We start from the raw sequence: 272,139 nt of genomic DNA, 5'->3' as shown, positions 1-272,139 counted from the left end.
CCAGCAATGGGGCACTTGTTAGGGCGGTTTTCACTTCATCAAATGCCTTTTTCTGTAGGGGCCCCCATGGGATGGGGCGATTTCGAGGACCCAGCGCTGTCCCTCTCAAAAGTTCATTCAAGGGACTCACCACTTGTGAGAATTTAGGCACAAACCGCCGATAGTATCCTGCTAGACCCAGGAAGGCCCGCACTTCTCGCAAGTCACAAGGAGGTGGCCACTCTTGTAGTGGCCACTCTTGTACCGCCTTGATCTTACTGTCTAAAGGTAGTACCCCGTCCGGGGTCACCAGATGCCCCAAATATTCAATCTGGTTTCGTAACAGTTGACATTTTTTTGGCTTTATTTTCAGGCCGTAGCTCTTGAGCCGCCGGAGAACTTGACGCAGCTTCTCCAGATGATCTTCAAATGAGGTTCCGAACACCACTATGTCGTCTAAATATATCAAGACTGATTCAAAATTTAGATCGCCCAAGCAATGTTCCATCAGGCGTTGGAAGGTTCCCGGGGCGGTAGCGAGGCCAAAGGGCATCCGGTTGAACTCGAAGAGCCCCATTGGCAAGACAAACGCCGTCTTGGCCCGATCTTTTTCAGCCATTGGGACCTGCCAGTACCCGCTTGCCAAATCCAACGTTGAGAAATACTTGGCCCGACCCAGGGCCGACAGGGATTCTTCAATACGGGGTAAAGGATATGCGTCCCGTACGGTGTGGGCGTTCAATTTTCGATAGTCCACACAAAATCGGAGTGTCCCATCCTTCTTGCGGACCAAGACTACAGGAGCCGCCCAGGGACTCCGGCTCTCTCGGATCACTTGGTTGTCCAGCATACTGGCCACCATGCTCTTCACCTCTTGATAAAGCGCTGGAGGAATTTGCCGATATCTTTCTCTAATGGGTGGAGTATCCCCCGTTGGAATCTCATGCTCAATCATCTGGGTACACCCGAAATCCTCTCCATGTCGGGAAAAGGTCTCTTGATGTTCCCACAAAACTCTCTCCAACTGCTCCAACTGCGCGGGAGTCAGCTTCTCCCGATCCACTCCCATCTGTTCCATGATCACATGACCATTCCATTCCTCCGTAGGAGGCTCAGCCCGGCCTACCTCGACCGCAAAGGTCCAGGATGACTGTTGGTCTGGTCGCAGTTCGAATCCGGCATTTTCCGGCACCTTTTCTGCCGGCACGAACAGTTCAGCCAGTATGGTTCCAGCAGGAATTGCAACAGCTTCATCTAAAACATTGATGCATCGGACCGGCACTCGTCCATTCTTCACAATCGCCAGAGACCGGGCCACATGTACCTTGGCGAATGAGGAACCCTCTCGGACGGGCTCAAGTAGCACTTCAAGCCCATTCAATCTCTGTGCAGCTCCCACAGGCAGCATTAAGAGTTCCTCTTGTCTTGGTCCCAGCAGGATCGGGGCCCTCGATGGCACTCGGACCCGGCCCACCCGGCCGCCTGGGACCACACTTTTCAGCAAGTCGCAACTCAGCACTAGACGGTGTAGAATTCTCTGTGTGGGTCGGTGTCTTGTCGCACGGGCCCAGTACCGGGGTCCTTCACTGGCATACATCTGGTGATTCAAGTCTCGCAGCACGTTCATTCCGAGCGTCACTTCCATCCCTCTTCTAGGGGGGTGATCCACCAGTACTACCCCTTTCTGCCCCAGCTCTTGACCAAACATTTTTAGTTGCATCCACACGATTCCCTTGACTGACAGTTGACCATTATTTGCGGCGGTCAGTCGTATCACTTGGCCATCCTCTGGAATCACTAGTCGACTGAAGTATCTCTCATATATTTCTAGTGGCATTATAGTACATTCGGATCCCGTGTCAACCAAGCACCTCATCTTCCGCCCTTCAAATTCTGCTTCTATCACTGGACTACATGCAAACAAATCTTGCTCATTCCGTCGAGGGCTTTGTGTGAGTGGGGCCGCTGCTGCTTGCCCTCTCATGGCAGCGGCCGGAAGTTTAAAGCCGGCGACGGAGTTTCTGGGGCTGCAAGCGTCCGGCAGTAACGAGAGATGTGTCCCTGGCGTCCACACTTCCAGCAGGTGATTGCTCCTCGTGGACGAGGGCTTGACTCATTCTGATAGGACGACCTGGCCGTCCGTGGGGTCACCGTTCCAGGGGGTGGGGCAGGAGGCCCCCGTGAGGGGGTAGAGGCGGGATCAACTGTCAGTTGAGACAATTTCAGCCTCAACTCCTTCACCTCAGCACGCAAAGCTTGTACCACGCTCACCAGCCCCTCTCCCCCTGACCCTGAAGACCCACCTTCTTCCAGCTGGGCACTGTTCACTGACCCCTCGGGCACATGGGCAGATTTCTCTTCCCTTTCCACTGCAGCTCGGTAAATCTGCCAGAAGGATAATTCTGGTGCAGCCCGGGCCATTTCCAACAGTTTGTCCCGGAGAAGTCTATTAGCTAAACCGGTGATGAATTGATCCCGGAGCAAGCGGTCTACCTCCCGGAATGCTCCCATGGCCCCCTGGTCTAGTCGCTGCATCTCATTCAGCGTCTCTTGCAAGATATTAGAGTACTGCATCAGGGACTCACACTCTCTCTGGGGGCGATTAAAGAATAGGGACCGAAGCTGGGCCACACGCGCTCGGCCCCCCAAACTCCCCTCTAACAGTTCCAAAATCTTTTCTAACGTATCCCTCTCTGATTCTGGGCGCACCATCACCATACGTCTAATATCGCCCTCCAGTGCATTTAATGCCAGCTCAGCGCGTAACGCGGGGGTCAAATTACACATGCGCAGAATACTCCGGATTCTCTCAGCCCAATCTTGCAACGCCATAGTGCGCCCATCGTATTTCGGCATGTGCTGAAGTAAAGCTCCTACAGGCACATACCCTCCCGGAATCGCCGCGGCTGCCAGGGGAACCCCAACCCCCGAGGAGGATGCGGGTACAGCGGGGTCATTTCTACCCTCGCCCTCGTCCATGACAAACACTGGATCCTGCCGACTACGCCAAAAAATGTAATGACCAGAGGTCCGAATAAGATCCAGTGAGTCACAAACCAAGACTAAGGCAGAAATCTCCAAACGGTATTTACTCAAAGGCAAAATAATAAAGGTAATATGGAGAATATTAAAGTAGATGCACCCCAAAGATACACCAGCTCAGCATCAGCTGAAATCACTGTGCCACTCCAAGGTCTCCTGAGAACTGTATGCTACAAAAGACTAGTAAGAAATTTACCTAACAAGGAAACTAAAACAGGAACAAGTGTAAATTGATTGTAATGTTATAAAGGGAGTCCCTGGAATGGCACACTGAGTATAACTTACACAACTCTAATATTAGATACACCTCTAAAGTAACAATTAAACACTCTGCGCAGGGATACCCGGGTATCTATAGCTATGGTACCGTATCCTGAGATAGATCTCCTCTCAGGTAAGAATCCGCACAGGCTGCAGCCCAGTCTATATCTTCAGCGCCAATAAGTTACAGCAAGCTCCTCTTGTCTGATCGGCGGATGCCGAGCCCAAACGCCGGGGACTTAGTTAGTGGCCTCACGATATTGTCTCTTCTTCTGTAGCTCCTAGGAATGCTTCCACGACAACCCGTCAGTCTCTGTATCAGCAATCGGTCAGACTTGTTTCTCCAATCAATGCACAGGGAATCACAGACTCTCAAACACGTAGTGGGTCTTTAGTCAAGTCTCAGTCTTTTTAGATAATGGATTAGCTCTTCTTCAGAATACGCTGGCAACGAAGTCTCTCAAAGGTTAACAAAAGATTGGCTCTTCTCCAGGGGAACGTTAGCAAGACTAAGTCTCTCCACAGCTTCTTTTCTCTACACACTCGCAGTAAAGTCCACACACTGACTCCTTGCAATATCACCGCAGCTTCTGTCTTCTCTTCCCGCACTTTCTCTCTCACTTCCTTGTTTCATTTTTACACAGAAGACACCAGACCCCACCCACCAGCCCAGATTGTCTCCGGGATTCTGGCAGTATCAGAATTTGTCCCTTGCTGCAGCAGGCAGAAACCACAGGGTCCTAGTGCTCTCTCAGTGTGACTACAGTTCACCCTCTTACACATGCTCGAGTAATGAGTATATTCACTCATCACTAATTATCATCAAATGGAAAGAACATAATACCACATCCGACCAAGAGAGGGCCGCTCACCAAAGCTATAAGCCTTGGCAAGGAAGGCATTAATCAGAGAGGCAGCACAGAGATGAAAGGTAACACTGAAGGAGCTGCAGAGTTCTCAAGCAGAGATTGGAGCATCTGTCCATACAACCACAATAAGCCGTACGCTCCATAGAGGTGGCCTTTATGGAAGAGTGGGCAGAAAAAAGCCTGTACTTACATACAAAAATTGTAAGGCTCATTTTGAGTTTGCCAAAAGACATGTGGGAGACTCCCCAAATGTATGGAGGAAGGTGCTGTGGTCAATTGAGAGCAAAATCGAACTTTTTGGCCACCAAGGTAAATGTTATATCTGGCGCCAAACCAACACGGCTCATCACCCTAAGAACACCATTCCCACAGTGAAACGTGGTGGCAGCATCATGCTGTGAGGATGCTTTTCAGCAGCAGGGACAGGGCAAATGGTTAGAGTCAAGGGAAAAATAGATGGTGTAAAATACAGGGGTATTCTTGAGCAAAGCTTGTTTCAGTCTGTCAGTTATTTGAGAGTGGGATTGAGGTTCACCTTCCTACAAGACAATGACCCAAAACATACTGCTAAAGCATCACTCTAGTGGTTTGTACATATCAGGCAGTATTATAGTAGTTATATTGTTGTAAAAAGGAGGCAATATTATAGTAGCTATATTGTTGTACATTGAGGCAGTTCTATAATAGTTATATACTTGTACATATGGGACAGTATTATGGTAGTTATAATCTTGTACATAGTAGGCAGTATTATCGTAGTTTTATTCTTGTACATAAGGGGCAGTATTATAGTAGTTATATTCTTGTACATACTCGCAGTATTATAGTAGTTATATTCTTGTACATAAGGGGCAGTAATAAAGTAGTTATCTTCTTGTATGTAGCAGCAGTATTACAGTAGTTATATTCTTGTACATAGGGGCAGTATTATAGTAGCTATATTCATGTACAGAGGGGGCAGTATTACTGTAGTTCTATTCTTGTACATGGGGCAGTATTATAGTAGTTATAGTCTTGTACATAGGGGCAGTATTATAGTAGTTATATTCTTGTACATAGGGGGCAGTATTATAGTAGTTAAATTCTTGTACATAGGGGCAGTATTATAGTAGTTATATTCTTGTATATAGAGGCAGTATTATAGTACTTATATTCTGGTACATAAGGGGCAATATTAAACTAGATAGTTTACAGCATTGTCTTACAGCCTTCCTGTCCTTGACTTGTTCTAATTTTCTTCCTGAATTTGTAATATTATGAATGTTGGCTGCTCACACTTATAAAAAAAAAATCTGCAACCATATCTATAACTAGATAGGAAAAAGTCCTTCATCTGATACCTGCCTGTTCCTGAAAGATCTCACAGCAGCCCTGCACCTGCTCAGTCTGTACGCCTCCATCACTGTCTGACACATTTACTGCATCAGTTATATATAGAAAGCGAACGTCTTGTCTCGCATACTTCTCTAATTAACTTTTATGCAGGTCTAGCCAACAGAACAAACTTCTTAAAGTAGATCTATGCTCAAAAAGTTTCCGCCATGGCGAGAACTTCGTGTTCTGCTACTGTGCTGTTTTCTCCCTAGGTTGACTCCTTATTCTAATGATCTTCTCCTCTTCTGTAAAATTAGCAATATAGGAGCCATTTCCAAATCCCACATTTTGTCAAAGATTCACCCAAACTTCAGATAAATACAAAGGCCCCAATTCATCATTTGCAGGTTTTTTAAGTCACATTTCCTTTTTGTGTTTGAGTATTCGTTGCTATGTTTGCACTAGATTCTTCAAAATAGCAAACGTTCTTTATGAATTTTGCCCTGTCAAAAATGTTCCTTACCTTTTGTCCAGATTCGTTATTTGCAATTTTTTTGAAGTCACTTTTTTTTGTTATATGGTATGCCTTGACATTTTGTATCAAATTGATCGAAACGGTGAACATGACTCATAAATGTTGCGCAATGACAAAATTTGTGTTATTTTTTTTCTTTTTGCGACTCTTTAGCGTAAACGTTAGACATTTCCCAAAATGGCAAAAATAAAATTTACCAAAATATATGGCATTTGTAGCATCACTCCCAAGGTTGGACTGTACATTGGAGACAAATTTTGCGACTTTTTGAAAAGTTACAAATTATGAATCCGTCAAAAACATCTGGAAAACCCAAACTAGACAAATAAACAGGAGGATACGCAATAATTAATCGAGTCCTTCATCTTTAACCTTTTTGGGGATGTTGCAGTGAAAGAAGTCGCATGTTTCGTAAAATGGTGCAAAAATATATGAACATTTGAGGCAAAATTTGTGAATTTTTGAAAAAATTGCAAATGATAAATCAGGTGAAAACATCTGGAAACCCTAAACTTTGCCTACAATGGCAAACTGAAAAAAATGTAAAAAAAAGGGCAAATACATGTAAATTAGGCTGGGGTCACACTTGCAACTGCAATGCGAGAAACTTGCGCGAGTCTCTCGCCTCAATACCCTGCACCGCCGCCGGCACTCAGGACCGGAGCGTTCAGCTGCATAGAAATACATGCAGCCACACACTCCGGTCTCGAATGCCGGAGGCAGTGCTGGGTATTCAGCGTCGGACTGAAGCACCTTGGGCCCACCAGAGAAAATCATTCTTGGGGCCCACTATGTAGCTACATAGAAATAGATACAAGACCTTCAATTGTGCGGTAAAAAGCGCTAATATCAGGGTATAATATAAGGTAGTTCACGTCTTAATTATATAGCAAGGGTTGGGGTAGCCCCCTCACAGAATATAATTTAGCCCCCTCACAGAATATAATTTAGCCCCCTCATAAAATATAACGCAGTCCCCTCTCATAGAATATAATGCAGCACCCCACAAAATATAATGCAACCCCCTCAGGTATAATGCAGTCCCCACCATAGAATATAATGTAGCACCCTCATAGGGTATAATGCAGCCCCCTCATATAGTATAATGCAGCCACCACATAATATAATGTAGTCAACTGAGAGAATGCAGCCCCACCACAGAATATAATGCAGCCCCCCATAGAGTATATTGTAGCCCCCTCACATAGTATGATGTAGCCCCCATAATATAATGCAGTCCCCTGAGAATAATGCAGTCCCCCCACAGAATATAATGTAGCCCCCTCATAAAGTATAATGGAGCCCCTCTCCACCCCCATCATTGTCCTCATCACCACCTCCATCATTGCCTTCTCCCCCACCACCCCTATCATTCTCCCCCACCACCTCCATCACTGCCCATTCCACCACCTGCATCATTGCCTCCTCCCCACCATCATTGTCCAATTCATCACCTCCATCATCACCTCCATCATTGCCTCCCCCACCACCATCATTGCCCATCACCTCCATCATTGCCTCTCCTCCACCACCATCATTGCCCATCACCTCCATCATTACCTCCCCCACCACCATTGCCCATTTCATCACCTCCATCATTGCCCATCACCTCCATCATTGCCTCCCACCACCACCATTGCCCATCACCTCCATCATTGCCTCCCCCCACCACCATCATTGCCTATCACCTCCATCATTGCCTCCCCACCATCATTGCCTCCCATACCATCATTACCTATCACCTCCATCATTGCCTCCCCCACCATCATTGCCTCTCCTCACCCTCATTGCCCATCACCTCCATCATTCCCTCCCTCATCATGATTGCCCATCGCCTCCATCATTGTCTCCCCACCATCATTGCCCATCACTTCCATCAATGCCTCCCCTCACCTCCATCATTGCCTCCCCATCACCACCATCATTGCCCATCACCTCCATCATTGTCTTCCCTCCCACCATCATTGCCCATCACCTCCATCATTGTCTCCCCCACCACCATCATTTCCCATCACCTCCATCATTGTCTCCCCCCACCAATATCATTGTCATTCACCACACATACACACACACACTCTCACACACTCTCACACACACACGCAGGCACACAGCACAGCTCACCTCCCTGCAGCAGCAGCTCATTCCAGCAGCCTCTTCCTCGCTGGATTCCTGGAAGCTTTCTGAGACAGCAGCACGCTGGATGATGACGTCATCCAGCTGGGCTGTCTCAGACAGGAAGCAGGACGCCGGGAGGTGAGCTGCTCTGTGAGTCTGTGTGCATGCGTGTGTATGTGTGCGGTGCGGTACTTTGTGAGTGTGTGTGTGTGTGTGGTGCGGCTTTACATGCCAGCAGTGTTAGCTGCAGCCTGCGGCTAACGCTGCCAGCTATTAAAGAGAAATGGTATTCACGCCTCTCCACGCCCATAGGGGCATGGGGAAGCGTGAATATTCATTTGGCTTTAGCAGCGGGGACAGGATCCTGTCTCCAGCTGCGGCTACTGGCACAGGGCGGGCCGCCTTGACTCAGGGGCCCTATAGCCACTGGCAAGGGGCCCCTGGAGCAGTGGGGGCCCTAGGCAACTGCTGGCCAGTATGCCAGCAGATGTCAGTGCCTGGGCCAACCGGAGAATCCTCCGGTTCTCCGGTGGGCCAGTCCGAGCCTGCGGGTATTGATGCGTGAGATTCAAACAAGTTTCTCGCATTGCAGTTGCAAGTGTGACCCCGGCCTTAGACTTCAAACAGGAGCAAATTAAAAAATAATATGTATAAATAAAAAAAAGGACAAAACACTAAAAATCTCGCCAAAAAAATAGGTTCAAAAACAGTAATGAACTGGACACATACAGTAAGTCCCAATTCATCAATCAAGACCAGTGAGGGGGCATGGTGAAGGAACATGCCCCTGATTCATGAAGAGGTTCACGCCTGTGAAATCAGCCGCCCGCCGCACCCCCATCCATCCCGCCCCAGCTCCACCGAAATGAGAAGTTGGCGTTAAAAGGCCAAAAGTCGTACAATTTTGAGCCAAAAGTTTGTGAATTTTCAAAGTTTTTGCACCATTTTTCAGGCATACCACATCTGATGAATTGGGGCCATAGTCTCTTCTCTAGTCTGCCCATTCTCTCTCCACATTCTTTTCTGCTTTTCAAGGGTAAATGCATATTTACAGGGGTTGTAAAGGAATTTCAAAGATATATCATCAGTTTATGATAACATGGGGTTTGAGAACGAAGAAATGGTGTAAAATATATTCTGTGGCTGTTTGGGAGGCAAAAGCTATGAAAATTAGACAAGAGAGGGAAATGACAATTAATGATATCACATCTTTCTGTCTCTAATCGCTATTGGGATGATACATGGACTGTATTCCAGGAACTGATGTGGTTTTGCGTTCTCTGTTTTTAGCAACCTGGTAAGATTCACCACTAGGTGGTGCTGTAATGCTATGACGCATTCTTGACATTGTTTCATGTTTGTGCTCCCTGCAGCTCCATATGTGGTACTGCAACCTCCATGTAGGTTTGTATAGAATGGCAGTCCTGAAACAGCACAACTCCAAAGTGAAGTTATACAACTGTGAAGACCAAAATATTTACACATGAAAAGTGACCCCCAATTTTCCCATCAGTTTTTCTCTGATTTATGGTGGCTATACTGGTATACATATCCCTCCAACTATCTAGTGCAACTTCCTAATCAATAACAGAAAGTCACTTTGATCAATGTATTGTCAAGTTTACTGACTGTTTCCAATAACAATCAGCTAGGGAAGTACATGATCAAAAAGTCGACCTGACCTCCAGGAGAATAGTGAGTGCAGCTCTGGAGTATGATACAGGAAGTAACCCAGGATCAGCACAGGATACGTCAGGGGCGTACACTGACAGCTTGGGGCCCCTGTGCAAGAAATGTCTCCGGGCCCCCCTCCTTTTATGGTGACAAATCTACATACAGTGGGTACGGAAAGTATTCATACCCCTTTAAATTTTTCACTCTTTGTTTCATTGCAGCCATTTGGTAAATTCAAAAAAGTTATTTTTTTCTCTCATTAATGTACACTATGCACCCAATCTTGACTGAAAAACAGAAATGTAGACATTTTTGCAAATTTATTAACCCCTCTCTGACCCTAGACGTACTATCCCGTCGAGGTGACCTGGGCCTATCTGACCCTCGACGGGATAGTACGTCATAGCCATCGGCCGCGCTCATGGGGGATCGCAGCCGGGTGTCAGCTGACTATCGCAGCTGACATCTGGCACTATGTGCCAGGAGCGGTCACGGACCGCCCCTGGCACATTAACCCCCGGCACACTGCGATCAAAGATGATCGCAGTGTTCCGGCGGCATAGGGAAGCATCACGCAGGGAGGGGGCTTCCTGCGTGTTTCCCTGACACACCCGGAGCAATGCTCCGAGGGTCTCCTACCTCCTCCTCCCTGCAGGCCCCGGATCCAAAATGGCCATGGGGCAACTTCTGGGTCCTGCAGGGAAGTGGCTTACAAGCGCCTGCTCAGAGCAGGTGCCTGTAAGCCTCCAGCAGTGCAAGTCAGATCGCTGATCTGACACAGTGCACAGCAAAGTGTCAGATCAGTGATCTGACCCTAAAACATGATGCCCCCCGGGGCAATGTTATAAAGTAAAAAAAAAATATTCACACAGGTAAAAATAAAATAAAAAAATTCCTAAATAAAGAAAAAAAAATATTGTTCCCATAAATATATTTCTTTATCTAAAAAAAACAAAAAAAAGAATAAAAGTACACATATTTAGTATCGCCGTGTCCGTAACGACCCGACCTATAAAACTGTCCCACTAGTTAACCCCTTCAGTGATCACCGTAAAAAAAAGCAAAAAAACGAGGCAAAAAAACAACGCTTTATTATCATACTGTCGAACAAAAAGTAGAATAACACGCGATCAAAAATACGGATATAAACAACCATGGTACCACTGAAAACGGCATCTTGTCTTGCAAAAAACGAGCCACCATACAGTGTCATCAGTAAAAAAATAAAAAAGTTATAGTCCTCAGAATAAAGCGATGCAAAAATAATTATTTTTTATATAAAATAGTTTTTATCGTATAAAAGCGCCAAAACATAAAAAAATGATGTAAATGAGGTATCGCTGTAATCGTACTGACTAGAAGAATAAAACTGCTTTATCAATTTTACCAAACGTGGAACGGTATAAACGCCCCACCAAAAGAAATTCATGAATAGCTGGTTTTTGGTTATTCTGCCTCACAAAAACGGAATAAAAAGTGATCAAAAAATGTCACGTGCCCGAAAATGGTACCAATCAAAACGTCAACTCGTCCCGCAAAAAACAAGACCCTACATGACTCTGTGGACCAAAAGATGGAAAATTATAGCTCTCAAAATGTGGTAACGCAAAAAATATTTTTTGCAATAAAAAGCGTCTTTTAGTGTGTGACAGCTGCCAATCATAAAAATCTGCTAGAAAATGCGCTATCATAGTAAATCAAACCCCCCTTCATCACCCCCCTAGTTAGGGAAAAATTAAAAAAAAATATTTATTTCCATTTTCCCATTAGGGTTAGGGCTAGGGTTAGGGCTAAGGTTAGGGCTAGGGTTAGGACTAGGGTTAGGGTTGGGGCTAGGGTTAGAGCTAGGGTTAGGGCTACAATTAGGGTTGGGGCTAAAGTTAGGGTTGGGGCTAAAGTTAGGGATAGGGTTGGGGCTAAAGTTAGGGTTAGGGTTGGGGCTAAAGTTACGGTTAGGGTTGGGGCTAAAGTTAGGGTTTGGATTACATTTACGGTTGTGATTAGGGTTAGGGGTGTGTCAGGGTTAGGGGTGTGGTTAGGGTTATGGTTGGGATTAGGGGTGTGTTGGAGTTAGGGGTGTGGTTAGGGTTGGGATTAGAGTTAGAGGTGTGGTTAGGGTTCGGATTAGGGGTGTGTCGGGGTTAGGGGTGTGGTTAGGGTTAGGGGCATGTTCGGGTTAGGGGTGTGGTTAGGGTTATGGTTGGGATTAAGGTTAGGGGTGTGTTTGGGTTAGGGTTTCAGTTAGAATTGGGGACTTCCACTGTTTAGGCACATCAAGGGCTCTCCAAACACGACATCGCGTCCGATCTCAATTCCAGCCAATTCTGTGTTGAAAAAGTAAACCAGTGCTCCTTTCTCTCCGAGCTCTCTCGTGCGCCCAAACAGTGGTCTACCCCCACATATGGGTTCAAACTACTAACACTGATCTACAAAGCCATCCACAACCTGTCCCCTCCCTATATCTCTGAAATAATCTCCCACTATCTTCCCTCACGTAATCTTCGTTCATCCCAAGACCTCCTACTCTCCTCCACACTTATTCGTTCCTCACACAATCGCCTCCAAGATTTCTCCTGAATATCCCCCATCCTCTGGAATTCCATGCCTCAACACGTCCGATTATCCACCACCCTCGGATCCTTCAGACGGAACCTGAAAACCCATCTCTTCAGGAAAGCCTACAGCCTACAATAACCGAGCCGCCGACTCACCACCGCCAGAGCCGCCGCCGCCTCACCCCTACCTTCTGTCTCTTCCCCACTATCCCATAGAATGTAAGTCCGCAAGGACAGGGTCTTCTCCCCTCTGTACCAGTGTGTCACTGTAAACCTGTTTACTGTAAATGATATCTATAACTCTGTATGTAACCCCTTTCTCATGTACAGCACCATGGAATTAATGGTGCTATATAAATAAATAATAATAATAATAATAATAATAATATGGGGTATCAGCGTACTCAGGACAAATTGGACAACAACTTTTGGGGTCCAATTTCTCTTGTTATGGATCGCCCCCAGGCGCAGGGCAGTGGGGTACTCGGTACCGGGTCCCTTCAGTCTCGGTTCTGGGGATGTCACGGTGGCCCGACCTGGTCCGTGGCCCTGCTAAGGGGCGCCCAATTAAAGGTGTAGTTTGTCAAGTGTTCGTGACGCCACCTGTGGTGTTCGGTCAGAGTGACCGACGCTGCTTCCAGACTACAGAAAAAAAAATGGCTCAGCACTTTCCTTCCCTTCTTCTGAGATGCGGTTAACTCATTGTTGGCCAGTTGTACTGTTATGATCTGGTGGCCTAAGAGCAGCATGAGATGTACTCTGGAGAAGGTGGTACCTGTACTGACCGCAGACCCTGAACCTAACACCGCAACTAGAAGTAGCCGTGGAATGTACCTAGCGCTCCCTAGACATCTCGACACAGCCGGAGGACTAATTACCCCTAGAGATAGAAAAGGGAAAACTATCTTGCCTCAGAGAAAATCCCCAAAGGATAGACAGCCCCCCACAAATATTGACTGTGAGAGGAGAGGGAAAAAACATACACAGACTGAAATCAGAATTTAGCAAAGGAGGCCACTTCTAGCTAAATAGGATAGGACAGAGTACTATGCGGTCACTATCAAAACACTAGAAAATATCCACCACAGAAAATACAGAATCTCCACAGCTAACTAAAGATATGGAGGGTATATCTGCATCTCCAGAGATACCAGCTTGGCTAAAAAAATCCTTATACAGACCAAGCTGGACAAGACAAAACATAGAAAAGAACTGAACAATAAGACCGCAGCATGTGGACAGCAAAATCAAGGCCAGAACTTATCTTTGTTGAAAAGAACTGCAAAGCAGAAGAGACCAGGTAGGCATGTGAATCCTCCAGGAACAATGGACAACTGGCACTGACTAAAGGGTGAAGCAAGACTAAATAGCCCAGTCCAAATTGCAAAAAGTGAACACACCTGATAAATGCTGTCATTCAGAGACAGCAGCGCTACCACTTACAACCACCGGAGGGAGCCCAAGAGCAGAATTCACAACAGATGATGGTGTAGGTCGCAGTAAATAACGAGGACACAGGGTTGCAGTCTCTTTACCTTTTACTGTAGACTTCAGCATCCACAATCCAGAGCACTGCTAACAGGGCTGGCTGAATCCGGCCGGTCCGAAGGCACATCCAGAGTTCCCATTGGAGGTGGAAATCAGTAGCCTTCCTACTAGCGCCTGTGTGTTGTAGTACCTCCCTGCTGAGCACCACGGGATAGTCCTCACAACTCTTGTGTGTATTTCTGATGTTCTCTCTCCGTCCCCCAGATGATATGGCTAGGACGCACCCGTATGACGGGGTAGGCCTGGAGCTATTTTATAGGGACCCTAGTGACGCCCCTCTCCCACAATTGCCTCCGTTGTCTTCATAGGTGTAAAGGTGAGACAGCCAACCTAGAGTTAACTGCCCTGCCGTTGTCTGAAGTAATGCGTAGAGCCTATTACTCCCTCGGTGTTCCGGCCACCGGCTACGCGCCTCAGAAGGATGTTGCCACAACCTTAAGTCAGGACTCCTCCTGGTATCATCTCCTTGTGCTGTGATCTCGTTTCTCACTTCTCCACAATATACTCCGCTTCTTGTCCTTTCTTAAGATGCTGCCGCAGTGAGGTGCAGGCGCAGCTCCGTAACATTCTATCTCTCGCTCAGTGTCTGCCAGGATCCCACCCCTGACAGGGACCTCTGTCTGCAGCTCAGATGTTCCTCCTTCTCCCCCTGTCTGCCTGACAGGTCTTTCCTGGGTCTCACCCAGTAGCGTTCTCTCTAACTTCCTATCCAACCCTCAGTTTTACCCGAGTGTGAGGAGTGGCCTAATACATAGAACCCTTTGCTCCCCCTGGTGGCCAGAGTGTGAAGTGTAGTGTGTGACTGTGATACCTGGTCAGGTGAACTCCTTTAGTACCATCAGACGTACCATCACTCCCCCTGGTGGAAGAGCGACAATACTTCAACGACCAGGACTCTGGGGCGCTGCACCCCCCCCCCCCCCGTTAAATCCAGTACTCCCGGACTGGGAAAAGAAGAACGACAATACATGTTAGCAAAAGACATACAAAATTTTTGAAATGCTGTAAACAATTAATTATAACAAGGCTTCCCTTTATGGGAGGTGAGAACACTTGAACGTTGCAAACAAAAACATATTTACATTGTGCTTAAGATTTTAAATAACACATTAATTAACTAACTATAAATAACTGTTATTACCAAGCCGGGCATACTATCTACTAAGTGCAAATACAAAACGGTACTTTTCCTTTAAGGGCGTATACTAGACCCACTAAAGGTATACTAATAACCTAAAAGTGCAAATTAACATTTTCCCTATTTTTCTCTTTCTCATATGCAGGACTATCTGTCTACCCCTACAGGCCTACTGCATCTTTCTTCAGCTTTTCTCTCATCAATAACATTATAAGACATTTCTATTTCTAACTACATACTATCACTATATAAAACATTATTACTATCTAACTATCTAAGGCAACATTATCATGTTTTAAGCTAAGTGCAACAATTGAACATTTCCTTTAAGGGGAAACAAAGTCTCTTCTGAGGTAGTGCAAATCATCAATTTGCAAGTCTGTTTAAAGCAAGAACTTCTGCGCTGTAATCAGGAACAGTCTCTTCAAAAAGCTCCTCTTTTTGTAAAACCAGTAGAGAGCACCTTTAAGAAGGTGCAAACTATTTACAGGCAGTTTGTAATCATGCGCAGTTCATGATTCCAGTGTTCTTTGAGAAAAAATGATAAACCAGTGCAAAACTTGAAAACAATAGGGATCCCGGGTCAACAAAGGGATCCCTTTAAGAACGAACCCTGGTTGGGTTTAGCAGCAAAATAGGAAAACAAACAGTTAACTATTTACATACTCAGGTATCCGAGGTTCATCCTCATAGTAGGTTGCAAGGCATCAGTTGGTAGGGAACACTTCCTGACTGGGGAAGCTGCGGTTCTGTGTTCTCGTCTGATGCGGTGTCGGTGTCATTGGTTCGACTCTCAGGTGCAGCCAGGTCACCAGGAGTCTGGATTCGAATGTCAGCTTTAGTAGCAAGTTCAGTTGCGGCAATGATGCACACAGTGGTGGTAGTAGTAGGATTTGTCAATTCGGAGTTGGTCGTAGTCAGGACGGCAGGCGGTGCTACAGTAGGTTCACATCGCTTAACATTCCGAGCGCACCAGCCTGGCGCACTCCGATGGCGAGTGTAGGTCACCTGGTCCCCTCTGTGTAAGATTAGGTTCCGATACCCATCGCGGTATTGGACCTCCACGTCATAGCTGGTAACAAAGATTTCAGTCGGTAGTCCCGGTTCCTGTATAAAGCCCCAACCCCTTTTCGGGTGAAAGGCCAGTACAGTCCCTCGTTTTACCAAGTTCTTAGTACCGCGTTCGGTCTTTGGCTTTGGTACTGTCGGTGGGTCTCATGGTTCTGTCTCTTTTCGGTTTTTCCAGTGTGAAATTAGGCATTGTTGGTACTGCTCCCAAGTGAGCGCAGCAATATAGATCCCTTCTTCTCGGGACCCGTCTGGTCTAGTCCTTGGCGCGTCCTATTGGAAGATCACCCCATCGGAGCTCACGTCTAGTGGTTTTCCCATAGCTGTTGGTAACGGAGGCACTGTCTTCTCCACGGTGTCAAGGGCTACCACGACAAGCTCAGCGGCGGGGAATCGGTCACTGCCGGGACGGGGAGCGGTCACGGGAGCAGGATCAGTCGGTGGAGCAGGGGCGCTTCCCATACCTGCGTCTGATGTAGTTCCACCGATGTCGATCTGTTCCATTGATGGGGATACTGGAATCGGCTGCAGCGCGGACCACGGGTCTTCCAATGCGACCCTCTGACACGGCTCCAACTTCCATTGCTTCACATCTGCTGGCTCCACGTTCGGGATAGGTTGACTCGGCTCCTCTGCCTGCGGCTCCAAGAGGTTCGGATCCTCCAGCGGCGGTGGGTTCGGATCCGCCTCCGGTTAGCGGGGACAGTCCTGGATCACTTCGTCGTCGTTCAGGTACTCGCTGGTCGCCCTCGCTGTTTCGAGGTCGGCGATCGCACATGCACACTGCTCCTTCATTTTCTCGGGGTGGAGCTCCTTCTTGTCCTGGTTCCCGCCGTTTCAAATCAGGGGGCGGTTCTCCTGTGCTTCGGGGCACGTCGCCTTCTTGCAGCAGTAGTCAGAGGGGGCAGTCGTCACTTTTGGCGCCGCTTTGATAGTCTCCTCCCATGGCATGCCCTTCTTCTTCTCCTGCGCTCCTCGTGGCGCTGTAATGGCGGCGGTTTTGGCGGGAATTTTTGGCGGCAAGTGGCAATACACAGTCTTTGCAATAAATCACAGTTCAAGCACAATTCAGACACAGTTCTTAGGCACACATGACCTGATTTTCAGGCTTAAGTAGATCCTGTTCGTGACGCCAAAGTTGGATCGCCCCCAGGCACAGGGCAGTGGGGTACTCGGTACCGGGTCCCTTCAGTCTCGGTACTGGGGATGTCACGGTGGCCCGACCCGATCCGTGTCCCTGCTTAGGGGCGCCCAATTAAAGGTGTAGCTTGTCAAGTGTTCGTGACGCCACCTGTGGTGTTCGGTCAGAGTGACCGACGCTGCTTAGGGGTCCGCTGGGGTGATGTTATGGCAGCTGGATGGAATACCTTCCCACAGGTGAAGTATGTCCCCAGGGCTTCCCAGTAAAGTAGATGATGATGGTGTAGGTCGCAGTAAATAACGAGGACACAGGGTTGCAGTCTCTTTACCTTTTACTGTAGACTTCAGCATCCACAATCCAGAGCACTGCTAACAGGGCTGGCTGAATCCGGCCGGTCCGAAGGCACATCCAGATTTCCCTTTGCAGGTGGAAATCAGTAGCCTTCCTACTAGCGCCTGTGTGTTGTAGTACCTCCCTGCTGAGCACCACGGGATAGTCCTCACAACTCTTGTGTGTATTTCTGATGTTCTCTCTCCGTCCCCCAGATGATATGGCTAGGACGCACCCGTATGACGGGGTAGGCCTGGAGCTATTTTATAGGGACCCTAGTGATGCCCCTCTCCCACAATTGCCTTCGTTGTCTTCATAGGTGTAAAGGTGAGACAGCCAACCTAGAGTTAACTGCCCTGCCGTTGTCTGAAGTAATGCGTAGAGCCTATTACTCCCTCGGTGTTCCAGCCACCGGCTACGCGCCTCAGAAGGATGTTGCCACGATCTTAAGGCAGGACTCCTCCTGGTATTATCTCCGTGTGCTGTGATCTTGTTTCTCACTTCTCCACAATATACTCCGCTTCTTGTCCTTTCTTAAGATGCTGCCGCAATGAGGTGCAGGCGCAGCTCCGTAACGTTCTATCTCTCGCTCAGTCTCTGCCAGGATCCCACCCCTGACAGGGACCTCTGTCTGCAGCTCAGATGTTCCTCCTTCTCCCCCTGTCTGCCTGACAGGTCTTTCCTGGGTCTCACCCAGTAGCGTTCTCTCTAACTTCCTATCCAACCCCCAGTTTTACCCGAGTGTGAGGAGTGGCCTAATACATAGAACCCTTTGCTCCCCCTGGTGGCCGGAGTGTGAATTGTAGTGTGTGACTGTGATACCTGGTCAGAGTGACCGACACTGCTTAGGGGTCCGCTGGGGTGATGTTATGGCAGCTGGATGGAATACCTTCCCACAGGTGAAGTATGTCCCCAGGGCTTCCCAGTAAAGTAGATGATGATGGTGTAGGTCGCAGTAAATAACGAGGATACAGGGTTGCAGTCTCTTTACCTTTTACTGTAGACTTCAGCATCCACAATCCAGAGCACTGCTAACAGGGCTGGCTGAATCCGGCCGGTCCGAAGGCACATCCAGATTTCCCTTTGCAGGTGGAAATCAGTAGCCTTCCTACTAGCGCCTGTGTGTTGTAGTACCTCCCTGCTGAGCACCACGGGATAGTCCTCACAACTCTTGTGTGTATTTCTGATGTTCTCTCTCCGTCCCCCAGATGATATGGCTAGGACGCACCCGTATGACGGGGTAGGCCTGGAGCTATTTTATAGGGACCCTAGTGATGCCCCTCTCCCACAATTGCCTCCGTTTTCTTCATAGGTGTAAAGGTGAGACAGCCAACCTAGAGTTAACTGCCCTGCCGTTGTCTGTTCTCACTTCTCCACAATATACTCCGCTTCTTGTCCTTTCTTAAGATGCTGCCGCAATGAGGTGCAGGCGCAGCTCCGTAACGTTCTATCTCTCGCTCAGTGTCTGCCAGGATCCCACCCCTGACAGGGACCTCTGTCTGCAGCTCAGATGTTCCTCCTTCTCCCCCTGTCTGCGTGACAGGTCTTTCCTGGGTCTCACCCAGTAGCGTTCTCTCTAACTTCCTATCCAACCCCCAGTTTTACCCGAGTGTGAGGAGTGGCCTAATACATAGAACCCTTTGCTCCCCCTGGTGACCGGAGTGTGAATTGTAGTGTGTGACTGTGATACCTGGTCAGGTGAACTCCTTTAGTACCATCAGATGTACCATCACTCCCCCTGGTGGAAGAGTGACAATACTGCAATGACCAGGACTCTGGGGCGCTGCAGTTACTCTTAAGAAAATAAAAATTTGGGGGGCTAAAAAACCATTTTTGTGGGAAAAAAAATATTTTTTATTTTCACGGTTCTGCGTTAAACTGTAGTGAAACACTTGAGGGTTCAAAGTTCTCAGAACACATCTAGATAAGTTCCTTGGGGGGTCTAGTTTCCAATATGGGGTCACTTGTGGGGGGGTTCTGCTGTTTAGGTACATCAGGGGCTCTGCAAATGCAACATGACGCCTGCAGACCAATCCATCTAAGTCTGCATTCCAAATGGCGCTCCTTCCCTTCCGAGCTCTGCCATGCGCCCAAACGGTGGTTTACCCACACATATGGGGTATCAGCATACTCAGGACAAATTGTACAACAACTTTTGGGGTCCAATTTCTCTTGTTACCCTTGGGAAAATAAAAATTTGGGGGGCTACAAAAACATTTTTGTAAAACAAAAGATTTTTTATTTTCACGGCTCTGCGTTATAAACTGTAGTGAAACACTTGGGGGTCCAAAGTTCTCACGACACATCTAGATAAGTTCCTTTGGGGGTATAGTTTCCAATATGGGGTCACTTGTGGGGGGATTCTACTGTTTAGGTACATTAGGGGCTCTGCAAACGCAAAGTGACGCCTGCAGACCATTCCATCTAAGTCTGCATTCCAAACGGCGCTCCTTCCCTTCCGAGCTCTGCCATGCGCCCAAACGGTGGTTCCCCCCCTCATAAGGGGTATCAGCGTACTCAGGACAAATTGGACAACAACTTTTGGGGTCCAATTTCTCCTGTTACCTTTGGGAAAATACAAAACTGGGGGCTAAAATATAATTTTTGTGAAAAAAAAGGAATTTTTATTTTCACGTCTCTGCGTTATAAACTGTAGTGAAACACTTGGGGGTTCAAAGCTCTCACAACACATCTAGATAAGTTCCTTAGAGGGTCTACTTTCCAAAATGGTGTCACTTGTGGGGGGGTTTCAATGTTTAGGCACATCAGGGGCTCTCCAAACGCAACATGGTGTCCCATCTCAATTCCAGTCAATTTTGCATTGAAAAGTCAAACGGCGCTCCTTCCCTTCCGAGCTCTGCCATGCGCCCAAACAGTGGTTTACCCCCACATTTTTGGTATCAGCGTACTCAGGACAAATTGCACAACAACTTTTGCGGTCCAATTTCTCCTCTTACCCTTGGGAAAATGAAAAATTGGGGGCGAAAAGAGAAAAAATATGATTTTTTATTTTTACGGCTCTGTATTGTAAACTTCTGTGAAGCACTTGGTGGATCAAAGTGCTCACCACACATCTAGATAAGTTCCTTAGAGGGTCTACTTTCCAAAATGGTGTCACTTGGGGGGGTTTCAATGCTTAGGCACATAAAGGGCTCTCCAAACACAACATGGCGTCCAATCTCAATTCCAGTCAATTTTGCATTGAAAAGTCAAATGGCGCTCCTTCCCTTCCGAGCTCTGCCATGCGCCCAAACAGTGGTTTACCCCCACATATGGGGTATCGGCGTACTCAGGACAAATTGTACAACAACTTTTGGCATCTATTTTCTCCTGTTACCCTTGGTAAAATAAAACAAATTGGAGCTGAAGTAAATTTTTTGTGAAAAAAAGTTAAATGGTTTTTTTTTTAAAACATTCCAAAAATTCCTGTGAAACATCTGAAGGGTTAATAAACTTCTTGAATGTGGTTTTGAGCACCTTGAGGGGTGTAGTTTTTAGAATGGTGTCATACTTGGTTATTTTCTATCATATAGACCCCTCAAAGTGACTTCAAATGTTATGTGGTCCCTAAAAAAAATGATGTTGCAAAAATGAGAAATTGCTGGTCAACTTTTAACCCTTATAACTCCCTAACAAAAAAAAAACTTGGTTCCAAAATTGTGCTGATGTAAAGTAGACATGTGGGAAATATTACCTATTAAGTATTTTGTGTGACATATCTCTGTGATTTAAGGGCATAAAAATTCAAAGTTGGAAAATTGCGAAATTTTCAAAATTTTTGCCAATTTTCTGTTTTTTTCACAAATAAACGCAGGTAGTATCAAAGAAATTTTACCACTATCATGAAGTGCAATATGTCGTGAGAAAACAGTGTCAGAATCATCAAGATCCGTTGAAGTGTTCCAGGGTTATAACCTCATAAAGGGACAGTGGTCAGAATTGTAAAAATTGGCCCGGTCATTAACGTGCAAACCACCCTTGGGGGTAAAGGGGTTAAAGAAGAAAAACTGAAATATCACATGGTCATAAGTATTCAGACCCTTTGCTCAGACATTCTTATTTAAGTCGCATGCTGTCCATTTCCTTGTGATCCTCCTTGAGGTGGTTCTACTTCTTCATTGGAGGCCAGCTGTGTTTAATTAAACTGATAGGACTTGATTTGGAAAGGCACACACCTGTGTATATAAGACCTCACAGCTCACAGTGCATGTCAGAGCAAATGAAAATCATGAGGTCAAAGGAATTGGCCAAGGAGTTCAGAGACAGAATTGTGGCAAGGCACGGATCTGGACAAGGTTACAGCAGAATTTCTGCAGTACTCAAGGTTCCTAAGAGCACAGTGGCCTCCATAATCCTTAAATGGAAGACATTTGGGACCACCACAAGTCTTCCTAGACCTGAACGTCCAGCCAAACTGAGCAATCATGGGAGAAGAGCCTTGGTGGGAGAGGTAAAAAAAGAACCCCAAGATCACTGTGGCTGAGCTCCAGAGATGCAGTAGGGAGATGGGTGAAAGTTCCAAAAAGTCAACTATCACTCCACCAAAGTAAATTTTTTTAATTTACCAAATGGCTGTAGCCGCTGCAATAAAACAAAGAGTGAAAAATTTAAAGGGGTCTGAATACTTTTGTACCCACTATATATAAATATATATATATATATTGCCATCCCTTACTCAGTGCCCTCTCTTGTTACGTACAGCTCCGTCCCTTACATATCGAATTATATAGAGCCCTGTCTTTATTACTTAAATAATAACTCTTTTGTTAGATGTTTAATGCAATGACAGCTGAAGGAGCATGGGAAAGCTTATTTTCTAATGGAGGAGCTGATGGACTGGTCTTCTGATCACCGGCTGCTCCATCAGCAGTCATTTATAGTCTAACAAGAGAGGGGACTATGTAATAAAAGAGGGCGCTGTGAATAACAAAAATAGCAAGAATACACTATGTAAGAGACAATGCTGTACATAACAGCAGAGGAAGCTATAGAATAAGGAACGGCACCATATATAACTAGAGATGATGGTATGTAATTACGAACGCTCTTATACATAATAAGTGAGTACACTATATACTAAAGGACTGTGCTATACATAATAAGTGAGTGCACTATATACTAAGGGACTGTGCTATTCATAATAAGTGAGTACACTATATACTAAGGGACTGTGCTATACATAATAAGTGAGTACACTACAGGTCCTTCTCAAAAAATTAGCATATAGTGTTAAATTTCATTATTTACCATAATGTAATGATTACAATTAAACTTTCATATATTATAGATTCATTATCCACCAACTGAAATTTGTCAGGTCTTTTATTGTTTTAATACTGATGATTTTGGCATACAACTCCTGATAACCCAAAAAACCTGTCTCAATAAATTAGCATATTTCACCCGTCCAATCAAATAAAAGTGTTTTTTAATAACAAACAAAAAAACCATCAAATAATAATGTTCAGTTATGCACTCAATACTTGGTCGGGAATCCTTTGGCAGAAATGACTGCTTCAATGCGGCGTGGCATGGAGGCAATCAGCCTGTGACACTGCTGAGATGTTATGGAGGCCCAGGATGCTTCAATAGCGGCCTTAAGCTCATCCAGAGTGTTGGGTCTTGCGTCTCTCAACTTTCTCTTCACAATATCCCACAGATTCTCTATGGGGTTCAGGTCAGGAGAGTTGGCAGGCCAATTGAGCACAGTAATACCATGGTCAGTAAACCATTTACCAGTGGTTTTGGCACTGTGAGCAGGTGCCAGGTCGTGCTGAAAAATGAAATCTTCATCTCCATAAAGCATTTCAGCCGATGGAAGCATGAAGTGCTCCAAAATCTCCTGATAGCTAGCTGCATTGACCCTGCCCTTGATGAAACACAGTGGACCAACACCAGCAGCTGACATGGCACCCCACACCATCACTGACTGTGGGTACTTGACACTGGACTTCAGGCATTTTGGCATTTCCTTCTCCCCAGTCTTCCTCCAGACTCTGGCACCTTGATTTCCGAATGACATGCAAAATTTGCTTTCATCAGAAAAAAGTACTTGGGACCACTTAGCAACAGTCCAGTGCTGCTTCTCTGTAGCCCAGGTCAGGCGCTTCTGCCGCTGTTTATGGTTCAAAAGTGGCTTTACCTGGGGAATGCGGCACCTGTAGCCACACCAGACTCAGTCCACTGCTTCCTCAGGTTCCCCAAGGTCTGGAATCGGTCCTTCTCCACAATCTTCCTCAGGGTCCTGTCACCTCTTCTCGTTGTACAGCGTTTTCTGCCACATTGTTTCCTTCCAACAGACTTACCATTGAGGTGCCTTGATACAGCACTCTGGGAACAGCCTATTTGTTGAGAAATTTCTTTCTGGGTCTTACCCTCTTGCTTGAGGGTGTCAATGATGGCCTTCTTGACATCTGTCAGGTCGCTAGTCTTACCCATGATGGGGGTTTTGAGTAATGAACCAGGCAGGGAGTTTTTAAAAGCCTCAGGTATCTTTTGCATGTGTTTAGAGTTAATTAGTTGATTCAGAAGATTAGGGTAATAGGTCGTTTAGAGAACCTTTTCTTGATATGCTAATTTATTGAGACAGGTTTTTTGGGTTATCAGGAGTTGTAGGCCAAAATCATCAGTATTAAAACAATAAAAGACCTGACAAATTTCAGTTGGTGGATAATGAATCTATAATATATGAAAGTTTAATTGTAATCATTACATTATGGTAAATAATGAAATTTTACACTATATGCTAATTTTTTGAGAAGGACCTGTATATACTAAGGAACTGCTATACATTATAAGTGAATACACTATATACTAAGGGACTTTGCTATACATAATAAGGCTACATCCCTGTATTTGTGTGCAGTGTTGGTGTGATGCCCGCTTTTACAGACACATTGATCATGTCCTATTCTGATCCTCAAAATCAGATCAGAACAAAACATTCTCTGACCCTCACGGATCTCATTCTCAGATCCATGATATTCATGTATGTCTGAATGGACCTATAAAACTCTACGAGTCCATGTGTCGTCTGATAAAAAAATCTGGAAGCGCACGGACATTTCACACAAATGTGAGAATGTAGAATAAGGGATCTTACAGATAACATTATTACTCCACGTCACATACTGCAAATACAGAATAATATCTACATCCAGGCACTTACCGCTGACGTCTTGTCTGATTAGAGCCATTTTCTGCTGTTTCTTCTCCATTTGGACAGCCCTTCATGTCAACATCTCCCAGCCATGACTCATCTTGTCACGATGATCATCGCAGCCCTGAATATAGCAAGATCACATATACAGTTGTGCTCAAAAGTTTACATACCTCAACAGAATTTTTGCTTTCTTGGCCTTTTTTAAGAGAAAATGAATGATAACACCAAAACTTTTTCTCCACTCATGGTTACTGTTGGGTGAACCCATTTATTGTCAAAGTACTGTGTTTTCTCTTATTAAATCATAATGACAACCCAAAACATCCAAATGACCCCTATCGAAAGTTTACATACCCTGGTGATTTTGGCCTGATAACATGCACAGAAGTTGACACAAATGGGTTTGAATGGCTACTGAAGGTAACATCCTCACCTGTGACCTGTGACAAATGCCAGTAAAATTGTTCGGGATGCAAAGAAAAACCCACAAATAAAATCAGCTGAAATACTGGACTCTATGAAAACTAGCGGTGTTGCTGTTTCAAGATGCACAATAAGGTGGTACTTGAAGAAAAATTGGCCTCATGGTCGAGTCACTAGAAGGAAGCCAAATGACCCTGATCAAAAGTTCACATACCCCATTTCTTAATAAATGTATTGCCCCCTCTAACATCAATGACAGCTTGAAGTCTTTTGTGGTAGTTGTGGATGAGGTTCTTTATTTTCTCAGATGGTAAAACTGCCCACTCTTCTTGGTCAAAAAGCCTCCATCATTGCCCTCTCCACCACCCCAATCATTGTTCTCCCCCACCACATCCATCATTGCTCTCTCGAACACCGCAATGATTGTTCTTCCCACCACATCCATCATTGCCCTCTCGAACACTGCAATGATTGTTCTCCCCCACCACCCTCATCATTGTCCTCTCCCTCACTCCATCATTGTTCTACCCCACCACCTCAATCATTGCCCTCTCCACCACCCCAATCATTGTTCTCCCCCACCACCTCCATCATTGCCCTCTCCACCACTCCAATCATTGTTCTCCCCACCACCTCAATCATTGTCCTCTCCACCACCCCATTATTGTTCTCTCCACAACCTCCATCACTGCCTTCTCCAACACCCCAATCATTGTTCTCCTCCACCATCCCCATCTTTTTCCTCTCCCCACCCCATCAATCTTCTCCACCTCTCCCAACATTGTCCTCTCCACTACCTCCATCATTGCCCTCTCCCCCAATCACCCCATCATTGCCCTCTCCACTACCTCCATCATTACCCTCTCCACCATTTCCATCATTGCCCTCTCCATCACCATCTTCATCATTGCCCTCTCCATCACCATCTCCATCATTGGCCTCCACCACCTCCAACATTGGCCTCTCCACCATCTCCATCATTGCCCTCTCCACCCCCCCCCAATATATTGTTAAAAAACACACACACACACCACCACTCACCTCTCCGCATGTTCCCCCACAGCCAAAGCCTCGTAGCAGGCAGCTTTCTCTGCGCTCAATGCTGACATCATCCAGCCGAGAGACTATGTCAGACAGAAAGTGTGGGGAGGAAGCAGAGGACGGATCCCTGCAGCTTTTGTCCCTCAGTGTTAGCCATCCTGCAGGGGCGCCGGTGCAGCCGCACCAGCGGTATGTCCGCCCCTGGGATAAGTAATGTATGTACACAGTGGCTGCACCAGCAGAATAGTGAGTACAGCTTTGGAGTATAATACAGGATATAACTCAGGATCAGTAAAGGATAAGTAATGTAATATATGTACACGGTGACTGCACCAGCAGAATAGTGAGTGCAGCTCTGGAATATAATACAGGATGTAACTCAGGATCAGTACAGGATAAGTAATGTAATGTATGTACACAGTGACTGCATCAGCAGAATAGTGAGTGCAGCTCTGGAATATAATACAGGGTATGTAACTTAGGATCAGTACAGGATAAGTAATGTAACGTATGTACACAGTGACTGCACAAGCAAAATAGTGAGTGCAGCTCCGGAGTATAATACAGGATGTAACTCAGGATCAGTACAGGATAAATAATGTAATGTATGTACACAGTGACTCCACCAGCAGAATAGTGAGTGCAGCTCTGGAGTATAATACAGGATGTAACTCAGGATCAGTATAGGATAAGTAATGTAATGTGTGTACACAGAGAGTCCACCAGCAGAACAGTGAGTGCAGCTCTGGAGTATAATACAGGATGTAACAGAACAAGTAATATAACAGATTTGCAATGTCACTCTGCTGTTTATGTAGATTGATTCTTCATGTAATCTGTGCTGCCATGATCGTAGGTTTAAAAAGATAGTTCTACTTAATCAATTTCAATAATTGTTGATCAGGTTACTTTGGCCTTTGAAACGGGACACATCCAAACAAGTGATAAGTTGAATTTAGTTACTTTGCTGTGTTCTCCAGAACCATTATTATACGCAGAACATCCGAGTTGTCTTCCAGTTCTGATTTGATAATTCGCGGCTCATTACAGATGTGGACAATTACAAAAACCTCATATTTTGTCTTTGCAGATTGATCAGTCTATGAATGGCTGGAGGGTGGAATTTAAATGCCACCCTCCCCCTATACCTGCATCCCCGGGATTCATTCCAATTTTATGTCCTTTAAGGCCTAAATATGGCACAAATTAGGAGTCAGGAGATGAACCCTGCAACGCCTCAAACACTGAGATAATTAACTTTTATGAAAGGCGAATTTCATTTCCAAGTTTAATGGGGTGTGGGTCTGGAGAAGAATGGGATGATGAAACCCCCCAGGGGTGATCCCGTCTGTGTATTATTAGTCTTGGGGGCGCACGTGTTGCCGTTGTGATTAGCACATCTGCCCCTCCTTCAATTATACAAAGCAGCTGCTGTCCAGAAAATGCAAAGAAGAAAGCCAGGCGGTCCCCTGCATGTCACAGCAGATGCTGAGTACACAATACTGGGGGCCATATGCCATCCACCTCCACCACCTTCATGGGTCAGTGCCCTACATGCTGAACCCCGATACAGCTAAGTTTCATATTCACTAAGGAGTCCCTGAACCGTCCACTTCTAAATAGTAAACTTGACAAATAGTGTTCAGTGATATATCAGTACATTACACTTGGGCAAAATTGTGAGTACCCCCTTCTGTTCAAGTAAGAAAAACCCTCAATGCTCAATGAAATGAGTAAAGTAATTTTCAATTAAAATTTACTAATGACAATCAGACACTGATTTTGAATTGTGGTTCCACAGAAAAAAAAAACTAATGAAACTAACCTGGAAAAAATGATGGTACCTTAAAGAAGTACTCCTCCTCCTCCCATCAAAATGTTTATCCTCCTAATATATTGCAGCCAGATATGTATACATATATAGCACTGTGTACGTACAATTGCTCATTTTGCCTTTCTACCAAGCTAATCCTTCCGTTTTCCGTCTATGATATCACGCGATTAAAAATTGACACTGAATCCTTCTAAGCTCTATGTAGAAACATGAGGTCAGTTTTCCATAAATCACTGCAAAAGTCCCTGGCAGGGGGAGGAGGGAACAACTTGGTCAGAAGTTCAAGAGGGGAATGATAAATGCAGGGACAAGAGACTTCCTTTTTCTACACAGAGTAGGGAAAAGAGAATAATTAACTGGGTAGAAAGACAAAATGAGCAATTGTAAGTACACAGTGATGTAGAATATGATGACTGCAATATATTAAGAAGATATAAACTTTGATGGGAGGAGTGCTTTTTTCGCTTAATATTTTGTTGTACAATCTTTCAAGGTAATCACTGTAAAAAAATTGTAAATATCAATGAAACTACTGCACCCACAGGTATTTTGCCTGGTAAGAAAACTGTTCCTTGTGTCTCAGGTGTAAAGGCGCCGTCTCCAGAATGCAGGTTTTAGCTCCTTCTACTGATAATCAATAGTATTTAGATCAGGACTCATAGAAGCCACTTCAGAAAAGTCTGATGCTTTGCTCTACAATATTCTTGGATGTTTTTAGCTGTGTGTTTTGGGTCATTGTCCTGTTGGAGGACCCCTGACCTGAGAAACTGAGCTTTCTGACACTCGGCAGCACATTTTCGCCAGAATGACTTGACATACTTTAGGTTTCATTGTACTCTGCACTGGTTCAAGAACCCCTGTGCCAGATGTACATAACTGAGCCTCCACCATGTGTCACAGTAGGTACAATGTTCTTTTCTTTGTATGCTTCACTTTTGCATCGATGAACATAGACATAATGTGACTTTGACAAAAAGCTTCAGTTTTGTTGCATGCCTCCAAAGAACACTCATCAAGGTGACCAATGACATTCTGACAGCAAAATGTAACGGTGACCACTCTCTGCTCATTCTCCTCGACCTTTCTGCAGCTTTTGACACTGTTGACCACCCTCTCCTACTCTCTAGGCTCCAGTCTCTAGGCATTAAGGACACTGCTCTCTTCTGGTTCTCCTCCTACCTTTCTGACCGCTTGTAATAATTATAGGGGATAACTCAGAGAGAAACTCAAGTCCACAACACTTGGTGCAAATATCAAATGCAGCTCATCAGTCTATAGGAAACTTCAGAGGAAAATGCAATCATGCAGAAAGTCTATGAAGCACAATTATTCTTGAGGATACTTGACACGAATAAGTCCTTGCTTAGTCCAAAACACAGATAGATATGCTGATAAGGCAGTTCAAATAATATCTTAGCTCAACCAGGGAGGTCTGGGTAATAGTCTCAGGTTCTTGCAGAGCAGAAACAGCTTACATGTCCAGCAAATGCAGATGGAAGTAAACATGAGCAGCAGATGAAGGAGGATTACTGGAACTGGTGTATGCAGCAGGAACTCAGAGCAGAGTAGCAGGATAACCCCACAGGTTCACAGGAGCAGGTATATAGCCAGGGAGTCACCAGAGCTCAGGAGCTGGATGCAAGGCAGAATACTCTAGCACAGACTGAAGGCTGGGGTGGAGTTTTATAGCAGGAAGACACAGTGCACATGAGACCAAAGACGCCATCTTGGAAAAGGGGCAATCATACATGAGAAAAGCACCATAAATACCAGTAAAATTGCAAAAGTTTATTCAAAGAACATTAAAAACAGAAAAGATACAACAAAGTATAATAGGGATGTGACACGGTAAGCCAGAAGTAGATGGCACCACAGGCGAGAACAGAGAAACACTCAGGTATGTATTGAAAGTACAAGGTGCAAGCTCAAATATAATATACCAGCAATTGTGCAAAGAAGCATAAACAGCGAGTAGAGAGCAGAGGGGCTGTATACCACCCATGCAAAATGAGCAAACAAGACAAGTAAAGTGACTAAGTGCTAAAAGTAATATACCTGAGGGTACTCTGGAGCTCTGAGGTGCCACCGTCCCCAACGCACGTTTCGGCGTTCAAGCCTTCTTCCGGGGGATGGCATCCTAAGAAAACCGGAGTCTTTAAATAGGGGATCATGCCCAATCAAGAGTATTCAGTTGGCGGTGTCACTGTATAGCAGTGGCGCATGTGAACGCCGAATCACCGGAAGTGGAAGCAAGCGGGGGCGTCAGCGGACATGCCCGCCCAGACACGAAGCCCCGCCCACATGCGAACACGTGAGCGGAGATCCGCGTCCAGAAAACAAGCAAGCCAGGGAAGACGCCGTCGCCTGCGTCCAGTTGCCAGGAGACAGCGCACATGCGCACAACAGTGAGAGGCCGATAATACCCATGGTAAGAAAGTAAAGTGCTGTGCATGAAACGTAAGGCAATAATTGCGATACAATAGTTAATAAGTGTAAGAATATATAAACGCAACACTGATAATGAAAGTGCGGTGCATATAAGACAAAACAAAAATAATACATGAATACATGATCAAAAAATAAATACACAAAAATTAATACAGATAATGATATAGTTACGCAAACCTTATGAATCAAACATATTAATAAATATACAACCATAAACATAATATGGACTGAATTTAGATATCCACATAGTGTACAAAAACAGCAACAATGGTAAACAAACAGTAAGGGTATGTTTCCACGGTCAGGAAACGCTGCTTGTTTGACGCTGCGCAGAGCTGCAGCGTCAAACAAGCAGCGTCCAGATGTTCCAGCATAGTGGAGGGGATTTTATGAAATCCCGTCTCCACTATGCGTGGAAACCCGCACGCGGCGGCCCTGCGACTCCGGACATGCTGCACGTCTTTTCAGATCGCAGCATGTCCGTACACCTTGCGGGGACGCAGCGTCCCCGCAAGGCATATCACAGGGCCCTATGGGAGAGAGCGATCATCCCGGATGTGAAGAGTTAACACATCCGGCATAATCGCGTCCCAGAAAGGGGGCGGGGCTTAGCGCCGAGCGGCTTCCCGCTGCGGCGATACCGTCGGCCATCCTGACCGTGGAAACATACCCTTAGAAAGCTGTGAGATAACAGCCAAGTGAGTAAAATTGCAGCGTGAGACAGTGCAAAGTGAGTCCATGGGGGATCCATTCAGATGGCTGGATACTATACTTTCTTTCAAAGCTGGATTAGGGCTGATATTAATAAGGAAACTAAAAAAAGGTAAAAAAGGAACATATTAAAATAAACTAGACACCAGATGGAAAAAATGCCAATAAAAACAATCATAATGAATCAAGGGGTTTGCAAGAATGGGGCAAAACTTAGGACCTAAATTATGAGTGAGGAGGAATTGTAAAAGGACAAGCAAAAAGTCATTGTCACTGGAGGAGAAGCTGGTCATCGATAAAAAATGCTGGACTGCCCTCAAGCCATCCTGGTGGCGAATATTGGTGTACAAAGACTCTACGTCACATGTCACGAGGATCATGTCCCCATCAATGTGGACGGAGTCTATTTTCCTAAGAAAATCAGAAGTATCCTTCAAATAAGAAGGGATAGTCTCCACCAGGGGCTTGAGGAACGAGTCAATATATCTGCCGATGCCCTCCGTAAGCCCACCCACCCCAGAGATAATGGGCCTACCTGGAGGATTCACTTGGCACTGTCTCACGCTGCAATTTTACTCACTTGGCTGTTATCTCACAGCTTTCTTACTGTTTGTTTACCATTGTTGCTGTTTTTGTACACTATGTGGATATCTAAATTCAGTCCATATTATGATTATGTTTATGGTTGTATATTTATTAATATGTTTGATTCATAAGGTTTGCGTAACTATATCTGTATTAATTTTTGTGTATTTATTTTTTGATCATGTATTCATGTATTATTTTTGTTTTGTCTTATATGCACCGCACTTTCATTATCAGTGTTGCGTTTAAATATTATTACACTTATTAACTATTGTATCGCAATTATTGTCTTACGTTTCATGCACAGCACTTTACTTTCTTACCATGGGTATTATCGGCCTCTCACTGTTGTGCGCATGTGCGCTGTCTCCTGGCAACTGGACGCAGGCGACGGCGTCTTCCCTGGCTTGCTTGTTTTCTGGACGCAGATCTCCGCTCACGTGTTCGCATGTGGGCGGGGCCTCGTGTCTGGGCGGGCATGTCCGCTGACGCCCCCGCTTGCTTCCACTTCCGGTGATTCGGCGTTCACATGCGCCACTGCTATACAGTGACACCGCCAACTGAATACTCTTGATTGGGCATGATCCCCTATTTAAAGACTCCGGTTTTCTTAGGATGCCATCCCCCGGAAGAAGGCTTGAACGCCGAAACGTGCGTTGGGGACGGTGGCACCTCAGAGCTCCAGAGTACCCTCAGGTATATTACTTTTAGCACTTAGTCACTTTACTTGTCTTGTTTGCTCATTTTGCATGGGTGGTATACAGCCCCTCTGCTCTCTACTCGCTGTTTATGCTTCTTTGCACAATTGCTGGTATATTATATTTGAGCTTGCACCTTGTACTTTCAATACATACCTGAGTGTTTCTCTGTTCTCGCCTGTGGTGCCATCTACTTCTGGCTTACCGTGTCACATCCCTATTTTACTTTGTTGTATCTTTTCTGTTTTTAATGTTCTTTGAATAAACTTTTGCAATTTTACTGGTATTTATGGTGCTTTTCTCATGTATGATTGCTCATTATCATCGGCACTTTACCTTTACTTATGTACCGTTCCTATTTTGGTTGTGGGTGCAGGCCTTGTTTATTTTGATTTACATCTTGGAAAAGGGCAGTAATGCACAAAAAGGTAACAAAAAATGTCCAGAGTTCTGACATTACTCCCTCCTTAGAAGCCTCAGGACGATCCTGGACCTGGTTTCTCAGGGAATCTCTGATGAAAATGAGAAATCTTCTGTTGGGTATTGATGTTTTCCACAGGTTCCCAAGAGTCTTTTTCAGGGGGATATCCCTGCCATCTTATCAGATATTGGAGCCGATTCCTGCGTATCCTGGAATCAACAATTTCCTCCACCACAAATTGTTCTTGCCCATCAATCACCACAGGCTGCGGAGGTGGCACAACACATCCCTGGAAGGTATTAGGAGATACAGGCTTTAGTAAAGATACATGAAAAACTGGGTGTACCTTCATAGTCCTAGGCAGCTTCAGCCGGCAGGCCACAGAGCTCACAATACCGTTGATCTTGAAAGGGCCAAATGAATTTCTGTCAAGTTTTTGTGAAGGAAAGTTTAACTTCAGATTCTTAGTTGCTAACCACACGGAATCTCCTACCTTGAACATGGGTGCAGGTTTACGGAATCTATCAGCCAATCTCTTATAACGTTCTTGAGCTGTGGTCAGGGATTCCTTCAGAACCTCCAGATTTTGCCTCATCGCAGTCAGCCTTTCCTCCACTGCCGGAACCGGAAAATTAATTGGAGACCAAGGTAAGATACACGGATGATAACCCAGATTGGCAAAGAAAGGTGTAAATTTAGTGGAGGCGCTCTGAGAATTGTTATATGAAAATTCGGCTAACGGCAGCAACTCCAACCAATCATCCTGGAGATGGCTGACATAGCATCTTAGATATTGTTCCAGCATCTGGTTGGTACGCTCAGTCTGACCATTTGTCTGGGGATGGTAAGCGGAAGAGAGACAGACATTAATATTGAGTGCAGAGCAAAACCCCTTCCAGAATCTTGACGTGAACTGCACTCCACGGTCAGAGATGATCTCATCCGGAACCCCATGCAATCGAAAGACATTCTGTATAACCAAGTTTACTGTATCTTTAGCTGAGGGGAGGCCGATGCACGGAACAAAATGGGCTGCTTTAGTCAGGCGATCAACTACCACCATGATTGTATTCATGCCCCCCGATGTAGGCAGCTCCACAATAAAGTCCATTGATATAGACCCCCAAGGGCGGGACGGAACAGTTAATGGTTGTAGAAGACCCGTAGGTGCCACATGAGGAGTCTTGCAACGGGAACATACCTCGCAAGAGAGAACATAGTCCTTGGTATCCTTCAGGCAAGTTGGCCACCAGAAGAATCGGCTCAGGAACTCTTGTGTCTTCTGTACCCCCCTGTGACCAGCCAACTTGGAGTCATTTACCAACTTGAGGATCTGCAGACGGATGACCTCAGGGACGTAGATACCACGTCTCTGAACCACATGCCACCCTTAAAGACAAGATTAATATCCACAGGTGGGTTGGCCAGAAATACATCACCGTCATAGGCCTCCCTGCACTCCTTCCACAAGTCCTGATCGTAGATAATTCCGATGAAATTGGCATCAGATAGAATGGTCTTGGACGGGGCTCCAGGTACGGAATCCGCAGCATGGATTCGGGATAAAGCATCAGCCTTCCCATTACGAGAACCTGGACGGTACGAGATAACAAAGTTAAATTGATTTAAAAATAAGTTCCAACGAGCCTGATGAGGAGAAAGACATCTAGCGGATCTAAGGAACTCTAAATTGCGATGGTCAGTTAGCACTATGATCTGTTGTGCAGCTCCTTGCAGATGATGCCTCCATTCTTTGAAAGCCGCAATAATAGCCAGCAATTCCTTGTCTCCCACGTCGTAATTCTTCTCTGCTGAGGTTAGTCTATGGGAAAAGAAAGCACAAGGATGTAGCAGACCCTTCTCTCCAGTTCTTTGGGAGAGAATAGTCCCCAAAGCATTATCAGAAGCGTCCACCTCCACAATGAAAGAAAGTGTTGGATCTGGGTGTATCAACAGCGGTGCTGATGTGAAACAGATCTTAAGCCGATCAAAAGCTTCTTGAGCCTGTGATGACCACGTAAAAGGGCTTTTCCTTCTTTGTCAAGGAAGTAATGGGTGTCATGCTCGCGCCCAGACTGGTTGGCGCGGGCGTGCGGAGGTGTGTGGCCCCACTGTGCCACAGACCAAACCTCCCTGAAAGGGGCGTAACTAAGTAGCTTCCTAGGTGTTCGCTGGAGCCTCTGATGGTGAGGTCAGACTTGTGCAATAGGAAGCTACCAGGTACCACTCCAGGGTGGAGTCTGGTTGTGGCTGCTGATCCCACCGGGGAACGGAACATAGACAAGCAAGCGGGCACGGCTGGCACATAGGCAGGCAGACGGGTACAACAGGAACACTGTCAGGCAGGCGGGCACGGCTGGCTCTCTGGTAGGCAGGCGGGCACGGCTGGCTCTCTGGAAAGGTAGGCGGGCACGGCTGGCTCTCTGGCAGGACTGGTGGGAAAGACTGGTACACTGGAAGAACCGGTAGGGACCGGTCTGCAGGCAGGTATGTAGAACGGGTAAGAACCTGTTCAGACACGAGGACCTAGGAATAAGTAGATAAAGACCGCAAGAGCGGATGCAGAGCGAAAGCACAGGAGCTAGAGCCAAGAACAGAAATGCAGGAGGCGGAGCCAAGAGCAGGAGGCGGAGCCAAGTGCAAAACCGCAGGAGGCGGAGCCAAGAGCTGGAGGCGGAGCCAAGTGCAGACAGGCAGGAGGCGGAGCCAAGGGCTGGCGGCGGAGCCAAGTGCAGGGGAGGTAGAACCGCAAGGAGCGGAGCCAGGTAGAACCGCAAGGAGCGGAGCCAGGTAGAACCGCAAGGAGCGGAGCCAGGTAGAACCGCAAGGAGCGGAGCCAGGTAGAACCGCAAGGAGCGGAGCCAGGTAGAACCGCAAGGAGCGGAGCCAGGTAGAACCGCAAGGAGCGGAGCCAGGTAGAACCGCAAGGAGCGGAGCCAGGTAGAACCGCAAGGAGCGGAGCCAGGTAGAACCGCAAGGAGCGGAGCTAGGTAGAACCGCAAGGAGCGGAGCCAGGTAGAACCGCAAGGAGTGGAGCCAGGTAGAACCGCAAGGAGCGGAGCCAGGTAGAACCGCAAGGAGCGGAGCCAGGTAGAACCGCAAGGAGCGGAGCTAGGTAGAACCGCAAGGAGCGGAGCCAGGTAGAACCGCAAGGAGCGGAGAGGAGCTGCGGGAGGGGTCTCTGCAGCAAAGCTGAGCAGAGCCACAAAGAATGTGGAGAGAAGCTGCAGCAAGGGATAACTGCAACAGCAGAAGATAAGCTGAGTAGAAAGGAGCAGAAACGCAGAAGTGAGGAGCAGAGGTAAAGTCACAAAGGTTCAGAGCAGGCAGAGCTGCAAGAGTGCGGAGTGAAAGCAGACTGAGAATACAAAGAAAGACAACAGGGAAGGAAGCAAAAGACTAGGAGACAGAGATAAGACTAAGTAAAGACAAGGCAATGGAACAAGACACAAGGACAAAGACACTGGGACCAGGATATTCTGCCTCCTGGTGGGCGGACAACAAGACCAAGGAAATAACACAGAGAATCCTCCAGAGAGGGAGTAACTCAGAGAAAGGCCAGGCAAACTCAGAAGCAAGACACTAACTGAGCTAACACATTGCACAGGCCCAGACCACTGGGTGGAGCTGAACTAAATACTGGAGGTCTCCTGGCAATTGGTCAGGAACAGATTGGACAGATGCACCTGATTGCTATAAGAACCAGAGAGTTCAGGCGCCGCCCCTCTATACACAGAACTATGAAACATGCAGAGAGCAGAGACACAGAACATGGAGCTGGCAAGAAACAGAAACCACATCATGACCTGGAGCAGTGGGTAAGATAGTGTGAGAAATGCGAGGCCATGCCGTGATGCCAGCAGAGTTGTTACAGTACCCCCCCCCTTTACGGCCCCTCTTCTTCAATCCCACCAGAATAACTTGTAGAAGAAGGATGGGAGCATACATAGTCCAGGCCAACATGATATCTTCAGGGTAGAAGGCGGCAGGAGGGTCACCAGGTATCTCAAAAAACAAAGTCTCTTTGTGCTCACCAGGTTTAGCTTCATCAGAAATCTCAGATAGCAAAGTCTCATTGTACCCAATAGGGTTAGCCTTCTCAATGGACTGGACCATTTTCTCAGGGTAGACAAGAAGCAGGGACTTGGAAGCTACCGACTTGTTATCTTCACCAGCCGGCCACATGGAAGCCAAATGAATACTCACAGGATACACCCTCTGCCCGATATCCAGAGACAAACTTTCAGATAGCAGAGATGTTCTAGAGTACTGAACACAGGAAAAATCACTAGAAATGAGTGTGGAGAACAACAGCTCCACCGGGTCAGAGAAAAGTTGAGGAGAACAAACTTCTGTTTTGAAGTCTTCACCAGCCGACCACAAGGACGCTGAAGGTATAAACATAGGAACCATCTTCTGCCCGTTATCCAGAAGAAATCGTCCAAGCGGCGGGGATGTTCCTAGGAACGGATTACAGGTATAGTCGTTGGAGATGTGTGGAGAGATAGTCACCGCCTCCCCATGTTCGGTGACATTAGCACACCTTGACTCGACGACTAAGTGTTTACTGGTATAGTCGCTGGAGATGTGTGGAGACATAGTCACCGTTTCCCCATCTTCGGTGACGTCAGCACAGCTTGACTCGACGACTAGCAGACCAGCAGAAGAAGATGTCACTGCTGAGTGTCTTTGATGCATGGGAACCAGACACTTCTCAAGACTGGGTAAGTTCAAACGAAGCACCTTACTGCAACTCTTGACCAGAGCGGGTGGTAGAGTCCTTGGCTTAGAATGACCCATGGGCATAACAGACAGCATACGGAAAACAAACTTCTTCGTGTATAAGGCTCCAACTTGGAGCTGTAGTTGTCCTTGCAGGACTAGACTGCTCTTTAGCAGGGTTCGGCCATTATCAGGCAACACCCACACTGGGTTCTGGAGCTGAAGAATGGAGACCATACACCGACTCCGTATGACAGGCAGCTTAGACACACCAAAGCTCCCAGAAGGCAGAGAAACAGTCATTAACTTAGATGGAGAGGAAGTACTCTCGCCAGGGGCAGCCTCTCCAACTGGCCCAAGGTTTTGGAGCTTAAGATCCCCTGGACAGAGGCCATCCAGGTGTTCCTCACAACAGCAGCGACATTGTATGCCCTTCTTATGGTTGATTTCAGGCTGCTGCTTTGCCAGCCCACTCTCATCAACCTTCTTAGGCTTAACACAGGTTGCTGCTTTAACGGGTAGAGGAACAGGAGGGTCACAGACGGTCATGGCTTGACGTGGGGGTTTCTTCACGGGTTTCGCCCGTCTGGAGCGCCTCTCGGATCTAGATGGGGAAGACTTAACAGGAGCAGCAGGACAAGGCTTGTCAAAGACTTTACGGAAGGCCACCAGGAAGGCCCCTAGGTTCATGACGATAGGATCCCCTGCTTCCCAGAGGGGAGTTATCCATATTAGAGCATCTTCGGCCAGGTAGGACATGATGTAACCCACCTTGACCCAGTCAGAGGGGAAACAAGCTGCATTCTGCAGGATGTAGCGTAAGCACTGCTTCAGGAACCCCTGGCATTCTTCAGGATTCCCATAGAACCTAGGTGGGTCAGCTGAGTAGTGCTCCTCCTCATAGGCCTGAAGTTGCTTGAAGAGAGCATTAGAGACAATAATTGGGTCAGAGGTCTCTTCAATCTGAACCACCCTTGGTGGAACAAATTTTTCAGGTTGCTCATACGGGCAGGAAAAAAGTTCATCATGCTCTGCGAGCGGTAGGACATGGGATACAGCGGAGGCCATGGCCTGTGCAAACTGTCATGCTCGCGCCCAGACTGGTTGGCGCGGGCGTGCGGAGGTGTGTGGCCCCACTGTGCCACAGACCAAACCTCCCTGAAAGGGGCGTAACTAAGTAGCTTCCTAGGTGTTCGCTGGAGCCTCTGATGGTGAGGTCAGACTTGTGCAATAGGAAGCTACCAGGTACCACTCCAGGGTGGAGTCTGGTTGTGGCTGCTGATCCCACCGGGGAACGGAACATAGACAAGCAAGCGGGCACGGCTGGCACATAGGCAGGCAGACGGGTACAACAGGAACACTGTCAGGCAGGCGGGCACGGCTGGCTCTCTGGTAGGCAGGCGGGCACGGCTGGCTCTCTGGAAAGGTAGGCGGGCACGGCTGGCTCTCTGGCAGGACTGGTGGGAAAGACTGGTACACTGGAAGAACCGGTAGGGACCGGTCTGCAGGCAGGTATGTAGAACGGGTAAGAACCTGTTCAGACACGAGGACCTAGGAATAAGTAGATAAAGACCGCAAGAGCGGATGCAGAGCGAAAGCACAGGAGCTAGAGCCAAGAACAGAAATGCAGGAGGCGGAGCCAAGAGCAGGAGGCGGAGCCAAGTGCAAAACCGCAGGAGGCGGAGCCAAGAGCTGGAGGCGGAGCCAAGTGCAGGCAGGCAGGAGGCGGAGCCAAGGGCTGGCGGCGGAGCCAAGTGCAGGGGAGGTAGAACCGCAAGGAGCGGAGCCAGGTAGAACCGCAAGGAGCGGAGCCAGGTAGAACCGCAAGGAGCGGAGCCAGGTAGAACCGCAAGGAGCGGAGCCAGGTAGAACCGCAAGGAGCGGAGCCAGGTAGAACCGCAAGGAGCGGAGCCAGGTAGAACCGCAAGGAGCGGAGCCAGGTAGAACCGCAAGGAGCGGAGCCAGGTAGAACCGCAAGGAGCGGAGCCAGGTAGAACCGCAAGGAGCGGAGCCAGGTAGAACCGCAAGGAGCGGAGCCAGGTAGAACCGCAAGGAGCGGAGCCAGGTAGAACCGCAAGGAGCGGAGCTAGGTAGAACCGCAAGGAGCGGAGCCAGGTAGAACCGCAAGGAGCGGAGAGGAGCTGCGGGAGGGGTCTCTGCAGCAAAGCTGAGCAGAGCCACAAAGAATGTGGAGAGAAGCTGCAGCAAGGGATAACTGCAACAGCAGAAGATAAGCTGAGTAGAAAGGAGCAGAAACGCAGAAGTGAGGAGCAGAGGTAAAGTCACAAAGGTTCAGAGCAGGCAGAGCTGCAAGAGTGCGGAGTGAAAGCAGACTGAGAATACAAAGAAAGACAACAGGGAAGGAAGCAAAAGACTAGGAGACAGAGATAAGACTAAGTAAAGACAAGGCAATGGAACAAGACACAAGGACAAAGACACTGGGACCAGGATATTCTGCCTCCTGGTGGGCGGACAACAAGACCAAGGAAATAACACAGAGAATCCTCCAGAGAGGGAGTAACTCAGAGAAAGGCCAGGCAAACTCAGAAGCAAGACACTAACTGAGCTAACACATTGCACAGGCCCAGACCACTGGGTGGAGCTGAACTAAATACTGGAGGTCTCCTGGCAATTGGTCAGGAACAGATTGGACAGATGCACCTGATTGCTATAAGAACCAGAGAGTTCAGGCGCCGCCCCTCTATACACAGAACTATGAAACATGCAGAGAGCAGAGACACAGAACATGGAGCTGGCAAGAAACAGAAACCACATCATGACCTGGAGCAGTGGGTAAGATAGTGTGAGAAATGCGAGGCCATGCCGTGATGCCAGCAGAGTTGTTACAATGGGATGGACAATATCAGAAAAATTTTGAGTGAAGCGTCTGTAGAAATTTGCAAAACCAATAAAACGTTGGACCTCCTTAACGTTCTTGGGTACCGGCCAGTCAAGGATAGCCTGAATCTTACCAGATTCCATGTTCAGCCCCTGGGGAGAGATGATATAACCTAAGAACTGTATCTCAAAACGATGGAACTCGCATTTCTCCGGCTTAATATACAGATGGTTCTCTTTCAGACGTCTTAAAACAGTTTTGACATGTTCTTCATGTTCCTGTAGAGAGTCAGAAAAGATTAGTATATCGTCCAAATAGATCACCACAAACTGGTCCAACAAATCTCTGAAAATGTCATTAGCAAGGTGTTGAAATGTTGCAGGGGCATTACAAAGCCCGAAGGGCATCACAAGAGATTCAAAGTGTCCATACCGGCATCTGAATGCTGTCTTCCACTCATCCCCTGGACGAATACGCACCAAATTATAAGCCCCACGAAGATCCAGTTTAGAGAACACCTTAGTATGGCGGACTCTTTCCAGTAATTCAGGAATCAGAGGCAAAGGGTAACGGTTTTGTACGGTTACCTTATTGAGTTCCCGATAGTCAACACAGGGTCTCAGGGTCCCATCCTTCTTCTTTACAAAAAAGATAGGTGCCCCTGCTGGTGAGGAAGAAGGACGTATGAAGCCTTTGGCCAGATTTTCATCAATATACTCCTTTAAGGCTTGAAGCTCAGGTGCCGCCAAAGGGTATACGTTATCAAAAGGAATAGCTGCCCCAGGAAGCAACTCAATGGGACAGTCATAATGCCTGTGTGGAGGAAGCTGATCTGCATTCTTCTTGTCACAGATGTCAGAGAACTCTTTATATGCTGGAGGTAAAGAAAATACCTGTACATGTGGTTCCGTAGCCATGGACTCAGGGACAGCTTCTGTTTACGCTGAGTTGCTCCTTGTTGGAAAGATAATCTCCTTGGTCTCCCAGTTGATAATTGGGTTCTGATAACGCAACCAAGGAATGCCTAAAATCACAGGAAAATGAGTAGAAGAAATTAGCAAGAAAGTTGCTCTTGATGATTAGGCTCCAACAAAATTTCAAGGGGTACGGTCTCCTGATCCACAGGCCCAGAGATTAAAGGTGACCCATCCACTATTTCCATGGTAATTGGAGAGGCTCTTTGCTGAATTTCAATACCATGTTCCTTGGCAAATGCGATATCCATGAAATTGCCACCTGCACCAGAGTCAATCATAGCTGAACTGGAAATCTACTGTCCTGAACACAGGATCTTAATAGGGAGAGAACAGTGAGAGATCTTTTCCTTAAGCTCCTTGGGGGGTGAAGTCATAGAAAGTGAATGGAATACAGCGTTTAAAGGCAGGCTACATTCAGAGATGTCAGATTCATCATCACAGTTGTCATACTCCCCTACTGCTGCTAGCACCTTGTTAGGCCATCTAGGACACTTAGGACAATTGATCAAGAAGTGGTCAGACTGGCCGCAGTAGAAACAGACTTTCACGAAGGTGATGCTCCCGGCACTCATTGATCTCGCGCCTCTGAACGGAATCAATTTGCATGGGCACCTCCTCCACCTCCCGAGATGTTTTACCTGCAGGCTCTTTGGAAGGAAGGGAAAAGTTAGAAATACGGTTATATGCAGCAAACTTCTCCTGCCTACGCTCAGTAAGGCGAATATCAATGCGCCCACAATGCTGTATAAATGTCTCTAGCTCTTGTGGTGACTCAGAGCGAGCTAGTTCATCTTTTACAATACTAGACAGACCCCTTTTAAAAATAGGCAATTGTGCATAACTGTCCCAATTGGTATCTACTGCTAATCTCCTGAATTCAGTAGCATACTCAATAACAGAACGTTTTGCCTGGCGTAAAGACAATTAAGCAGATTCAGCGGTTGCACGGCGATTAGGATCATCAAACATTAATGCCATAGTGGCCAAGAAATCATCCAAGTTATTTAACCGTGGGTCACGAGACTCAATCATCGGATTCGCCCAGGCGAGCGCTCATGCGGTCAGCAGCATTATCACACACAATACTTTGGATCTATCATTAGGAAAACGGTCAGCATGCACATCAAAATATAGCATACATTGATTCACAAAGCCACGAAATTTGTCGCGATCACCATTAAATCTGAATGGGGGCAACTTAGGTGGGCTAGCTGGTGGCGGTTGCCCAGAGGGAAAAGTCGCTTTTGCAGCTATTTGCGTGCTTATGTCCTGAAAAGCCCGTCCATACTGGGACTCTATGCCAGCAAGTTTGTTTTCCTGGGCTGCCATGCGGGTGCTTAAGTCCTGCAAAGTCTGTCCAAACACTTGTTGATTGTGTTCAAAGCTTCCAAACTTCTTTTGCAGACCTTCCACATCTTTCTGCAGTGATCTAATTATGGAAAACACCTGCTCTAGTCTGCTTTCCGCAGTCATTGTTCCAGTAGTCTCCTTTTTTTTTTTAGGCTAGAGTATCCTGTAATAATTATAGGGGATAACTCAGGAGACTCTTTGCGTGGAACAAGACAACTACAGGACAGAGTTTTATAAGTGGTAAAGTCTATATTATCACACGGTGATTCAAACAGGTGCAGAGAGAAACTCAAGTCCACAACACTTGGTGCAAATATCAAATGCAGCTCAGCAGTCTATAGGAAACTTCAGAGGAAAATGCAATCACGCAGAAAGACTATGAAGCACAATTATTCTTGAGGATACTTGACACGAATAAGTCCTTGCTTAGTCCAAAACACAGATAGATATGCTTATAAGGCAGTTCAAATAATATCTTAGCTCAACCAGGGAGGTCTGGGTAATAGTCTCAGGTTCTTGCAGAGCAGAAACAGCTTACATGTCCAGCAAATGCAGATGGAAGTAAACACGAGCAGCAGATGAAGGAGGATTACTGGAACTGGTGTATGCAGCAGGAACTCAGAGCAGAGTAGCAGGATAACCCCACAGGTTCACAGGAGCAGGTATATAGCCAGGGAGTCACCAGAGGTCAGGAGCTGGATGTAAGGCAGAATACTCTAGCACAGACTGAAGGCTGGGGTGGAGTTTTATAGCAGGAAGACACAGTGCACATGAGACCAAAGACGCCATCTTGGAAAAGGGCAGTAATGCACAAAAAGGTAACAAAAAATGTTCAGAGTCCTGACACCGCTCCTTCAGTGTTCTGTTCTCTGGCTCCACTTCATCTCCTCTTTCTCTCACTGTTGGGTTACCTAAGGGCTCAGTCCTTGGCCCCCTTCTCTTCTCCCTCTACACAGCACCAATTGGACAGACCATCAGCAGATTTGGCTTTCAGTTCCATCTTTATGCTGATGACACACAACTATACACGTCATTCCCTGACCTTACCCCCGCTGTACTACAGAACACCACTGTCTGTCTGCTGTCTCCAACATCCTGTCCGCTCTCTATCTGAAACTCAACCTCTCCAAAACTGAACTTCTTCTGCTCCCGCCTTCTACTAACCTCCCTAAATCTGACAATTCCCTCTCCGTGGGTGGCACCATAATAACACCCCGGCAGCAGGCACGCTGTCTGGGTGTTATGTTTGACTCCGATTTCTCCTTCACCTCCCACATACAATCTCTTGCCCGCTCGTGCCACTTACACCTAAAGAACATCTCTAGAATCCGCCCTTTTCTCACCATGGAGACAACAAAAACTCTCACTGTCGCCCTAATCCACTCCTGCCTTGGCTACTGCAATGCTCTATTAATTGGCCTCCCCCTTACTCGACTTTCCCCTCTCCAGTCTATCATTAATGCAGCAGCCAGGGTTGTCTATCTAGCTAATCGTTACTCAGATGCATCCGCTCTTCACCAGTCATTACACTGGCTACCCATTCATTACAGGATACAATTCAAAGCACTTGTTCTCACCCACAAAGCTCTCCACAGTGCGGCACCCCCTTACATCTGCTCCCTCATTTCTATCAGCCTAGCCGACCGCTGCGCTCTGCAAATGACTTTGGACTAACCTCTACACTAATCCGTACCTCCCACTCCCGACTCCAAGACTTCTCCCGTGCTGCGCCAATCCTCTGGAATGCTCTACCCCAAGTTATTAGGACCATCCACAACTTGCATAGTTTTAGGCGCTCGCTCAAAACACATTTGTTCAGAGCGGCCTACCACGTTAACTAATCAAAGTCATTTTATGTTTGTGTGTGTGTGTAGCCCATTCGCTATCTCCATCTACCCCCCACCCCCTGAAGATGGCTGGACCATCATTGTAAATACATCATTGTAAATACACACCTGTACTTTGTATCTCCCCCACCTCATTGTAGCTTGTAAGCTCTCACGAGCAGGGTCGTCTTATTTTGCTTTATTATTGTATTGTTAACGTTGTTACCTGACTGTTGTGTTTGAAACTGTTAAACTGTAAAGCACTGCGGAATATTTGGCGCTATATAAATATTATTATTATTATTATTCTCCCGGATGCTTTGTAGCTTGTCAATATGCATTTTGGCAAATTCCACTCTCGCTTTTTAATGATTTGTTTTCAACAGTGATTTCTGCATCAGTTGTCTTCCATGAAGTCCACTTTGGCCAAGACAGCGCTGGATGGTGCGATATGTCACTGATGTACCTTGATTTTGGAGTTCACCTCTAATCTCTTTTGAAGTTGTTCTGGGCTCTTTGGTTACCATTAGTATTTTTCATCTCTTCAATTTGTCATCATTTTTCCTCTTGCAGCCACGTCCAGGTCAACTACAGTTTTATAGACATTAAACTTCCGAACAATTTGAGCAGCTGTAGTAACAGGAACATCAAGCTGTTTAGAGATGGTCTTATAGCCTTTACCTCTAAGAGATTATCCATTATTATGACAACCGCTTCTCATTCGTCATGATTTGCCTGTTAAAATAAAAACAGTTATATTCAACACCGGTGCCATTCCAGTGGTGTCGGCACTCGCATTCCCGGGGCTTACATGATATTGTTGCATCATGTGAGCCCTGCGCCCAATCAGCGCTGGCAATCACTGATTTATCAGCAGGAGATTATTACTAAAAGATTAGTAAACTTGCTGCCATCTAGTCCTCTATATTCATGAGCTCTGTATAATAACGCCTCCACCACTGATGGGCAGCTTTCTGTGTACACTGTGCATAGGCAGAAAGGTTCAGAGAACTGGCAGATCTGCAGCAGATAAAACAGTGATTGTATCAAAATGACAGCAAGCAGTCCAGTAAGTGACACATCACTGAAATCAGGATTTCTGTCACCAGAAGATCATACTGCTCACAGATTGGGGTAGCAAAAACCTGGTGAGCTTACCCTTTAACATAGATATGACCTCTTGCAATTCATAGGAATTTTCCACTGCATAATACAGCTCCCAACTGTCCTGAATACAGTGGGACTGTCCCAATTTGAGGACTGAGTCCCGACACGTCTGGGCTTTGCCCGGCTTCTAAAGGTATGTGCACATGTTGTGGATTCGTGTGCAGATTTCTGAAAAATCCGCAGGTAAAACGCCCTACGGATTACCTGCGGATTTACCGTGGATTTACTACGGTTTTTGTGCGGTTTTCACATGTCTTTTTACACCTGCGGATTCCAATTATGGAGCAGGTGTAAAACGCTGAGGAATCAGCACAAAGAATTGACATACTGCGGAAAATAAACCGCTGCGTTTCTGCGTGGGATTTTCCGCAGCATGTGCACTGCGGATTTGGTTTTCCATACGTTTACACGGTACTGTACAATGCATGGAAAACTGCTGTGAATCCGCAGCGTCAAATCCGCACCTTGTGCACATAGCTTTACACCCAGCACCTCTCTCCCTCATCATCACCGCTGCGTTGCTTCTCCTCCTCAGGGGCTGTATCTCTCTAGGCTCCGTCTCACATAGCGAGATCGCTAGCGAGATCGCTGCTGAGTCACAAGTTTTGTGACGCAACAGCGACCTCAGTAGCGATCTCGCTATGTTTGACACGTACCAGCGACCCGGCCCCTGCTGTGAGATCGCTGGTCGTGTCGGAATGGCCTGGACCTTTTTTTGGTTGTTGAGGTCCCGCTGACATCGCTGAATCGGTGTGTGTGACACTGATTCAGCGATGTCTTCACTGGTAACCAGGGTAAACATCGGGTTACTAAGCGCAGGGCCGCGCTTAGTAACCCGATGTTTACCCTGGTTACCATCGTAAATGTAAAAAAAAACAAAAACAGTACATACTCACATTCCGGTGTCCGTCAGGTCCCTTGCTGTCCGCTTCCCGCACTGACTGACTGCCGGCCCTAAAGTGAAAGCAGATCACAGCGGTGACGTCACTGCTGTGCTGTTAGGGCCGGCGCTCAGTCAGTGCAGGAAGCGGACGCCGGGGGACGCGAAGGTGAGTATGTACTGTTTGTTATTTTACATTTTACACTGGTAACCAGGGTAAACATCGGGTTACTAAGTGCGGCCCTGCGCTTAGCAACCCGATGTTTACCCTGGTTACCCGGGGACCTCGGCATCGTTGGTCGCTGGAGAGCGGTCTGTGTGACAGCTCCCCAGCGACCACACAGCGACTAAACAGCGACGCTGCAGCGATCGGCATCGTTGTCTGTATCGCTGCAGCGTCGCTATGTGTGACGGGGCTTCTCTCTGCACTGGCATAAAGTAAATTATAATATTCAATGCTTCTCCTATGATCTGGCCTCCCCAGAACTTGCATCTCTATATTTACAGGCAGCAGCTCTACCTATGAGCCACAGCCCACAACAATAATACAGCTGCTTCTCACTAAATTAGAATATCATCAAAAAGTTAATTTATTTCAGTTCTTCAATACAAAAAGTGAAACTCATATATTATATAGAGTCATTACAAACAGAGTGATCTATTTCAAGTGTTTATTTCTGTTTATGTTGATGATTGTGGCTTACAGCCAATACTCAAAAGTCAATTTTTTTGCATCGTTTTTTTTTTTCAAGCTCCACATAAGATCCTATAAAGAAAAAAAAAGCACCAAAACCTCAGAGTTCAGCAGCATGTTTAGATGCACAGAGGGCAGAGATTTCACAAAATCACATCCACTTGGCTTAGAAATTTAAACCAATGTGCACTTGTAGCGTAAATGCTGTGGATTTTCTGCTGCTTTTTTGGCATAGAAATTCTGCTGTTTTAACTGTCCAAGCAAAGTGGATGTGATTTCATGAAAACTGCGACCACTGTTTTCTCAGTGTGAATATACCCGTAAAAGACTTTCTTTTTCACATATTTATCCTTACATGTCCTGCAGATCTGTGGGGGTCCACTGTGCGGCCAGAAGGGTGAAGCACTGAGCTCCCCTGCATTAGCACATGCACAAGAAGGGGTATGGGATCAAATAAAAGTCCAGGAAGGGTACAGCCTCATTCAGACTTTTCTGGTCCTACTTTCCTATCTCATCTATAGGGGGCATCCATGATGTATCATATTCTCACATAGAAACTGTGCTTATAGGGGGCAAGACTTCCACAACACATAATTGATATCACAGGTGCACATGACACCCCACATGGATGGATGGGGCGCCACATCTGACGTGTGACCCCACAGGGATACGACCCATTGTTAAGTGAAATGGCCCTTTGTGATGTGGACTTTGCAGTTGTCAAATACTCCCATCATTGTCTGCTGGACTCCGTGCTGTCAATTACATGTAAGTAGCACTCGGGTGTCTTTTTAGGCAGTCAGTCGCTAATTGGATTTTAGCAGAGATTCTATGAAGAACTTCCCCCGAGATAACAGGCAGCAATAGTATCATCATGACAAATGCTCCCTGTACAAAAGATTACCTAACGGGGAACTTCCTATAGGCACATGCACACCAGTGTACCTATATATATATATATATATATACACTCACCGGCCACTTTATTAGGTACACCTGTCCAACTTCTTGTTAACACTTAATTTCTAATCAGCCAATCACATGGCGGCAACTCAGTGCATTTAGGCATGTAGACATGGTCAAGACAATCTCCTGCAGTTCAAACCGAGCATCAGTATGGGGAAGAAAGGTGATTTGAGTGCCTTTGAACGTGGCATGGTTGTTGGTGCCAGAAGGGCTGGTCTGAGTATTTCAGAAACTGCTGATCTACTGGGATTTTCACGCACAACCATCTCTAGGGTTTACAGAGAATGGTCCGAAAAAGAAAAAAAATCCAGTGAGCGGCAGTTCTGTGGGCGGAAATGCCTTGTTGATGCCAGAGGTCAGAGGAGAATGGGCAGACTGGTTCGAGCTGATAGAAAGGCAACAGTGACTCAAATCGCCACCCGTTACAACCAAGGTAGGCCTAAGAGCATCTCTGAACGCACAGTGCGTCGAACTTTGAGGCAGATGGGCTACAGCAGCAGAAGACCACACCGGGTACCACTCCTTTCAGCTAAGAACAGGAAACTGAGGCTACAATTTGTACAAGCTCATCGAAATTGGACAGTAGAAGATTGGAAAAACGTTGCTTGGTCTGATGAGTCTCGATTTCTGCTGCGACATTCGGATGGTAGGGTCAGAATTTGGCGTAAACAACATGAAAGCATGGATCCATCCTGCCTTGTATGGAGCATCTTTGGGATGTGCAGCCGACAAATCTGCGGCAACTGTGTGATGCCATCATGTCAATATGGACCAAAATCTCTGAGGAATGCTTCCAGCACCTTGTTGAATCTATGCCACGAAGAATTGAGGCAGTTCTGAAGGCAAAAGGGGGTCCAACCCGTTACTAGCATGGTGTACCTAATAAAGTGGCCGGTGAGTGTATATCTCTTCACACCAGTATGCAGATGCTGAGCTATCAGGACACAAAGCCAGCTAATATTTTCATGTGTAAACGGTGTAAACTGAGTATGTGAAATAATATAATAATTATTATTATTAATATTATTACCATTATTATTAATTACATATAGTGCCACCTACAGGGCAGAAGAAGCAACACAACCCATAGAGAAGATACAAGTCCCGGCAGCGCCTGCTGTATGTCTCAATATCAGTGCTGCTCTTATTGTGTGGCGGCTTCCTGGAGACATGCTCTATAAAGTGTGTAAATAATGAATGCCACTAAAAGCTGACATCGTAATCCTTGTCCTGCTAATGTTAGCATTTTTATATCCACTTATTTCATCTCAGGCAATTAAAAAAAATGCTTTTAATTATCAGCTAGAGGCAGATTGCAGGGATGAGGTTGGGTGAAAGGTTCTTTATATAGCTTGTCTTTAATATCTATAAAATCATTAAATACTGGTTAGGAAGTAAAAAGTAAAAATATGGAGTCACTCCCTATAGTAAAACTCCTGTTCTGTGTCATAGGCAACCATTTGCCCAAAATAATACTCATATTCCAAACTCTAGTATCACAGGGAAAAAAATATTGGTAACCAAATTAAATTATTAGCATGCTTAACTTATGCCACCTGTACATATGCAAATATGCATATAAGATGCCCAGGTTATACCTGCATGCTCCATATCACTATATACCGAAGATGTATAACTTAAACCAGCTGTACATATATAATTATACACAGAATATACCCAGGTTATACCAGAATGCTCCATATCACTATATACAGAAGATATATAACTTGTACCAGCTGTACATATATAATTATACACAGAATATACCCAGGTTATACCAGCATGCTCCATATCACTATATACCGAAGATATATAACTTATACCAGCTGTACATATATAATCATATACAGAAGATACCCAGGTTATACCAGCATGCTCCATATCACTATATACAGAAGATGTATAACTTATACCAGCTGTACATATATAATTATATACAGGAGATACCCAGGTTATACCAGCATGCTCCATATCACTATATACAGAAGATGTATAACTTATACCAGCTGTACATATATAATTATATACAGGAGATACCCAGGTTATACCAGCATGCTCCATATCACTATATACAGAAGATGTATAACTTATACCAGCTGTACATATATAATTATATACAGGAGATACCCAGGATATACCAGCATGCTCCATATCACTATATACAGAAGATGTATAACTTATACCAGCTGTACATATATAATTATATACAGGAGATGCCCAGGTTATACCAGCATGCTCCATATCACTATATACAGAAGATGTATAACTTTTACCAGCTGTACATATATAATTATACACAGAATATACCCAGGTTATACCAGCATGCTCCATATCACTATATACAGAAGATGTATAACTTATACCAGCTGTACATATATAATTATATACAGGAGATACCCAGGACATACCAGCATGCTCCATATCACTATATACAGAAGATGTATAACTTATACCAGCTGTACATATATAATTATATACAGGAGATACCCAGGTTATACCAGCATGCTCCATATTACTATATACAGAAGATGTATAACTTATACCAGCTGTACATATATAATTATATACAGGAGATACCCAGGACATACCAGCATGCTCCATATCACTATATACAGAAGATGTATAACTTTTACCAGCTGTACATATATAATTATACACAGAATATACCCAGGTTATACCAGCATGCTCCATATCACTATATACAGAAGATGTATAACATACCAGCCGTACATATATAATTATATACAGGAGATGCCCAGGTTATACCAACATGCTCCATATCATTATATACAGAAGATGTATAACTTATACCAGCTGTACATATATAATTATATACAGGAGATACCCAGGTTATACCAGCATGCTCCATATCACTATATACAGAAGATGTATAACTTATACCAGCTGTACATATATAATTATATACAGGAGATACCCAGGATATACCAGCATGCTCCATATCACTATATACAGAAGATGTATAACTTATACCAGCTGTACATATATAATTATATGCAGGAGATACCCAGGTTATACCAGCATGCTCCATATCACTATATACAGAAGATGTATAACTTTTACCAGCTGTACATATGTAATTATACACAGAATATACCCAGGTTATACCAGCATGCTCCATATCACTATATACCGAAGATGTATAACTTATACCAGCTGTACATATATAATTATACACAGAATATACCCAGGTTATACCAGAATGCTCCATATCACAATATACAGAAGATGTATAACTTATACCAGCTGTACATACGAGGGAAATACCCAGGTTATACCAGCATGCTCCATATCACTATATACAGAAGATGTACATATAACTAATACCAGCTGTACATATATACGGTAGTTATGTACAGGAGATACCCAGGTTATACCCGCATGCTCCATACCGCTGTATACACCCACCATATATACTTGAACACTAGGGGGCGTATAGTCTATTACTTGGATGTTATCTCTACAACCGGAGGATTGAGCTACAAGCCCAGACAGTTCTTCCCTGTGATTTTGGCCTGTGCTATGAGTCAGGGTGACGGCGGTTATACTTTCACACCCGGCGGATGCTGTTGTGCCCATATTAAATCAGTTAATTACCAAGAAACTTTACAAGCATTCAAAAGTCATTAACCGGAGCCCCAGAGCTGTCTCTGACCCGTCGTGTTTCATTAATGGCGCCCGGTTTGTTGTCGGGTATTTTTAGTTTACTCCAAACTTTCTTTGGTGCTGAGGTGGAGCGCTTGAGTCAGTCGGCCCTTCCCCGATATGGAGCAACGTGTCCTCGGTGAGGCTGCCCTGTCACCACTGGCATGTTGGAGCGTGATGTACGCCCACGATTTACCTGGCATTTTGAAGCTCTTAAAGACACATAGGGCATTAGTAGTGGGCATCCGGGCATTGTGATACCATGTGTGTTGGTAACTTAGATGCAGTTATTGTATTAGATGAATGTGTGTCATATCCGGGTCCATCAGTGTTGTGTCCATCTACCCCCGGTTGTTGGTCCGGATGGTTGTATTGTATTGCCCTTCTTCTCTCGGACTGTAAGCTCTTGGGAACAGTCAATGTTTCCCCATTATTTTCATAAGTTATAACATTGTTATCATCATGTCCATGTTATTTCCCTGTAATATCCATATAAATCCTTGCACTGTCCCTGGAAATTACCTGCAATTACTTCCACCGCCATGGTAATTAGCGCACAGCCCCTGATATAAGGACATATTTAGTGGAGACTTTTTTTTACAGTGTAGTCAAAGCTTCATGTGGTTTCAGGCTGCAGCTAGAAGGTGACTGACGGCAACAAGTACCATAGCCAAAAATCACTGTATACATTGCAGCATAATGCAGGTGAATGGGGACAAATTGTGACCTGAAAAGTACTGAGACAAGTCACAAAAAACCCAACTTGTTCTGACTTGTGACTTGTTAGTTGTGTTCTCAGTAGCTTGCGGTTCGCAATGTGAGTCCTTTCACTTCCATTATGTTGCACCACAATCTTTGGTCACTCAGGCAAACTAGCTCCGTACCCCCAGCCTTACCGTCAGTTGCCTATGTTTTTACTAGTGACGCATATAACATAAATGTGCTTCTTTTGTAATAACCATGTGAGCAAATACCGCATTACAAGATCATAATTGGGTTCTGAAAATGCAACCAAAAAAAGGTCTGCGATTTGCCGTGGTGTATCACGTCGCCTGCATTTTTTTACATATGCACTAAACATGTCAACTCCGATTCACCCAATATGGTGAGGAGGCATGGTGGAGTCAGAAACTCCTGATTCATGAAGAAAGATAGAGGTATCTAATGAGTGGCATTCACCTCTGTGTGTCAAGCCAGAAATCTTACTCCAGTCCCCAACTGGATTAAGATTTCTGCCCTAAGCACATGTCATCATGAATTAGATGTGATGTGCCAGACACCCGTCCTGTCCCGGCTCCACTAAACTGGCATGAAAAGTCGCTAAATTTTTGTGCAATCCCAAGTTCTGGGTAAATGACTTTGATAAATCGGGGCCATAGTCAAACAGTTGTGCACATTTTGACATTGAGGACGCAGTCAGACGGCCGTCTAACATGGACTACGATTGTATCGCAGAGCACGGAATGGCTGGCGGCTCTCCTGAATCGAGCATAAAAGCTGCATAAAAATGCAAGCACACACTTGGGTCAGGAGAGCCGCCAGGCAGTCCGTGCACTGCGATACAATCGTTGTCTGTGTTAGGCTACTTTCACACATCAGGTGTTTGTTTCAGGCAGAATTCGGCTAATGTTTGAAAAACGGATCCGTTGCAAATAGTGGAAAAACTGATGGAACGGATCAGTTTTTCTGCCGATCCGTTTTTTACTTTTAATATGGCGTTTACATTGACTTCCTGGAAAAGGAGAGAGAGATCCGGATCGGATCCGGCAAAAAATGGATGAAACGTCTGGCCATCAGGTGCAATCCGGCGCTAATACCACTCAATGAGAAAAAAACCGATCCGGCGCAAAAAAACCCGGATCCGTTTTTTTCAAAACTTGCCTGATTGTGCCTGAAACAAAAAACCTGATGTGTGAAAGTAGCCTGTAGACGGCCATCTGACCACACTCTAAGGCTGTGGCTACATGGGACGCGCGACAGCAATTTTCAGAAAGTAGCGCGACCAAAAGTATTTGTGCAGCTTGTCAGCAACTTGCTGTCGTGCAACTATTTTGGAGCTGTAAAACAAGATTTACAGGACACAGATAAGTCGCACACAAGTTGCAGTCGCCTTGCATTGAAGCTTATGGAGAGGGAATTCAGCACTTTTGGAAACATTTGTGACTGTGTGTTATAGACGTCAGAGGTCGCAGTGCGACACCATAGGAAATCATTAGGTGCGATGTCTCAACACGACACTGCGATTTCACTGTCGCGCGGGACACTTGGAGCCTCACGCGTACAATAAATGTTTTTTGTCTTGTACCGAAAAGTAGTTAAAATATACAAAAGGTAACATTGCATACATTATCCATTGACTATGATGTTGACACAATCTTGTGTCTGAAGGACAGTAGTTTGATGGTTTCCATCCGACTCTCTAAGGGTATGTGCACACGTTGCGGATTCTCTGCGGATCCGCAGCGTTTTTTGCAGTGCAGAAAAGCTGCAGATCCGCAATTGATTTACAGTACAATGTAAATCAATGAGAAAAAAAAAATGCTGTGCACACTTAGCGGAAAATCCGCTGCGGAAACGCTGCGGTTTAAGGCTATGTGCACACGTTGCGGTTTTTACCGCGGATCCGCAGCGTTTCTGCAGCTGCGGGTCCGCAGCAGTTTCCATTGCGTTTACAGTTACATGTAAACCTATGGAAACCGCAATCCACTGTGCACATGCTGCGGGAAAAACCACGCAGAAATGCAGCGGTTTACATTCTGCAGCATGTCACTTCTTTTGTGCAGAATCGCGGCGATTCTGCACACATAGGAATGCATTGATCCGCTTACTTCCCGCATGGGGCTATACCCACGATGCGGGAAGTAAGCGGATCATGTGTGGATGGTACCCGGGGTGGAGGAGAGGAGACTCTCCTCCAGGCCCTGGGAACCATATTTGTGTAAAAAAAAAGAATTAAAATAAAAAATAATGATATACTCACCTCTCAGCGCTGCACGCGGCCGTCCGGTCTCAGGGTTGCTGTGCGAGCAGGGCCTGCGGTGACGTCGCGGTCACATGACCGTGATGACGCCGCGGTCACATGACCGTGACGTCACGAAGGTCCTTCTCGCACAGCATCTTTGGAACCGGACCGCCGCGTGCAGCGCCGAGGAGATCGGGACGTCAGAGGGTGAGTATAACCATTTTTTTAAAATTATTTTTAACATTGCAATTGATGCTGCATATTGCTGCATATGCAGCATCAATAGTATAGGAGTAAACCCGCAGCGGAAACCGCAAAACAAACCGCGATAAATCTGCAGGGATAACCGCAGCAGTTTTGCCCTGCAGATTTATCAAATCCACTGTGGGAGAACCCGCAGAGGACCCTCCCTACGTGTGCACATAGCCTAAAAGAAATAGCATGTCACTTCTTTTTTGTGAATCTGCAGCGTTTTTGTACCCATTCCATTATAGAAAACCGCAGGGGTAAAAAAATGCAGCAAATCCGCAAGAAAACCGCAGCAAAAACGCACAAAAAAACACTGCGGAACCGCACAAAAAACCGCAGGTGTGTTTTCTGCCAGGAGAGACAGAATCTGCACCAGAAATTCCTAAGCCTAATCCGCAACGTGTGCACATAGCCTAAAAAACTGAGCCATACATTACAATTGGAGTTCACATGGACTCCATTTGCTCTCTTTAGTGACATTATCCATATTTTCAGAGGGGCACAAGAGCGTAGTCGAATATACGTTTGCGCCCATTCGAGAAGACGGACACCGCCGTAAACGCAGTCCACTTGAGATCTCTTTCTCTCACTGTAATGAATGGCTCCATCAGGGCATCTCTGAATCCATTTTTTTCAGGGAATCAGACAGAAACCATCATTCCCCTTCTGAACAATGTGTATACCAAGCCTAAGGCTACGGTCACACTATCAGTATTTGATCAGTATTTCACATAAGTATTTGAAAGCCAAAACCAGGAGTGGGTCAAAAATACAGACTTGGTGACGTGTTTCTACTATAGCCTTCCCCTCTGTTTGTTCCACTCCTGGCTTTTGCTTGCAAATACTGATGTAAAATACTGACGACATACTGATAGTGTGACCGTAGCCCAATTCAGATGACACTTTCTAGGTAAAAGTAAAACCTCAGCACATGGGAGACAAGCGGGCTACCAATGGTTAAGTGCTGGAGGAGATTAGTAGTCATACAGGAAGAGGTGTGGGAGCTCAGATGTAGGGGTGGAGGCACAGAACCAGGTGAGGAGGAGGCCACAGGCTGAGAAGGAGGCACTGAGGACTCTGCAAGGACTCTGACCTCCCAAGGTAAGAGGTGACGTGTAGGGCCGCTGATATATGTGAGGTGACCATGGTAGGAGCAGCACTAAGTGCACATATGTCAGGAACACATTTTACACACATTTGACCATAGATCCCAATTTACCAGACCGCAGCCAAATTAATGTCCTCAGGAATACGCGGTAGAGGGCCACCTCAAAAAAGTATAGTGGGTATTTTTTTTTAACAATATGGTTGATAAGTGCCATGACATTCATCCTGACCGGCAGCAGAGACAAGTTCACAGTACTATCACACAGCGTTTTATTTATTTTTTGGTGGGGGGGGAAGCTGCTGCCGTATTTTGAGCTAGAAGTTAATCCAGCTGAAAGGAGACGTCTGAGAACTTCCTTTTACAATTCCCATTCCTTCTGAATCTTCTGGCTTCCACTGATGAAAATGCCTAAAAAATTACGTTGTTGCCCCTCCCCCCCAAAAATTGCTGTTTGTTGAACCTTCCTAATGTCGGCAGATAGCTAGAGTAAGACATGGCACTGTTGTGTATGTAGGTGGCCATACAAGGAGACACTGCTGCTGTGTAGGTGGGTGTCTGAACTGAACAATGCCGATGTTGTTTAGGTGGGTTGCATTAGAATGCCATAGGTAGGAGGCTACAGGAAAGGTGGCACCGCTGCTCAGGTAGGAGGCTACAGGAAAGGTGGCACCGCTGCTCAGGTAGGAGGCTACAGGAAAGGTGGCACCGCTGCTCAGGTAGGAGGCTACAGGAAAGGTGGCACCGCTGCTCAGGTAGGAGGCTACAGGAAAGGTGGCACCGCTGCTCAGGTAGGAGGCTACAGGAAAGGTGGCACCGCTGCTCATGTAGGAGGCTATAGGCAAGGTGGCACCGCTGCTCAGGTAGGAGGCTATAGGCAAGGTGGCACCGCTGCTCAGGTAGGAGGCTACAGGAAAGGTGGCACCGCTGCTCAGGTAGGAGGCTACAGGAAAGGTGGCACCGCTGCTCAGGTAGGAGGCTACAGGAAAGGTGGCACCGCTGCTCAGGTAGGAGGCTACAGGAAAGGTGGCACCGCTGCTCAGGTAGGAGGCTACAGGAAAGGTGGCACCGCTGCTCATGTAGGAGGCTATAGGCAAGGTGGCACCGCTGCTCAGGTAGGAGGCTACAGGAAAGGTGGCACCGCTGCTCAGGTAGGAGGCTACAGGAAAGGTGGCACCGCTGCTCAGGTAGGAGGCTACAGGAAAGGTGGCACCGCTGCTCAGGTAGGAGGCTACAGGAAAGGTGGCACCGCTGCTCAGGTAGGAGGCTACAGGAAAGGTGGCACCGCTGCTCAGGTAGGAGGCTACAGGAAAGGTGGCACCGCTGCTAAGGTAGGAGGCTACAGGAAAAGGGGCACTGCTGCTCAGGGAGGAGGCTACAGGCAAGGTGGCTCCGCTGCTCAGGTAGGAGGCTACAGGTAAGGTGGCACCGCTGCTCAGGGAGGAGGCTATGGGAAAGGTGGCACTGCTGTGGGTAGGAGGCGATGGGAAAGGTGGCACCGCTGCACAGGGCGGAGGCGACGGTAAAGGTAGCACTGCTGTGGGTAGGAAGCTACGGTAAAGGTGGCACTGCTGTGGGTAGGAAGCTACGGTAAAGGTGGCACTGCTGTGGGTAGGAAGCTACGGTAAAGGTGGCACTGCTGTGGGTAGGAGGCGATGGGAAAGGTGGCACTACTGTGGGTAGGAAGCTACGGGAAAGGTGGCACTGCTGTGAGTAGGAAGCAATGGGAAAGGTGGCATTGCTGTGCTGCAGAGTCAGTGGCATGTGACACCATATGTGCGGATACACTGGGATTTGATTCCCCATCACCAAAACCCGGCCGAGCTCCAGGTCACTTTCCTCTATAGCTGGGGAGGGGATAATTCATGTTTAAATCTAATTGTCTCCTTTTCTCATTTTTGGATTCTGTCCCTTCCCCCATCCACTCGCTTCTTTCTGTCAACCTGATGGACAGGTCATTGTGGTTGGGCTGACCCTCCCTCCACCAGCACTTATCTCCCCAGAGGAGGTGGCTCCAGCCCCCCTTTCACAGAGAAGGCTTCCCCCCCCCCCCCCCCCTAATGTGGGTCACCGGTTGCCCTGGTGATGCTGTTCCCCATTATTAGGAGCACTTTCCCGTCCCCTGCCTTGTGACAATGAGCTGTGTGGAATATTGCAACAGGAAGGTGCATCTGAAGAGGGCGCTTTGCCACTGGTAGTGCCAGGGGCTGCCCTTTAGACAAGTTGCACAAGACCTGTCATTGTGCGATTGCCCCACTGTGCCAGCTGCAAATCACTCAATCATGCGGCATGATGCAAAGATAATTCCAGGTCATAGAGCAAACAATCAATAGATAATGTGAATTTCCCTGAGTGGAATTTTCCAGCCATGGAGCAGCAGTTCAGAGACAGATGTCTACAAGGGGGGCTCCTTTAGCAGAGCGAATGGAGGTGGGGGTTTGTGGTTGGTAGTATTGCTGCCAGCAACTGCCACACAGGGTGGGTGGGAGCTGGACATTTTGAAGCGGTGCCTGTGGCAGGGATTGGGCGAGTGGAGAGGGTGGAGGGCTGTCTGGTGAATAGAAAGAGCGGCCCGCCCTCAGCTACAGCCTGTGGCTTTGTGTGTGTGTGATGCTGTCAGACCGGCAAACACTTGTAAACTGCACAGTAGAGGGATGAGCGGAGTTAATATTGTCTCTCCTGCTTCGCACTTCTTTTCCTGCAGGAGAGTCTCTTCCATCCTGGACGCTGTGGGATGTTAGGATTTGCCGTCCCTATAGAAAAGCACCGAGACCGAACGCTTACGGAAGAGTCCTCGCCATGTCCGTGGGCACGTTCCAGTCAGCAGGCATGGGTGCCCCTCTCGCTTCCGTCATGCCGTTCCGAATCCTCAACAAAGGTCCTGAATACTTTCGACGTCAGGCAGAGAACGTAGCTCGGAAACCCAGTGCGGTGGAGAGGCTGGAAGCTGATAAAGCAAAGTACGTCAAAAGCAAACAAGTGGTAAGCACCAAGCAAGAGCCGGTGAAGCCAGCGCTGTCCCGGCAGCCACTCTTCTCCCCGGGTGTTCGGAGAGTGCTGCTGACCCCCAACCGCAAGGGCTCCCCAACTACAACAAGGGGAGAAAATCGAGGTGTGAAAAATTCTCTAAATCTGGAGATTCTTAATAACCTGATAAACATTTGTGACAGTCCTCTGACCTCCCCTCGGGCAGATATTGTGCCATGGCAAGAAGTGGAAAAGCTACAGAATTCCTCCACCCCAAGCACTCCCGTCAGCCACCAGACGCCCAGCACAACGGCTGTACGCAGAGTGGATGTTCGTCCTAGTGACGCACCTCATCTACCCCCTTCTCCATATATCCTCATCACCCCAGTGATCGAGCTCTCCACCATATCGGGCCAGCCCCCTGACAGTCCCCTCTGCTCGCCCACCGATACCCCAAGCGAAAAAGGGAAAAAGCAAACCCTTCTACATCGCTCCAAGTCTGACCTGAGCGACCGGTATTCCCGAGCCAGTGCCGATCTTGAACGTTTCTTCAATTATTGCGGTCTGGACCCCGGGGAGGTTTCCAATATCGGAGCAGAGCATTTTGTCCGGGCAAGTTCAGATATTGTGTCCATCAAGTTCGACAGTGTCAGCGCAGAAAGCTCCGAATACGCCCAATCCCAGGTCAGCGCAGTCACGCCTGAAGAGACGGCGGCAGCAGCAAAAGCGCGCATACCTTATGGGTTATCGATCATTGAACGGAACGCCAGGGTCATAAAATGGCTGTATGGACTACGGCAAGCCAGAGAGGCCCAAAAACTGTCCTCGTAGCAGGATGCTGTGGCCTCGCGCAAGGCTGGACAGTTTGTGGATTTGTTTTACACTATTGGGACCACCAATCTGTTTTTGTAGTGTTTAGTGGGAGTTTGATACTTTACATGTATCTGGCTGTTGCAAAACCGCGATTCCCAGAATATACTGACCACGCTAAGGCATCCTGGGAGTTGTAGTGCTGCTACAGGTGCAAGGATCAAGGTATAATTGTTGACTTAAAATCGTCTTGTATTGGTAAGTTAATACCAAGCCCAGTGCTCCCCTGGATCATCAGTGTACAACCTATGGCATGTGCCAGCATGCTGAGACTTGTAGTTCCCCACCCGCAGGATGCATATCTTAGATTCTGTATACCATACAGAAGCACAATACATTACATAGAGATGGACCAAGCCTTTACCCCATTAACCCCTGCTCTGCTGAGTTACTTGAATCTGCTCTTCTCAGCTCCGAGCAGGTGTTGGGTTTTTAGGCTCGTCCTGTGATACCTGAGCCTGAAGCTTGCAGCGCCCCTCGCAGGCCAGAGCCTAATAAACTCTACCTGATGTATAATATGTAGGGTACCTCGCTGTGGTATACAGGGGCTGCTTTTAAAGCCTTGAGTTATGAATCTGATTAATGAACCTCCTGATTGTGTGTGATGTAGCAGAGCTGAGTTTGTAATTGAAGTCAATATAAGATATGTAACGGTAGCTCTGCTGCATGTATCTGATGTTGCACTGGATCGAGGGATCTGTTATGTTCATTCTCAGGACAAATCTTCCGCCTGTCATCCTGTCCTTGTCATTTGCATGTAGCTGAGCGGCCGTTGCATTTATGCAAATAAGTTTCCAATTTAAAGGGGTTTTTCATTTTTCTTTGTATGATGGAATGTTCTATGACTGTCTCTGATTCTCTATTATTTCCAGGTCTTCTACCTGAGGCTAGGTTCACATCCCATTAGGGTGATCCATTAAACGGATCTGTTACTAAGTGGCGCTAACGCTATGTAACAGATCCGTTAAACGGATGGCACTAACGCGATGTGAATCTAGCCTGATGGTGAAATCTGCAGGGTTTGTCCATGATGGCTTTACGGCTTCTGCAAGGTTTCCATTCAATGTCAGCAAGATGAGATTTTGTCAATGATGAAGAATTGAAACCCAAATACCGTATATGACAAAGTTCCCAAGCTTTTCATTGTAAAATGACTGAACATTACTTACACCAAACTGAAAAGCCCCTTAAAGGGATCCTGTTAATACATTTTTTAGATATGAGGGTAACAGTATAGATATACAAGCACCTGTGCCCGAATTAAAAGTATGCCTTTTTTTTTTTTTTTGTAGAGACTTGATTTTCCAGTCATGAGAAATCTAGCGTAGACACCATATGCAAATCGGGCTGATCGCGCTGGAGGCGTGTATATGCAAGTCAAACAAGACCACTGGCACGCCCCCAGTGCACTTCTAGTCTGATTTGCATATGGCATCTATGCTAGATTTCTGGCACATCAGATCTCTACAACAAAGGCGTCCTTTTTATTGGGAGACGAGCGCATATAAAGCCATACCACTATCCAATCCCATCAGACTGTGAACAGTATTTTGTTCTGAAGGTAAGTGAGGTCTTCTGTATCCCATAGGTCAGACTATAGAATGCCATTCCTAGAAGCTAGATTGATAAGACCGGGTTCACACTTTTTCTGTTGCACTTTTTTCCCATCCATCTTCTTGTGCAGACAGATTTTTTTAATGTATCTGTATAGCGAGTGTATATATATTTTTCTAACGCAGGCTCCAAATCGACTTCCAGAAAAAGATACTGCAGCCACCACTAGAGGGAGCTCACTGCAGACTGTATTGTTATTGTGTTCTTTGTGTAAACAGTATGCAGTAAGCTCCCTCTAGTGGTGACGGCAGGTAGTCAGAATGTCATCATGTATCTGTTATTTCAGGGGATCTAGAGCTCTATATATCTGGAAAAACAAATACACAAAAACACACTTTTAGTTTCTGGGGGATAACTGTGCGCCTAAAGCTGTCTAATGTTCACACTTGCAGCTGTCTCATGATGGATTCTATTCATTTTTGTGAAGTCAGTCATAACAAAGTGTTCCAGTTATAGTCCCTTAATAATGAATGAGATCCATCATGATATTTGAAAACGCCTAAACTGATGCAGAACCGCCATACAGTGGACAGTGTGCGGCTGCATTTATCAATCCACGGGAAAACGGATACAAAGCGGAAACCAATGGAAGGGAAGATCTGCACATCTGTCCGCCATCACCCTCGCCCTTTCTCCGGATCTCATGGCACACCATTCGCCAATGGATTTTGTTGACCCTGTTAAGTGAACGAATTACAGGTCAGCGAGCGCCAATGAGTGTTGTGGGCATGGAACAGGGAGTCCCCTGTGAACGCGGGGTTAATATTAGCCGCTGTGTCAGGATGTGGCAGCACAAAGGACAATGTGCCTCTCATTAGCAGGCTGTGTGGGCCGCTCCGCTCCCAATGAGCCTTTTGTCTTTACTTGCTGCTTCCAAACAATTTTGTGTTTTGTAAAGAGCTTTTATCTTGTTAGTAAAAAAAAAAATGAAACTCTCTGGTATCTGATGTATGCGCCACCTCATTCTCCTTATTTTGGGCTGTGATGGGGTTTTGTTTGCAGCTTGTTATGTATACACATGGACAGTAAGCAGACTGTTAAAGGGACACTAACACGGGAGGTTCTGTTAATGTTTAGCCTAATTCGCTCTATTCTCTGTTATCAGCCATTTCAGGCTGCAGAGAGGCTGTAACTGTACTATACAGGACAGGATGTGTAGAGACCTCCCTTATTACCCCATGACCCCTACTTTGTCCTAGATCTCCTGCCCGGAGAAGCTTGTCTCCTAACGATGCTGCAATATTATACTGGTGGGTAGTGACAGGGATATATGCATGGGCGCACACACGGATATATACCTATTACACATATATATTACACACACTGATATATGCATGGGCGCGCACACGGATATATGCATGGGCGCACACACGGATATATGCCTATTACACATATATATTACACACACTGATATATGCATGGGCGCGCACACGGATATATGCATGGGCGCACACACGGATATATGCATGGGCGCACACACGGATATATGCATGGGCGCACACACGGATATATGCATGCGCACACACGGATATATACCTATTACACATATATATTACACACACGGATATATGCATGGGCGCACACACGGATATATGCATGCGCACACACGGATATATACCTATTACACATATATATTACACACACGGATATATGCATGGGCGCACACACGGATATATGCCTATTACACATATATATTACACACACGGATATATGCATGGGCGCACACACGGATATATACCTATTACACATATATATTACACACACGGATATATACCTATTACACATATATATTACACACACGGATATATACCTATTACACATATATATTACACACACGGATATATACCTATTACACATATATATTACACACACGGATATATACCTATTACACATATATATTACACACACGGATATATGCATGGGCGCACACACGGATATATGCCTATTACACATATATATTACACACACGGATATATGCATGGGCGCGCACACGGATATATGCATGGGCGCACACACGGATATATGCATGGGCGCACACACGGATATATGCATGGGCGCACACACGGATATATGCATGGGCGCACACACGGATATATATATACCTATTACACATATATATTACACACACGGATATATGCATGGGCGCACACACGGATATATACCTATTACACATATATATTACACACACGGATATATACCTATTACACATATATATTACACACACGGATATATGCATGGGCGCACACACGGATATATGCCTATTACACATATATATTACACACACGGATATATGCATGGGCGCACACACGGATATATACCTATTACACATATATATTACACACACGGATATATACCTATTACACATATATATTACACACACGGATATATACCTATTACACATATATATTACACACACGGATATATACCTATTACACATATATATTACACACACGGATATATGCATGGGCGCACACACGGATATATGCCTATTACACATATATATTACACACACTGATATATACCTATTACACATATATATTACACACACGGATATATGCATGGGCGCACACGGATATATGCATGGGCGCACACACGGATATATACCTATTACACATATATATTACACACACTGATATATGCATGGGCGCACACACGGATATATACCTATTACACATATATATTACACACACGGATATATACCTATTACACATATATATTACACACACGGATATATGCATGGGCGCACACACGGATATATACCTATTACACATATATATTACACACACGGATATATACCTATTACACATATATATGGCGCACACGGATATATGCATGGGCGCACACGGATATATGCATGGGCGCACACACGGATATATACCTATTACACATATATATTACACACACGGATATATACCTATTACACATATATATTACACACACGGATATATGCATGGGCGCACACACGGATATATACCTATTACACATATATATTACACACACGGATATATACCTATTACACATATATATTACACACACGGATATATGCATGGGCGCACACACGGATATATGCCTATTACACATATATATTACACACACGGATATATACCTATTACACACACGGATATATGCATGGGCGCACACACGGATATATACCTATTACACATATATATTACACACACGGATATATACCTATTACACATATATATTACACACACGGATATATGCATGGGCGCACACGGATATATGCATGGGCGCACACACGGATATATACCTATTACACATATATATTACACACACGGATATATACCTATTACACATATATATGGCGCACACGGATATATGCATAGGCGCACACACGGATATATACCTATTACACATATATATTACACACACGGATATATACCTATTACACATATATATTACACACACGGATATATGCATGGGCGCACTGTTATGACCCCAATGGCGAGGGTCTCAGAGGAACGTGGAAGTCTGCAGAATACAAAAATCCAGCTCATAGGGCAGTGGTAGCTGGGTTGACCATATATCTACTCCTAACGCCAACACTAGAAGTAGCCGGGGATCATTCCTACGTTGATTCTAGATGACACGCTCCAGCCGGAGAATCTAGCTACCCCTAGTAGAGGAAAACAAAAGACCTTTCTTGCCTCCAGAGAAGGGGACCCCAAAGCTGGATAGAAGCCCCCCACAAATAATAACGGTGAGGTAAGAGGAAATGACAAACACAGAAATGAACCAGGTTTAGCACAGAGAGGCCCGCTTACTGATAGCAGAATAAAGAAAGGTAACTTATATGGTCAACAAAAACCCTATCAAAATCCACACTGGAAATTCAAGAACCCCCGAACCGTCTAACGGTCCGGGGGGAGAACACCAGCCCCCTAGAGCTTCCAGCAAAGGTCAGGATATATATTTGGAACAAGCTGGACAAAAATACAAAACCAAAACAAAATAGCAAAAAGCGGACTTAGCTGATATAACTGGAACCAGGATCAGTAGACAAGAGCACAGCAGACTAGCTCTGATAACTACGTTGCCAGGCATTGAACTGAAGGTCCAGGGAGCTTAAATAGCAACACCCTTAACTAACGACCCAGGTGCGGATAAAAGGAATGACAGAAAAACCAGAGTCAAAAAACTAGTAACCACTAGAGGGAGCAAAAAGTAAATTCACAACAGTACCCCCCCCTTAGTGAGGGGTCACCGAACCCTCACCACGACCACCAGGGCGATCAGGATGAGCGGCATGAAAGGCACGAACTAAATCGGCCGCATGAACATCAGAGGCGACCACCCAGGAATTATCCTCCTGACCATAGCCCTTCCACTTGACCAGGTACTGAAGCCTCCGCCTGGAGAGGCGAGAATCCAAGATCTTCTCCACCACGTACTCCAACTCGCCCTCAACCAACACCGGAGCAGGAGGCTCAGCAGAAGGAACTATAGGCACAATGTACCGCCGCAACAAGGACCTATGAAATACATTGTGAATAGCAAACGACACAGGAAGATCCAGACGAAAAGATACAGGATTAAGGATTTCCAATATCTTGTAAGGCCCAATAAAACGAGGTTTAAATTTGGGAGAGGAGACCTTCATAGGAACAAAGCGGGAAGAAAGCCATACCAAATCCCCAACGCGTAGTCGGGGACCCACACCGTGGCGGCGGTTGGCAAAGCGCTGAGCCCTCTCCTGTGACAACTTCAAGTTGTCCACCACATGATTCCAGATCCGCTGCAACCTATCCACCACAGAATCCACCCCAGGACAGTCAGAAGGCTCCACATGACCCGAAGAAAAGCGAGGATGGAAACCAGAGTTGCAGAAAAAAGGCGAAACCAAGGTGGCGGAACTAGCCCGATTATTAAGGGCAAACTCAGCCAACGGCAAGAATGTCACCCAATCGTCCTGATCAGCAGAGACAAAACACCTCAAATAAGCCTCCAAAGTCTGATTGGTTCGCTCCGTCTGTCCATTAGTCTGAGGATGGAAAGCAGACGAAAACGACAAATCAATGCCCATCCTACTACAAAAGGATCGCCAGAATCTGGAAACGAACTGGGATCCTCTGTCTGACACAATATTCTCAGGGATGCCGTGCAAACGAACCACGTTCTGGAAAAACACAGGAACCAGATCGGAAGAGGAAGGCAGCTTAGGCAAAGGAACCAAATGGACCATCTTTGAGAAGCGATCACATATCACCCAGATAACGGACATGCCCTGGGATAGCGGAAGATCAGAAATGAAATCCATGGAGATATGTGTCCAAGGTCTCTTCGGGACAGGCAAGGGCAAGAGCAAACCGCTGGCACGAGAACAGCAAGGCTTAGCTCGAGCACAAGTCCCACAGGACTGCACAAATGACCGCACATCCCTTGACAAGGAAGGCCACCAAAAGGACCTGGCCACCAGATCTCTGGTGCCAAAAATTCCCGGGTGACCTGCCAACACCGAGGAATGAACCTCGGAAATGACTCTGCTGGTCCACTTATCCGGGACAAACAGTCTGTCAGGTGGACAAGACTCAGGCCTATCAGCCTGAAATCTCTGCAACACACGTCGCAGATCCGGAGAAATAGCTGACAAGATAACTCCATCTTTAAGAATACCAACAGGATCAGCGACTCCAGGAGCATCAGGCACAAAGCTCCTAGAAAGAGCATCGGCCTTCACATTCTTTGAACCTGGTAAATACGAGACAACAAAATCAAAGCGGGAGAAAAACAATGACCAGCGGGCCTGTCTAGGATTAAGGCGTTTAGCAGACTCGAGATACATCAGATTTTTGTGATCAGTCAAGACCACCACACGATGCTTAGCACCCTCGAGCCAATGACGCCACTCCTCAAATGCCCATTTCATGGCCAACAACTCCCGATTGCCCACATCATAATTTCGCTCGGCAGGCGAAAACTTCCTAGAGAAAAAGGCACAAGGTTTCATAACAGAGCAACCAGGGCCTCTCTGCGACAAAACGGCCCCTGCTCCAATCTCTGAAGCATCCACCTCAACCTGAAAGGGAAGTGAGACATCGGGCTGGCACAAAACAGGCGCCGAAGTAAACCGGCGTTTCAACTCCTGGAAAGCCTCCACGGCAGCAGGAGCCCAGTTAGCTACATCGGAGCCCTTCTTGGTCATATCCGTCAAAGGTTTCACAATGCTAGAAAAATTAGCGATAAAACGACGGTAGAAGTTAGCGAAACCCAAGAACTTCTGTAGACTCTTAACTGACGAGGGCTGAGTCCAATCAAGAATAGCTCGGACCTTGACTGGGTCCATCTCCACAGCAGAAGGGGAAAAAATGAACCCCAAAAAGGGAACCTTCTGTACACCAAAGAGACACTTTGAGCCCTTGACAAAGAATTTTCACGCAAAATTTTAAAGACCAACCTGACCTGCTCCACATGCGAATCCCAATTATCAGAAAAAAACAAAATATCATCCAGATAAACAATCAAAAATTTATCCAGATACTTCCGGAAAATGTCATGCATAAAGGACTGAAAAACTGAAGGCGCATTGGAGAGCCCAAAAGGCATCACCAAGTACTCAAAATGACCTTCGGGCGTATTGAATGCGGTTTTCCATTCATCACCTTGCTTAATGCGCACAAGGTTGTACGCACCACGAAGATCTATCTTGGTGAACCACTTGGCACCTTTAATCCGGGCAAACAAGTCAGACAACAGCGGTAAAGGATACTGAAATTTGACAGTGATCTTATTTAAAAGCCGATAATCAATACAAGGTCTCAAAGATCCGTCCTTTTTTGCCACAAAAAAGAATCCCGCACCAAGAGGGGAAGAAGACGGACGAATATGTCCTTTCTCTAGAGACTCCTTGATATATGAACGCATAGCGGTATGTTCAGGTACCGACAGATTAAACAGTCTTCCCTTAGGAAATTTACTGCCTGGGATCAAATCTATAGCACAGTCACAGTCCCTATGAGGAGGCAGTGCACTGGACTCAGACTCACTGAAGACATCCTGATAATCAGACAAATACTCCGGAACTTCCGAAGGCGTAGAAGAAGCAATAGACACAGGCAGGGAATCCCCATGAATACCACGACAGCCCCAACTTGAGACTGACATAGCCTTCCAGTCCAGGACTGGATTATGGGTCTGTAACCATGGCAGCCCTAAAACAACCAAATCATGCATTTTATGTAAAACCAGGAAACGTATCACCTCGCGGTGTTCAGGAGTCATGCACATGGTAACCTGTGTCCAATACTGCGGTTTATTTGCTGCCAATGGCGTAGCATCAATACCCCTAAGAGGAATAGGATTTTCTAATGGTTCAAGAGTAAAACCACAGTGCTTAGCAAATGACAGATCCATAAGACTCAGGGCAGCACCCGAATCTACAAACGCCATGACAGGAAAAGACGACAGTGAGCAAATCAAAGTTACAGACAGAATAAATTTAGGTTGCAAATTACCAACGGTGACAGGACTAACAACCTTAGCTATACGTTTAGAGCATGCTGAGATAATATGTGTAGAATCACCACAGTAGTAGCACAAGCCATTCCGGCGTCTATGAATTTTCCGCTCATTTCTAGTCAGGATTCTATCACATTGCATTAAATCAGGTGTCTGTTCAGACAACACCATGAGGGAATTTGCGATTTTTCTATCACATTGCACCGAATTAGGTGTCTGTTCAGACAACACCATGAGGGAATTTGCGGTTTTGCGCTCCCGCAACCGCCGGTCAATTTGAATAGCCAGTGCCATAGTATCATTCAGACCTGTGGGAATGGGAAAACCCACCATAACATTCTTAATGGCTTCAGAAAGGCCATTTCTAAAATTAGCGGCCAGTGCACACTCGTTCCAATGTGTCAGCACGGACCATTTCCGAAATTTTTGGCAGTACACTTCAGCCTCGTCCTGCCCCTGAGACATAGCCAGCAAGGCCTTTTCTGCCTGAATCTCAAGATTGGGTTCCTCATAAAGTAAACCGAGCGCCAGAAAAAACGCATTAATATCAGCCAATGCCGGATCTCCTGGCGCCAGCGAAAAAGCCCAATCCTGAGGGTCGCCCCGTAAGAACGAAATAATAATTTTTACTTGCTGAGCAGAGTCTCCAGATGAACAGGGTCTCAGGGACAAAAACAATTTACAATTATTCACAAAATTCCTAAACTTAAACCTGTCTCCGGAAAACAGTTCAGGAATCGGTATTTTAGGTTCTGACCTAGGATTACTGATAACATAGTCTTGTATGCCCTGCACACGAGTAGCCAGCTGGTCCACACTTGTAATCAAGGTCTGGACATTCATGTCTGCAGCAAGCATAGCCACTCTGAGGTAAAGGGGAAGAAGAAAAAGAAAAAAAAAAAAAAACTCAGAATCTTCTTTCTTATAATCCCTCTTCTGCAATGCATTAAACATTTAATACTGGCCTGGCAAACTGTTATGACCCCAATGGCGAGGGTCTCAGAGGAACGTGGAAGTCTGCAGAATACAAAAATCCAGCTCATAGGGCAGTGGTAGCTGGGTTGACCATATATCTACTCCTAACGCCAACACTAGAAGTAGCCGGGGATCATTCCTACGTTGATTCTAGATGACACGCTCCAGCCGGAGAATCTAGCTACCCCTAGTAGAGGAAAACAAAAGACCTTTCTTGCCTCCAGAGAAGGGGACCCCAAAGCTGGATAGAAGCCCCCCACAAATAATAACGGTGAGGTAAGAGGAAATGACAAACACAGAAATGAACCAGGTTTAGCACAGAGAGGCCCGCTTACTGATAGCAGAATAAAGAAAGGTAACTTATATGGTCAACAAAAACCCTATCAAAATCCACACTGGAAATTCAAGAACCCCCGAACCGTCTAACGGTCCGGGGGGAGAACACCAGCCCCCTAGAGCTTCCAGCAAAGGTCAGGATATATATTTGGAACAAGCTGGACAAAAATACAAAACCAAAACAAAATAGCAAAAAGCAAAAAGCGGACTTAGCTGATATAACTGGAACCAGGATCAGTAGACAAGAGCACAGCAGACTAGCTCTGATAACTACGTTGCCAGGCATTGAACTGAAGGTCCAGGGAGCTTAAATAGCAACACCCTTAACTAAAGACCCAGGTGCGGATAAAAGGAATGACAGAAAAACCAGAGTCAAAAAACTAGTAACCACTAGAGGGAGCAAAAAGTAAATTCACAACAGCGCACACACGGATATATACCTATTACACATATATTACACACACTGATATATGCATGGGCGCACACGGATATATGCATGGGCGCACACACGGATATATACCTATTACACATATATTACACACACGGATATATACCTATTACACATATATATGGCGCACACGGATATATGCATGCGCGCACACGGATATATGCATGGGGGCGCGCACTGTTATATACCTATTACACATATATAATACACACATGGATATATACATATTACACACACTGATAAATGCATGCGCGCGCGTACACACTGATAAATGCATGCGCGCGCGTACACACTGATAAATGCATGCGCGCGTACACACTGATAAATGCATGCGCGCGCGTACACACTGATAAATGCATGCGCACACTGATAAATGCATGCGCGCACACACTGTTATATACCTATTACACATATATAATACACACATGGATATATACATATTACACACACTGATATATGCATGCGCGCACACTGTTATATACCCATTACACATATATAATACATGGATATATACATATTACACACACGGATATATGCATGCGCACACATGGATATATGCATATTACACACACGGATATATGCATGCGCACACACTTATATACCCATTACACATATATAATACACACATGGATATATACATATTACACACACTGATATATGCATGCGCGCACACTGTTATATACCCATTACACATATATAATACATGGATATATACATATTACACACACGGATATATGCATGCGCACACATGGATATATGCATATTACACACACGGATATATGCATGCGCACACACTTATATACCCATTACACATATATAATACACACATGGATATATACATATTACACACACACCTTTTGACACTGAGTGCAGCAAACTCTTCCAGGAGGTCCCCTTTTCTGAGAGCCTCTCTGATATTTTGGGATTGTTTGCAAATGTGAAAACTGTCACTTTGTCCCATGTGTAGTGTAGATATTGATGGGAATGGTGATTGCCAGGCACACAAGGTCCTTAGGACAACACTAAGTTTGACAAAAAAAAAATATCTGAAGGCGGCTAGTTTGGCTCAGTAGAGCAGCATTAATAGGGTTGTCGACATAAATAAAAACATGTCTGCTTTCTAACAGAAACCACTCCACCTGTGACAAATGGTTGTGCATGGTATTGCAACCCAGCTCCATTCACTTCAATGGGGCTGAATGGGAATAGCAGACACCATAAATGGTCAGGGATGGCGCTGTTTCTGAAATTTAAGCAGACCTGTTTTTCTAATCCTGGACAACCCCCGTAAGATTCCCAGGCACTATATCATACATATGGCCACCAGCCATCTCTCAGTACTCGCCCATACACACAAACACTCGCCCATACACACGAACGCTCGCTCATGTTTTCACGGGGTTGAGGAAAGAAGAGACTGATTAAAGCTTGGAATCATTTAAACAAAAACTAGCATAAAACTTTCTAATAATGTGACATTTGTTGTGCAACTCACAGTTGCTCAAAAAATGTCTGACTTTTGTCTTTTTTCTGCCAGCTTTGATAATTTTTTTTTTTTAATGAGATGGTCACAGTGCCACCAAAATCAGTGGATTTGGCCGATTGTATGGAGGACTTTAGACTTTGCGCTTGCTTGGTCTTGTTTAGGCTAGGCTCACACACACACAGTGCTCTTCGCTGAGCAATTTGTCAGAATTCCCCAAAAAACAGTACTCTGAGAAAAATCCCGATGGAGCCATTGACTTCATAGAAGCCGATGGTGGCTGGGGACACTGTCTGGCCTCTATGCTGGCACTGTTCCTATTTTTCAGACATGAAAAAAGTGATCTGCCAGGACGAAGGCCAGACTATGTCCAAAGTGACTTCATTGGCTTCATTAAAGTGAATGGCTCCATCGGGGTTCCCCATCAGAATACTGGTTTTCCAGGATTCTGATAGAAGCCATGACGTAATGCTCAGCTGATAGCTCTGTTTGAGTGTGAACATAGCCTAAAAGGGGGTATTTCCATCTCCAAGATCCTATCCTAATATGTAGTGGGTGTAATAATATTAGCAAATACCTTCAATTAGAAATGTAGCATAGTTCTTCTGATTAGCCATGTCGCTTACCCCATGTACAGGGCATTGCAATAGCTTAGGCACGCATGGTTACGATCACTCATATAGTGAGTTGATGGTCGTAACCATAGATACCTAAGCTGCTGCAATGCCCTGCACATGAGGTAAGCAACATAGCGAATCAGAAGAACTATACTACATTTCTAATTGGAGGAATTTGCTAATATTATTACACCTACTACATATTGGGATAGGGTCTTGGAGATGGGAATACCCCTTTTTAATGACATTTTAAATGTTGAAAGTCTTCGCATCTATTGATAATGAATAGTAGGTGGAATGGAGGTCCTTCATGTGGTCTCAAAGTCCAACACTGCACAATGGAAACCAGCCCTTACCGGCTGATTGTCAATGTTTAATAGTCTGTTTAGATAGGCCAACGGCACTAATGAGGTGCACAATCGTCACCAGCACGTCTTGTTTATACAGGACAATGTGCTGCCGAGAACAATTATTATTTTATTTTTTTCTAAGTAAGCTTAAAAATTATTTCGCTAGTTCTGCTCCATTGCTGAACGATCGGCAGCCTGTTTACACTGCCTGATTATCAGGAAGAGATCCTGCAGTGTAAATGAACCCTAGCACCTGTCTACATTATCTTTGATCTTTCTGCAGAATGATGGCATAACCCAGACAATGGAGGTTTTGTGACAAAGTGCCTGAATCAGCAGAGATCTGGTGACGATCTGGTTTTGTCGGTTGTAGATGACAGAAGTCCCCGTCTTCCTGAAACCCGCTGATCCCTCGCTTCTCTCATTACTCCTCCATCTTGTGGCTTCAGTTTCAGCTCTGAGGACTTTGCCCCGGAGGAAAATACCTTCATTCCCGTAAGGCCATCAGGTACAGGGGAAATCTGAGTCGCAGGAAAACAACCTGTTCTGCCATAAAGATAAGCTATGGACGGAAGTATCAGGACACGCGTGTTAATGACTGAATTAAAGCTTTTCTTGCAGTCCCATTGCCCTCCATGTATAATATCCAGCCCCTTACCGTGCAATCTGCCATTATTAACATTTGTGAATGAATGACTTGTTTTGTAGATCTTACGGACTGCAACTTGGACACAAAGTGAAGAAGTAAAATTACAGAGCGCGGTCACAGAGTGCTGAGGAGCAGAGGGCAGAAAAATCTGTGATCTGCTGTGTCCAAACCTCCTCTGACGCTAACATTAACACAAAAACTGTGAATTCCATGGCTGAGCTGCTGCATGCAGCCTTACATCACCAAGCACAATCTCAAGTGTCAGATGAAGTGGTGTAAAGCCGCCGCTACTGGACAAGCGAACAGTAGAAGCATATTCTGTGGACTGAAAGCTCACACTGCTCTAGCTGGCAGTCTGGGTCTGGTGAGTTCCGGGTGAACATTACTTGCCTGACTGCATTGTGCCTGCTTTAAAGTTAGGTGGAGAAGAGAAAATACTATGGGGTTGTTTTTAAAGGGTCGCCCTGGGTCACTTTGTTCCAGTGAAGGGAAATCTTAACACATCAGCATACAAATCATTTTAGGCAATTATAGTTTTCCCTTTTCTGTTTTCAAACAATTTATTGGATTTTAAATTTTAACTGGGAAGGGAAGACCAGGAGGGGGAGGAGGGGCAAAGGGAGGGATACGAGTATAGGGAAGGAACCCCCATAAAGATGGGGGAATACAGGCAATTCACGTGCAATAAAAAGTTACAAGGTATACGTAGCGTACTAGAAATAAATTAACTTTAGAGTTACAGTAGGCTATGGATTTTAGTCATAAATTGTAGCTTAAAGAACAAAACCTAGAAGAACAAAAAGGTTGAATAAAACATACGTTGACATAGATAATGTAACAATATACACATTGATATGGGTGATTCTAAAGCTGTCCAGTAAAATATGAATGCCCCTCATGGACTCAAAGTTTAATATGCGAAAAATTGTAGCTTATGGTATGCGGGATCACCTCCTGATGATCCCGTAACAGTGTGGGTAAAAAGTCTGGCTCGGTATCAAGGCTAAATGATAGGAAGAAAAATAAATGTGAGTAATAAGCACAGTTATAAAAAATGATTTTAAATATGGGATAGGACTACAAGTCAGATAGGACCTGTGGAGGTTCCAGGAGGATTCAGACCATGTCGCTTCAGAAAGGTCATTCCCTCCTCCGGTGTTGCAATATATTCAGTACCAGACAGGAACTTCACCAAAATAGTGGAGGAAGGCGACCATGAATACGTAAAATGGGACCTCCGGAGCTCCCTTGTGATGGTTGAGAAATCCCGTCGCTTTTTCAAGGTGACTTTAGACAAGTCTCTAAAGAATGCTAGGTGGCCGTATGAGGAGATCAGAAAGCTTTGATCGGTGGAGAGGTCAAACAATTTATCCCTGACCCAGGCTGGATAAAAGGAGACGATAATGTCTCTTGGCACATCCGAAGAGAGGTTCACAGGTCTTTTAATTCTATAGACTCTTTCTATAATGTTGGAGTCGTAGAGGTCGGGAAAGAATTTACAGATCATTTTGTGAACGTAATTTTTCAAATGAGGGGGTTTCACTGATTCCGGGACGCCCCTAATCTTCACGTTATTTCTTCGTCTATGATCCTCAAGAGTCGCCAAATTAGTTTTAAGTGAATCTATGTCTTTCTGCATACTATCTAGTAAGATTGAGGGCATGGTGAGAGTTGGAGAGATATTTGAGTGGGGAAGGTCACTTCCCTCAGGGGAAGAGTCCTCCATACTACTATCTGAAGAAGCTACAGAGGGTTCATATGAGGCCTGTGTAGATGAAGAATAATGTTCACAGAGAGAAAGTCTTGAAGAAGATAAAGGTGAGGGGGTACCCAAGCTTTCTGCAATAGATGACAGCGCCTCCTTTATATATGATTCCGATGCAGTGTCTGAATAGGTGGATCCATAATTTGGTGGATTGAACCACACTTTATCGAATATTATGAGTTCTTCCTTTAATTTCTCATTCAATTTGTCGCAGAACTCGCTCATCAATTTGTCTATAGTCGCTATAGTGAGAGCTTTTGTTTCTTCAACGTTAGGTAATTCCAATATGGGAACTTCCCCCCCCCCCCCCTTATCGAAACAAACATCAGGGCTCTGCAATTGTACATTGTCTATTTTAAAGCCTGTATACAGTGCACCGTCTGGTTTGGCTGAGATTGATTTCGGGCTGGCAACTTTTAGCCCCTCCATCTTCTGAGTAATGGGGTGGGGCACAAATTCTGGGGCATCATATTTTAACACTCTCTTTACTGATTCTTCCCCTTCATCCCTAAATGCAGCAGTCATGTTGTAAGCTGCGTGCGAAGTGGGCGGAGTTTCGTCCCTTCCCTTGCTCCCCCTCCCCTCCGGCACAACTGCAACTGCCGCTGTGATTTTAGGAGATGTGCCGGTATGAGGGGCCAGGGCAGAATGATTAGGGGGCTTCAGGATAGGTGACGCTCGCTTCAAGCGCTCACCTGAATTTACGTTTCCAGCTGCAGCCATTCTCTTTACTCCAGGAGCGGTACCGCCGCTAGCTGTGGGCGGGGCCATGGGCGGAGCCTCCTCCCTGTCTCCTCTCCCCGGTTTCTTCCCTGTGTGAATCACCGCCGCTTCAGTTCCTGCTCCCGATATTGTGCCGGTCTGTGAGCTACAAGCTGAGGGTCCCGGGAGACCTGCAGCACTAGGTAAGTGAGGCATCAGCTCACCTGTCTTCACCGCTGGATGGTTGCGGCTCTGTCCTCTGTGAGCGGCACCGCTGCGCATCGTGGGCGTGGATGGCTCTATGGGCGTGGTCTTCTCACCTCTCCTGCTTCCTAACCTGCCCGATGTCTTCACTGCTGGTTGGATGCGGCTCCGTCCTCCAGGGGCGGCACCGCTGCATGTCACGGGCGGAGCTGTAAGTGGGACTGCAGACATGGTCTCCTCCTCTCTTCTTCCTCCCGGCCTCGCCATCTTAGACGGGGCCGCGGCTTTGAGCCTACCCCAGCAATCTGCTCCATTACTAATGGGGATACCGGAGGGTCTTTTAGTTTTCAATGCGGGAGTCGCTGTGGAGATGGATCTGTTCAGGAGTCCTCTCTTAAATAAAGTTGGTCCTGGACTTGATAGCACTGTTGAATACGACCTTTTGTCCTCCCGACTGTGCAGTCCTGCAGCGTGGCCATCGCTGGGTTTCACATGTCCTGGAGCCACTTGTGCCTTCTGAAAAGAGGTTTTTTCCATTCTGTGCCTGGTCTTGAGTGCTTTAGATGGAATTTTAAGCAATTTCTTCCCATAAAGTAAGCTTATTGCCGCTAATATTAAGGGATTTTTCAGGAGCTCCTGTGCCACAGGTCTGCTCCCAATCCCTTGCAAGCCACGCCCCCTCCCTTTTCAACATTGTGAGAACAGTTTGGCAAAGGCCAGTTTCTGTCGCCCCATGACTGTGCCAAGTGCACAAAGCGAGGTCCATAAAGGCATAGTTGGGTGAGTTAGGTATGGAAGAACTGCACTAGCTGCACAAAGCCCTGACTTCATGCCCAAATTGGGGGCCAACTCCATATTAAAGAAGTTTGGAAGTTATCCCCTAGTCTTGGTAGATGGAACACCTTCCTGGTCAACCACTGGGGATCCTCATCGATCTGGAGAACCAGGCCTCTGAAGACTCCTGTGTGAACACAGCAGTGGTCGATTGTGCATACCTCCACTCCATTCTCTAGTTCTGATTTGGCGGGTCTTTGGCACTCCTATTAATGAATGGAGTGCAGGAGCACATGATCGACCACCGCTCCATTCACATTGGACACTTCAAAGCCCCGATACTCGGGATTGGTGGTGCTTCTAGGGGTCGGACCACCAACAATTGGGATATTATCCCTATCTTGATACAACTCCTTACTGCTTATGGATGTAGAATGGGATGTTCTAAAGGCTCCTGTAGGTGTAAGGTGACGGTGTCCCAATATATTTTACCTGAAGTCTACGTGACCCCTCCTGACAGCTGACATCAAATTTATAGAAATGTTTATGCTGTAGACCAGTCCAGTTATAGCGGTCCGGCCCACTAAAATTGTATCACGTAGACCGCAATAATTTTCAAGGCAACTCTTAAATATACACTCATGCCTTGCTGTACTTATACATGAGGTTCATCGGTTGATGTAAACATACTGTAGATGTGCTTTCCACAGGCTCCAACTGTGCCCAATTGTTGTAGAAGAAGGGCAGAATGGCATCAGTGTCTGCCCCATCTACACTGTGTGGGACCTGGCCATATATTCTAAGATGTAGGTCCATAGTACGTATTTTTCAGAGAAATTGTTGCTTCCGCCCCAAACCATCAACTGAACTAAACTTCTGTCACTGTAAACCCCGATGGTAATCTGTGCCTGATTGTTGTGCAGGGTAATCTTGTGATGGAAGATAAAATACATCTGAATATGGCCTTAGGCCCTGGCTGCGCGCACGTTGTGTAACAGCAGCTGCTGGATATTCTTGCTCAAAGTTTTTGAGCAGCTTGCAAGTAGTCAGTGGCTATCATTGATCTGTTGAGGGGGTCAGTAATGGTGGGTGTACACTAGCCAATTACGGCCATTAGACGACTGATGATATATTTGCCGATCGGCAGTAATTTAATAGCCTGTTTAAATAGGACAACCGCACTTCCCATCCCCACAGAATGGTCGGTGATAGGTCGTTCTGCGGGCTTAGAATACCATTATTCTCAGCAGTGCAAGTCCTGTTTACACACGATGTGCTGCTGAGAGCGATCCTCTTTTGTGCAGAACAAAGGATCATTTCACCCGACAAACAAGAACTTTGCTTGTGTGTCAGATGATCAGCAACCTGTATGCACTGGTCCATTATCAGGAAACCATCGTTGTTCAGAATGTCGGCTAGTGAAAATGCACTTTTAATGGCATCATACTGATTATGTTTAAGAACAAGCTTCAGGGAGTTTTGAGAGTTTAAAGGGGTTTTCCAGTTTTGGAAAACCTGTTCCCAGGACCAGTTTGTTTATAACTAAAAAAAAAAAATCTGTGCTTTTCTCACCCTCCCACCCTCTCCGGCGTAGGTTCTCCTCGGCTGCTCTCAGTGTCTGTTAGGCTGGGTTCACATTACGCTTTTGGCGTCCGTTAGACGGACTACGTTACTCCGCGGTGTAACGTAGTCCGTTAACGCCACCATTTAGTCCAATGTTGGACGCATCGCTAGCGCACGCCCATTGTGAACGTGCGCTAGTGATGTGCCGTCATTGAGTGACGGACCCTGGGACGCGGGCTGCAGCGTTTCCGGGTCCGTCACTGCTAGCACAGATAGAGCATGTGCTAGCTCTATCTGCGCTAGCGCGACGACATATCGGCACTTGCGTTAACAGCAGCCCGTTAACGCATGTGTCGAACGGGCTGCTGTTAACGCAATGTGAACCTGTCCTTATACTCTGCAGCACTAACGTCACATTGCCAGTACTGCAGCCAATGGTTGAGCTCCGCTCGATATGATGGCCGACAACAGCAGACACCGGGAATAGCGGTGAAGGCTCAGCGCTGGACCTGGTGAGGGTGAGTAAAGCATAGGTTGTTTTTAAAACAAACTGCAGCCAAGGGCTAGGGGGGGGTCCTAAAACAAAAAAAAAACCTTTAAGGCATAAAAGAAATGGCGCGATTGATATTTTTTCTCTATTAAACTAATAAAGTTAATAAGTTTGTAACGCTGAGGCCGTGTTCACATGTAACTCAAATGCTGCGTTCCTTCTGCTGCTTTTTTATGCAGATCTCCTCACCACACAACGCAATAACAATCTTCTCTGAATGTGTCTGCTGCGTTTCTTTTATGCGTTTTACACCTAATTTGATGCAATTTTGGTGTAGATATGAAGCAGTGTTTTTAACACTCAAGAAAAAAAAAAAGCTTTGATTCCGCACTTAAAAATGCAAATGCGTTTTGTTTTTTGTTTTTTCAGAAGAAGCCTATTGAGAAAAAGTTCCCCAAAACCGCAGAGTACAGCAGCCTCTTTAGAAGCACCGAGGGTGGAGATTTCATAGAATCACATCCACTTTGCTTCAAAATGTAGATCTTGTTCACATGTAGTGTAAATGCTCTGTATTTTCAGCTGCTTTTTTTTGTGCAAAATGCTGCTGCGGTTAATTGGCCAAACAAAGTGGATGTGATTTCATGAGAACTGCGCCCCCTGTGGTCTAAAGATGCTGCTGAACTGTGCGGTTTTGGTGATTTTCTCTGTCTTCAATGTGGACCCTAGATAAAAAGTATGTAAAAAACTGCAGTTACTTTTTTAAGTGCAGAATCAAAACTTTTCTGGACTATTTAAAAACGCGGTTTCACATCTACATCAAAAACCAAATGCAAAAAAAAAAGGGGGTGGAAGATTGTTACTGCGTAGTTTGGTTTGGATCCGCAGAAAATAAAAACACAGTATTTCTGCAACGTGTGAACACGGCCTTGGAGACACAAAAAAAACAGCTGTCATAGGCCGGGGTCACACTCGCGAGTGCAATGCGAGAAACTCGCGCATCAATACCTGGCACTGCCGCCGGCACTTGGGACTGGAGCGTTCAGATGCATAGAAATACATGCAGCCGCACACTCCGGTCCCAAGTGCCAGCGGCAGTGCCGGGTATTGATGCGTGAGTTTCTCGCATTGCACTCGCGAGTGTGACCCCGGCCTTATAGTGAAACTACATGAAGTTGAGAAAGTTCTGGCGGCTCCGACTGACTGAATGAACAAAAATTGAATCCACAGGTCCCAACTAGAGATGAGCAGGATGCACCGATGACATTGCGCTGCCTGAACTGATCAAATGCCGTACTGAGGATGCTGGAAGGTTACAGATTCATGGCCTCTCTTCAAGCCACCACTGATCTGGACACTGGATCACAGTCCAGTGAATCTATCCGCTCATCTCTATTCCCAACTGTCTAGAATACAGCAGACACTTCAGGATTTGGGTCTACATCCTGCAGTGTCGGGCGTCTGCTGAATGTCCCTCACTGCCACCACCCTTCTGACATCTTCTCCTGCCAAGGTAGAAAACAATGGTAAATGGGTGCAGATTGGGGTCTGGCTAAAATCTGACGCTACGTGTGACACATGATCTGCCCATCTTTCTATTCTTCAAAAGTTCTGATGTAAAGTGCCAGGTAAAAGTTGGGCACTCCTGGTCAAAATTACTGTTGTTGTGATCAGTTAAGCAAGTTGATGAAATTGTGTCTAAAAGGCCTAAAGTTAAAGATGACACATTTCCTTTGTGTTTTACCGTAAAAAAAACTATCTTTACATTTTAAGTTCACACAGGGCATTTTTGCTGCTTTTTTTTTTCTTCTGCAGCAAAACCTGATCTTCTTGGCAGGAAAGAAGCTGCGTCAAAAACGCAGGTTTAGGTGCGTTTTTTGTCTTTGCTGCTGAAAATCCAAGGACATTAGCATGGACAAAAACGCAACAAAAATGATACCTGCGTTTTTGCTGCATTTTTTTTCAACACCCATTCAAGTCAATGGGTGAAAAAACGCAGCAAAAACGTTGAAAGAAGTGACATGCTCTATGTCCAAAAAAGGCAGCAAAGCACAAAATACTGATCACACAAAAAACCAATGTGTGTGCATGAGATTTCTGAAATCTCATAGACTTTGTTAGTATTGTAAAAAACAGCTGAAAATTTGCATAAAAAAGGCAGCAAAAAAACGCAGCAAAAAAACGCCCTGTGTGAACTTACCCTAAACGTTACGGACAGGAAAATGGGGTTTTGTGTTTTCGTTTATTGCTCCCCTTCCCAGAGCCATAACTTTTTTATTTTTGCATCAATATGGCCAGGTGAGGGCTTGTTTTTTGTGAGACGAGTTGTACTTTTGAACGACACCATTGGTTTTACCATGTCGTGTACTAGAAAACAGGAAAAAAATTCCAAATGCGGTGAAATTGCAAAAAGTGCAATCCCACACTTGTTTTTTTGTTTGGCTTTTTTATAGGTTCACTAAATGCTAAAACTGACCTGCTATTATGATTCTCCAGGTCATTATGAGTTCATAGACACCAAATATGTCTAGGTTCCACCAGGTGGCGCTCATAGCTATCCAGCGGTGACAACCATAAAGGTCTCCAGGAGACCTCTGGTTGCCATGCCCACGAACTGGTGACCCGCATTCACATGACGGGGGTCACCGGTGGGCGGATTTCTGTCCCGATGGCCGGAAGCAAGAGTTAAATGCCACTGTCAGCAATGAACAGCGGCATTTAAAGGGTTAATAGCCGCGGGTGGATCACGATTCCACCAGCGGTTATTGTGGGCACATGTCAGCTGTTCAAAACAGCTGACATGTCCCGGGAAAGATGTGCGCTCACTGCCGGAGCCCACATCAAAGGGCGAGAGTCCGACGTTGGCGTAAATTTACGCTCAAAGTCAGAAAGGGGTTAAGCATAGGGGTGGATCAATCATGCTTTGGGGTTGTGTTGCAGCCAATGGCATGGGGGAAATTTCACAGGTAGAATAATGTATTCAATGAAATTTCAACAAATTCTTGATGCAAACATAACACCATCTGTAAAAATAAAACTGATGTTGAAAAGAGGACGGCTTCTACAAATGGATAATGATCCTAAACACAAGTCATAATCCACAATAGACCTCAAAAGATGCAAGCTGAAGGTTTTACAATGGCCCTCACAGTCCCCTGATCTGAACATTATTGAAAATCTGTGCCTAGATCTCAAAATATCAGTGAATGCAAGACGACCCAGGAATCTCTCAGAACTGGAAGAATTTTACAAAGACGAATAGATGAAAATCCCTCAAACAGGAATTGAAAGACTCTTTTCTGGCTACAAAAAGCTGCAATACTTGCAAAAGGGGGTGCTAGTAGGTACTAACCATGCAGGGTGCTCAAACATTTGCATCAGCCCATTTTCCTTTTTGTAATTTTAAAAATGTAAATAATGAAAAAAAATATATATATTTTTTTCTCTAAAATACAAAGTAAAAGTGTAATCTTTAACTTTAGGCCTTTTATAGATCGTTTCATCTTCAACTTGCTTAACTGTTCGTAACGGTGCCCAAACTTTTATGTGCCACTGTATGGGGTCCACTTCTAGCTCCAAAGCACCATCTGTCAGAGACACATTAAGGGGTGCATTATGATGAGTTATTTGACTGCCAAGGGCCCCTCTTATGTGTGCTGACATTCCGCACGGACACATGTTCTCCTGTAATGTGCGGGGGACCAGGGATCACACAACATTTCCTGACACTCCTCTACTTTCCGTGACCGCAGGTCCCCTATAGACTGTGAGTAGATTCCACAGGTAGGTGCTGGCGCGTGGGTGATGTGGGCAGCGTGATGGCACTTGCTCTTCTGTCTTTCTTCCCACTGTTTTCAATCTTTCTTCATAACTTCCCAGTTACATAACCAGATGATTTCATAACTGTCGCTGCGTAGACTGAGTATTTACCCAGCGCTCCCCACGTCTGGGAGAGAGAACTTGTTTTCTCTTTCAGGATCCTCCTGTCTGCACATATGTAAATCATCGCCCGAGGGGCAGATCTGAACGGGTAGTGCCAATCTTGGATAGGACCTTAGGCTGGGCACATGGACCTGGGCAAAGCCTAAAAGATTGATGTTTTGGGTTATTAAAGTTATTACAAATAAATGTGATATTTGGTCCAAGCTGCCAATCAGATAAAGTCTATTGCTCTCTGTTATCAGTCATTTGGGGCTGCAGAAGAGATTGCTTGCAAAGTTCTTCAATAGATAAGCGATACCAGGATTAACAACCTCCCTGCCCCCCATAATCACTACTTTATGCTGACATCCAGCTGCTGTGAAACTACAACGCCCAAGTTGTTCATGCATGCTGGGTGTTGTAGTATCACAACAGATTGGGGTCCAATGTTGTAGGGTGAGCATGCCCTCTTAAACTGGTCATACAGATTGGATGTAAATTGGCTGATCTTGACAATCACTAACGGCCTGGTCTACCCAAAAAAGGGGGCTTCTCTACTTTGCCAATTGGAAGAGACAAGGATTGGGCAGTGACACTTCGGCAACCCCATCGTAAAGATGAGACTCTGCCAGGGACATCTCCCCTTTTCTTACTGTGAAAAACATATGTTCAACCTAAAGCCCCCCATACATATGAGATATAAAATCTAGTCTAAGAAAAGAGTCACATGGCCTCATAACTCGTACATGGATCACAACGCAATCCTAGGACTGGTCTTCCCTAACATAGGTGCAAGCTTTAACATTTTGATTATTCTATAGAAAAAAAAGTCTTATTCCAAAAAGTAGAGCAAGCCTAACATTATCCTATAGGTATACTATATAGGGTAGTGCGGTTATACACTCCTCTTCTGCCCATGTGGCCTCTGACACTATTTGTTTTCGTGCTCTTCTCACGTGCTGCATTTTTTGAATTGTGCTGCGCCGCACACGTCCAGTGGAAAGACTCGGTGCAATCTGGAAATGCTTAATCCTGGCTCCAATAGTTGACCATTCGCACAGAGAGCGCGTGGCTCAGACACACGGATCAGGTTGCATTTTTGTTTCCAGGGTGTGTTGTGGAAGAATGGTGATTATTATATGGAGGAAGCAGGAATGACAAGGTTAATGTAACCAGAGAGGAGAGCCCAGGCGGACAGGCCCCTGTATCCGGTGACCACAGAGCTGCATTATTTATTTAGTACTTATTATTTAAAGAGCCCCTTCCACCCCCAAAATAAATATAAGACCTTGAGTTGTCATCTTGGGTCACATGGTAATAATTGTATTTGGCCATTTATCTTTCCCAGGGTAGTCATACAGCTTTGCTTTGAGATCTGATCAGTGTCAGACTGGGATGCCAAGGGCCCACCAGTAACATTGATTTTGGGGGAAGGGGCCCACTTTTCACCTGAATACAAATATTCCACTATCATCATTCACAAGTTTACCTATATCTCTATGTAATAAGGCTAGGTTCACATTGCGTTAGGGCAATCCGTTTAGCGCTAGCGCTAGCGGATTGCGCTAACGCAATGTATTTTTATGGATCGCGTTTGGGGGTCGCGTTAACGTCCCCGCTCTCGCAGATCCCCGATCTGCGAGAGCGGGGAACGGACCTCGGGCGCGCCGCGGACGCTGCAAGCAGCGTCCGAGGCGCGTCACAGAAGAACGGCACATCACTAGCGCGAGCCGAAAAAGGCACGCGCTAGTGATGCGCTGCTGGCGAAATTAACATTGCTGTCAATGGGTGCGCTAACGGACCCGTTGCACGGCGTTAATTGCGACATTTTCGCCATGCAACGCTGTCCGTTAGCGATCACCCATTAACGCAATGTGAACCTAGCCTAATAAACTGGGTAGTTTGGTTAATGATTGACGTTACCAGTGGGGTTGGGAGTCCAGATCTGGACAGGGGCCCACTGGGAGATTCCCCTGTTACCCTATGGGCCAGTCCGAGCCTGGATCTGAATGACAAATGTGATGACCCTAATAGTCTCACATACCTGGCGTACCAGGGGGTCTTTGTTATGCCAAAGCAAATGTGTATGTTGACCCCTTCCCCGACAGATGAAGTCGGGTGAGGTAAGGATCCATAGTGCCTGATATTTGGACTACCAATCCAAATCCATGCACACAAACACTCGGCATAGTGTGCGCTACTGAATATGTTGGATTGGGCAAAACAGCTGCTGGCTAAATGATCAGCTGAACAGTTATCTACTGAATAAGGGGGAGATTAAGACTTCTCTATTAAGCTTACAGAGCCTCTCTCTCTGTAGAATTACTTAAATACTGTGGTCGCTTTTGACTGTGGCATCTAAGGGGTTAACCATTGCAGCAGGAGGTCAGGGGTTAAAAAAGTTATTCTACACAATTTAGGGCCAATCAGGGACAGGAAATTGGTCACACCCATATGCACATCCCCTCTTTGACCCAATTAGCAGAGTAGAAAAAGGTCATATGGCACATTGCCCTAAAGCCATAGCTCCCACAATTTAGAGGAGCAAGGCCAAGTTCTTCTTCCTCTATCTTGACACTTTTGGGCGCCAAATTATCCCAATAGTTCATTTTCAATAGGGAATTATACAACTCCCCTCATTTTAAAGAGATCCTGCCCAGGTGAGACATCTCCTTTAAGATGTAATTTTACAGCAATGCCTGAAATCTAAACATCTGTAGTGTAGTAATCTAATGCAACCGTCATAGAGATGCACTATAGGGCTTCATTTAGAGGACTAAAACTCCCAGTATGTCTGAGGATCAAGAGAAATCCTGGCCGCATCTCCACAGGGTGATGTTCAGTGACCTGATCCAGAGACTCCGAGGTCAAAAAAGGTATAAATATAAGTGATAACCAGAAGGAAGTCGCTGTGGAGGCCATGAGACATTGAGGAGATAATTCTTGAGGTGAGGGAAGGAAATGTTGAGATTGAGGAAACCGGACTGGTGATAACTGGGCCGTCACTGCAAAATTAGAAAACCGTGACACAGGGTTCAGTACAGGGCACGGATAGAGGACATCCCAGCGAGGCCCCGGCCCATCCGACTGTCCATGGTATCTATAGATAAGCCAGATGGAGCTATCTCTGTAATGATTTATACAACTTTGTGCAATTGTTAGATATAAGATGGAAAGAAAAAATGGAATCCGCTCCTCACAGGTTTTATCTATGGAGTGGAGCATAAGAGAAGATTAGAACTAATGAACGCCCTCCCCTGAGTTTATCTTAGGGGGGTCGCATGAGAACACAGCCCCCAATTTTTATATTTGATGGTTTGATACAACCCCAGTTTTAAAAAGGTAATGGTGTTTTAAGGTGGTAAACAATAAAGGGTTAATATGTTTTCTCTCAGTCAGCTGTGCGAGGCACGAGCAGGTTCTAACCAGTTTTTACAGGTTCATTTTCTGTGTTCTTCCCGCAATTTTGCGGCATCCTGATTGGCTAACAAGTTTTGTGAGGGAAGAAATTTGTTTATATAACCAGCTGTTTCCTGGGTCCTGTCATCAGTCGACCACAAGAAGATTTGAAGATCCCACCCGCCCTCCCGCTTTTTCGACTGTTAATCCTCTTGCCGTGTCGTTTAATTTTGTGGGAAAATCGCCCGGATTCGGGTGGATTTGGACAGTTCATGGTCAGTTGGTATTCAAGTATGGGAAAATTTTTATAAAGATTGATTTGGTTATAATTTATTTAAATTATTATTCATGTTACTCAAAAAATAAACGTCATGGCCAAGAAAATATTTATTCCAAAACTTATATCTTGTGTCCTTGTTTTTATTTACCGTCAATAGTGGGGCTTGTGTTATCATGATTTCCTTCATCAGTCCAAACCCGCCTGTTCCTATGATATAATGTGTGGCACTTTCACAAACCCCTGACAATAAGCCCCCTGGCGGTCTCCCAGCTCAACCCCCATTGATCAATGTAAAGGGCACCTGTCACCAGATCTGCCCCTTTTATCTTATCTCACAAAGGGAAACCCTCTAAGTGCTAAATTGCAGGCGCTTAGTGTGTTCAGTACTGTCCCTGACACCTTTCATGCAGTCAGAGGCCTGAACAAGGCTCAGGGGGTGATAGATTCCCTTTATTATGATATATCATTGATGCCCCAAGTCTATAAGGCCACGTTCACACGTTCAATATTTGGTCAGTATTTGATCTCAGTTTTTGTAAACCAAAACCAGGATTGGGTGATAAATACAGACATAGTGACTTGTTTCTATTATACTTTTCCTCTGATTGTTCCACTCCTGGTTTTGGCTTACAAATCCTGAGGTCAAATACTGAACTTGTGAACATGGCCTTAAAGTCTAAACCTACTGTACCTCCAAGCTTTACTACTGCTCTGTGACGAGCCTGTGTCCCATCAGTAGTGGTAGGGTATAACCGGACGTGACATCAGACTTAATCCGGTATTTAGTGCCTTCATGTGCCCCATCTAACCACTTTTACAATGTTCCTGTAGAGCGTGAAGGAGGAACTCCGGGAGGAAGGGAAATTAATTACAGAATTAAAGAGCTCGTCCTGTTTTCTATAAACTAAAGTCCTTTTTTTTTTTTTAGGTTATACAGGACTATTAAATTTGGTCTCTATGGCCAAAGAACTAGCAGGTGGGCTGTTGCTAACCACCTGCCTATTGTGCCCGGCACCAATCTCTGCCTGCCTGCCGGTGATTCAGCAGCTTTCGCTGACGTCACGTCGTCAGAGCAACGACTTCTCATCTGCTCTGCTCTGTCAATGGAACATTGCCTAACTGCTGGGAGCCATCTGTCAATCATCATGACGTCAGCAGTTACGCCCTGTTGACAGAGCTGCCCTGAAGAAGAGCTGCTCTGTTGGATTGCCTACCTGGATTGCCGTTAGCCGCGGTCGGTGACTGTTCTGACTCGGCACCAGTTTGAACAAGCAGGCAATTGCCTTTATTAGCAACTACTTGCCTGTTAGATTTTAGGCCCATAGTAAAAAGAAAACAAATGATAAAATGGTCCTGGAAAACCCGATTAAGTTCAACATTCTGCACCCATTAGTTTTATAACATATCTTTATAGTTGTCAGATCGACTGAGTAAACAGATTATAAAGCCAACGTTGGCCTAGACCACCATAACGACTTCTTCTATCCACTACTCGTCTCCACAGAGTTTGCTGTCCTGACCTCTAGAGACCCTCATTAAAGTCAACAGTACCTGACTATTTTAATGATGTGAGGGGTGAATAGGATATGCTATTTTAAAGGGGTTGTCCAGAACTGTGATATTGAACCAACCCTTGGGATCAGCTGCTATCAACTCCAACAATGGGTGATGTAAAACGTGCACGGAGCCTGACTAGCACCGCTGTGGTTGTTCTCGGCTCCTTTCCCCTTCAGTAAGAGCTGAACTGCATATTCCAGGATCTGTCACTGTACAGTGTACAGAGCTGTGCTGTTCAGACCCCACTATACTGACAAACAGTTGAGCAGTGGGGGTAGATCATCCAAATCCTGAGCAGCCCAAACACTGTGATACTACAATTGCAACACCTGATCCTTTTGTTTTCCCAGGAGAGAAGTCACAGCTAGAAGTGTGTGGCAGCGGCTTATTCTTCCCTCCTCACTGAAAGCACGTGCATGCTCAGCGAAACTGAGTGTACATGTATATGGTTTAGGTGGAAAAAATAGCTGCTATCCATATACGCATTCCGATGACTACTATCTAAAGGTAAATGGATGCCTTTAGCCCCCCACTTTTACATATTTTCACTTTTCCGCTACCCCTAATACTGCCCCTGTTGTACTTCCCAGTGCCTCTAATTGCTCTAGTGCAAAAATAACAGTGATATAATTATAATAACCCCCTAAAAATTATTGCCATACAAATAGTGCCCAAAAATAATAGCCAAACACATATTGTGCCACCCTCAGTTCAGAGCTGAAATCTCAACCTGCGCATATGTGGCGCCTCAGGGTCCTGGTCGTCACAGTAGCATTGCTTTCCTCACGGGGAGACTGATGTTACGCTTGAAGGCAGAAAGGGATAACTGTAACCAGGTACCACAAACATGCAACACATTCACCCTCCAGGCCACCAGGGGGAGATTTTGATCCTACTTGCTAGGTGACTCCCCATATATCAGGGCCGGACTGGGACTAAAATTTAGCCCTGGCATTTGAAGTCACACAGGCCCACTTGTCGCCTGGTGACTGTATAATATCTTTGTACACTTGTAGGTTACAAGAAGCGAGGGGAGTGTAACACGACTATATAACATATAATCACAGCTGTATCCAGCATTACAGCACAGTCCCCATAGAATGTAATGCAGCACAGCCCCCATAGAATGTAATACAGCCAGCCCCCATAGAATGTAATACAGCACAGTCCCCATAGAATGTAATACAGCACAGCCCCCATAGAATGTAATACAGCACAGCCCCCTTAGAATGTAATGCAGCCAGCCTCCATAGAATGTAATGCAGCACAGCCCCGTAGAATGTAATGCAGCACAACCCCCATAGAATGTAATGCAGCACAGCCCCATAGAATGTAATGCAGCCAGTCCCCATAGAATATAAGAGCACAGCCCCCATAGAATGTAATACAGCACAGCCCCCATAGAATGTAATACAGCACAGCCCCATAGAATGTAACGCAGCACAGGCCCCATAGAATGTAATACAGCACAGCCCCCTTAGAATGTAATGCAGCCAGCCTCCATAGAATGTAATGCAGCACAGCCCCCATAGAATGTAATGCAGCACAGCCCCCATAAAATGTAATGCAGCACAGCCCCCATAGAATGTAATGCAGCACAGCCCCATAGAATGTAATACAGCACAGCCCCCATAGAATGTAATGCAGCACAGCCCCCATAGAATGTAATGCAGCACAGCCCCCATAGAATGTAATGCAGCACAGCCCTCATAGAGTGTAATACAGCACAGCCCCATAGAATGTAACGCAGCACAGCCCCCATAGAATGTAATGCAGCCAGCCCCCATAGAATGTAATGCAGCCAGCCCCCATAGAATGTAATACAGCACAGCCCCATAGAATGTAATGCAGCACAGCCCCCATAGAATGTAATGCAGCACAGCCCCATAGAATGTAATGCAGCCAGTGCCCCATAGAATGTAATGCAGCACAGCCCCCATAGAATGTAATGCAGCACAGCCCCATAGAATGTAATGCAGCCAGCGCCCCATAGAATGTAATGCAGCCAGCGCCCCATAGAATGTAATGCAGCACAGCCCCATAGAATGTAATGCAGCACAGCCCCATAGAATGTAATGCAGCACAGCCCCATAGAATGTAATGCAGCACAGCCCCATAGAATGTAATGCAGCACAGCCCTCATAGAATGTAATACAGCACAGCCCCATAGAATGTAACGCAGCACAGCCCCCATAGAATGTAATGCAGCCAGCCCCCATAGAATGTAATGCAGCCAGCCCCCATAGAATGTAATGCAGCCAGCCCCCATAGAATGTAATGCAGCCAGCCCCCATAGAATGTAATACAGCACAGCCCCATAGAATGTAATGCAGCACAGCCCCCATAGAATGTAATACAGCACAGCCCCATAGAATGTAACGCAGCACAGCCCCCATAGAATGTAATGCAGCCAGCCCCCATAGAATGTAATGCAGCCAGCCCCCATAGAATGTAATGCAGCCAGCCCCCATAGAATGTAATACAGCACAGCCCCATAGAATGTAATGCAGCACAGCCCCCATAGAATGTAATGCAGCACAGCCCCATAGAATGTAATGCAGCCAGTGCCCCATAGAATGTAATGCAGCACAGCCCCCATAGAATGTAATGCAGCACAGCCCCATAGAATGTAATGCAGCCAGCGCCCCATAGAATGTAATGCAGCACAGCCCTATAGAATGTAATGCAGCACAGCCCCATAGAATGTAATGCAGCACAGCCCCATAGAATGTAATGCAGCACAGCCCCCATAGAATGTAATGCAGCACAGCCCCCATAGAATGGAATGCAGCACAGCCCCCATAGAATGGAATGCAGCACAGCCCCATAGAATGTAATGCAGCACAGCCCCATAGAATGTAATGCAGCACAGCCCCATAGAATGTAATACAGCACAGCCCCATAGAATGTAATGCAGCACAGCCCCCATAGAATGTAATGCAGCACAGCCCCATAGAATGTAATGCAGCACAGCCCCATAGAATGTAATGCAGCACAGCCCCATAGAATGTAATGCAGCACAGCCCCATAGAATGTAATGAAGCACAGCCCCATAGAATGTAATGCAGCCAGCCCCCCATAGAATGTAATGCAGCACAGCCCCATAGAATGTAATGCAGCTCCCCCAAAAGCCCCACAATCCAGTTATCTCTCATTGAGATATATATATATATATATATATATATATATATATATATATATATATATATATATAATCTCAAACACTCTACTCACCTCTCCTCATGCTCCGCGCTGCTCCTGGCTCTGGTCTCAGCTCTCTCCTCCATCATTGCATTCAACTGAACTGACGTCTATGACGCCGGTATAGTTGAATGCGGGGGGGGGGGGGGGGAGTGTGCCGACAGCGGCACACTCGAGCGGCCCACTACTGCCACCGATGGCCAGTCCGGCCCTGCTATATATATATATATATATAAACTGGTAGCCTGTAGGGAGAGTCAGTCAGTTTTCCAGAGGGTTCCTGCCAGGGAGCAGACAGGAGTCATCTGAGGGAGGCGAAAGTTTTACGGAGCTGTGTAGCCCCAGTGCAGCAGTTCCTGAAAAGAGACATTCAGAAATCCAAACTGATTGCAGAGAGCATGCAGGAGAGCAAAGCACAGGAGTGGATATCAGAGGGAGACCAGCCCCGAGTAGGCTGCCTCCTTCTCAGGCGCAGGACCGGTAGCCGATACACTGAGGATCGTAAGGCACTCTATGACTTACATCAGAGACCGGCAGCACAGCTGAACTATACGTTACCTGTCCGACCTAAGGATGCACGATGGCACCCCTCCGAGGCCGGGGCATGCTAGAGTCCCTATAAAGAGCCTCAAGCCACCAGTCATACGGGTTATGTCCTATCCTACCTGGGGGACAGAGAGAGGGACAACATCTGTGAGCTTTTAGCAGTAAGGGACTACAACACTACAGCGCTAAAGGAAGGTTTTTGATTTCCACCTGGGTAAGGGGACTCCTAACTTTCCTTCAAGCCGGCCAGACCCTGCCTGCCCTGTTGCTGTCTGGTGCTCTGGACTGTGGATGTTGGAGTCTTCAGTAAACCAAGGTAAAGAGGTCATCGTTCTTTACTGCACTCCTCACCATCTTCCATCTACACACCAGGAGCCCTGGGGACATACTTCACCGTTGGGAAGTCGTACCATCTAGCTGCTATAACATCACCCCAGAGGACCCCTTAAAGCAGCATCGGTCCCCACTGACCGAATACCACAGGTGGCGTCACGAACACAAACTTTATTCCCTCTAAAGACCTTTCCCCTTTTACATGGGCACTCCAGTGCCATGGACCGGGTCGCCGCCGTGACATCCCCCTGTGAACTCAGGACCCGGTACCGAGTACCCCGCTGCCCAGTAGGGGCGACCCATTTTGGCATCACGAACAGGATGGACTGACCCAGCAAATCGGGTCATGTGCTCCTAAAAGACTGTGCCTGAACCGTGCTTTATTGAGAGACTGTTTACTGTGAAATACCGCCAAAACCGCCGCCATTACAGCTCCACAAGGAGCGCTGGAGAAGAAGGGCGTGCCATCGTGGGCGGGTCCAGCAGAGTGGCGCGAAGATCATGCCCGCCCCCTGCCATCACTGTGATGTGAGGAAGAACTGGGAATCAACATGGTGGAGGGAGGTGAGCGGACCCCGGTGCGTGGGATGGAGCAAGAGGACTCTCCCACCCTGGACCTGCAAGAACTGCACCAGTCAACGACGATGAGCCCGGACCTCCTGCGGAGAGAGATGGAGGAGCTGGCCCGACGACTCCTGCGGACCCAGATGACAGCGGTGACCGCACAGAAGGAGTCCCTGATCAAAAAGATGACGACCGCACAGCGACAAAACTTACCACCAGCGCTCACAACCCCGACGGAGCCAGAAAATAAGACACCGTCGGAAAGTGAGATGCTGCAAATGGAGATGACAACGCCGCAGCACAAAGACCTGCAGCCCGCACCTTTGACCTCAGCGGAGCCAGAAAGTGAGACGCCGCTGAAGAAGACGACAACACCGCGGCCTTACCAGCGACTGCAGCCTCAGCAGAGGAGCAGACCGGCACCGGAGGGACCACATCTGCAACAGGTATGAAGAACGACCCTGCACCAGTGACCTTTCCCGCTCCAGCGACTGTTCCTGCCCCAGCTACTGACTCTGACTGTGCCATGCTGCACACTGATGAGTCACTGGTAGGTCCGCTCCCAGCACCAAAACCATTTGAGTCACCTGTTGTGATATTTGCAGAAAGCTTTTCCCAGTCAGGAAACAGTAGCCACCGTTCAGAGCTACCCTGGCAAAGGAGATGAACAGTTTTGCTTCCAAGTTTGAATATGACTGTAAATAGTTAAAGGTTAACTCATTGTTGCTACCAAGTTTCAAAAATGACTGCTGCCGTTTAAATAAGTTTTGATAAACCTGACCAGGGTTTCTACTTAAAGGGGTCCCACATTTAAAGGGATCCCATGTTTACAAAAGTTGCATTTTTGCTTAAAGACACTCGAGTCACGGACAGTGAATGGCTCACAAACTCTCCATTGTAAATAGTTTGCACCTTCTTAAAGGTGCTTCCTACTGGTTTTACAAAGAAGTTTTAAAAAGACTGCTTCTAACGTTACTGCGAAAGTTGCTTTGTTTTACAGAGACCTGAAGAAAAACGCGTTTGGCGCAGCAGGATTCCAGGTCTCGATACACGCCTTGTAGCCCGCCCAAGCCAATGTTGAGGGTTAATGACGGGTCCCTCGCTTCGTTTCTGCTGTTATAAAGTTAATGATTGACTTGAGTATTAATTGCACTACCTCAGTATTGAAAGACTTGAATGTTGACTTGTTGCACTTTGCTAGTTAGGATTGTACTCCATATGACAGCTAGTTAATATATTAAAGAGTTAATATAGTGAATAATAATAACATTCAGAATTGAAGTTAGATAGTATTGTATACAGATAGATGGGAAGATATATTGTGATGCACTCTTGAATAAAATTGAGAAGATATAGTGAGTCCGTGGGGTTTGGTTAAAAGTTTTGCACTTGAAGAGGAGTAAAGATAAAACATTTGTTTTGCACTTGAAGCCTTAAGATAGTATACCCGTGGGGGCGTGGCTATGTAGCCGAGGAAGAAGGACGCATCTCACAAGAGCTCCACATATCCTGAGCCTATACTGCCGTATACACTGTGCGTGACCGAGCGGTATCGACTGGGACTGAAACCCCATATACCTGGGAGCCCTGTGGACCCTCCAGGAGGCTGCAGTGGAGACCAGAGAAGCCAGGAGGTGCGGGAGCCGGAGCGTTCAGGAGACTCCACTTGCAGCAGCGGCCATTTTCAGAACGCGCGCCTTGGAACACAGGACGCGGCGCTACCTTCTGCTGGAGCCGGGCTTTTTCCTCTTGGAGGTGGCTGTGGTCGGGTCATACCGGTGAGAGCTGCGGAGTGCTGGTGCACAAGAGCCGGGAGAACTGAGGTGGGCGGCGGTACCTGCTTGGGGAAGCAGCCACTAACACAGCGCACACCCTAACAGACAGGGAAGTTGCGCTCCCAACTACATCTGCGGTGCTGGGAAGGTGAGCGCATACCTGAGGGAAGTAGGGGGTGGTGCAGTGTGTGCCCTGAGAAATTGGGCCCTGCGCCCCCCTATCGGGTGGACACCTCATTTACCAGTGCCATAACATCAGAGGGATTAACCCCCTCCCTGCTGCTCCCCCTGTGGTGACTGTGAGGCCGCTCAGCTTATGTGTTGAAGTGACTATCTCTATAAATCTTCCTATCTAAATCGCCTGTCCAGTGGTCTCCTGAGATACAGTTCAGTGCTTAACAATACAGGACCTGAAATTGGGGCCCAGCTTATCCATAATCACCACTGAGATTGCTTTGTGGAGTCCTTTTGTCTACCTACCATGCAGCACTCTAAAGGTACCGTCACATTTAGCGACGCTGCAGCGATCCAGACAACGATCCCGATCGCTGCAGCGTCGCTGTTTGGTCGCTGGAGAGCTGTCACACAGACAGCTCTCCAGCGACCAACGATGCCGAGGTCCCCGGGTAACCAGGGTAAACATCGGGTTACTAAGCGCAGGGCCGCGCTTAGTAACCCGATGTTTACCCTGGTTACCAGCGTAAAAGTAAAAAAAACCAAACACTACATACTTACCTTCCGCTGTCTGTCCCCCGGCGTTCTACTTCTCTGCACTGTGTAAGCACAGCGGCCGGAAAGCAGAGCGGTGACGTCACCGCTGTGCCCTGCTTTCCGGCTGGCACTTACACAGTGCAGAGAAGCAGAACGCCGGGGGACAGACACCGGAATGTAAGTATGTAGTGTTTTTTTTTTTTTACTTTTACGCTGGTAACCAAGGTAAATATCGGGTTACTAAGCGTGGCCCTGCGCTTAGTAACCCGATGTTTACCCTGGTTACCAGTGAAGACATCGCTGGATCGGTGTCACACACACCGATCCAGCGATGTCTGCGGGAGATCCAGCGACGAAATAAGGTGCTGGCCTTCTAGCTCCGACCAACGACATCACAGCAGGATCCAGATCGCTGCTGCGTGTCAAACACAACGATATCGCTATCCAGGATGCTGCAACGTCACGGATCACTAGCGATATCGTTGTTAAGTTGTTCAGTGTGAAGGTACCTTAAGGCCATGTGCACACGTTCAGTATTTTTCGCGTTTTTTTCGCGTTTTTCGCTATAAAAACGTGATAAAAACGCGAAAAAAAGCTTACATATGACTCCTATTATTTACAGTGTATTCCGCATTTCTTGTGCAAATGTTGCATTTTTTTCCGCAAAAAAATCGCATCGCGGAAAAAAAAGCAACATGTTCATTAAATTTGCGGAATTGCGGGGATTCCGCACACCTAGGAATGCATTGATCTACTTACTTTCCGCATGTGGCTGTGCGGTTGGTACCCAGGGTGGAGGAGAGGAGACTCTCCTCCATGGACTGGGCACCATATAATTGGTAAAAAAAAAGAATTAAAATAAAAAATAGTGATATACTCACCTTCGATGGCCCCCGGAGTCTTCCCGCCTCTCAGGTGCATGCTGCCGCTTCCGTTCCTATAGATGGTGTGGTGAAGGGACCTGCGATGATGTCGCGGTCTTGTGATTGGTCACGAGACCGGTCATGTGACCGCTCACGTGACCGCGACGTCATCGAAGGTCCTGCACACACCATCTATAGGAACGGACGCTGCTGAGGAGATCGGCTGTCTGCAGAGGGTGAGTATATCAATTTTTTTAATTTTTTTTATTATTTTTAAACATTCTATCTTTTACTATTGATGCTGCATAGGCAGCATCTATAGTAAAAAGTTGGTCACACTTGTCAAACACTATGTTTGACAAGTGTGACCAATCTGTCAGTCAGTTTTCCAAGCGATGCTACAGATTGCTTGGAAAACTTTAGCATTCTGCAAGCTAATTTCGCTTGCAAAATGCTAAAAAAAAACGGGGGAAAAAACGCAAAAAAAAAATGCGGATTTCTTGCAGAAAATTTCCGGTTTTCTTCAGGAAATTTCTGCAAGAAATCCTGACGTGTGCACAAACCCTAAAGGAGCAGCGGCTGCTGATAAACTAAGGAAATACGCCAGGGATGATCCTCCTGATAATGTGCGCAATCTTAGAAATAATTCTGCACCATCTCAGCGCAAAGGCCGTCCCTCTGACAGTAACGAGGAGGGAGAACAAGACGAACTGACTCTTAAACAGGCATCCGAGCAGTTAATGCAGGCTATCTCCCTCACTAGATCATCTCTTACGGAGAAAATAGAGGATGTACACACTGAGGTGGGCCGTCTGCGACATGACATGCAAGCTATGAGAGGGCGTATTTCGGAGGTTGAAACGAGGGTGTCTCATATAGAGGACACTATCATTCCTATGGAGGCTAAACTGACAAAAGCTACTGGCTCCGTAAATGCTCGGAAGCAAAAGGCAGATGATTTGGAAAACAGACTACGCCGCAACAATATTCGAATTATCGGTCTCCCGGAGCGTTCGGAGGGTCGGCAGCCCGAGCAATTTCTGGAAGACTGGCTTAAAACTGCACTGGGGGACGGATTCTCCTCAACATTCTCGGTGGAGAGGGCCCATAGGGTCCCAACGAAACCTCTCCCTCCTGGAACTCCACCGCGACCGACTTGTGGAGAATGAGTCACCCAGAGGTTAGGGGGTATACTTGCCACTCATCTACTAAGCAATCCTTACCTCGTATAGACTATATATTTGGGTCCAGTGGCTTGGCATTATGGGTGGATAGTATTGAACATGGCAATAGAGGGATCTCGGACCATAGTCCAATTATTCTTAAACTTAAATACGGGCAAACTAACAACAATAGATCCTGGAAATTGAACCCCTTCTGGTTGAAATAGATTCTAGTGATAGGATGATCGACCAGTTAAATTGTTTTATTTTAACACATCCGGAACCCCAGAACCTCGGTTTATTTTGGGATACCCTGAAGGCATACTTGAGGGGGTGTCTGTCCTCTACAATTTCTTACATCAAAAGAGTGACGGCGAGGGAGGATGATGAGATAGAGCAGCGATTGAAGGACTCAGAGGCCACATATATAGCTAATCAGACTAGCAGTAACAGAGTTGAATGGCTTACTTCCCAGAGGTTGTTTACCAAACATGCAGACGCTAAGTCGAAACGCAAATTATTCTTCACCCGTCAGTCCTATTTTGAATTGGGGAATCAGGCCAGTACACTCCTAGCTTTCTTAGTACGCCAACACAACACCTCCAACACAATACTACAGATCCGTATACCTGATGGCTCATTAGTGTCCTCTACTGATGAAATACTTCAATGCTTTTACGATTATTATAACTCATTATATAAATCTAGTAGCGGTTTTGATGTATTTGAATGTTTGGATTACTTATCAGACATAACGTTCCCCTCACTGAGCCCATGCCAACAAGCCTTCATGGAGGCTGAGTTTACTCTGGAAGAGGTGGAGCATGCTATAGCAGACATGGCTACTGGGAAGGCCCTGGGACCTGATGGGTTTCCCATTGAACTCTACAGGAAATACCAAGATAAGTTAGCACCTCTTCTATTGAAGGTACACAGAGGAATATGGAGGGGAGAGTCAGTGCCTGAAACGTTCTATGATGCCAACATTATCGTACTCAGGAAGGAGGGCAAGGATCCTCTAGGTTGTGGATCGTAGCGACCAATATCTTTAGTGAACGTGGATTATAAAATCTTTACTAAAATTCTGGCTACCAGGCTGAATACGATTATATTAGATCTTATACACTCGGATCAAACTGGTTTTATGCCAGGGAAAAGTACTTCTATCAATATTAGGCGGGTTCAATCGGTCGTCCAATATAGCTCTCTAGAATCAGATAATAAATGGGCATTGGCATCGCTGGATGCAGCTAAGGCTTTCGATTCCCTTGAGTGGTCCTTCCTTTCTGCATGTTTGCGGAAGTATGGTTTTGGGGACAAATTTCTGAGAGGGATAGGTACATTATATGCGAAACCTAGGGCGCCTATGGTTGTGAATGGCTCTATATCTGAGCCCTTTTCTCTACATAGGGGAACTCGCCAGGGATGCCCTCTTTCCCCGGCTCTATTTGCCCTGGCGATAGAGGCTTTGGCAATACGGATGAGGTCCTCCATAGACATCAAGGGGATACACATTGCGGATCGAGTAGACACTATTGGTCTTTATGCTGATGACATGGTGGTGTTTATGGATCAAACAGAAGATACGCTACCAAAACTAATAACGATGATAGATAAATTCAGCTAATTCTCCGGTCTTTATATAAATTGGGACAAATCTGCCCTGATGCCTCTCTCTCATACCCCAATGTCATGCCTCGAAAATCTCTCGTTGTTACCCATCGTCTCCAATTTCAAATATCTGGGAATACATATGTCTCAACGTAGTCAACTCGATCTACAACTTAATATTTACTCATTATTAGATTTGGTTAAATCCAAATTTGCTACCTGGGATGAGCTCCCACTCTCTGTGGCTGGCCGTATCAATCTGATCAAAATGATATTGCTCCCCAAATTAAGTTACTGTTTTCAACACAGTGCTATCCCAATACCTAAATTTTTCTTTGTGACTCTAAACTCCCTTATTCGGTCCTTCATATGGGGAAAGACTAGGCCTAAACTTAAGCTATCTACTCTACAGAGACCCAAGCAGGGGGGTGGGGCAGCCTTGCCGAACTTCTACCTATATTATCTTGCCAGGCAGGCTAAAAAGATAAATAAATGGATGCCCAATAACTCTCTCCCCAACTCTGAGAGCCATTTGCTTTATTCAGCCCGAATCGATTGTCCACTGGGATTTTTGGAGCTGGAGAGGGTTGGTGTTCCTCGTCTGCTACCTCTGCTCCGGTTGGCACGATCAATATGGAGGCAAATTAAAAAACTAATTAAATTTGTTGACATAGCAACGGAAATGCCATTGTGGAATAACAGTTATTTTCCGGAATTATTAGGCCACCCATCCACGAAATTTTGGATATCACATGGTGTTCTCTCAGTGGGTAATATACATAACCAGGGGATTTTTATTTCCTTTGAACAATTACAAAATACTTATAATATCTCGAGGTCTCAATTTTTCCACTACCTACAACTAAGATCAGCGTTTCAATCGCACATACGGAATATGGGCATTGGTCGTGCTATTTCATCCTTACCATTAATAGGAATTCTCAATTCGCAAGGTCCTCAAGGACTTATTTCCTCTTTATACACCTATTTATTATCCATAGGAGGGGAGTCTATTATAAATTCTATTAAAGAGAAGTGGGGGGGGGGGGATTATACCAGATACACTGGGGGAAGAATGGGACGATATTCTGGAATCTCCAACTAAAGTTTCTCCATCAGTCAATAATAGGATGACCCAATTGTACATTATATACCAATCCTACTTGACCCCGATTCGTCTTTTTAAAATGGGTCATCTCCATTCGTCAAATTGTTTGAGGTGTCATTCCAGTAATGCGGATTTTATTCATATGATTTGGAAATGTCCTGTTATTTTTCATTATTGGAAGGAGGTGACGACACTATTGACATCCTTGTTGTCGATTCCTGTCCCACTCGAGCCATTGACTTTTTTATTTGGGGTGTGGGATGCGGAAACATGGGATCATTGTGCTGCGATTTTTCTGCGGGAGACACTGTTTATGGCGCGAAAGGTATTGGCGCTGCGGTGGATGGGTGGTTCTTGTTCATCTCTTAGAATATGGGTTGATTTAGTGAACTCAATTATCCCGTACGAGCGGACGTTATATCAGAATAGAGGATGTCCAGATAAATTTGAGAAAATATGGGGTAGATGGAACTCCTCCTATCACACTCTGTAAGTTGTAACAATTCAATATACATCTAAGAAGTAGGGCCGTGGCTTTGGAGGCATTACTAGCGGGTGAAATTTATACGAAACTTTCTTTTTTGGCGGCGTTTTATTAGTAGTTAATGTAGTTAAGGTTACAGAATAAGATACCAATGATTAATATGCACCATTTGTTACCTTTGTAATATTCCAGATGTGACAATGCATAATAATTATCTGTATTTCATGTTATAATGGATAATGATAGATGCAAGTGCAAATGTGTGTATGATTTATTCTGCAATTAATAAACGAATAAAAAAAAAAAAAAAAGATAGTGTACCCGTAGCGGGTAATCGCTTTTCATATTTAGTTCTTTATTATATTGTTCTATTAAATTGTTCCATTCTTAAAAGTAGGCCTACAATGTAAATAGTTATTGTAACGTTCAAGTGTTCTCACCTCCCATAAAGGGAAGCTCTAGTTTACATAATATTAATTTGTTTCATAAGTGTATAGAATTCCAAAAATTGTTGTCTTTTTGCTAATCTGTACTGTTGTTCTTCTTTTCCCAGTCCGGGAGTACTGTATTTAACAGGGGGAGGGGGGGGAGATGGGGGAGTGTGGCGCCCCAGGGTCCTGGTCGTCACAGTAGCATTGCTTTCCTCATGAGGAGAGTGATATTACGCTTGAAGGCAAGAAGGGATAACTAACCAGGTACCACAAACATGCAACACATTCACACTCCAGGCCACCAGGGGGAGCTTTTGATCCTACTTGCTAGGTGACTCCCGATAGATAGATAGATAGATAGATAGATAGATAGATAGATAGATAGATAGATAGATAGATAGAACTGGTAGCCTGTAGGGAGAGTCAGTCAGTTTTCCAGAGGGTTCCTGCCAGGGAGCAGACAGGAGCTAGCTGAGGGAGGTGAAGGTTTTACGGAGCTGTGTAGCCCCAGTGCAGCAGTTCCTGGAGAGAGACATTCAGAAAGCCAAATTGAATGCAGAGAGTGTGGAGGAGAGCAAAGCTCAGGAGAGGATATCAGAAGGAGACCAGCTCCGAGCAGGCTGCCTCCTTCTGAGGCACAGGACCGGTAGCCGAAACACCGAGGATCATAAAGCACTCTATGACTTACATTAGAGACCGGCAGCACAGCTGAACTCTACGTTACCTGTCCGACCTAACACCCAGGAGGCACGGTGGCACCCCTCAGAGGCCGGGGCGTGCTAGAGTCCCTATAAACAGCCTGAAGCCACCAGTCATATGGGTTATGTCCTATCCTACCTGGGGGACAGAGAGAGGGACAACATCTGTGGGGACCTTATGTGAGCTTTTAGCAGTAAGGGACTACAACACTACGGCGCTAAAGGAAGACTTTTGATTTCCACCTGGGTAAGGGGACTCCTAACTTGCCTTCAAGCCGGCCGGACTCTGCCTGCCCTGTGATCTGGTGCTCTGGACTGTGGATGTTGGAGTCTTCAGTAAACCAAGGTAAAGAGACTGCAACCTTGTGTCATCATTCTTTACTGCACTCCTCACCATCTTCCATCTACACACTGGGAGCCCTGGGGACATACTTCATCTGTGGGAAGTTATACCATCTAGCTGCCATAACATCACCCCAGAGGACCCCTTAAAGCAGAGTCGGTCCCCACTGACCGAATACAACAGGTGGCGTCACAAACACAAACTTTATTCCCTCTAAAGACCTTTCCCCTTTTACATGGGCGCTCCAGGGCCACGGCCCGGGTCGCCGCCGTGACATCCCCCTGTGAACTCAGGACCCGGTACCGAGTACCCCGCTGCCCAGTAGAGACGACCCATTTTGGCATCACAAACAGGATGGACTGACCCAGCAAATCGGGTCATGTGCGCCTAAAAGACTGTGCCTGAACCGTGCTTTATTGAGAGACTGTTTACTGTGAAATACCGCAAAAACCGCCGCCATTACAGCGCCGGATCCCACTGCTGTCCACACAATGATGGCCGCTGAAGGAAGCAGATCACTGAATACAAGAAGCAGAGGAGGCTGGAGGGAGATTCAGAAGAAGACCCTGCCCCACAAGACGCCATTTTATGAAAACTTCAGAAGGTGAGTATTCAGCAGCCACTGAGCAGATCCCTTCATATCAGGTATCATATTAATCAGTATCACAGCGACATTATGGCCTTTAGTTTACAGGGCTAAATCCTGCTGACAGGTTCTCTTTAAAGGTTGATTTCTCAGCACTGGCTCATCGGACGGCCACTAGACAGGTATTATTTTTAGCGTTGCACTATTACCTGTACGGATATATCACTTGTTCCAATAGTAGTAAAATTGTCCTCTGAGTGCCAGGTCTAGTGGTTTTAATTGCAAGAACCACTATTCTTGTGTAAGACACGGTCACCCCAGGCAGGAGCAATGATGACTGGTTGACGAGGGTGAATGGCGGAGCTTGGAGTCAATGGCTCCTGGCTACAATGTAGTTTGCAACCATATCCGTTTCCTGAGGACGCAGATAAAACGGAAAGTGGCGCTTGCCCTACAGTCGGGTTTGTGACCTGTCAGAAATCAACTCCCCCACATATGCAGTGAGCTCCCTCTAGTGGTGGGTTTTATAACTATTGAACGCTCTGTGGCTATATTACGACAGACAGAATTTTAAACAAGTTTACATAAAAAAACAATTACTTTATCTAGTTATATAGTGCATACAGCTGAAATTGTAATTTGCTCCTTGTGCCTCTTGGTGAGTGCAGATAATTCTAGCTGTGCCTGCAGTCCCATGTATTTGTGCATGGATCCAGTATTTCAGTGGATTGCATATAGCAGAACAAGCTCCTGTTCCCCCAGGACCGCACAGTATGAATATTCCCCACCCCCATCTCTGGTAGCAGCTATTGATCCACACAGCTCTGCACTGTGCTGTGATCTGAGCAGCTCGGCCCCCTGGCGGCATCTAGTGGCGGTTTGCACGCAGGACACCAGAGCTGTCTTCTAAAAAGCTATTCTGCGCCATCTAGTGGTCAAGCCTGGAAATGCACACGGAAATATCGCGGGTTTTAGTGGTGTTCACGGAACTGTTGTGTGGCGTGCTCTAGTCTGCTCTGCTGATAGCAACAAACATGGCGACTCCCGGCATAGAGCTGCTGTTAGAACTGGCATCTCCTGAGATCACTAGGCCCCAGGACCCGCTCATCTGCTTCATCCACTGGGAGCTGATCAACCACGGTCTCCGCCTCCTGGGCCTAAGCGAGCAGGTGATGCGCAGCTCCTTTGCTGTGTGCATGTCATACACTGTGCAGCCCACATATTTCAGCTGTGTCACCCCTGCTCGGCTGGGAACGCCTGTGTCGCCCCTACCAGTCAATAAATAGATACCCCCCTCGACTTAATAATAGTAGTCACCCCTTCCTGCCTATAAGTAATTGTGTCAATATAAATAGATATTTCCCCACCTAATAATGGTGGCCTAGAAATAAGTGGCTCCACTGCCGATAGTAGTTGCCAACCCCCGCCTGCTGTAAATCGTTATTATCCCTGCCTAATAATAGTTGTCTTCTTTACTTTCTCAAAGTATTGTCACCCACCTGCTTATAAACAGTCTCCCCTGCCAGTCTCTAAAGAGTTAGCTCTTCCCTGCCAGTCTCTAAAGAGTTAGCTCTCCCCTGCCTATCTATAAAGAGTTAGTTCTCACCTGCCTGTCTATAAAGTTAGTTCTCCCCTGCATGTCTATAAAGAGTTAGCTCTCCCCTGCCTGTCTATAAAGAGTTAGCTCTCCCCTGCCTGTCTATAAAGAGTTAGTTCTCCCCTGCCAGTCTATAAAGAGTTAGCTCTCCCCTGCCAGTCTATAAAGAGTTAGTTCTCCCCTGCCAGTCTCTAAAGAGTTAGCTCTCCCCTGCCTGTCTCTAAAGAGTTAGTTCTCCCCTGCCAGTCTCTAAAGAGTTAGCTCTCCCCTGCCAGTCTCTAAAGAGTTAGCTCTCCCCTGCCTGTCTCTAAAGAGTTAGCTCTCCCCTGCCAGTCTCTAAAGAGTTAGCTCTCCCCTGCCTGTCTCTAAAGAGTTAGCTCTCCCCTGCCTGTCTATAAAGTTAGTTCTCCCCTGCCTGTCTATAAAGAGTTAGCTCTCCCCTGCCAGTCTATAAAGTTAGCTCTCCCCTGCCTGTCTATAAAGAGTTAGCTCTCCCCTGCCAGTCTATAAAGAGTTAGCTCTCCCCTGCCAGTCTATAAAGAGTTAGTTCTCCCCTGCCAGTCTATAAAGAGTTAGCTCTCCCCTGCCTGTCTATAAAGAGTTAGCTCTCCCCTGCCTGTCTATAAAGAGTTAGCTCTCCCCTGCCTGTCTATAAAGAGTTAGCTCTTCCCTGCCAGTCTCTAAAGAGTTAGTTCTCCCCTGCCTGTCTCTAAAGAGTTAGCTTTCCCCTGCCAGTCTATAAAGAGTTAGTTCTCCCCTGCCTGTCTATAAAGAGTTAGTTCTTCCCTGCCTGTCTATAAAGAGTTAGTTCTCCCCTGCCAGTCTATAAAGAGTTAGCTCTCCCCTGCCTGTCTATAAAGAGTTAGCTCTCCCCTGCCAGTCTATAAAGAGTTAGCTCTCCCCTGCCTGTCTATAAAGAGTTAGCTCTCCCCTGCCAGTCTCTAAAGAGTTAGTTCTCCCCTGCCTGTCTCTAAAGAGTTAGCTTTCCCCTGCCAGTCTATAAAGAGTTAGTTCTCCCCTGCCTGTCTATAAAGAGTTAGTTCTCCCCTGCCTGTCTCTAAAGAGTTAGCTCTCCCCCTGCCTATCTATAAAGAGTTAGTTCTCACCTGCCTGTCTATAAAGTTAGTTCTCCCCTGCATGTCTATAAAGAGTTAGCTCTCCCCTGCCTGTCTATAAAGAGTTAGCTCTCCCCTGCCAGTCTCTAAAGAGTTAGTTCTCCCCTGCCTGTCTCTAAAGAGTTAGCTTTCCCCTGCCAGTCTATAAAGAGTTAGTTCTCCCCTGCCTGTCTATAAAGAGTTAGTTCTCCCCTGCCTGTCTCTAAAGAGTTAGCTCTCCCCTGCCTATCTATAAAGAGTTAGTTCTCACCTGCCTATCTATAAAGTTAGTTCTCCCCTGCATGTCTATAAAGAGTTAGCTCTCCCCTGCCTGTCTATAAAGAGTTAGTTCTCCCCTGCCTGTCTATAAAGAGTTAGCTCTTCCCTGCCTGTCTATAAAGAGTTAGTTCTCCCCTGCCTGTCTATAAAGAGTTAGTTCTCCCCTGCCTGTCTATAAAGAGTTAGCTCTCCCCTGCCAGTCTATAAAGAGTTAGTTCTCCCCTGCCAGTCTATAAAGAGTTAGCTCTCCCCTGCCTGTCTATAAAGAGTTAGCTCTCCCCTGCCTGTCTATAAAGAGTTAGCTCTCCCCTGCCTGTCTATAAAGAGTTAGCTCTTCCCTGCCAGTCTCTAAAGAGTTAGTTCTCCCCTGCCTGTCTCTAAAGAGTTAGCTTTCCCCTGCCAGTCTATAAAGAGTTAGTTCTCCCCTGCCTGTCTATAAAGAGTTAGTTCTTCCCTGCCTGTCTATAAAGAGTTAGTTCTCCCCTGCCAGTCTATAAAGAGTTAGCTCTCCCCTGCCTGTCTATAAAGAGTTAGCTCTCCCCTGCCAGTCTATAAAGAGTTAGCTCTCCCCTGCCTGTCTATAAAGAGTTAGCTCTCCCCTGCCAGTCTCTAAAGAGTTAGTTCTCCCCTGCCTGTCTCTAAAGAGTTAGCTTTCCCCTGCCAGTCTATAAAGAGTTAGTTCTCCCCTGCCTGTCTATAAAGAGTTAGTTCTCCCCTGCCTGTCTCTAAAGAGTTAGCTCTCCCCCTGCCTATCTATAAAGAGTTAGTTCTCACCTGCCTGTCTATAAAGTTAGTTCTCCCCTGCATGTCTATAAAGAGTTAGCTCTCCCCTGCCTGTCTATAAAGAGTTAGCTCTCCCCTGCCAGTCTCTAAAGAGTTAGTTCTCCCCTGCCTGTCTCTAAAGAGTTAGCTTTCCCCTGCCAGTCTATAAAGAGTTAGTTCTCCCCTGCCTGTCTATAAAGAGTTAGTTCTCCCCTGCCTGTCTCTAAAGAGTTAGCTCTCCCCTGCCTATCTATAAAGAGTTAGTTCTCACCTGCCTATCTATAAAGTTAGTTCTCCCCTGCATGTCTATAAAGAGTTAGCTCTCCCCTGCCTGTCTATAAAGAGTTAGTTCTCCCCTGCCAGTCTATAAAGAGTTAGCTCTCCCCTGCCAGTCTATAAAGAGTTAGTTCTCCCCTGCCAGTCTATAAAGAGTTAGCTCTCCCCTGCCAGTCTCTAAAGAGTTAGCTCTCCCCTGCCTGTCTCTAAAGAGTTAGCTCTCCCCTGCCAGTCTCTAAAGAGTTAGTTCTCCCCTGCCTGTCTCTAAAGAGTTAGCTCTCCCCTGCCTGTCTATAAAGTTAGTTCTCCCCTGCCTGTCTATAAAGAGTTAGCTCTCCCCTGCCAGTCTTTAAAGTTAGCTCTCCCCTGCCTGTCTATAAAGAGTTAGCTCTCCCCAGCCAGTCTATAAAGAGTTAGTTCTCCCCTGCCTGTCTATAAAGAGTTAGCTCTTCCCTGCCTGTCTATAAAGAGTTAGTTCTCCCCTGCCAGTGTATAAAGAGTTCTCCCCTGCCAGTGTATAAAGAGTTAGTTCTCCCCTGCCTGTCTATAAAGTTAGCTCTCCCCTGCCAGTCTATAGAGTTAGTTCTCCCCTGCCTGTCTATAAAGAGTTAGTTCTCCCCTGTCTATAAAGAGTTAGCTCTCCCCTGCCAGTCTATAAAGAGTTAGTTCTCCCCTGCTTGTCTATAAAGAGTTAGCGCTCCCCTGCCAGTGTATAAAGAGTTCTCCCCTGCCAGTGTATAAAGAGTTAGCTCTCCCCTGCCTGTCTATAAAGTTAGCTCTCCCCTGCCAGTCTATAAAGAGTTAGTTCTCCCCTGCCAGTCTATAAAGAGTTAGCTCTCCCCTTCCAGTCTATAAAGAGTTAGTTCTCCCCTGCCTGTCTATACAGAGTTAGTTCTCCCCTGTCTATAAAGAGTTAGATCTCCCCTGCCAGTCTATAAAGAGTTAGTTCTCCCCTGCCAGTCTATAAAGAGTTAGCTCTCCCCTGCCAGTCTATAAAGAGTTAGTTCTCCCCTGCCTGTCTATAAAGAGTTAGTTCTCCCCTGTCTATAAAGAGTTAGCTCTCCCCTGCCAGTCTATAAAGAGTTAGTTCTCCCCTGCCTGTCTATAAAGTTAGCTCTCCCCTGCCAGTCTATAAAGAGTTAGTTCTCCCCTGCCTGTCTATAAAGAGTTAGTTCTCCCCTGCCTGTCTATAAAGAGTTAGCTCTCCCCTGCCTGTCTATAAAGAGTTAGTTCTCCCCTGCTTGTCTATAAAGAGTTAGCGCTCCCCTGCCAGTGTATAAAGAGTTCTCCCCTGCCAGTGTATAAAGAGTTAGCTTTCCCCTGCCTGTCTATAAAGAGTTAGCTCTCCCCTGCCTGTCTATAAAGAGTTAGTTCTCCCCTGCCTGTCTATAAAGTTAGCTCTCCCCTGCCAGTCTATAGAGTTAGCTCTGCCCTGCCTGTCTATAAAGAGTTAGTTCTCCCCTGTCTATAAAGAGTTAGCTCTCCCCTGCCAGTCTATAAAGTTAGTTCTCCCCTGCTTGTCTATAAAGAGTTAGCGCTCCCCTGCCAGTGTATAAAGAGTTCTCCCCTGCCAGTGTATAAAGAGTTAGCTCTCCCCTGCCTGTCTATAAAGAGTTAGTTCTCCCCTGCCTGTCTATAAAGTTAGCTCTCCCCTGCCAGTCTATAGAGTTAGCTCTCCCCTGCCTGTCTATAAAGAGTTAGTTCTCCCCTGTCTATAAAGAGTTAGCTCTCCCCTGCCAGTCTATAAAGAGTTAGTTCTCCCCTGCTTGTCTATAAAGAGTTAGCGCTCCCCTGCCAGTGTATAAAGAGTTCTCCCCTGCCAGTCTATAAAGAGTTAGTTCTCCCCTGCCAGTCTATAAAGAGTTAGCTCTCCCCTGCCAGTCTATAAAGAGTTAGTTCTCCCCTGCCTGTCTATAAAGAGTTAGCTCTCCCCTGCCAGTCTATAAAGAGTTAGTTCTCCCCTGCCTGTCTATAAAGTTAGCTCTCCCCTGCCAGTCTATAAAGAGTTAGCTCTCCCCTGCCAATCTATAAAGAGTTAGCTCTCCCCTGCCAGTCTATAAAGAGTTAGTTCTCCCCTGCCAGTCTATAAAGAGTTAGCTCTCCCCTGCCAGTCTATAATGAGTTAGTTCTCCCCTGCCAGTCTACAAAGAGTTAGCTCTCCCCTGCCAGTCTATAAGGAGTTAGTTCTCCCCTGCCTGTCTATAAAGAATTAGTTCTCCCCTGTCTATAAAGAGTTAGTTCTCCCCTGCCTGTCTATAAAGAGTTAGCTCTCCCCTGCCAGTCTAGAAAAAGTTAGTTCTCCCCTGCCTGTCTATAAAGTTAGCTCTCCCCTGCCAGGCTATAAAGAGTTAGCTCTCCCCTGCCTGTCTATAAAGAGTTAGCTCTCCCCTGCCAGTCTATAAAGAGTTAGTTCTCCCCTGCCAGTCTATAAAGAGTTAGCTCTCCCCTGCCAGTCTATAAAGAGTTAGCTCTCCCCTGCCAGTCTATAAAGAGTTAGTTCTCCCCTGCCAGTCTATAAAGAGTTAGTTCTTCCCTGCCTGTCTATAAAGAGTTAGCTCTCCCCTGCCTGTCTATAAATTTAGCTCTCCCCTGCCTGTCTATGAAGTTAGCTCTCCCCTGCCTGTCTATAAAGAGTTACCTCTCCCCTGCCTGTCTACAAAGAGTTAGCTCTCCCCTGCCAGTCTATAAGGAGTTAGTTCTCCCCTGCCTGTCTATAAAGAATTAGTTCTCCCCTGTCTATAAAGAGTTAGCTCTCCCCTGCCAGTCTATAAAGAGTTAGTTCTCCCCTGCCAGTCTATAAAGAGTTAGCTCTCCCCTGCCAGTCTATAAAGAGTTAGTTCTCCCCTGCCAGTCTACAAAGAGTTAGCTCTCCCCTGCCAGTCTATAAGGAGTTAGTTCTCCCCTGCCTGTCTATAAAGAGTGAGCTCTCCCCTGCCAGTCTATAAAGAGTTAGTTCTCCCCTGCCTGTCTATAAAGTTAGCTCTCCCCTGCCAGGCTATAAAGAGTTAGCTCTCCCCTGCCAGTCTATAAAGAGTTAGCTCTCCCCTGCCAGTCTATAAAGAGTTAGTTCTCCCCTGCCAGTCTATAAAGAGTTAGCTCTCCCCTGCCAGTCTATAAAGAGTTAGCTCTCCCCTGCCAGTCTATAAAGAGTTAGTTCTCCCCTGCCAGTCTATAAAGAGTTAGTTCTCCCCTGCCTGTCTATAAAGTTAGCTCTCCCCTGCCAGTCTATAGAGTTAGCTCTCCCCTGCCTGTCTATAAAGAGTTAGTTCTCCCCTGTCTATAAAGAGTTAGCTCTCCCCTGCCAGTCTATAAAGAGTTAGTTCTCCCCTGCTTGTCTATAAAGAGTTAGCGCTCCCCTGCCAGTGTATAAAGAGTTCTCCCCTGCCAGTCTATAAAGAGTTAGTTCTCCCCTGCCAGTCTATAAAGAGTTAGCTCTCCCCTGCCAGTCTATAAAGAGTTAGTTCTCCCCTGCCTGTCTATAAAGAGTTAGCTCTCCCCTGCCAGTCTATAAAGAGTTAGTTCTCCCCTGCCTGTCTATAAAGTTAGCTCTCCCCTGCCAGTCTATAAAGAGTTAGCTCTCCCCTGCCAATCTATAAAGAGTTAGCTCTCCCCTGCCAGTCTATAAAGAGTTAGTTCTCCCCTGCCAGTCTATAAAGAGTTAGCTCTCCCCTGCCTGTCTATAAAGAGTTAGTTCTCCCCTGCCTGTCTATAAAGTTAGCTCTCTCCTGCCAGTCTATAGAGTTAGCTCTCCCCTGCCAGTCTATAAAGAGTTAGCTCTCCCCTGCCAGTCTATAAAGAGTTAGTTCTCCCCTGCCAGTCTACAAAGAGTTAGCTCTCCCCTGCCAGTCTATAAGGAGTTAGTTCTCCCCTGCCTGTCTATAAAGAATTAGTTCTCCCCTGTCTATAAAGAGTTAGCTCTCCCCTGCCAGTCTATAAAAAGTTAGTTCTCCCCTGCCTGTCTATAAAGAGTTAGCTCTCCCCTGCCAGTCTAGAAAAAGTTAGTTCTCCCCTGCCTGTCTATAAAGTTAGCTCTCCCCTGCCAGGCTATAAAGAGTTAGCTCTCCCCTGCCAGTCTATAAAGAGTTAGCTCTCCCCTGCCAGTCTATAAAGAGTTAGTTCTCCCCTGCCAGTCTATAAAGAGTTAGCTCTCCCCTGCCTGTCTATAAATTTAGCTCTCCCCTGCCTGTCTATGAAGTTAGCTCTCCCCTGCCTGTCTATAAAGAGTTACCTCTCCCCTGCCTGTCTACAAAGAGTTAGCTCTCCCCTGCCAGTCTATAAGGAGTTAGTTCTCCCCTGCCTGTCTATAAAGAGTTAGCTCTCCCCTGCCAGTCTATAAAGAGTTAGTTCTCCCCTGCCTGTCTATAAAGAGTTAGCTCTCCCCTGCCAGTCTATAAAGAGTTAGTTCTCCCCTGCCTGTCTATAAAGTTAGCTCTCCCCTGCCAGGCTATAAAGAGTTAGCTCTCCCCTGCCAGTCTACAAAGAGTTAGCTCTCCCCTGCCAGTCTATAAGGAGTTAGTTCTCCCCTGCCTGTCTATAAAGAATTAGTTCTCCCCTGTCTATAAAGAGTTAGCTCTCCCCTGCCAGTCTATAAAAAGTTAGTTCTCCCCTGCCTGTCTATAAAGAGTTAGCTCTCCCCTGCCAGTCTAGAAAAAGTTAGTTCTCCCCTGCCTGTCTATAAAGTTAGCTCTCCCCTGCCAGGCTATAAAGAGTTAGCTCTCCCCTGCCAGTCTATAAAGAGTTAGCTCTCCCCTGCCAGTCTATAAAGAGTTAGTTCTCCCCTGCCAGTCTATAAAGAGTTAGCTCTCCCCTGCCTGTCTATAAATTTAGCTCTCCCCTGCCTGTCTATGAAGTTAGCTCTCCCCTGCCTGTCTATAAAGAGTTACCTCTCCCCTGCCTGTCTACAAAGAGTTAGCTCTCCCCTGCCAGTCTATAAGGAGTTAGCTCTCCCCTGCCAGTCTATAAAGAGTTAGTTCTCCCCTGCCAGTCTATAAAGAGTTAGCTCTCCCCTGCCAGTCTCTAAAGAGTTAGCTCTCCCCTGCCAGTATATAAAGAGTTAGTTCTCCCCTGCCAGTCTATAAAGAGTTAGTTCTTCCCTGCCTGCCTATAAAGAGTTAGCTCTCCCCTGCCTGTCTATAATATTAGCTCTCCCCTGCCTGTCTATAAAGTTAGCTCTCCCCTGCCTGTCTATAAAGAGTTACCTCTCCCCTGCCTGTCTATAAAGAGTTAGCTCTCCTCTGCCAGTCTATAAAGAGTTAGTTCTTCCCTGCCAGTCTATAAAGAGTTAGCTCTCCCCTGTTAGTCTATAAAGAGTTTGCTCTCCCCTGCCAGTCTATAAAGAGTTAGTTCTCCCCTACCAGTCTATAAAGAGTTAGCTCTCCCCTGCCAGTCTATAAAGAGTTAGTTCTCCCCTGCCTGTCTATAAAGAGTTAGTTCTCCCCTGTCTATAAAGTTAGCTCTCCCCTGCCAGTCTATAAAGAGTTAGTTCTCCCCTGCCTGTCTATAAAGAGTTAGTTCTCCCCTGCCTGTCTATAAAGAGTTAGTTCTTCCCTGCCTGTCTATAAAGAGTTAGCTCTCCCCTGCCTGTCTATAAAGAGTTAGCTCTCCCCTGCCTGTCTATAAAGAGTTAGCTCTCCCCTGCCTGTCTATAAAGAGTTAGTTGTTCCCTGCCAGTCTATAAAGAGTTAGCTCTCCCCTGCCTGTCTATAAAGTTAGCTCTCCCCTGCCAGTCTATAAAGAGTTAGCTCTCCCCTGCCTGTCTATAAAGAGTTCTCCCCTGCCAGTCTATAAAGAGGTAGCACTCCCCTGCCTGTCTATAAAGAGTTAGCTCTCCCCTGCCAGTCTATAAAGTTAGTTCTCCCCTACCAGTCTATAAAGAGTTAGCTCTCTCCTGCCAGTGTATAATATTAGCTCTCCCCTGCCTGTCTATAAAGAGTTAGCTCTCCCCTGCCTGTCTATAAAGAGTTCTCCCCTGCCTGTCTATAAAGAGTTGGCTCTCCCCTGCCAGTCTATAAAGAGTTAGCTCTCCCCTGCCAGTGTATAACATTAGCTCTCCCCTGCCTGTCTATAAAGAGTTAGCTCTCCCCTGCCAGTCTATAAAGAGTTATAGCTCCCCTGCCTGTCTATAAAGAGTTAGAGCTCCCCTGCCAGTCTATAAAGAGTTAGGTCTATCTCTCCTGCCAGTCTATAAAGAGTTAGCTCTCCCCTGTCTGTCTATAAAGAGTTAGTTCTCCCCTGCCAGTCTATAAAGAGTTAGCTCTCCCCTGCCTGTCTACAAAGAGTTAGTTCTCCCCTGCCAGTCTATAAAGAGTTAGCTCTCCCCTGCCAGTCTATAAAGAGTTAGGTCCATCTCTAGTGCCTGCCTATAAATAGTTGTCACCCCACCTTCTTATAAATAGTTGTCTCCTTTGCCTGCCTTTAAAAAGTTGTGACTCCCCTGCCTAGAAGGGCGCTCCACTGCCTGCTTATAAATGTATCTCTTTCCTACATATTAAGTTGTCACCTCAGCCTGTTTATAAATAGATACCCCCACATGCTAATAAGTGGTCACCCCTGCTTTGGTATAGATAGTTGTCACCCCTGCTTGCCTGTAAATCGTTGTCACCCCTGCCTGTCTATAAAGCGTTGTGTCACCCCTGCTTGGGTATAATTAGGTGACTCTCCTGTCTGCTTATAAATACTGTAGGTGTCACCCAGTTTGCTTATAAATAGGTCACTAGATTATAATGGCTGGGCTCAACTAGTTTGGTGAAGGTTGCTGCAGTGGTAGTGGAAATCCACCCAAGTGTAGAGAAAATTAACCACAGCAGTGCGATGCCAAGGAATACGATCAGAAAATCATATGTCGTTTTATAATAGTGTCAGCATATATCTCCAATATGTACAATGGCCAACGACTCGGTCATCTGTGGACCTTATACTGCCTTATAGAGGGATGTCACCAGTGCATGTATATAAAGAGTTGTCACCCTTACCTGGATATAAATAGTTGGCACCCCTGCCTGCTTATAGTTTCGTCACTTTTGTCCAGAGCTGTGGAGTCGGTGTCAGTATAAAATGGAACGACTCTTGAAATATTTAATACATTGTGTACAGTAGTACAATGCAGGATGTGCTGTAAATGTTTCCATAAGAATTTGGGAAAGTGACGAAGTGTCCTATAAATGTCTGTTCTGTTCCTGATCTAAGGATCTCGGCTTTTAGTTGAAATGAATCTGTGCTGCACTTTATGTGCATGCTCAGTATTGACCAGTGCTGTGGAATCTGTGCTGCACTGTATGTACATGCTCAGTAGTGATTAATGCTGTGGAGATGAATCTGTGCTGCACTGTATGTACATGCTCAGTAGTGACCAGTGCTGAGGAGTCAGTCGGGAGTCTGAGGTTTGGCTTACCTACTCCACAGCACTGCTTATGTCTGTTGTAAATATAATCAAAGAACAGACAGAAGAGCGTAGGTCATATAAACGGGGATCACCACACACATGGATTTTGGCTAAAGTGAACAAAGCTTTTTCTTCATGTGCAATAACAAATCAGAACATACAGTAGAAAAAACACAAATAATTTAAAAACAATTAAAAAGGAAACACACTTGTCCCTTATACACAAAGCCCACAATATGGCTAACACCTGCGCAGGTTTACTAGAGCCCCTGACCCTAAATAGGGTGCCTATATGGACAACACTGTGGTTAAATATCATACAATAGAACACAGCCCATTAATGAATCCTAAAGATGGAGTAACATATAGATAGAATACCTCCCTACCATAATATAATTAAGGCAATCATATGGGAAAGAATAGTTATGTATAAATAATCTTGACAGTATCCCACCAATAAATGGTAGCAATATGCCACAGAGAAGAAAACACAGTGCTGCTGGTTATATCACAAATACCGCTACCACTCATAGAGGAATCCCTCTATAAGGCATACACATGAGTGATGATCCTAGCTCACATCAGCTGCTATAGCCGACTGTGAGCAAAAAATGCAGAGGACTTCATATAGAGCTGATCACATACGATACCATGAGCCAGCTACAAGCGGTGCTGACCAGTGCTGTGGAGATGAATCTGTGCTGCACTTTATGTACATGCTTTGTAGTGACCAGTGCTGTGGAGATGAATCTGTGGTGTACTTTATGTACATGCTCAGTAGTGACCGGTGCTGTGGAGATGAATCTGTGCTGCACTTTATGTACATGCTCAGTAGTGATTAATGCTGTGGAGATGAATCTGTGCTGCACTGTATGTACATGCTCAGTAGTGACCAGTGCTGAGGAGTCAGTCGGGAGTATGAGGTTTGGCTTACCTACTCCACAGCACTGCTTTATGTCTGTTGTAAATATGTCACCCCTGCCTGCTATTCATAGTTGTCTCCCCTCACTGCATATAAATAGTTGTCACGTTTGTCTTTGTTTAAAGGGAACCTGTCACCCCCAAAATCGAAGGTGAGCTAAGCCCACCGGCATCAGGGGCTTATCTACCGCATTCTGTAATGCTATAGATAAGTGTTATGATCTGGTGGCCTAAGAGCAGCATGAGACGTACTCTGGAGAAGGTGGTACCTGTACTGACCGCAGACCCTGAACTTAACACCGCAACTAGAAGTAGCCGTGGAATGTACCTATCACTCCCTAGACATCTCGACACAGCCGGAGGACTAATTACCCCTAGAGATAGAAAAGGGAAAACTATCTTGCCTCAGAGAAAATCCCCAAAGGATAGACAGCCCCCCACAAATATTGACTGTGAGAGGAGAGGGAAAAAACATACACAGACTGAAATCAGAATTTAGCAAAGGAGGCCACTTCTAGCTAAATAGAAAGGATAGGACAGATTACTATGCGGTCAGTATTAAAACACTAGAAAATATCCACCACAGAAAATACAAAATCTCCACAGCTAACTAAAGATATGGAGGGTATATCTGCATCTCCAGAGATACCAGCTTGGCTAAACATATCCTTATACAGACCAAGCTGGACAAGACAAAAACATGGAAAAGAACTGAACAATAAGGCCACAGCATGTGGACAGCAAAAAATCAAGGCCAGAACTTATCTTTGTTGGAATGAACAGCAAAGCAGGAGAGACCAGGCAGGTATGTGAATCCTCCAGGAACAATGGACAACTGGCACTGACTAAAGGGTCAGGCAAGACTAAATAGCCCAGTCAGAATTGCAAAAAGTGAACACACCTGATAAATGCTGAGATTCAGAGACAGCAGCGCTACCACTTACAACCACCGGAGAGAGCCCAAGAGCAGAATTCACAACAGTACCCCCCCCTTGAGGAGGGGTCACCGAACCCTCACCAGAGCCCCCAGGCCGATCCGGACGAGCCAAATGAAAGGCACGAACCAAATCCTCAGCATGAACATCGGAGGCAACAACCCAAGAATTATCCTCCTGGCCATAACCCTTCCATTTGACAAGATACTGAAGCTTCCGCCTCGAAAAACGAGAATCCAAAATCTTCTCAACCACATACTCCAACTCCCCATCAATCAACACCGGGGCAGGAGGATCAACAGAGGGAACAACGGGCACCACATATTTCCACAACAAAGATCTATGAAAAACATTATGGATGGAAAAAGAGGCTGGAAGGGCCAAACGAAAAGACACTGGATTGATAATCTCAGAAATCCTATAAGGGCCAATAAACCGAGGCTTAAACTTAGGGGAAGAAACCTTCATAGGAACATGACGGGAAGACAACCAGACCAAATCCCCAACCCGAAGCCAGGAACCAACACACCGACGACGGTTAGCAAAAAGCTGAGCCCCCTCCTGAGACAACACCAAATTGTCAACAACATGAGCCCAAATTTGCTGCAACCTGTCAACTGCAGAGTCCACCCCAGGACAATCAGAAGGCTCAACCTGCCCCGAAGAAAAACGAGGATGAAAACCAGAGTTACAAAAGAAGGGTGAAACCAAGGTAGCAGAACTAGCCCGATTATTAAGGGCAAACTCGGCCAATGGCAAGAAAGCCACCCAATCATCCTGATCAGCAGACACAAAGTATCTCAAATAAGTTTCCAAAGTCTGATTAGTTCGCTCAGTTTGGCCATCTGTCTGAGGATGAAATGCGGAAGAAAAAGACAAATCAATGCCCAGCCTAGCACAAAAGGCCCGCCAAAACCTAGAAACAAACTGGGAACCTCTATCGGACACAATATTCTCCGGAATGCCATGCAAACGAACCACATGCTGAAAAAACAACGGAACCAAATCAGAAGAGGAAGGCAACTTAGGCAAAGGTACCAAATGAACCATCTTAGAAAACCGGTCACAAACCACCCAGATAACTGACATCCTCTGGGAAACCGGAAGATCTGAAATAAAATCCATAGAAATATGCGTCCAAGGCCTCTCAGGGACCGGCAAAGGCAAAAGCAACCCACTAGCACGAGAATAGCAAGGCTTGGCCCACGCACAAGTCCCACAGGACTGCACAAAAGAACGCACATCCCGTGACAAAGAAGGCCACTAAAAGGACCTACCAACCAAATCTCTGTTACCAAAAATCCCAGGATGACCAGCCAACACAGAACAATAAACCTCCGAAATCACTTTATTAGTCCATCTGTCAGGAACAAACAGTTTCCCCACTGGACAGCGGTCAGGTTTATCAGCCTGAAATTCCTGAAGAACCCGTCGTAAATCAGGGGAGATGGCAGAAAGAATCACCCCTTCCTTCAGAATGCCGACCGGCTCAAGGACCCCAGGAGAATCAGGCAAAAAGCTCCTAGAGAGGGCATCAGCCTTAACATTCTTAGAACCCGGAAGATACGAGACCACAAAATCAAAACGGGAGAAAAACAGGGACCATCGGGCCTGTCTAGGATTCAGCCGTTTGGCAGACTCGAGGTAAATCAGATTCTTATGATCGGTCAAGACCACAATACGGTGCTTGGCCCCCTCAAGCCAATGTCGCCACTCCTCAAATGCCCACTTCATAGCCAACAACTCACGATTGCCGACATCATAATTGCGTTTCGCAGGCGAAAACTTTTGAGAAAAGAAGGCACACGGTTTCATCAAGGAACCATCAGAATTCCTCTGAGACAAAACGGCCCCTGCCCCAATCTCAGAAGCGTCAACCTCAACCTGAAAAGGAAGAGAAACATCCGGCTGACGCAACACAGGGGCAGAAGTAAATCGGCGTTTAAGCTCCTGAAAGGCAGAAACAGCCGCAGAGGACCAATTCGTCACATCAGCGCCTTTCTTCGTCAAATCGGTCAGGGGTTTAACCACACTGGAGAAGTTGGCAATGAAACGGCGATAAAAATTAGCAAAGCCCAAAAATTTCTGAAGGCTCTTCACGGATGTGGGCTGGATCCAATCATGAATTGCCTGAACCTTAACCGGATCCATTTCTATAGATGAGGGAGAAAAAATGAAGCCCAAAAAAGAAATCTTCTGTACTCCAAAGAGGCACTTAGACCCCTTCACAAACAAGGCATTATCACGAAGGACCTGAAATACCATCCTGACTTGTTTCACATGAGACTCCCAATCATCTGAAAAAATCAAAATATCATCCAAATATACAATCATGAATTTATCAAGATAATTCCGAAATATATCATGCATGAAAGACTGAAACACAGATGGAGCATTAGAGAGTCCGAATGGCATCACAAGGTATTCAAAATGACCTTCGGGCGTATTAAACGCAGTTTTCCATTCGTCACCCTGCTTAATACGAACAAGATTATATGCCCCTCGAAGGTCAATCTTAGTAAACCAACTAGCCCCCTTAATCCTAGCAAACAGATCAGAAAGCAAAGGCAAAGGGTATTGGAATTTGACCGTGATCTTACTCAAGAGGCGATAATCAATACAGGGTCTCAAGGAGCCATCTTTTTTGGCAACAAAAAAAAAACCTGCTCCCAATGGTGAAGAAGATGGCCGAATATGCCCCTTCTCCAAGGACTCCTTAACATAGCTCCGCATGGCGGTATGTTCTGGCACAGACAGGTTGAAAAGTCGGCCCTTAGGGAACTTACAGCCTGGAATCAAGTCAATAGCACAATCACAGTCCCTATGCGGTGGAAGGGAACTGGACTTGGGCTCATTGAATACATCCTGGAAATCTGACAAAAACTCAGGAATTTCAGAAGAGGGGGAGGAGGCAATTGACATCAAAGGAACGTCACCATGAACCCCCTGACAACCCCAACTAGTCACAGACATAGATTTCCAATCTAATACCGGATTATGCACCTGTAACCATGGGAAACCCAGCACAATAGCATCATGCAAATTATGCAACACCAGAAAACGACAATCTTCCTGATGGGCTGGCGGCATGCACATGGTCAGCTGTGTCCAAAACTGAGGTTTATTTTTAGCCAACGGTGTAGCATCAATGCCCCTCAAAGGAATAGGACTCTGCAAAGGCTGCTAGGGGAAACCACAACGACTGGCAAATTCTAAGTCCATTAAGTTTAGAGCGGCGCCTGAATCCACAAATGCCATGACAGAAAATGACGATAATGAGCAGATCAGGGTCACAGATGACAGAAATTTAGGTTGTACAGTACTGATGGTAACAGAACTAGCGATTCTCTTGGTACGCCTAGGGCAATCAGAAATAACATGAGCAGAATCGCCGCAGTAAAAACACAACCTATTCTGACGTCTGAATCCTTGTCGTTCAGCTCTAGACACAATCCTATCACACTGCATAGGCTCAGGACTCCGCTCGGAAGACAATGCCATAGTGTGCACAACTCTGCGCTTGCGCAAGCGCCGATCAATCTGAATGGCCAGAGACATAGAATCACTCAGACCAGCAGGCGTGGGGAACCCCACCATAACATCTTTAACGGATTCAGAAAGACCCTTTCTGAAAATTGCCGCCAAGGCATCCTCATTCCATTTAGTCAGTACAGACTATTTTCTAAATTTCTGGCAATATGATTCTGCCGCTTCTTGACCCTGACACAGGGCCAACAAGGTCTTCTCAGCATGATCCACTGAATTAGGTTCATCATACAATAACCCAAGCGCCTGAAAAAAGGCGTCTACATTAAGCAACGCCGGATTCCCAGGTTCCAGTGCAAATGCCCAATCCTGGGGATCACCACGCAGCAGAGATATAACAATTTTAACCTGCTGGATGGGATCACCAGAGGAACGGGGTTTCAGAGCAAAAAACAGTTTACAGTTATTTTTAAAGCTCAGAAATTTGGACCTGTCTCCAAAAAACAAATCAGGAGTTGGAATTCTAGCCTCTAAAACCGGAGTCTGAACGATATAATCGGAAATACCCTGTACTCTAGCAGCAAGTTGATCCACACGAGAAGCCAATCCCTGAACATCCATACCAGCGCCGAACTCCTGAGCCACCCAGAGGTAAAGAGGGAAGAAAAAAAAAAACAACAGACTACAGAAAAAAAAATGGCTCAGCACTTTCCTTCCCTTCTTCTGAGATGCGGTTAACTCATTGTTGGCCAGTTGTACTGTTATGATCTGGTGGCCTAAGAGCAGCATGAGACGTACTCTGGAGAAGGTGGTACCTGTACTGACCGCAGACCCTGAACTTAACACCGCAACTAGAAGTAGCCGTGGAATGTACCTATCACTCCCTAGACATCTCGACACAGCCGGAGGACTAATTACCCCTAGAGATAGTTTTCCCTTTTCTATCTTGCCTCAGAGAAAATCCCCAAAGGATAGACAGCCCCCCACAAATATTGACTGTGAGAGGAGAGGGAAAAAACATACACAGACTGAAATCAGAATTTAGCAAAGGAGGCCACTTCTAGCTAAATAGAAAGGATAGGACAGAGTACTATGCGGTCAGTATTAAAACACTAGAAAATATCCACCACAGAAAATACAAAATCTCCACAGCTAACTAAAGATATGGAGGGTATATCTGCATCTCCAGAGATACCAGCTTGGCTAAACATATCCTTATACAGACCAAGCTGGACAAGACAAAAACATGGAAAAGAACTGAACAATAAGGCCACAGCATGTGGACAGCAAAAAATCAAGGCCAGAACTTATCTTTGTTGGAATGAACAGCAAAGCAGGAGAGACCAGGCAGGTATGTGAATCCTCCAGGAACAATGGACAACTGGCACTGACTAAAGGGTCAGGCAAGACTAAATAGCCCAGTCAGAATTGCAAAAAGTGAACACACCTGATAAATGCTGAGATTCAGAGACCGCAGCGCTACCACTGACAACCACCGGAGGGAGCCCAAGAGCAGAATTCACAACAGATAAGCCCCCGATGTATCCTGAGAGGAGAAAAAGAGGTTAGATTATACTCACCTGGGCAGGCGGTCCGATCCGATGGGCGTCGGGGTCCGGTCTGGGGCCTCCCATCTTCATAAGATGACGTCCTCTTCTTGTCTTCACGCTGTGGCTCCGGCGCAGGCGTACTTTATCTCCCTGTTGAGGGCAGAGCAAAGTACTGCAGTGCGCAGGTGTCGGGAAAGGTCAGAGAGGCCCAGCACCTGCGCACTGCAGTACTTTGCTCTGTCCTCAACAGGGCAGACAAAGTACGCCTGCACCGGAGCGTGAAGACAAGAAGAGGACGTCATCCTGTGAAGATGGGAGGCCCCAGACCGGACCGCGACACCCATCGGAGCGGACTGCAGCTGGACCACCCCTGGGTGAGTATAATCTAACCTCTTTTTCTCATCTTTCAGGATACATCGGGGGCTTATCTACAGCATTCCAGAATGCTGTAGATAAGCACCTGATGCCGGTGGGCTTAGCTCACCTTCGATTTTGGGGGTGACAGGTTCCCTTTAAAAGGAACCTGTCACCAGGTTTGGCCGATTCGAGTTACGGCCACTGCCTTTCATGGCTTATATACCGCATGCTATAATGCTGTATATAAGCCCCCAACCCGACCTGCAAGAGAAGAAAAATAACTTTTATGATACTCACCTGTGGGGCGGCAAAGTGCTGCAGTACGCAGGCACTGGGCCTCTCTGACCTTTCAAGGGACCTGCACACTGCAGTACTTTGCTCTGCCCTCAACAGAGGGCAGATAACTACTCCTGCGCAGGAGCGTGATGCCAAGCAGGCTGTGTGGATGATGCAGGGGTGCGTCATCCACACGAATCAAGAAGGAGGGCGGCATCGCAAGAAGATGGAAGGCGCCAGACCAAGAAGAGCGACACCCCTAGGACCGGACCACCCCATTATTGAGTATAATAAAAGTTATTTTTCTTCTCTTCCAGGTTGGGTTGGGGGCAGATATACAGCTTTCTATAATGCTGTATACAAGCCACGAAAGGCGGTGGCCGTAACTCGTATCTGCCAAACCTGGTGACAGGTTCCCTTTAAATAGATGTGAAGGAACAGATGATTGGCCTCGGGGAGACCAAAACATCCAACACCGCGGAGACACCATCACGTGTTTCTCAACGCAGTGATCTAGAACACTGCCCCCATCCCTTATGGGAAATATGCAAATGCATGTAGGATAGCTGCGGAGACTCCATCACGTGTTTCTCAACGCAAGCAGTGAATAGCCAGACCTTTCCCCGGGAAGGAACAACCACGGGAAGGGCAGCATCCAATAAAGGAAAACATCCAATAGAGGAAAACCACCTATGCCAAGCATGGTATCCATCCACCATGCTTGGCATAGGTGGTTTTCCTCTATTGGATGTTCCTTCCCGGGGAAAGGTCTGGCTATTCACTGCTTGCGTTGAGAAACACGTGATGGTGTCTCCGCAGCTATCCTACATCCCTTTAAATAGATGTCATCCCTGCCTGCCCTCTTCCACCTGCTAATACATAGCTGTCTCATCTGCCTGCTCAGAAATAACTGTTACATTTACCTTCTTACATCTTAAAGGCAACCTGTCACCTTGGAAAATTATTTTTACCTGTAGATGCATGGTTAACCTGCAGGTTAGTAACATTGCTAGGTTGTCAAACCACCTTGCTGAAAGTAGAGGAACCTCCCTGGAGGAAATTAACTTAAATTTCCTCCCGGGAGCTGCCATCTTCAGTCATAGAAGGTAGTGCAGGGAGCCGCTACAATCATTGCTGATACTGTGAGCTGCGGCTGTAAGCACGCCACAGCACTTTGATTGACAGCCCGCTCTACAGTGCATCTTTGAGCTATCAATCAAAGTACCGGGCGTGCTGAGTCATCGCTCCGTTTACTAAGTGGTGACTGTAGCCCATCTCTGCACTCCCTCTATGACTAAAAGCTGGCAACTCCTGGGAGGAAATGTACCTACAGGTGCTTCTCACAGAATTAGAATATCATCAAAAAGTTAATTTATTTCTGGTCTTCAATACAAAAAGTTAAACTCATATATTATATAGAGTAATTACAAACAGAGTGATCTATTTCAAGTGTTTATTTATGTTAATGTTGATGATTATGGCTTACAGCCAATGAAACCCCAAAAGTCATTATCTTAGTAAGTTAGAATACTTTATAACACCAGCTTGAAATATGATTTTAAAATGCGAAATGTTGGCTTACTGAAATGTACAGTTGTGGCCAAAAGTATTGACACCCCTGCAATTCTGTCAGATAATACTCAGTTTCTTCCTGAAAATAATTGCAATCACAAATTCTTTGGTATTATTATCTTCATTTAATTTGTCTTAAATGAAAAAACACAAAAATAATTGTCCTAAAGCCAAATTGGATATAATTCCACACCAAACATAAAAAGGGGGGGGGGGACAAAAGTATTGTCACTGTTCGAAAAATCATGTGATGCTTCTCTAATTTGTGTAATTAACAGCACCTGTAACTTACCTGTGGCACCTAACAGGTATTGGCAATAACTAAATCACACTTGCAGCCAGTTGACATGGGTTAAAGTTGACTCAACCTCTGTCCTGTGTCCTTGTGTGTACCACATTGAGCATGGAGAAAAGAAAGAAGACCAAAGAACTGTCTGAGGACTTGAGAAACCAAATTGTGAGGAAGCATGAGCAATCTCAAGGCTACAAGTCCATCTCCAAAGACCTGAATGTTCCTGTGTCTACCCTGCGCAGTGTCAACAAGAAGTTTAAAGCCCATGGCACTGTGGCTAACCTCCCTAGATGTGGACGGAAAAGAAAAATTGACAAGAGATTTCAACGCAAGATTGTGCCGATGTTGGATAAAGAACCTCGACTAACATCCAAACAAGTTCAAGCTGCCCTGCAGTCCGAGGGTACAACAGTGTCAACCCGTACTATGCGTCGGCGTCTGAATGAAAAGGGACTGTATGGTAGGAGACCCAGGAAGACCCCACTTCTTACCCCGAGACATAAAAAGCCAAGCTGGAGTTTGCCAAAACTTACCTGAAAAAGCCTAAAACGTTTTGGAAGAATGTTCTCTGGTCAGATGAGACAAAAGTAGAGGTTTTTGGGCAAAGGCATCAACATAGAGTTTACAGGAGAAAAAAAGAGTCATTCAAAGAAAAGAACACGGTCCCTACAGTCAAACATGGCGGAGGTTCCCTGATGTTTTGGGGTTGCTTTGCTGCCTCTGGCACTGGACTGCTTGACCGTGTGCATGGCGTTATGAAGTCTGAAGACTACCAACAAATTTTGCAGCATAATGTAGGGCCCAGTGTGAAAAAGCTGGGTCTCCCTCAGAGGTCATGGGTCTTCCAGCAGGACAATGACCCTAAGCACACTTCAAAAAGCACTAGAAAATGGTTTGAGAGAAAGCACTGGAGACTTCTAAGGTGGCCAGCAATGAGTCCAGACCTGAATCCCAAAGAACACCTGTGGAGAGATCTAAAAATGGCAGTTTGGAGAAGGCACCCTTCAAATATCAGGGACCTGGAGCAGTTTGCCAAAGAAGAATGGTCTAAAATTCCAGCAGAGCATTGTAAAAAACTCATTGATGGTTACCGGAAGCGGTTGGTCGCAGTTATTTTGGCTAAAGGTTGTGCAACCATTAGGCTGAGGGTGCCAATACTTTTGTCTGGCCCATTTTTGGAGTTTTGTGTGAAATGATCAATGTTTTGCTTTTTGCTTCATTCTCTTTTGTGTTTTTTCATTTAAGACAAATTAAATGAAGATGATAATACCAAAGAATTTGTGATTGCAATCATTTTCAGGAAGAAACTGAGCATTATCTGACAGAATTGCAGGGGTGTCAATACTTTTGTCCAAAACTGTATGTTCAGTAAATGCACTCAATACTTGGTCAGGTCTCCTTTTTGCATCAATTATTGCATTAATGTGGCATGGCATGGAGGTGATCAGCCTGTGGCGCTGCTGAGATGTTATGGAAGCCCAGGTTGCTTAGATACCAGCCTTCAGCTCGTCTGCATTGTTGGGTTTGGTGTCTCTCATCTTCCTCTTGACAATACCCCATAGATTCTCTATGGGGTTAAGGTCAGGTGAGTTTACTGGCCAATCAAGCACAGTGATACTGTTGTTTTTAAACCAGGCATTGGTACTTTTGGCAGTGTGGACAGGTGCCAAGTCCTGCTGGAGAATGAAATTTCCATCTCCTAAAAGCTTGTCGGTCGAGGGAAGCATGAAGTGCTCTAAAATTTCCTCGTAGACAGCTGCCATGACTTTGGTCTTGATAAAAAAAAAAGTGGACTTACACCAGCAGATGACATGGCTCCCCAAACCATCACTGATTGTGGAAACTTCACACTAGACCTCAAGCAGCTTGGATTGTGGCCTCTCCACTCTTCCTCTAGATTCTGGGACCTTGATTTCCAAATGAAATGCAAAATTTACTTTCATCTGAAAACAACACATTGGACTCCTGAGCAACAGTCCGGCTCTTTTTCTCCTTGGCCCAGGTAAGACGCTTCTGGCGTTGTCTATTGGTCATAGACATGAGTGGCTTGACACAAGGAATGCGACACTTGCAGCCTATGTCCTGGATACATCTGTGTGTGGTGGCTCTTGAAGTAATAACTCCAGCAGCAGTCCACTCCTTGTGAATCTCACCCAAATTTTTGAATGGCCTTTCCTTAACCCCTTTACCCCCAAGGGTGGTTTGCACGTTAATGACCGGGCCAATTTTTACAATTCTGACCACTGTCCCTTTATGAGGTTATAACTCTGGAAGCTTCAACGGATCTTGGCGATTCTGACATTGTTTTCTCGTGACACATTGTACTTCATGATAGTGGTAAAATTTCTTCGATATAACTTGCGTTTATTTGTGAAAAAAATGGAAATTTGTCGAAAATTTTGAAAATTTAGCAATTTTCCAACTTTGAATTTTTATGCCCTTAAATCACAGAGATATGTCACACAAAATACTTAATAGGTAACATAGGTAACATTTCCCACATGTCTACTTTACATCAGCACAATTTAGGAACCAAAATTTTTTTTTGTTAGGGAGTTATAAGGGTTAAAAGTTGACCAGCAATTTCTCATTTTTACAACACCATTTTTTTTAGGGACCACATCTCATTTGAAGTCATTTTGAGGGGTCTATATGATAGAAAATACCCAAGTGTGACACCATTCTAAAAACTGCACCCCTCAAGGTGCTCAAAACCACATTCAAGAAGTTTATTAACCCTTCAGGTGTTAAACAGGAATTTTTGGAATGTTTAAATAAAAATTTACATTTAATTTTTTTTTACACAAAATTTATTTCAGCGCCAATTTGTTTTATTTTACCAAGGGTAGCAGGAGAAAATGGACCCCAAAAGTTGTTGTACAATTTGTGCTGAGTACGCTGATACCCCACATGTGGGGGTAAACCACTGTTTGGGCGCATGGCAGAGCTCCGAAGGGAAGGAGCGCCATTTGACTTTTCAATGCAAAATTGACTGGAATTGAGATGGGACGCCATGTTGCGTTTGGAGAGCCCCTGATGTGCCTAAACATTGAAACCCTCCACAAGTGACACCATTTTGGAAAGTAGACCCCTTAAGGAACTTATCTAGATGTGTGGTGAGCACTTTGACCCAACAAGTGCTTCACAGAAGTTTATAATGCAGAGCCGTAAAAATAAAAAATCATATTTTTTCACAAAAATGATCTTTTCGCCCCCAATTTTTTATTTTCCCAAGGGTAAGAGAAGAAATTGGACCCCAAAAGTTGTTGTGCAATTTGTCCTGAGTACGCTGATACCCGATATGTGGGGGTAAACGACTGTTTGGGCGCATGGCAGAGCTCGGAAGGGAAGGAGCGCCGTTTGACTTTTCAATGCAAAATTGACTGGAATTGAGATGTGACACCATGTCGCGTTTGGAGAGCTCCTGATGTGCCTAAACATTAAACCCCCCCCCCCCACAATTGACACCATTTTGGAAAGTAGACCCCCTAAGGAACTTATCTAGATGTGTTTTGAGAGCTTTGAACCCCCAAGTGTTTCACTACAGTTTATAACGCAGAGCTGTGAAAATAAAAATTATTATTTTTTTTTCACAAAAATGATTTTTTAGCCCCCAGTTTTGTATTTTCACAAGGGTAACAGGATAAATTGGACCCCAAAAGTTGTTGTCCAATTTGTCCTGAGTACGCTGATGCCCCATATGTGGGGGGGAACCACTGTTTGGGCGCATGGCAGAGCTCGGGAGAGAAGGAGCGCCATTTGGAATGCAGACTTAGATGGATTGGTCTGCAGGCGTCACGTTGCATTTGCAGAGCCCCTGATGTACCCAAACAGTAGAAACCCCCACAAGTGACCCCATATTGGAAACTAGACCTCCCAAGGAACTTATCTAGATGTGTTGTGAGAACTTTGAACCCCCAAGTGTTTCACTAGTTTATAACGCAGAGCCGTGAAAATAAAAAATATTTTATTCCACAAAAATGATTTTTTAGCCCCCAGTTTTGTATTTTCCCAAGGGTAACAGGATAAATTGGACCCCAAAAGTTGTTGTCCAATTTGTCCTGAGTATGCTGATACCTCATATGTGGGAGGGAACCACTGTTTGGGCGCATGGCAGAGCTCGGAAGGGAAGGAGCGCCATTTGGAATCCAGACTTAGATGGATTGGTCTGCAGGCATCACGTTGCATTTGCAGAGCCCCTGATGTACCCAAACAGTAGAAATCCCCCACAAGTGACACCATATTGGAAACTAGACCTCCCAAGGAACTTATCTAGATGTGTTGTGAGAACTTTGAACCCCCAAGTGTTTCACTACAGTTTACAACGCAGAGCCATGAAAATAAAAAATCTTTTTTTTTCCCACAAAAATGATTTTTAGCCCCCCAAATTTATATTTTCCCAAGGGTAACAAGAGAACTTGGACCCCAAAAGTTGTTGTCCAACTTGTCCCGAATACGCTGATGCCCCATATGTTGGAGTAAACCCCTGTTTGGGCGCACGGGAAAGCTCGGAAGGTAAGGAGCACTGTTTTACTTTTTCAATGCAGAATTGGCTGGAATTGAGATCGGACGCCATGTCGCGTTTGGAGAGCCCCTGATGTGCCTAAACAGTGGAAACTCCCTATTTCTAACTGAAACCCTAATCCAAACACACCCCTAACCCTAATCCCAACTACACCCCTAACCCTGACACACCCCTAACTCTAATCCCAACCCTAATCCCAACCGTAAATGTAATCCAAACCCTAACCCTAACTTTAGCCCCAACCCTAACCCTAACTTTAGCTCCAACCTTAGCCCCAACTCTAACCCTAACCGTAATGGGAAAATGGAAATAAATACATTTTTTTAATTTTATTATTTTTCCCTAACTAAGGGGGTGATGAAGGGGGGTTTGATTTACTTTTATAGCATTTTTTTATAGTGGATTTTTATGATTGGCAGTTGTCACACACTAAAAGACGCTTTTTATAGCGAAAAAGTTTTTGCGTCTCCACATTTTGAGACCTATAATTTTTCCATATTTTGGTCCACAGAGTCATGTGAGGTCTTGTTTTTTGCAGGACGAGTTGACGTTTTTTATTGGTAACATTTTCAGACACGTGACAGTTTTTGATCGCTTTTTATTCCGATTTTTGTGAGACAGAATGACAAAAAAACAGCTATTCATGAATTTCTTTTGGGGGGGGCGTTTATATCGTTCCACGTTTGGTAAAATTGATAAAGCATTTTTATTCTTCGGGTCAGTACGATTACAGCGATACCTCATTTATATCATTTTTTTTATGTTTTGGCGCTTTTATACGATAAAAACTATTTTATAGAATAAATAATTATTTTGGCATCGCTTTATTCTGAGGACTATAACTTTTTTATTTTTTCTTTGACGCTGTATGGCGGCTCGTTTTTTGCGTGACAAGATGACGTTTTCAGCGGTACCATGGTTATTTATATCCGTTTTTTTGATCGCGTGTTATTCCACTTTTTGTTCGGCGGTATGATAATAAAGCGTTGTTTTTTGCCTCGTTTTTTTTTTTTCCCCTACGGTGTTCACTGAAGGGGTTAACTAGTGGGACAGTTTTATAGGTTGGGTCGTTACGGACGCGGCGATACTAAATATGTGTACTTTTATTGTTTTTTTATTATTTAGATAAAGAAATGTATTTATGGGAATAATATATATATTTTTTTTTCTTTATTTAGGATTTTTTTTTTTTTTTTTTTTTACACATGTGGAAATTTTTTTTTTTTACAATTTTACTTTGTCCCGGGGGGGGACATCACAGATCGCTGATCTGACAGTTTGCACAGCACTCTGTCAGATCGGCGATCTGACTTACAGTGCTGCAGGCTTACCAAGTGCCTTCTCTGAGCAGGCACTTGGTAAGCCACTCCCTGCAGGACCCGGATGCAGCCCCGCGGCCATTTTGGATCCGGGGACTGCAGGGAGAGGAGGTAAGAGACCCTCGGAGCAACGCGATCACATCGCGTTGCTCCGGGGGTCTCAGGGAAGCACGCAGGGAGCCCCCTCCCTGCGCGATGCTTCCCTGTACCGCCGGCACACCGCGATCATGTTTGATCGCGATGTGCCGGGGGCGGTCCGTGACCGCTCCTGGCACATAGTGCTGGATGTCAGCTGCGATAGTCAGCTGACACCCGGCCGCGATCGGCCGCGCTCCCCAACCCCGTGAGCGCGGCCGATCGCGCTGGACGTACTATCCCGTCGGTGGTCATACGGGCCCACCCCACCTCGACGGGATAGTACGTCCAATGTCAGAAAGGGGTTAACAATTCTTTCAAGCCTGCGGTTATCCTGGCTGCTTGTGCTCCGTTTTCTACCATACTTCTTCCTTCCACTCAACTTTCCATTAATATGCTTGGATACAGCACTCTGAACAGCCAGCTTCTTTAGCAATGACCTTTTGTAGTTTACCCTCCTTGTGGAGTGTGTCAGTGACTGCCTTCTGGACATGTCAAGTCATCAGTCTTCCCCATGATTGTGGAGCCTACTGAAACAGACTAAGAGACCTAATTAAACTCTTAGGAATCATTTGCAGTTGTTTTTTGTTAATTATTCTAACTTACTGAGATAATGTCTTTTGGGTTTTCATTGGCTGTAAGCCATAATCATCAACATTAACAGAAATAAACACTTGCAATAGATCACTCTCATTGTAATGACTCTATATAATATATGAGTTTCATTTTTTGTATTGAACAACTGAAATAAATTAACTTTTTTTTTTTCAGAAAGTCACTTGGGCAGCACTGTAACGCTTTTTACCTGTAGATATCTGGAGATAGTGTTTTCCAAGGTGACAGGTTCCCTCTAAGGCTCACATACACATTACACGGAAATCAGACAAACCTGTTGATTTTGGTTGAATCAATAGAGAGACATGCAGCCGCGGAGACTCGTACATATTATTCGAACACGCAATTTGGGCAGCCCAAATTGCCTGACAGGTTCCCTGTAAATGAGCATTCCACCTACAGTTAAGGTGAATGAGCTTCCTTACTGTGTTACCCCTGCCTGCTTATAAATAGATTCACACCTAATTACACCTAGTAAAAAAAAAAGGGTGTTACCGCACCTCCTGTGTAACTATAAATACTAGTGGGCAATTGTAGGTAGTGTTAAGAGCAGATTGTTACATGATGTGCACACCCATCTCCACAGCTTCTCTCACCTGCAGGCAGGAGCTCAGGAGACGGGCACCGAGCGGCTTCCAGATGGATGGGCCAACAACAAGGAGCTATACACCCTGCGCTATGGACGTGGGCCTTCACAGATTCTTCTTAAAGCACTGACTGTAGAGGACACTCTGATCGTCAATGCAATGGTAAGCTTAGGGTAATACTCATATACTATCAATGTGAATAGGTGTGTATATTTTCACATTTTTCGATTTATTCCTATGTTGCATCTAAAATCTGAAATACATCTGCTGAAAATTATTGTGGCTAAAATCTACCTTGTTTTACGTGTACAGCTTTGTAGACCAATGTGTGTCCATGGTTACTGTCTACACACAATCTCTGTGCAGGAGTGCAGCATCAGACTACACAAGAATTGTTTTGAAGTCTGTAACCATGGAGACACATAGGAGTTGTAGCACAGTAACCTACAGACAGTGTCAGGTCGGCTGCAGTATACTGATTAAAATAATACCTTGATTGATGAAATCCATTGTATGGTTGTTGTTTAATCTGTATTTTCAGTTTTGAGTTAATGAGTTAATGATATGATTGTGCCCTGGGGTGGCCTGTGGGGGGGGGCTTCACGTGGTGCCCTGATTAGGTATTCACCAGTATGGCTTCTGACAGGTCAATGGTCCCTCAGCGATCTGCCCCCAAGTTTGCATAATGAATATATATATATATATATATATATATATATATATATATATATATATATATATATATAACTATGAAAATTGTACATTCACACTGAAGGCATCAAAACTATGAATTAACACATGTGGAATTGTGGAATTATATACTTAATTTCAGTTGTTTCACACTTTTTTGTTATGTCTTATATTATAAGATTTGCACACTCTTGGCATTCTCTTGATGAGCTTCAAGAGGTAGTCACAGGGAATGGTCTTCCAACAATGTTGAAGGAGTTCCCAGAGATGCTTAGCACTTGTTGGCCCTTTTGCCTTCACTCTGCCGTCCAGCTCACCCCAAACCATCTCGATTGGGTTCAGGTCTGGTGACTGTAGAGGCCAGGTCATCTGGCGTAGCACCCCATCACTCTCCTTCTTGGTCAAATAGCCCTTACACAGCCTGGAGGTGTGTTTGGGGTCATTGTCCTGTTGAAAAATAAATGATGGTCCAACTAAACGCAAACCGGATGGCAAAGCATGCCGCTGCAAGATGCTGTGGTAGCCATGCTGGTTCAATATGCCTTCAATTTTGAATAAATCCCCAACAGTGTCACCAGCAAAGCACCCCCACACCATCATACCTCCTCCTCCATGCTTCACGGTGGGATCCAGGCATGTAGAGTCCATCCGTTCACCTTTTCTACGTCGCACAAAGACATGGTGGTTGGAACCAAAGATCTCAAATTTGTACTCATCAGACCAAAGCACAGATTTCCACTGGTCTAATGTCCATTCCTTGTGTTTTTTAACCCAAACAAGTCTCTTCTCCTTGTTGCCTGTCCTTAGCAGTGGTTTCCTAGCAGCTATTTTACCATGAAAGCCTGCTACACAAAGTCTCCTCTTAACAGTTGTTGTAGAGATGTGTCTGCTGCTAGAACTCTGTGTGGCATTGACCTGGTATCTAATCTGAGCTGCTGTTAACCTGTGATTTCTGAGGCTGGTAACTCGGATAAACTTATCCACAGAAGCAGTGGTGACTCTTGGTCTTCCTTTCCTTGGGCGGTCCTCATGTGAGCCAGTTTCTTTGTAGCGCTTGATGGTTTTTGCAACTGCACTTGGGGACACTTTCAAAGTTTTCCCAATTTTTCAGACTGACCTTCATTTCGTAAAGTAATGATGGCCACTCGTTTTTCTAACAGTCTATTCAGTAGGACTATCAGCTGTGTATCCACCAGACTTCTGCACAATACAACTGATGGTCCCAACCCCATTTATAAGGCAAGAAATCCCACTTATTAAACCTGATAGGGCACACCTGTGAAGTGAAAACCATTCCCGGTGACTACCTCTTGAAGCGCATCAAGAGAATGCCAAGAGTGTGCAAAGCAGTCATCAAAGCAAAAGGTGGCTACTTTGAAGAATCTAGAATATAAGACATAATTTCAGTTGTTTCACACTTTTTTGTTAAGTATATAATTCCACATGTGTTAATTCATAGCTTTGATGCCTTCAGTGTGAATGTACAATTTTCATAGTCATGAAAATGCAGAAAAATCTTTAAATGAGAAGATGTGTCCAAACTTTTGGTCTGTACTGTGTGTATGTGTATATATATATATATATATACATATATATATATATATATATATATATATATATATATATATATATATATATATATACATATACATACACACACACACACACACACACACACACACGCTGTATTTTTTGGACCATAAGAGGCACCTAGGTTTTAGAGGAGGAAATTAGGAGAAAAAAAAAACTTAAGCAAAAAATGTGGTCACTTCTGTACTTAAGATCACCTATCCTGGTAAATATGGTCCCCTCATCCCCATCCTGGTATGCATGGCCCTCATCCCCATCCTGGTATGCATGGCCTCATCCTTATTCTGGTATGATTGGCCCCATCCCTTTCCTGGTATGCATGATCCCATTCTTATTCTGATATGATTGATTGGCCCCACCAGTTCTTGGTATGATTTATTGGCCCCATTCAGTTCCTGGTATGATTAATTGGCCCATCCCCTTGTTGGTATGATTGATTGGCACCATCCAGTTCATGGTATGATTGATTGGCCCCATCCCAGTCCCGGTATCCATGGCCCATCAGACGACATGCGCTGCTCACAAGCAGAGCACAGCTGCCGGAATACTCACCGGGTGTTCATCGAAGATCGCGGTGAGTATCCATTCCTCTTCAGTAGTTCAGTGGCGCGCACTGTCTGAATATTCATTTCTCTTAAGTATCGGCACACGTGACCGCTGGCAGCAGCAGGAAGCAGGCAACTGACAGTGTGCGCTACTGAAGAGGAATGGATACTCACCGTGATCTCTGATGAACACCCGGTGAGTATTCCGGCAGCTGTGTTCTGCTTGTGAGCAGCGCATGATGTCCCTGCCATGCCCTGCTTACAAGCGTTGAGCAGCTGCTGGCATTTTCCTATAGACGTATTAGCGACGGATTGTGACGGATGGCCATCCGTTTCATCCATTGTGCACTGGATCCATTGGAAAATAGCGGTCCGTCGTGGAGAGAAAACGTTCAGAGGAGCGTTTTTTCTGCAGGTCGTAAAATCGGTCAGCGACGGGTCCTGCGGTGTCCGTCGTCGGCTATAATGGAAGCCTATGGACGCAGGATCCGTTGCTGACCATCACGCACAGGAATCCAGCGACGGATCCCGTTTTTCCCCTCTGAGCATGCCCGGAAGGATTTTCAAACCCGGAAAAAACTCTCTCTCTCTCCCTCTCTCTCTCTCCCTCTCTCTCCCTCTCTCTCTCTCTCTCTCCCTCCCTCCCTCCGGACAATTGAGTCCCGGAAATTTCTCCATTGAAATTGTGACAACGACGCATCCATCATTACACTGCGTCATTACGTATGCGTCACATACGTTTTTCACTATTTTCAGGACGTCATTTTACTGCACTACGACACACAGCAGAAGACGGAAGTGTGAAAGAGGCCTAAGGGTAAAGGTTTGTTTTTTGTTAATCTTTTCTGATGGGGCCATGGATACCAGGACTGAGATGGGGCCAATCATACCAGCAAGGGGATGGGGCCAATCAATCACACCAGGATGTCAGGAAGAAATGAATATTCATTGCCCTCCATGCCCATGGGCGTGAAATGCAGTGCATATTCATTTCTCTTTAGTGGCGGGCACAGGAGTTCGCCGGAGCCACTGGTTCCTCCGATACCGTTCCCCCACCACAGCCAGAGCCAATATATCCGGACTATAAGACGCACCCCCCATTTTCCTCCACATTTTGGGAGGAAAAATTTGCGTCTTATAGTCCGAAAAATACAGTATATAAAAAAATCCCCTTCTGCAGGCAGGCGCCTGCGCTGCAGTATGATCGCATATGTAATGTGTATGTAATTCTTTTCTTTTATGTTATCCCTAAACTCATAAAAAAAAATTCTGTTTTAAAATAGCGCTGCCTGCGCAGTAGCAGCTACCAGCGATCCGATATCTGTTCGGCACAGGCGGATATTTTTTCTCTAGCAACATGGCGCCACCTGTGCAATAGCAGCTATCGGCGATCACCGATAGCTGCTACTGCGCAGGAGTTGCTGGCTCCCTTTTCAAACTTTTTTTTTTTTTTTCATGGATGTAAGGATAACATGAAAGAAAAGGATTACATACACATTACATATGTGATCATGCTGCAGCGCAGGCACCTGCCTACAGAAGGTTTTTTTTTTTTTCAAGCGGCCCTGAACAGGCGGGGAAGCCCATTCGCTGTCGGAGACACCGGCATGCTATGGGGACTCTGTGCCAGTGCCCGCGAGTGGGTCTCCCAGCCTAATCGGGCTCTGGCACTTACGATATTTACCTCTCCCCATTCCTGTCATGTTGGACGCTGTTCGCACTAGGGCGTCCGACAGACAGCGGTAATTCCACATACGTCCATTACACGCTCAGTGGCGTCGGCTAGACTTTATCCAGCTTGCTCGGGGTTAATCTAGCTGGTAATTTGGTTGGAGGCTGGGTCACGCCCACGGCCTTTAAATAGTCGTGCTGGACTTTGGGCGTCGCCGATTATAGCTTGTGCTTTGTGCCTAGCGATTCCGGTCTGGAGTGGTGGTCTTGTTGTAGGAATATCGTATCTGGTGGTGTATTATCCTTTGTCATATTCCTCCTTCCTATATTTGTATTTGTTTTGCCCTGTGCACATTATAGTGTATTCCTGTGTGTCTGCGGCGTGGTGCGTTTTTCAGTTTTCCCTGTCTGTGCTTTCTGTCGGGATTGGTGTGTGGTCTCTTCACTGGGTGGTGGGTGGTGGTTTCAGCTTAGGGCTGAAGCAGGAGACAGGGTCAGGCCTGGCGGCCCAGACATGCACACCTTTAGTGTAACTTCTGGGAAAGGGTCAGACAGGGTTTCTCTAGCCTGAGGGATATCGCAGGGGCCCGGGTAACCAGCCTTAGTCTACCCAGTACTCCCGTGACAATTCCTTTGCTACGGCGTCTTCCACATCTCCTGACTGTGACGTTCAAGTCAGAGGGCGCAATGACATCACTAAGGTGCGCCCTCTGCCTGAACAGTCACAGTGCAGAAAGACAGAAGACGCCGACGCTAAGTAGTAGAGCAGCGATGTGAGGTGAGTTTTTTTTTTTATTTTATTTTTGGAGCATCTTATGGAGCCAATTACATATGAAACAGTATATGGGGCCCATTATATATGGAGTATTTTATGGGGCCAATTACATATGAAGCATCTTATGGGGTCAGTTACCGAGTTCCTGCTCGGCGATAGGTGCAGAACATATATAGAGACGTTTAGGGCAGACAGGGTGACTTTAGATCTGCCTAGGGGTCTCCACTTCCCCCTTCCCCAGTGTTAGTCTCTCTTCCCCTCATCCCTTCGTGTTGCCCTCAGTCATAGAATCATAAAATGGTAGAGTTGGAAGGGACCTCCTGGGTCATCTGGTTCAACCCCCTGCTCAAAGCAGGATTCACTAAATCATCCCAGACAGGTGTCTGTCCAGCCTCTGTTTGAAAACTTCCTTGGAAGGAGAACACACCACCTCTCATGGCAGCCTGTTCCACTCATTGATCACCCTCACTGTCAAAAAGTTTTTTCTAATATCTAATCTGTCTTCTCCCATTCAGTTTCATCCCATTGCTTCTAGTTTTTAGTTCGCATCTCGGCTTCAGGAAAATGGCCGCCGCGATCTCCATCTGCGCACGCGTGGCATCCCGCGGCCGTTTTCCTGAAACCCCGGGCAGCAGAGTGCTCCATCTGCGCACGCGCGGCCTCAGGAAGATGGCCGCCCCCACCGATCACCAGGGGAATAGCGCAGATCGCGCTCTTTTTCCTCACCTGTGCGGTGGATTCGCGGCAGTTGGGCATGCGCAAACCACTACGCCACCAATGGAAAAATAAGCAAGATCTGGGGGAAGAAACAGCGATGTCACCACGCCCATTTGACCAGACCAGCCTGATTGACAGGCGAAAACGGCGACTTTGGTAACGTATTTCGGCAGCATAGGTGGGGAATCAGGGTACACAAAATACACTATTGTAACGCACAGCTCAGGCCCTATTTAACGGTATTTTTATCTCATACGGAAAAAACGGGGTGACAGGTTCCCTTTAAGTCTCCTCTCAGTCTTCTTTTTTGCAAGCTAAACATTCCCAAATCCTGTAACCATTCCTCATAGGACATGGTTTGCAGACCGGTCACCATTCTTGTCGCTCTTCTCTGAACTTGCTCCAGTTTGTTGATGTCTTTTTTAAAATGTGGTGCCCAAAACTGGACACAGTATTCCAGATGAGGTCTGACCAAAGAGGAGTAGAGGGCAATAATGACTTTGCGTGATCTAGACTGTATGCTTCTGTTAATACATCCAAGAATTGCATTTGCCTTTTTTGCTGCTGCATCACACTGTTGACTCATGTTCAGTTTATGATCTATTAGTATACCCAAGTCTTTTTCACATGTCCTGTTGCTTAGCCCTATTCCTCCCATTCTGTATATGCATTTTTCATTTTTATTGCCAAGATGTAGTACTTTGCATTTTTCCTTGGAGCATCTTATGGGGCCAATTACATCGGAGCATCTTATGGGGCCAATTGCATATGGAGCACCTTATGGGGTCAATTACATATGGAGCAGTATATGGGGCCTATTATATATGGAACATCTTATGGGGCCAGTTACGTATGGAGCATCTTATTGGTCCAATTACATATGGAGCATATTATGGGGCCTGTTATATATGGGGCCCATTCTGTTTGGAGCATTATATGGTGCACATCATATACTGTATGGAGTATTATATGTGGCCCATTATGGAGCATTATATGGGACTCATTCTGTATGGTGCAATATATGGGACCCATCATATACTGTATGGCGCTTTATATGGGGCTCATTCTACTGTATAGAGCATTATATGGGCTCATACTGTATGGAGCAATATATGGGGCTCATTATTCTGTGTAGAGCATTACATGGAGTAGATTATTCTGTATGGAGCATTATATGGCGTCCATTCTGTATGGAGCAATATATGGGGCCCATTCTTTATGGAGCATTATATGAGGCTCATTATTCTGTATGGAGCGCTATGTGGTGCCCATAATACTGTATAGAGGACTATACTGTGCCATTTCTGAACTATTAATGTCACTCATGTAATGTAAGAAGTAAGTGAAATCTTTGGAATTGTACAATACCTTTATTTCTCTGCTGTATCTGTGCATCATGAATTGTGGTATGTGTTAAAGGGGCCCACGAAAACCTGGAGCTGACCGTGTAAATATAATATTCATTATGTAATCTAGGGGGCAGGTTAGTGAGGATCAGTGACCTTTCAGCAGTCTTCATTATGAATACCTAATCAGAGCACCACATGAAGACCCCCCCACAGGCCGCCCCGGATCACAAGCATATCATTAACTCAAAACCGAAAATAAAAAGATTAAACAACAACCACAAGTCGGATTTCATCACCCAGGTGACCTGACACTGTCTGTAGGTTACTCAGCACAATCCTGTTGACAGGTTCCCTTTAATGCAAAATTACTTTTTTATTTAGGATGTACATGAGCAATAAAAGTGGTTGCGAAAGTCTGCACACCTGATGTTCTGGATTACTGTGAACCAATAATCTGTCATGTGTGTCTATTAGGATGTGAAATAGACCGTTGTGCTTCCTTCTTGCAGGAGCTTCAGTCAGACAAGGTTGCTGATGTCACCTTGAAGATCGAGGACTTCATAGACAGTGCCCAGCTCGGGCAGTACCACCGGTCAGTGTGCCTTCTCTATGGTGGTGGGCTTATAATTTACCATCAGTAGAGATTATCAAGAAGACGGAGTGAAGTGACTCATGACTATGCAGGATCAGGCCACACAATGCTTGTTTGTGCTCATTGAGACACATTAGTCTGTGTAGGAGCTGTATACACAAAGTGGACACAGAGTTACTATTACACATTTATTTAATTTTTGATTTTATTTTAGATGAATTGGAGAAAAATAGGTTGCATAAGTCTTAAGTGTATAATCAGAGCGATCCAAAGTGCTGATTTAAAGAAGGCCATGATGTTTTCACCTTTTCTCTTGTAGCGTGTATAAAAATTCTGTGGAGCTGAAGCGCCAATTGGAAGCTAAGCTTTTCTCCCCTTTATTTGGCTCCAAAAAGGAGAATGTGAAGGCAGAGAAACCACGGGAGAGGCCTCAAGCAGATGATGATCCCCTAAGAGTTCCCACCAGGAACCCAGCTTCACGTCACCCTCCCTGGTAGGTGCTCTTCTCCTCCTCCTGTCACCTTTTCCTCCTTACTTTGCTTACCTCCAGTCCTATGTTACATCTGTTCTTTAGGACAGACCCTCCTGGACACTTTCCATACGGTGCAGCAGACCTGGACCCCCTGGGGTAAGTTCCCTCAGGCCCATGTGGTTGTATGTAAGGACAGAGTAGAATTATTCTAAGCTCCAACATCTGGCACCGATCCATCAATGTACTCATCCCGGGCCATATGTAACACAGTAATACCTAATGCCCTTATTACCCGAACACCAAGATACCTATAGGTTGTACATAGATAGCTCTATTGTTTGGAGGGGTGTCTGTCTTCAAGATTGCTGACTGTTTCTAATAACAACCAGCGGAATACAGAGCGCAGCTCAGGAATATAATATAGAATGTAACTCGGGATAAGTACAGGATAAGTAATGTAATGTATGTACACAGTGACTCCACCAGCAGAATAGTGAGTGCAGCTCTGGAGTATAATACAGGAAGTAACTCAGGATCAGTACAGGATAAGTAATGTAATGTATGTACACAGTGACTCCACCAGCAGAATAGTGAGTGCAGCTCTGGAGTATAATACAGGAAGTAACTCAGGATCAGTACAGGATAAGTAATGTAATCTATGTACACAGTGACTGCACCAGCAGAATAGTGAGTGCAGCTCTGGAGTATAATACAGGATGTAACTCAGGATCAGTACAGGATAAGTAATGTAATGTATGTACACAGTGACTCCACCAGCAGAATAGTGAGTGCTGCTCTGGAGTTTAACACAGGACTGTAACTTCGGATCAATAAATGATAACTAATGTGATATTTAAGTAAAGTTTGTATGTAGCTTCTATCACTAAAAAGAATAGTGTTAAGAGGTTATTCCACCCACACCGTCCCCTCAAAAAACCCAGCAAGTTATCCCCGATTCATGGGAGGTAGGCATGCTCGAACTCTGCTCCATTTTTTTTTCTCAATAGGTCTGCCAGAGAAATCTAAGCGCTGGGACCTCTAGCGATCAGCAAATTATCCCCTACCCTATTTGTAGGGAATAACTTGTTTTTGGAGGGAATAACGGTCTGCCAATTGTGCTTGGAAGAAATCAGCCATGTTTTTCTTTCCTCGCCTACTATGTGATAGTTGTAGCTAGATGTTAATTATCTTTACTACTGTATAACACACAGTCGACTTGTCTCCTACAGAGGACACTCTGGGGGTATGATCATGGATCCCTTCCATGCGGGCCGTACCAGACCCAGACCTGATCCACTAGGTTGCCTTCCTCCTGGAGCGGTGCCTCCTGGGGCACGTTTTGATCCCTTTGGGCCTATTGGTTCTGGTCGTCCTGGGTGAGTAAAATAAGCAATTCCCCATTTTTTTGCATATGGGTTGAGGTGTCTGTATGACAAATAGTGATGATGTCCTGTTCCTTCACAGGCCTAATCCTGATCATCTGCCACCCCCAGGATATGACGACATGTTCATGTGATGAACCACAAAGGCCACTGAGAAGGAGTTGGTGTTTTCTTCCATGTTATTTGGGCCAATCTAAAATATTACAAGGCCAAGTTGCTGCTTTCTGCTTTGTAAATGAATTAAACTGGACTTGAAGACGTCATGCTGATCCCAGCTGCTTTGGTTTCTCCAACATATGTGACATCAGCTGAATGCCTCCTAGCAAATATGACTACTTCATGTGGATGTGGTTGAAGTCCCTTCGCCACATATCAAAAATTATACTAAACAATATGGCTGTGTAAAGGCAGGCTAATCTTGAGGTATGTCACCTCTCCATGAGCTTTGCGGTTGGTCTATTGCCTCTGCTATCAGCCATTTCAGGCTAGGGAAAGGCAACAACTGCCCTGTTAATAAGGAGGACAAGTGTCAGGAAATGCAAATATGAAATCTCTATGCCCCCTGATCACTTTATAGTGACGTCTCCAGTGCTTAGGCCCTCTAGAGACGTAGACATCTACATGTGACATATCAGTTGCGTGTCTTATAACGCGACCGATCTGTTACAAGCTGCAGACTGTAAGGGTTAATATCAAATAGTAGCACAAAACACCGTGGTATTATTCTCCTTTATTACAAACCAGTAAGAAGACACAATGCAGAGAATCCTTGGCATAAATCTCTGATGAATGGCACGCAGGTGGAGTGAGACGTGTATTTCATGTAAATTCTACTGCCGACGACCGGGTGAGCGCTCCCTGATCTCACCCCCAGTGTTGGGTTTTCACCATGGACTTGCTATAGATTTTTTTTTTTGTGAACTTTTTAATAAATCAGCAGAATGTACATTGATTGCTGGTTTGTGAGATGGTTCAGGCATCCTTGCTCCTCTATATGTCACTTCATCACCAGACTCAAGTCTTACAGGTTACTTTTTACATTGCCGTCGGCACATTCAACGCACTCAACCACCTCCACAAAATGAATAAATCAAAAATTGTGCAGTCTCTATTAATGTAAATTTCGTGGCTCAGATGCTTCAAAAAAATATATATAATTAAGCACTTTTACAGTTTGTTAAAAAAAAAACTCCTATGCCGATTTACAGTGCTTGAAAATATATTCCTACCCCGTAAACGTTTTTTTCATGTTACATCCACAAACTTAAATGTATTTTATTGTGATTTTTATGTGCTATACCAACACAAAGTAGCAAGTGTTTGTGAAGTGTAAAGAAAATGATACATGGTTTGCTAAATAGTTAAAAACTATAAGGGTAAGTTCACACAGGGCGTTTTTGCTACGTTTTTTTGCTGCTTTTTTATGCTAATTTTCAGCTGCTTTTTACAGTACCAGCAAAGTCTATGAGATTTCAGAAATCTCATGCACACACATTGTTTTTTTTGTATGATCAGTATTTTGTGCTTTGCTGCCTTTTTTGGACATAGAGCATGTCACTTCTTTCAGCATTTTTGCTGCGTTTTTTCACCCATTGACTTGAATGGATGTTGAAAAAAAACGCAGCAAAAACGCAGGTATCATTATTTGCTGCTGAAAATCCAAGGACATTAGCATGGACAAAGAGAAAAAAAAATGCACCTAAACCTGTGTTTTTGACGCAGCTTCTTTCCTGCCAAGATTATCATGTTTTGCTGCAGCAAAAAACGCCCTGTGTGAACTTACCCTAAATCTGAAAATTTTGACGTGCATTTGAATTCAGCCCCCACATAGTCTGATACGCCTGAATAAAATCTTGAGTGACCAATCGCCTCCAGGAGTCACATAATTAGTAAATGGAGTCCACCTGTTTGTAATATTTTCTCAGTATAACTACAGCTGTTCTGTAAAGGCCTCAAAGGTTTGTTTGGGAACATTAGGGATCAAGCAGCATCATTAAAACTGAAGAACACACCAGACAGGTCAAGGATAAAGTTGTGGAGAAAAGTAAAGCAGGATTAGTGTTTTTTTTTTGTTTTGTTTTTAAAGTGCTCAAATCTTAAGCTTTGAACATCTCACGGAGCACTGTTCAATCCGTCATACAAAAATGGAAGGGATATACAGTCCAGACCAAAAGTTTGGAAACACCTTCTCATTTAAAGGATTTTCTGTATTTTCATGACTATGAAAATTGTACATTCACACTGAAGGCATCAAAGCTATGAATTAACACATGTAGAATTATATACTTAACAAAAAAGTGTGAAACAACTGAAAATATGTCTTATATTCTAGGTTCTTCAAAGTAGCCACCTTTTGCTTTGATGACTGCTTTGCACACTTCTGGCATTCTCTTGATGAGCTTCAAGAGGTAGTCACCGGGAATGGTCTTCCAACAATCTTGAAGGAGTTCCCAGAGATGCTTAGCACTTGTTGGCCCTTTTGCCTTCACTCTGCGGTCCAGATCACCCCAAACCATCTCGATTGGGTTTAGGTCTGGTGACTGTGGAGGCCAGGTCATCTGGAGTAGCACCCCATCACTTTCCTTCTTGGTCAAATAGCCCTTACACAGCTTGGAGGTGTGTTTGGGGTCATTGTCCTGTTGAAAAATAAATGATGGTCCAACTAAATGAAAACCTGATGGAATAGCATGCCGCTGCAAGATGCTGTGGTAGCCATGCTGGTTCAGTATGCCTTCAATTTTGAATAAATCCCCAACAGTGTCACCAGCAAAGCACCCCCACACCATCACACCTCCTCCTCCATGCTTCACGGTGGGAACCAGGCATGTAGAGTCCATCCGTTCACCTTTTCTGCGTCGCACAAAGACACAGTGGTTGGAACCAAAGATCTCAAATTTTAACTCATCAGACCAAAGCACAGATTTCCACTGGTCTAATGTCCATTCCTTGTGTTCTTTAGCCCAAACAAGTCTCTTCTGCTTGTTGCCTGTCCTTAGCATTGGTTTCCTAGCAGCTATTTTACCATGAAGGCCTGGTGCACAAAGTCTCCTCTTAACAGTTGTTGTAGAGATGTGTCTGCTGCTTGTAATCTGTGTGGCATTGTCCTGGTCTCTAATCTGAGCTGCTGTTAACATGCGATTTCTTAGGCTGGTGACTCGGATAAACTTATCCTCAGATGCAGAGGTGACTCTTGGTCTTCCTTTCCTGGGGCGGTCCTCATGTGAGTCAGTTTCTTTGTAGTGCTTGATGGTTTTTGCCACTGCACTTGGGGACACTTTCAAAGTTTTCCCAATTTTTCGGACTGACTGACCTTCATGTCTTAAAGTAACAATAGCCACTCGTTTTTCTTTACTTGGCTGCTTTTTTCTTGCCATAATACAAATTCTATCAGTCTATTCAGTAGGACTATCAGCTGTGTATCCACCAGACTTCTGCACAACACAACTGGTGGTCCCAACCCCTTTTATAAGGCAAGAAATCCCACTTATTAAACCTGACAGGTCACACCTGTGAAGTGAAAACCATTCCTGGTGACTACCTCTTGAAGCTCATCAAGAGAATGCCAAGAGTGTGCAAAGCAGTCATCAAAGCAAAAGGTGGCTACTTTGAAGAACCTATAATATAAGGCAAATTTTCAGTTGTTTCACACTTTTTTGTTAAGTATATAATTCTACATGTGTTAATTCATAGTTTCGATGCCTTCAGTGTGAATGTACATTTTTCATAGTCATGAAAATACAGAAAAATCTTTAAATGAGAAGGTGTCCAAACTTTTGGTCTGTACTGTATCAAAACTGAAAACCTAGCAAGATAATTCCGTCCACCTAAACTGACATCTCAAGCAAGGAGAGAACTAATTAGCGAAGCAGCAAAGAGACCATGATTAATCTGGAGAAGCTGCAGAGATCCACAGCTCAGGTGGGAGAATTTGTATATAGGACAACAATTAGTCAAATAATCCACAAATCTGGCCTCTATGGAAGTGATACAAGATGAAAGACATTTTTTGAAAGCAATCCATAAGAAGTCCCGTTTGCATGTAGCAAGCATGTGGAACAAGAGACCAAAGTAGTACTTTTTGGGCTAAATGCAAAGAGCTATTGGTGGTAGAAAACTAACACTGCACATCACCCTGAAAACACCATCCCCATTGTCAAATATGGTGGTGGCAGCATCATGCTGTGGGGATGCTTTTCTTCAGCAGTGACAGGGAAGCTAGATAGAATTGATGTGAAGCTAGATGGAGGTAAACACAGGACAGTGCTGGAAGAAAACTTATTAGGGTATGTTTCCACGTTCAGGAAACGTGCGTTGAGCCGCAGCGTCAAAAACGCAGCGTCCAGATGTTACAGCATAGTGGAGGGGATTTCATGAAATCCCATCTCCACTATGCAGTAAAAGATGCATGCGGCATACCCGCGAAAACGCACGTGCGGTGCGTCTTTTAAGAACGCAGCATGTCCTTGCATTCCTGAAACAACGCAAGGACAACGCAGGTGACCTGCAAGTGACCTCAGGTGCAGATTTGGTCAGGATTTTACCTGCAAAAAATCCTGACCAAATCCTGAGGCAATCCTGAACGTGGACACATACCCTAAGAGGCTGTAAAAGACTTGAGACTGGGGTGTAAGTTCACCTTCCAGCAGGATAGTGGCTCTAAACATACTGCCAGTGCTACAATTGATGGTTTAGATCAAAGCATTTTTGTGTGTGAACGGGCCCAGTAACAGTTCAGACCTGTATCCCATCGAGAATCTGTGGCAAGATTTGAAAATTGCTGTTCACAGACACCTCCATCAAATCTCACTGAACGAGAGCAAATGGGCAAAAATGTCAGCCTCCTATATGTGCAACGCTAGTAGAGACATACCCCTAAAGACTTGCAGCAGTAATTACTGCAAATGGCGGTCCTACAAAGTATTGATTCAAGGATGCTAAATACTAATGCATGTCACAATTTTCAGATTTTTTTTTAAAAATAATTAGAAAAGAATGTATCATTTCACTAATACGTTCTGCTTTGTGTTGGTGTATAACATAAAATCCCAATAAAATACATTTCAGTTTAGGGGTGTTACATAGAAAAAAATGTGAAAAAGTTCACACGATATGAATACTTTTACAAGGCAGTGTATGTGTTTTTATGATTACAGACTACAAGAATACCATGTGTAGTCTGGCACTACAGTTGATTCTCTGCCAGCGCTTTTCTGCGGTCTTCGGGTCATTATGACTAGAATAAGACTACACACAGGTTTGTTGGTATTGTGTAACCATGGGAACACACATGTCTGCATTGGAGCTGTAAACATAAGGAGATTTTTGGGTTGAGACTATTTTTTAAAAGTTTCCTCAATAAAGTTTCTATTTTAGATGCATGGGATCTATAAAATGAGATCTACGTGTGCTTTTAACACCTGCGGCTATGATTACTAGGGCCGTCACAACCTATAGTACAAAGCGCCTCATGTATATCCTTGTGACTACATCAACGTGTTTTTCTTTTTAGATTGGATTGAACTGTAATTGGTACCAATTCTAGTTTGCTAATGTCTTCTCTCTCCTACTGACTGTTTCTCCTCTAGATGAGAAAAGACAAATTTTAACTGGACCATCAGCAGCTACTTAATCATGTGCCGTGATTCTGCAGCTTTTGATGATGTGACTTCGACAGAGCAACTGCTTCTCTTCCACTCTGTCAACATGGCGTGACTGCCGACATGCTGATTGACATCCAGCTCCCCATTGCCTAACTGCAGGGTGCCAGCTGTCAATCAACATGACGCCAGTAGACACGCCCTGTAGTCTGAGTAGCCCAGAAGAGGAAGAACTGCTCTGTTAACTTTGAGCAGCAGAATTTCCGGCAGGAGCCGTCAGTGACCTCTCTGAGCCAGCGCAGAATAGAACAGGAAGGTAGTTAGTAACATCCTGCCTGTTAGTTTGTAGTCCCATAGTAAAAAAAAGTCCCAAATAATCCTTTATGCCATCGGACGGAATAGTACGTCTGATGGCAGAACCCCTGCTTTGATGCGGGCTTCGGCGATGAGCCCGCATCAAAGCTGGGACTTGTCAGCTGTTTTGAACAGTTGACATGTGCCCGCAATAGGCGTGGGCGGAATGGTGATCCGCCCGCCCCTATTAACTAGTTAACTGCCAACTATGACAGCTGCATTTAACAAGCGCATCCGGCTGGAAATGCACTCAGCGGTGACCCCATCACCTGATCGGGGGGTCATCGGCGCATCTGCATGAAAGCCAGAGGTCTCCTTGAGACCTCTATGGTTGTTGATGCCAAATTGCTGTGAGCGCCACCCTGTTGTCGGTGCTCATAGCAATGCAGTAATTCTACTACATAGAGGCGATCTGAGCATCGTCTCTATGTAGCAGAGGCAATCAAGTTGTGCCAGCTTCTAGCCTCCTATGAAGGCTATTGATGCATTGCAAAAGTAAAAAAAAAAAAAAAAAGTTTTTAAAAATATATATATAAAAAAAACAAAAAACAAGTTTAAATAACCCACCTTTTCGCCCCATTCAAAATAAAACAATAAAAAAATCAAACCTACACATATTTGGTATCGCCGCATTCAGAATCGCCCGATCTATCAATAAAAAGGATTAACCTGATCGCTAAAGAGTGTAGTTTTTTGATTGCCACGATATTGCATTAAAATGCAATAACAGGCGATCAAAAGATCATATCGCGGGTGAGGTAAGCCCACCGGCATCATGGGCTTATCTATAGCATTCTGGAATGCTGTAGATAAGCCCCCGATGTATCCTAAAAGATGAGAAAAAGACGTTAGATTATACTCACCCATGGGCGGTCCCGCTGCTGGTCCGGGTCCGGCGCCTCCCATCTTCATCAGATGACGTCCTCTTCTGGTCTTCACGCTGCGGCTCCTGCGCAGGCGTACTTTGTCTGCCCTGTTGAGGGCAGAGCAAAGTACTGCAGTGCGCAGGTGCTGGGCCTCTCAGACCTTTCCCGGCACCTGCGCACTGCAGTACTTTGCCCTCAACAGTGCAGACAAAGTACGCCTGCGCAGGAGCTGCAGCGTGAAGACCAGAAGAGGACGTCATCTGATGAAGATAGGAGGCTCCGGACCCGGACCAGCAGCGGGAACGCCCCTGGGTGAGTATAATCTAACGTCTTTTTCTCATCTTTTAGGATACATCGGGGGCTTATCTACAGCATTACAGAATGCTGTAGATAAGCCCCTGATGCCGGTGGGCTTACCTCACCCGCGATTTTGGGGGTGGCAGGTTCCCTTTAAGGGGAAACGTGTAAATGTTTTAGAGTGGCCTAGTCAAAGCCCAGACTTTAATTGAGAATCTATGGTCAGACATGAAGATTGATGTTCACCAGTGGAAACCATCTAAGGCCCCCTTCACACATCCTGGTGATTATGGTACTGGAAAAAACAGTACTAGTCAGATATGTGGTTCATGTCCATGTGACATCTGTGTACTGTCAATGTGAAACATATGGAATGAAATGCAGCATAGAAATTAAAAGTGTTATATATTAAAGATGTTCAAAGATAGAGATCGTGATAAGGAACGTGGTAGAGATGTCAGTGTGGTATATAATCAGAGCTTTGTGTGGGTTTTTTTTCCGTACTTTTTTATTTTTAAATAAATTTAAAAAAAATGGTGTGAGCTCCTGCGTAATTTTTATAACTAGCAGAGGGAAAGCCGACCGCTGGGGGATGATATTAATAATCTGGGAAAGGGACCATTGGCCTTAAATGATCCCAGGCTATTAATAACAGCTCACAGCTGTTGGCATAGCCTTTACTGGTTAGTTTACAGGGGGACCCCAGAAAAAAATGACATAGGCCCCCCTATGAATTCTAACTAGCAAAGGCTAAACAGACAACTGTGGACTGATATTAACAGCCAGGGAATGGGCCATTGATATTGCCTCCCTCCTCCTTCCATGTTAACAGCAGCCCCAGAAATGGCGTATCAATAAGATGCGCCAAACCTGGCAATTAGCCTTGTTCTTCCCACTTGCTGTGGTGTGCTGGCAAGTGGGGTAATAGGATTGGGGTTCATGTCAGAGCTGTTTTATGGCCGCTGACATCAAGCCCAGGGGGTAGTAATGGAGAGGCGTTAATTAGATGCCCCCATTACTAACCCCATAGTCATATTGTTAAAACTACAGAGCCAGAATGAAGTCCTTTAATTGAAAGAAAGACACAGACTCCTTTATTTGAAATAAACACTACCCACCCTATTTTACCTATTTATTAGTGTGAAAATAAAAAGACACCATATTCCTTACCTGTCCAATAATAATCCATTTGTCCCATGCTGTAATCTATCTCGGTTTCATCTGGATGCCTTTGCTGAACTGTGGCATGATGTGACTGTACAGGTTGGCATGCAGGAGACACTGAGCTGAGCATCAGGCGCAGCTTCAGTCACCTGTGGTGACGTACCGCTTGTCACTGAAGCTGCGCCCTAAGCACAGCTCTGTGTCCTGGATTCATGGCTGAGCAGTCACATCATGCCACTGCTCAGCCACGTAATCCGGATTTAGCAGATCTGAACTTCTTCGTGGGACAAAATGAATTGTCAGGCAGGTGAGGAATTATTTTTTTTTTATTATCATTTTACATTAATGTAAAGTGAGGGTGGGGTATGTTGATTTCAATTAAAAGAATTTATTCTTTCTGTATCTTGTTTACAATATGGCTATGGGGTTAGTAATGGGGGTATCTTATAGACACCTCTCCATTACTAATCCCTTGGCTTGATGTCAGTACAAAAGTGACATCAACCCCAACCCATTACCCACTGGTTACCATACCTGGGCAAGTGGGAAGAGCGAGGCTAAGCGTCAGATTTGGTGCATCTTATTGATCCTTCATTTCTGGGGCCGCTGAGAGCTGATGTTATTAACCAAGGAGGGGGGCTAATATTCCTGGCCCCTACCCAGGCTATTAATATCAGCCCACAACTGTCTGTTTAGCCTTTGCTGGTTAGACTTTTTTTTCTGGGGTCTCGCATAAACTAACCAGTAAAGACTAAGCAAATAGCTATGAACTGTTATTAATAGCCTTGGAACCTTTTGGGATATTGTCCCCTTTCCCAGATTAGTAACATCTGCTCTCATATGTGGGCTTTTCGTTTGCTGGGTATCAAAATTACACTGGAGTCCATGACAACTTTTTAATTTAATTATTAATTTTACACAGGAATATACACAGCGGGTGCTGAATGCAACTCTCATCATTGTCGTCTGGTCGCGCAGATCTCAAGGAAACCAGGCCATAATGATCAGAACTGTCTTCAGCACCTGGAGCCTAGGAACTGCGCGAACTGTATGGCTTTTTACCAGGCTGCAGTACGTGTCACGCTGATGACACACGGATGTCATCCGTGTGTCATTAGCGTGCACGTGTGCAGCACACATTTTGTCTGTAGTGGGAATAAAAACTGACATGTCTGTGGGCTTTTCACATGGTCCATGTGAAAAACCTGATGTGCGCATCACCATTGAATACAATTGGTGTGCGTGTGTCTGTATTTGCGGTCCTTAAAAAGCAGACCACATACTGACAAAGATAAAAGACGTGTGAGGGGGCCTAGCTTGAAGGAAGCAGTTCCGTGTCAAGGAATGAGCAAAAATCCCAGTGGAAAGCTCAGACACTTATCCAAAGCGATTTGCAGCTGTAATTGCTGCAAATAGGAGGCTCTACAAAGTACAGACTTTAGGGAGGGTGAACAGTTATGCACACTGAGGATTTCAGTTGTTTTGTCCTATTTGTCGTTTGCTTCACAACATAAAGAAAGCAAAATGTTTCCAGTTGTAGGCATGTTCTTTACATAAACTGATGCAAACCCTCAAAAAAATAGTGACATTCCAGGTTGAGAGGTGGCAAAACATGAAAAATGCCAAGGGTGTGAATAGTTTTGCAAGCCACTATATACAACCCCTGGCAAAAAATATGGAATCACTGGCCTTGGATGATGTTCATTCAGTTGTTTAATTTTGTAGAAAAAAAGCAAATCACAGACATGGCACAAAACTAAAGTCATTTTGAATGGCAACTTTCTGGCTTTAAGAAACACTAAAAGAAATCAAGAACAAAAAATGTGGTAGTCAGTAATGGTTACTTTTTTTTAACCAAGCATAGGGGAAAAAAAATATGGAATTACTCAATTCTGAGGCAAAAATTAGGGAATCATGAAAAACAAACCAATAAAATACTTCAAAATATCACTCGTATTTTGTTGTTCCACCTCTGGCTTTTCTAACAGCTTGCAGTCTCTGAGGCATGGACTTAATGAGTGTCACACAGTACTCTCCATCAATCTGGCTCCAACTTTCTCTGATTGCTGTTGCCAGATCAGCTTTGCAGGTTGGAGCCTTGTCATGGACCATTTTCTTCAACTTCCACCAAAGAGTTTCAATTGGATTGAGATCTGGACTATTTGCAGGCCATGACATTGACCTTATGTGTCTTTTTTTCAAGGAATGTTTTCACAGTTTTTGCTCTATGGCAGGATGCATTATCATCTTGAAAAATGATTTCATCATCCCCAAACATCCTTTCAATTGATGGGATAGGAAAAGTGTCCAAAATATCAACATAAACTTGTGCATTTACTGAAGATGTAATAACAGCCATCTCCCCAGTGCCTTCACCTGACATGCAGCCCCAAATCATCAATGACTGTGGAAATTTGCATGTTCTCTTCAGGCAGTCATCTTTATAAATCTCATTGGAACGGCACCAAACAAAAGTTCCAGCATCATCGCCTTGCCCAATGCAGATTCGTGATTCATCATTGAATGTGACTTTCATCCAGTCATCCACAGTCCACGATTGCTTTTCCTTAGCCCATTATAACCTTGTTTTTTTCTGTTTAGGTGTTATTAATGGCTATCCTTTAGCTTTTCTGTATGTAAATCCCATTTCCTTTAGGCTGTTTCTTACAGTTCGGTCACAGACGTTGACTCCAGTTTCCACCCATTCGTTCCTCATTTGTTTTGTTGTGCATTTCTTGTTTTGGAGACATATTGCTTGAAGTTTCCGGTCTTGACGCTTTAAAGGGACTCTGTCACCTGAATTTGGAGGGAACAATTTTCAGCCATAGGGGCGGGGTTTTCGGGTGTTTGATTCACCCTTTCCTTACCCGCTGGCTGCATGCTGGCTGCAATATTGGATTGAAGTTCATTCTCTGTCCTCTATAGTACACGCCTGCGTAAGGCAAGATTGCCTTGTGCAGGCATGTACTACGGAGGACAGAGAATGAACTTCAATCCAATATTGCAGCCAGCATGCAGCCAGCGGCTAAGGAAAGGGTGAATCAAACACCCGAAAACCCCGCCCCTATGGCTGAAAATTGTTCCCTCCAAATTCAGGTGACAGAGTCCCTTTAATGTCTTCCTTGGTCTACCAGTATGTTTCCCTTTAAACAACCTTCCCATGTTGTTTGTATTTGGTCCAGATTTTAGACACAGCTGACTGTGAACAACCAACATCTTTTGCAACATTGCGTGATGATTTACCCTCTTTTAAGAGTTTGATAATCCTCTCCTTTGTTTCAATTGACATCTCTCGTATTGGAGCCATGATTCATGTCAGTCCACTTGGCGCAACAGCTCTCCAAGGTGTGATCACTCCTTTTTAGATGCAGACTAATGGGCAGATCTAATTTGATGCAGGTGTTATGTTTAGGTATGAAAATTTACAGGGTGATTCCATAATTTTATCCTCAGAATTGAGTGATCCCATAATTTTTCCCCTATGCTTGGTTAAAAAAGTAACCATTACTGACTACCACATTTTTTGTTGTTGACTTCTTTTACTGTTTCTTAAAGCCAGAAAGTTGACATTTGAAATGACTTTAGTTTTGTGCCATGTCTTTGATCTGCTTTTTTTCTACAAAATTAAACAACTGAATCAACATCCTCCAAGGCAGGTGATTCCATAATTTTTGCCAAGGGTTGTGTATATATATATATATATATAGGTATATGTGTGTATATATATATATATATATATAAGTGTGTGTGTGTGTATGTATATATATATATATATATATATATATATATATATACACGTGTATATACAGTTAAGTCCATATATATTTGGACGGAGACAACATTTTTCTAATTTTGGTTATAGACATTACCACAATGAATTTTAAACAAAACAATTCAGATGCAGTTGAAGTTCAGACTTTCAGCTTTCATTTGAGGGTATCCACATTAAAATTGGATGAAGGGTTTAGGAGTTTCAGCTCCTTAACATGTGCCACCCTGTTTTTAAAGGGACCAAAAGTAATTGGACAATTGACTCCAAGGCTATTTCATGGACAGGTGTGGGCAATCCCTTTGTTATGTCATTCTCAATTAAGCAGATAAAAGGCCTGGAGTTGATTTGAGGTGTGGTGCTTGCATTTAGAAGGTTTTGCTGTGAAGTAAACATGCTGTCAAAGGAGCTCTCCATGCAGGTGAAACAAGCCATCCTTAAGCTGCGAAAACAGAAAAAACCCATCCGAGAAATTGCTACAATATTAGGAGTGGCAAAATCTACAGTTTTGTACATCCTGAGAAAGAAAGAAAGCACTGGTGAACTCATCAATGCAAAAAGACCTGGGCAGCCACGGAAGACAACAGTGGTAGAAGATCACAGAATAATCTCCATGGTGAAGAGAAACCCCTTCACAACAGCCAACCAAGTGAACAACACTCTCCAGGAGGTCGGCGTATCAATATCCAAATCTACCATAAAGAGAAGACTGCATGAAAGTAAATACAGAGGGTTCACTGCACGGTGCAAGCCACTCATAAGCATCAAGAATAAAAAGGCTATACTGGACTTTGCTAAAAAACATCCAGCACAGTTCTGAAAGAACATTCTTTGGACAGATGAAACCAATATCAACCTCTACCAGAATGTATGGCGAGGGCTTGGTACAGCTCATGATCCAAAGCATACCACATCATCTGTAAAACACGGCGGAGGCAATGTGATGGCTTGGGCATGCATGGCTGCCAGTGGCACTGGGTCACTAGTGTTTGTTGATGATGTGACACAGGACAGAAGCAGCTGAATGAATTCTGAGGTATTCAGAGCCATACTGTGTGCTCAGATCCAGCCAAATGCAGCCAAACTGATTGGTCATCGTTTCATACTACAGATAGACAATGACCCAAAACATAAAGCCAAAGCAACCCAGGAGTTTATTAAAGCAAAGAAGTGGAAGATTCCTGAATGGCCAAGTCAGTCACCTGATCTCAACCCAATTGAGCATGCATTTCACTTGTTAAAGACTAAACTTCAGACAGAAAGGCCCACAAACAAACAGCAACTGAAAACCACCGCAGTGAAGGCCTGGCAGAGCATCAAAAAGGAGGCAACACAGCGTCTGGTGATGTCCATGAGTTCAAGACTTCAGGCAGTCATTGCCAACAAAGGGTTTTCAACCAAGTAATAGAAATGAACATTTTATTTAAAATTATTTAATCTGTCCAATTACTTTTGGTCCCTTTAAAAACAGGGTGGCACATGTTAAGGATCTGGAACTCCTAAACCCTTCATCCAATTTTAATGTGGATACCCTCAAATGAAAGCTGAAAGTCTGAACTTCAACTGCATCTGAATTGTTTTGTTTAAAATTCATTGTGGTAATGTTTATAACCAAAATTAGAAAAATGTTGTCTCTGTCCAAATATATATGGACTTAACTGTATATATACATACATACATGCTCCATAATCACTACTTGTTTGATGAGTTCCTTGTCAATAAGCAGGACACAAGGTGCTCCCCCTGCTTTGACCCCCCAGCGATCTACTGTAATCTATGAAGAGGTAAGTTCCGGACTGGACCAAGGGAACCCAGTGGACGTAGTGTATATGGACTTTTCCAAAGCTTTTGATACGGTGCCACACAAAAGGTTGATACATAAAATGAGAGTAATGGGGATAGGGGAAAATATGTGTAAGTGGGTTGAGAGCTGGCTCAGGGATAGGAAACAAAGGGTGGTTATTAATGGAGCACACTCGGACTGGGTCGCGGTTAGCAGTGGGGTACCACAGGGGTCAGTATTGGGCCCTCTTCTTTTTAACATATTTATTAATGACCTTGTAGGGGGCATTCAGAGTAGAATTTCAATATTTGCAGATGACACTAAACTCTGTAGGGTAATCAATACAGGGGAGGACAATTTTATATTACAGGATGATTTATGTAAACTAGAAGCTTGGGCTGATAAATGGCAAATGAGCTTTAATGGGGATAAATGTAAGGTCATGCACTTGGGTAGAAGTAATAAGATGTATAACTATGTGCTTAATTCTAAAACTCTGGGCAAAACCATCAATGAAAAAGACCTGGGTGTATGGGTGGATGACAGACTCATATTCAGTGGCCAGTGTCAGGCAGCTGCTACAAAGGCAAATAAAATAATGGGATGTATTAAAAGAGGCATAGATGCTCATGAGGAGAACATAATTTTACCTCTATACAAGTCACTAGTTCGACCACACTTAGAATACTGTGCACAGTTCTGGTCTCCGGTGTATAAGAAAGACATAGGTGAACTGGAGCGGGTGCAGAGAAGAGCGACCAAGGTTATTAGAGGACTGGGGGGGTCTGCAATACCAAGATAGGTTATTACACTTGGGGCTGTTTAGTTTGGAAAAACGAAGACTAAGGGGTGATCTTATTTTAATGTATAAATATATGAGGGGACAGTACAAAGACCTTTCTGATGATCTTTTTAATCATAGACCTGAGACAGGGACAAGGGGGCATCCTCTACGTCTGGAGGAAAGAAGGTTTAAGCATAATAACAGACGCGGATTCTTTACTGTAAGAGCAGTGAGACTATGGAACTCTCTGCCGTATGATGTTGTAATGAGTGATTCATTAATTAAATTTAAGAGGGGACTGGATACCTTTCTGGAAAAGTATAATGTTACAGGGTATATACACTAGATTCCTTGATAAGGCGTTGATCCAGGGAACTAGTCTGATTGCCGTATGTGGAGTCGGGAAGGAATTTTTTTCCCCATGGTGGAGCTTACTCTTTGCCACATGGGTTTTTTTTGCCTTCCTCTGGATCAACATGTTAGGGCATGTTAGGTTAGGCTATGGGTTGAACTAGATGGACTTAAAGTCTTCCTTCAACCTCAATAACTATGTAACTATGTGGTGAAATCTGTCAGTAAGGGTTCGGTTTTTGTACAGCACCACCACTAGAGAAATAAAGCATTACAGAGTCCATTCTATTGAGTGGGTTGTGTGTGTCATACAAGGCAGGATGTCCAAAACACGAGACGCTCTTTGTAAACATTCCCACACTAACCAGCAACTGGTACAGAGACCACCCATTGTATTAATTTTAATTCTTTAATGGGTTGTATAAAACTTTTTCTAATGTACACAACCCCTTTAACAAACTGATGCTTCAATGTAAATTTCATTCTGTCATTCTCTAATGACTCAGGATTCTTACAGCTATATGGTTTGTGTTCCTGTGTATTTACAGAAATATTACATCCACCATTATGAAGCCTATGGCACTATAAGGGGTGAACCTAGCCTCTCTGCTGCCTGCGGCGAACTGCAAAATGCCCCCCCCCCCATACACACACGGCTCTGCTCCGCTCCGTACACATACACGGGTCAGCTTCATAAACATTGTACACACAGGGCTCCGCTCCGTACACACGCGGCTCGGCTCCGCACACCTCGTACACACGCGGCTCAGCTCCGCACACCTCGTACACACGCGGCTCAGCTCCGCACACCTCGTACACACGAGGCTCAGCTCCGCACACCTCGTACACGAGGCTCAGCTTCGCACATCTCGCACACACGCGGCTCTGTACCGCACACCTCGTACACACACACGGCTCAGCTCCGCACACCTCGTACACACGCGGCTCCGCTCCGTACACACGCGGCTCAGCTCCGCACACCTCGTACACACACAGCTCCGTACACCCCGTACACACACGCGGCTCTGCTCCGTACACCTCGTACACGCGGCTGCGCTCCATACACCTCATACACACGCGGCTGCGCTCCGTACACCTCACACCTCGTACACACGCGGCTGCGCTCCGTACACCTCGTACACACGCGGCTGCGCTCCGTACACCTCGTACACACGCGGCTGCGCTCCGTACACCTCGTACACACGCGGCTGCGCTCCGTACACCTCGTACACACACGGCTCCGCTCCGTGCACACATGGCTCCACCACATCCACACTGTAAACCCCTCCTGACCCCACGCATAAGCTTTCCCTCTTCCAGCACCATGACAACCAGCACAGCAGAGTCCTGCATATACTGAGGCCACTCATCATGTGACCCGACTCCTCCCATCCAGTGACATCATCACAGGTCCTGTGCGCACAGAACAGCCTTCTATGAGCAGCCCCAGCAGATGCAGGAGAGGCGTGACTTCAGGTTGAGGACCTGTGATGATGTCACGATCACGTGACCGGTCACATGAGCCGGGGAGGGCTGGATGAAGGGATTCAGCCATTCGGGACGGTTGGAAGCCTTGAATACAGTAGTAACTGAACCTGCGTCTACGACGCAAATTCAGTTACTACACCGGCAGAATCTGCCGCCCCCTCTCTTCATTGAAGGCAGTGCCGCTGAGGCAAAGAACTCAACTTGCCACATGGTAGCGGCGCCCCTGGGCACTATTAATCCCAGGATGACTTTTCTATCTGTGATACAAGACCCAAGAAGGCGGTGCATGACAGAGATCAAAGAGAGAACCCGCTCCTGTGTCATGCAGCGCCCTATGTGCTGCACTAGGTATAACATTATATTTGTGTTATCATCTAGTCCCAGCCTACCTGCTCTCGTCAGTCAGGAATGATGGGATGTGTACGACCTTCTCATACATTCTCCTACCAACACAGTATGAACTAATAAGAAAAAAGATCCTGCATCTCCCTCTGATTGGGAATCAGTGCACTATTAGGCTGTGTGTACACGTGATATCGAGACTCTCCATTATACTGACCGGGAATAATGTCATGGGCGTCTGAATGCAGGCAGTGCCGTTATAGGACTTCCCAGTCTGACATTATGAGGATGGTGTTTTCACGCCAGCCACTATTAAAGCTTAAATATTTGGTCCATCGGATGATGCACATTGTTAGCATGTCGGATTGTTTTGGTAGCAATTGTGATTGGTCTTCAAATTGGATTAATCAGTTTGCAATGACTCCTGAATGATACAGGATGGAAATGTATAAATCTGTAGTGTGTAAGCCCCCCCGCAAGGACTCCTGAAAGATGCAGGATGGAGATTTATAGATCTGTAGTGTGTAAGCCCACCCACAATGACTCATGAATGGTGCAGGATGGAGATTTATAGATCTGTAGTGTGTAAGCCCACCCACAATGACTCATGAATGGTGCAGGATGGAGATTTATAGATCTGTAGTGTGTAAGCCCACCCACAATGACTCATGAATGGTGCAGGATGGAGATTTATAGATCTGTAGTGTGTAAGCCCACCCGCAAGGACTCCTGAAAGATGCAGGATGGAGATTTATAGATTTGTAGTGTGTAAGCCCACCCACAACGACTCATGAATGGTACAGGATGGAGATTTATAGATCTGTAGTGTGTACGCCCACCCACAATGACTCATAAATGGTACAGGATGGAGATTTATAAATCTGTAATGTGTAAGCCCACCCACAATGACTCATGAATGGTACAGGATGGAGATTTATAGATCTGTAGTGTGTAAGCCCACCCGCAAGGACTCCTGAAAGATGCAGGATGGAGATTTATAGATCTGTAGTGTGTAAGCCCACCCACAAGGACTCCTGAAAGATGCAGGATGGAGATTTATAGATTTGTAGTGTGTAAGCCCACCCACAACGACTCATGAATGGTACAGGATGGAGATTTATAGATCTGTAGTGTGTACGCCCACCCACAATGACTCATAAATGGTACAGGATGGAGATTTATAAATCTGTAATGTGTAAGCCCACCCACAATGACTCCAGGATAGAAATGCTTATGAACAATAATCCCACCCCACCCCCTGAAGTTCGTAGTTCTCAATGCAAAATCACCAACAGGACCCACAACTGTCACAGGTCATTAATAGTCTTGGTCTTCTAAGTCTTGGTCAAATTGACCTTTTGGGCCCCCTTAAGCTCCTGTACCGGCTATGGTCACACCGCTGCCCCTCATCCATCCCAACCATTACTAAACCACATCCACATTTCTGGTCTGTTAATGCGAAACAGACCAAACAATAGAACATACTTGTACAGATCTCCAGCTGTTGCAGAACTACAAGTAACAACAAGTAAAATGGATTGGCATGCTGGAACTTGCAGTTCTGTTCTAATGAATGCAGTCTATTGATTGACTACACTATTTCTCATGTCTCTACCCTTCCCCCTTCATCGTTTCTGAGATTCGAACAACAGGCATCTTTCAGTACGGGAATAATCTGACCTCATTAAACATTAATACAGCCATACCAGAATAATTTGTTCATCTGAAACATTTAACCCCTCACATTCCAGTATTTGTAATTGATCCCGGTACATTCATGGCTCGTGATGCTGCTGGTTAGCATGATTTGTCATTTCAAGAACTTCATGTTCAACCAACATCTGTCCCCCCTCGGTAGTCACTTGCCTCATCCGTAAGTTGAGGGAGCCGTATTTTGTCCTTGGCCCTCTGGCCGTGGTGAATTTTCTCCTGCGGTACAGCTCCCCTTTACATATAGAAATCATAAGTAGCATGGAGAGGAGTGTTCCTCCCAAAGTAAGCAAGCCTAAGCCTGCGATAATGCACTTGTCAAGGTGTGAGCCAAGACGTGCATAGTACAGTTCCAACCTCTCCATCTCTCGTGCGGACACAGAATCTGGGCTGACCCGTACTTCCCGTGGTATGGTGTACGCCACAGCCACGAGCACTATGCCACAGATCAACAAGACCAGAGAACAGATAAAACCATAATCCACAGAGTGCGTTCCTGTCTCTGCTTCTCGACTGTCCTCCGAGTGAGGAGATCCATTCTCCTTTGCAGCCCATCCCCTCACTTCAGACAACGGCGTCAAACCTCGGACGTTTTGTGAGTCCTGGCCAAAGGTGGTCTCTCCAATATCTTCATAGGATGGGTTCTCAAATCCCCTGATGGCAGCTGAGCTCCGATAATAGGTCTGGTCATCTGCAGCATGTCTTGTACTGAGGTCTCTTAGCTCCAAGGTGTTTGAAGAAGCCATTTGTTGATTCTGATCCTGTTCATCCTGATTATGGAGAACTTTTTCAAACTGGGGAATTTAGTAGGAAAAGAGATATTTTATTACCAATATGCATAAAAAGGTTTAGCCAATGACTTACTGCAGAGTAATATGGGCATATAAATGTGTTTGCAAGTCAAGGACCTCATATGGCTGGCCAAATTTAGTTTCACAATGAACCCTATGGTGATGTATGGTCAGTTCAGAAGAGCCATATGGGAGGGGAGGCGTTTATTTTTCCATCTATTACCTACATGTAAATTCAGCCTAAGGGCCTGTTCACACATCTGATTTTCTCGTACGAGTGCTTCCTGTGGTTATCATGGATAGCACTCATCCTATAATATTCCATGGGGCTGTGTACATCCCGAATTTTTTCCTCGACCCAGTGATCCTCGGCAAAATATCGGAGAGATGTCCGATTATGAGGGTTGGATCAAAATCGGCAATGCAAGTCTATAGGTCCATGAAAAAAATCACACCGCACTTGGATGTCAACCGAGTGTACTCCGATTTTAACAGACTGTCAGAATGGAGAAATTTTGTTTTTCTCCACATATGACAAAAACTGATGACACTCAGATCAATACAGGACCTCAAATGGACCCTCTGTTGACTGTAATGGGGTTTTAGGTTTGCATCATGGTGTCTGACATTTTAAGGGAATAAATATTGTAAAATGCAGTCCTGTGTTTTTGGGTAAGGCTAGGTTCACATTTGTACAGTACAAAAATGCTTATTCGGATGTATATGGCAGCATAGCCATAGAGTAAAATTGATAAAGTGCAGTAAAACAAAATGTTCTGTGTTTTGTCAGGTTTTTGTCGTATTGCGGGTTTCATTGGATCTAAAAAAAAAAAACTGTAGTTGACCATGTTTTTTTTGTTTGAAAAACCTGTACGAAAGACGATACATTTTTTTCTCCATTGTTCTCAATAGGAGACGTACTAAAACGTATAGCAGTTCACTTAAATGCGTGGAAAAAGTATACGTTTTCCTGTCTGTACCAATTAGAGCTAGTTGAAAAAGAAAGAGTGAAGCCAAATAGATACTTTAAAAAACCCTTTATGGATAATATTCATACAGATGTAGTTGGAAACGTGGTGCACTCATGCAGTGGTTTTTGACACATACATCCTACGTATTCATCTGCAGACGCACAAATGTGAACAAAGCCTAAATATGATGGAGGCCACACTGCAATGTAGATCTAAACGCAGCCTAACAAAAGCAAAACCTCAGTCAGGTGACAAACCGTACCAAAAAAGCTTTGTTAAAGGGGGATCATTTTTTTTTTCACTGAAATGCATGTTACTGGGGCTTAAAATTATTTTTTGCAAATGCGCTTTATTAAAAATGTTTGCCCTCTGTAACCTCTGTATTGCATTGTCTATTGCTGGCTGCAGAATGACTTCACTGTGAATCAGTCAGTGAGCTCACTATGACAGTCTTTTGTAATTCCTTTCTGTCTTTTTCTGAGCTTTTTTCAGCTGATTTATGACCACCGATCACATCAAAGTTGAATGTGCAGGGAAACAAAGAGCCTGTAAAAGGCAAATTGTAAAAATGATATGTAGCCCTAAATATATTCATTTAAATCCCTTGATGACAACAGATCTAATGACGTGAACTAATAGGATCTCGGATCCCTGTCATTCTCTGGGTTCAGGTCAGTACACCACCGGCCGGGACAGGGTTTGCAGTCATCATGCTGACAGTAACATGGGACCACAATAAAGCCGCCTAAGACCTAAATCAGATAGAAGATGAGCTCATAAATCACCAGGGGGATAGTAAGTGTGACTGAATTATTGTTAGAAGTAACTTTCTACTATATTGTCATCACACGCCCCATTATCTGTATGTCTGTGTCCCTCTATATGTCCCCAGAGTACAATCAATGCATCAATCACTGATATCTGAGCTGTGGAAATCTATGAGTCATCACAAATCAACACTTTAGATTGTTTGTAACATGCAGCCCAATGTAACAAGTATTTGCCTGCCTGTAACTTCTCATTCCAATGTTGCAGTGATACATCCATGAGATGACGAGTCGCAGATAATTGTGATATCTGTAATTTGTATGTAACCCCCTCTCATGTACAGCACCATGGAATCAATGGTGCTCTATAAATAATAATAACACAGTAGGGACACAGGGTGGTGACAGGAGCCAGCCTGACACTATAGCAGAGGAGTGCACAGCTGAGGAGCTGTCCATTCAGCACCACATCACCAGTCACTGCAACTTCTCAGCCTTGAGACATCACACAGCCACACACAGAGAACAGTGATGGCTGGTGCCTGAATTACAGGAATCACTCGTCGTATTCCAGCCATTGTTTCCCAGTAAGTGGTAGGGTCCCTGTGGTCCTCCACCCGTGAGTCCTCCCAGCTAGTGACAACACATGAAGACAGCACAGTCCCCGGCAGCCTGTCCTTTAACTTCTCATTGTCCCCTACAATCACACTGTCCCTATGACACAAAGGCTGAGCAGACAATGAGACCCCAGCCCTGGCTGAGGAGGAGCCGTGTGTGCAGACACTAACCTGTGAGCACCCAGGAACACCCCGACAATCAGTGCCAGTCACAGGGACCACCTCTCTGTAGGTGGAGGGTGGCTGTCGGCAGCACGGGCAGGCAGCTCTGGGGTGGCATAAACAGAAGTGCTTCAGGTTATAGCTGCTACTGAATGACCCGATACATCGACTCCATCATGGACCATGTGGGAGGAGACAGGAGTCACAGCGCCCTCCTTTGGACAGTTTACGCTGTAGTGTCACAGTGTCCTTAACAGGCATCGCCATCTTAAAGCCCCCACTGCAGTCTGGGCATATCATGGGCTGGCAATACTAACCAGCTGGGGTTTGGTAGTTGTGGAACATTACATAGAGTCTGGGGGTCCCTCGGTTTTGTTTCCAGTACATGTATCTGTATCAGATGCCATGATACCCCATAACTGCCCCCCTCAGTGACATCCATCCCTGCCCCGGCATAGATTGCATTATGGAGATGCCCCTGGGACCCGCCCTGTCCTGGCTGAGGAGGGAGCTGGTAAGATTAGTGCTGCTGACGGGTCATCCACCATCTCATGCTGCTGCAATCACATTTCATCCCTCTGATGGTAGTAAGATTATACACATCCCACCCTATCCCTGCGCCCACAGCTGCCGTGTGTGGGGGCAGACAGGGAGGAGGGCATCATCCGACCAAAGGGATGCACAGAATGAGGATGCATGGACGGGGGAAAGGAAAGACTGACAATGTAGATCTATACATAGTACATGGTGGTAATGCAAGGGCCACAGATAGCAGAGTGGGAGATTTCAGGACTATAGAAAGCAGGGGGTGAGACTACAGGGACTAGAAAGCTGGGGGTAAGACTGTCTGCAGGGATTAGAAAGGAGTGAGACTGCAAGGGACTAGAAAGCAGGGAGTGAGACTACAGGGACTAGAAAGCTGGGGGTAAGACTGTCTGCAGGGATTAGAAAGGAGTGAGACTGCAAGGGACTAGAAAGCAGGGAGTGAGACTACAGGGACTAGAAAGCAGGGCTGAGACTGCAGAGACTAGAAAGCAGGGAGTGAGACTACAGGGACTAGAAAGCTGGGGGTAAGACTGTCTGCAGGGATTAGAAAGGAGTGAGACTGCAAGGGACTAGAAAGCAGGGAGTGAGACTACAGGAACTAGAAAGCTAGGAGTAAGACTGTCTGCAGGGATTAGAAAGGAGTGAGACTGCAAGGGACTAGAAAGCAGGGAGTGAGACTACAGGGACTAGAAAGCAGGGCTGAGACTGCAGAGACTAGAAAGCAGGGGGTGAAGATGTGAAGATGCAGAAAGCAGGGAGTGAGACTACAGGGACTAGAAAGCTGGGGGTAAGACTGTCTGCAGGGATTAGAAAGGAGTGAGACTGCAAGGGACTAGAAAGCAGGGAGTGAGACTACAGGGACTAGAAAGCTGGGGGTAAGACTGTCTGCAGGGATTAGAAAGGAGTGAGACTGCAAGGGACTAGAAAGCAGGGAGTGAGACTACAGGGACTAGAAAGCTGGGGGTAAGACTGTCTGCAGGGATTAGAAAGGAGTGAGACTGCAAGGGACTAGAAAGCAGGGAGTGAGACTACAGGGACTAGAAAGCTGGGGGTAAGACTGTCTGCAGGGATTAGAAAGGAGTGAGACTGCAAGGGACTAGAAAGCAGGGAGTGAGACTACAGGGACTAGAAAGCTGGGGGTAAGACTGTCTGCAGGGATTAGAAAGGAGTGAGACTGCAAGGGACTAGAAAGCAGGGAGTGAGACTACAGGGACTAGAAAGCAGGGCTGAGACTGCAGAGACTAGAAAGCAGGGAGTGAGACTACAGGGACTAGAAAGCTGGGGGTAAGACTGTCTGCAGGGATTAGAAAGGAGTGAGACTGCAAGGGACTAGAAAGCAGGGAGTGAGACTACAGGAACTAGAAAGCTAGGAGTAAGACTGTCTGCAGGGATTAGAAAGGAGTGAGACTGCAAGGGACTAGAAAGCAGGGAGTGAGACTACAGGGACTAGAAAGCAGGGCTGAGACTGCAGAGACTAGAAAGCAGGGGGTGAAGATGTGAAGATGCAGAAAGCAGGGAGTGAGACTACAGGGACTAGAAAGCTGGGGGTAAGACTGCAGGGATTAGAAAGGAGTGAGACTGCAAGGGACTAGAAAGCAGGGAGTGAGACTACAGGGACTAGAAAGCAGGGCTGAGACTGCAGAGACTAGAAAGCAGGTAGTGAGACTACACGGGTCTAGAAAGCTGGGGGTAAGAGTGCAGGGGACTAGAAAGCAGGTAGTGAGACTACACGGGACTAGAAAGCTGGGGGTAAGAGTGCAGGGGACTAGAAAGCAGGGAGACTGCAAGAGACTAAAAAGAAGGGAGTGAGGCTACAAGGGACTAAAAAGAAGGGAGTGAGACTACAAGGGACTAGAAAGAAGGGAGTGAGACTGCAAGGGACTAGAAAGAAGGGGGTGAGACTGCAAGCGACTAGAAAGGGAGTGATACTGCAAGGGACTAGAAAGCAGTGAGTGACTGCAAGGGACTAGAAAGAAGAGAGAGAGACTGCAATGGACTAGAAAGCAGTAAGACTGCAAGGGATTAGAAAGCAGGGATTGAGACTGCAAGGGACTAGAAAGTAGGGAGTAAGACTGCAAGGGACTAGAAAGTAGGGAGTAAGACTGCAAGGGATTAGAAAGCAGGGAGTGAGACTGCAGGGACCAGAATGCAGAGGGAGTGAAACTGCAAGGGATTAGAAGGCAGGGAGTGAGGCTGCAGGGACTAGAAAGCAGGGAGTAAGACTACAAGGGATTAGAAAGCAGTAAGACTACAAAGGATTAGAAAGCAGGGAGTGAGACTGCAAGGGACTAGAAAGCAGGGAGTGAGACTGCAAGGGACTAGAAAGAAGGGAGTGAGACTGCAATGGACTATAAAGCAGTGAGTAAGACTGCAAGGGATTAGAAAGCAGGGAGTGAGACTGCAAGGGACTAGAAAGTAGGGAGTAAGACTACAAGGGATTAGAAAGCAGGGAGTGAGACTGCAGGGACCAGAATGCAGGGAGTGAGACTGCAAGGGATTAGAAGGCAGGGAGTGCGGCTGCAGGGACTAGAAATCAGGGAGTAAGACTACAAGGGATTAGAAAGCAGTAAGACTACAAAGGATTAGAAAGCAGGGAGTGAGACTGCATGGACTAGAAGGCAGGGAGTGAGACTACAAGGGATTAGAAAGCAGGGAGTGAGACTGCAAGGACCAGAGGGCAGGGAGTAAGGCTACAAGGGACTATAGAAAGCAGGAAGTGAGACTACAGGAATAAGGCTACTTTCACACTAGCGTCGTGCACTGCACGTCGCTATGCGTCGTTTTGGAGAAAAACCACATCCTGCAAAAGTGCTTGCAGGATGCGTTTTTTCTCAATTGACTTGCATTAGCGACGCTTTGCCACACGTCGCAACCGTCGTGCGACGGTTGCGTCGGACCGTCGCCACCAAAAAACGTTGCTTGTAATGCTTTTTGGTGCGTCGTTCCCATCTTTTCTCCGCCCCCTCCTCTCCGCACCTCACAATGGGGCAGCGGATGCGTTGGAAAACAGCATCCGCTGCCCCCGTTGTGCGGCGCTTGCACAGTATGCGTCGGTGCGCTGCAACGTCGCATTGCGACGTGCAGTGCACGACGCTAGTGTGAAAGTAGCCTAAGAAAGAAGGGAGTGGGACTACAAGGGACTAGAAAGGGATTGAGACTACAAGGGACTAGAAAGCAGGGAGTGAGACTGCAAGGGACTATAGAAAGCAGCGAGCGAGACTGCAAGTGACTATAGAAAGCAGGGAGTGAGAATGCAGGAACTATAGAAAGCAGGGAGTGGGAATGCAGGAACTATAGAAAGCAGGGAGTGGGAATGCAGGAACTATAGAAAGCAGGGAGTGGGAATGCAGGAACTATAGAAAGCAGGGAGTGGGAATGCAGGAACTATAGAAAGCAGGGAGTGAGAACGCAGGGACTATAGAAAGCAGTGAGTGAGACTGCAAGGGACTATAGAAAACAAGTAGTGAGACTGAAAGGGACTATACATAGAAGAGATTAAAATTAATGGAATAATATACAGTGATGTGAGAATGCAAGGACTAGAGGGAAGGGGTGGAAATGCAGAGACTATACAGGATGATTCATTCGCTACTTTACCAGGAAAAAATTGCTGTAGCTCTAAAAGAGTTGACCTACCGTACTGAAATTTGGACTGCACATACCTTGGTTCATGAGAAACTGATGTTTTAAAGCAGGTGTTGAAAATATCCACCAGTCGCATACAAGCACGCCTGCACTCGCTGTTGCATATTGTTGAATTACCGTAATTCCGCAGGACGTCTGGGGTCATAGCCTGAATTTCTCGCTGTATGTTCTCTTGGAGTGCATGTAATGTTTGTGGCTTATTACTGTACACACAACACTTACAATGGCTTCAAAGGAAATAATCCGGCAATTCTTTTCTCTTGATTGGCCCTTTCAATTCCTGAACGATAGTGACTCTGGACGAACACGACCTTTTTTGGCCACTAGTTGACATGTCGAATAAGACATGCCTGTCTCCTAGGAAAGATCGTGCAACAATTTACGTGGAAATGCCAGAAGTCCCTGTTTCACATTCTTTATTGTTTCAATAGACATTTTCGGACTTCCTCCATCATGCCTGTCTAGTAATATTCCTCTATGTTCCAGCTTATTTACCAGTGACAGAATACACGCTATACACAGATTTTGACCTCCAAACTTCTTTAGAAAATCACTTTGGCACCTCTTTAAGGACTCAGTTTTCCAATAGGTTTTCACAATGAAAACACGCTCCTCTAAAGTGTATCTGTACATTGTTAACAAATGAAGAAGGAATTCAGCAGGGGTGAAAAGCAAGCACCACACATAAACTATTGACACGCAGAAAAGTGTGCAGCAAGTCTATCTCGTATTGTAGATGACCGACGGGGTGACAAGTCGGCAAGACCACTTGGGGCGAGGATATTTCCCAACGCTGTTGCTGAGATTCACTGTATGCTTACATCTCAACCAAAGTATGTACAGTCCAAATTTCAGTACAGTCAACAGTCTTTTTTAGAAGTTACAGCAATTTTTCCAGGTAAAGTAGGGACTCAATCACCTTGTAGAAAGCAGGGGATGAAAATGGAAGGACTATAGAAGGGGATGAGAATCAAGGAGGGAATATATAAAGTATGCAACTGTCTACAATAAACCATTATAAATCTCAATGATCCGTATAATGTTGGTTGGATTCCATTGTCTTGAGAGCTCAGTGACTTTCAACAACCTCATTCTTTTACACCTGGTGGGGTGTAGTAAGCACCCCTATTTGTTCCCTATCTTAGACTGAGATGCGTATCCAGGACCAGAGGCTGCTGGCCCAGCTGAGATTTCTACATGCAAGGATTCGGGAGTACAGGCTTGAATCTACATACTGGTCAAATATGCGTCCTATCCAGGAGTCACATGGAGTCAGAGGTCGTTCCACGTCAGAAGACATAAGTCTGGTTGCCCACAAGGAAGATGGATCTCCATCTACTTTACAGATGGTTCTCAGAAGAAATTCTGTCCCATAGCGCTCATCCTTAGGGCTCATGCAGACGAGCATTTTCTGTCTGAGTGCGATCCGACAAAACATTGGATCGCGCTTGGACCAAATGATATTCTATGGGGCCGTGCACATGTCCGATTTATTTCCTCAGACAGAGTCTGTCTGAGGAAAAGGATTGCACCGTGCTTGATTTGCATCCGATATTTTGATTGCACTCAACCAGGTAAGTCAATGAGTGCGTGGAAAAAAATCAGACTGCACGACTGACAGAATGGGAAGATGGAGACACTTTTTTCTTTATCTTCTCCTCATCGAAGAAAATCAAATCAGACTATGATTACACTCTGATCAAACTCTGATCAGAGTATGATTAGCATAATCGGACCGATTCTCTCAGATAAGATAAAATACGCTGGTGTGACCTTAGCCTTAAAGGGGCCCATGAGATTATTTAACCGTCTGCTTCATTTTCTCCCATAAACTGCGACACTCTCATCTTGTTTGTAGACTGTAGATTTCTATTCAGTAAGCACAATTGATCAATATTAGAGAGGTTGACCTATACTTTTATATTGATGGCCAATCCTTGGGAATATCTGATCTGTGTGGGTGCGACACCCTGTACCCGCTGTGATCAGTGGTTATGGATGCCCGCTGAAAGTTGTCCGATGCAGCTCCGTCAAAACTATAGTGGCAATGGCCAAGTACCACAGATCACCTCCTATTTATATTAACAGGAGGTGGATCTGTGGTACATAGCCACTATAGAAATGACAGAGCTGCTGTGTTCCAGCAGTATCCGAGTGCCTCCAGCGGCTGCCGGTAACAGCTGATCTGATATATTGATTAAAAAAACTTAGTAACAAATTACTTTAAAAAGGTTTTAGTGTATCAGAAAAGGATGGTTGCTTTTTTTTTTCCAAAAACAGTGCCCCATCTGTCGACAAGTTGTGGTATTGCCTTTCAGCATCCCACAGTGAATGGAGCTGTGCTGCAAACCCCACACAAAACCTGCAGAAAGAGCAAACACAATTTTATTTTTTTTTTTAGGAAAAAAAAACACGTTTTTCTAATCCTGTAAAACCCCTTTAAGTAGTCAAGATGACCGGACATTGTAAGTCTCCTTCCAGTAATCACTGCCCCAACTTTTTGAAAAATGGGCAGATCTAGGCCAGGATGGTGAGTGGACAAGCCTGTCTAACAAATTTATCACAATTTACATTACAAAAGATGGCCTACATTTCTGGTAGTGGCGCACATCAATTGAAAGATGTACCAAGTTCATTGAGAAGCACACTTTTTTGGCACATACAAGTATTAGTCCCGCACTCTCTTCATAAAGAATGGAGTACAAAAAGCAATTCTTAATGAATCAGGGCCAGAGCATTTGGAAAATTGCCACTCTGCATTTTTCTGAACCATAGGCAAAAGTGGGTTCAAAAGGAATAGGAAATACAAAGAAAGAACTTATACTTGCATTTCTTGTTGGATCCAATTCTAGACTTGGTTAAAAAGCCACACACAGAAATTGGGACAGTGAGTTTAATGCCATTCCACTTTTAAGCTTCAGAACCTGAACTGTGACAGTGTGACCATGTCTACCAACTACAATATTCTGGATTTACGAATGCTCATAGTGTTTTCTGCTGTCAATGAGCAACAAAAGACAAAAATAGCTGCCCTCGATCCAAGAATGTATTTGATGTACCCAGAAACAATAATCTTCTCCTCCTCATTATCATCGTGTTGTATCAACGTGAGCAAATTTTCATATTGTGGATCTCCTGGAAACATTTGAAAGTAATTTCCTGTATTTTATTTATTATTTTTGTAAATAAAGTGTAATTGTATAATCAAACATTCTGCCACTTTTTTCAGCTTACATTTATGTACAATCATTTTACATCAGTCTTTCACACAGGCTTGTAATATTGATAGCGACCAGGTGTTACCTGTGAGCCGATGGGATAATGTGTTATTGCATGTGAGCGACTTGTTCCCGTGAAAACCCTTCAACCTAACATTTAAAGGGAATCTGTCATACGATTTATTTTGCCTGGCTAAGCGATTGCAGCAAGGTATGTTTTTCTCTGAAAGGCTGCATTTCAGATAAAATATTGTTTGAAATGATAGCCTGGGATTTCAAAGAGAGATCTGACTAGTCCAGAGCGGCCCCTGCAGTCCCCTTCTTCCAGCCACAGTTGATTGATAGGTCACTCTGGCGTGTGTAGGGATGTGGACTGTCTTAGGCCAGGTTCACATTAGCGTTTGAGTCCGCAGCGTGGTCCTGTGGACTTCTTTCCTTAGCTCCACCTACTTCTGCGTGCGTCCTGCGTACCTATCTTTAACATTGTGTACGCAGGAACATGTGTTGTATGCGGAGGCGTCCGAGTGCGTTGTTTTGACGTGCCCGCCGTACGCAACATGTTGAATTTTCTTGCGTTCGGCGGGCATGTAAAAGATAGGTACACAGGACGCATGCGGAAGTAGGCGGAGCTTAACGAAAGAAGCTCGCAGCACCACGCTGCGGACTCAAATGCTAATGTGAACTTAGCCTTACCCTGTTCCTGCCCCTGAAGACAACAATCGCGCTATGTGTATAAGTTTCATACAGTTTTATATGTAGTGTGAATAGTGATGTGTATAGTATATAATGTGTTATGGTAATGTACAGCATATAAGTAATGTGAAGTGCTAATGTGTAATGTGAGTAGTGCATAGTGCAGGGTAAGTACAGGATGAGATTAGGGATAAGTACTGTTTATATAGTAAGCAGTTTAGCAACAGTATAGGACATAGGATAAGAACAATGGGTTTAGTCTATAGAATAGGAAATAGTGATAGAACTAGCCCAGTGGGAGGGAACTAGTGTTGATAAAGGTGGGGGGGGGTCACTTCCTGATAGCTGGGAGATAGAGAAGTGCAAGGTCAAGTTCAGGTACAGTGGGCTGCTAGGGGCAGCATGGGCCATTCATTCAAGGCAGTGGTGGGCCGTACTGATATCCCTGATGCCCATTCCCCTACTGTCTGGAGCTTAGGGCTTGGGCCACGTAGCGAATAGCGGGCCTGGTCTTCTGACATCTCGAAGGTCGGTGTACGTAGAATTACATAGGGGGCACGTGGCTGGTCCTGGCTGGAAGTGGACAGAAAGTCGCTGAGGTTGATGGAGTGAGGGGTAGTTCAGGACGAACGACTGGCAGGGCTGAAGAGGTACTGTATTGTACTGTAAGAAAGGGTGCAGCAATTCATTTTTCTTCCTATCCCACATGTCACCACCTGATGAACTTGAACTGACTAGTAAACATTTGCCTATTGTAAAGGACTTGATGTGTGTGGCGGCTCCTGAGGACAGAAGCCTGGAGACAGTGGAGGCCTGTGGCCCACAAGTGAGTGTGATGCACCCCACACCTGACAGCACATTGGGACTGGGACACAGTTTGAAAAGTTCCAGAGCGTAACCAGACAGCAGCTTGGTCATGACTACAGCTTTCGTGCACTTTACATGTGTACATGGGGAGAGACCTGTCAATGAACTGGAGTGAGGAGGAGAGAAGCCGGACTAGTCGATTCTCTCCATATTGTCCTCGGCAAGCTTTGATTTATGTTGCCCATGGTTCGGCCAGCATGAATCTAGTGACAGGCTATCTTTAAGGGTACGTTCAAATTAAGCGTTTTTTTACTGCATTTTTTAATGCAAATGTTTAGCTGCATTTTAGAAAACCAGCAAAGTCTATGAAATTTCAGAAATATCATTCAGACAGCTTGTTTTTTTGTCATCAGTATTTTGTGCTTTGCATGTTATTTTGCACAATAGAGCATGTCACTTCTTTCAGTGTTTTTCACCTATTGAAAGTAATGGGTAGTAAAAAACCGCTAAAAATCCACATAAAAAACCGCAGGTATCAGGTTTTGCAGCATCTTTGTGCCAAAACCTGATTAAATAGAATGAGATTTTTGTTTGCACTAAACTTTATCAGCATGCACAAGAGACAAATGTAGCATGACAAAAACACAAAAAAAACCACAGCAAAACCTGCATTTTTGTAGCAGTTTCTTTCCTGCCAAGAGATCAGGTTTTGCTGCAGAAAAGCAAAAACATCTACAGTAGTATGAACATAGCCTTAATGATGGTAGATGTATAATTCATGTAACTAGCCAGTAGGTGGCAGCATTACTGCTATCTGCACTGCTATAGTGGTGGTATTAGCTGCCATAGCCACCTGGGGGACCTGTGGGTGTTTTGCAGCATATAAAGTATTTGGATGTCCTCTTCGCTGTCACTGAATCTTAGGTAGAAGACACCTTATAAGGATATACTAGCAAGTACTGACTGCTATCACTATGCATGCCGAAATAAAACTTAAAGGGAACCTGTCACCACGTTTTTGGAAGATGGGATAAAAATAGCGTTAAATAGGGGCAGAGGTGGGCGTTTCATTAGTGTGTGTGTTATGCGTTTATTACCCACCTAAGTTGCCGAAATAACTTTGCAAAGTCTCCGTTTTCGCCTGTCAATCAGGCTGGTCAGGTCGCATGGGCGTTGTCTTCCCCCAGATTTGGAGTAGTTTTCCGTTGGTGGCGTAGTGGTGTGCGCATGCCCAAAGTCCGGAATCCTCTTCCAGGGGATTTAAAATAGCGCGGTGTTCGTTATTGCATTGGTGATCGGTGGGCGCGGCCATCTTCCTTTGGCCGCGCGTGCGCAGAAGCGGCGCTCTGCTGGCCGCGGCTTCAGGAAAATGGCCGCCGCGATATCCATCTGCGCACGCGCGGCATCCCGCGGCCATTTTCCTGAAGCCGCGGCCAGCAGAGCGCCGCTTCTGCGCACGCGCGGCCAAAGGAAGATGGCCGCGCCCACCGATCACCAATGCAATAACGAACACCGCGCTATTTTAAATCCCCTGGAAGAGGATTCCGGACTTTGGGCATGCGCACACCACTACGCCACCAACGGAAAACTACGCCAAATCTGGGTGAAGACACCACGCCCATGTGACCTGACCAGCCTGATTGACAGGCGAAAACGGAGACTTTGCAAAGTTATTTCGGCAACTTAGGTGGGTAATAAACGCATAACACACACACTAATGTAACGCCCACCTCTGCCCCTATTTAACGCTATTTTTATCCCATCTTCCAAAAACGTGGTGACAGGTTCCCTTTAAGCATATCACTTAATGGAACAACCAGAAAATCATTCAGCAAAACAAAAAAATACAGAAATTACTTTTTTTAAATAACTTTTATGCAAAATCACAAAAACATACACCAGACAGCCATAACAGTAAAACCGCCTGCCATATTTTGGGTAGTCAAAGCGTGTCCTATGCCGCACTAGTCTAACAATGCCAAAATGCCCCTTTCTGCAGATCGGTGTAAGGGTATGTGTCCACGGTCAGTAAACGCTGCTTGTTTGACGCTGCGCAGAGCTGCAGCGTCAAACACGCAGCGTCCAGATGTTCCAGCATAGTGGAGGGGATTTTATGAAATCCCGTGTCCACTATGCGGGGAAACACGCATCCGACTTCCCTGCGACTCCGGATATGCTGCGCGTCTTTTCAGATCGCAGCATGTCCGTGCTACCTGCGGCGACGCTGCGTCGCCGGAAGTAATATCACAGGGCGCTATGCGAGGGTGCGATGATCCCGGATGTGTACAGTTAACACATCCGGCATCATCGCGTCCCAGAAAGGGGGCGGGGCTTATACCGCCGGCCATCCTGACCGTGGACACGTACCCTAGGGTATGTGTCCACGTTCAGGATTGCATCAGGATTTGGTCAGGATTTTACATCAGTATTTGTAAGCCAAAACCAGGAGTGGAACAATTAGAGGAAAAGTATAATAGAAACATATGCATCACTTCTGCATTTATCACCCACTCCTGGTTTTGGCTTACAAATACTGATGTAAAATCCTGACCAAATCCTGATGCAATCCTGAACGTGGACACATACCCTTAGGGTACTGTCACACAGTGCCATTTTGATCGCTACGACGGCACGATCCGTGACGTCGCAGCGATCGTATGATTATCGCTCCAGCGTCGTAGACTGCGGTCACACGTTGCAATCACGGCGCTGGAGCGATGCCGAAGTCCCCGGGTAACCAGGGTAAACATCAGGTTACTAAGCGCAGGGCCGCGCTTAGTAACCCGATGTTTACCCTGGTTACCAGCGTAAACGTAAAAAAAACAAACAGTACATACTCACATTCCGGTGTCTGTCCCCCGGCGTCTCAGCTTCTCTGCACTGTGTAAGCACAGCGGCCGGAAAGCAGAGCGGTGACGTCAGACGTCACCGCTGTGCTCGCTTTCTGGCTGGCCGGCGCTCACAGTGCAGAGAAGCTGAGACGCCGGAGGACAGACACCGGAATGTGAGTATGTACTGTTTGTTTTTTTTACGTTTACGCTGGTAACCACGGTAAACATCGGGTTACTAAGCGCGGCCCTGCGCTTAGTTACCCGATGTTTACCCTGGTTACAAGCGAACACATCGCTGGATCGCTGTCACACACAACGATCCAGCGATGTCAGCGGGAGATCAAGCGACGAAAGAAAGTTCCAAACGATCTGCTACGACGTACGATTCTCAGCAGGATCCCTGATCGCTGCTGCGTGTCAGACACTGCGATATCGTAACGATATCGCTAGAACGTCACGAATCGTACTGTCGTAGCGATCAAAATGGCACTGTGTGACAGTACCCTTAGTCTCAGCAGTCAGACCCCAACGATCAACAAGTTATCACCTATCCTCCGAATAGATAACTTGTTTCACCCGACAGCCTGTTTAACCCCTTCATGACCTTGGGATTTTTAGTTTTTCCGTGTTCGTTTTTCACTCCCCTCCTTCCCAGAGCCATAACTTTTTTATTTTTCCATCAATTTGGCCATGTGAGGGCTTATTTTTTGCGGGACGAGTTGTACTTTTGAACGACATCATTGGTTTTACCATGTTGTGTACTAGAAAACGGGAAAAAAATTCCAAGTGCGGTGAAATTGCAAAAAAAGTGCAATCCCACACTTGTTTTTTGCTTGGCTTTTTTGCTAGGTTCACTAAATGCTAAAACTGACCTGCCATTATGATTCTCCAGGTCACTACGAGTTCATAGACACCTAACATGACTAGGTTATTTTTTACCTAAGTGGTGAAAAAAAATTCCAAACTTTGCTAAAAAAAAAAAAAAAAAATTGCGCCATTTTCCGATACTCGTAGCGTCTCCATTTTTCATGATCTGGGGTCGGTTGAGGGCTTATTATTTGCGTGCCGAGCTGGCATTTTTAATGATTCCAATTCGGTGCAGATACGTTCTTTTGATCGCCCGTTATTGCATTTTAATGCAATGTCGCGGCGACCAAAAAAACGTAATTCTGGCATTTCGATTTTTTTTCTCGTTACGCCGTTTAGCGATCAGGTTAATGCTTTTTTTTTATTGATAGATTGGGCGATTCTGAACGTGGCGATACCAAATATGTGTAGGTTTAATTTTTTTTTAATTGATTTATTTTGATTGGGGCGAAAGGGGGGTGATTTAAACTTTTATATTTTTTTATTTTTTTCACTTTTTTTTTTAACTTTTGCCATGCTTCAATAACCTCCATGGGAGGCTAGAAGCAGGCACAGCACGATCGCCTCTGCTACATAGCAGCGATCTGCTGTTCGCTGCTGTGTAGCAGAAAATCAGGTGTGCTGTGAGCGCCGACCACAGGGTGGCGCTCACAGCTGCCGGGGATCAGTAACCATAGAGGTCTCAATGGAGAAGCATCGCCGACCTCCGATCATGTGACGGGGGTCGGCGATGCGCTCATATCCGGCCGCCCGGCCGGATGCGGTAGTTAAATGCCGCTGTCTGCGTTTGACAGCGGCATTTAACTAGTTAATAGCGGCGGGTGAATCGGGATTTCACCCGCCGCTATTGCGGGCACATGTCAGCTGTTCAAAACAGCTGACATGTCCCGGCTTTGATGTGGGCTCACTGCGGAGCCCTGCATCAAAGCAGGGGAGCTGACCTCGGACGTACTATCCCGTCCGAGGTCAGTAAGGGGTTGTTAAGTCTAAAATAATAAGTCTGTAGTCACTCTGTGTGACTGCAGGCGTATTAATCCCCCCAGCGAACGCACTGTGTGCTGCGAGGATTTGCCAGTTTCTGAGTCGGGAACGGTGGTGATGTATGCGTCATACATACTCACAGAAACTAGTGGGCATGGTCTCTCTGCATACACTTGTATTGAGCAAGGCCGTGCCCACTAGACAGGCCCTGGCCGGGAGTATGTATAACTAGAGATGAGCAAATTTGATGGGGTCCCTGCTTATTTGGCAAGCTATAGCACTTGTCGAATAAGCTGCAGAGGGAACCTGGATACATGGAGCACGCCGGCTGATCAGCTGTTCCGAAACGCAGCTACATGTGTCGCGGCTGTGTGATAGGCACAACACATGCATGTAAAGCCTGTTTGTTGGGTTCTCCATGCATGTGTTGTGACTGTCACACAGCCGCGACACATGCAGCTGAGGAGACTATCCATGTATCCAGGTTCCCTCTGCGGCTTATTCGGTAAGCGCTATAGCTTGCCTAATAAGCAGGGACCCCATCAAAATCGCTCATCTCTATGTATAACGCATACATCAACACCGTTCTGGACACAGAAACCAGCAAATCCTCGCAGCACACAGTGCTTGCGCTGGGGGGATTCATAAGTCTCCAGTCACACCTCCATTACTGAGAAGTCAGCTGTTGAATTTACTTGCACATGAGGCTGAAGAGCTATTATAGATCTTAAGCCTCTGTCACTCCAACTCTATTCCTCGTTCAGCGCCACCTCCTTCTGCTTGACTGATGACTCCTTTGTCTGATATCACACAGCATAGAGCCTGTCAGTGAAGCAAGAGGAGGCAGAGCTGGACAGGGAAATGAGCTGGCGTGACGGAGGTTTTAGATCTACATTAGTTCTTAATCTTCATTTGCATATAATTTCAAATGCTGATTTCTCAGTAACAGAGCAGCTTGAAAAGGTATCGCTGGACTTGTCTTTGAAAGAGCTAAATGCACATATAAATAGTTTGGGGGTGAAATCCTGCTGACAGATTCCCTTTAAGGGTATGTTTCCACGTTCAGTTTTGCTTCAGGCTTTGGTCAGGATTTTATGCAGGTAAAATCCTGACCAAAACTGCACCTGAGGTCACTGGCAGGTCACCTGCGGTGTACCTGCGTGTTTTGCTCATAGTAGCAACATGCTGCGTTTCGAAAAAACGCACCACGCATGCGTTTTCGCGGCAAAAAACGCATGCGTTTTTTAACGCATAGTGGAGTCTGGATTTCATGAAATCCCATCCACTATGCTGTAACATCTGGACGCTGCGTTTTTGACTCTGCGGAAAAACGCAGAGTCAAAAACGCAGCGTTTCCTGAACGTGGAAACATACCCTTAGGGTATGTCTCCACGTTCAGGATTGCATCAGTCTTTGGTCAGGATTTTATGCAAGTAAAATCCTGACCAAAACTGCACCTGAGGTCACTGGCAGGTCACCTGTGGTGTACCTGCGTGTTTTGCTCATAGTAGCAACATGCAGCGTTTTGAAAAAACGCACAACGCATGCGTTTTCGCGGCAAAAACGCATGCGTTTTTAAACGCATAGTGGAGTCTGGATTTCATAAAATCCCATCCACTATGCTGTAACATCTGGACGCTGCGTTTTTGACGCAGCAGAAAAACGCAGCGTCAAAAACGCAGCGTTTCCTGAACGTGGAAACATACCCTTAGGCTCAAGAAGGGACTTTGAATCCTACTTCTGTTTTAGGGTATGTGTCCACGTTCAGGATTGCATCAGGATTTGGTCAGGATTTTATGCAGGTAAAATCCTGACCAAATCTGCACCTGAGGTCACTGGCAGGTCACCTGAGGTGTTCCTGCGTGTTTTGCTCATTGTAAGGACATGCTGCATTCTTAAAAGATGCGCCGCATGTCCGTTTTTGCAGGTCTGCTGCATGCGTCTTTTAATGCATAGTGGAGACGGGATTTCATGAAATCCCCTCCACTATGCTGTAACATCTGGACGCTGCGTGTTTGACGCTGCAGCTCAACGCAGCGTCAAACATGCAGCGTTTCCTGAACGTGGAAACATACCCTTAAGGTAGAATCTGATCTGGGACCTGCATTTGGTTAAGGGGTCTACGATTTGTACTTGTTTAAAACACAGGTGAGTACAAGGTAATTCCCATTCATCAAACATTATTACCTAGCCACAGGTTGAGCCAACGTTATTCTCCATGGGACTGCGGTACATAGAGTACCAGCAATCCTAAAGAAAATGAGTGGACATGCGCGGCCACTGCATTCTTCCAGAGCCCTGTTCTTCTGATCTATGTGGTGACCAGCAGGCAAAGTCTGAATCTAAGATGCAACTGTGAGGTAATAATTGTATCTGTGAGGTAAACATGAAGCAATACCTGTAGCAATGAAGTAATACCTGTATTTATGAGGGGACGATGAGTTAATACCTGTATCAATGAGGTAATACATGTATATGTGTGGTGACTGTGAGGTAATACTTGTATCTGTGAGGCGACTGTGAGGTAATACCTGTAACTGTGAGGTTATACATGTATCTGTGTGGTCACTGTGAGGTAATACCTGTATGTGTGAGGCGAATATGAAGTGATACCTGTATCTGTGTGGTAATACCTGTATTGTGAAGTAATATATATCTGTGAGGTGACTGTGAAGTGATACCTGTACTATGAGGTAATACCTGTATCTGTGAATCGACTGTGAGGTAATACCTGTATTTGTGTCACAAATGTGAAGTGATACCAGTATATGTGAGGTGACAGTGAGGTAATGCCTGTACCAAGAGATGATTGTGATGTAATACCTGCATCTGTCAGGTGATGTGCAATAATAGCTGTTTCTGTGAGGTGAATGTGAGCTAATGCCTGCATCTGTGAGTAACTGGGAGGTAATACCTGTACTATGAGGTAATACTTGTATCTGTGAAACGACTGTAAGGTACTACCCGGATTTGTGTGGCAAATGTGAAGTGATCCCTGTATCTGTGAGGTAATACCTGTAGCTGTAAAACAACACGTACTATGAGGTGACTGTGAGGTAGTTCCTTTATCTGTGTGGTAATACCTGTATATGTTAAGCACATGTGATACCTGTATCTGTGAGTAACTGTGAGGTGTAATACCTGTATTTGTGTGGCAAATGTGAAGTGATATCTGTATCTGTGAGGTGACTTTGAGGTAATACCTGTACCAAGAGATGACTGTGATGTAATACCTGCATCTGCGAGATAATGTGCGGTAATAGCTGCATCTGTGAGGTGACTGTGAGCTAATACCTATATCTGTGAGGCAATATATGTATTAATGAAGAGACTGTGAGGTAATACCTTTATATCTGTGAGGTGGCCATGAGATAATCCCTGAAACTGTGATGTAATCCCTGTATCTCTGAGATAATCCCTGTATCTGTGAGGTAATCCCTGTATGTAGCAGTAGCTGTGAGGTAATATCTGTATATGTCGGTTACCATCAAGTAACAGCAGTACATGGTTAGGACCGGTTTGCCTGAAGAGACTGTGAGGCAATCCTTTAGTAGGAGGTGACTGAGCGTACAGTACACCTGTGTACATGAGGTGTGAGGGAGCGGCGCCCATCTCTGCGAGCGTGAGGAGCTTGTGATCCGCGCCTACCCGGTAACGTGATGCAAGTTCGATCACGTGACATCACAGTTAACTTTGAATCTCCCGCCTCGGCAGCAGTAGGTCTCCGTCCTTTCGGTGTTGGGTCCGTGTGTACGTTAAGCTGCCTTTAGTCTCGGCCGCCATGGAGGCCTGATGCCGGTGTTGTGCCGCATACAGTTAATAGTTTGTGCCGTCTGATTCCAGTGTACAATACCGGTAGTTGAGGTGAATCCAAACAAAGCATGCTGGGAGTTGTAGTACCACACTGCATCTAAAGTTTAGAATAAATACTACTTGCTATTGTAACTTTGGGATCTTTGTTGGGAGTTGTAGTAAAGGTAACAATTTTGCATTCAATTATTTTTCACAGATTTTCCTTTTTGTGAGGAAAAATAATGCACATATTGTTATTAAAATAATAATCTGCAATAGATAACATAAATGAGAAAGTGAAGTAGTGAAGACAAAGATCTGAGTCCTGCTCTGTTTTAAGAGCACATTTTTTGTATTTGCTTGGAAGACCTCCACCGTTTACGCCATCCTCATCCATGGTGATCTGATCTGGTATGTGCTGGCATGACTTTATTTTGTAGGCGGGTGTAATCGGCTGCAGTTTTCTATACAGATAGGTGCAGTAAATATTCCTTTTACATTTAATACGATGGACCCAATTAAATGTCGGGGGAGGGGTGTCTGTAGGCTGTTGTTGGTGGCCGTTTAGTGATGACACTGACATTTTGGCAAAGGCTGAATTCACACCAGCGTTCAGCAATCTGTTTTTATCTTCCATTATATGAATAATAAGATGGATCCATCCTATGACTGACATTTTCTCCCCCGGACAGACCCCATTCCATTTGGTTTCTGTTCAAGAGGTTATCATTTTAAGGTGGTAAAAAATGCAACCTGTGCCTCTGCCACCACTACATCTGCAGCGTGCCTCTCTGCCGCTACCACACCTGTGGCTTGCGTCTCTACCGACACTACATCTGCAGCATGACGCTCTGCCTCTACCACACCTGTGGCTTGCTCCTCTACCACCACTACATCTGCAGCATGCCTCTGCTGCTACCACACCTGTAGCCTGTGCCTCTGCTGACGCCACAACTGTGGCATGCCTCTCTGCCACTACACCTGTAGCCTGCGCCTCTGATGACACTACATCTGTGGCATGCCTCTCTGCCACTACACCTGTAGCCTGCGCCTCTGATGACACTACATCTGTGGCATGCCTCTCTGCCACGACACCTGTAGCCTGCGCCTCTGATGACACTACATCTGTGGCATGCCTCTCTGCCACTACATCTGTGGCATGCCTCTCTGCCGCTACACCTGTAGCCTGCGCCTCTGATGACACTACATCTGTGGCATGCCTCTCTGCCGCTACACCTGTAGCCTGCGCCTCTGATGACACTACATCTGTGGCATGCCTCTCTGCCGCTACCACACCTGTGGCCTGCTCTGCTGACACTACATCTGAGGCATGCCTCTCTGACGCCACCACGTGCTTCTGCCGCTACCACACCTGCAGCATTTGTCTCTGCTGCTACCACACTTGCAGCATGTGCAAGAGCAAAGCGTCTATTTTCTTCATAGCACTGTAATGCTAGCTGCTGTGCACTGGATGACGGTATCCTGGAGTTAGGGGGTGTACTGTAATAAAGTGTGACATCTGTGTGTTGGCTGATCATATGCTGCCATGGGGTGCTGTAATGAAATATGGCAGCTGTGCGCTGCTAACTATTCAGATAAGGCTTCTTTCACATGTCAGTGTCTCCCAGTACGTGTGGTGACTTTTCTGGATGAAACTATCATGTGGACCGGTCTTAGGGTATGTGTCCATGTTCAGGAAACGCTACGTTTTTGACGCAGCGCTGAGCCGCAGCATCAAAAACGCAGCGTCCAGATGTTACAGCATAGTGGAGGGGATTTAATGAAATCCCGTCTCCACTGTGCATTAAAAAAGCATGTGTTTTTCCCGCAAAAACGCACATGCGGTGCGTTTTTTCAGAACGCAGCATGTTGCTACAATGAGCAAAACACGCAGGAACACCGCAGGTGACCTGCCAGTGACCTCAGGTGCATTTTTGGTCAGGATTTTACCTGCATAAAATCCTGACCAAAGCCTGAAGCAAACCTGACCGTGGACACATACCCTAAGGGTATGCATTTTTTAATGCACAGTGGAGACGGGATTTCATTAAATCCCCTCCACTATGCTGTAACATCTGGACGCTGCGTTTTTGACGCTGCGGCTCAGCGCTGCGTCAAAAACGCAGCGTTTCCTGAACGTGGACACATACCTCTAGGGTGTCACAAGTCCAACAGTCACCGTCCACGTACAGATTGCAATGGTCCTGACTCAAACTCAACAACCTCCTAGACATAAATGGGGCTGATAGTTTATGGTCAAGAGACACAAGGCTGCTCCGGACACCGTAGTCCATACTTGTACCGTGACTGCCAGATGTGTGACTCAGCCACACTGTGAATAAGCAAAATATTGATTGCAAAGATGTAACCATATCCCTTGTTTCTAAGCTTTGTTACATCCATTCTGAGGTTGGGACTTAGCCATCTCAGAAATGTGGACAGTGTGAATCCAAACATCTGTACCTATTTGGGGCATTACAGGGTTTACTTAAATGAGTTCCTCAGGAATACTGTCCCATATTATCTCACAGTGGACGGTACAACAGTCATGATCCGGTCCGGGTTTTGAGTTCTGTCTACCCTTTTGCCGAGCTGATCATGTCAAGGCTTAAAGGGAACCTGTCACCCCCAAAATCGAAGGTGAGCTAAGCTCACCTGCATCAGTGGCTTATCTACAGCATTCTGTAATAGTGTAATGGCGTGAGTACTTGACTCCGTTAGTATCCTGATTTGTCCTGCTGCGCTTTCTGACCTTGCACCATATCTATTCCTCCTTCCTTGCCCGTCTTGTCTTAGTGTTTCCTGATTGCTTTTGGATTTCTGTGTTTGACTCGGCTTTGACTCTGACTTGACTTTGCCTCTGGTCCCTGGTACTTCTGCCTCTTGTCTGGTATTTGACACTTTGGCTCTCCACTAAACTCTGTTATTGTTTTTACCCTTTGTACTGCGTGATGGTCTAGGTTTTGATTCGGCTTTGACTATTCTGCAGCCACCTGGTGGTAGCTGCAGCATTGCAGGTCTGCCCTTGCAGACTTGTTACTTTCCTTCCACTCTGTTGCCAACTGGTGGAAGTTACAGTTACCTGCATAGCTGCAGCGTGACAACAACTAAATACTATAATATAATACACAGGACCTACTCTAATATAATACACAAGACCTACCTGGGCCGGACTGGGACTAAAATTCAGCCCTGGCATTTGAAGTTACACAGGCCCACTTGTCACATGGTGACTGTATAATATCTTTGTACACTTGTAAGTTACAAGAAGTGAGGGGAGTGTAACACGACTATATAACATATAATCACAGCTGTATCCAGCATTACAGCTCAGTCCTATTTATTGCTTTTAGTTGCAGTACCAAGAAAAGCCGCTACTTTACCTACATAACTGGATCTCGTAGACAATGAAGGGATGAGACGAAGAAAGGCTATGGAACCTCATTCTGATGCTCCATAACCGTTGCCTACAGCCACTTTTGGTTCCGCTGCGCAGCACGAGACCCGGTGACTCTGAAGAGCGGTGACATCAGTAACATCACCGCTCTTCAGATATTCTGGGTCGTGTGCTGAGCTTGGCGGCTGTGAAGAGCGGTACTGTTACTACCGTCACCGCTCTTCAGAGTCGCTGGATCTCGCCAGGTCTGGGCTAGTAGTGGGGGTGTCTGATAGACACCTCTCCATTACTTACACCAGTGATTGATAGCAGCTGGATGCTAACTACAACTGTTATCATCCTTGCCTCGTCTCCCTACGAAGCATTTCTGCTGTATTTACATGCGCTGATCTCAGGCCACTAAACAAGTGTGATCGACAATACTGAAGTCGTTCTCTTGTTTCCCGGCCTCTTTACACCAACTGAGAAAGAATGAAGGGAACAGAACAATCACAATTAGATCAATCTGTCACCATACTGTATCATGTCATCAGCAGCACATCTACAGTTTACACCGGCGATGTGCTGCTGAGAACAAGGATTTCTGTTACCACATAAACAATCCGATGCATAGGCAGCATTTTGCTTGTTTAGTATAATACACCCCATAGTCCTCCATATATTATAATGTGCACCTCAGTCCTCCATATAGTATAATACCCTCCTCAGTTCTCCATATAGTATAATACACTCCTCAGTCCTCCATATAGTATAATACACTCCTCATAGTCCTCCATATATTAAAATACTCTGCGATTCCTTCATATAGTATAATACACTCCTCAGTCCTCCATATAGTATAATGTACTGCCACGGTCCTCCATATAGTATAATACACGCCTTAGTCCTCCAAATAGTATAATACATTCCTCATAGTGCTCCATTTAGTATAATGCCCCGCCATTGTCATCCATGTAGTACAATTCACTTCCCATAGTATAATGCACCCCATAGCTCTTCATATAGTATAATGTATTCCCCATAGTCCTCGATACGGTATAATGCAGCCCACATATAGTATAATGATGCCACTCCAGAGTATAATGCAGCCACCCCACAAAATATATTGTAGCCCCCTGACTATAATGTAACCCCCAGAGAATATAATGCAGCCCCCTCATATAGTATAATGCAGCCCCTGCATATATAATATATGGTAGCCCCCTCATAGAGCATAATGCGGCCCCCCATAGAATATAATGTAACTCCTACATAGAATATAATACAGCACCTCATAGAATGTAATACAGCCCCCCATAGAATAGAATGTAGCCCCATAGAATGTAATACAGCCCCCCCATAGAATGTAATACAGCCCCCCCATAGAATGTAATACAGCCCCCCATAGAATGTAATACAGCCCTCCCATAGAATGTAATACAGCCCCCCCATAGAATGTAATACAGCCCCCCCATAGAATGTAATACAGCCCCCCCATAGAATGTAATACAGCCCCCCCATAGAATGTAATACAGCCCCCCCATAGAATGTAATACAGCCCCCCCAGAGAATGTAATACAGGCCCCGTATAGAATGTAATGCAGCCAGCCCCCATAGAATGTAATACAGTACAGCCCCCATAGAATGTAATACAGTACAGCCCCCATAGAATGTAATACAGTACAGCCCCCATAGTTTGTAATGCAGCACAGCCCCCATAGAATGTAATGCAGCCAGCTCCCATAGAATGTAATGCAGCATAGCCCCCCCATAGAATGTAATACAGCATAGCCCCCCATAGAATGTAATACAGCACAGCCCCCCATAGAATGTAATACAGCACAGGCCCATAGAATGTAATACAGCACAGCCCCCATAGAATGTAATACAGTACAGCCCCCATAGTTTGTAATGCAGCACAGCCCCCATAGAATGTAATACAGCCCTCCATAGAATGTAATGCAGCCAGCTCCCATAGAATGTAATGCAGCATAGCCCCCCAAAGAATGTAATACAGCACAGCCCCCCATAGAATGTAATACAGCACAGCCCCCCATAGATTGTACTACAGCCCCCCATATAATGTAATGCAGCCAGCCCCCATAGAATGTAATGCAGCACAGCCCCCATAGAATGTAATACAGCATAGCCCCCCATAGAATGTAATACAGCACAGCCCCCATAGAATGTAATGCAGCCAGCCCCCCCCCCATAGAATGTAATGCAGCGCAGCCCCCAAAGAATGTAATACAGCACAGGCCCATAGAATGTAATACAGCACAGCCCCCATAGAATGTAATGCAGCACAGCCCCCATAGTTTGTAATGCAGCACAGCCCCCATAGAATGTAATACAGCCCCCCATAGAATGTAATGCATCCAGCTCCCATAGAATGTAATGCAGCATAGCCCCCATAGAATGTAATACAGCATAGCCCCCCATAGAATGTGATACAGCACAGCCCCCCCATAGAATGTAATACAGCCCCCCCATAGAATGTAATGCAGCACAGCCCCCATAGAATGTAATGCAGCACAGCCCCCCCATAGAATGTAATGCAGCACAGCCCCCCCATAGAATGTAATGCAGCACAGCCCCCCCATAGAATGTAATGCAGCACAGCCCCCCCATAGAATGTAATGCAGCACAGCCCCTATAGAATGTAATACAGCACAGCCCCCATAGATTGTAATACAGCCCCCAATAGCACCACAATCCAGTTATCACTCATTGATCTATTTAAAAAAAAAAACCACTCTCCTCACCTTTCCTCGTGCCCGCACTCCGGTCTCAGCGGCTACAGTCTGCCCGCCCGAAACACAGCAGGTGCGCGATGATATGATGTAATCACGCACCAGCAGTGTCAGAGGCAGAGCGGGGAATGATGGGAGAGGGAGCGACAGCGGACGCTCTCTCCTCCATCATTGCATTCAACTGTACCAGCGTCATAGACGCCGGTATAGTTGAATGCGGCGGGGGGGGGGGGGGATGTGTCGGCTGCGGGGGGGGGGGGGCGGGGAGTCATTGCTGGTGAGCGGCCCACGACTGCCACCGGCCCTTCTGGCATTTGCCAGAAATGCCCGATGGCCAGTCCGGCCCTGAGACCTACTCTAGTTAATCAAACTACAGTAGTGAATGATACTCACTGGCGTCAGACAGTTTCCTCAGCAACTATACCTCCTAGTGTGCACTAGTGTCTCTCCACATGGGAGAGTTTGCCAGGACAAACCCATTTATAACACCAATGGTATAAACATGAACATTAAGTTCCTCCCCAGTGTAAGGATTTTTTTTTTCCATGAGTGATCTTACACAGTAATGCTTCCCAGAACAATAAATGCTTTCTGTTCCAAGTTATAATGCATCTTACTCTACTACATGGGAAAGCTCTGCTTCATGTCACTTACAGTCCATCTCCTGTAATGTAGTCAATCAGGGCTCCCATGACAGTTCATAACAACAAAAAACACTGAATGTGATCCAGTTGGGCAGATCTGGTCTGTGGGGAGGACGTCTCAGTGGAAGTTTTGTTAGATAGCGTCTTCAAAATGTAGCTTAAGGCCGGGGACACACACAACGTATAAAAAAACGGTCCGTCTTTCACGGACGAGAATCGCACAAATGTTTCCAAAACAGTGATCCGTGTGCAGTGCGAGGATGCGATTTCCTCGCATCAAATGATCCTTTTGGCATCCGTATGCCGAGATTTTATCGCAGGCTTGCAAAACCGACATCTAATGGATTTATGTGCTCAAATGTTCGTTAAAACATATATACAGTATATATATATATATATATATATATATATATATATATATAATAATGTCATTGAGACACATATATATATATTCTGTATTTATATTTAATTCAGCGCGATATATGTGATAAGCCGGTAATTCAATTGCCGGCTTTTCATTTCTCCTTCCAAAACCCGACAGGATATGAGACATGGTTTACATACAGTAAACCATCTCATATCCCCTTTTTTTTTGGCATATTCCACACTACTAATGTTAGTAGTGTGTATGTGCAAAATGTGGGCGCTGTAGCATGTAAAATAAAGGGTAAAATCGCGGAAAAAATTGGCGTGGGCTCCCGCGCACTTTTCTCCGCCAGAGCGGTAAAGCCAGTGACTGACGGCAGATATTAATAGCCAGGAGAGGGTCCATGGTTATTGGCCCCCCCGTGGCTAAAAACATCTGCCCCCAGCCACCCCAGAAAAGGCACATCTGGAAGATGCGCCTATTCTGGCACTTGGCCACTCTCTTCCCACTCCCGTGTAGCGGTGGGATATGGGGTAATGAAGGGTTAATGCCACCTTGCTATTGTAAGGTGACATTAAGCCAGATTAATAATGGAGAGGCGTCAATTATGACATCTATCCATTATTAATCCAATTGTTTGAAAGGGTTAAAAAACACACACATGATTAAAAAGTATTTTAATGAAATAAACACACAGGTTGTTTTAGTATTTTATTGCTCTCTCAATCCACCTGAAGACCCTCGCTTGGCAAAATAATAAACCCACAATATACATACCCTCTCTGAACTGTCACGTCCCACGAGGTAATCCATCTGAAGGGGTTAAAATATTTTACAGGCAGGAGCCCTGCTAATGCAGCTGTGCTCGTGTCTGTAAGCCCCAGCGAATGAAGGAAATGTAGGTCAATGACCTATAGTTACCTTCAGTCGCGGTGAGGCGCTCTCTGCTGGATGTCCTCATGAACTGCAGCCTGGGAACTTTTTCCCACGCTCCAGGTCATATGAGGACATCCACCAGGGGGCGCCTCACCGCGACTGAAGGTAACTATAGGTCATTGACCTACATTTCCTTCATTCGCCGGGCTTACAGACACGAGCACAGCTGCATTAGCAGGGCTCCTGCCTGTAAAATATTTTAACCCCTTCAGATGGATTACCTCGTGGGACATGACAGTTCATCAGAGAGGGTATGTATATTGTGGGTTTATTATTTTGCCGAGCGAGGGTCTTCAGATGGATTGAGAGAGCAATAAAATACTAAAACAACCTGTTTGTTTATTTCATTAAAATACTTTTTAATCGTGTGTGTGTGTTTTTTAACCCTTTCAAACAATTGGATTAATAATGGATAGGTGTCATAATTGACGCCTCTCCATTATTAATCTGGCTTAATGTCACCTTACAATAGCAAGGTGGCATTAACCCTTCATTACCCCATATCCCACCGCTACACGGGAGTGGGAAGAGAGTGGCCAAGTGCCAGAATAGGCGCATCTTCCAGATGTGCCTTTTCTGGGGTGGCTGGGGGCAGATGTTTTTAGCCACGGGGGGGCCAATAACCATGGACCCTCTCCTGGCTATTAATATCTGCCGTCAGTCACTGGCTTTACCGCTCTGGCGGAGAAAATTGCGTGGGAGCCCACGCCAATTTTTTCTGCGATTTAACCCTTTATTTTACACGCTACAGCGCCCACATTTTGCACATACATACTACTAACATTAGTAGTGTGGAATATGCAAAAAAAAAGGGGATATGAGATGGTTTACTGTATGTAAACCATGTCTCATATCATGTCGGGTATAGGCAGGAGAAATGAAAAGCTGGCAATTGAATTACCGGCTTTTCTCTAACACCGCTGCGTATTTCTCGCAATGCACACGCATGGTCCGTGTGTAATCCGATTTTTTTCTCGCACCCATAGACTTGCATTGGCGAGTCTCGGCCGAGATACGCTGACAATCGCAGCATGCTGCGATTTCACTCGGATCCTGAATACGGTGGAGAAAATATCGGATGATGGGAGCTGCACCATAGATTAACATTGGGCCGAGTGCTATGCGATTTTTTTTATCGCATAGCACTCGTCCGTATTACGGTCTAGTGTGACCCCGGCCTAAGACTCAGAGATGAGGTTTCTATTAGATTACGAATGGGTAATATAATAGATCATTCTGTAATCTTTTAATTTTAAGCTTTATGCACGATGTACATTATATAGATGCACCCAGCCGCAGCAGTGATCCGACATTATGTAGTCGTTACATCTTGAATGGACAAGGTGTAAAAATGTTTCTCTTCTACATTTAGATTTCGACCACATGGGAATGATACACTGTGGATTTTCCATCCAGATTTTTCCAGGTGTAAAATCCACAATGTATTATAGAAGCAGCAATTCGTAGGTAAGATTTTACCAAATGGATAAGTTTGGTCCGACAAAGACAGATGGGAGTAAATCTAACTATACTCTGCATGGAAAACTGAGAGAGACCATATCGGCAATATATACAAAGCCCTCCTGGTCATATTGACAGACTAGTTATGCTGTAATGAGCAGATTATAGTGCATTACTTTAGAGTCTGTACTTACACCAGTGTTGCTCCAGTTTACAGATCCATTATTTTATTGCTATGCTTAACCACTTTAATAATAACGATCACTCTCTGTTTTTTTTCAGCTGTATTTGTCAGCACATTTCTTTCAGTGTAACTATGTTTTACACTTCTCTGCTTCTGGGAAAGCGAGGCATCCTTTCCAAGATTTGGATTGCTGCACACTGGGAGAAGAAACTGACGAAGGCTCACATATTCGAGTGCAACCTCGAAACAGCCATTCAGAGCATCATGGCACCAAAGGTATGTGCCCTTTTTACAGTATCACTATTTGGACAAGGTACATTGGTAAAAAAAAAAAAAAAAAAAAACTTTTCTAAAGTTGACTGGCACTATGAAAGAAGTGAAGCTCATACAAAAAGTATCACTTCACAATAGCCTCTGCCATAATCACTGTTGTCTGAGGTTAGCTAAGGCCTCATTCAGATGTCACTTTTCTCACGTTCGAAAAAAACAGACCAATTATTTTGATCAGAGTGTGGTCATCCGTTTTTCTCGTACAAGGAGAAAAAAAAAGCTCCATGGACTTAGAGGTCCGCAAAATAATCACAAATATGTAAATGGCAATAGATAGCACTCGTACATGAGAATCGGACGTCTCAATGAAGCCAAAGGGCGGTAGTGATACTATGGGTTTGATCTAAGTCAGTCCGTCCCTGTCCTCCCCCAGGACAGAATTAGTATGTACTTAGTTACATTATCGTCATAGATTCTTTGTCCCCGATAAACAGGGTTAGGCTAAGTTCACATTAGCGTCTCTGTGCGCAGCGTATCATCTGCATATTCAAACACTTGCCAAGTCGCATTCAAATGCATGGTTACGCTGCGTTTTTTTTATCTGCATCAGCTTACGCATGATGTCAAAAAAATGCTGCGTTTGTATGCTTTTTTGCATGCTTTTGTGTTTTTTCATCGCGTGCGTTTGAGTTTTCAAAGAATTTTGTAATGCGGCAAATGCTGTTCCAGGAGAATTTCCCAATGGGCGTGTCTCATGGGAAATTTGTACAGTGTATATATAGACCCTATACAGATGAAATCCTCATATTTTGCTGATGGATCTTGGCATGGAGAGCTTCTATCGTAATCTGGATTTGGAATTGAAATTGGCTTTTGCCTTTGCCGTGGCTTGTGAAGGAGAAGAGCAAGACGGAGAAGACGTCGTCGCTACTGGCAACACCCCATCGTAGAAGTCCGAGAGAGCCGTGGAGCCTGCCACTCGTTGTACACCGAGCTACGTGAAAACTCGGAGAAGTTTTTCGAATACACGAGGATGTCTGAACAGAGCTTCGATGAATTGCTGCAACGTGTGCGAGGATCCATCACCAGGCAGGACACGCAACTACGTAGAGCAATTCCTGCTGAGGAACGTCTGTTGGTGACCTTGAGGTACGTCATTTTGAAAAAAAATAAACACGTCATTAGTATCATTGTTAGAAAAGCCATGTACTGATTATTTTTTTTTTTTTTCCCCAGATTCCTGGCTACCGGAGAGACCTTAAGATCTCTACATTTCCAATTCCAGATTGGCGTGTCCACCCTTTCTGGGATTGCTGGAGACACCTGCCATGCTTTTTGTGATGATCTGCGTGCAGAATTCCTCCCACAACTGAACTCTGCAATCTATTGTTCTCATGGGGATTGCAGATGCAGAGTGTCAATTTGTCGCCGTTGGCTCATTTGGATGAGGAAATGACTCACAGACTCTGACATGGGCTAACGTTTATATGGTAACAATTAGAACTTGATTAACCCGTTGATACCACTTTGCAGGATTATCGTGATCACCAGCTGAGGACAACAGTGGAAGTTGCCCACATGTAGGATAAGTTTGCTGCTTACTTTGTTTCGGATATTGGACGTCTTGCATGGCAAGACGATATGGTTTAATACACCTTAAGTAAATGTTATATGTTTGACTTTACTACATATGTTTGCTGACTTTACTACTAATTAAACACCTCCAGTTAAACACCCGTTACAACTTGACTCAACAATAGAATACACACATGTGTTTTCGCATAAAGAGACAAAGAAAACAAGGATTGTGCAAACAAAATAAAATTATTTAACAACAAACAAACAATTGGTTTTATGTTTGGGGTCTGTATGACTGTGATATATATAGTGCACCTTGGGGGTGTTGAGCTGTAATGATTGAGTAACATTTGATGATGAAGGGGCAATTAATTGAAGGATTGGCTCCTGGATGGGACTGGACACATTGGGAGTAGACGACACATTAGGAGTTGAACTGTGGGAAGGGATAGACAAATTGGAAGGGGGACAACCAAGGGAAGGTAGTGACATATTTGACAGAGACACATTGGGAGGTGAGGGTGGAGGTAGTAGGACCATTTTTGGCTGACATTTCTTGCTCCTGGTCTTCATTTTCCAAGTGACTAGTGGGAGTCTTTCTGAGTTTCTTTGTACGAGTGGGAGTTTTGGCTTTTGTATCAGTGCGTGGTGCTGGACTATGCAGCGTAGTGGATGCTGCTTGCTGCAGGGGTGCTGCACTCTGGAGCGAGGTGGATGCTGCTTGTTGCTGGGGTACTGCACTCTGGAGCGAGGTGGATGCTGCTTGTTTCTGGGGTACTGCACTCTGGAGCGAGGTGGATGCTGCTTGCTGCTGGGGTACTGCACTCTGGAGCGAGGTGGATGCTGCTTGTTGCTGGGGTACTGCACTCTGGAGCGAGGTGGATGCTGCTTGTTGCTGGGGTACTGCACTCTGGAGCGAGGTGGATGCTGCTTGCTGCTGGGGTACTGCACTCTGGAGCGAGGTGGATGCTGCTTGCTGCTGGGGTACTGCACTCTGGAGTGAGGTGGATGCTGCTGCGGTACTGCACTCTGGAGCGAGGTGGATACTGTTTGCTGCTGGGGTACTGCACTCTGGAGCGAGGTGGATGCTGCTTGCTGCTGGGGTACTGCACTCTGGAGTGAGATGGATGCTGCTTGCTGCAGGGATATTTCACTCTGGAGTGTGGTGGATGCTGCAGGGCTGCTGCACTCTGGAGCGTGGTGTAGCTGTGAACTGGGGCAACAGGCCAATGATGCTGTGCTTCTTGATGCTGGTAAAATCTGGCCTGCGGCTGATAGATCAGGACTGCTGCTGCTGTAAGCAGTCTAGCAGGCCTGCATGATGTTCAGGCATAAGGTTTTCCGACACACCCCGCTCTATTGCTGCAAAAAAAAAAAGCCTTGCGGGTATCTGAAGGTCTGTCTCTGAAGGTCGGCTTCCAGGCAATCAAGGCGTCTGTGGACCTCCTGTAAAAGTGTGTTCACATGAATGAACACATTGTCTAGTCTATCTCCAATCACCTTTATCCCATCCTGGAAGATCGAGCTTAAGTGATTAAACTCAGGCATGACTGACCTCTCCCAGGCCCTCTGCCGCCCACGAGAAGTCCCAACAAAAGCAGTGGCAGAGGCCTGGGAGAGGGGAAAACCAGATGGATCGGCTGCCTGTTCCCCAGGCTGTGAAGCCTGCCTGGCTGCTACATCGCTGGTGGATGATTGGGACTGTTCGTTGGCTGGTCGATGAGGGGCTGCTCCAACAGAGGAAGATCCAGGTTCTGTGTGTAAAATAAAAGAAAAACATTAGTAAAATTTTTTTTTTAAAGTTTATATAATGGTTAGACAACAAAAAAGATACGTTCGCAGAGCAAGCGCAGGCCTCAGAAAAGTCAGCATATGATTGTATTTGTACTTCGAAAGCTTTGGAGCAGCACCACTTTTAACCCGCATCTCCTGTCTGATATCCTTATTGAAGCGATCCTTCGTCGAACATCAACAAAATTTTACTCTCTTCACTGTGAGGAGAGAAAAAAAAAATAATTGTAAAAAAAGACAACAACATTAACAGCAAAACGGAGACCACATTGCAATACTTACGAAAATCCTTTCTGAGTTTTGGCCTTGCATGGTACCAATTATCCAACAGCGATCTGGCCACTTCTTCCCAGAGTCGTCGAATCAATACTGAGTCGGAATGATTACGATCACGGGGGTCCCACAACGCTACATGCTCTTGAACCAGTGGAATGAGTAGGTCATTGTCAATGACATGTTGAGCTTCCTCACATTGTCGAACCTATAGATCAAATAAAAGAAAAAAAAATTAGTAAGTCATACAGTTTTAAAGATACAAACCTGAAAAAAAATCCAATTACAAGTCTGATAATGAAAAGAATACTTACACCCCGTATTTCCTCCTCAGGAATTTGAACCCGAAGACCCTGGGAAGATTAATTTCCACTTGACTGCTCCTGCTCTTCCGCACTGGAAGGTTCCTGTAAACAAAATACATGATTTACCACATATGTAGTATTGCCAGTCAATACATACCAATCAGTATATCAACTGTGATTACATACTCCGTGTCATGTCCATCCTGGGAAGCAGTCAGGTCTTGCCAATACTTACATTACAGGCAGCAGCGGAAAAGCAGCACAAAACGGGGACAACAGCACCGCACAGTCTACAAGGAAAAAAAGGAAAACATAAGACACAAAGTGATGAAGGGTGTGAGACTGGGCAGAGCAACATAGTGCACACACTCATACTTACACAGTGCCACAGGAGCAATCCACAACAGGTATTCATGGAAAGGAAGGAGCAAGCCAGGCAAGGAGTTCAGGACAGGAAAAAAACAGTCTAGAAAGAACAGAAAACAAAACATAAGTACAGAGTACGGAATGCAGTGAGACAGACATACATTTTCAAAGCTTCTATACTTACATCCAGAGTCTTGTGCTTGCATCCAGAGTCTTGAGAATAATGGAATATATAATCACTGCACTCGTACGATGAAGATACTTGATTCATGTGAGTAACTTTATTGAAAACATGTTCAGGTGAAGCGATAAGTACAAAACGTTTCGGCCAACCCGTGGCCTTGATCACTAAATCGCCTTAGGTAGAAGTTTCTTCCTTTCTCTAGGGAATGTGAATAGTGCTGCTAAGGTATCAGCCAAAAGGTAAAGGTAGGCAGACCTTAATTTTATTGATGCCGTGGCTGCCGTAGTGGGAAGTCGGTAGGTATGTGCGCCAATGGCTGGGTGTTTGAGAAGCCTGTCAGAGCCAAAGCCTGTTACTTTTAAAATGATGGACCAGTAATTGGTGGAAGTCTGTACGGCTCTTAATTTATGGAGCCAGCCAGAGCCAATGTGTGATACTGTTGAGATGTCAGACCAGTAAATTAAGGGACTCAGTATAGGTCCGTCCTCAGATTTCCGTCCTCAGATTTCCATGTATGGAGTGGCAGGCACCAGCGTTGGTGATTCAGTGGGATGTGCAGACACCGGCCGTGTCAATGCTTGTGGCATAGCGCTGCCACAAGCATTGACACGGCCGGTGTCTGCACATCCCACTGAATCACCAACGCTGGTGCCTGCCACTCCATACATGGAAATCTGAGGACGGATCTGTACTGAGTCCCTTAATTTACTGGTCTGACGTCTCAACAGTATCACACATTGGCTCTGGCTGGCTCCATAAATTAAGAGCCGTACAGACTTCCACCAATTACTGGTCCATCATTTTAAAAGTAACAGGCTTTTGCTCTGACAGGCTTCCCAAACACCCAGCCATTGGTGCACATACCTACCGACTTCCCACTACGGCAGCCACGGCATCAATAAAATTAAGGTCTGCCTACCTTTACCTTTTGGCTGATACCTTAACAGCACTATTCACATTCCCTAGAGAAAGGAAGAAACTTCTACCTAAGGCGATTTGGTGATCAAGGCCACGGGTTGGCCGAAACGTTTTGTACTTATCGCTTCACCTGAACATGTTTTCAATAAAGTTACTCACATGAATCAAGTATCTTCATCGTACGAGTGCAGTGATTATATATTCTGTGACTGCGAGGACCACGGGTTCTGTTCACTTACACCGTCACCTCCACGGTTGTTGTGTTCCAGCCTTCTAGACTCCCTATACTCTTGAGAATAATGGACTACCTGTCTCCACACCCCCTTTTATACATCAAGGGTTTTGCAGGTGGTGACATTTCCTGGACATCATTAGTGTAAAGTACGCATGTCCCTGTGTACCAATGCTTTCCCATAGATAGTAATGCATTATTTTGACACACTCATCCGCATGCGAACATCTGCGCTAAATTGACGCCTCAAAAAAATGCAACATGTTGCGTACGCTGCACACCGCGAAACAATGCTTGCATCCACATGCTAACACATGTCCCTGCTTGCACAATGTTAAATATATGTACGCAAGACGCATGCGGATCGGTACGTAGGTATGCGCTGTGTACACATACGCTAATGTGAACCCTGCCTTAGAATAGTATTTTAACCCCTTCCCGACCTTTGACGCATACGCTGCGTCATGAAAGTCGGTGCCAGTCCGACCTGTGACGCAGCGTATGCGTCATGGAGGGATCGCGCTCCTGCAGATCGGGTGAAAGGGTTAACTCCAATTTCACCCGATCTCCAGGAACAGGGGGAGTGGTGCTTCAGCCCAGGGGGGGTGGCTTCACCCCCTCGTGGCTACGATCGCTCTGATTGGCTGTTGAAAGTGAAACTGCCAATCAGAGCGATTTGCAATATTTCACCCAAAAAAACGGTGAAATATTACAATCCAGCCATGGCCGATGCCGCAATATCATCGGCCATGGCTGGAAAACCTGTCCCCCCCCCCCACACACACACACCCACCGATCTCCTCCCCAGTGCTCCGTTACGTGGTCCGCCCCCCTAAGTCGTCCTGTCCGCTCCTCCTGTCCGCTCCCCCCGTGCTCCGGTCCCCTCTCCCTGTGCTCCGGTGTCCCCCCCCCCCCCCCCCCCCGTGATCCGATCACCCCCCTTTCATACTTACCGGGCCTCCCGGTGTCCGTCCGGCTTCTCCATGGGCGCCGCCATCTTCCAAAATGGCGGGCGCATGCGCACTGCGCCCGCCGAATCTGCCGGCTGGCAGATTCGTTTCAGATGTATTTTGATCACTGCGATATAGCCTATCACAGTGATCAAAATAAAAAAAATAGTAAATGACCCCCCCTTTATCACCCCTATAGGGACAATAATAAAAATAAATAAAATATATATATATATTTTTTTTCTACTAGGGTTAGGGTTAGAACTAGGGTTAGAATTAGGGTTAGAATTCGGGGTAGGGTTAGGGTTAGGGGTAGGGTTAGGGCATGTGCACACAGTGCGGATTTGGCCGCGGATCCGCAGCGGATTGGCCGCGGATCCGCAGCGGATTGGCCGCTGCGAATTCATAGCAGTTTTCCATCAGGTTTACAGTACCATGTACACCTATGGAAAACCAAATCCGCTGTGCCCATGGTGCGGAAAATACCGTGCGGAAACGCTGTGTTGTATTTTCCGCAGCATGTCAATTTTGTGCGGATTCCGCAGCGTTTTACACCTGTTCCTCAATAGGAATCCGCAGGTGAAATCCGCACAAAAAAACACTGTAAATCCGTAGGTAAAACGCAGTGCCTTTTACCTGCGGATTTTTCAAAAATGGTGCGGAAAAATCTCACACGAATCCGCAAAGTGGGCACATAGCCTTAGGGTTAGGGTTGGAATTAGAGTTAGGGTACCGTCTCACAGTGGCACTTTGATCGCTACGATGGTACGATCCGTGACGTTCCAGCGATATCCATACGATATCGCTGTGTCTGACACGCAGCAGCGATCAGGGACCCTGCTGAGAATCATACGTCGTAGCAGATCGTTTGGAACTTTCTTTCGTCGCTGGATCTCCCGCTGTCATCGCTGGATCGTTGTGACAGCGATCCAGCGATGCGTTCGCTTGTAACCAGGGTAAACATCGGGTTACTAAGCGCAGGGCCGCGCTTAGTAACCCGATGTTTACCGTGGTTACCAGCGTAAAAGTAAAAAAAAAAAAAAAACGTACATACTCACATTTCGGTGTCCTTCAGGTCCCTTGCCGTCTGCTTCCCGCTCTGACTGTCTGCCGGCCGGAAAGTGAGAGCACAGCACAGCAGTGACGTCACCGCTGCGCTCTGCTCTCACTGTACGGCGGCACTCACTCAGAGCGGGAAGCAGACGGCAAGGGACCTGAAGGACACCGAAATGTGAGTATGTACGGTTTGGTTTTTTTTACTTTTACGCTGGTAACCACGGTAAACATCGGGTTACTAAGCGCGGCCCTGCGCTTAGTAACCCGATGTTTACCCTGGTTACCCGGGACCTTGGCATCATTAGTCGCTGGAGAGCGGTCTGTGTGACAGCTCCCCAGCGACCACACAACGACTTTCCAACGATCACGGCCAGGTCGTATCGCTGGTCGTGATCGTTGGTAAATCGTTATGTGAGACGGTACCCTTAGGGTTGGAATTAGGGCTAGGGTTGGAAATAGGGTTAAGATTAGGCTTGTGGTTAGGGTTAAGGATAGGGTTAGGGTTGTGTTGGGGTTACAGTTGTGGGTAGGGTTGGGATTAGGGTTAGGATTAGGGTTAGGGTTGGATTTAGGGTTACGGGTGTGTTGGGGTTAGGGTTGTGGTTAGGGGTGTGTTGGGGTTAGGGTTGTGATTAGGGTTATGGCTACAGTTGGGATTAGGGTTAGGGGTGTGTTGGGGTTAGTGTTGAAGTTAGAATTGAGGGGTTTCCACTGTTTAGGCACATCAGGGGTCTCCAAACGCAACATGGCGCCACCATTGATTCCAGCCAATCTTGCGTTCAAAAAGTCAAATGGTGCGCCCTCCCTTCCAAGCCCCGACGTGCGCCCAAACAGTGGTTTACCCCCACATATGGGGAACCAGCGTACTCAGGACAAACTGGGCAACAACTATTGGGGTCCAATTTCTCCTGTTACCCTTGCAAAAATAAAAAATTACTTGCTAAAACATAATTTTTGAGGAAAGAACAATTATTTTTTATTTTCACGGCTCTATGTTATAAACTTATGTGAAGCACTTGGGGGTTGAAAGTGCTCACCACACATCTAGATAAGATCCTTTTGGGGTCTAGTTTCCAAAATGGGGTCACTTATGGGGTGTTTCTACTGTTTAGGCACATCAGGGGCTCTGCAAATGCAACGTGACGCCCGCAGACCATTCCATCAAAGTCTGCATTTCAAATGTCACTACTTCCCTTCCAAGCCCTGACGTGCGCCCAAACAGTGGTTTACCCCCACATATGGGGTACCAGCATACTCACAACAAACTGGGCAACAAATATTGGGGTCCAATTTCTCCTGCTACCCTTGTGAAAAAAAAAATTGCTTGCTAAAACATCTTTTTTGAGGACAGAAAAATGATTTTTAATTTTCACGGCTCTGCGTTGTAAACTTCTGTGAAGCACTTGGGGGTTGAACGTGCTCACCACACATCTAGATAAGTTCTTTGGGGGGTCTAGTTTCCAAAATGGGGTCACTTATGGGGTGTTTCTACTGTTTAGGCACATCAGGGGCTCTGCAAACGTAACATGATTCCCGCAGACCATTCCATCAAAGTCTGCATTCCAAATCGTCACTACTTCCCTTCCGAGCCCCGGCATGTGCCCAAACAGTGGTTTACCCCCACATATGGGGTATCAGCGTACTCAGGAGAAACTGGTCAACAACTTTTGGGGTCAAATTTTTCCTGTTACCCTTGGGAAAATAAAAAATTGTGGGTTAAAAAATCATTTTTGAGGAAAGAAAAATATTTTTTTATTTTCATGGCTCTGCTTTATAAACTTCTGTGAAGCACTTGGGGGTTCAAAGTGCTCACCACACATCTAGATTAGTTCCTTGGGAGGTCTAGTTTCCAAAATGGGGTCACTTGTGCGGGAGCTCCAATGTTTAGGCACACAGGGGCTCTCCAAACGCGACATGGTGTCCGCTAATGATTGCAGCTAATTTTCCATTCAAAAAGCCAAATGGCGTGCCTTCCCTTCCGAGCCCTGCCGTGCGCCCAAACAGTGGTTTACCCCCACATATGGGGTATCATCGTACTCAGGACAAACTGGACAACAACATTTGGGGTCCAATTTCTCCTATTATCCTTGGGAAAATAAAAAACTCCGGGCTAAAAATCATTTTTGAGGAAAGAAAAATAATTTTTTTTATTTTCATGGCTCTGCGTTATAAACTTCTGTGAAGCACCTGGGGGTTTTAAGTGCTCACTATGCATCTAGATTAGTTCCTTGGGGGGGTCCAGTTTCCAAAATGGGGTCACTTGTAGGGGAGCTCCAATGTTTAGGCACACAGGGGCTCTCCAAACGCGACATGGTGTCCACTAACGATTGGAGCTAATTTTCCATTCAAAAAGTCAAATGACGCGCCTTCCCTTCCGAGCCTTGCCGTGCACCCAAACAGTGGTTTACTCCCACATATGAGGTATCGGCGTACTCAGGAGAAATTGCCCAACAAATTTTAGGATCCATTTTATCCTGTTGCCCATGTGAAAATGAAAAAATTGAGGCTAAAAGAAATTTTGTGTGAAAAAAAAAAGTACTTTTTCATTTTTACGGATCAATTTGTGAAGCACCTGAGGGTTTAAAGTGCTCACTATGCATCTAGATAAGTTCCTTGGGGGGTCTAGTTTCCAAAATGGGGTCACTTGTGGGGGAGCTCCAATGTTTAGGCACACAGGGGCTCTCCAAACCTGACATGGTGTCCGCTAAAGATTGGAGCCAATTTTTCATTCAAAAAGTCAAATGGCGCTCCTTCCCTTCCGAGCCCTGCCGTGCGCCCAAACAGTGGTTTACCCCCACATATGAGGTATCAGCGTACTCAGGACAAATTGGACAACAACATTCGTGGTCCAGTTTCTCCTTTTACCCTTGGGAAAATAAAAAATTGTTGCGAAAAGATCATTTTTGTGACTAAAAAGTTAAATGTTAATTTTTCCCCTCCATGTTGCTTCTGCTGCTGTGAAACACCTGAAGGGTTAATAAACTTCTTGAATGTGGTTTTGAGCACCTTGAGGGGTGCAGTTTTTAGAATGGTGTCACTTTTGGGTATTTTCAGCCATATAGAACCCTCAAACTGACTTCAAATGTGAGGTGGTCCCTAAAAAAAATGGTTTTGTAAATTTTGTTGTAAAAATGAGAAATCACTGGTCAAATTTTAACCCTTATAACTTCCTAGCAAAAAAAAAATTTGTTTCCAAAATTGTGCTGATGTAAAGTAGACATGTGGGAAATGTTATTTATTAACTATTTTGTGTCACATAACTCTCTGGTTTAACAGAATAAAAATAAAAAATGTGAAAATTGCGAAATTTTCAAATTTTTCGCCAAATTTCCGTTTTTTTTTCACAAATAAACTCAAATTATCGACCTAAATTTACCACTAACATGAAGCCCAATATGTCACGAAAAAACAGTCTCAGAACCGCAAGGATCCTTTGAAGCGTTCCTGAGTTATTACCTCATAAAGGGACACTGGTCAGAATTGCAAAAAATGGCAAGGTCATTAAGGCCAAAATAGGCTGGGTCATGAAGGGGTTAAGATGAATAGTAAAATCCCCTTTTCTTTTCACACGACAGGTCGTCATCGCCCTCAGAACGTCAGGTCATTTACTTCTTGGAGTTGTCAAGATATACCACCGAAAAGCAAAATATCTTTTAGCTGACTGTAACGAAGCATTTCTCAATATGAAAATCACATTTCGTCCAGGTGGCTTGAACTCTTAGATCCTAAAAAGTGACAATTATTTTGTTACATTGTGGTCAACAGCATTTTTTTTTAATTGCTTTTATTTTAAAATGTATATTATTTATACAGGAGCTCTGGATCTTATGGAAAATAACCAGGAAGCAAGTTACAATGCAATCACTCTCCCTGAAGATTTTCCAGACTTTGACATGCCTGATTTAAAGTATTGAATTTAATAAGATGTTTTGTTTGTTTGTTTTTTCTCTGTGGAAATTGTAAATTTACAGCTAATATCAGCCCGATAGCCTGATTATTATCACCTATCTATATAATCATCTAAGGGGTACTTCCGTCTGTTTGTCTGTCACGGAAATCCCGCGTCGCTGATTGGTCGCGACTCGCGACCAATCGGCGACGGGCACAGTCCAGCCGCGAATTCCCCTTCCCTACTCCCCTCCAGTCAGTGCCCCCTCCATACTGCCCTCCAGTCAGTGCCCCCATAGCGGTTTAGCAGTCCGTGAAACGCAGTCCGTTAACGCTGCTATTAACCCTGTGTGACCAACTTTTTTCTATTGATGCTGCCTGTGAAGCATCAATAGTAGAAAGATCTAATGTTAAAAATAATTTAAAAAAAATTAAAAAATCATTATATTCTCACCTTCCGGTGCCTTTCCCGCTCCTTGCGACGCTCCGGTCCCAAGAATCCATTGTGACAATGACTGGAGATGACGTAACAGTCTCGCGAGACCGCTACATCATCATGTGTTATTGCTGCAATGCATTACTGGGAACAGAGCATCGCTAAAGGCCTGGGCTGGATCTGGGGGCCACCGGAAGGTGAGTATATAACTATTTTTTATTTTAATTCTTTTTTTAACAGGGATATGGTGCCCACATTGCTATTTACTACGTATATACTGCGTGGGCTGTGTTATATACTGCGTGGGCTGTGCTATATACTACTATACATATTCTAGAATAACCAATGCGTTAGAATCGGGCCACCATTTAGTAGTAATTATAACAACGCCTGCTCCCTTCATAGAGGTCAGAATCAAGTCTTGGGGTTGATATGGATGCTATTTGAATTTGAAACACTGCTCAAAAACACAAAAGAAACACTAAAATACCACATTCTAGATATCACCGAATTAAATATTCCAGTTGCAAATCTTTATTCATTACATCGTGGAATGTGTTAAGGGTAATAAAACATAAAAATAATCAATGTAAATCAACATGAATATGCCATTGACGTCTGGATTTGGAATGATGCTTAAAATCAAAGTATAGAATCAAATTACAGGCTGATCCAACTTCAGTGGGAATGCCTCAAGACAGGGAAATGATGCTCAGTAGTGCGTGTGACCTCCACGTGCCTGTGTGACCTCCCTACAATGCCTGGGCATACTCCTGATGAGGCAGCAGATATTCTCCTGAGGGATCTCCTCCCAGACCTGAATTATAGCATTAGTCAACTCCTGGACAGTCTGTGGTGCAACGTGTTATTTGTGGATCGAGCGAGATATGATGTCCCAGATGTGCACAATTGGATTTTGGTCTGGGGAACAGGCAGGCCAATCCAAAGCATCAGTACATTCACCATGCGGGAAATGCTGACACACTTCAGCCACATGAGGTCTAGCATTGCCATGCATCAAAAGGAACCCAGGGCCCTACTACACCTGAATATGCTCTAACAACGGGTATGAGGATCTCATCTGGGAACCTAATGGCAGTCAGGGTACCTCTGGCTACCACACGGAGGGCTGTGCGGCCCTCCAAAGAAATGATCATGCTGGAGGATGTTGCAGGCAGCAGAATGTTCTCCACGGAGTCTCCAGAAACTGTAACATCTGTCACGTGCTCAGTGTGAACCTGCTCTCATCCATGAAGAGCACAGGGTGCCAAAGTTGAATCTGTCAATCTTGGTGTTCTCTGGCGAATGCCAATCGCCCTGAACGGTGTTGGGCTGTAAGCGCAACACCCAATTGTGGACGTCGGGCCCTCATACCACCCTCATGCAGTCTTTTTGACAGTTTGAGCAGACACATGGATGTTAGTGGCCTGCTGGAGGTCAATTTGCAGGACACTGGCACTGCTCCTACTGTTCCTCCTTGCACAAAGGAGGAGGTAGTAGTCCTGCTGCTGGGTTGTTGCCCTTGTACACTGTAATGACAGATACAGCTACCCTTCTTTCCTCAGCTCGAATTGATGTGCCATCCTGGATGAGCTGCACTACCTGAGCAACTTCTGTGTCGCCTCATGCTACTGTACCTCTAGGGGTGAGAGCAGTCAAAAAGTGCAAAAGTGACCAAAACAGCCAAAAGGATGAGAACAGAAAAATAGTCTGTGGTCACCACCTGCAGAGCCACTCATTTATAGTGGTTGTCTTGTTAACTGCCTATCATTTCTACCTGTTGTCTGTTTCATTTGCACAACAGCAGAAGGAATTGATTCACAATCAGTGTTGCTTCATAACTGGACAGGTTGATTTCTCAGAAGTGTGATTGACTTGGAGTTACATTGTGTTGTTTAAGTGTTCCCTTTTATATATTTTTTTTGAGCAGTGTATTTTGTTACCTCCTTTAGAGGGCATCCTAGGCTTGAAAAGAGCGGCCTCTAACCTGCAGCTCTTCAATTTGTCTGCCACTCCCAGCTTGCTGAAAATTGTAGTTTAATCACAGCTGTAGAAGTACAGATAGCACAGCACTTATACTGGCAAAACCAAATGTGTGATGTTGTCTCCCCTCCCTTTTATTTTTTAGCGCTGTATTGGTCACAAATTGGCATTTACTCCTGTCCGATATGTTTTTACAGTTTAATTGATGTAGTTGATCATTTCACACTAAACCAAAGCCGAGTGGAGGACATCACAATTCGAGAGGATATTGACAGACCGCATACTCTTCATAGTGGCTTCGGTGAGCACATAGATTAGATCAAAACTCCTACATAATTTTAATGTAGTGGGTCTAGAATGTCATGATTGTTTCCTACAGGAGATGACCTAGACATATTCAGGCATGGCTCTTCAAGTGATGTCTCTTTTGGCGTTAACACAAATAGTATTGTACCCGAACAGAGCTCTACCCTCCTCCCTGTTGATACAAAAGATATCTTTGGCGATGACTTATTTGGAGATGAAGGAGCAACATCAGATTTTTTTGGTAAGCAGAATATTTAGCTAGCCATACAAAAGGTTAGTTTGCCGATCTACTCTGAGCATCTAATACTTTCTATTACTTAGACAATGGTTGTTCGTTGTTTACATCAAGAATATAATTATACTTTTTTTAAAATTTTGTTTGTTTGTTTTTTTAACTTAGATAACAACGAGCTTTTCAATGAATCTTATGAACTGAGTGTAAACAAAGATATAGGCCAAGATGTAACGCTTCCACCAGAGGATCAGCCACCAGAGGGTAAGCGCTCTGCTTCGGATTAGAAAATGGGAACAATTGATTAATTCTGGCTACTTTATTGGAATTCTGCATTTGCCTATTAGAATTAATAATTCAGTAGCTTGAAGTTATATAACAGCCATTGCGTAATTGCTGAGTTTACACTTTGTAAAGAGTGCCAACATTACTGATAGAGTAATGCGAATGGAAAACAATGCAAAAAGGTGGATTTCATGTATAAGTATAAGGGTATATGTGTTAAATTGCTTGCCAGACTGCACTCTCCTACAGTGTTTTTTTGTTTTTATGCAATAAAATACTTAGGATATGTACACAACATTTTTTTTCAAGCAGGTCCACACGGAATCCTCCCAGTAAAATTCAAAGTTAGTTCAGGTCTTCACCTGAGGCTTAGCTGCAGCCTTTCTCTGGCCAATCCGGCTTGCATGACTGCAGACTCATTACAAACCTGGACATTCCCTTTAATGCTCTTAACAAATAAAACGATGAGAATTAGTTAGTATCACAAATAACAATTACATCCAGGTATCTTATAGATATCGTCGTCTCTGGAGTCGTTCTCCTTTTCTTCATTTTGTCCAGACCCCATGATGAGTTCTGTCATCCACAGCCGTCTCTGCAGACTTCCATCTTCTCCGCTCTTTTGCAGAAAATCTCCACATGATGCCCTTAAAAATAGAAGTATCATTATAATGCTCCTGAATAAAAAATTGCCCCTCACAATATTGTCTGCACAAAATCTGACCCCCACACTGTCCCTCTTATGGTACATGCTCTTCACACTGACCTCTCGTTTCCATACCAGCCCTCTCATCACACTGTCCTCTCATACTGTGTCCACCCTATAGAGCCCAGTATTCATACTGTACTGTCATCACACCCCCCCTCCTTGGTATACTGTCCCGTCCTGGCTGTGCCCTTACACTGTCTCTCATATACATCACATAGGAGACGCTGGGACTACTGTATATACATCACATAGGAGACGCTGAGAAAGCTGTATATACGCCACATAGACGCTGGGACTGCTGTATATATATCACACAGGAGACGCTGAGACTGCTGTATCTATATCACATAGAGGACGCTGAGACAGCTGTATATACATCACATAGGAGACGCAGGGACTGCTGTATTTACATCCCACAGGAGACGCGGGAACTGCTGTATGTACATCCCACAGGAGATGCGGGGACTGCTGTATGTACATCCCACAGGAGACGCGGGGACTGCTGTATGTACTTCACACAGGAGACGCGGGGACTGCTGTATATACATCACACAGGAGACACTGGGACTGTTGTATATACATCACACAGGAGACACTGGGACTGCTGTATATACATCACACAGGAATCGCTGGTACTGCTGTATATACAGTATATCACACAGGAGATGCTGGGACTGCTGTATATACATCACACCGGAGACGCTGGAGGGTGACACTATGCAAAAAAAGGAAAATAGCTCCTCCTCTGCAGTATACATCCACCGACAGGCACAAAGTACCTCAGTTTAAGCTTAGAGTCTGTTGTAGGCGGATCTGGATCTGCTACCAGATCCGCAATTTCCTTTTCAGGTTCTCTGTGTGTGTTTATTAATCTTTTCCCTTTTGTCTTTCAGGTTCTTCTTCCATAGAGTACCAGGGTGTAATTTCTCACCCTATTTTCCTGCAGGCCGGACCCAATCCCCTGTCACCTTTACAGGTGCTTCAGTGTGATTCCCGGTGGCCGGTCCTTTGCCTTTTTGCCACCCCAGCCCTCTCCTCGGAGAGGGCTGGGAGATGGTGGTCTCCCCCTTTTTGTAAGGGGTTGAATGCCGCCTTCTGCACCATCTGGAGACGATGCGAGAAGGAGGATCCCTAATTCCAGCGACCCTCACCCACCCGAGGGCTCCTGACTTGATCCTGCAGAGGGACCTTGACTCACCAAAGGTATGTCTCCCTCCTCTCCATCCACAGTGGCAGGCATCATCCTGGGGTACACTGTCCCTTCATCACAGGGAACAGGGTGGCGTAAGTGGGTGGGGGCCATTCGCGGCCATGTTTCCCATGGCCGGGCTCAGCACTTGCACACACTCCCCCTCCCTTTGCTAGCCACACCCCTTTCCATTTTTTACGTTTAATTCTCGCGCTCTTTTTATCCTATAGGAGACGTCTTCCTTCTCTTTTTTTTGAGCTGGCCACGCCCCCCGCAGAGCGCGATTATTCGGTGCGCTTTTTTCTGCTTCTATCACGGAGCTTCTGCTTCCCACCTGTTTATGCCCCCGGCATGTCAGGCAATTGGAGGGGGACCTTCGTTTTCACCGGCCGGCAGATTGTCCTAGCTGTTCACTCCCCCGGCGTGTCAGCCAATGGGACGCTAGCTTTTTTTTCGGCCGGCAGATTGCAGCGGTGTGGGGACAAGCCAAGGCTACATCAGCCTCATCACACCGCCATTTCCTTGCTGGGTCTCTGAACACGGCTATATCCTGCGCTCTCTGCAGACCTGCGGACACTGTGCACAAAGGGGGACACAGTTCTTTCTGCTGGTCGTCGCTGACATCGGGTAGGTTCATCTTATGCCCAACCCTAGAGAAAGGCTTCTTCTTGCCCCTCTAAGCTCTCTGTAATCTACTACGCCTGTGCCCTCTGCAAAAGGAGGTGGCCTTCAGGCCAGCCCTCCCCTTTCTGCCTGTCCTGCAGCCCCTCCACCATGTCCTCCCCACAGGAACCCTCTAACACCCAGGATGAGAGCACTCCCCTCCCTCCGGAGTGGGCTATTGCCATGTCAATCGGTCTCAGACCTGACAAAAGTTTCACAGTCCCTGGTCCAGGTCCTGTATTTGTCTACTGCCACCAGTGCTCTGAACGCCTCTCATGGTGATTTGCATGCACCTGACCGCGACCTTCACAGGGACAAATCGGGTACAAAGGAAGTGGGCTCTTTTCAGTTCTTCCTCTAGTTCTGTAGGTCCCTCTGCATCCTTCTGGATGCATTCCTCACCCCATGCTCCCTCTTCGGAGGTGGATTTTGGGTCGGATGTGGATTCCCAGTCTGAGTCCCATACGGAGCAGACCTCAAAGATGCAGGACATGGCCAATAGCCTTATGTTGGAAATTACCCAAATTCTGAACCTAAGGGAGGACGAGGCACCTGCTCAGGAGCACTTTGTTTCCTTCAAACGGGTAAAACGTCCTTCCTGGAATTTCCCTAATCACAGGGAATTTGAAACGATTATGTCTAAACACTGGAAACACCCTGAAACGCGCTTCCCAGGAAGGAAGCAGCTAGACATTCTCTATCCCTTTAGCCCAGACCTTGCTGATAAATGGGCAGAATCCCCTAATGTGCATCCGCCGGTTTCTCGCCTGTCTTCCAGGATAGTCTTGTCTCTACCAGACGGTGCATCTCTTAAGGAGTTTACGGATAGACAGATTGAATCCTTGGCTAAGTCAGCCTTTGAAGCAGCTGGCGCCTCCCTCTGTCCCATTTTTGCCTCCACCAGGGTGGCAAAGTCCATGTCTGCCTGGGCAAGATTGCTTCGTCAGGGTATTCTAGCGGCAGCTCCTCTGGATGAGATTTGGCAGGTCAGATTGTCCATGCTGGGAAATATCTTTCAACTGCTTCCTCAGATGCTGCCGGTTGTTCCGCCAGGGCTACCAGCAACATCGTTGTTATACGCCGCATTCTATGGTTGAAAGGGTGGAATGTAGATCCACCATCAAAAAAGTCACTTACTGGCATCACCTTTCAAGGCTCTAGACTTTTTGGGTCCAAATTCGATCAATTAATTTCCGATGCTACCGGCGGAAAAAGCACCTCGCTTCCTCAGTCCAAGTCTAAACATCTTTTTAATAAGAAGAGGTCACTTCAATTACGTTCCTTTCGGCCCTTCTTTTCTTCAGGTACTTCTTTCCAGTCTTCAGAATCTCTCCAGGGTGGGAGGCCGGCTATCTTCTCTTCTGGGAAGTATGGTTGTTGGTGGTCGACGATGCCTGGGTCAGAGAGAGTCACGTTCCATTACAAAATCGACTCCCCCTCAACCCCCCCCCCCACAGGTAGACGTTTCTTTCTGTCGCGCACGCCAAAGCATCCATCTCAGGCCCCAGCGGTTCTTCAGGCCGTCTCTTCCTTATTACGCACATCGTACCTGTTCCCTGGAACAAATGGTTTTCAGGGTTCTACTCCAGTCTTTTGGAAGTCTCGAAGAAAGATGGATCGCTCCGTCCGATTTTAGACCTCAGGCGATTAAACCTTCACATTTGGATCCGTCTTTTCAGGATGGAGTCCCTACGTTCGGTAATCGCCTCCATGGTACCAGGAGAATTTCTTTGTTCTCTGGACTTTCAGGATGCTTATCCTCACATTCCTTTTTGTGTTCAGCGTCAGAGATTCTTACGGTTTACGATCCAGGAGGATCACTCTCAGTTCACAGCGCTTCCTTTCGGCCTGGCCTCCACCACCAGAGTATTCTCGAAAGTCACGACCATCCTTCGCTCCAAGGGATTCTCATAATTCCTTACTTGAACGATCTTCGGATCAAGGGGCCATCCCGCCGAGACTGCGGCCAGAGTCTTCAGATCACCCTGGACACTCTGGTCCACCCTGGCTGGATTGTCAACAGAGAGAAGTCGTCCTTGACCCCAGCTCAGCACCTGGTGTTTCTGGGCATGAGGTTCGACACTGCCCAAGCCCGCGTCTCCCTTCCAAGTGAGAAGTTGTTATCCCTCTCCCAGGGGTTACGCACTCTAAAGCGACTGGCTCCTCTCCCCCTGTGGTCCTACATGAGACTCCTGGGGAAGATGATTGCCGCCATGGAAGCCGTGCCTTTTGCCCAGTTCCATACCTATCCTCTTTAGCTGTCCCTCTTGTCAGCTTGGAACAAGAGGACCCGTCTCTCTAGACCGACCTGTGTTTCTGCCTTTCAAGGTGAGGCAGTCCCTTCCTGGTGGACGCTATAAGCATCAGTCCTACAATGGAAGTCCTTCCTTCCCCTCCGGTGGCAGGTCATCACCTCCAACGCCAGTCTCCTCGGTTGGGGAGGTGGTCTTTCTTCATCAGCGCAGGGTCGCTGGAACGCCCAAGAAGCCGCTCTCCCCATCAATCTCCTGGATATAAGGGCAATTTTCTTTGCCCTTCATCACTGGAAGACCCTCCTTGCAGGCCATCTGGTCCGCATACAGTCGGACAATGCCACTGCTATGGCTTTCATAAACCATCAAGGCGAGACTCGCAGAAAACAGGTTATGGTACAGGTAACCAGGATTCTGTGATGGGAAGAACGTCATGTTCCCGCCATATCAGCCGTGCACATTCCGAGGGTGGAAAATTGGGCAGCCGATTCTCTGAGCCGTCAGGGTCTCGCATCGGGCGAGTGATCACTGAGCCCCGCTGTTTTCAACAGGATATGCCAGAAATGGGCACACCGCATGTTGACCTGATGGCGTCTTGGATTAACCATAAGGTTCCTCAGTACGTAACCAGGTCCCGGGATCCCTAGTCATTGGTTGCGATGCTCTAGTAATCCCATGGTCACATTTCCAACTGCCTTTTCTTTTTCCGTCCCTCCCCTTGATTCCGAAACTTGTGAAAAACATAAAGGCAGAAGGGATTCCTGTAATCCTGATTGGCCAAAACGGGCCTGGTACGTGGAGCTAGTGAACATGCTCATGGATGCTCCCTTGAGTCTTTCAAACCGTCCGGATATTCTTTCGCAAGGCACACTCTTCCACCAGAGTTCACAGTCTAAGATTAGCGGCATGGCCGTTGAGGCCGCAGTTTTGAGAGAGGCTTTTCCCATCAGGTCATTCAGACCATGATTAGGGCGAGAAAACAAGCATCCTCACGTATCTACCACAGATACTGGAAGGCCTTCTTCTGGTGTGTGAGGACAACAATTTGATTCCTATGTGCTTTTCACTTCCTTCCAACCTTGGTTTTCTACAAGCGGGTCTTGACTCAGGCCTATCACTCAGTACACTTCCTAAAGGCTAGTTTCCACTCTGTCAATTCTTTTCCAATGAAATCTGGCGTCTTGTTCCCAGGTAAAGACTTTTCATTAAGACTATGTGCACACGTACAGGATTTTTAGCGTTTTTTTTTTTTTTTGGGGGGGGGCCGTTTTCCGCCGAAAAAACACTATAAAAACGCTTACATAAGCATCCCATCATTTTTAATGCATTCCGTGTGCACATGCTGCGGTTTTTTTACGAGGCGGAATCGCATTCCGGTTAAAAACGCTGCATGTTTATTCTTTGTGCGGAATCCCGGCGATTCCGCGCACATAGGAATGCATTTATCCTCTTACTTTCAGCATGGGGCTATGCCCACCATGTGGGAAGTAAGCAGATCATGTGCGGTTGGTACCCAGGGTGGAGGAGAGGAGACTCTCCTCCAGGCCCTGGAAACCATATACCTGTAAATTCCTGTGATATTCTCACCTTCCGGCGGCACCCGCAGCCTTCCCGCTCCTCGCTATGCTCCCATTCCCAGTAATGCCTCGCGGCAATGACCTGTGATGATGTAGCGGTCTCGCGTGATGCTGTTATCTGGGGTCATTGCCGCGATGCATTACTGGGAAACGGGAGCATCGCGAGGAGCGGGAAGGCTACGGGTGCCGCCAGAAGGTGAGAATATCACGATTTTATATTTTTTTAATTATTTTTAACATTGTCTTTTTACTATTGATGCTGCATAGGGAGCATCAATAGTAAAAAGTTGGTCACACTTGTCAATCTGTGAATCAGTTTTCCAAGCGATGCTACAGATCGCTTGAAAAACGCTAGCATTCTGCAAGCTAATTACGCTTGCAAAACGCTAGTGTTTAGCGGGAATACGCATGCCAATTCCGCATGCGTTATACCGCGGCAGGGAGTTGCGGAATTGCCGCGGACATTTCCGCTGCAATTCTGGACGTGTGCACGTAGCCTAAGAAGTCGCCCACCTGGCACCTCCCTATCGTTCCCTGATAGATCCATGGGATCTTAACCTTGTCCTTGGCACACACCAGCACGCTACTTTTTTGAGCCCATTCAGGACATTCCGTTTTCTTTTCTGTCATGGGAAGTTGCCTTCTTAGGGCTCATACTCCCTTGCGTGAAATATGGCTGAGTCTCGCATGGTAACACCCGGCTCTGCCGCCGGCACTTGGGAGAGGAGTGTGCAGCTCCATGTATTGCTGTGCGGCCGCACGCTCCGCTCTGGAGTGACGGTGGCAGAGCCGGGTTTTAACCTGCGAGACTCGGCCGTATTTGACTCAAGTGAGTATGAGCCCTTAGTTGCCATTACGACCATCAAGGGAGTTTCTGAGTTAGCAGCATTATCCTGCCGTTCTCCATTCCTGATTCTACATCAGGATAAGGTAGTTATCAGACCTGTTCCTTCTTTTCTACCTAAGGTGGTCTTTTCTTTTCACATTAATGAAGACATTGCCCTTCCTTCTCTATGTCCCTCTCCGGTCCATTCCCTGGAGAACTCCTTCCTGGGCAGTTTGTCACCAGGCCTCAGCTTTACAGATAGTAATGCCGCGACCTGGTCATCTTTGCACACCTTCGCGAGGTTTTACAGGGTTCATTCTCGTGTCTCGTCTTCTGTAGGCCTAAGAAGGAAGGTGCTGCAGGGGGCGGTTACACATCGGCTGACCTAAGTCTGTTTTTTATTTGCATTCTTTCTGTTCCCACCCTTGTAGACTGCTTCAGGGCGTCCCATGGTTACCTGTGTCCCCAATGAAGCGATAAAGAAAGATTTTTGGTACTCACCGTAAAATCTTTCTTGGAGCCTTCATTGGGGGGACACAGTACCCTCCCTAATTGTTTGTACCACTCTTGAGCCTAAGTGCCTTTGCTGTTGGGTTGGTACGTATGTTGAGTTTTGGTTGTTTCTCCTACTGCTTTAACACTGAGGTACTTTGTGCCTGCCGGTCGGTGTATACTGCAGAGGAGGAGCTATTTTCCTTTTTTTGACGAGTGTCAGCCTCCTAACAGCAGCATACACCCATGGTTACCTGTGTCTCCCCCCCCCCCCCCCCAATGAAGGCTCCAAGAAAGAAAGAGATTTTATGGTGAGTACCAAAAATCCTTTTACATTTTATGCAATTAAAGCAATAGTCTCAAAGAACACATCAGTGTACTGGAATAACTCCTACGTGACAGTGCTTCATTCCGGTCCTGATATTCCTTCATATTCACAGACCAATAACTATCTCAGGTCTGTTGTTGCTCTGTAGAAAAAAAAAATTGGTTAATTAGCATTATCGTCTTCATGCAGATTATTTGGATGAAACCCATGAGTCACCATTAGAAGATGCTGCAGCTGCAAACACCACGACCCTGATCTCTAATGAAGAAATTGGCTTTGTCCTAGAGCCTGTTAACGATTCAGGTACGGATTAGTGTGAATAAAAACGCATAACCTGTCATGTCTACCATCGTTTACTATCCATGAAGAAGTACATTCTGAAATCGACTGTAAACAATAAACACATAAGGAAACATTTATTACGTTTTCTGGAGGATCTTGATAAATTTTCAACCGCTCTCTCCAATTTTCTAAAAGTGGGTAAGAGGCAAACCACAGCCTGACAGATATACAATAATTTACGATAAAAATTAATGTAAATCATTGTGTAAAGGCCGCCATACACATAAGATAGCTGTCGGCCAGCAATCATCTTGGACTGATTCCATTCACAGCAGTGCTTGTCTGGCCGATCGCTCTCTATGAGAATGCCATCACCAACTCATCTCTGGGAAACAAAACAATCGGCAGTCTGAAATCTGACCTGCCAGATTTCTATTCCCCCCAACAATAAATTGGATACTGGTGATTTCATCAGACATTAGTCTAATGTGTATAGGGGTTTTTAATTTCAGACATACCAATTGGTGCCGCACAGGGGCTCAAGAGGTAAGGGAGCCACATCTAGCTTCCACCCATGCGAAAACTTCTGTATTCTTGAACTCCAAAAGCCCATATACGGTTTTTGTATAGAGACCCTCCTCTGTCTGTGTTTGACCGTGGAATTACAGGTTGTGGCCCAAGATATGGGTAATTTATAGAGAAGTGACTGCCTCTTAATTAATTTGGGGCACTTACTCCAGTGGACTTCACATAAAACACCAGTCTTTGTAAATTCCCCCATAGGTGGGAATTTATTCTCCAATATATGCCAGATTATTGGTGTGGAAAAAAAATTCACAAATTTTGTGGCAAATGAACATTTACACAAGAAAAATGTAACTTTTTGTGTTTTCTTAGTAGTGGTAGGTACAAATTGTTGCGGCTAAGCTAGCAAAGGCAAATCTCTTGTGTCAACAGATTTACCCTAATTTATTTGTAATAGAGTGCAGGGTTGAGTATGTCACCACGGAACAGACAGACCAACTGTTGAGGGGAATTTATTAACAAGAGTAAGATTCTCGCAGGGAGTAAACAGGGGGTTAATAGAGGTAAATCAAACAGTAAACATTTAAGCGAAAACAAAAGGGTTAACAAGTGTTATTGTAACTTATCAGTCCAGGGAGGTCCTGACTGGAGCAAGAATACACACACACACTGAGCAGTTTCCTTAGTCACACTCAGGGGTCCTGGCTTGTCAGTGCGGTCACCAGGGCTGCGCGCTCAGGTCACTGTAAGGGGATACGTCGTCTCTGATTATGGAGCCTTCCAAGTCCCCACTCTCACTCCAGCCTTAGTGCCCTCACGGGGAGCACTCTATCATGGGGAGCGCGGCGCTGCAGCCTGCTTTCTCCCTGGCACGCTGTCCCCTCTGTCTGGCGCGCTCTGCTCTCCCGCACTTTTCTCACCATGCCCCCCTCTCTTCCTCTCTCCCCCTGCAGTCACATGGTCCCTTCTGTCCAGGGCAGAAGGTCTTCCCCCCGACAACCCAGCTGTCTGACTAAGTGGTTCCAGGTAAGGAGCAGGGAAAGCAACCTCCTTACATTCCCCCTCTCTTGAATCTCGCCATTCCACGGGCGAGGACTCTTCATGCTTCTCTTTGTTCTTTTGAGGGGAGTCAGATAACTGCAATTCTCGCATCTCCTTCTGCCTTTCTTCTTTCACATACTGCCAAACTAAATGGTCTAGGAGTTGTTCATCGGTCAGGTTGAGATATGCCTTCTCCGCTTCTTCGACAACTGCTGGCCTCTTCTTCTTTTTCTTCTTCTTCTTAGCTTTGCCGCTAGCAGATGTCTGCGTAGATGATTCATCCTCTTCCTTGTCGTTATCGGAAACTTTAGGGACTTCTTGCTCGGGCTCCTCAGTTTGGGGGCTTAGTACAAGCAATTCTTCTCCATAGCTCCCCCTCTCTTTGACAGGAGCATTCTCGTCGAAGCTTGAGTCAGATGAATTAAGACTATGCAGGCCGGACTCTGTCATCTGCGCCGGGCTCTGCGGGCATCACTTCCCAGGGCTTCGCAGCCACACGCCCTGTCTCACACAGCTGTTCCATTTCCCCTGTTCAATCAGGAACTGGTGAGCTGCCAGCCTGCACATTCTTCACCTCAGGGGACGACATCAGTGGTTCCTCCTTCTCATCGGCTAGGACCTTGAAAACGAGTGTCGCAGGAACACTTGGCACTTTCACTTTTTCTTCGGGAACTCGTGCTGGGCAAGGTAGTAAAGCACTTCAGTGGTCCTCTCGAGTGAACGTCACTTTCTTTCCTCCGGGCTGAGTCTCACCAACAAAACCTTCAGACCAGGCTGTAGATCCACCAGGCTCGTCTTTACGCGTTGGGACAGCGCAGTCATTCCACCAGAGATGCTTGACACCTTCTCCACCTCTCCTTGGCGTCCGACATTGTGGTAGTGTCTTGCCTTGGGTGGAACTCTTCTCTTCCTGCCGTACCATTCTCTCCAGGGGCGACGTTCCCTCCAGTTAGCAGGACCCTCAGAGGGATGAGCGGATCTCTGCCACCGCTCTTCTCGGGTAGGGCAATTTCTGGACATGTGTCCCACCTTTCTGCACGACCAGCACTCACGTCTGCGTCTGACTGGAGGGCGCTTCAGTCTGGATCGTCGACCTCGGCGTGGGACATCTCTCATATGCGGTTACTCTTCACCCCAGGACAAGGAGTTACACTCTGGGGCCACCACCGAAACCTTCTTCATGCTGCGCACCTCTCCTCTATCTCTTTCTGGTGGCTTCCGCACGTTACCTCGGAGTATGCCGCTGGTCCCCAAAAAGGCAGTAAGGGCTTTCCCCAGACTCTCTCAATCTCCTCCCAGATTCTTCTTATCTTCAGCTGGGAATCTCGGGTCCACATCGCCTCCTCTTCATTTTGACTGGGTGCTCCGCAGTTGTAGCATCTAGGCAGTCTTCTTCGCCGAGCGGCACTAGTCTCACTTTGGGGGGCGGTCTCTCTTTCTCGCACCGGAGGGCTGTACTCTGCAGCAGGGATCTTCTTATATTCAGCCACTTCCTCAAGGACTGGCTTAACCTCCTTCTTCAAGTCTTCTACCCATTGAGGGGCTGTTACCTCCCCGCTCCATACCTTTCCCACGGGCACTACCACCCCTTGCTCTTGCTAGCGCGTGCGTGCCTCACTCCCGACCTCAGAGAAAGTCATATCTAGCTTTACGCGCATGCGCTCTCACAGGGCCTGTTTCACCAAGACATCTCGCAAGCCTGTCACCAGTTGGTCCCGCAGCACAATGTCAATTGACCCCACACCTACGCCGTCCTTCCGTATAATGGCAGTATGAAGCTCCTGCAGTGCGTTCATATATTGCGTCACGGTCTCCCCCTCTCTTTGTACCCGGCGAAACAGTCGCATGCGCAGCTCCCCTACGTCAGTGGGGTCCCCATGCGTCTCCTCAAGTATCCGTAATACTTTGTCCAGGGTATCTCTCGCCTGGGGGGGTCTGAGCATAAGAGTCCCGTGCATCCCCCTCTAGGGCCATCACCGCTATTTCCGCCTGCAGAGCCGGTGTCATAGGATGCATCCGCATCATCCCACGGATGCGCTCCGTCCAACTCCACAACATGACATCGCTCCCCGAGAATTTTGGCAGGATAACCAACATGACTCCCAGGGAGATGCTAGACCTGGGGCCTCCCGCAACTGCTTGGTCTGCCCCTTCCGCGCTACCGTGTGACATCCTGCCGACTACGCCAAGTGTAATAGAGTGCAGGGTTGAGTATGTCACCATGGAACAGAGAGACCAACTGTTGAGGGGAATTTATTAACAAGAGTAAGATTCTCCTCGCAGGGAGTAAACGGGGTTAATAGAGGTAAATCAAACAGTAAACATTTAAGCGAAAACAAAAGGGTTAACAAGTGTTATTGTAACTTATCAGTCCAGGGAGGCCCTGACTGGAGGGTCCTAATTCCAGCGTGGGTAAGGTCACCAGAAGAGTCCGCTTTCATGTACTCACAAGATGAAGTCTTTAGCTTTTACAGCACAGCCAGGAATCAGGGGCTCCGCACTGTTAAGTCTCTCACCAAGAATCACAGTCTTTGTACTGATACTGCGGAGACCAGGGGATCGAAGTCTCTTCTCTGTTTCCTGGAAACTGGAAACTCCAGGGTTAAGACTTTTCTCCCAGTGAAGCTGCAAGCAGGAAATCACACAGCCACTTTGCTGCGAGTCTCTGTGCACCAGGCTGACAGTCTCTCTCTTTCTGCAGCAAGAATACACACACACTGAGCAGTTTCCTTAGTCATACTCAGGGGTCCTGGCTTGTCAGTGCGGTCACCGGGGCTGCGCGCTCAGGTCACTGTAAGGGGATACGTCGTCTCTGATTATGGAGCCTTCCAAGTCCCCACTCTCACTCCAGCCTTAGTGCCCTCACGGTGAGCACTCTATCATGGGGAGCGCGGCGCTGCAGCCTGCTTTCTCTCTGGCACGCTGTCACCCCTGTCTGGCGTGCTCTGCTCTCCCGCACTTTTCTCACCACGCCCCCCTCTCTTCATCTCTCCCCCTGCAGTCACATGGTCCCTTCTGTCCATGGCAGAAGGTCTTCCCCCCCCCCCCCCCCCCCAGGGAAAGCAACCTCCTTACATATTCAACATGTTAGCATAAATTGTGGTGCATCTATGTAGGCATAGATTTGTTATTCTGAAGCCAGAGTTGCTCCAAACTCATTAAAATGTGATTATATTTGGCACAGTATAGTCAACCACGCTTAGAGCTTGCATGTGAAGCCCCATTATTACTAAATTCCTACCATAATCTCTGTACTAGACATTATAAGGCCACATTCACAAGTTCAGTATTTGGTGAGTTTTCGACTTCAGTACATGTCAAAACCAGGAGTGGAACAATCAGAGGAAAAATATAATAGAAACACGTCACCACTTCCGTATTTATCATCCACTCCTGGTTTTGGCTTACAAATACTGATGGAAAATACTGACCAAATGATCAGCCTGTGAACATGGCCTTGGTGTAATAAGACTATATGAAATGTAAACAATCATGTTTGCACAGCTGTGACAGGAAAAATATAATTTACCTGACCACACATTTTACTTGAAATCCCACTATTCATCTGACCATTTTTCAGTAATGCAGTAAAGTAAGAAATTAAATTAGGCCAAATGCTTTCTAAAGAGGCTTCTTTATGTTTAAGTATTAGAAAAGAAAAAACGGAGGAAAAGGAAGCGTAAGTTAATGGTGGATGACTTAAAGGAGATCCCAAGCATTCGCATGCAGGAGCAGTTGAAGGATACATCTGACACCGTCGCAACTTTGGAAATTGCTCCCCCAACTCAGCAGCTCATGGATTGGAAGCAGATGGGAGGGGTGCAGTGGCTGCTGTCTCATCCCAGTCAGCCCATAATCAACGCTGACTTGTTACTGGTAAGCAGCTTCCACTCCTAACTTTAGTTTTTTTATTATTTATCATTGCTTCTACTATGGTCCTATGTTTAAATCTGGCCAAAATTAGTGGAGCATCTGCATGAAGATTGCCTGTTCCCTTGTGTTTGTGCCAAATTCTTCCAGGTTCCCCATTTTTCTCCCACACTGCAAAAACAAGCAGATAATAGGAATTGACCTCTAAATGGTTCGGGTGGATTGTCAATAAATCAAAAAAGTCTATGATTCCGTTCCAGCACATCATCTTCCTGAGAATACTGTTCTATACGTCCAAGCTAAAGTTTTCCTTCCAAAAACAAAATGTCGACTTTGCACACCATCATCCAATCCCTGAGCCGCTCTCCTCTTCTTTCTCTCCGCTTCTGTATGAGACCATCCTATGTTACTGCGAGTCTGCCTTCAGTAGGCATACACGCCGGAAAATGAAGTGCAATAGAACTCATTTTCACTCTGCCGACACCATTATCGTCTATGACCCCATTGGCATATATGCCCAAATCCCGTTTTGCACGGGCGTTTGGACGTAAGCCCCTATGGGACCAATGAACAGGTGCCAGAACAGGATCAAGGCTCATTTCTCTAAGGAAGTGGGGTTTCCAGGCTGTCCATTAGGCATCAACCTTTGTAAGGCTGCTACTTGATTCTCCATTCACACCTCAAAATTCTACATGGTTCACACTTTCACCTCAGGGGATGCAAATCTGGGCAGAAAGGTGCTGCAAGTAGCAGTCGCTCTGGTTTCCTGTCAGCGATTTGCCCCACACAATTTTATATATTTCCCACCCTAGAGACTGCTTTGGGACATCCCATTGTTTCCCGTGTCCATCAATGAGTGCCCGATAAGAGGATTTTCGGACCTGCCCCACCCTTTTTTTTTTTACTGTTGCTTGTGTGTATTTGTAATTTTGTTCTGCTTGTCCTATTGCTTTTTCCACTAATCAGTAGCATAGCTACGGGGGGGGCAGAGGGTGCCCACCTGGAGCTACGCTACTGTAACTGCATCGGCGTGCGCAGTTACATTCTCCAGCAGAGCAGGGAGAATCAATCTCCCTGCACTGCCGCCCAGCTGCTATGGGCCCCTGAGCAGGCGGGGGGGGGGGGGGGTGTCTGGTGCCAGCAGTGTTCCCCCCTGCCTCTCATCGCAGCTTCAACTGTACCGGCATCTAGTCGATACAGCTGACTTCATTGATGAGAGTGGGAGCATTGCGCTCCTTCTCCCATCATCCCCCTGTCAGCGTCTGACGTCAGCATCTGATGTCTCAGACACTGGCAGCAGGCGCAATGACGTCACTACCCGGTGCCCGCTGTCAGGAGATGAGCGGGAGCAGCGGATGAAGCAGGAGGAAGACAGGTGAGTATTGGATTTATTTTTTGGGGGGGTGCATCATGTTATAGAGTCTGCCTATGGGGGTGTATTATACTGTAGAGGCTGCCTATGGGATGCAATATAGTGTACAGGCTGCATATGGGGGTGCATTATACTATACAGGCTACGTATGGGGGTTCAATATACTATACAGGCTGCCTATGGGGGTGCAATATCCTATACAGGCTGCCTATGGGGGTGCAATATCCTATACAGGCTGCCTATGGGGGTGCAATATACTATACAGGCTGCCTATGGGGGTGCAATATACTATACAGGCTGCCTATGGGGGTGCATTATACTATGCAGGCTTCCTATGGGGGGTGCATTATATTAGGAGCTACATTACACTATAGAGGCTGCCTATGAGGGTGCATTATATTAGGGGCTGCATTATACTATAGAGTCTGCCTATTGGAAGTGCATTATACTATAGAGTCTACCTATTGGAAGTGCATTATACTATAGGGTCTGCCTATGGTGAGTGCATTATACTATATGGAGGTCTATGGGTAGTGCATTATACTATTTTGAGGATTGTCTGGTGCGTTATACTATATGGAGGCTGTCTAGGGGGCCATCATACAGTGCGGAGATTAGTGTTCGAGCTATCAAACAGTTTGGGGGATACTAAGGGGTCAATATATATATGTAGTAAGGGGGCATTAGACTGTATAAGAGAGCATCAAAGAGGGGAGCTTTAAATGGGGGAGACTTGGGACATTATTAAATGTAAAGTGGGCACTTGTTATAGGCGGACTCAGGTTACTGTGACTGTCAAAGGGGCACACAGAGCAATATTACTTTTTAGGGGACAAAATGTTGGCACTGTTTTCTAGGGCACTTGCACCCGACATTACTATATTGTAGAGGGTTGCTTTAGAATTTAGAGGGCACAGAGAACCACACAGCAGGTGCAGTAATAGGGACACATAAGGCAGCAGCGGCTCAGTATTTGGGGTATCGACAGGATGAGGAGTTTGTGCAGGTTGGGAATAGATGGTGACGTGCTGAAAATATGAGACGTGAAATGTCTTTGTTGTATTCTCTGTAGCCTATTCGTGGCTGGAAGAAGTTGTCATGTCGGTCTGGGTTAGATGGAAAAGACGTGAAAAATGAATGATTCCACCAGAAAGAACATCAGCTGTAAGTCATTATCTGTAACTGTGCTGTGTTCTCTTATATGTTCTGTAGGACTGGTATCTATCACTGACCATATGACTGTAATATCAATAGTGGTCTTTATATATAGATTATCTTCAGTAACAACGCGGTCATCTGCTGAGGTTCTCCTCCACTATTCGGGTGCGTCACCCAGCTGTAATCAAGGTTACCTGGTTAGGGGCCCACTCAGAAGCTTTGCCTCCTTTGAACCAAAACCCTAGCTACTCCTCTTCCACTAACTTAATAACTTGATTGCCAGTATGTGGGTGTAACTTGCCCAGGAAGATACTTTTTTTGTATCTTGTTGTAATTCTTAGTGTCAGCCTCCTGGTGGCAGCATTGTACCCCCATGGTTTCCTGTATCCCCCAATGATGGATACAGAAATGGAAATTGCAATAAGTCCAAAAATTCTTATTCTCTACATTTAAAGTTGTGAATTTGTAGGGGTCAAATCAATGGGACCCTTGACCAATCCTAAGAACGGAACTGCCAGAGATAGCCGAGTACGGAGCTCATCTTATTAGGTGGTCTTTTTGCATTCTCGTGTTATTCTTTTGGACTTTTTGCAGCATGACAGAAGTTGCTCTATATTTGGATTATGCATAAAACATGTATATGATATACATATACCAAAAAAGAGGAGGACCAGGAGCATGAAGTACAAATCTATATAAGAGAATCTTTATTTTTACAAAACATTAAAATCAGGACAACAGTAATCATAACAAGTATTCCACAACATTACATAAGAAAGGGGGAAAGTGCAAACCCTCAACCTCGCCACCCCCCCCCCAAAACGCTATAGGAAATAATCATGTACACAGTTGTAGGCAGTAAGCACCATGCATGCTCCTGGTCCTCCTCTTTTTTGGCATTTAGTGTTTGGAGCGATGATTTAATCTGGGTTATTACTATATATACTAGCACTCTTTCCCAGATTTCCTTGCTATGTATTCGGGTTTCCGGTTATTATGATACTAGCTATTGAACCCGTTCTACGCCCGGGTGGCGAGCATTTATATTGGTATATGGTCTCCATCCTGGTATGTGCTGCTCCATCCTGCGTCCCCATCCTGTCATGTGCTCCCATCCTGCGCCCCCATCCTGTCATATGCTGCTCCATCCTACACCCCCATCCTGTCATGTGTGTGCCCCCATTCTGTCATGTGCTTCTCCCATCCTGTGCCCCCATCCTGTCATGTGCTGCTCCCATCCTGTCATGTGCTGCTCCCATCCTGTCATGTGCTGCTCCCATCCTGTCATGTGCTGCTCCCATCCTGTCATGTGCTGCTCCCATCCTGTCATGTGCTCCCATCCTGCGCCCCATCCTGTCATGTGCTCCCATCCTGCACCCCATCCTGTCATGTGTGCGCTCCCATTCTGTCATGTGCTGCTCCCATCGTGCGCAATCATTCTGTCATGTGCTGCTCCCATCCCGTGCCCCCATTCTGTCATGTGCTGCTCCCATCCCGTGCCCCCATTCTATCATGTGCTGCTCCCATCCTGCGCCCCCATTCTGTTGTAATGTGCTGCACCCATTCTGCCTGTTCCTGTTTCCATTCTGCCATATGTTGCTCCCATCTTTCTCTCTCCGGCTCTACTGCCCGAGTGCGGCTGTGCTGAGTGCGGGCGGCTGTGCTGAGTGCGGGCGGCTGTGCTGAGTGCGGGCGGCTGTGCTGAGTGCGGGCGGCTGTGCTGAGTGCGGGCGGCTGTGCTGAGTGCGGGCGGCTGTGCTGAGTGCGGGCGGCTGTGCTGAGTGCGGGCGGCTGTGCTGAGTGCGGGCGGCTGTGCGTGGCTGTGCTGGGGGCCTGAGCAGGCGGGGACACTGGCGCGCTGTGGGGGTGAGGTGCCGGAGTCGCCGCTAGCTCAGGCCCCCGGCACTTGCTATATTTTCCTGTCCCGGCGTTCCATCGATGCGCGCTGCTCTGTCCTCCAGACCTCCACATTCTCTGGCTGTGACTGTTCAGTCAGAGGGCGGCGCGCATTAAGCGCGTCATCGTGCCCTCTGAACTGAACGTCACAGGCAGAGGATGTGGAGGTCTGGAGGACAGAGCAGCGCGCATCGATGGAACGGGGGACAGGTAAATATTGCATACTCACCCTCCTGGCTCGTCGCTGCTTCTCCGTTGGAGATCGCGGTGTGCGTTCAGTGCTTACGCATACCGCGATCTCCTGGGAGCGTCACTCTGTGGGGTCCAGACTGCGCCGGCGCTTGCGCAGTCTATAAAGGCTTCGGACAGAGTGACGCTCCCAGCGTTATATTATAGATACATATAGAAGAAAAACTGCTTTCAAATCAGTTAAGTTTTTCACACTGTCTGAAGAACAAAAAAAATCTCTTCCTCTACTCTGCTGTATTCATGATATGTCCAGGATCTCTGCCGATTGTATAGAGCTATAATACTGTATAAAGGATGGCAGGAATAGAACGGTTTTGTGTGTGTTCCTGTATTTATCTGACCATTACTTACCGCCTCATCTTAAGGGCTTTGCATTTACACTTCATTCCCCAGTGTAATGTATTTGAATTATTGTTCTATAATGGAAATGTGTTTTTTTTTTTTCCAGCTGTTAAACTACAACACTTTGCTTGATCTCATTGTTGTCACAATATCTACATGATTTTTGCCTGACTCACTTTTGCTTGCAACACAATTCATTAAGGGTCTTTTCCTTATGATCATTTGCCCCCCTCATTATCATTTGCAGGCAGCACATTCCCTAATGTAAACAGGATGTACTGCCATTAAAATTTGAAATCTTTCTCAAATGAATATGTATTAGGGTTATATTGGGACATTGCCTTAAATAAACACTATATGGAGCTCAATTGTATAGAAATGTCTGTAGGGGTATTGGTACAAAAGTGGTCAATTTTTGCTCTAATTTTTCTCCTGATGCTCCAGAGTATTCCATTTTTTTTTCTTCAAATCCACTGTAATTTTCCAGAGATATGCGCTTTAATATTTTGTAGTTATTTTTGTAATCTTTGCCAAGGGGTAGTAGCACTCAGAATTCCCTGGATTTCATGTCTTTTAAACTGCACTGCATTATGGTACTGTCAGCAGTGCCCCCATGTTTTGAACAGCTGACATGTGCCTGGAATAGCCGCGGGTGGAATCGCGATCCACCCATGGCCATTAACCCGTTAAATGCCCTTGTCATACGCTGACAGCGGCATTTAACTTGTTGGCATGACAACCAGAGGTCTCCTGGAGACCTCTGTTTGTCACTGCCAGATTGCTGTGAGCTCCACGCAGTGGTTGGCGCTCATAGCAAGTGAGTAATTCTACTACATAGAAGCGATCTGATCATTGCCTGTATGTAGCAGAGCCGATTGGGTTGTGGCAGCTTCTAGTCTCCCATTGAGAGTATTGAAGCATGCCAAAAGTGCAAAAAAAACAAAAAAAGTTTTTAAACATATTAAAACAATATAAAAGTTCAAATCACCACTCTTTTCTCCCCATTCAAAATAAAATAAAAAAAATCAAACATACACATATTTGGTATCGCTGTGTTCAGAATTGCCTGATCTATCAAAAAAAAGGATTAACCTGATCGCTAAACAGCGTAGCAAGAAAAAATGTCAAAACGCCAGAATTACAATTTTTGGTCCCCACGACATTGCATTAACGGGCGATCAAAAGATTGTATCTACACCAAAATGGTATCAATAGAAACGTCAGCTCGGTACACAAAAAATAAGCCCTCACGAGAAATGGAGACGCTACGGGTATCGGAAAATGGCGCAATTTTTTTTTTTTTATATTTTTTTTTTATCAACGTTTAAAAAAAAAATTCACCACTTAGATAAAAAAGAACCTAGACATGTTTGGAGTCTATGAACTCGTAATGCCCTGGAGAATCATAATGGCAGGTCAGTTTTAGCATTTAGTGAACCTAGTAAAAAAAAGCCAAACAAAAACAAGTTTGGGATTGCACTTTTTTTTGCAATTTCCCCCCACTTGGACTTTTTTTTCCTGTTTTCTAGTACACGACATGGTAAAACCAATGGAGTTGCTCCAAAGTACAACTTGTCCTGCAAAAAACAAGCCTGCACACGGCCATATTGACGGAAAAATAAAAAAGTTATGGCTCTAAGAAGAAAGGGAGCAAAAAACGAAAATACCTCCGGGAGTTAAGGGGTAGAAGGAGGCCCTAACAGGAATAGCAAGATTTTGGGTACTCACCGTAAAATCTTTTTCTCAGAGCCTTCATTGGGGGACAGAGAAAACCATGGGTGTATGCTGCTGCCATTGGAGGTTGACACTATGCAAAAAAAGGGTTAGTTCCTCCCCAGCAGTATATACCCACCAACTGGCAGAAAGCTATTCAGTTAGTGAAAAATCAGTAAGAGAAGTAGAAAAAAAACATAAGAGCACAAATTTAACAGATAGCAACAGAAACTGATACAACAGAAAACAAGAGTGGGTGCTGTGTCCCCCAAAGAAGCCTCCGAGAAAAAGATTTTACGGTGAGTACCCAAAATCTTGCTTTCTCTCTCACTTCATTGGGGGACACAGGAAACCATGGGACGTCCTAAAGCAGTGGGAAGAAGTATAATATCCTTAAGTCAGAGCTCGGGCCACTGCGGCTTGCAGGACCTTTCTACCAAGGTTCGCATCCGATGAAGCATGAGTGTGAACCCTGTAGAACTTGGTAAATGTATGAATGGAGGCCCATGTAGCAGCCTTGCAGAGCTGCAAGGCTGCCGCCTGATGGCGAACTGCCCAGGATGCCCCCACCGAATGCGTGGAGTGTGCCACGTTCCTCAATGGGCGTGCTCTACCTCTGAGACGGTAAGCTTCCAGAACATTGGAACGGAACCAGCGAGCAAAGGTAGACCTGGACGCCGGGAGACCTTTCCCTGGACTTTCTGGGATGATGAACAGAGAATCTGAGCTCCAGAAAGGCTCGGTCCTGGATAGGTAAATGCGTAGAGCTTTCACCAGATCCAATTTGTTTACTGACCGCTCTCGGGGATGAGAGGGGGATAGACAAAAGGATGGAAGTACGATGTCCTTATTTAGATGAAAACTGAAAACCACGTTGGGGAGAAAGGCTGGAACCGGACGTAGAACCACCTTGTAAGGAGAGCGACAAGAAAGAGCTGCTAGCTCTGAAACCTGTTTAATTAATTAAGGTAATAGCGACCAGGAAAGCGATCTCCCTGGAAAGTAATGTGAAAGAGATCTCACGCAATGGTTGAAACGGAGACTCCTGCAGGACGTCGAGCACTAGATTAAGATCCCAGGGTTCCACTGGGGACCGGTAAGGGGGAATGGAGTGAGCAACTTCTTGAATGAATGTCTTGAGCTATCGGCGAACAGCCAGATTCCTTTGAAAAAGAATGGAAAGGGCAGAAACTTGTCCCTTAATAGAACTAAGGGACAGTCCGGACTCCAGACCCGACTACAGAAAGGACAAAATGGATGGGAAGTGAAAAACCATTGGAGCCATCCGATGAGTCTCTCACCAGCGAAAAACGCCTTCCACGATCGTTGATGCGAGAGAATGAAGGCTTCATTGCTTTAATCATGTCTGATCGGAGAACCCAGCCAACTTTAAGACTGCGGCCATGCCATTAAATTGAGCGACTTAGAACTCTGGTGGAAGAGGGGCCCCTGCAACAAAAAGTCCAGAAGATCTAGAAGTCTCCACGGTGTATCCACTAGAAGGTTGACCAACTCTGCGTACCAGGGTCTTCGTGGCCAATCCAGAGCGATGAGTATGATGGGTATTCCTTCTGCCTTTTATCTTTTTGATTACTCTCGGAATCAGCGGAAGGGTTGGGAACAGGTATGGAAGGGAGAACTGTGTCCAGGGTATTGCTAGTGCATTGGAACCAATCGCTAGCAGGTTGCGAGATCTGGACACAAACTGAGGAACTTTGTGGTTGCGTCTGGACGCCATGAGGTCGACGTCCGGAGTCCCCCACCTGAGACAGATCCTGTGAAAGACTGACTGATTGAACGACCATTCTCCTGCAGCGAGACCCTGGGACGAGAAAGTTGCCGCCCAATTTTCGACTCCTGGGATGTGCACTGTGGAAATTGGTGGGACATTCTGCTCGGCCCAAGACAGGATCCTATTGACCTCTGACATCACTGCCCGACTTCAAGTTCTCCCCCTTGATTGATGTACACCACCGCCATGGCGTTGTCGGACTGGACTCAAATCGGACGTCCGTGGAGAAGTTCCTGCCAGTGAAGCAGGGTGAGGAATATCGCTCGGAGTTCAGGGATGTTGATTGGGAGGGATGACTCCTGAGCTGATTATCGACCCTGGACCATCAAATCTTGCAATACTGCTCCCCAGCCGAGGAGACTGGCGTCTGTTGTGACTACCTACCAGTGAGTAGAGAGGAAGGACCTCCCAAGGTGGGCCTACTGAGAGCGCTCCCACCATTTCAGGTACTGCTTTATCCGCAGGGGAATTGAGACACTCCGATCCAGGGAGCAGATCGACTTGTCCCATCTCACTAGAAGGAAGATTTGGAGAGGATGCGTGTGGAATTGAGCAAATGGGACTGCTACCATTGAAGCAACCATTTTTGCTGAGTACACTCATGCAGAAGCGGAGGGAGCAGGGAGAATGACCTCTGAGAGACCGAACCCCACGCATAAGTGCTAGAGACATTTCCTTGGATAGGAAAATCTTTGCCTGGACGGTGTCAAAAAGCATTCCCAGGAAAACAAGACGTTGGGCTAGGATTAGAGACTGCTTTGCAGTGTTGACGATCCAGCCCAGATGGAAAAGAGTGTCTAGAATAATCCATAGACTCTCCTGGCAGGCCAGGGGTGTTGCGGCCTTAATGAGTATGTCGTCTAGATGGGGAATGACGAGGATGCCCCTGCTGCGTAGAATGGCCATCACGTCACCATTATTTTCATAAAAACTCTGTGCGCAGTGGCTAATCCAAATAGCAGCCCTGTGAACTGGAAGTGAAGTCCCTGAATAGCGAAGCGAAGGAACCTCTGGTGCGGGGGAAAGATGGGAATGTGCAGGTAGGCATCTTGAATGTCCTCCAAGAAGATCAATTGTTCTGGCTCCATGGAGGTTATCACGGATCGAAGGGATTCACATATTTGTTTAGTAATTTGAGGTTCAGAATGGGACGAACGGAACCGTCCTTTTGGGGACTCAAACAGGTTTGAATAAAAACCTGAGAAGCACACTCATGTGGGAATGGAGACGATAACGCCGGCCTTGAGGAAGGAGTCGACAGCCTTGAAGAAGCCCGGATTGAGACAGGCATTCTTTGGTGGGCGGGACTCGAAAAAATGAAATCGACGGAGAGTAGAAAACTCTATCTTGTAACCGTAGGATACATCTCAAACCCAGGCATCGTCAACTATGGATAGCCATTCTTCCCAGAACTGAAGGAGACTACCGCCCACCCTGGGAGGCCACCCAGGTGGGGGCAACCCGTCATGCTGAGGAGAATCTGTTGGAGCCTGACCTGGTTGGCAGGCGTTGAGCGGGTCTTGAGAGCCAGGTCGGGCTTGGTTTAAAGGAGGCCCTTTTTCCTTTATTGACGCATCGGGGATTTGTCCTGTCGAGGGTTAATCTGTGGTGGGAAAGGAACAAAAGGGAACAGTACAACGGGGTGTACGTTTGGATCTCTGTTGGGGTAGAGACGTACTCATTCCTCCCGTGGCATTGGAGATAATCTTGTCTAGCTCTTCTCGAAAGAGACGAGAACCTTGGAACGGAAGGCCTGTGAGGGACTTCTTTGAAGCGGAGTCCGCATTCCAGGTTTTCAGCCAAAGGACCCTGCGGATAGTGATGATGTTGCCGGCTGCTATGGCTGAACAGGCAGCTGCATCAAGGAACGTGGACAAGAGGTATTTTCTCGCTTGGTCGATCTGGTCCCCTAGGTCAACCAGCTCATCTGCAAGGGCACCAGAGACGATAACCTGGCGGAGATGTTTTGCCCAGGCACAGACAGCCTTGGCTACCCAGGTAGCCGCAAAGGATGGGCAGAGGGAGGAGCCCGCAGCCTCAAAGAGGGACTCGGCCAGAGATTCGATGTGTCTGTTGGAGGGTTCCTTTAAGGAGGAACCGTCAGACAGCGGAAGTATAGTATTTGTGGCCAGCCAGGAGACCGGGGGGTCCACCGAGGGAGAAGCTGCCCACTTGTTAAGCACGTCAGGTTGGATACAGTAAAGGATACAGTACGCTCATGCGTTTTCTTCCCTGGAAATGTTTGTATGGGTGCTGCCATTCCACCGCAAAGATCCTGTTGAACTCGTCACAGTTGGCAAAAGCACGGGGAGGGCGCATCATTTTCCTGAAAGACAGTCTGCTCAGAGGAAGAGACCTGAGTCCTTTAAGTTAAGAGTCTCATTAATGGCGACAATTAAACTATCCACCGTGTCACGCAGTTTGGAGACCTGTGCTGAGTCCAGATCGGAATCTGACTCAGAACGTGGGTCTGATTCTAGCGCCTCTGGAGCGTCGGATGAGGGAGATAAGGAGGGAGCTGGAGGACGGTGACAGAGATAATGAACTGAACGGTGAAGTAATGCCAGCGCGCTTTTTGGAACTTCTGGACTTCCTGCGAGGGAAATCCCTTTGGGTATGCAAGGGGCTCACAGCCAACGCATCCGGGGAGGTAATTGTGACCCGCTGGCGGGTGCAGGATTAGGAAGCCATTCCAAAACCAAGACCAAAGTGTGAGATACGTTGTTTAGGTCAGCTACCGACTGAGACAGGGATGTCACCCGTTCAGGAGGGGGCGCGCACTTGTTGTGAGCAGCGGGGGGCTACTGGGAAGACATATTAGATGGTCTGCAATTATGGCAAAGAGATGAGGTCTGACCAGAGGGTAACTTCTTGTTATAGGAGGAACATGCAAAGTGTACCACGATGGGAGTGAGACTCCCTAGAGTTACAGGAAAGATATATATCTTGGTACCGTGTTAGCCAGTGGATAGAAAAATATTTAGAATTGAGAGTCCTCAGTGGTTGATACCTTTTAATGGCTAACTTAAAAGATGGTAAAATTGCAAGCTTTCGAGACTACTCCGGTCTCTTCATCAGGCATAGACTAATAGAAATTCTGAAGAATCACATATTTATGCCCAACACAGCACAGAAAAATGCCATAGATAAGATGGGTGATGTGAAATGTGAAGCAGAATTACCATTATGTGAGTGATAAAGTTATGTCCACAGTGTGGTAAAAAGGAGAGACAGAATACCAGGGGAGAGCTGCCAGGGATGAGAGCTGACCCCCCCCCAAACAGTGACAGAGCACACAGACCTGGATCCTGGCTGGGAGATCGTTAGGCAGAGCCGCAGGGATAGCAGGTTGTAGACCGGGAGCTGCATGTGGGTACCTGCAGACGGCGTGAAGATAGAGCAGAGTCATGGGTTGGAGCCTGTAGCGCACGCCGAGTTTCCCGCTTGGTGAGGGAGGGGGGCCGAAGAAAAAAGGCGTGCAGTGTTGCCAGGTCCAGGAGAGAGGGCCGTACTGATAGGTCGGCGGGAGGGGGTGAAGCTGGCTGGAGCGTCTGCGTATCTGATAGGGCGGCCTGCGGGTGATGTAGCCTATCCCACTAACATAGGAGGGAATGAGGGAGGGGAAGTGTAGAAAGCTCACCACGTTGCCAATTTCAAGTCCATATGTCAGCCAAATAGTAGAGTATATCGTGGCACAGCTGTGTTGGTGCACAAGATAGGTTCCCCAAGCCAGTAAGCATATATTAAATAATTTGGCACTCAACTTATTTGCGGTTGTTGCTCTGAAATTTTTTTTTATTGCAGTCCAAAATAAACGTTTCGGTCAGAACGTGACCTTCTTCAGTAAACTGCATTTAAACATTATACAAAAGGAACAATAAGAAGGATACATAACCGTGTGTACAAAAAAGGTAAAAACAACAAAGTAAATCTCATACCAAACAGGTACATGGTGGTGGAAGTGAGGGTAGCAAAAATACGGAAGGGAGAGAAGGAATAAAACTACATACCCGACTGCTCTTGTGGAATATCTAGTAGGTGTCACTGTACATCAGTGTTGGTCCATGTGAGTGGAGGCTAACCTAGAAAGAATAAATATACTACGCACAGCTCACCCTGGCATTCCCGAATTTCAGGAACATTTTTTACCGTGCTATAAACGTCCTAATGTTCGGGACTCTCTTGTCAGAGCCGACTTCGGGGTTACTAGTCATGACACCACCCAACGATTTCTTGGGAAAAAAAATGGCACTTTTCCGTGCCTGCACTGCAATCAGTGTAACAATGTGATCAGGGGTGATTCCTTTTGCCATCCACACTCTGGCAAAAAATACAAGATTAAATGTTTTTCGACTTGTGACACTACATTCGTAGTGTATTTAATCAAGTGTCCCTGCGGTCTTCTTTATATTGGGGAAACTACGCAGTCTATTAGGGACCGCACCTCTAAACACAAGTCGACGATCCGTTGCAAAAACATGCTGCTGCTGCCGCTCCCGTTTCACTTCATTTCCAAAGGACATAGCATATCACAGCTTAAATTTCAGGTCTTAGAGCATATCCCTATACCTAGACCCCTTACACCAAAGGGCCTGAATAGAGAATATGATCCACTGGCTTTTACCTGAACTTGTATTTTATGCACACGTATTGACTCTCCTATGAGGCCCATTTTTCTTTTTCTTTCTCTTATTTTTTGCTTTTATTATCATGCAATTTTTTCTGTGTTGTTTGATAACAGGTCTCATATGTATAATCTATGGTATACTGATAAGTACGTATTGATTTGCCTCTCAGACTCGCACGTCTATACGTATGTTCTATAGTACATTACCCCCTACTGTCCTTATTATGTTACTAATATATTTGTCTTTCTCTACAGAGTCGCCTGTATTGATTACTTCTTGCAAATCACCGCCCCTTGGACTCTCCTCTCCTCCATTCACCTACCCGACTACTCTTTAGTTCACATAGTTTATACATAATTCTTTCTCCCTCCGTATTGGAGATTACTCTCCCGAGAGGTCTTTCTAGGTTAGCCCCCACTCACATGCACCAACACTGATGTACAGTGACACCTACTAGATATTCCACAAGAGCAGTCGGGTATGTAGTTTTATTCCTTCTCTCCCTTCCATATTTTTCCTACCCTCACTTCCACCACCATGTACCTGTTTGGTATGAGATTTACTTTGTTGTTTTTGTTATTTGTACCTTTTTTGTACACACGGTTATGTATCCTTCTTATTGTTCCTTTGGTATAATGTTTAAATGCAGTTTATTGAAGAAGGTCACTTTCTGACCGAAACGTTTATTTTGGACTGCAATAAAAAAAAATTTCAAAGCAACAACCGCAAATAAGTTGAGTGCCAAATTATTTAACATATGTCAGCCGGCATCCATCCTGAGGGTGCCACACCCATTGGTGATCACAAGCAAAGGAAGAAAATAGAAAAGGGAAATCCACCGGCACGTCTAACAGGAGAATAAAAGTTACTATTTATTAGAAAAAAAATTAAAGCTTGATTAAAAAAAAATGAAACCTCAGGTTTCTGAGGTTTCATTTTTTTATCATGTTTTAAAGTTATTTTACCCCCTGGCTAGGATCCTTAAAGGAATATCTCAACATTAATTTTAAAATGTTTCTTTTTTTTTTCCGGAGCCCCCTGCACTGCCGCATGAATACCTGTCCTGAAGATCCCACATCCCTGTGTGCAAACTGGTGCTGGAAGACTGGCTTGCATGCAGACCTTTGGGCCACTGAACGTCTTCGGTGGTCGTCGGGTAACGATTCCATCTTCCTACCCTGAACGACCGGCTCTGGAGGGCGGGTGACAAGGACCAGTCTGCATCTTCATTCTTGCGGATGCCCCAAACACGCTTGAAGTGTTAGGCTACTTTCACACATCAGGTTTTCAGTGTCAGGCTAAATCCGGCGAATGTTGGAAAAACCGGAAGGAACGCTGGGCCATGCGGCGCGATCCGGCGCTAATACAAGTCAATGGGGGAAAAACGGTTTTAATTTTTTTCGGTTCCGGTTTTTCTCTAAAGAGCCGGATTTAGCCTGAAACAAAAAGACATCGGATGTGTGAAAGTAGCCTTAGGAGGCAAGGGGTCCTGCCTAGTAGACACAAGAGGGTACAGTAGTGACACATTCCCACACTGTGCTCCCGGTCACTGGGGGGAGAGCGGAGTGACCAATTACACTTCATCGCCCAGATCACAAGCTGAATCTGAAAAAGAGGGATGATTAATAAAACACAACAAAAACCTAAGGTAGAAACGAGGCTGAGGGCCGCCCTGTGTCCACCTCCTACTGACACTAAGCTAAAACTGAATAGCTTTCTGCCAGTTGGTGTGTATATACTGCTGGGGAGGAGCTAACCCTGTTTTTGCAGTGAGTCAACCTCCTAGTGGCAGCAGCATACAGCCATGGTTTCCTGTGTCCCCCAATGAAGCGAGAGAGAAAAAACTGTTGTTAACTAAAGTACAGGAAAGATACACTGTATATCTTGGTACCGTGTTAGCCAGTGGATAGAAAAATATTTAGAATGGAGTCCTCAGTGGTTGATACCTTTTAATGGCTAACTGAAAAGATGGTAACAAATTGCAAGCTTTCAAGACTACTATGTAATTTTTGCTCTGTCTTCTGTAATAAATGCATAAATATGTGATTCTTCAGAATTTCTATTAGTCTATGCCTGATGAAGAGACCGGAGTAGTCTCGAAAGCTTGCAATTTACCATCTTTTCAGTTAGCCATTAAAAGGTATCAACCACTGAGGACTCTTAATTCTAAATATTTTGGTAACTAAAGAAGACACTTAATGGATGACAGGGAGTAAAGTATCAAGATCAGGAAGTCTGTGTGCAAAGGATAGAGAGACCAATCGCCAACGAGACAGAGGAGTATTCCAAAGTAGAAGAGAATGTCCAGCTTCACCGAATCCGTAAAAAAGAGTTTTCTTTATTCACAAACTTTAAGCATAGAGCATACAGACTTCAGCACGAGCCATATGGGTAAGAATCTCAACGCGTTTCTGGAGACTAAGCTCCCTTAATCATGTCCATCATGATTAAAGTATGTGAATAAAGAAAACGCTTTTTTACGGATTCGGTGAAGCTGGACATTCTCTTCTTTTTTGGATTCTATACGCCTGGACACAGCGGGTCCGTGCTCCCGAAGATTGGTTTATGCATCACGGGTGAGCTGGTTTATATTCCTTCTTTTTAAGTATTCCAAAGTAACATCTGTATATCCTATATGGTAAATATCCTGGTTATGTATAGTTTATTTCAATGCAGATGTAAATAGATGGCCTTAATAAAATACAGTACATAGAATATTCTGTAGGGTGGAAAATGCAGTGTGCGCTCCAAATAATGCCATGTTCATGTGTACTGGAGGCTACACAATCAATTATTGTGCAGAAGACCGCATATTTGTTGCGTCTTTCGCAGTTTTACTTAGTGGGATATGGACCAAGGAACCAACAACAGCATCTACAAGTCATTTCTATGTTCTAACCGTGTTTGTGTGGGTTTCCTCCAGGTTCTCCGCTTTTCTCCCAGACTCCAAACACATACTGGTAGGGAATGTAGATTGTGAGCCCCATTGGGGACAGTAATGAAAAAATGTTTGTAAAGTGCTGTGGAATATGTTAACGCTATACGTATAAGTGAGCATGATAAATCTATGCGTATAAAGCCTAATTGATATGTGGGTTTATGTGCATTTTGTAACACTAATGTAACTATTCTATACTTATTTCTCCCTGTTCTTTTACAAGTAGCAATTGTTTGAAATGAGTGAACACGGTGAAACTGACACTTGTATATATACAACTCCATACAGCTTTTTTCACAAATCCAGAAGGCGGATGTCTCCAGAGCATTGCAAAAAGAGCCGGCAGAGCCTGCAACTGAAACACCCCGCCATGAGCAAGAAGAGATGGGTATGTCTGCAGATAAAACACTACTGCATCTTAGAATGGCAAACAAAACTAAAGGACAAAAAACAACAGTCAAAAAGCCCATTAAGAGTAACAAAGTCTAAATCTTTATTATTATCATTGGAACAGGAAAAAGGGACAAATGGGGCTAAACAAGAGTAAAATCAGATGTAACCGCATCCAGTTAGAACGCAGGCATGTCACAGGCATTAGGTACATACTGTATATCGACAGTGCATGCGTACGATCTATATTAGGATGCAATCCAAAAGTAACAACACATAATAGTAAATACGAATACCTTAATGGAATTAAGCAATAAACCACCTGCGCTTTAGTAGATATCAAGGTACAGTGAGAGGGCTGTGCCCAGCAAGCGTAGCAATACCACACCTGCGTGCGCGTTAATATAATAAATTCAATAGACAAACTGTGCCCACCACACATATAATCCTGGTTTGAGCCAAAGCTAACAGTGTTAAAGTGTCTCTTAGTATACACTTACTGGTTATGGAGATGAAGATGGCTGCGGAGATCGGAGAAAGTGCAAATCAATTGTTGCTTGGCGTGTTGCGCTGCTCCGTGCAGCTGGAGGGAAGGGGGGGCCAAAGCCAGGTGTCCCCAGATAGGTGGCTCAACGCTGGGTGTCTGGAAGAGCAGGAACCGCCAACTCCTAGCGTTTCCTACTATGAATACCTTAATGGGTTGCAATGACAAGGATTACCGTGGCACGCCCGACCACCCACGGTAATCCTTGTCATTGCAACCCATTAAGGTATTTGAAGACACAAAAGAGCACAGTAAAACCAAAACAACTCCGTTACGAAAAAAATCACAGTAGTCAGCAAGTGCTAGTAAAAAGATGTAAAAAAAAACAGGGTATTTGGTTGATACTTTTTTTTTTTTTGCAAAAAATGTATACTTAGCTGCTCCATATCTCCAAATTAAATTAAAATACTTTTTATTAAATATATCTTAAAATTACAAAAATCACAGTGACATAAAGCAAAAAAACAAGATCAAAAAAGTGCACCTATCCTCACACTATCCCTACACTTTGCTGCTCTCCCTACCTAACAGTGGAGGTTGGCACCCTGATAGAGTCGATTCTGGCGCCCCCACTCAACGGCGGCTATCCACTGCTCACCCTATCAACCACCTATAACACTACAGGTGGGAAAACAATGAATTTATATAAAGAGATGAAATATAGTGTGGAGAGAACAGCAACAAAAAATAGGTGCACAGAAAAAAATCCCCAATATTGTCCAAAGTATTTTGATAAATATGGGACAAAAAATGACAAGGGGAATAGTAGTCCAATATACAATGGTTCAAGAAAAAAATATTAATATATAAACCAAAACTGTACATGAACAGCCTATCTCAGCCATAGATAGGATAAGCCCAATATGAGCCTCAGTAGCATAGTTAGTGCAGTCCTTTAACCCTATGGTATACGGCCTAAGGCTGTCAACCACAGACAATAGATGATTAACAATTTTTTTGTTGCTGTTCTCTCCACACTATATTTCATCTCTTTATATAAATTCATTGTTTTCCCACCTGTAGTGTTATAGGTGGTTGATAGGGTGAGCAATGGATAGCCGCCGTTGAGTGGGGGCGCCAGAATCGACTCTATCAGGGTGCCAACCTCCACTGTTAGGTAGGGAGAGCAGCAAAGTGTAGGGATAGTGTGAGGATAGGTGCACTTTTTTGATCCTGTTTTTTTGCTTTATGTCACTGGGATTTTTGTAATTTTAAGATATATTTAATAAAAAGTATTTTAAGGGACTACATACTTAGCTGCTCCACCAAACGTCAAGGTATACCCATATAGAGCAGTCCTAACTGATGTATGCAATCCCTATCTGATGTATATAAAAACATTGAGGGACGCGGACAAGAGGTATTTTCTCGCTTGGTCGATCTGGTCCCCTACGTCAGCCAGCTCATCTGCAAGGACACCAGAGACGATAACCTGGCCGAGATGTTTTGCCCAGGCGGAGACAGCCTTGGCTACCCAGGTAGCTGCAAAGGCTGGGCAGAGGGAGGAGCCCGTGGCCTCAAAGGGGGACTCGGCCAGAGATTCAATGTGTCTGTCGGAGGCTTCTTTTAAGGAGGAACCGTCAGACAGCGGAAGTCTAGTATTTGTGGTTAGCCAGGAGATCGGGGGGTCCACAGAGGGAGAAGCTGCCCACTTGTTACGCACGTCAGGTTGAAAAGGATACAGTACGCTCATGCGTTTTCTTCCCTGGAAATGTTTGTATGGGTGCTGCCATTCCACCGCAAAGATCCTGTTGAACTCGTCACAGTTGGCAAAAGCACGGGGAGGGCGCATCATTTTCCTGAAAGACAGTCTGCTCAGAGGAAGAGACCTGAGTCCTTTAAGTTAAGAGTCTCATTAATGGCGACAATTAAACTATCCACCGTGTCACGCAGTTTGGAGACCTGTGCTGAGTCCAGATTGGAATCTGACTCAGAACATGGGTCTGACTCTAGCGCCTCTGGAGCATCGGATGAGGGGAAAAAGGAGGGAGCTGGAGTCCTGGAGGACAGTGACAGAGATGATGAACTGAACGGTGAAGTAATGCCAGCGCGCTTTTTGGAACTTCTGGACTTCTTGCGAGGGGAATCCCTTTGGGTATGCAAGGGGTTAACAGCCGACTCATCCGGGGAGGGTGCAGTATTGGGAAGCCGTTCCAAAACCAAGACCAAAGTGTGAGATACGTTGGTTAGGTCAGCTACCGACTGAGACAGGGATGTCACCCACTCAGGAGGGGGCGCGCACTTGTTTGCTAGCAGTGGGGGGACTACTGGGAAGACATATTAGATGGTCCGCAATTATGGCTAAGAGATGAGGTCTGACCAGAGGAAAACTTCTTGTTATAGGAGGAACATACAAAGTGTACCATGATGGGAGTGAGACTCCCTAGAGTCACAGGAAAGATATATATCTTGGTACCGTGTTAGCCAGTGGATAGAAAAATATTTAGAATTGAGAGTCCTTAGTGGTTGATACCTTTTAATGGCTAACTGAAAAGATGGTAACAAATTGCAAGCTTTCGAGACTACTCTGGTCTCTTCATCAGGCATAGACTAATAGAAATTCTGAAGAATCACATATTTATGCACAACACAGCACAGAAAAATCCCATAGATAAGTAAGACAGGTGACGAGGTATTTGTATTTACTATTATGTGTTGTTACTTTTGGATTGCATCCTAATATGGATCGTACACATGTACTGTCGATATATGTACCTAATGGCTGTGACATGCCTGCCCTTAGCCTTCTATCTGGATGCGGTTACATCTGATTTTACTCTTGTTTATCTCCATTTGTCCCTTTTTCCTGTTCCAATGATAATAATAAAGATTTAGACTTTGTTACTCTCAATGGGCTTTATGACTGTTGTATTTTGTCCTTTGGTTTTGTTTGCATATTGTGGTTGCAGTTGGCTCCTATTATAGTCCATAGGATGAGATGTGGAAGTATTCTTATTTACTTTTCTATTATAGTTGATGATTAGTAGAGGATTTCCTACAATTTTTCCACTATACTATGCTTGCCAATAACATTGTCTGCTATCTTAGAATAGCAGCATATCCCAGTATTCAAATATAAAGTGCAGGTGCAAAGCAACTCTGTCCCGGTCCAGGGATGATCAATCTAAATAGAAAAAACCTGATCGTAGCACCCAAAAATAGTAGTGCCCAAATGTGTGGCATGTTTATTTAAATCCTTAAGGACCAGAGGTATTTCTGTTGCTGGGTTTCCATTTTTTGTTCCCCTTTTTCCCAGAGCTATAACTTTATTTTTCCATAAGTATGGCCATGTGAAGGCTTGTTTTTTGCAGGACCAATTTTACTTTTGACCAACGCCATTGCTTTTACTAGATCGTGTACTAGAAAACGGGAATAAATTCTAAGCGCGATGAAATTGCAATAAAAGTGCAATTCCACAATTGTGTATTTTGTGTGCAATTCCACAATTGTGTGTTCACTAAATGCTAAAACTGACCTGCCATAATGGTTGTCCAGGTCATTACGAGTTTGTAGATGCCAAACATGTTTAAGTTTCTTTTATTTAAGTGGTGAAAAAAAAATCCAAAGTTTGTCAAGAAAAAAAAAGAGGGGTGATTTGAAATATCATATTTTTTTTAATATAATTTTAAAAAAACCCCGCCCTTTTTACTTGCTTCAATAATCTTGATCATCTGATTTATCGTGTCACACATAGCAGGGCTGCAGCCCTGCCATGTGTAACAACAATGCTCATCTGGTATGAGCGCCAACCATCAAGCAGTGCTCATAGCAGTTCAGCAATGACAACCACAGAAGTCTCCTGCAGAACCCTGGTTGCCATGCCAACACATCGATGACCCGCGGTCATGCGATTTGGTCGCCGATGGACGGTAGCTAAGACGTGCATCTGGTTTGTGCAATTTAAATGCCGCTGTCAGATTTCTTTTGGGGGGCGAGGAGCTATAGCGCTATTCCAGAGCTTTTGTATATTTCTGTTAGATCATGGACCTGAGTGGGGATTTTTTTGTGGATTGAGTTGAAGCTTTTGTTAGGAACATTTTACATAATATTTGGGATCACATTTATCCGACACTCTACGCTAAGCACTTACATCGGGATTTCCATCTAAATCTCCAAGTGACGTGACAGATGAAACCCCAATGGATCCATTCACTATAATGAGACAGCAGAGTTACTCTGGACTCCATCTGAGCTCTGTTCCGCTGTGTCCTTTTCAGAAGTGTACAAAACTGTGGCTGACTATGGTTTTATGTACGCCTAAAAAGATGAACAGCGCCAGGTCAAAAGCCAGACGGTGTTCACAGTGCCTCTATCTGCCTCATTATAGGGAATCTTCATCTGAAACACTCATTTGAGAGATTTACACAAACTCCGGTGTTGGCGCAGGATAAATGTGAGCCAAGCCTTACTGCAATCACTGGGAAGCAGAATGAACAAATCAACAGCATTGTTTTTTTTTATATTTTACGCAGTTTCTCATGCGGTAAAAGCGATTAGACGACTTTATTCTTCTGATTGGTGCGATTACAGCAATACCCGATATATATTGTGTTTTTATGTTTGGCTGCCGTTACACACTAAAAGATGCTTTTTATTGCAAAAAACTTTGTTTATTTATTGCCATATTTTGATAGCTATAATTTTTCCAAATTTCGGCTGACAATCATGTGAGGGATTGTTTTTTTGTGGGACGAGTTGGTTTTTATTGGCATCATTTTCAGGCACATTACATTTTTGTAATTCTTTCTATTCCAATATTTGAGGCAGAATCACCAAAAAACAGCAATTCAGAATTTTTTTTTTATGCCATTCCACATGTGGTAAAATTGATAAGGCCACAGGCATAGGCTTATGCTGCTGTCGCTAGGAGGTTGACACCAGGCAAAAAAAAATTACCTTGTCAGCAGTATACACCCACTGTCTGGCACAAAGCTCATCAGTTAGTGAAAAAAGCAGTAGAAGAAATACAAAACACAACTATGTACAGGTCCAAGAGAGGCACATAAGCCCAACATAGGCACAAACCAGAGAAGGTGCTGTGTCCCCCCAATGAAGGCTCCAAGAAAGATTTTACGGTGAGTACCAAAAATCTCTCTTCCTTTTATCACTTCATTGGGAGACACAGTTAACCATGGGACGTCCTAAAGCAGTCCCAAGTTAGGGAACAAAATAACTTGGATAAATTGGCTCCGACGGCGTTTTATCATTTATTTTTACGGTGTTCTCTGAAGGGGTTAACTAGTGGGACAGTTTCATAGGTCAAGTTGTTCCGAAAGTGACAATACCAAATATGTGTATTTTTTTTTTTTTACATAAATAAATGTATTTATTGATTATATATATATATATATACACTCACCGGCCACTTTATTAGGTACACCATGCTAGTAACGGGTTGGACCCCCTTTTGCCTTCAGAACTGCCTCAATTCTTCGTGGCATAGATTCAACAAGGTGCTGGAAGCATTCCTCAGAGATTTTGGTCCATATTGACATGATGGCATCACACAGTTGCCGCAGATTTGTCGGCTGCACATCCCAAAGATGCTCCATACAAGGCAGGATGGATCCATGCTTTCATGTTGTTTACGCCAAATTCTGACCCTACCATCCGAATGTCGCAGCAGAAATCGAGACTCATCAGACCAAGCAACGTTTTTCCAATCTTCTACTGTCCAATTTCGATGAGCTTGTACAAATTGTAGCCTCAGTTTCCTGTTCTTAGCTGAAAGGAGTGGTACCCGGTGTGGTCTTCTGCTGCTGTAGCCCATCTGCCTCAAAGTTCGATGCACTGTGCGTTCAGAGATGCTCTTAGGCCTACCTTGGTTGTAACGGGTGGCGATTTGAGTCACTGTTGCCTTTCTATCAGCTCAAACCAGTCTGCCCATTCTCCTCTGACCTCTGGCATCAACAAGGCATTTCCGCCCACAGAACTGCCGCTCACTGGATTTTTTTTCTTTTTCGGACCATTCTCTGTAAACCCCAGAGATGGTTGTGCGTGAAAATCCCAGTAGATCAGCAGTTTCTGAAATACTCAGACCAGCCCTTCTGGCACCAACAACCATGCCACGTTCAAAGGCACTCAAATCACCTTTCTTCCCCATACTGATGCTCGGTTTGAACTGCAGGAGATTGTCTTGACCATGTCTACATGCCTAAATGCACTGAGTTGCCGCCATGTGATTGGCTGATTAGAAATTAAGTGTTAACAAGAAGTTGGACAGGTGTACCTAATAAAGTGGCCGGTGAGTGTAAATATATATATATATATATATATATATATATATATATATATATATATATATATATATATATATATATATATATATATATATATATATATATATATATATATATATAATTTTTTTTTTTTTTTTTTTTTTGGGGGGGGGGTTCTTTATTTTGTGATTTTTTTATTTATTTATTTTTTAGAGTACAAGATCAGTGTCTGACATGCAGGGAGGAAGCGTGTCAGCTCATGCTCTCAGCATGCTCTCAGTGACAGGCCACCCTTCTTTGCAGACCCCGAGGCCACCTCTCGGCCCAGGGTCACCATGGAGACAATCAGCATAACGCGATCTCTTCATGTTAAGCCAATGGGAGCAGAGAGGGAGCTCACTTCCTCCCCGATGCCCCATGATGTCGTTGTCACTATTGACAGCGGTATTAGAGGTGTTAAATGCCCATGATCAGTGCTAGCACTAATTGTGGGCGTTGCTGCAAGGTGTCAGCTCTCACATAGAGCTGACACCCGCATTTGAATGATCATGAGGCAGTGACCATAAGGTGGTGTTCAGCGTGAGCCCATGCGATCATGGTGCAGAATATATGGTGATTTGTGGGAACGTGGTGCTGTATACACTACCGTTCAAAATTTTGGGGTCACCCAGACAATTTTGTGTTTTCCATTAAAACTCATACTTTTATTAATCAAATGAGTTGCCAAATGAATTGAAAATCTAGTCCAGACATTGACAAGGTTCGAAAAAAAGATTTTTATTTGAAATAATAATTTTCTCCTTCAAACTTTGCTTTCGTCAAAGCATGCTCCCTTTGCAGCAATTACAGCATTGTAGATGAGTCGCCCGCCAGGGCCTAGAGGTACTCGGTACCGGGTACGGTCGTCGTTAAAGGGGAGATCACGGTGGCGGCGACCCGGTCCTGGCGCCTAAGTAAAAGGGATAGTTTTTAAAGGGAGTTGTAAAGCAATAAAATTTCATAACGCCACCGGTCAGGGGTGACCGATGCTGCTTAAAACGGTCCTCTGGGGGTGATGGTACGGCAGCAAGATAGTATCACTTCCCACAGGTGAAGCTTGGTCCCCAGGGCTCCCGATGTGTATGGCAAGGGTGGTGAATGCCGGCAAATAAATGGAGGAAAAAGGGTTTTAGCGTCTTTACCTGGCTTACTTGGTTGTAAACAGCCACAGTCCAGAGTACCAGCAACAGGTGGTGATGTGGTCTGGCCGGCCTGGAGGCAATGGTGGATCCCTCTCCCAGGTGAGGTCCGTAAGCCTTCCTGCTAGCGCTCGTATGCGAGGTCCTTGCTGCCTGCGGTTCCCTTACAAAGTCCTCTCTCTCCTGTCCTGGTACAGTTACCCGTATGGTGGACAGTGCGAGCCTTTTTATAGAGTCTCTATCACGACCCAGGCTCTTTGTGTACTGCTGCACCTCTAGGTGTGGGTGCGGACAAATTACATAAAGTCCTTTGCCCTCTGGTTCTGCTATGCGACCTAGAGTTCAACACAACCTCGGGCTCCCGGTGCCCGATCCTGCGCTTCGGCTCAGAGGGTGCCCAGTCACAGTTCCCCTCTAAGCCCTTTCTTTATCCTTTGCCCCTTTCCTCAGATTCTCACTACATTATAACCCTTCAGGTTATCTTCCATTCCTGGACCTGCAGCTCACATGTGGCTGCACAGCCCCACTCTCTGCTCGCACTCCTCTCCCCTTCTCTGTCTCTGAACAACTCACTAACTCCTCCAGACCAGAATACATACGTCTAGAGGAAGCTCCCCTGAATCCGGGTTCAGAGCTCCCCCTTCTGGCCTGGATTCAGAATGTGTTGCATGTAGGTGCTTACCTGGTAAAGGAAATCCTCCAAGCATGATATCACCCTCCCCTAAAGGAAGGCAACATCACTGTAACAACCGGTTACCTGGGGTGTTACACAGACCTTTGGCATTCTAGCAGTTAATTTGCTGAGGTAATCTGGAAAAATTTCACCGCATGCTTCCAGAAGCCCCTCCCACAAGTTGGTTTGGCTTGATGGGCACTTTTTGCATACCATACAGTCAAGCTGCTCCTACAACAGCTCAATGGGGTTGAGATCTGGTAACTGTGCTTGCAACTCCATTACAGATAGATAGAATACCAGCTGCCTGCTTCTTCCCTAAATAGTTCTTGCAAAATTTGGAGGTGTGCTGTGGGTCATTGTCTTGTTGTAGGATGAAATTGGCTCCAATCAAGCGCTGTCCACAGGGTATGGCATGGCGTTGCAAAATGGAGTGATAGCATTCCTTATTCAAAATCCCTTTTACCTTGTACAAATCTCCCACTTTACCAGCACCAAAGCAACCCCAGACCATCACATTACCTCCACCATGCTTGACAGATGGCTTCAGGCACTCTTCAATTGTTCTGTGTCTCACAAATGTTCTTCTTTGTGATCCAAACACCTCAAACTTGGATTCGTCTGTCCATAACACTTTTTTCCAATCTTCCTTTGTCCAATGTCTGTGTTCTTTTGCCCATATTAACCTTTTCCTTTTATTAGCCAGTCTCAGATATGGCTTTTTCTTTGCCACTCTGCCCTGAAGGCCAGCATCCCAGAGTCGCCTTTTCACTGTAGACGTTGACACTGGCATTTTGCATGTACTGTTTAATGAAGCTGCCAGTTGAGGACCTGTGAGGTGTCGATTTCTCAAACTACAGAATCTAATGTACTTGTCTTGTTGCTTAGTTGTGTAGCGGGGCCTCTCACTTCCCTTTCTACTCTGGTTAGAGCCTGTTTGTGCTCTCCTCTGAAGGGAGTAGTACACACCGTTGTGGGAAATCTTCAGTTTCTTGGCAATTTCTCGCACTGGAATAGCCTTCATTTCTAAGAACAAGTATAGACTGTCAAGTTTCACATGAAAGGTTTTTTTTTTCTGGCCATTTTGAGAGTTTAATGGAACCAACAAATGTAATGCTCCAGATTCTCAACTAGAACTAGCTCAAAGGAAGGTCAGGTTTATAGGTTCTCTAATCAGCCAAACTGTTTTCAGCTGTGCTAACATACTTGCACAAGGGTTTTCAATGGTATTCTAACCATCCATTAGCCTTCTAACACAGTTAGCAAACAAAAAGGTCCATAAGAACACTGAAGTGATGGTTGTTGGAAATGGGCCTCTATACACCTATGAAGATATTGCATTACAAACCAGATGTTTGCAGCTAGAATAGTCATTTACCACATTATCAATGTATAGAGTGTATTCCTGAATCATTTGAAGTTAGCTCCATTGGAAAAAACTGTGCTTTTCTTTCAAAAATAAGGAAATTTCGAAGTGACCCTAAACTTTTACACGGTAGTGTATATACATTGCTTGTCAGGAAGAGGTTAATCCCAATAGATTTTGGAATAATAATAAGTTCCACAATTGGATGTGTAATAAAAAATTATCCTGTGCTGTGATATTATAAATATGCCCCTGATATGTACTGTGTAATCGTTGTGTCTGACCATGGAGAGCTGCTCCAGTTTATAGTTGGCACATACCACAATTCCTGACCCGGGGGAGTTGCATAAGTTGATTATGATAAGAGAGTATAAAGACAAAACATCAGGGGATCACAGCTGCTGATTTCTGAGGTAACACATTTCCCTGCCTGAGGTAATATAGGAGTGAGTGATTCTGCTGCATCTCCAGCCCTCTGAGCTCTTCATAAATCAAATCTGTGATGTAGGAACTGAGCTCATAAACACTCACTACTGTGATAAAGCAAGGAAGTCTGTTACATCAGAATGCAGCAGCTATGAGCCAGGAGCTCTGGTATGTGCCCACCATGAACTAGAGCAGCTCTGCATGGTCAGACACAGCCAGTTCACAGTACATTGCAGGGGCACATTTATATAATTATCCCAGCACAGGATAATTTTTATAACACATCCAATAGTGGAAATTTATTATTATTCCAAGATGTATTGATTTAGGGTACAGCTCGGTGGCTCAGTGGTTAGCACTGCAGCCTTACAGCGCTGGAGTCCTGGGTTCAAATTCCACCAAGGACAACATCTGCAAGGAGTTTGCATGTTATCCCCGTGTTTGGTTGGCTTTCCTCCGGGTACTCCGGTTTCCTCCCACATTCCAAAGACATACTGATAGAATTTAGATTGTGAGCCCCATCGGGGACAGCGACGATAATGTGTGCAAACTGAAAAGTGCTGTGGAATATGTTGACGCTATCTAAATAAAAGATTATTATTCAAATGTATTTTATTCTCAGGATAACCCCTTTTAAGATTGTGCATCTGTAAAATCAGAATTTACTTCTTTGTGCTTATCTGTATCTATAGACTTACCACAGCTGGAGATGTCCAAGATATCAGATGTCTGCTCCTCCATTGCTGAAGAGCCTTTACATACAACGCTAGACTCAAAAGATTATAATCAAGCACCAAGTGATACGGACCACTCTGTGCACGAGGTAAAGACCTGGTTCTGTGCATAATCAACACATCTACCCACCACTGGAGAATAGTAGTATAAATATCTCTAGGCATGGTGCTGGGGGTCAGAGAAAAAACACAATTCAAGCCTTGCATTGGCTACACATGTAAGGTGGTGAAAGCTTCTACCATAGATAGTGGGCACTGGGATCAATACCTACCTAACTAGCCCCAACTTTTGATTATGAACCGTGTTACTAACATGTCTGCATTGTTATAGGAGTATGTTGATGATTTGTTGGGTAATTCTCCAAGATGTCTGGATGAAGAACTTAGTGTAAGTATTGGGGACCAAAAATTAGTCTAAATTATTATTCTGGAAACTCAATAGTGTGGAGGCACGAGTATTAAGGTAGCTTTATACTCATCGTTCTTTGGAAAAAAATCCACTGCCAAAGCCAGAAGGGGATTCAAGGAATGGAAAATCTTTAGGAAGGACGTAAACTTTCTTCCTGATGGAACCTCTTCTGGCATTTAGCCTAGATACTGAATGAAAAGCCGCAGTGTGAAATCCCCTTAAACTAGTATTCATTATTGCATTATCAATGGCTATTTTCTTTGCTGCTATTTTCTCAGGGGCCGACACAGCACATCCAAAGCACTGATGAGCAGCATTGGAACAAACGGACACAAAACCTCCTCAGTGGCCTGCGTGTAAGAACCATGAGCAATGAGACAAGTAGGAGACTGTATAGCCTTTGTTCTAGTGGCAGCCAAACCTCAAATGTGATTGATTGGCTGTTATTGATCATGTCCCTATAAGGAAAACGTAGGATTTTCCATGAACAGATAATATAGCAGTAATACAGAACATACTGCTAACTATTTCACTTCTGAATAAGTGTATAGTCCAGTGTAACAATTCTTCCATTTCCTTTGTTGCGCAGAAACTGAACCAGTCCGGTGAAGACTCCTTTAGTTTTCACAATCTGTGTAGAAACGACAAGCGGAAACGGGTGTCAACCAAATTCTACAGTTTCTTGGTGCTAAAGAAGCAGTCTGCCATCAAGATGACACAAAATGCTCCGTACGGCGATATCACGGTCATTCCAGGACCTCTATTCCACTCTCTGTAATCGCAGGCATAAGCAAAAGATGTTATTTATTTCTACATTTCTGTTTGTCTCTTTTACTTAAAACTCATTTATAATTAAAATAAGTTTCTAAATCACCACAAACTCGCACACACACCACACTTTCACATTGCAATAATATCAAGCCAAATTACCAAGGCTATAAACATATTACACTTTCATAACGGGTAATATCAGACCTCAATCTAACATACAAGCATTTTCATCACACGGATCCTCCAACACATGCCGCATAACTGATGCACAATAGTCGCACATAGAGGGGCTACAGGTTTGTAGTACAGGTCTGCTTGGTCATGTGCTTTTAACCTTATCTGAAGCCACATAGTTTATCATTATAATTTTAGCATTTGACCCTGAAGCGCTGATGTCCAGAATCCAGATATCTGGGGCGGGAGAAACTCATTCATACGGACAATTTCAAATTTGTTGCCAGTATGAAATTAATTTAATGAATTTTTAGGACACTGTGACCTTGCTTGTTTTTCTTAGCAGACATCAGTTTACAGAAAGGGATGAGCATGACTATCGTTTATAGGATTTGGTCCTCACATGACAATATTATCTACTTATAAAGTGACCGCTATTCTGTGGGTCATCCAGCTACGGACTGCATATGGATAAGCATCATTATATCATAGTGCAATCATTGACTGTGCTATCAGCTCAGCTCCACATATATTAGTTGCTCCCTGTAAGGTACATTTACTTTACCAGAACAATAATCTAGGTACCCGAAGAACATCCTAGGCTTACTGCATTCGTTATATTGTGTTGTCAACTATTTATTTATTTACCTTTTGTTCAATAAATTATTACACCACTGCCCTGGAGTTGTTATAGACTTCATGTTTGTTTTTTCTAGCAACATCCATCATTGCATCTTGGTGAGTTGTGCAGTCACTGGGTCTAGTCCATTGCACTGACTGCTATCACTACAGACCCTTGGTTCTGTCCATTAACAAAATAGTCACTGGATTTTTATTTCACTGTGACGGTGAATTTCTTTCACTTCCTATAGAATCAATTTGGGTTATAGTTGTATATCAGGGATTTGCTTATAATGCAACTACTTTGTTGCAATCAAATCTTTCAGCTTTGTATGTTGCAAATCTATTTTTTCACGGCTGCCTTTCCAGCTACAATGTGACAACATTTATAACAAGCTTTGAACCAACTATTACAGGCAGGAGTGACCTTCCATAGCGTGCACTACTACTACTTAAATTTGGTTGGGGCAATCATGTGCACCTCTGGGCTAATGTGGATTTAATATACCCTCTGTGGTGCAACAATACACACAGACTATGGGCTCCATATACATAGACTATGTGCCAGAACACTGCAAATTATAAAAACATGAGATCCTTTATTGCTATTCACATTAAAAACGTAAAGTACCAAGGCAACATTTTTTATTTTCTAATCAAAAAGTGCAAGAGCCATCCATCCACATGAAGGTGTACCTTTTTATATGGATGGTCCCTACCACTTGTGTCTCATCTCTCTGTGTCAAGCGAGGCAACACCTGAAATGGGGAAGAGAAAGGAAAACCGGGTAAAGCTTGTAATTAAAACCTTGCTAGGAAAGATGGGTGGCTAAGCGTTCTGTAAAACTACATGGTCACCAACCAGTATCTGTGTATGTACAGATGTAAAGTGCTTCTAAGTGCATGGAAAGTGTGGAAACAGATAAAAGAGGAGAATGGATTCCGAGGGAAAATGAGAGAAGGGAAAAACTGGGAACACATTAGTGAGATGCCTTAAAAGATAAATTTTTAGATCATGTATAAAACTGTGGACACTAGGAACCTGATTGTCTGGGGTAGTGCATTCCAGAGAACTGGAAATTCTTGTAGATGGGAGAGGAAGGTTTGTACTATGGAAGATGTTAGTTTCTAGGTCATTAGCAGAACAGAGAGCACCGGAGAGGATGGTAGACAGAAATGAGGGAGAGACGTGCAATCATCATTTCATAAGTTTTTAAACTTGTATTGACAAATACAACAAGTTCATGGAAACATGAAGGAGTTGGATCGACTCTGAAACGTGTGACCCCCTATATCCATTGGCTGGGCCCGGACGATCCACAAGTTTTTATCTTCAATCACGAGACTCATGGTAGCTGTGAGCAACTGGCCATGTTCTAAGACTATAAGACTATTCGACCACTGGACGTAGAGCAAAATCTGCGGCCCTAAGAGATGCAGACTTTTTCCAGCACTTGCTGTGTTTTATTAGAGATTTGCTTGCTTTTCAGTTCAGCTTCAGGAATCAATGTCTCCATTCAGTGACAGTAAGCAGAGGAATACATGCAGTCTGGATCTGAGGCATACATAAGGCCAGACCCTTAAGGCCCCGTCACACACAGCGACACTGCAGCGATACAGACAACGATGCTGATCGCTGCAGCGTCGCTGTTTTGTCGCTGGGGAGCTGTCACACAGACAGCTCTCTCCAGCGACCAACGATCAGGGGAACGACTTCGGCATCGTTGAAACTGTCTTCAACGATGCCGAAGTCCCCCTGCAGCACCCGGGTAACCAGGGTAAACATCGGGTTATTAAGCGCAGGGCCGCGCTTAGTAACCCGATGTTTACCCTGGTTACCAAAAAAAACAAACAGTACATACTCACCATCTGATGTCCGTCAGGTCCCTTGCCGTCTGCTTCCTGCTCTGACTGAGTGCCGCCGTACAGTGAGAGCAGAGCGCAGCGGTGACGTCACTGCCGTGCTGTGCTCTCACTTTCCGGCCGGCAGTCAGTCAGAGCAGGAAGCAGACGGCAAGGGACCTGACGGACATCAGATGGTGAGTATGTACTGTTTTTTTTTTTTTACATTTACGCTGGTAACCAGGGTAAACATCGGGTTACTAAGCGCGGCCCTGCGCTTAGTAACCCGATGTTTACCCTGGTTACCAGTGAAGACATCGCTGGATCGGTGTCACACACACCGATTCAGCGATGTCAGCGGGACCTCAACGATCAAAAAACGGCCCAGGCCATTCCGACACGACCAGCGATCTCGCAGCAGGGGCCTGATCGCTGGTACGTGTCACACATAGCGAGATCGCTACTGAGGTCGCTGTTGCGTCACAAAACTTGTGACTCAGCAGCGATCTCGCTAGCGATCTCGCTATGTGAGACGGGGCCTTAAGATTAGTAATCAAGGAACACAATCATTCCATTGTTCTTTCATAGTACTTATTATAAATCGTATGTTGACCACTGAAAAGAAAAACATTGAAATGTGTTGTTTTTTTGTCACCACACTCCCCCCTAAAACAACCCCCCCACACACAAACACACCCACAAAATACAAACACATACACACACCATACCCATCCCTAAAAAAAAGTGCAATAAAAGATACAAAGAAACCATTTTGGGGCACGTTCAATATTGTTATCAATAAAAACCAAAGACTATGCTTTTAATTCTAATGAATCCTGCATTTGTAGGTAACCTTGCTAATCTTAGCAATTTAACCCACGTAACAATTAAAGGGGTTGTACATGCTTTTCACAAAAACTCTGCAGTCACTCTACGTAACTGCAGACTTGTGAACCCTTGCATCGCACACAGTGCATGCTGTGAATGATTTTCTGGTGCAGGCAGCAAGAACAAGTGGTCTTGTGACTGCAAGTATGCAATGTGCATACCCCTGGCCACATTCCGACTAGACGTGAGCAGCTTCACTCAATACAAATTAACTGAGTGAGACCATGCACGTCTGGTCAGAATGTGACCGCTTGGTGTAGCTTTAACCAAATCTCCAGATTAGAACTTTCACACTGGGAGTTGAGAACTCATACCAAGCATTCCTGGGGTCCTTGGCTGTCTTTCAAATCCAGGTGTAGCACCAATTTTAAAGCATGTTCTTGAATCCGAACTAGTTTTTCTCTATAAAATAAGACCTCAGCAATTTTCCATTATAATTACAAACCACTCAGCTGGGGTTGGGTTCGGAAAGCAGCTCTTACACTATATACTACTTATTTACCTTTAAGCTCAGAGACGCCTCCTCCCCCCACACCTCCATCCCTCTTTTCCTTCCCCCCCCTCCCCAATCCCTCCACATTTTCCCCAGCTTTCCCCCTTTCAAGTTATTGTTAAAGGGGTGGTTCAAAGCTAACATTAATTTTATTCCTAAATGCCTATTTAATGTAATAATCTAATTCCTTTTTTAATACACTTTACTTAAAAAGTCCCTATTGTCCCCTCTCTATTCTATCTGCTTTGTTTTATTTTGTTTACTTTTGGTTTGATAATGTTTCATATGTGAATCCCCAATGGATGCTGGATACTCAACCGGGACGTCATCATGAAGCAGAGGCTGTGGTCACTGCTGCAGCTGCTGTCCCTACCCTGAAACCAATCATCACCAGTGATGTCTGTTTCGTGGACTGGGCTGTTCTTTTCACTCCCTTCTCAATGCTTTCTCTCATTTTCAATGTACACTTACAGTGCGCTCTCTTACCTATTCTTTACTTCTCATTAGAGCCGGTGAGGGAGCGCACTGTCACTGTACACTGAAAAGGAACAGCGCAGGAAGTTCGTACTGAGCATACGTCAGAATTGAGAACAAACGCATGCTCAGTAGAGCAGAGACCAGCCCAACCCTCGAAGTGGACATCACTTGTGATGCTTTATTTCAGGGTTGGGACAACAGCTGCAGTAGTTACCACAGCTCCGGCCCCTCAGTGGGGTCCCTTTTAATTATCCCAGCATGTACTGGTAATATCAAAGGAAATGTCATCAAACTGGAAGCAGGCAAAAGAAATAAAGGAATTGTAGGGACTTTTTTAATTAAGGTATATTATAAAAGCAATTGGATTAAATAGAGAGACCTTTAGGATTAAAATCAATGTTGGCCCCGGACCACCCCTTTAATTGAGGGTTAGTTATTTATGTCTATGCTCATAACACTCTATTTGATATTTCTCCCCTGACAGGATTGTCGTTGTTTATTTTCAATGTTTTTTTGTATAGCACCTGGAACTTTACAGTGGCTTATATGCATGCTGTACCGTCCTCTTTAGTTGCCAGTTTAGAAACATGTGGGGATTCCCTAGCAAACAGGCAACCCCCACATGTACTTATGCTGGCTAACAGATATAAATCATTCAGCTGCGGCAAGAAAAACTAAATCTCCTAGCACTAAAAAATACTCTGAGGACCCCCGAGCATGCTCGAGAAATCTCAAGTAACGAGTGTCATGTTGGACGCTGTTCATACTAGGGCGTTCGACAGACAGCGGTAATTCCGCTTTTGTCCACTATGTGCTCAGTGGCGTCGGCTAGATTTTATCTAGCTGGTCCGGGGTTAATTTAGCTGGTGCTCGGATTGGAAGCTGGGTCACGCCCACTGCTTTTAAATAGTTCTTCTGAACATTGGGCGTCGCCGATTATAGCTTCTGTCTTGTGCTTGGTTATCTCGGTCTGGAATGGTGAGCTAGGAGTTGGAGTATCGTATCTGGTGGTGTATTTCCCTTTGTCATATTTTCTCCTTCCTATATTTGTATTTGTTTTGCCCTGTGCATTTATAGTGTATTCCTGTGTGACTGCGGCGTTGTTCATATTTTCCGTTATCCTTGTCTGTGCTAACTGTGGGTATTGGTGTGTGGTCTCTTCACTGGGTGGTGGGTGGTGGTTTCAGCCTAGGGTTGAAACAGGAGATAGGGTGAGGATGGAGGCCCAGACATGCACACCATCAGTGTAAACTCTGGGAGAGGGTCAGTCAGGATTTCCCTAGTCTGAGGGAAATCGCAGGGGCCCGGGTTATTAGCTCTTGCCTACCTAGGCTTCCCGTGACAACGAGTACAGTATATTCGCTCATCACTATTCTTGAGCTTTTGGCCATATTGCTGTAACTTCTACCCACCCCCCCGCCTTCTTGCAGGTCACACTGTCAGGGTTAAGGCAGGAAAAGCAACAGCAGTCACCTACCTAAACCATCAGGAAGTAACACTTAGGTCAGAGCTGATCTGCAATCTGAGATGCGAGGAAACCTACATTGTAACTCTCTTGGTGGTCTCCATCCAGAAGTGGACAATTGGTTCCCTTATTGCCTCACGCCAGAATGGATTCGCTCATCACTACTCAAGAACATTGATCTACCTCTATCGGGTTCTGGAAGACTCATCCCCAACAGATGAGGTTGACATCTGTCTTTATGCCCAACCACTGGGGAGGAGTTGCTGAAGGTCAGGTTGGGGGAGAGAATGCAGGTAGTCCCAAGACTTGAACTTGTCCCAAAGAGCCAGAGCAGCCCACTGATGGAAGGAATTGTCTCCTTTTAGAAAACCCTAACACCCCCATCTAAACACAGTTACAAATTGACAATGGATAGTGAATCTGAAGAGACCAAATATTTTTCTGAAGGTAGGGGGGGCTTCTTTGTTGGAAGGAAAAATGGCCACCAAATTGGATGACCCCTACATTGGCAATGGCTTGAGTGGATTGTAAAACAGAGGAATCACTGATGGGCTACAGAAATGGGTTTGTGCAAGGACTGATCCTTGATGATCCTCGAACTTCTCTTGTTTCATGGAGGCAACTATTGACCTCAGATATTACATCCCGAAGTGTTGGACTTCTCCTGAACCTGTTAAGAAATTGTATGCACATAAAATCCTGGAATAAAATTTTTTGAAGTATTTCTGTACAATTATTCACTGAGCGAGAAAGGAATGGAAACTACAGAGAGTCACACAAAAGAATAAAATTGGGAATATTAAAACATTTTTTTTATATTGAACCTGTGGCAGAACATTATGTTTAACCAGGCATTGGGGACGTGAGAAAACCAAACATCCAGAGAGAGAAGTCGCTGCCTACTCAGATTGACTTTGGTTAACCTGGTGGTGGTCTTGCTGGTAGTGGCTTTGAGAGCTATGAGGTGGCAGGAGAGTGTTATGGGGTGGCAGGAGGACTACAGTTTGATGGAAGGCTGTTAAGATGTTAAAGACACAAAACTGACTTCTACCCTTACTAACGATGCCAACCTTTTCGTGCAGTTCCAAATTATTATTTATTTATATAGCACCATTGATTCCATGGTGCTGTACATGAGAAGGGGTTACATACAAATTACAGATATCACTTACAGTAAGCAAACTAACAATTACAGACTGATACAGAGGGGCAAGGATCCTGCCCTTGCGGGCTTACATTCTACAGGATGGTGGGGAAGGAGACGATAGGTTGACTGTTGCAGGAGCTCTGGTGTTGGTGAGGCGGTAGCTTCAGTAGTGGTGAGGAGGCAGCGGGATCAGTGCAGGCTGTAGGCTTTCCTGAAGAGGTGTGTTTTCAGGTTCCATCTGAAGGATCCGAATGTGGTTGATAGTCGGACGTGTTGGGGCAAAGAATTCCAGAGGATGGGGGATATTCTGGAGAAGTCTTGGAGGTGGTTGGGTGAGGAGCAATTAAGTGTGGAGGAGAGAAGGAGGTCTTGGGAGGACCGGAGATTACGTGAGGGAAGATATCGGTAGATTAGTTCAGATATATATGGAGGAGACAAGTTATAGATGGCCTTGTAGGTCAGTATTAGTAATTTGAACTGGATACGCTGAGGGAATGGGAGCCAGTGAAGAGATTTGCAGAGGGGGGAAGCGGAGGAGTAGCAAGGAGAGAGTTGAATTAGTCAGGCAGCAGAGTTAAGGATGGACTGGACAGGTACAAGGGTGTTAGCAGGGAGGCCACAGAAAAGGATGTTGCAGTAGTCAAGGCGGGAGATGATGAGGGCATGCACAAGAATTTTAGTAGATTGACGGTTGAGGAAAGGATGGATTCTGGAGATATTTTTGAGCTGGAGGCGACAGGAGGTGGAAAGAGCTTGGATGTGTGGTTTGAAGGACAGGGAAGAGTCAAGGGTTACTCCGAGGCAGCAGACTTCCGGTACAGGGGAAAGCGTGATGTCGTTAATTGCAATAGATAGGTCAGGTAAGGAAGATCTATGAGATGGAGGAAAGGTGAAGAGTTCAGATTTGTTCACATAGAGTTTGAGGAAGCGAGAGAAGAAGGAGGATATGGCTAATAGACACTCCGGGATTCTGGACAGCAGAGAGGTGATGTGTGGGCCAGAAAGGTAGATCTGAGTCTCATCAGGATAAAGGTGGTACTGGAATTCATGGGACTTTGAGTTGCCCCAGGCCAAGTGTATAGATTGAGAAGAGTAGGGGTCCTAGAACAGAGCCTTGGGGGACTCCAACAGAGAGAGGGTGGGATGAGGAGGTAGTGTGGGAGTGGGAGACGCTGAATGTGCAGTTGGAAAGGTATAAGGAGATCCAGGATAGGGCGAGGTCTTTGATGCCAAAGGAGGAGAGGATCTGTAGTAGGAGGCAGTGGTCAATTGTGTCGAAAGCAGAGGACAGGTCTAGAAGGAGGAGTACAGAATATTGTCCGTTAGCTTTGGCTGTAAGTAGGTCGTTAGTAATTTTGGTCAGGGCTGTCTCAGTTGAGTGATGGGGCGGAAACCAGATTGTTGATTGTCAAAGAGCAAGTTAGATGAGAGGTGGGAGGAAAGTTCAGCGTGGACGTGTTGCAAATTCATTACAGCCTCATTCCATTCAATTAAATTGGGCTGTATAGTAATATCAGATACAGCTACTGTAAAATGTACAGAGCTGTGACTGGAAAACAGTCCTTTATATAACTGGTTGGGAAGACAAGAGTGAGATCCCCATTGGTCTTATATGGGTGGTCTTTGCCAGTGATGGGTAACCTTTGTTGCATGTGCCAAATCTGGTACACTTGATAGTGTGCACATAAGGTTGAGCAGCCATCAATGTTTGCAAGGTTTTGGCTGCATCAACACCTGGATTGTGTGGTTGTAAAAATTAAATAGACCAGATGTGGCTGTGGTCAAAATCCCGTTGGGCCGCAGTTTTGACAATCGCCACAGAATATAATTTAGTCCACAGCCCCCAGGAACTCCGTAGCACACTACAGCATAGAGGTCTAGTAAGGACACACACTGCCAGCCAGGGCTCTTATTAGATGAAAGATTAATTATTAGGAGCACAGATTAACCAAGCTGTCCCGCTCCTCATTGCTGCTGGAGCTGTTTGTGTCCTCAACCTCCAAGCTGCTGTCCTCATTCTCTGGGTAATCCACTCCCATGTAATAGTGATTACTTTGCTTTTTCTCCCATGAATGGACCAGCATTTCCAACTTATGGAACACAATGTAGGCACCAAAGACCTCCTATTTGTGTCCATGTTGAGAAAGATTGGACCTTTTCCTTTTTTCAACCTCTGTAAGACTAGGTTCATAATTGTACGTCTGTAGACTGCAACCAGAACATATGCTATCGTGTGTCATACATCTGTCTGAATTTTTATGTAAAAGTTGTACGTATCCATCTAAGTTTATATATGTTGTAAACAAATTTTGTTTTGTTTCTGGTTTAGACAGGTACAGCAAGGAAAACTACTATGCTTTAGATGTACTGACTGAGCTGTACTGCTATATACTTCAAGATGTCGCCCTCTGAAAATAATGTAGAAAAAAATGTATATCATGTGCTGCTTGGAGATGTGGGGAACAATAAACATAGTTAATTAAAGTTTTTTTTATGTCCCCCCAAAAAATGCAATATGATGTAAACCCGTATGGACTGACCGCGGGTCTCCTGACCCAGACTCACCAGCTTGCATAGGCATATACAGCTCTGGCAAAAGTTAAGAGACCACCACATCAAAACCCTGTCATGGGCAGCCCAATCTCCAGACCCGAACCCCACTGAAAATCTCTGGCATGTAATTAAGAGGATGATGCATAGTCACAAGCCATCAAACAAAGAAGAATTGCTTACATTTTTGCGCCAGATGCAGTGTGAAAGACTGGTGGAAAGCATGCCAGGACACATGAAAGCTGTAATTAAAGGTGCTGGCACCTCTCCTGTTTGCTTTGTACCTAGCTGACATTCCTGACACAATATCACTGAAATGTGGATACGCCGATGACTGGGCACTTGCTACAGTGAGCAAAACAATGGAGGAAGCAGAGGAGGTTCTAACAGAAGATCTTAGTGTAATGGCAAAATATTTTCGACAATGGAGGCTAAAGCCCGAACCATCAAAAACGGAAGTATGTCGCTTTCATTTACACAACGCAAGTGCTAAGACTGAACTCAAAGTACATTTTGAAGGTCAACTTGTCAAACACAGCTTCAATCCCAAATATTTAGGCGTAATCCTTGATTGAAGCCTAACCTTCAAATTTCACTTGGATAAGACAGCACAGAGACTAAAAGCAGGCAGTAATATTAATCAGAAACTCTACGGATCCTCCTGGGGTTCCTCAACACCTGTCTTGAGACAACCCTCAACCCTTGCCTTGGTGTACTCTGCTGCAGAATATTGTGCTCCGGTATGGCTGAATAGTTGTCATGTGAATGTGCAGCACCCCAGGGGCCTGGTCGTTGCAGTAATGTCATTCTTCCACCAGGGGGAGTGATGTTACGTCTGAAGGCAATAAAGGAGGTCTTCTTACCAGGTATCACAAACCACACAACACACTTCACACTGCAGTCCACCAGGGGGAGCTATGCTCCTATTCATTAAGGTACTCTTCACAATTAGGTAAAACTGGTGGTCTGGGTAGGAAGTTAGGCAGAAGCTGACTGGGATTCACCCAGGAGCACCTGTCAGGCAGCCGGAGGGGAAGGAGGAACATCTAAGCACTGCAGACACAGAGGTCCCTGACAGGGGTGGGATCCTGTCAGAGGCCTAGAAAGAAGGCCACGGAGCTGAGCCTGCCTATAGTGAACAGACTAGAAACAAGAGTGGATCCTCTGGACCGTGGAGAGCCCTACCCCTGGGCGAGCAGACCTAGGGTGAACAGGACCTCTATACAGGGACCGTAAGGAGCAGCCCCAGAGGTCGCTTACCCCACGGTGAAGATACCAAGGGGGACGGCTCCAGAAGGGAAGAGAGTAAATGCAGAAGCTGGATACTGGCGGGTGGTACGGGTAGTCAGTGAGCTTGACAGGAGGACTGGAAGGCCGGAACGGAGTAAAGCTGAGGGAACAAAACAAAAGGGAAAGTTAGCAACAAGAGCAGGGTAACCAGCAGTAGCTGGATAGGAAACCAAAGAGAAGGAACGGACGGAGAAGCGTAAGCGAAGACGCAAGCGGAGAGAGTACGCTGTGGAGGGAACGGAAGGGGCCGGATGCAATAGCAAAGGCTAAAACAATCAGGCACTAGGAAGCAGGAGAGCCTACCTCTTATAGTAGAGGCAGGGATGGGATTGGTTACCCGGAAGGCTGACCTAATGATCCCAGGAAGTGGAAACAGGAAAGGTGCGCCTGCGCCCCTTGGGAAACCCAGGGCGCCTGCGCAAAGACAGCATACCTGCAGAGGAGCTAGGCACCGGAAGTGCTGGAGAAGCACAGACGTGCGCGGACCTGGAAGTAGATTGCCGGGGACGCGCTGCAGCAGAGGAGGAGCCGGCGCTCACAGACCCAGGGGCAGGACGGGCGGAGAGCGCAGGACCAGAAGCAGACCTGGGGACAGAGAGGTGAGAGCGTCGGAACCCAGGCACAGCAGCGGTGGAGCGGCGACGCGGGGAAGCGGCGGTGGTAACACTGCCTCACGTGCGGCAGCATCCTAAGAAAGAGACAAGAACAGCGAATTGTATTGTAGAGGGTGAGAAACAAAGTCATAGCAAAAGGAGAGGAAACCAGAAGGAGTTCTGCCCTGCAAAGGGCTGCCTCCTTTCTGAGGCGCAGGATCCGGTAGCCAGAACACCGAGGGAGTAATCATCTCCAAGCCTTGCTCCAGAGACCGGCAGGACAGGTAATTCCACGTTACCTACCCGACCCATACCCAGGAGGCACGGTGGCAACTTGTGGGGGCCGGGGTGTGCTAGAGTCCCTGTAAAAAGCCTCAGGCCACCAGTCATGGGTTTGTCCTATCCATACCATCAGGGGGACAGAGAAAGAGACATAACATCTAGAACACCAACATCAGTTGTGAGGACCTTACCGAGATGCTCAGCAGGGAGGTACTACAACATCCAGGCGCTAGAGGAAGGCTACTGATTTCCACCTGGATAAGGGGACTCTGGATTTGCCTTCAGACCGGCCGGACTCTGCCTACCCTGTGGTCTGTACCCTGGACTGTGGATGCTGAAGCCATCAGTAAAAAGGTAAAGAGACTGCAACCTTGTGTCCTCGTTCTTCACTGTGCCTCACACCATCCACCATCTATACACTGGGAAGCCCTGGGGATACACTTCACCTGTGGGAAGGTATGCCATCTAGCTGCCATAACATCACCCCAGTGGACCCCTTAAAGCAGCGTCGGTCACCCTGACCGAATACCACAGGTGGCGTCACGAACATTATCCCTTTAAAGACCTTTCCCCCATTTACAACGGACGCCCCTAGGGCCACGGACCGGGTCAGCTACCGTGACATCCCCCTTTGAGAACCGAAGGGCCCGGTACCGAGTACCCCATAGCCCTACGGGGTCGCTCCAAATGCAATCGACAATCAGCTGAACAACTCTATGCCCATAATATCTGGTGCTATCAGACCTACGCCTGTCTACTGGTAACCTGTCTTGAGCCTTATCGCACCTGCAAATCGGAGAAAACAAAAGCTCCTACATAAAGAATACATCAAAGTAGTGAATAATGAAAATCTACCAATACATCGAAATATCCAAGATGTTCAAAAACAACAACTAAAATCAAGACATCCTCCCATCCAAACCGCAATTACCCTGTATGAACACGATTTCAATTTAGAAGAGAAATGGCGTGAACTTTGGGTCAGTGCAACTGACGGTGAGCCTCAAACATTTCCTCACTTACAAAATCCACCACCAGGCTTTAATCTACCAAGGAAAACCTGGGTCACTTTGAATCGTATCAGAACAAACTTTAGTGTCTGTGCAGGTCTTATGCGTAAGTGGGGAGAATCTGAATCTCCTGCCTGTGATTGTGGAGCTGACCGTCAAACAATTCAGCACATTGTCGAGGAATATCCCCTCAAATCTTATACTGGTGACATGAATGATTTCTATACTGGAAATGACAATGTTATTGCATACATAGAAAAACTCGATATCCGACTCTGATTTCTGTTCCTTTGTTCCTTTCAATCACTGTTTATTGTTTGTTATTTATTCTTATTAAAATTAAAATATATTGTATGTTCATACGATTAAATTAAATAAATGTGATTAAAAATCATGGTTATTCCACAAAATATTGATTTCTGAACTCTTCCTGAGTTAAAACATTAGTATTGCTGTTTCTAAATGATTATGAACTTGTTTTCTTTGCATTATTATCTGAAAGCACTGTTTTTTCTTTCATTTTGACCATTTTCCTTTATCACAAAAAAAAAAATACAAAATTTAATGCTTGGAAATTCAGAGACATGTTGGCAGAAGTTTATAGAATAAAAGAACAATTTACATTTTACTCAAAAATATACCTACAAAGAGAAAAATCAGACAAACTGAACATTTTGCAGTGGTCTCTTAATTTTTGCCAGAGCTGTATAGGGCTGACTTCAGATCAGGAGACCTGCCTCTGGTCCATGATGGACAAATGTGTGAATCTAATGAAAGTGCCACAGTGATATATTCTAGCCATATTCCAATTGCTTGGACAAAGCTTACGCCGATTAGTAGACAGCTTTAGGTTTTATTCACGCGTCCTTGTTTAAACATTTACAAGTGCTTCTCACTAAATTAGAATGTCATCAAAAAGTTAATTTATTTCATTTCTTCAATACAAAAAGTGAAGCTCATATATTATATAGAGTCATTACAAACAGAGTGATCTATTTGAAGTGTTTATTTCTGTTAATGTTGATGATTGTGGCTTCCAGCCAATGAAAACCCAAAAGTCATTATCTCGGTAAATTAGAATAATTTGCAAAAACACCTGAAAAGGTTTCCTAAGCGTTTAAAAAGGTCCCTTACTTTATATCAGTAGGTTCCACAATCATGGGGAAAACTGCTGACTTGACAAATGTCCAGAAGACCGTCATTGACACACAGAAATAAACACTTGAACGAGATAGATCACTCTGTAAGAACGCAAGAAGCTGGTGGCGAAAAGCACGTCTGGTTGAGGCGACGACTGGGCTCCAGTTCTGTGTCAACTATTGTCTGGTAACTATCATCCACATAATCTCATGCCTTAATGTGTTTAACAAGGTTTTATTAGTGGCTATTGCTGCATTTACCTGTAGATATATGTACTTTGGATACATCCTTTGTATGAGAATATGGATTTACTCAGACTGCCATTTTACCCTCTTTGTGCCATTATCTCTAGGCTGTGAGGTTAGCCCTTGGAGTAGGAAGCTAATGATTTGCATCTGCTCTCTGATCAATTATAACCTCCCATAGTCTACTCTCACAATTGATAATCATAGATTTGACAATTTGGAATTTTCTTGGCCCTTCCTTTGTATGCCCGGCGTCCCCTACGGAACTCTTGCTATTTACATAAGGTGATTTTTAATTTTTATTTTATATTTAATTGCAATAAAATTTATGTATTTTTAACCTTATTGGTGGATCTCTTCCTTTTTTCCCATTTTTCACGCGTATATGGGTTGTCTGTTACTCTGTGAAAAACCTCTCTCTCTCATCAGTTTTTCACAATTTGAACCGGATCCGTTTTTTTCGCCGGATTGTGCCTGATGGCAAAAAACTGATGTGTGAAAGTAGCCTTACCTTCCTTGTGGAGTGTGTTAATGACTGCCTTCTGGACATTTGTCAAGTCAGCAGTCTTCCCCATGATTGTGGAGCCTACTGAAACAGACTAAGGCACCTTTCACACGTCCCTGTCTCCAGTACGTGTGGTGACAGTTTTCACACGAACCGGAGACACGTACACACGTAGACCCATTCAAATGAATGGGTCTCTGCACATGTCAGTGTGGTTCCCCGGACCGTGTGTCTGTGGGCAAAACACGCTGACATGTCCCTTTTTTGCCATCAGCACGGACTGCAAAACGTCCCGCACACGGAGAAGACAATTTCATGTACTCCATGTGACACGGACAGCCGCCAGGGAAGAAGCTCTACAGTAAGCCCTGTTCCCCAGCGGCTGGTGCTGAAGCCAGCTGTCATCATTATTCCCTGCTCTGCCAGCGAGCAGAGGAGAATGATGAGCATTATATTAAAGGTAAAAAAGAAGTAACCAACAGCACACTGATATCGGCTGCACGCTCCAAAGTCCAGGGATCAGGTGGAACAATACTCACAGTAAAAGAAAGAAGGAGCAGCATCCATTCCAGGTGATAGGTATCAAAAAAGTCTTTATTCTGCCATCACAAAAATACAACGTTTCGGCCAAATTGACCACTTGACAAAGGCCATTTGGCCGAAACGTTGTATTTTTGTGATGGCAGAATAAAGACTTTTTTGATACCTATCACCTGGAATGGATGCTGCTCCTTCTTTCTTTTACTGTGAGCATTATATTAAAGTCCGAACAACAGCAGGTGGTGGCTTTTGGAACTGTTACCCCCATCATCCGACACCTGCTGTCGCTAATAACAGTGACAGTTTGTGCTGATGATGGGGGTATTCCACAGCCGCCGGCTGCGATCATTCGGAAATAAATTAATGAAAAACCCAAAGTGGGTTCCCCCCTATTTTATTGAACCAACCAGACAAAACTCACAGCTGGGGGCTGCAATCCTCAGCTGTCAGCTTCTGCAAGGTTGGTTATCAAAAATAGAGGGGTCCCCACACAGTTTTTTAAATTATTTAAATAAATAAGTTAAAAAAACAGCTTGGGGTTCCCCCATGTTTGACAACCAGCCCCTTGCTAAAGCTCACAGCTGGGGGCTGCTATTCTCAGAGTGGTAAGGGGCCATTGATATAGGCCCCCTCAGCCTAAAAACAGCAGGCCGCAGCTGCCCAGAAAAGGTGCATCTATTAAATCCTCCTTTTCTGGAGCTTTGCCCGGCTCTTCCCACTTACCCTGCAGCGGTGGCAAGTGGGGTAATATTTGTGGGGTTGATTTCACCTTTCAGGTGACATCAAGCCCATGGCTTAGTAATGGAGAGGTATCTACAAGACACCTATCCATTATTAATCCTATAGTTGTAATGTTAAATAAAGACACGGCCAGAATAAAGTCCTTTATTTGAAAAAATACACAGACTCCTTTAATGTTCTAAATTAAACCATACTTACTGCAACACCTAATCCTCGACGCCCTCGCTCTCTTGTAATAAAAGTAAAGCATCAAACCAGCAATATACCATATTTGTCCATCTTTGTGTCCCTCGCTGTAATCCAAGTCTGGGGGCTAAATAATTTTCAACCAGGACGGTGCCAAGATGAGACCATCCCGGCTGAAAACCACAGGTGAAAGAGATGCTGAGAGCGCAGCATCATTAACCAGCGGTAACATCATCACGGCCGGCCTGAACTGAGGTGACCTCTGGACCATGGGAAAAAGCCAGTGATTATGTCACTGCTGGTGAATGATGCTGCGCTCTCAGCATCTTATTCACCAGTGGTTTTCAGCCGGGACAGTTGCATCTTGGCACTGTCCTGGTTGAAAACTATTTAGGCCCCAGACTTGGATTACAGCATAGAACACAATGACGGACAGGTAAGGTATTTTGTTGGTTTATTACTTTACTTTTATTACAAGAGAGCAAGGGCGTCGGGGATTAGGTGTTGCAGTAAGTATGGTTTAATTTAGAATATTAAAGGAGTCTGTGTATTTTTTCAAATAAAGGACTTTATTCTGGCCGTGTCTTTATTTAACATTACAACTATAGGGTTAGTAATGGATAGGTGTCTTATAGATGCCTCTCCATTACTAAGCCGTGGGCTTGATGTCACTTGAAAGGTGACATCAACCCCACAAATATTACCCCACTTGCCACCACTACAGGGCAAGTGGGAAGAGCCGGGCAAAGTGCCAGAAAAGACACATCTAATAAATGCGCCTTTTCTGGGCAGCTGCGGGCTGCTGTTTTTAGGCTGGGAGGCCTATATAAATGGCCCCTTACCAGTCTGAGAATAGCAGCCCCCAGCTGTGAAATTTAGCATGGCTAGTTGTCAAAAATGGAGGGACCCCATGCTGTTTTTTTAAACTATTTATTTAAATAATTTAAAAAAACAGCGTGGGGTCCCCTCTATTCTTAATAACCAACATTGCAGAAACTGACAAGTGGAGTTGCAGCCCCCAGCTGTGAGTTTTTTTCTGGTTGGTTCAATAAAACAGGGGGGAACCCTCATCGGGTTTTTAATTCATTTATTTCTGAATGATCGCAGCTGGCGGCTGTGGAATAGCCCGATCATCCGCACCTACTGTCACTGTTTAGTGACAGCAGGTGTCGGATGATGGGGATAGCAGCCCCAAATGCTCCCACCTGCTGTCGTTCGGACTTTAATATAACGCTCATCATTCTCCTCTGCTCGCCGGCAGAGCAGCAGAGAATGATGACAGCCGGCTTCAGCACCAGCTGCCGGGGAACAGCGCTTACTGTAGCGCTTCTTCCCCGGCGGTACTGATGCGGCACACGGTTGCCACACGTACTACACACACGGACACGGATATCTCTGGTACCGTTTTTTTCCGCTGGCAGTGTGGTACCGGAGCCGCGCTGATAGGTGAGGACGTCGGCTGGTAAATATAATACTAGGGTCAGGGAAATTACATTAGTGGCAGTGGCACCACTCCAGCACTGCAATAAAAACAGTGGTGCTTAGAATACAGTCAGCACATGGATACCATCCGTGTGTTCTATGTGTTTTTCTTGGATGCATAGACTTTTATTGGCACCTTGCATCCATACCGGAAAAAAACTGACATCTCTGTAAGTTTTGCATGGACACACAGTCTGTAAAAAAACATGGACATGTAAATCGCACCATAGATTATAATGGGGGGGGGGGTATGTGCTGTGCTGCGAAAAAAATGTACGTGCAACAAGGACGTGTGAATAAGACCTTAGTGTGGATCTTTAGAGTTTAATTTTTCACTATTTTCAAGATCTCCGCTTGCTGTCAGTAAGTGTGAACAGAGTTGTTTACATTCAGAGGCTAAAAACCTTTCCTATGTCCAATAGACAGGGGTGTAGCTTTCATTACAAGACGGGACTCTAGCAGCCATTTTTTTGTCCGGAATTGTTTTTTTTTGCTTTTTTTTTTAGTTGCTTCTTGAGCGCTTGTTTGCCGTATTTGATCGCTGGTGGGGTTTTTTTTTATCACTTTTTGTTGTTTTTCTTTTTACTGACATTTTTTCAGTTTTTTTTCTCAATTCAAAAATGAAGCAAAAATGCTAAAAAAATCCCGCTTAAATATCAGTCATGGCATCTTCCAGGAGTCTTGTGAGCCTTCTATTATAAAGTATAGATTGTATTCAAAGAGGAAAACGCCTGAGAAACGGACGGGGCACTTTTTTTTTTTTTACTTATTGGCATTTTTGGGAATCTGAAACAGTTAAAACACGAGAACACTGTAATAATATATCGCTCTGTGAGGTCTCGGATATTATGATCGCCTGACTTGTTATATGGCACTAGTAGTACCTCCATATGGTGCCCCACCCTAAAAGCACTGCCACCATACAGTGGCACCTGGAGGAAAATACTAAAACCCTATGTGTCATATATGTCTATACCTATGCCTATGGTAGATTTTACCTATGCCTATGGTAGATTTTACCTATGCCTATGGTAGATTTTACCTATGCCTATGGTAGATTTTATCTATGCCTATGGTAGATTTTACCTCTGCCTATGGTAGATTTTATCTATGCCTATGGTAGATTTTTTAGTCATTTTTGTCTGTACCTATGCCTATGGTAGATTTTGTACAGTGTGCGGGAAATCAGCGATTCCGCAAAATGAATGAACATGTTGCTTTTTTTTCCGCGATTCGTTTTTTCGCGGAGAAAATCGCAACATTTGCACAAGTTTTGCGGATTACATAGAAACGATTGGGAACCATATGTAAGCGTTCTTTTCACGTTTTTATCGCGAAAAAAACGCGATAAATACTGAACGTGTGCACATAGCTTTAAAACTCCCTTCTCTGTGTACCTGAACTGAGAGAGGGAGGGTGATGTTTTGAGTGAGATAAAGGCACCTTCACACTGAACAACTTAACAACGATAACGATAGCGATCCGTGACGTTGCAGCGTCCTGGATAGCGATATCGTTGAGTTTGACACGCAGCAGCGATCAGGATCCTGCTGTGACATCGTTGGTCGGAGCTAGAAGGCCAGCACCTTATTTCGTCGCTGGATCACCCGCTGACATCTCTGGATCGGTGTGTGTGACGCGGATTCAGCGATGTCTTCACTGGTAACAAGGGTAAACATCGGGTTACTAAGCGCAGGGCCGCGCTTAGTAACCCGATATTTACCCTGGTTACCATTGTAAATGTAAAAAAAAACAAACACTACATACTTACATTCCGGTGTCTGTCGGGTCCCCCGGCGTCCACTTCCCTGCACTGTGTCAGCGCTGGCCGGCCGTAAAGCAGAGCACAGCGGTGACGTCACCGCTCTGCTTTAGGGCCGGCGCTGACACAGTGCAGGGAAGCGGACGCCGGGGGACGCGACAGACACCGGAATGTAAGTATGTAATGTTTGGGTTTTTTTACATTTACACTGGTAACCAGGGTAAACATCGGGTTACTAAGCGCGGCCCTGCGCTTAGTAACCCGATGTTTACCCTGGTTACCCGGGGACTTCGGCATCGTTGGTCGCTGGAGAGCTGTCTGTGTGACAGCTCTCCAGCGACCACACAACGACGAAACAGCGACGCTGCCGCGATTGGCATCGTTGTCTATATCGCTGCAGCGTCGCTTAATGTGACGGTGCCTATAGGCTAGAAGCTAATGTTAATATTGTCTACCTTGAGATAGTATATAAACCCTCCTCTCACACATCCAGTACCCTAGCAACCAGAGAATGCAGAGTAAGTGGACATGCTAGCTGGGGCATATCTTACAGAAGTCAAGCTGCAACACCAGACTCTCCCATCATCACTTTGGTAAGTATTACGAATAACCGTTTTAAGCTCCGTTTTTTTTATTGGAATAAGTTCATATTAGTGACAGAAAGTTACTTTCCCAGTTTCATTAAGATCTTTTTAGGGATTCAGTCTTTATGCGCCATATTCTGCCATACATATGCCTAGTGTGATATCATGGTTGGAAACGGAATAACGGTTTTAAGCTCCGTTTTTTTTATTGGAATAAGTTCATATTAGTCCAACAAGGTTATCTTCCAAGTTTCATTAAGATCTTTTTAGGGATTCAGTCTTTATGCGCCATATTCTGCCATACCTATGCCTAGTGTGATATCATGGTTGGAAACGGAATAACGGTTTTAAGCTCCGTTTTTTTTATTGGAATAAGTTCATATTAGTCCAACAAGGTTATCTTCCAAGTTTCGTTAAGATCTTTTTAGGGATTCAGTCTTTATGCGCCGCCATAGTCTTCCATACCTATGCCTAGTGTGTTATCATGGTTGGAAACGGAATAACGGTTTTAAGCTCCGTTTTTTTATTGGAATAAGTTCATATTAGTCCAACAAGGTTATCTTCCAAGTTTCATTAAGATCTTTTTAGGGATTCAGTCTTTATGCGCCGCCATAGTCTTCCATACCTATGCCTAGTGTGTTATCATGGTTGGAAACGGAATAACGGTTTTAAGCTCCGTTTTTTTTATTGGAATAAGTTCATATTAGTCCAACAAGGTTATCTTCCAAGTTTCGTTAAGATCTTTTTAGGGATTCAGTCTTTATGCGCCGCCATAGTCTTCCATACCTATGCCTAGTGTGTTATCATGGTTGGAAACGGAATAACGGTTTTAAGCTCCGTTTTTTTATTGGAATAAGTTCATATTAGTCCAACAAGGTTATCTTCCAAGTTTCGTTAAGATCTTTTTAGGGATTCAGTCTTTATGCGCCATATTCTGCCATACATATGCCTAGTGTGATATCATGGTTGGAAACGGAATAACGGTTTTAAGCTCCGTTTTTTTTATTGGAATATGTTCATATTAGTCCAACAAGGTTATCTTCCAAGTTTCATTAAGATCTTTTTAGGGATTCAGTCTTTATATGCCGCCATATTCTTCCATACCTATCCCTAGTGTGTTATCATGGTTGGAAACGGAATAACGGTTTTAAGCTCCGTTTTTTTTATTGGAATAAGTTCATATTAGTCCAACAAGGTTATCTTCCATGTTTCGTTAAGATCTTTTTAGGGATTCAGTCATTATACGCCATATTCTGCCATACCTATGCCTACTGTGTTATCATGGTTGGAAACGGAATAACGGTTTTAAGCTCCGTTTTTTTTTATTGGAATAAGTTCATATTAGTGACAGAAAGTTACTTTCCCAGTTTCATTAAGATCTTTTTAGGGATTCAGTCTTTATGCGCCGCCATATTCTTCCATACCTATGCCTACTGTGTTATCATGGTTGGAAACGGAATAACGGTTTTAAGCTCCGTTTTTTTTTATTGGAATAAGTTCATATCAGTCCAACAAGGTTATCTTCCAAGTTTCGTTAAGATCTTTTTAGGGATTCAGTCTTTATGCGCCATATTCTGCCATACCTATGCCTACTGTGTTATCATGGTTGGAAACGGAATAACGGTTTTAAGCTCCGTTTTCTTTATTGTAATAAGTTCATATTAGTCCAACAAGGTTATCTTCCAACTTTTGTTAAGATCTTTTTAGGGATTCAGTCTTTATGCGCCGCCATATTCTGCCATACCTATGCCTATGGTATTTTTTTTTCTAAAGTTGTATTTTTTTAATGTATTTTTCCTTTCCACTTCACTCTATTTAAAAATAAATTAGCGGAGGTTAAGCTTTAATTGCGTTTTCAACAAGGCAAACCCATACATTTCTATATAGTAACTTTAAATTTTAAATAAACACTGAATCCCTAAGAAGTTCTTGATGCAACTTTGAAAATAAGTTTGTCATTAATATGAACTTTTTCCAGCAAGAAAAACAGAGCTTAAATATGTAATTCTGTTTTCAACAATGTTAATTCATACATTCCTATATAATAACTTTACATTTCAAATAAACAGTGAATCCCTAAGTAGATCTTTATCGAAAAATTTTGCCTTAGGCCGGCCTCACACTAGTGTGTTTTACGGACGTATGAGAGGTGCTGAAAATACAGATTGCATATGGTACAATGCTTGTCTATGCCCCAGCTCCTATCAGCCGTATTTTACTGATCCGTATATTATACGGTCTTCTACGGCTGTAGAAAATCACAGCATGCTGCGTTTGTCACCGTATTGCGCAAACAAATGCGCCAATGAAAGTCTATGGGGGTGAGAAAAATACAGATTACACACGGACCAGCAGTGTGACTTGCGAGAAATACGCACCGGTGTTCTATAGAAAAGCCGGCAATTCAGTGCGGTGTACAGTAAAATCACACTGACAGGTTACATTAGAATAGCTAAAATAAATGTCTACACATAGTATAGGGGTGTATATATATATATATATATATATATATATATATATATATATATATATATATATATACTAGATGGTGGCCCGATTCTAACGCATCGGGTATTCTAGAATACGTATGTCCACGTAGTATATTGCCCAGCCACGTAGTATGCTGCCCAGCCACGCAGTATGCTGCCCAGCCACGCAGTATGCTGCCCAGCCACGTAGTATATTGCCAGGCCACGTAGTATATTGCCCAGCCACGTAGTATATTGCCCAGCCATGTAGTATATTGCCCAGTGAGGTAGTATATTGCCCAGTGACGTAGTATGCAGCACAGAGCCACGTAGTATATTGCCCAGTTACGTAGTATATTGCACAGCAACGTAGTATACAGCACAGAGCCATGTAGTATATTGGCCAGTCACGTAGTATATTGCCCAGCTACGTAGTTTATTGCCCAGCCAGGTTTGTCAGTCATATACTCACCTTTCCGAGGGCCCCTTGTAGTCCACGGCAGCTTCCGGTCCCAGGGATGTTATGAGCGCAGGACCTGTGATGACGTCGCGGTCACATGACTGTGATGTCATGGCAGGTCTTTCTAGCGCAGGCGCGCAGGGCCTGTGATGACGTCGCAGTCACATGACCGTGACGTCATGGCAGGTCCTTCCTCCCATACCATCTTTGCCACCAGAACCTGCAACGGAAGATGACGGCCGGCGCGAGCGACTACGGAGGGTGAGTATAGTATTTTTTTTTATTATTATTGTTTTTAACATTACATGTTTTACTATTGATGCCGCATAGGCGGCATCAATAGTAAAAAGTTGGGGACACGCAGGGTTAATAGCAGCGGTAACGTAAATAGTAACGTAGCAGCGGTAAATAGAGTGCGTTACCCCCGGCATAACGCGGTCCGTTACTGCCGCCATTAACTCTGTGTTAGCGGTGACCAGAGGGGAGTATGCGGGCGACAGGCACTGATTGCGGGGAGTAAGGAGCAGCCATTTTCTTCCGGACTGTGCCTGTCGCTGATTGGTCGCGGCAGCCATGACAGGCAGCTTGCGAGACCAATCAGCAAATGAATAACCGTGACAGACAGACAGACAGAAGGACAGACGGAAGTGACCCTTAGACAATTATATAGTACTAGACTGTGGCCCGATTCTAACGCATCGGGTATTCTAGAATATGCATGTCCCCGTAGTATATGGACAATGATGATTCCAGAATTCGCGGCAGACTGTGCCCGTCGCTGATTGGTCGAGGCAACCTTTATGACATCATCGTCGCCATGGCAACCATTATGACATTACGTCGATACTGTGCCCATCGCTGATTGGTCGAGGCCTGGCGGCCTCGACCAATCAGAGACGCGGGATTTCCATTATGACATCATCGTCGCCATGCTGTGCCCGTCTCTGATTGGTCGAGGCCTGGCGGCCTCGACCAATCAGAGAGGCGGGATTTCCAGGACAGACAGACAGACAGACAGAAAGACAGACAGAAAGACAGACAGACAGACAGACAGACGGAAAAACCCTTAGACAATTATATATATAGATACTAGATAGTGGCCGATTCTAACGCATCGGGTATTCTAGAATATTTATGTCCACGTAGTATATTGCCCAGCCACGTAGTATATTGCCCAGTGATGTAGTATACAGCACAGAGCCACATAGTATATTACCCAGTTACGTAGTATATTGGCCACTTACATAGTATATAGGCCAGTTACATAGTATATTGCCCAGTTACGTAGTATATTGCCCAGTGACGTAGTATACAGCACAGAGCCACATAGTATATTGCACAGCCCACGTAGTATATTGCCCTGTGACGTAGTATATTGCCCTGTGACGTAGTATATTGGCCAGTGACGTAGTATATTGCCCAGTGACGTAGTATATTGCCCAGTGACGTAGTATATTGCCCAGTGATGTAGTATATTGCCCAGCGACATAGTATATTGCCCAGCCATGTATGACACAGGTTAAAAAAATAAAAAATAAACATATACTCACCTTCCGCAGGCGCGTTGTAGCTCTGTCGCCTGTGTGGGGTGCAGGCGGCAGCTTCCGGTCCCAGGGTGTGATGACGTTGCGGTCACGTGACGACGTCGCGGTCACATGACCGTGACGTCACGACAGGTCCTTGTCGCGCAGGACCTGTGATGACGTCACGGTCACATGACCGTGTTGCGGTAACATGACCATGACATCACGGCAGGTCCTTTCCGCGCAGGACTTGTGATGACGCATTC

General features: G+C 45.4%; 4 protein-coding genes across 15 annotated transcripts; 3 read left to right on the top strand and 1 right to left on the bottom strand.

The window, feature by feature from the left end:
• The first annotated feature begins 56,156 nt into the window (after positions 1-56,156).
• Positions 56,157-62,659, top strand: FAM110A (family with sequence similarity 110 member A). The gene is made up of 2 exons (XM_077253042.1): positions 56,157-56,288; positions 58,997-62,659. Exon 2 carries the CDS (start codon positions 59,092-59,094, stop codon positions 60,088-60,090), a length of 999 nt encoding a protein of 332 aa, XP_077109157.1. The 5' UTR covers positions 56,157-56,288; positions 58,997-59,091; the 3' UTR covers positions 60,091-62,659.
• Positions 62,660-104,088: 41,429 nt separating this feature from the next.
• PSMF1 (proteasome inhibitor subunit 1) lies at positions 104,089-141,997 on the top strand. The gene is made up of 7 exons (XM_077253041.1): positions 104,089-104,315; positions 131,121-131,267; positions 138,952-139,034; positions 139,354-139,527; positions 139,609-139,662; positions 140,736-140,882; positions 140,971-141,997. The coding sequence occupies exons 1-7, from the start codon at positions 104,181-104,183 to the stop codon at positions 141,020-141,022; spliced, it is 792 nt and encodes a 263-aa protein (XP_077109156.1). The 5' UTR covers positions 104,089-104,180; the 3' UTR covers positions 141,023-141,997.
• A 13,857-nt stretch (positions 141,998-155,854) lies between these two features.
• Positions 155,855-180,066, bottom strand: TMEM74B (transmembrane protein 74B). 2 transcript variants are annotated; one of them, XM_077253040.1, is made up of 2 exons: positions 179,938-180,066; positions 155,855-160,187 (listed from the first exon to the last, which is right to left on the bottom strand). In XM_077253040.1, the coding sequence occupies exon 2, from the start codon at positions 160,137-160,139 to the stop codon at positions 159,459-159,461; it is 681 nt and encodes a 226-aa protein (XP_077109155.1). In that variant the 5' UTR covers positions 160,140-160,187; positions 179,938-180,066; the 3' UTR covers positions 155,855-159,458. The 2 variants fall into 2 exon arrangements, with proteins under 2 accessions (XP_077109155.1, XP_077109153.1); XM_077253038.1 differs by lacking the exon at positions 179,938-180,066 and adding an exon at positions 162,711-162,844.
• Positions 178,909-248,259, top strand: RAD21L1 (RAD21 cohesin complex component like 1). Of its 11 annotated transcripts, none has more exons than XM_077253028.1 (14): positions 178,909-178,982; positions 189,901-190,078; positions 201,301-201,430; positions 201,539-201,632; positions 204,230-204,333; positions 204,412-204,579; positions 204,739-204,834; positions 213,081-213,194; positions 218,392-218,615; positions 234,986-235,085; positions 246,185-246,315; positions 246,558-246,614; positions 246,914-246,991; positions 247,225-248,259. In XM_077253028.1, exons 1-14 carry the CDS (start codon positions 178,978-178,980, stop codon positions 247,411-247,413), a joined length of 1,668 nt encoding a protein of 555 aa, XP_077109143.1. In that variant the 5' UTR covers positions 178,909-178,977; the 3' UTR covers positions 247,414-248,259. The 11 variants fall into 11 exon arrangements, with proteins under 11 accessions (XP_077109143.1, XP_077109142.1, XP_077109151.1 ...); XM_077253027.1 differs by having other exon boundaries at positions 178,914-178,982; positions 218,386-218,615; XM_077253034.1 differs by lacking the exon at positions 178,909-178,982 and adding an exon at positions 179,173-179,196 and having other exon boundaries at positions 218,386-218,615.
• The last annotated feature ends 23,880 nt before the right edge of the window (positions 248,260-272,139 follow it).

The sequence above is a fragment of the Ranitomeya variabilis genome, chromosome 4 (assembly GCF_051348905.1).
Source record: "Ranitomeya variabilis isolate aRanVar5 chromosome 4, aRanVar5.hap1, whole genome shotgun sequence".
In the NCBI taxonomy this organism is placed as follows: Eukaryota; Metazoa; Chordata; class Amphibia; order Anura; family Dendrobatidae; genus Ranitomeya; species Ranitomeya variabilis.
The sequence above is the reverse complement of the archived record's forward strand: the minus strand, read 5'-3'. Positions and strand labels throughout refer to the sequence as shown.

Bases quoted from the DNA above. Each gene is read 5' to 3' on its own strand.
- FAM110A (XM_077253042.1), top strand. From the start codon at position 59,092: ATGTCCGTGGGCACGTTCCAGTCAGCAGGCATGGGTGCCCCTCTCGCT.
- PSMF1 (XM_077253041.1), top strand. From the start codon at position 104,181: ATGGCGACTCCCGGCATAGAGCTGCTGTTAGAACTGGCATCTCCTGAG. The intron at 104,316-131,120 runs GTGATGCGCAGC...TCTCACCTGCAG, and splicing joins TCCTGGGCCTAAGCGAGCAG to GCAGGAGCTCAGGAGACGGG. The intron at 139,528-139,608 runs GTAGGTGCTCTT...TCTGTTCTTTAG, and splicing joins GCTTCACGTCACCCTCCCTG to GACAGACCCTCCTGGACACT.
- RAD21L1 (XM_077253027.1), top strand. The intron at 190,079-201,300 runs GTATGTGCCCTT...TTCACACGACAG, and splicing joins AGAGCATCATGGCACCAAAG to GTCGTCATCGCCCTCAGAAC. The intron at 246,615-246,913 runs GTAAGTATTGGG...CTATTTTCTCAG, and splicing joins GTCTGGATGAAGAACTTAGT to GGGCCGACACAGCACATCCA.
- TMEM74B (XM_077253040.1), bottom strand. From the start codon at position 160,139: ATGGCTTCTTCAAACACCTTGGAGCTAAGAGACCTCAGTACAAGACAT.